At 42.2% G+C, this 244,236-nt stretch overlaps 5 protein-coding genes, 2 long non-coding RNA genes, 10 other non-coding genes and 1 pseudogene across 31 annotated transcripts; 10 read left to right on the forward strand and 8 right to left on the reverse strand.

Moving 5' to 3' along the window:
• Positions 1-16,131: 16,131 nt before the first annotated feature.
• On the forward strand, positions 16,132-116,562 carry PHACTR4 (phosphatase and actin regulator 4). 9 transcript variants are annotated; one of them, XM_042953346.1, is made up of 16 exons: positions 16,212-16,370; positions 36,079-36,127; positions 42,009-42,062; positions 87,223-87,246; positions 88,682-88,855; positions 89,270-89,350; positions 92,982-93,146; positions 93,683-94,078; positions 98,719-99,340; positions 100,672-100,859; positions 101,954-102,107; positions 106,983-107,038; positions 108,380-108,441; positions 110,489-110,626; positions 111,307-111,383; positions 114,542-116,562. In XM_042953346.1, the coding sequence occupies exons 3-16, from the start codon at positions 42,047-42,049 to the stop codon at positions 114,555-114,557; spliced, it is 2,169 nt and encodes a 722-aa protein (XP_042809280.1). In that variant the 5' UTR covers positions 16,212-16,370; positions 36,079-36,127; positions 42,009-42,046; the 3' UTR covers positions 114,558-116,562. The 9 variants fall into 9 exon arrangements, with proteins under 9 accessions (XP_042809286.1, XP_042809280.1, XP_042809285.1 ...); XM_042953348.1 differs by lacking the exon at positions 16,212-16,370 and adding an exon at positions 34,816-34,942; XM_042953352.1 differs by lacking the exon at positions 36,079-36,127 and having other exon boundaries at positions 16,132-16,303; positions 87,223-87,250.
• A 7,598-nt stretch (positions 116,563-124,160) lies between these two features.
• LOC122227305 lies at positions 124,161-126,411 on the forward strand. The gene is made up of 3 exons (XR_006205960.1): positions 124,161-124,263; positions 125,287-125,320; positions 126,141-126,411. It is a non-coding gene; the product is annotated as an uncharacterized LOC122227305 (long non-coding RNA).
• LOC122229025 lies at positions 124,973-125,177 on the forward strand. Its single transcript, XR_006206889.1, has one exon. It is a non-coding gene; the product is annotated as a small nucleolar RNA SNORA73 family (small nucleolar RNA).
• Positions 125,859-126,063, forward strand: LOC122229026. The gene has a single exon (XR_006206890.1). It is a non-coding gene; the product is annotated as a small nucleolar RNA SNORA73 family (small nucleolar RNA).
• A 536-nt stretch (positions 126,412-126,947) lies between the features above and the next one.
• Positions 126,948-149,537, forward strand: RCC1 (regulator of chromosome condensation 1). 4 transcript variants are annotated; one of them, XM_042951693.1, is made up of 13 exons: positions 126,948-127,048; positions 134,500-134,633; positions 136,334-136,478; positions 143,428-143,506; positions 144,089-144,178; positions 145,071-145,258; positions 145,437-145,616; positions 146,443-146,539; positions 146,654-146,776; positions 147,269-147,424; positions 147,679-147,798; positions 148,120-148,272; positions 149,214-149,537. In XM_042951693.1, exons 3-13 carry the CDS (start codon positions 136,476-136,478, stop codon positions 149,387-149,389), a joined length of 1,365 nt encoding a protein of 454 aa, XP_042807627.1. In that variant the 5' UTR covers positions 126,948-127,048; positions 134,500-134,633; positions 136,334-136,475; the 3' UTR covers positions 149,390-149,537. The 4 variants fall into 4 exon arrangements, with proteins under 4 accessions (XP_042807627.1, XP_042807631.1, XP_042807628.1 ...); XM_042951697.1 differs by lacking the exon at positions 144,089-144,178; XM_042951694.1 differs by lacking the exon at positions 136,334-136,478.
• A 5,008-nt stretch (positions 149,538-154,545) lies between these two features.
• Positions 154,546-180,828, forward strand: LOC122227299 (tRNA selenocysteine 1 associated protein 1). 2 transcript variants are annotated; one of them, XM_042951690.1, is made up of 9 exons: positions 154,546-154,779; positions 155,296-155,393; positions 162,566-162,665; positions 163,285-163,337; positions 166,383-166,514; positions 167,540-167,659; positions 172,213-172,375; positions 172,795-172,828; positions 177,765-178,116. In XM_042951690.1, exons 1-9 carry the CDS (start codon positions 154,753-154,755, stop codon positions 177,887-177,889), a joined length of 852 nt encoding a protein of 283 aa, XP_042807624.1. In that variant the 5' UTR covers positions 154,546-154,752; the 3' UTR covers positions 177,890-178,116. The 2 variants fall into 2 exon arrangements, with proteins under 2 accessions (XP_042807624.1, XP_042807623.1); XM_042951689.1 differs by lacking the exon at positions 177,765-178,116 and adding an exon at positions 180,572-180,828 and having other exon boundaries at positions 154,555-154,779.
• On the reverse strand, positions 161,307-161,406 carry LOC122229088. The gene has a single exon (XR_006206946.1). It is a non-coding gene; the product is annotated as a small nucleolar RNA U13 (small nucleolar RNA).
• A 1,007-nt stretch (positions 180,829-181,835) lies between the features above and the next one.
• On the reverse strand, positions 181,836-184,958 carry LOC122227300. Of its 2 annotated transcripts, none has more exons than XR_006205958.1 (5): positions 184,449-184,958; positions 183,326-183,424; positions 182,960-183,036; positions 182,562-182,612; positions 181,836-181,961 (listed from the first exon to the last, which is right to left on the reverse strand). It is a non-coding gene; the product is annotated as an uncharacterized LOC122227300 (long non-coding RNA). The 2 variants fall into 2 exon arrangements; XR_006205959.1 differs by lacking the exon at positions 184,449-184,958 and adding an exon at positions 184,257-184,435.
• LOC122229076 lies at positions 182,033-182,106 on the reverse strand. The gene has a single exon (XR_006206935.1). It is a non-coding gene; the product is annotated as a small nucleolar RNA SNORD99 (small nucleolar RNA).
• On the reverse strand, positions 182,800-182,932 carry LOC122229064. Its single transcript, XR_006206924.1, has one exon. It is a non-coding gene; the product is annotated as a small nucleolar RNA SNORA61 (small nucleolar RNA).
• On the reverse strand, positions 183,162-183,292 carry LOC122229063. The gene has a single exon (XR_006206923.1). It is a non-coding gene; the product is annotated as a small nucleolar RNA SNORA44 (small nucleolar RNA).
• LOC122229046 lies at positions 183,785-183,919 on the reverse strand. The gene has a single exon (XR_006206908.1). It is a non-coding gene; the product is annotated as a small nucleolar RNA SNORA16B/SNORA16A family (small nucleolar RNA).
• A 5,115-nt stretch (positions 184,959-190,073) lies between the features above and the next one.
• Positions 190,074-190,146, forward strand: TRNAK-CUU. The gene has a single exon. It is a non-coding gene; the product is annotated as a tRNA-Lys (tRNA).
• Positions 190,147-191,532: 1,386 nt separating this feature from the next.
• Positions 191,533-193,108, forward strand: RAB42 (RAB42, member RAS oncogene family). The gene is made up of 2 exons (XM_042951450.1): positions 191,533-191,797; positions 192,405-193,108. The coding sequence occupies exons 1-2, from the start codon at positions 191,553-191,555 to the stop codon at positions 192,826-192,828; spliced, it is 669 nt and encodes a 222-aa protein (XP_042807384.1). The 5' UTR covers positions 191,533-191,552; the 3' UTR covers positions 192,829-193,108.
• A 6,260-nt stretch (positions 193,109-199,368) lies between these two features.
• Positions 199,369-231,589, reverse strand: TAF12 (TATA-box binding protein associated factor 12). Of its 2 annotated transcripts, none has more exons than XM_042951452.1 (6): positions 231,484-231,589; positions 215,940-216,191; positions 213,034-213,111; positions 207,073-207,187; positions 201,083-201,171; positions 199,369-199,596 (listed from the first exon to the last, which is right to left on the reverse strand). In XM_042951452.1, exons 2-6 carry the CDS (start codon positions 216,105-216,107, stop codon positions 199,561-199,563), a joined length of 486 nt encoding a protein of 161 aa, XP_042807386.1. In that variant the 5' UTR covers positions 216,108-216,191; positions 231,484-231,589; the 3' UTR covers positions 199,369-199,560. The 2 variants fall into 2 exon arrangements, with proteins under 2 accessions (XP_042807386.1, XP_042807385.1); XM_042951451.1 differs by lacking the exon at positions 231,484-231,589 and adding an exon at positions 221,242-221,391.
• On the reverse strand, positions 228,513-228,662 carry LOC122228880 (annotated as a pseudogene).
• Positions 231,590-234,238: 2,649 nt separating the features above from the next.
• On the forward strand, positions 234,239-234,345 carry LOC122228918. The gene has a single exon (XR_006206805.1). It is a non-coding gene; the product is annotated as a U6 spliceosomal RNA (small nuclear RNA).
• A 2,239-nt stretch (positions 234,346-236,584) lies between these two features.
• LOC122229071 lies at positions 236,585-236,718 on the forward strand. Its single transcript, XR_006206930.1, has one exon. It is a non-coding gene; the product is annotated as a U11 spliceosomal RNA (small nuclear RNA).
• Positions 236,719-244,236: the final 7,518 nt, after the last annotated feature.

The raw sequence follows: 244,236 nt of genomic DNA on the forward strand, positions 1-244,236 counted from the left end.
ATTTAGTGCAGTGCCTGGCATAAATATTATTTATTGACCAATTATTATGTGCCAGGTAATGTGCTACATGCTTTATTTAGCAATGTTCTATTTTATTTCTGTGAACTCCATAACCCCTGCCTCCCTTAGTATTACTCATATAATAGCCTTCCAAATATTTATCGAATAAGTGAGTGAGTGGATTAGTGAATCCTGAGTTGTACGCCACAAGAATCTTGCTTCTGTGAGCTGGTCTGTCCCAGGTTAACACTCCTCATTCCTTTATGATGAGTTAGTGTGTAAGCCATGAGATTCAGCATCTGTAAAAAGCAGGAGGAGATTATGGAAAGGGGGAGGTTTGAGACCCTGGCTTTTTTTTTTTTTTACTCTAGAGAAATCATTCATGCTTTAATGCTTGAACTTACTTCTCAGAACTGGTAAAATGAATTTTAAAACATTGCTGTAGACAAAAGTAAAATTTACAACATTCAATGTCATGGAGAACATAGAGAAAGGAACACCTTTTTGAAGATATACATCCGATGCAACTGTCCTTGAGGCATTTACCCTAAGGAAATAATTACGGGTGTGCACAAAGGTGTAGTTTAAGGCTGGTCATCTTGGTGATGTGTATATAGCAGCAAACAATGGAAATAATCTAGATGTCACATAAAAGGAGATGGGATAATTAAATGAAACTTTATTCATAAATGAGATATCTTGCAGCCCTTCAAAAAATTTTGTAGTAACGAGTTTAATGATATGGAAAAATATTCCAGGTAGTTAACTTATTAACTTTGTGACTTTAGGCAAATTACTTGTCTGCCTCAGTCTCCTTATCAGTAAATGGGAATATTAATATTGCTTCCTTATGGCTTAAATTAGTTATATGTAAGAATACTTGGATTATACCTGTCCCATAGTAAACATTTATAGATATAAGCTGTAATTATTTCTATGTGAAGTAAAATTTAAAAACAATGTGTATGGTATGCTATTACTTACAAAACATATATATCGGGAAAATGGTATGAAATACTTCAAAATGTTAACAGTTATCGCTTGCTGTTAGAAATAATGCTGTACTTTTTAGTGTTTTGCCTTTTTTTAAATGATAAATGTAAACCTAAAAATAATAATAATTTTTAAAGAAAACCGAACAGGAAAAGATCATTTCTTCAGTAGGGGAGTGAGAGTGACTGGCATTTTCCACCCTGTCTGTGCCCTTCTTGTTAGCTGGTGTGTCTGGTGTTTAAAAGATAGTCTCCCCTCTTCTCAAAGGAGAGATGGACCCACAGTCCAGAATGCCCTTAGACAGTGGCAAGTTCTTAGCATAGTGGGGCTGACAGTATAGAACCAAAACTGAACTCTAGAGGTGAACAGGATATGAGTCATCACACTGTTATTTTGTCAAGTTGACGATAATTGTTTCCATGTTTTCCTTGGAGGTGTGAATGTGAAGTGATGAGACTAATTAAAAAAAAACAAAAAAACACAAGTATAGCAGAAGATGCACATCTAAATAAGTGGCTCAGCTCCCTTCAAAGTTCTCATTTGGAGAAACTACACAGTTACTTACAAATTTTTGCTATTGTTCATATAATTTTTTGGGATTTTTTGTGGGGCGAAGGGGGAAGTCAAAGCAATTGACCTCAAAATTGGTTTGGGTGAAATGTTTTTCCAGCTCCTAATTTATTAAAATTGTGATACTGAGTTCTTTTCTCTCTTCCTTTCTTTCTTCCTTTCTTTCTTCCTTTCTTTCTTCCTTTCTTTCTTTCTTCCTTTCTTTTTATTTTAGAGAGAGAAAGCACAAGCAGGAGAGAGGGGCAGAGAGAGAGGGAGAGAGAATCTTAAGCAGATGCCGTGCTCAGTGCAGAGCCCTACTCGGGGCTCCATCCTACAACCTTAGTATCATGACCTAGTCAAAATCAAGAGTTGGATGCTCAACTGACTGAGCCACCCAGATGCCCCAATACTAAGTGCTTTTTTAAGACGCAGTGAAATGGGTATTATTCAAGTGTTTCTAGTGGCATTATAAATTAATAAAAACCTACTGGAAAGCAATTTGGAAGTAAATATCAAGAACCATCAATCCTCATACCCTTTGATCCAACAGTCCCACTTCTGATAACCCAGGCTGAGAGAATAAGCAAAATCACAGAGAAAGCTATATATATTATAATAATTAAAAAAAAAAAAACTTGAGGGGCGCCTGAGTGGCTCTGTCGATTAAGCATCAGACTTTGGCCCAAGTCATGAGCTCAGGGCTCCTGGGTTCAAGCCCCATGTCGGACTCTGTGCTGTCAGTGTGGAGCCCCCTTTGGATCCTCATCTCTCCCTTTCTCTCTGCCCCTCCCCTACTTGCTCACACACACACACTCTCTCTCTCTCTTTCAAAAAAAAAAAAAAAAAAAAAAAACAAAACAGGGGCACCTGAGCAGCTCAGTCTGTAAAGTGACTGACCTCGGCTCAGGTCATGATCTCACAGTTTGTGAGTTCGAGCCCCACATCGGGCTCTGTGCTGACAGCTCAGAGCCTGGAGCCTGCTTCAGATTCTGTTTCCCCCTCTCTCTGCCCCTCCCATGCTCATGCACTGTCTCTCTCTGTCTCTCAGTAATAAATAAAAGTTAAAATTTTTTTTAAAAAACCAAAAACTTGAAACAATCTAAATGTTTAGCAAAAGAGAAGCAATTAAGTAATTCTGGCATATCCATTTGATGAAATATTATGCAGCCTTTAAAATTATTATTATGAAGAGGGCACCTGGGTGGCTCAGTCAGTTGAGTGTCCCACTTTAGCTCAGGTCATGATCTCACAGTTCATGAGTTGAAGCCCCCCGTTGGACTCTGTGCTGACAGCTTAGCAACTGGAGCCTGCTTCAGATTCTGTGTCTCCCTCTCTTCCTGCCCCTCCCCTACTCACACTCTGTCTCTCTCTCAAAAATAAAAAAACATTAAAAAATTTTTTTAATTATTCTTATGAGGATTCTATAGCCATTTTATGCTTATTATAGAATATTAAATAATGTTTAAATAATATTTTTAAGTTAGATTAGCACATTACACATTATATATGTACATTATTAGTATTACTATTTTCAAAACTGTGTATTAAGGAAAGATAAACAAAACACACCAAAATGATAATGGTTGTATTAAAGAACCCCTAGGCTTGTGGGTAGTTTTCTTTTTTGTTTTAATCTAAATGGACTTTATTGCTGTTATCTCTAAAATATTAATTTATTTTAAAAGGATATAATCTATGTGAGATCCATATAAGAAAATCAGTCCTACTTCATTTTCTTCTGTACCCTATTTATTCACTTCTAATTATTTCATTAAAATTTTTTTTTAATCTTTATTTACTTTTGAGAGAGAGAGAGACAGAATGCGAGCAGGGGAGGGACAGAGAGAGAGGGAGACACAGAATCTGAAGCAGGTTCCAGGCTCCAAGTTGTCAACACAGAGCCCGATGTGGGGCTCGAACTCGCGGACCGCAAGATCATGACCTGAGATGAAGTCAGATGTTTAACCGACTGAGCCACCCAGGTGCCCTCTAATTATTTCAAAACTTGAATTTATCTTTATAGAAGATGAAGATTTGCCACCAGTGAGGATGTGTCATAGACCCTGTAGATGTTTCTGAATTGGGCATCCCAATCACGGTTTGGAAAGTGGAGACATCTCTGGAATAAGTGTGCTGCCTCCAAGGTGATGACAACTTTGAAGTAAACAATATTCATTTGTCAGTATAAGGTGTGTCCTGTTTTTAAGAAATGACTCAAAATGCTGTGGTGGGTCCCAGACTGGCTATAGATTGGGGCCACTTCTGAAATTCAGTCTTTATTAGATGTGCCTGAAGAGGTAGGTGGTCTACAGGTAATAATCATCATTACCATTTATGAAGCACTTACTATGTTCTAGGCACCGTGCTCAAAACAAAAACTGCCGTGTTTTAAACTCTTACAACAATCTTTTGAGATAGATATCATTGTCTTCATTTTACTGGTGAGAAAACAAGGCTCATGGAGAAACATGCCACAGTCACAGCCGTGAGAGGCAGAACTGGATTTTAACCTAGGCTGCCTTCAAACATAGCTTTTCAAGACTCAGTGCTGCGCTGTAGTGCTCCCACCGTTTGCATAAGTTTTTTTTTGGCTGGCTTATAATGATGGGCAGGAAGAGAAAAGCTTGCATGGAGAAGAAAGCTTGATGTCCACTGCCCAACAGGTCCTCAAGTGGGCTCTTGTATCTGAGTTCTGTAGAGAGGAACTACAAATTAAAACTGTTTTCCTATTTCCTTTTTTTTTTTTTTTCTTGCTGTTTATTTATTTTTGAGAGAGAGAGAGAACACATTTGTGAACATTAGTGGGGAAGGGGCAGAGAGGAACGGAGACAGAGGATTTCAAGTGGGCTCTGTGCTGACAGCAGCAAGCCAGATGCAGGACTCGAACTCACAGAGTGAGTCAGATGGTGACCTGAGCCGAAGTCAGATGCTTAACCAACTGAGCCACCCAGTAGCCCCTGTTTTCCTATTTCATTCCAAGTCTCCAGCAGTGCTACTCTGGGGCCCCGGTGACAGAATGTGGAAAGGTAGAGGAGAATGGTCTCTTCCACCATTTTTGAAGTATATTCCATTTTGTTACAGTGTGAATTTTGAGGAATTGCTCCATTATTTTGAGGTGGACACAAACTGGCAAGGTCATCAGGGTTAGTGAAGTCCCAACCCCGGCCAAGAATCCTAAGAGGCTCCTTGGACAGTGGACACTGGTGGCCAAAGTAGGAGCAGGTGGGTGTGATGGACACTCCTTGTCTATATCTAGATTTTTAGGAGATAACTCCAAGGACTCTATCATTTAGCCAGATAAGATAGCAGTTGGGAGCACGGGAATGATTTATTCCTTGAGGCCCAAGGAAGTGCAGGTGATAAGAACTTACAGTCAGTCCTACTCTAAACAAAAAGAGTTTGGGCGGCACTTGCCGACCCCTTAAGGACATGAATCACCTGAAATGCAAATACTGAAGGAATGCAAATAAATGGCACTTGAAGAAACAAAAAAATAAAATGAATAATCCAATAAAGAGAATATAAAAGTAACATTAGGTGGATAAAGTGTTTCAAAAGTAGCATTGGCTGGGGCACCTGAGTGGCTCAGTTGGATTTCAGCTCAGGACATGATCTCACGGTTTGGTTCCTGGGATCGAGCTCCCCATAGGGCTCTGCACTGATGGCGTGAGGCTGCTTGGAATTCTCTCTCCCTCTCTGTCCCTTTCCTGCTCGTGCTCTCTTTCTCTCTCAAAGTAAATGAATAGACTTAAAAAAAAAAAAAAAGCGTTGGCTAAACCTGATGATTGTCCAAATCTTCCCAACCCACCCTATTAGAATCTTTGGGATGCAGGGGCACCTGGGTAGCTCAGTAGGTTAAGCGTCCAACTCTTGATCTCAGCTCAGGTCTTGATCTCTGAGTCATGAGTTTAAGCCCTGTGTTGGGCTCCACACTGGTCAGTTTCAGGTGTACAATATAGTGATCCAACACTTCCGTACATCATCCAGTACTCATCACAAGTGTACTCCTTAATCTCCAGCACCTCTTTAACCTCTCCCTCCACCCCTCTGGTAACCATCAGTTTGTTTTCAATAATTAAGGGTTTCTTGATTTGTCTCTGTCTCTTTTTCTCCCCCTTTGTGTGTTTTGTTTTTTAAATTCCATATATGAGTGAAATCATATGATATTTGTCTTTCTCTAACTTACCTTACTCTCTTTAAAGTTGTATGATATTCTATAGATGTACCGTTTCATCATATCTCTATTGACGGATATTTATTTTTCATTTTTTTGAAATGCCAATAGCAGATACCCTAGTAATACATTGTCAAACACATGTGCTAGTATTTCTGTAAGATAAAGACTGAGAAGTGGAATCACTCTATCATACTCATATGGAAGGTGTCTAATAGGAATTTCCAGAGTGAAAGAAGCATGTGAATGATTAATCAGGATCCAGATTTAGGTAGGCAATATTTAATTATGGAAAGAAAGCACACTAGACTGGAAGACAGAAGACCTAAAATCCTGATGGTGGCTCTACCATTTATCTTGAGAAATTTTGTTTGTTTTTTATTTATTCAAAAATATTAACTGGATTCTGCCTACTCTGTGCCAGGCACAATGTTAGAGACAAGGAATACAAAGATGAATAAGACATAGAAATTTACAGGGGTGCCTGGGTGGCTCAGTCAGTTGGGTGTCTGACTCTTGGTTTCGGCTTGGGGGTCACGATTTCATGATTTGTGGGTTTGAGCCCCATGTCGGGCTCTGCGCTTGACAGTGCAGGGTCTGCTTGGGATTCTGTCTCCCTCTCTCTTTGCCCCTGCTCATGCTCTCTCTCTCTCAAAATAAATAAATAAACTTCAAAAAAAATTTTTTAAATTTACAGTGATTGGTGTGGTGGGGAGATGGACATGTGAACAGATGCCACTTGCTCACATGTGGCCTTGGGAAGTTGCTAAATTTCCTGAACATCTGTTGTTGTTGTTCTTGTTGTTGTTGTTGTTGTTGTTGTTGTTTTTCTGTAAAATGGGTAATGGTCCCTGTACCGTAAGGTTGTCATTCAATGAAATCGCGTAGGAGAAGTGCACATCACAGTGCCCGGCGCATAGTATGCACTCAGTAAATGGAAGCTATTGTTACTGTTTTAGTAACAGGCTAAACTATAATAAGTAAGTTTTTATAGTTGCTATGAGAGAAGTTCTACCTCTTTCTCTGAACTCATTTCTACAGTACTAGATGAATTGATGAGGCAAAAAATATACCCTATACAAAGTGGCACTTGGTAAATATTAGTTTCTTTTCTTGCCTTTTTTTTGTTCAGACGGAGGGTAAATAAGCAGATGGAACTGCAAACATCGTACGTTTGAACACAGCCGTGATCTTTCCAATCCGTGTGTCACAGAACCAATTCTGGCCACTTTACGGGTTTCACCTCTGGTCACATCTGAGCATCTGGAACGAGGCTGCACACTTCCCTGCCCGCAGACAGAATGTTCGCATAGCTCAGGGCTGGTGGCCACCTCCTGCAGAGGATTTCTTTTCTCCCAGTTTGCTAAGCAAACAGCTTGTACCCATACTGAATGGGATCACTTTTTTTGCTTGACACTGATTTTTGGGAAATAGATTTTTTTTCTCACACTGATATAAAATGAGAATAAAAGGAAGTGTATCTGGATACCAAAAATTCTGAACTTTAGTTACTGATTAAATTTAAAGATAAGTCTTGAGGCAAATTTAAGCTGAATTAAATGATAGAAAAGAATCATTTATAAATATTTTGGGTAAATTCTCTCTTTTTGGGATTAACTAGTGTCAATTACTAGACACATTGTTTTTTGTTTGTTTATTTGTTGTTTTTTCCTGTTTCTCTACTTCCCTGGAAGGTTTTAAAAGCACTGACATTTATTTCCCCTTCCTGGATGTGTATTTGGCCTTGCAGATCATCCCACATTCCCCTGGGTTTTTATAAGCTGATTATCCTGGCAGAGATAGTGCAGTGCAATGGTCTAGAGCCCAAGTTTTAGAGTCAGGTGGACCTAGGTTTGAACTCTAGCTCTTTTATCTACATCCTCTGGGACCTTTCCTGGCATAAAGTAGGCACTCAGTACCTAGCTGTTGAATCATATTTAGTTGAGCTAAACATCTATTCAGGCATTAGCACAAGAGCTGTGTCACTAGATAGCTGTCATTCCAAAATTGACAGCCGACCCTGACACAGACATGCTTAAATGGTTTGTAAGCCATGATTTCAACTTCCTGCATTGCAGACATCTCAATTAATATTCCATTCCACTCACCTGACCATTCGAAGGAAAGGACAAGCTAATAGAAATATCTAACTTAGCAGCTAAGAGGATGAGCTTTGGTCTAGATAGATCCAGGCTTACAATCCGGGCTCTAGCACTGCCTAGTGGGTCAGTTACTTAATCTCTGAGAACATCAGTTTTCTCATCTGTGAAGAGGGGATAATCATAACACCTATCTCATCAAGTTACGGTGAGGATAGTGCTTTCCATATAGTACCTCTTCTTTTCCTGGAATAGTCTCTCCTCATGTTTTACTCCTGCTTTTTCAGCTTGACTGTCACTTCTTCCAGAAAGCCTTACCTGCCGCCCATAGTAGGCTGGGTTCACTGTTACACTCTCCCTAAAGTACCTGCCAATTACTCTCTATAATTACTTCAACTACTCACTTCCTTTCTGGATTGTGAACTCCAATAGGATAGGGATGGTGTCTGTCTCAATTCCTGTGTGTCCAGTGCCTAACAGTCCCTTGGTATATAATATTTTGGATAGACGATATTTGGTTAAAAAAATTTTTTTTAAGTTTATTTATTTTTGAGAGAGAGAGGACAGAGTGAGAGCAGGGGAGGGGTAGAGAGGGAAGGAGAGACACAATTGGAAGCAGGTCCCAGGCTCTGAGCTGTCAGCACAGAGGCCAGCACAGGGCTTGACCTCACAGACTGCAAGATCATGACCTGATCCAAAGTTGGACTCTTAACCAACTGAGTCACCCAGTCACCCTGTTTTGTTTTGTTTTGTTTTGTTTTTAATGTTTATTTATTTTTGGGAGAAGAGAGAGAGTCTGAGCAGGGGGGGGACAGAGAGAGAGGGGGACAGAGGATCCGAAGCGGGCTCCATGCTGACAGCAGCAAGCCCCAACATGGGGCTCAAACCCATGAACTGTAAGATCATGACCTGAGCCTAAGTTGAACACTCAACTGACTGAGCCACCCAGGTGCCCTGGGTGGACTAAATTTGTTAACTGCGTGAACTAATGAGATAATAATGCACATATACATAGAGCCTAACACTTAGCAAGCTCTCAATAAATAGGATATTATTAGCAACACAGTATTGGTGCTGTGTTTATTCACCTTGAGAAAACTAGTGTGGTAAGAGGAGCAACAAATTACAGATAGGTGTTGTGAATCTAGCTCTGTATCTTCTTTGTTATATGTCCTTGGCCAAATCTTTATTCTTCCCATTTCCCCACTATTAAAATGAACATAAGATGTTCACCCTGGTGTCCAACTCAACTTGGTTCCTATAAAGTCTGCCCTTTGCCAGACAAGACAGGCTGTCCTGTCCCGGAGTTTCTAGATATAGATCCTATACTGCACTAGCATTCCTCTCTTTCCTCTGCTGCTAATTGTTGACCCCTAACCTTTCTCCATTCTGACTGCCTAGCCCCTAAGTTCGTTACACCAATTGGCTACCTCCCAGCTTCCAGCCTTGAACTACACTGGTCCTCACAGTAAAGTCCAAAATCCTTAGGGAGCCAACTAGAGCCTTATTTTCTTCCCACCTTCCCCTTGCTCACTGTGCTCTAGTCACTGAGCTTTCCTGAAGCTTCCTGGAGCCAGTAGCCTCCTTGATTCAAGACCTTTGGACACGGCAGTCCCTCTGCTTGGAGCATTGCCCCCTCTGTCTTTATCAGGCTAACCTCTACTTAACTTTAATGTCTCAGCTTTAACATCACCTCTTCAGGGAGCATTACTTGGCTCCCTTGGAAGAAATTAAATTTCCCTGTTATATGCCATCTTCCTTGTAGGTCTTATACAATACATTGTTAAACCTTCACATTTTAAAAGAAGTTGAAAATCTGACCTTAAAGGTAGAATTTCAGTGTTCAAAGCTAGAAAGTAATTTAAAAATTATAAAATACTGAGGGCCAAACCAAAATATCTGTAGGTTAGTGAGCACCTGTGGCCTGCCTGTTTGCAACCTGAGCTGTTCAACCTTTGCCTATACTTGGTATCTTTTCCCGTATTAATCATCACTCCATTGTCACTCCATTTAACTGTCCACTCTATGCCAGGCACTGTGATTGGTGCTTTATATAGATGATGTCATGTAATATCCAAAACCACCTGTGAGGTCGAGTAAAGTTCAAAGAGGTTAAAAGACTTGCCAAAGGTCACAAGCCCTAAGTGGGAGAGCCAGGTACTAAAGGTCTTTCCACTACACTCTTGTGTGCCAAGGTACAATTTGTCAGTTATTGAATGGGAGAAGCTTCTGAAGCTCTGCCTAACAACAACTGTTAATATTTGTGCTCACTATGTGCCAGCCATTGTGCTAAGCAGTTTACATGGTCTGATTCAATCTTCACAACGTCTGTACAGAGGAGCTATTGTTATCATCACCATTTAATAGATGAGAAAACTGAGGTATAGAAGAGGTATCTGCTTTACCCAAGGTAAAGCCAGACAATCTGATGCCATAGTGTCTACTTTTAGGAATTACTATCACCAGTTTGGGGTTGTGGCAGAGTAGTGGGCTGCAGGGGAGAGGGAAAAATTTATGTACGTCTCCAATACAGAGCCCCACAGAGGACTCAATTGAGAGAAGAATCCCCCTAGATTATTTCCATGAACCGTCTATTGAGAGATTTGGCCTGCAGGTGGCAGTCTCTAAATTCTGCAATGTTCAATGCTATAGCACTTTATACAGTCAGAGTTGCTCATTTGCATATTGCTCTCTGATTGGTCTGATTCATTTTTGCCAGTTAATTGGCCTTGGTTCTCAGCCCAGTGAGAACAGCCAGGTTCGTAGAGCCATTCGCGTCTGTGAAAGAGCTCTCAGAATTTGAAACTATGGTGAAGTCATCAGGCCGTGATTTTAAAATGTGATAGCTGGAAACTTGTTTCATTGATTCTCCAACACTTTTTTAGCTTAAAAAAAAAAAAAACAAATTATGGGGGCGTCTGGGTGGCTCAGTAGGTTAAGTGTCTGACTCTTGATTTCAGCTTAGATCATGATCTCACAGTTTCGGAGTTGGAGTACTGCCTCGGACTTTGGGCTGACAGCATGGAGCCTGCTTGGGATTCTCTCTCCTTCTCTCTCTGCCCCTCCCCTACTTGTTCTCTCTCTCTCAAAATAAATAAAACTATAAAAATTAAACTTAAAAAAAAAATTCTCAGTGTGCCTGGGTGGCTCAGTCAGTTAAGCATCAAACTCTTGCTTTTCCACTCCCCAAAAAGGGTAGAATATTTTGCACACTGCTCTGCTCCATGCTTTTTTTTTTTTTTTTTTTTTTAATAGAGAACTGGGGCGCCGTAGTGAGTTGAGTCCAACTTCTACTCAGGTCATGATCTTGCATTCATGGGTTGGAGCCCCGCATCGGGCTCTGTGCTGACAGCTTAGAGCCTGGAGCCTGCTTTGGATTTTGTGTCCCCCTCTCTCTCTGCCCCTCCCTTGCTTGCACTCTGTCTCTCTCTCTCAAAAAATAAAGTAAAACGTTAAAAAAAATTTTTTTAATAGAGAACTATTTCAAGCATATAGAAAAATAGACATTTATATAACAAACACCCAAATCGCTGTCACAACTTTGTCAAATCTTAATGTTTTATCATTTGTTTCTTAAAATTGCTTTCAAGAAATAAAATATCAGATATGCTTTAAGTCCTGATATATTCCTCCTTTTACCCATTCTTTTCTCCTCTCCCCAAGAAGTAATCATTTGCCTGAATATTTTATTTCCACACATGATTTTATATTTTTGCTATGTATAGATAAATCCTTAAACAGTATATAGTATTGTTTGGGATGTTTTAAAATTTTATATACATGGTATCAGGCCATATGTAACCTCCTACAACTTCGTTTTTTTCCCTTAACATTTTGTTTTGTCCCTGTTGATCCCTCCAGTTTTCATTTATTCACTTTAACTGCTTTGTGCTATTCTGTATCATGAATATATCACAGTTGATTTGCGCATTCTCCAGTAGATGCATATTTAATTTATCTCCAATTTTTTTGTTTGAGATTTCAAACAGTACTACAATGAATATCCTTGCACTTATAGCCTGTATCCATGTTCATTGTTGAAAAATTGGAAACTTAATAAAAACAGAAAGACAAAAACATATTACTCGTAATAGTAATTGTTTATTGAGTACTTAACGTATGTCAGGTACAGTGCTGGCTACTTTATGTATGTTACTTTGTTTAATTATCACATCAATTTACATAATAAGTACTATTGTATTTCCCATTGTACAGTGAGGGAACTGAACGTTAACCAGTTTCAATAACTTGGGCAGTAGCACACAGGAAGTGGCAGAACAGTTTTTTATTGCCAGAGCTTATGCTCTTAACATTATACACCAATAGTGCCCATGAGCCCCAAATCCAGAAATATTAATGGTTAGAAAGAGTGTTTACTGCTAACTGGTCTCTCAGAAGACAAGAGGCCTGGTGCAGACCACTTCCCATTTTAAAAATTGAGTATAATATACAGGCAGAAGAGTATCTATATCCCATGAGTGAATATTTACAAATTGAAGACACCCATGGACCGAGCACCCAGGTCCAGATCAAAAAGCGACATTATCAGCCTCCAGAAAACCCCCTCTCACCTTCTTCCAGACACTGCTCTTCCACCCTGAAGGGTGGGTGCTAGCCTGACTTTCAACAGAATAGTTTTGCCTGTTTTTTATTGTATATTTGTGAAACCATACAGCATATACTCCTTCGGTCTAGCTTCTTTCACTTACTATCATTTGTGAGAAGCATCCATATGTTTGGGTGTCGTGTATTACAAGGCACAAAAGGCATGTGGGGCAACATATAGCATGTTGCAAAGAGTGATGAGTGCCACCAAATCTTTTGTCAAGGTTGTCACAGGCCATTACCTTGAAGACAGGGTGATAGATTAGATGTAATGTAGAAAATGGACAAACCTGAGCATTGCAAGTGGTCTGGCACCCCCATTGCCTTATCTCACGTCCTCACAGAGCTACCTTAGCTTTTAGCTGAAGCTGCAGAAAACAGTTTAGTAAGGGCTTCACTTCTCCTTCCATCTTTCTGCATTCTGTCCTGGAGCTTTTCCTAAACCAAGATATAGGACTCTGGTGGGACCCTGTTCCAAATGCAAGAGGAGTTGATACTCCCTGGGGCAATCCCATGGGATTTACCATGGGGGATGGGAGCCAATGGACAAATGCTCCTCAGAGCAGTCTTTGGGTAGACAATGCTGAGAGGCATTGTAGACAATCCTCACATGGTTTTGGTAGGATTGCCAAGTGAGCAATGCACCCTTGTGTTGGCTCCTTCTTCCCTGTTTTACTGTAGGCTCTCACAGTAAGTCCCTGGGATCACTTTCCAAGTAAATTACCTGAAACTAGTATTTGTCTCTAGTTATGCTTTTTGGGGGGAATCCTAATGCAAGGCATATGTAAAATACCTGGTACATGAGAGATGCTCAAGGAAAAATAGGACTTTTTATTATTACTGCTATTAACACTACTGTTACCACCATCATTACTTACCTGGGATTTCATAGTTGCTGTCCCTATCCATCCCCTTCCCCATGAATGATATTGAAACTCCACAATTACAGCTTCTATGGTCACTTTTTTTTTTTTTTTTTTTTTTTTTTTTTGCCCAAGAGTACCAGGAAGCCACTGAAGGATTTTCTTTCTTTCTTTCTTTCAGTTTTTTTTTTTTTAATGTTCATTTATTTATCTTGAGAGGAGGGAGGGGCAGAAAGAGAGAGAGAGAGAGAGAGAGGGAGAATCTCAAGCAGGCTCCACACTCAGCGAGGAGCCCAATGTGGAGCTCAGTCCCACAATTGTGAGATCATCACCTGAGCTGAAATCAAGAGCCCAACGCTCAGCGACGGAGCCACCCAGGTGCCCCAACATTTTTTTTTAAGTTTATTTATTTTGAGAGAGAGAGCATGTGCACACATGGAGGAAGGCAGAGAGAGAGGAAGAGAGAGAATCCCAAGAAGGCTCCATACTGTCTGTCAGTGCAGAGCCCCACGCAGGTCTTGAACTCAGCGAGATCATGACCTGAGCCAAAATCAAGAGTCGACTGCTTAATTGACTGAGCCACCCAGGTACCCCCCAACAGTTTATTGACTATCCTATTTTTCAGGTTTAGTGAAGTATAATGATGAACAATAAACCTCACATATTTAAAGTGTGCAATTTGATAAGTTTTGATATACTTAAAACTCATTATACAGCCTTGAAAACATAACCATGATCAAAATAATTAATATACCCATCACCCCCAAAAGTTTCCTTATCCCCTTTGTTATCTCTGGCTGCCATACATCTGCCTTCTTGGTTCCCCAGGTGACCACTGATCTTTTTTCATTAGAGTTTGGTTTTCCTAGGGTTTTATACAAACGGAGTCATACAGAATGTACTCCTTTATGTCTGGCTTCTTTTACTCAGCACAATAATTTTAAGATTCATCATGTTGTGTGAATCAATAGTTCATTCCTTCTTATTGTTGAAGAGTATCCATTGTATAAGTATGAAGGACATTTGAATTGTTTCCAATCTTAAGCTATTACAAATAAAGCTGCTATGAACATTCATGTTCAATCACGTCTTTGTGTAGATGTATGCTTTCAGTTTGTCTTGGGTAAATACCTACAGTGTAATGGTTAGACCATATAGTAGGTGTATATTTAATTTTTTTAATTAAAAAAATTTTAATGTTTATTTTTGAGAGAGAGAGAGACAGAGTGCAAGCGGGGGGAGGGACAGAGAAAGAGGGAGACACAGAATCCAAAGCAGGCTGCAGGCTCTGAGACGTCAGCACAGTGCCCAACTTGGGGCTCAAACTCACAAACCACAAGATCATGACCTGAGCTGAAGTTGGGACACTTAACTGACTGAGCCACCCAGGCGCCCAAGTGTATATTTAATTTTTAAAGAAACTCCAATACTGCTTTCCAAAGTGGTTGTATCATTTTACAATGCCACCAACAGTGAATGAGAATTCTTGTGGCTCTACATTCTTGTTAACACTTGATCACTTGATATTACAAGTCATGGTGTGTAGATTATCTCATTGTGGTTTTAATTTGCATATCCCAAACATCTTTCATGGTTTATTTGCCACAGGTTTATCTTCGTTTGTAAAACATCTGTTCAAATCATTTTTTAAGCTGGGTTGTTTGCCTTAATGAGTTGAAATTGTTTTAGATATTAGTCCCTTGTTGCATGTAGGTTTTGCTGCTATTTCATCCCAGTGGGTGGCTTCCCTTTTCATTTTCATAAGTGTCCTAAAGAGCAACATTTTTAATTTTAATGACTTACGATTTATCAATTTTTTCTTTTATGACTGTATGTTTGCAGGTCATATAGATTTTTTTCCCTCATTTTCCTCTAGCAGCTTTAGGTTATACACTTAGCTCTAATTTGGACTTGACACAATGGGGTTGGCATTTAGCAAGATCATCTGGCAGCAGCAAGGATGGTGTTTGGAGGAAAAGAGCCCAGAGGCCTGAAACTAGTGAGACTAGCGAGAGAGGACCGTTGCTTGCTCTAGTTAATGGTGATAGAGGAAATGGAACGGTGAGGTCTATGGGATATAGACTGACTGGACTTAGTGGGCTGAAGAAGGTGCCAAGAATGATTCCCGGGTTGCTTCTTTATACACTAGATTGAGGATAACAACCTCCACCACCTCCTCCTCCTCCTCCTCCTCCTCCTCCCCCTCCCCCTCCTGCACCTTCTTTTTAAGATTTTATTTTTAAGTGATCTCTATACCTTAGAGGGCCTGGAACTTACAACCCTGAGATCAAGAGTAGCATACTCTACTGACTGAGCCCTCCAGACACCTTGAGGATAACTTACTTCTAAGTTTTTGTATTTTAAACTGGCCCTCAATAGTTTGTTTTGGGTTTTTTTAGTTTATTTATTTACTTTGAGAGAGAGCGAGCGAGCTTAGGAGGGGCAGATAGGAGAGAGACTATCCTAAGCAGGCTCCTCGCTGTCAGCACAGAGCCAGATGCAGGGCTCAAACTCATAAACCATGAGATCATGACCTGAGCCAAAATCCAGAGTCAGACGCTTAATACTGAGCCACCCAGGCGCTCCATAGCGTTTTCTTTTGCAGAAACTATATTTGAAATTTGACCAGATAGGGGCTGGACACGGTTTTCTAAAACAGCACACGTACGTCAGTTCCTCCCTAGACACTGCCTGCAGCTGAACTTGTTTCTGTGCTCCTACGTCCAAAGACCTTTGCCCGCGGGCACTAGTTAAGCAGTCCAAGTTTTCATACCAAGGTTGCCAGCAGCGGGTGGCGCATGCCCAGAGAGGCCGTGTGAGGCCTACAGACCCGGAGCATAAGGCGGAGACGTTCCCGCCATCTTGTCCAGCCCGCAAAGCAGCTGGCTCTGGCTGGAGACTACGAATCCCGTGAGCCTCCGCGGGGGCACTTCCTACCCCTCACTGTCCGGCCAGCCTCGGCTCCCCCCTCCCCAGGGCCGAAGGCTCTGGCTGCAGCCTGGCGGCGGGCGGGCCAGGTAGGATTTCCGGGGGAAGCTACTGTTGGAGGCTGAGGAGGCGGCGGCGGCCACCCGGGTGATTTCGGTGAGCAAGGGAAAGTGAGCGAGAAGTACACTGGGTCTGGTTGCGGGCGTCTCTTAGGCTCGCGCCGCGTTCTAAGCTCCGCAATGAGGTCGCGGTCTGGGCGGGGGTAACGGCCCGAACCGCGAACTTGTCGGTCCAGGGCAGGGCGGGGCGGGCTGGGCCGGGGCCGCCGCCTCCTCCTCCGCCCTCCCACAACGGTCCCGCCGTGGTTTCTCAGCCTGCAGTGTGTCCCGCGAAGGCTGGCCCTCCCCTCCTCCCGCGACTTGGCCGGGCCCTTTTGTCTGGGCTGCCCCTTTGTGCCAGTGCGTGGGGTCGCCTCCTCCGGGGAGCCCTCCGGGCCGGTCCTTGATGGGGGCCCGTCCCAGGGGATCCGGTTACGGTAACCGGATCAGGTCAAAGTCCATTTTAAAAACCCGTCATGGGTCGGACCTCTGCATCCCGGCTGGGCAGAGCGGAGGCTAGGAGCCAGGCAGTGGCAGACGGAGTTTCTGTTGAAAACCCTTGAGGTTATTGTCTAACTCTGAAATGTAGCCCCGCGCGGCTTTGGGACACGAATCTCCAGGCATTTTTCTCGGTAGGGGGATGGGCCTGCGGAAAAGAAGTGAGCCCCCTCCCCGGGATACTGGGAAGGGACCTAATTTGCTGCCGTGTCTGCTGTATAGGTTGCAGTTGTGATCGGGGAACCAAAGAACCAGTGCGGTTGAGCAGAATGGTAGTTCACATACGTCTTGAATCTCGGAGAAGAGAAAGTGATTTATAGGGCAGCGAGCAGGCTTTTCATTCATTGCATGCAGAAAAAAGTTACTGGACTTCATCCAGGCGCCCAGTTCGTCTCCCTTCGGACCCGCGATCCTTTTATTTCTTCTGCTTGAAGCAAAGTTGGAAGAAACGTCCATTAATAGAAGGATCTGCGTTATAGCGAAACCAGAAACCTAGTAGCTTCAAGAAAGCAACAAAGAGACTACTAGTTCACCAAGTAATAGAAATGAAGCCAGTTTGAGGGAGGATAGTAGTAGATCCTTACTGAAACCAGTGAATTGTGTGGATTTAATCAAATTTTGTTAGTGGTAATTTCATCCACGTTCCGTTGGAAGACTGCATTGCGAGATTCAGCATAAGGCAAAGCTTTATAAACGCCGCGGCGGTGGCTGCTATTGAAAAATAATTAGTATTTCAGGTCTCTGAAATGAGGATAACCAGGACCCTTTTACATGAATCAGGGAATGATATTAAAGTTATATAGGTTAAATTCCCTCCCTAGTCAAGTATGCAAAATAAAGCCTATTGTACTTTATTATTTTGATCTTTCATAATGGAAGTGATTAACTCTGGGAATCCAGATTGTGTTAGTAATATTGTGCAGGGATTGAGGTCTTTAATGCAATTGTTCCCTTCAGGTTTTAATCCAGTCGTGAGTAGGGATTGGTTGTTTTCCTGATTGTGTTTTGAAGAAGTGTCCATAGAATTGCTCTGGAAGTTTTAAAAATAATCCAAGGAACAGGGGCACCTGGGTGGATCATTCCCTTAAGTATCAGACTCTTGGTTTCAACTCAGGTCATGATCTCAGGGTTTGTGAATCTGAGCCCCATGTTGGGCTCTGTGCTGACAGTGTGGATGGAGTCTGCTTGGGGTTTCTCTCTGTCTCTGCCCCTCCCCAGCTTGCTCGCTCACTCGCTCTCTCAAAATAAATAAACATTAAAAAAAAAAAAAAAAAAGGAACATCAGTTACTAATGACTGGCTGTTATCTGTTGAAATATGACATTGCTATTAGTGTTATTTTTTGAAAACAGCTCATCATATATATTATGTAATTTCTTACTGCAGTTCTCTGAGGTGGTGGTTCTCATTTTATTGGTAATAAATGTTCAATTCACAGCCTCTAAAATGTTAAGTGACTTGCCTAAAGTCACACAGTTAACCTAGATAGGAAATAGTAAACCATACTTCAGTCCAGTGCTCTTTCCATTACTTCACACCTGTTGCAATTACTCATTATACCACCATGAACAGCTTATGATTTATTGACATTTAAATATTGGAGAAAAATAATGGAAATATATATATATATGTATATATATATATATATATATATTTTTTTTTTTTTTTTGAAATATTTTCTAAGCAGAGAAAAGTGACTTAAAATGAACTGGAGTTTTTATTTTTCTATTTAAAGAATTAAAAAAAAAATTTTTAACGTTTATTCATTTTTGAGAGACAGCACAAGTAGGGGAGGGGCAGAGAGGGAGACACAGAATCCGAAGCAGACTCCAGGCTCTGAGCTGTCAGCACAGAGCCCAATGTGGGGCTCAAACCCGTGAACCGTGAGATCATGACCTGAGCCGAAGTCGGACGCTCAACTGACTGAGCCACCCAGGCGCCCCGGAACTGGAGTTTTTAGAACATCAAATGATGTCATACTAAGCCATAAATCATCCTGAACGTTGGTCCCATCACCTTGTTTGGTGGTACGTTGTGATTGCCTTGTGCTTAGGCCCAGTGGAGGTGGAAGAGTGGTGAGTTACTGGGCTGTGGTTTTGTCTAATCATTACTAGCAAGTTTTGATTAATCTTTCCTTAAAGGTTTTTAAAGAAATATGTTGGAGAACATCTATACAGCACTTTTGGCTGCTGGAAATAACATTGAAGAAAGAAATGAACTTCAGATTCTTTTCTGGCCAAAGTCAAGACTCAAGAAAATGCTTTCTTTGGTGTTTGCTTTTAGTAAAAACTTTTAATTAGTTTCAAACCTGCAGTTAAATCTTGGCTTTATGTCAGTACATGCCATGAATGTGACATCAGAAATAGAAACTTACTTCACCTCCTTTACTTAAATTCTTCTTAGGTAAAATGCATAACATGCCAATGGAATTGAGTCAATACAATTGGTCTAGCCTTTCTAACTAGTAGAAGCCTGTTTTAAATCTCTTTTATTATGCCATCATAACGAGAAGGAACTTTTTTCCTTGTGTGTTTTGCTGTTGGTCTACTTTATTTCCAAATCATTTCATCCATTCATCTAGTCAACATACACTTATTGGAGGCCTGTTGTGTTCTAGACACTGGATCGGATTCCTAGAAACCCAGGAATCAGATCCTGAGGACAAAGCAGTGAAAACCACGTCTTTTCCTTTTTGGAGCTTATAGACTGATTAGAGGTAGAGTAGTTGGACAAGTCAGACAGTAAGTAAGTACTAAATAAAATCCTCTCTCATGAATGTGCAACCTTGAGCAGTAATGTCTTTGAAGGTTAGTTTTCTCATCTTCAACATGGAGATAATCATTCCTGCTCCATCTACCTTGTGGAATTATTTCCAGAAGTCAGAGGGTATTTGGTTGCATTATACCCTTTAGAAAAGGAAAAGGAGCATTGGAAGAAGGTTGTTTATAAAGAAAGAGACAAAGAGAATGGATGGATTCTCTGGTCTAAGACAGTCCGATGTCTCATTGTAAAAAACGTTCTGTGACTGTTAGTCACGTCTTCATGTAGCTCTCATCAAATAAGACTTTTTTTCTTTAGTTTATTATTTATTTAGAGAGAAAAATCGGGGGAGGGGCAGAGAGAGAGAGAGAGAGAGAGAATCCTGAGTAAGCTACAGGCTCTGTGCTGAGCCACACGAGGGGCTTGATCTCAAGATAGTTAGATCATGACCTGAGTCCAACACTTAACCCACTGAACCACCCCTACACCCCTCCTATAAGACCTTTGTATTCTGTATTGTCACAGTTAACTGTCTTAACGGCAAGGACTATGTATGTCCTAGTCTATTTCCTTACTGCTTAGCACATAGCTCCAAATATTTCTTTGGAATTTTATAAATATTTGTTGAATGAGTGAATTAATAACAAAAGTGAGCAGGGGCAGTCGTGGAGAATACAAGAACACAAATGCAACGCCAAGTATGTTTCTTTTATTCAGATTTTTATTTTGCTCATTGCATGCTAGGATCTGGGTTATGTTCTGGAGATAGATGTAAAGGTATTGAGCCTCTTCCTTGAAAAGCTTGCAACATTGCAACACCTAATTGTGGTGTTGAGTACCAAGTTCAGGAGAGCTGTGTACAACCTAGGAAAGGGACTGAATGATTCTGTTTTGTAAACTGTGAAGGAAGACATTACAGAGGAAGTGATTTTGGAGCTTGTTCTTGAGGGATGAATAAGAATTCACCCAGTAGACCCATTACTATTAAGGTTATTCCAGCTTGATTCCCCCAACCACTACCACCCCTAATCAGCCAGAGGAAGCAGTTTGGGCATAGGAATGGAGGTGAAAAAGTATAAGGTGTGTGTCTGGAAAAGAGTGAGTACTCTGGTATAGCTAAGAGGGTTTTGCAGTTGGGGTTTTTTTTTTCTTTAATTTTTTTTTTTAATTGTTTATTTTTGAGAGAGAGAGAGACAGACAGACAGAGTGCAAGGGGGGAGGGGCAAAGAGAGATGGAGACAGAATCTGAAGCAGGCTCCAGGCTCTGAGCTGTCAGCACAGAGATTGATGGTGGGGCTCAAACCCACGAACTGTGAGATCATGACCTGAGCTGAGGACAGACGCCTAACCAACTGAGCCACCCTGGAGCCCTGGGTTTTGCCATTGGTTTTTAACATGTTTTGGTTCAGATGCCCCCTCTAGGAAATTTGATAAGAACAATGGTTTGTCACCCCAGACAATTGCACATAAGCAAATGTATATAGTTTTAGAAGGTTGTGGAATACTTAGTGGGGTGGGGGTGGGGTCTCTGGACATCTGGGGTTGAGCAATTGAAGAGTATAGTGACTGGTGAAAGGAAAGGTTGATGGCCAAGTGCTGAGAAGGGTTCAAAACTTTTCACTAAAGAGTTTAGGTTTTATGATTAGGGAATTTTTAAACCATCAAAGGTTTTTAAATTTTTTTTTTTTAATGTTTTATTTTATTATTTTTGAGACAGAGAGACAGAACATGCATGAATGGGGGAGGGTCAGAGAGAGAGGGAAACACAGAATTCAAAACAGGCTCCAGGCTCTGAGCTGTCAGCACAGAGCCCAACGTGGGGCTCCAACTCACGGAGTGTGAGAACATGACCTGAGCCAAAGTCGGACGCTCAACCGACTGAGCCACCCAGGCGCCCCAACCATTAAAGGTTTTTAAAGCAGGTAGTTGGCATAATCTGATCTGTTTTTGAAAGGTAATTGCTTGCTGTCTTTGGGTAGGTTAAAGGGTTTAGGAGAGATAGAGTAAAAGCTAAGAAGAGTTGGATTTCAGGGCCTTTTTTGTTTGACTTGATTTTAAAAGATGGAAGAGATTTGAAATATTTTGAGGTAAAGGAGAAGGAGCCAGCAGAGTGGCAGTTACTGAAGATCTGCACAAGAGAAAAGGGAGATGATAAAGGAGCCCTGGAGAGGTGAGCCTTGAAAGGGAAACATGAAAAAAGGATGGAGGAAGATGTATTTGGAAGTGATGGAGATGGGAATTGAAATTGGAGTAGGTACCAGCCACATAGGTACTTTCATATGTGTTATTTAATTTTACAAAATTCTGTAGAGTGAGTGGGCATTCTCATTTGACAGTTGAAGAAATTATGGTTCAGCAAGATTAACTTCATTTCCCAAAGGCACCATATAAGTAACGGAAGAAGTCTGGGGTCCAGATATATTTTGACTGCAAAGCTTGGGATCATAATTTCTGCCTTATAAGGTTGGTTAATGTCTAATGTGACCTCTTTTTTGTCTCCCTTTCCAATGGAAGGGGTTAAATTATCTGCAGAACGATAAAAGGCTAGAGTGGGCTAGATGACTTCAGAGAGTGTTAAAAGTTTTGCAATGGCAGTTGTGGAAAAGGCAAGGGGGCCAACCAAAGATGAGCAAAAGGGCTATTGAACAGTAATTAGGACCTAGCTGGAGGTCAGACACGAAATTTCTGCTAGTCCACATGTTCTGTCTCCTACATTCTCAGTAAAGCAGCATCTCTTGAATATTGTTGATGTCGGCCTTTGAAAGAAACACACTATATTGTAATAGAAGGCTTTGGTGCCACCATCTCTGAGCAGATCACAAGCCTTGTGCTACAGTTTTCTCATCTCTTAAAGAGTGGGTTAGTTGGTCTCTTAAATTCTATGGTTTTTATGACTTACAACCAAAAACATTCCAGGGAATTTTAGGAGAGGAAGTGTGTTTAGTATCTGTTTGATTTTTAGGGAAGAGGTGGTTGAAACCATACATCTTTCAGATTCAAGCTTAGTTTTCCGTTTAACTTCTCTATTATGTTGAAAGCACCAGGTGTTGGTTTTGACAATCTGAAAGTTCTGACCTATTTACTCAATATAATGCAGTTCCTACCTTTGGAGTCTGAAGACCTGGTTCTAGTTCCAGCTATATCACGTTGTAGCTGTGAATATCCAAGTCAGCTAACCTTAAACTTTAGTTTCTTCGTCTATAAGATAGGGATAACCATTTCTTCATGGGGTTTTAGATGAGATAAGATTTGTGTCAGGTCTTTATAGATTGTATAGTGTTTAATAAATATGAAAAAAGATACTATTTCTGACAAAGGAGAAAGGTAGTACTGGGATGCCTGGGTGGCTTAGTCGGTTGGGCGACCGACTCAGTGGGTTGGGCGACCGACTTCACTCAGGTCATGATCTCACAGATCGTCAGTTCGAGCCCCGCGTCGGGCTCTGTGCTGACAGCTCAGAGCCTAGAGCCTGCTTCAGATTCTGAGTCTCCCTCTCTCTCTGTCCCTCCCCGGGTCACATTCTGTCTCCTTCAAAAATAAATAAACATTAAAAAAAAAAAAATTTAAAAAAAGGTAGTACTGTGATCAGTGCGGTAGGAGAGAGGAAGCACTGGTTTCAAGTGCATCCTTCTGTTCAGGTGTCCTGAGTGGCAAGGGAAGTCTGTCAGGATGTGAGCTGTCAGTGTATTGATTTAGAAGTTGATTTGTGGTATATGATGTTGCTGGGTGTTTCTGTCAGGTATACGTTTCAAATCAAATCTAATCTTGAATCAAATCTGACAAAAAAACTCCATTGTTAAAATTCTCTACATTTATTCTTTCAAATGTGAGCTTGTTAGGCACATTCCCAGGAGTATTTTTTAAATATATATATTTTTTAATGTTTATTTTTGAGAGAGAGAGAGCGCGCGCATGCATGCAAGAGTGTACTAAAGCAGGGGGAAGTGCAGAGAGAGAGGGAGACAGAGTCCTCCTAAGCAGGCTCCAGGCTCCACACTGTGAGTGCAGAGCCTGATGTGGGGCTCGAACTCATGAACCATGAGATCATTATCTGAGCCGAAGTTGGGTGCTTAACCAGCTGAGCCACTCAGGTGCCCCTCCAGGAGTATTTTTTAGATAGATTTTGACTATTTTATTTAAGACTAGATAACAATCTTATGATTGTCTGACAACTTAAATGCATCACTTGGTTTGTTTGTTTCCTCTCTGGGGCTGATTTTGTTGGAACTCTACATTTTAATCTCTTACAGAGAACTCCCCTTTCCCCACCTTTACCCTGCACATGCCATCTAAGTTTTTACCAGTGTACTTAATTAATTCTCTCTACCCAGCTGCTTACTCTCTCCTTTGCATTTTGATAGGAAATATGGTGTCAAAAATTGGTGTTGAAGATTAATGATTCCTCCTTAACTTGAGTGATCCCAGAGCACTTTGACCATATCTCTGCAGGGCACTTTTCTCTATTTAGTTTACCTCTTTATTCTCCCCTACTAAACAGTTACTGTTTATGGAAATAAACTGAGTTTTAAAGAATCGTATGTTGTGGGTTTCAACTTGTTTAACTATTACATAGGTATTGCATGTGTAACTTTTTTCTTTAAAATGAAATCACTAAAATAAAATTGCTAAAATAAAATAAAATTACTAGATGAACATTTATATAGTTCACCACCCAGTGAACCACCCAGGCACATCCTTATCCATTCATCAGTTGATGGACATTTGGGCTCTTTCCATAATTTGGCTATTGTTGATAGCGCTGCTGTAAACATTGGGGTGCATGTGTCCCTTTGAATCAGCGTTTTTATAGCCTTTGGGTAAATACCGAGAATGCAATTGCTAGGTCGTAGGGTAGTTCTACTTTATTTTTAAGTAATCTCTACTCCCAGTGTGGGGTACTAACTCAAAACCCCGAGATCAAGAGTCGCATGTTCTCCTGACTGAGCCAGCCAGGTGCCCCAGAAAAATCAATTTTGATGTGTGGGATAAAGATGTTATTCCAAGTTAATTTTTTTCACAGTTAACTATTATTCCTGGTAGCATTTGTTTTGTGACGACATTTGGAGTTTCGGAAGACACTAAAAGTGTTCTTTTTTTCTTCTTCTTCTTTTTTTAATGTTTATTTATTCTGAGAGAGAGAGAGTGCAAGGGAGAGGGGCAGAGAGAGAGAGAGAGAGAGAGAGAATTCCAAGCAGCTCAGTATGGAGGCTGACGTGGGGCTGGCTTTCAGGACTGTGAGATCATGACCTGAGTGGAAATCAAGAGTCTGATCCTTAAGTGACTGAGCCACCCAGGCGCCCCTCAAAGTGTTATTAATCTTCAGCTAGTAATGTCCACCTAGGTCATTAGAAATTTAAAATCTTTATTCCGGAGTGGCACAATCAATCAGTAGAGCATATGACACTTGACCTTGGGGTTGTGACTTTAAGCCTCACATTGAGTGTAGAGATTACTTAAAAATAAAATCTTAAGGGAAAAAAAGTGGAGCCCTGAAACGTTTCCCCCTCCCCCTCCAGTGAGTGACGAGTAGAAAGAGGGAGAATTTCTAAGGGAGACATAGCTCTTCTTCCCTTCTCTCATGGACAAATCCCTTTTATTTATGTTTTAAATGTTTATTTATTTATTTTTGTGTGAGAGAGAGAGAGAGAGATAGAGAGAGAGGAAAATAATCTAGTGCAGGCTCTGGCCGACAGCAGAGTTTCTCAGCAGAGAGCCCCCCATGCAGCCTGAACCCGCGAACCAGAACAGAAGATAAAACCTGAGCTGAAGTCAGCAACTTCACCAACTGAGCCACCAAGGTCCCCAATGGATAAATCCCTTTTTAAAATGCTGTCCTTCAGGGCACCTGGGTTGCTCAGTTGGTGAAGTGTCTGATTTCAGCAAGGTCATGATCTTTCGGTTTTTGAGTTTGTGAGTTTGTGAGTTTGAGCCTGGGCTCTGTGCTGACAGCTTGGAGCCTGGACCCTGCTTTGGATTCTGTGCCTCCCTCTCCGCCTGCCCCTCCCCTGCTCACGCTCTGTCTGACGGGGTCTCTCTCTCAAAAATAAATAAACATTAAAAAACTAAAATTAAAATGCTGTCAGTCAATACCAAAGAATATAGAACCAAGTCACCGGGCATGAAGAGTACTTTCCATTTTCTTTTACTTGCACACACCCTACTACTTTGCCTCCCGTCCCTTCCTCTAAATTTAAATTTGAGGGAGAGCATTAACATTCAGAATATGGGTGTGTCTCTGCTTTATGTATTAAAAGATGACACAATGCCTCTTGCCTGTTGGTGATACCAGTGAGACTGGACATTTTTCTAATAGTCTTTTGCATACTCTAATGCTTACATAAAATTAGGTAAGAGATAAGTAGTTTCTGGAACAACATCTTTATGTAATTGGGAGAGGGGCTTCACCCTTTCCCTAAAGCCACGGGCCAGTAAGAGCCATTCTGTTAAATGAATGCATCTTTGCGGTCTGTGGCATGAGATAAGTCTGCAACTGCAGTAACCATTGCACACTTTATATTTTTAATTGTGGTAAAATCACCATTTTAACCTTTTTAAGTATTCAACTCAGTGGCGTTAAGAACATTCACAACATGGTGCAGCCATCACTGCTAGCCATTTCTAAAACTTTCCATCATCCCAGACTGAAACTCTACCCAATAAATAATAACTCCCATTGCCTCCCCTCTCAGCCCCCGGTAACCTCAATCCTATTTTGTGTCTGTATTAATTTGCCTATTTCAGGTGTCTCATATAAGTGGAATCATTTAATATTTGTCTTTTTTGTGTCTGACTTCTTTGTATTTTTAAAACTATCTCTTTATGCTTACAGAAAGAAGAAAATATTTTGTAGCAATGAGAAGCCCTCCTGTAACCTCTTAACTCTCTGGAGGAAAGACATCATTCGGATAAAGTAGAAAAGCAAGCATTTAACTATTTGTAGGGCATTCTTGTTAAGGAATTAAAAATAAAGGTTTAGGGGATTTGGTAAATAAAATATTTTGGTACGTGCTAGTGAGTTTGTAGGGCAGAAAAGCAAGGAAGATATTAAAGAACAGTTGTTGAGCAACTTCTTCCTTTTAACTACAAGAGATTTATTTAAAAGGGTTAGCCTCCTAAACATCAATTAGGCCATATTAAATTCCTCCCATCCAAGTACTAATCAGGCAAGACCTTGTTTAGCTTCGAGATCAGGGTGGTATGGCTGTACACAGCCATATTAAATTCCTGTAAATAATGAGCCCAAATATTATTTCATGAGGAGATATTTATACTTGGTATCACTATGATCCAGATGTACTGAAACTGTTTTAAGTCCATTTAAGTCTTTCTGTAGATAAGTTTTACTAGATTTCTAACACCATACAGATATAAGTAACCAAACTTCATCAATTAAAAAGAAACTTTGGGGTGCCTGGGTGGCGCAATCGGTTGAGCATCCGACTCCTGATTTCAGCTCAGGTCATGATCTCATGGTTCATGAGATCCAGCCCCATATCAGGCTCTGCACTGACAGTGTGGAGCCTTCTTGGGATTCTCTATCTCCCTCTCTCTTTGTCCCTACCCTGCTTGCTCTCTCCCTCAAAAAAAAATAGATAAAAAAAAAATTTTTTTTAAGAAACTTTGTCTGAAGTTTGAATTTAGTCCCATTTATTTCAGAAGTAATAATATGATTAATTATGCATATCTTAAAAGTAAGATCACCCTTGCTGAGACCTGTATTTTCCCTGAAAACAGTGTCATTTGTCATAATTCCTTAATGATATTTCCTGAGAGTACTTTTGATTATTAGTGAACCACACCTCTATTTTAAAGAGCTGATTCATGCCTCTTAGTGGTAACAGAAAAGACCGTGTTTAATTAGGAGGAGGAGGTTAGTTTTTCTTGAAGCTGGGGGGGGGGGGTGGTTAGTCGCATTTTTAAGTCTTTACCCTTAAGTAATATGTTAGATGTTGATTATTTGTGCTTAAAAATAACCTTTTCCTAAGTGTAACTTTTTTTTTTAAGTTTTAAATGTTTATTTATTTTTGAGAGAGAGAGAATGAGTGGGAGAGTGGCAGAGAGAGAAGGAAGCACAGAATCTGAAGGAAGCCTCTGAGCTGACCTGAGCCTAAGTCAGATGCTTAACTGACTGATCCACCCAGGCACCCCAGTGTCACTTTTTTGGAACAGACTTTTTATTTTATTTTTTTAAGATTTTGTTTCTGGGGTACCTGAGTGGCTCAGTTGGTTAAGCATCAGATTCTCGGTTTTGGCTCATGATCTCACCGTTCTGGGATTGAGCCCTGTGTTAGGCTCCACACTGACAGCACAGAGCCTGCTTGGGATTCTCTGTCTCTCCTCCTCTCTCTTCCCCTCTCCCCAGCTCACGCTCTTTCTTTCAAAATAAATAAACTTAAAAAAAAATTTTTACTTTTAAGTTATTTCTCCACCTAATGTGGGGCCCGAACTCATAACCCCAAGATCAGAGTCACACACTCGTCCGACTAAGTCAGCCAAGTGCCTCTTGGACAGACTTTTAAAGACAGAAATGTTTTTTCTGTGTCAATCATTAATAGCTTTTATTCCTTGTTTCATTTTGAGTGTCCAGGATAGGCTCAAGTTGTAAATACAGATATAAATGAGTCTACCAAGAATACACAATTTTTTCTAACAAGGTATATACTTTTTGAGGTATTGTTTGGTATGCTGGTTGAACCAATACTAGAAGTAAAAAGGCAGCAGAACAATATTTTCAAAATTGTGTAAGAAAACATCTGTCAACTGAGAATTATATACTCAGTAAAATAATATGTCAAAAGTAAATTTCAAAGAAGAAATTTCAAACAAAGGAACTGAAAGAACGTGTTCCCATGGAACCTCCCCAGAGGAACTTATGAAGGAAATCTGCCTCTTGGACTCAAGGGTCTAAGATGCAAAGGGAAATGATGAGCAAAGAACACATGGACATTAAGGAAAATCTTAAGGACTGACTTGAAAAAGTAACATCTTATTTGTGGGTATAGCAATGGAAAGTACTCAAACAAATATAAATAGGGAGGGGGCTTGAAGTCAAAGCATTCCAAGAGTTCCTGTATAATTAGGAAGGAGAGTAAAGATATTAACTAACTTTAGACTTCAGATAAAATATTCATGTCAGTCTTTAAGAGGTAACAATGAAAGAATAGAAATAGAAAGAATACAAATAAACAGAAATGAGGAAAAGGAATAAGAAAAAAATGATACAGCAGAGGGCAAAAAAGGAGAAAAAACCTGAAAAGTTGAACAAGTGAAAAAAAGAAAGTAGGGTGGTAAAAAGGAACACAAATATCTCTTAATCACAAAGAAATAAATTAGATCGTTTTCCCCAAAAACTCTGTTTAAAAGACAAAGATGGTCCAAGCAGAGACATAATAAAGAGGCCTAAATAAATGGGAGAGACATAAAATATTCATGTTTGGAAAACTTTGTATTATAAAGAGGACAGTTCTCTCCAGTTTGAGTTTTAGATTAAATTTAATTCTAATCAAAATTCCAGTAAGTTTTTTTCATGGAATTTGACAAGCGGATTCTAAAATGTATATGGAGCAGGGGCGCCTCAGTGGCTGAGTTGGTTGGGCTCTTGGTTTCAGCTAGGGTCTTATCTCGTGGTTTCATGGGTTCGAGCTCCATGTCGGGCTCTGCGCTGGCAGCACTGAGCCTGCTTGGGATTCTCTTTCTCCCCTCCTCTCTCTCTGCTCCTCCCCAACTTGTACTGTCTCTGTCTCTCAAAATAAAGAAACTTTAAAATAAATAAATAAATAAATAAAATGTATATGGAACAGCCAGCACACTTCTGCAGATAAGATGGGGAAACTTGTCCTACTTGATTACAAGACTTATCGTCAAACTGATTATTAGAGTGGTTTTGGCCCTGGGATCATAAAATAGACGGGTAGAATAGTATAGTGCTGGGAGAGAGACCTATGAATATAGGGAAAGGGATATGTGACAAAGGTGGCATTACAGATCAGCGGATAAATTATTCAGTAATGGACTGAGATCATTTGTTACTCATAAAAAAACAAAATGGTTGTCTATCTAATACCATACACAAAAATCAATTCTAGTAGCATGGATGACCAAAATGTGAAAGGTAAAATTTTTAAATGTTAAAAAGAAGGTATAAGAAAATATCTGGCTTAGCTCAGGTTTTATATAGATTAACTTAGCAATAAGTTAAAAATAGAAATAAAATGGGATGAAGGGATAGGATGTGATGGACAGGGATATGGTATTTTAGACAGGGTAGTCCGAGAAAAGCCCCTCTGAGCGAGTCATATATGAGTTGTCACGTGAAATAAAGGGAGTAAATCATGCAGTTTGTGAGAAAGGAGCATTCCCGGCTGTTTGAACCGTACCTACAAAGCCCTGGGATAAGAATGTGCTTGTTCAGTTACTCACAGGGTTAGTGTGGCAGGAACAGAGCAAGCAAGAGAGTGATAGGAAGTGAAGTCTATGCGTATGTAAATGGGTTAGGTTGTGTAGGATCTCAAAGGCCATGGTAAGAAATTTGGAAATAACTTCAGATGCTGTAGGGAGACACGATCTCCTTTTTTTTTTTTCTTAGAAAGCAGAGGGAGAGAGAGAATCTTTTTTTTTTTTTTTTTTTTAATGTTTTTATTTATTTTTGAGACAGAGACAGCATGAGCAGGGGAGGAGCAGAGAGAGAGGGAGACACAGAATCCGAAGCAGGCTCCAGGCTCTGAGCTGTCAGCACAGAGCCCAACGCGGGGCTCAAACTCACGGACTGTGAGATCATGACCTGAGCCGAAGTCAGACGCTCAACCGACCGAGCCACCCAGATGCCCCAGGAGAGAGAGAATCTTAAACAGGCTCCACACTCAGCGTGGAGCCCAACGCGGGGCTTGATTGCACAACCCTGGGATCATGACCTGAGCCAAAATCAAGAGTCAGATGCTCACACAACTGATTCACCCACCCAGGCGCCCCCCCCCCCCAACTTTATTTTTTTAAAGAATCACCTGGACCACTCTGAGGACAATACAATATAGGAGTCTGAGTGGAAGAAAAAAGGTTGATTAGGGAGTTGACACACCAGTCTAGGCAAGATGTGGCCATAGCTTGGTGTTGGGTGGTGAGAAGTGTTTAGATTACGGATGTATTTTGGAGGCAGAGGCATAAAATTTGGTGATGATTTAGGTGTGGGTGTAAGAGAAAGAGAAGAGTCAGTCATGACACTAAAGTTTTTGTCCTGAGCCACTGGAAAACTTAAGTTGCCTCTTCTGAAATGATGATCCAAAATAGCAGCTAACACACTTGCCAACTCTATTTTGTTTTTTGGGTTTGGGTTTTTTTTTTTTGTTTTTGTTTTTTTTTTTTTTTTGGTGAGTGTTCTACATCTGTTGCCCTACTATTGAATAGGGGACACTGGAGGAAGAGCAAGTTGGGAGTGGGCAATCAAGAGGGCTTTTTTCTTGTTGTTTTTGTTGTTTTTTTAATATACTGTGTTTGAGAAACTTCTTAGATTTCCAAATAAAGATATTATATGGGCCAGTGGATATGCCAGTTTGAAGTTCAGGAGAGAGACTCAGTCTGGAAATACGAATTTGGAAGTTATCAGTGTATATATTGTATTTTAAACTATAGAACTGGATGAGATGATTAATCGGGGTCCATATTTGGGGTGTTACTCCTCCAGGAGCGCCTAGAATTATAGGGGGCTGGTTTTGCATGTCATAATTGGGGAGGCTGTGGGCATTTAATGTGGGGGGCTGGGGTAAGGGATACTAAGTGAGGGTTGCTAAATGTCCTGCAGAGTGTAGAACAGTACTCACTAAGGAACTGACCCGGCCAAATGCTGATGATGTTCCAGGGAGGGAGAGAGTGAAGATTGGGAAGAGACAAGATTCAAGGGCCAGATCTTAGGACTCTGCAACACATAGAAGAAGAAGGGAGGAGGTTCCTGCAGGGACTACCTCAGTTGAAGTAGGAGGGGAAACAAAGACTCTTGAGAATTCCATAGACCCCAGTTTAGAAAACACTTAACAATTACTGGGGCTGTGAGAGGCAGCGAGAATATTTTGGATTCTATTGTGTCTTCAGGCGATGAAGAGAGGGTTGGGATGTGAGATATGTTTTGGAAATGACTCGTGATTTGGAGGATGAGATTTCTGGTTTGAGCAAGTAGGCGGTGAGCAAGGAAACTTGCACGAAGAGTAAGGAGTAAGGATGAATGAGGTAGATAATGAATTGTTTTGTGTATGTTGAATGGAGGTTCGTGGATATCTAAGTTGGAGATGTTCAGTGAGTTGGACATGTGAATTTGGAGCTAATAAAAAAAAATTTTTTTAATGTTTATTTATTTTTGAGAGAGAGAGAGTGCGAGCAGGGGAGGGGCCGAGAGAGAGGGAGACACAGAATCCGAAGCAGGCTCCAGGCTCTAAGCTGGCAGCACAGGGCCCGACTCAGGGCTCGAACCCATGAACGGTGAGATCATGACCTGAGCTGAAGTTGGCCCCTTAACTGACTGAGCCACCCAGGCACCCCTGGAGCTCATTCATTTAAAAAATAGTTGTTATTGTATACTTGTTATTTTCCAGGCAACTTTCTAGATGTTAGAGTGAACAGTGTTCGAGTGAGCAGTGAACAAAAATAGGTAAAATATGTGTCCTGAAAGAACTCATAATTTAATGAGAGGAGATGATAAACACAATAAAAGTACATTTATAGCATATGGTAGAAGATAAGTACTCTTGAAAAATACAAAGCTGAGAATAGAGACAAAGGAGGGGTAGGGTGATGCTGATGATCTCAATTTAAAGTAGGGTAATGAAGGCTTCCCTAGGAAGGCAGCATTTTAGTAGAGATCTAAAAGAATTGCGGAATGAGTATCTGGAGGATGAGCATTCCAGGGAGAGCAAGTGCAAAGGCCCTGAGCATGCCTGGCAGGTTGAAGAAACAGTAAGGAGGCTCACCGGCCTGAAGCTTAATGAGGGAGGGAGAGAGGAGTTGAACATGGTGGGGTCATGTGAGCATGGTCATAGGGTCTTATAAACTGTTGAAAGTGTTTTGGCTTTTACCTGAGCTTTTGAGAGAGATCTGGACTGAGCATATGTATAGGTGTGGGCATCATCTGCCTATGGGTGGTTATAGAAACCACGGGAATATTTGTAGCACAAGCATCCAGTTAGGTGGAGACACAAAGTAGTCTCTTCTACGAAGACTACTCAGGATTCTTTTAGCAAGATACCCTTCTGTTTGTGACTCTCTAAGGACAGAGGTGTTTTGTTAATTGAAACTTTCTGTTAGGTAACCCAGGATCATCACCCTGATCATCTAGTGATAACGTGTTTAACAGTTGAGATAGTATGAATCCTGTCTTCTCAATCTGTCAGCAAATCCTGTTGTATTTACTAAGCATTTTCAGATTTTTGATTCTTGGTTATTATTGCCATTCCACTTATGTATTAGACATTTATTCAGTGCCACATACATCTGAAACAAAGTGCTGACCTCAGGTCTGTTAGCATGAGGGTTTGAATGGAGCTTTGTTTACACAAATGAACACACTGCATTCAGGCTTCTAATGACTGTAGCCAGTATTAATCCCTTATTCTAATTCCTTTTATACTTGTTATTGGAAGATTAATACTCAACTAATTTGACTTCCTAGCTAGTCTTTTTTTAGTGGTTGCTCTGGGGATTATAATTCACATGTTACTTTAAAACAGTCTAGGGGTGCCTGGGTGGCTCAGTTGGTTGCGTGTCTGACTTCAGCTCAGGTCATGATCTCATGGTTCGTGGGTTCAAGGCCAGTGTCAGGCTCTGTGCTGACTGCTCAGAGCCTGGAGCCTGCTTCAGATTCTGTGTCTCCCTCTCTCTCTACTCCTCCCCCCGCTGGCTTGCCCACGCACACTCTCTCTCAACATCTAGGCCTCTTCAGGTAGTTTTGTTGACTGCTTTTTTTCCCCTGTATATAGACCATACTTTCCTGTTTGGGTGACTCATAATTTTTTCTGAAAACTGAGCCATTTAAAATAATGTGGCAAGTTTGAAAATCAGATTCTCCCCTCCCTCCTGTGGGTTTCTTATTGCTGTTTATTTAGTGACTTTCCTGGACTAAGTATGTATAGAGCCTGTATGCTTTATTGGGTATGGCCTTTGCAGTCTCTGCTTAGTTGGTTTAGTAGTTAGCCAATGATTAGACAGAGATTTCCTTAAGTGTCTTGAACCAATAAATTACCCACCCTTTGCCAAAGGTGCTGTGTCTGTATGTTGGAGTATACCTTCAATACTCCCTGCAGGTAGTTTACAACCTTCCCTTAGCCATCACTTCCTGCTTGCACAGAATTTCAAGGTCAACCGCAGGTAAGAGATCAGGGCCTCCTCTCATGCCTTTCCTGGGTTTGTGCACAGCCTGTAAATGCCTGTGCCCTTCTAGATACCCAGGAATATGTCAGAGCTTTCCAGAGTCCCTTATAGACATGTCATTCCTGAACATTTATGGGTTTTTTTCTTCAGTGTTAGCCTCCAGCTGGTATCACTGCCTTAGGCTGTTGGGATGTTAAACCACTGTCACTGATGGTTTTGAAAAATGCCCTCAGGATAGGGCTGTTCACGTGGAGCAAGCTCCGAGTGAGGTCAAATAAAGATGAGGAGCTTGGACTTTCTTGGTGCTGTTAGTCCGATCACACACTAGCAGTTCTCTGAGGATGGGGCTTTGAGGGAGCTCCACGTTTGTTGTATCTTTTCCAGTAGCTGCTAGGCTGTGGTTTTCATAGCTACTGTAGTTATGGAGTTCTTTATTTTCAAGGCTAACACAAACCTGAAGAGAGGGGAATGAAAGTCAGTTGAAATGCCATCTTAATAATCACTGGAACCTTACCAAGGTTCAGCTAGTTTTGTTTTTTGTTTGTTTTGTTTTTTAAACCTTTCCTTGATGTTTATTTATTTTGAGGGAGGGAGGGAGAGAGAGAGAGAGCACTCAAGCAGGAAAGAGGCAGAGAGAGAGGGAGACAGATAATCCCAAGCAAACTCTGCACCCACAGTAGACGCAGGGCTTGATCTCATGAACTGTGAGATCATAACCTGAGCCGAAATCAAGAGTTGGTTAGTTGAATGCTTTACTGACTGAGCCACCTGGGCGTCCCTCTTTTTTGGTTTTTTTTTTTTAATTGCAGTAAAATATACACTACGATGTTTACCATTTAAGCATTTCTTGAGAGTATTGTCAGTGACATACTGTTCTACAACTATTACCACCCTCTATCTTCAGAAATTTTTCATCTTACCAAACTGAAACTCTATATCCATTAATGATAATTCCTCATTCTCCCCTCCTGCCAGCCCCTGGAAACACCATCTGACTTTCTGTCTCTGAATTTGACGGCTCTAGGTAAAGTGGGATCCTACAATGTCTTCCTTTTGGATTTGGCTTATTTCATTTAGCATAATGTCTCAAGATTCATCTATGTTGTGGGGAGGCTGGGTGGCTCAGTCCATTAAGCATTGGACTTTGGCTCAGATCATGATCTTACGGTTTGTGGGTTTAAAGCCTGTGTCAGGCTCTGTGCTGACTGCTCTGAGCCTGGAGCCTGCTTCAGATTCTGTGTCTCTTTCTCTCTCTGCCCCTCTCCCACTCACATTCTGTCTCTCTGTCTCTCAAAAATAAATAAACATTTAAAAAAATTTTGAAGACTCATCTGTGTTGTAATGCATGTCAGACTTCCATTCCTTATTAAGGCTGAATAATATATACCACATTTTATTTATTCATTCATCTGTTGATGAATATTTTGGTTGTTTCTACCTTTTGGCTGTTGTTAGTAATGCTACTGTGAACACGGGTGTATAAGTATCTGTTTGAGTCCCTGCTTTGAATTCTTCAGGGTGTATACTCAGTAGTAGAATTGCAGGATCATGTGATAATTTTTTTTGAAAATTTTTTTAGGAACTGCCATACTGTTTTCACAATGGCTGCACCATTTTGTGTTATAGTACGTAATTCTCCAAATCCTCTTGACACTTATTTTCTGTTTTTAATTTTGACGATGTAAAGTTTATCTACTTTTTCTTTTGTTGCTTGTGGTTCTGGTATCATATCTAAGAAACTTAATTGCCTAACTAAAGGTCGTAAGCTTAGACCTATCTTTTCTCCTAAGAGTTTTATAGTTTTAGCTCTTACATTTAGGTCTTTAATTTATTTTGACTTAATTTTTGTGTTTTCTATTTCTCTAATTTCTGCTCTAATCCATATTGTTTACTTTTTTCCCAGTGTCTTATGGTAAAAGGTTAGGTTGTTGATTAGAGATCTTTCTTCTTAATTTTACTTTTTTAACATTTTTTAAATGTTTATTTATTTGAGAGAGAGAGAGAGAGAGAGAGAGAATCCCAAATATGCTCCTTGCCATCAACACATAGCCCAACACGGGACACGAACCCATGAACTGCCAGATGATAACCTGAGCCAAAGTCGGACACTTAATCGACTGAGCCACCCAGACAACCCTCTTTCTTTCCTTTTTATTGTAGGTGTTTACAGCTATACATTTCTCTCTAAGCACTCCTTTAGCTGCATCTGGTAAGTTTTGGAATTGTGTGTCTTCGTTTTTGTTCCTGTCATCTACTTGTTTATACATGTTGAGAGAATAGCTCCTCCAGAATACTGGTGGGCCTCTCTTCTATCTGGGGGATGCTTAGAAGAGGGAAGTTGGTGTGGTGAACTATATCTCCTGCTGCTGCAACTGGTCTCAACATTACAACTGGTAATTATTACCTCCCTCCACTCTCCATTTCAGATTCCCCTTGTCTTCTGCTACCATCTCACCAGTCTGGATGTCCTGCTTGGTAGCGTGACCCAGACCTTCATTCCTGAAGGATCTGAACAACTAGCTACCATGCGTTTCTTAGGCCAGAGTATCCAATTTGTCTGTTTACTGTGCATTCAGAATTGGGAGAGCGAGTACCAGTAGGCACCCAAGTGGGTCATCTGGGTTTCAGATACATTGTCACTGTCCCCTTGTGGAACAGCAGCCCTGCTTCTTTCTGATAATAAGGATCAGTTATCCCTGCCAAGGTGGTAATTCCTCTTCTTTGCCTACTATCCCTAGATACAAGAACTCCAAAATGCCCAGGTGGCACCCATAGCTAATAGTCTATTGGGATTCTTTTGTCTCCTATGGAAGTGTTCTTTTTTGATGATGAATATCTTTAGAGTTGCAGGGATGGGACGCACACATTCTCCAGGTGGGCCTTTGGGATTTGGTGACAAACAGGGTATCATGTTTCTACCTACCATTTTCCTGTATCCATGTATTTTTCCTGTTGAAGACATAGCATGTAAAGGTCTTTGACTTGGTGCATATGTTGCATCCTGGAGGGTGGCACTTTGATCTCATAACATATTACATTGAGTTGATCCTTCAGCTTTGCCTTCAGGCCATTTCAATGGTCTTTAAGGTAGGAGCTTTTAGATGATGCTATTGTATGGTACCGCCAGTGGATCTCATGGTCCTGGGCCCTATCCTGCACTTAATGTGATGACATGATATTGTGTGGCATGATGCTTACTGATAGATTACAATTTTCCTGAACTCTCAGGTAGTGATGTTCCTTTGGGCAGGAAAGGCAAACCTCTACCCAGAATATGTCCTTATTCCTTTTGGAATAAATTGCTCACCTTTTCATGGTGGAAGGGGCCAAATATAGTCAGTCAACTTGCCATCATGTGGCCTATTGGTTTCCTTAAAAGGTGGTGCCATATGGGAGCTTAGTGTTTGCCTCTGTGGCTGGCCATTTGGACTTTTTGCGGCATCAGTAACTGGAGCATAACTGGGAGTTCATTCTGTTGTCCATGCATGGTATATATCTCTGCCACTATGTCCACTTTCTTTCATGTGCTCATTTTGTCAGCACTTGGAAGGCCATGACAAAAGATGGCTGACAAATTAGTTGAGTCATTGTCTATTTGGTTGTTTAGTGCTTCTTCCATGGCAGATGTTCTCTGATGAATGTTAACATGTCGTACAAAGGTCTTAACATGTTGTATCCACTCCTATGCCCTCCTGCATGCCTCTACCCTAAGACCTCCTTGCCCCAATATGCCAGTCTTTCCACTTTTATGCCCCCTGACCAGCATGTTAGGACACTTTCCTGTGAACTATCACACCACTTCTTTGTCTACACAAAGTAGACAGTCAAGTGTACTGCTTAAAGCTCTGTCCATTGGGAGGGTTTTCCTTTACCACTGTCTTTCCGTGCCACCCCTGGAGTGGAGCTGTGCCTGTTCATTTTTGACTCGTGTCCGCATACAGCTATCTATGAAAAATGTGAAGTTTTTTTTCTCTGTTAGCTGGCTATAGGGCCTCCTATATGTCCAGAAAGGTATATGCTGAGGGATATTCTTGTACAACAGTGGTGGATGATATGATGATTTGGGCTCTCTGCTCAAGCTTGTGGGTCCTATTTGTGCTTGCTCTTGGTTGTATCACTTTCATCTTATGCTGTATTGTTACTGGGTACACCCGACGTTACAGCTTGGTGTGTTTCATAGAACCTAGGTCATGATGGATGCTTCGAAGTAAACGGTCACTTGGTGTCCCATGGTCAGGTGCTCCATATCTACTAGGACACAGTATATCATGCCAGGAGTTGTGCAGAAGGCATATGATTTTCTCCTACAAGTGGCATGGGCTTGCTCCAGAACCCCAGTGGTCTGTGTAGTGATTCTCCCACTGGGGCTTGCTGTAATACCATAGGATCGGCCAGGTTGTTTGTATCACCACCCAGGCCTGCAGTCCTCTCCTGTTTTGAGCTATTCTCCAAATGCGCCTTTTTGTGTCACCTGGTTTAGAAGCCAGAGCAGTATTCTCAGGTGTTGTGCTTCCCTCTTACTGGTGGGTGATGCAAGATGCAATTATTTACTTGGATGACTTTACTTGAATGGCATGTCTTGTCAAGTCCTGACTACTAAAGATTTTACTGCTGTAATGGGTTCCTGAACCTTTGAGATATTTATCTCTCACTTGTCTGGAATGCATGTTTCCTGACTAGGCCATCAGTGTGCTATCTACCTCTTGCTCATCTGGCCCAGTTAGCAAGATGTTATTAAATTTTTTTTTTCAACGTTTTTTTATTTATTTTGGGGACAGAGAGAGACAGAGCATGAACGGGGGAGGGGCAGAGAGAGAGGGAGACACAGAATCGGAAACAGGCTCCAAGCCATCAGCCCAGAGCCTGACGCGGGGCTCGAACTCACGGACCGCAAGATCGTGACCTGGCTGAAGTCGGACGCTTAACCGCCTGCGCCACCCAGGCGCCCCAGCAAGATGTTATTAATATAGTGGTCACTGTGATGTCCTGCAAGAAGTCCGGATGATCTATGTCTCTTAGGGACTGTATTATGCAAGAGAGGGGAAAATTGACATAGTCCTTTAAGTGAGAATCCCAATCAGGCTCTGCAGTGTCAGCACAGAGCCCTACGTGGGGCTTGATCTCATGAACCATGAGATCATGACCTGAGCTGAAACCAAGGGTTGGCTGTTTAACCAACTGAGCCACCCAGGTGCCCCTCTGATTATTCTTTTAAAGTGTACTTATTGATTTTGAGAGAGAGACACACACAGAACCAGTCGGGGAGGGGCAGAGAAAGAGGGAGAGAGAGAGAATCCCAAGCAGGCTCCGTGCTGTTAGCCTGATGTGGGGCTCCATCTCATGAACTGTGAGATCATGACGTGAGCTGAAATCAAGAGTCAGATGCTTAACTGATTGCACTGCCCAGGCGCCCCAGGGATTCTGATTTTTTAGTGGGGTAACTACCCTCAGCATCCTGACCTTCCATCCTTAATTTCTTTTGATGTTTCAAATAGAGAAGTGGTCTTATTGGCAGTTTGTCTATTTTGCTTCTAGTGACATCATGTTCCATTAACTATCTCCATAAATCTGAGTCAGGACCCTTTGACTGCCACTCTGACTTTGCTGGTCTGTATGGTAATTGTGTCCCTCTGGCTTTTAACAGTTAAGTACCAGGGTCTGGGTTCCTTTGTTTTAAGCTCCTGCCATCACCATTGCTATCAGTGGGGTTAGTTTTGTTAACAACCTCTCCTGTGCAGGAACCAGCTATTAAACTTCCTAATGACACTGGAGCCCATCTCACCAGCACATTCTTTATGGCATCCTCCTGGCCATTCCAAGGAACATAATAATTTGATGGGTTTTCTGACCTACTTCAGCATGCCTACTTCCCTGAACCTTTGATTCCTTCCTCCACTGTCTGCCATTGTAGTTTTGGTGTTGGTACTTAGCATGGGCCATCACATTTCCAGTTTTAGCAACCTTCCTGATGGTAAGTTCACGTCATATCCTGAGGTTTTTGCCAGGGTGGTAAATCCCATATTTCCAGAGAGTAGTAGATAACCTCTTCCTTGTCAGTCTTATGTTCTGATCCTCATGTTCAGGCATCCTCAGAATTCAGTCACTGTTTTACTCCCCTGGCCCCTGCCATACATGCTTTGCTAAGTCTTGCAACTACCTTTGGTTATAATTCCTTTCTGATCTATCAGAAATAGCACTTGTGGGCTCGGTTATGTTGTGACTTACACTAGCCAGGAGGTGGCAGATCCTGAGGGGGGCATTGTTTTACTGAGCAAGATGTGGAGACCTCTGCATTATTTTCAAGTGAGAGGTGAATGCTGGTTCTTGTGGGGAGGTTGGGCCACTTTTGTAGTCTCAGGAGGTTACGGTGTATTTGGACATTTGAGATTTTGGAAGGGACATTAATCCAGTTATCTCCCTCCCATGTATTAGGGTCTCATTTTTTCCCCAATCAGGGACCTGACCTTGGCATAACATACCTCTCTTGGCTGAGCATTAACCTTCAGAGCTGGCCTATTCTGATTAACTCCTGCCACGGGTCTTCAGCTTTTTCTGTCCTGCTGCCACAGAGTAGAGTTTACCAATAAGGCTTGTGGCTTTCATATTTGACTTTCAACTGACTGTTAATTCACTCTTCGTTTTTTGTTATTACTGAGTTTAGCAATAGTCATTCAATTCAGTTGTCATTATAGTTAATTGTTTTCCCTTTGCTGGTCAAATGCCTGATACATTCAGTCAGCTAGAGCATTCCCTTCCACAGATAGACCACCACTGTTTACCACTGGTGAAAGTTTAAGAATTGGACCAGCACCTTTTACCAGGGATTATCTGTGTTAGACCTACCACCAGCAGTGGGGTCCTCACTGCCATCTAGGCTGTGAGGAATTCAGCTCCAAAACCCTTTCATACTCCCAGTTTTCTCAGGTCACTCCGACACCAGCTGTTGGTAGGTTGTGTTCTCTGAAAAGCAGACTCTGAATAGGGAGTTTAGTATTCATTCAGACTGTTTATTAGGGAATGCCCTTGGGATCAAAACCACCAAAGAGATAGGAAGTGAGATTGGGCAGATTGATCCTTGTCTTAATTAAGGGTAAAGGAGATTGGGTATCTATACTCAGTCAAATTTCTTTCAAAACATTGTTTTATTTTCATACTTGAACATCCTAAACTTAAAACTTACTGCATTTGAAATAACTCGTACTTTCTTTAGGCAAAATCAATTCTTTCTAAGATATCATGGATACCCTTTCTCAGATGTTTATGTGAGTTTTATCAGGTGTCTGGGGCGGGGTGGGGGGGGTATGTGTTTTTACATAAGAACTATCCTTTTTCCTTACACTGTAGTAAATTCAAGATGGGGGCTGGAAAGGTAACTTACTTGAGTAAACTGAGAATAATATATTTTAAAATGAAAATTAGGGGCATCTGGGTGGTTCAGTTGTTTAAGCATCAACTTCAGCTCAGGTCATGATCTTGTGGTTCGTGAGTTTGAGCCCTGCATTGGTCTCCACGCTGATCATGCAGAGCCTACTTCGGATTCTCTCTCCCTGTCTCCACCCCTCCCCCACTTGTGCGCGCACTCACGCGCACTGTGTCTCTGTCTCTGTGTCTCTCAAAATGAATAAATAAACTTAAGTTAGCCTTAAATGTTTTATGATATTTTTATACTATATATCTGTATCTCAGCTGTCTTAAAATAAACCCCAGTTGGTAATGTTCTCACTTAATACATTATACATTTCTATAATGTTCCAGCCTTAGTGTTTATTTTATTTTGAGAGAGAGAGAGTGCATGTGCGTGCATGTGGGCACAGAAAAGGGGCAGAGAAAGAAAATTCCAAGCAGCCTCCGTGCTCTCAGTGCAGAGCCTGACGCCAGCGGGGCTCAGTCCCACCAACTGTGAGATCATGACTGAGCCAAAATCAAGAATTGGACGCTTAACTGACTGAGCCACCAAGGCACTCCTATAATGTTCCACTTTTAAACTATAACCACTGTTACTGAATTGGGTGTTAAAAAAAAAAATAAAAAAATAAAAGGTGGTGGGTTTTATGTTTTAAAGTATATCATTTACCTTTTTCTCTCTTTAGAAACTATACCTCACCTCCCTAAACTGGTTAATAGTGGCATGGAAGATCCATTTGGTGAGTATCACTTAACATTTTTCTTAGTAAATGATATTTGTATTTTATCCTCACCTCCATTAAACCTCTGTAAATTAATTTTTTTCATGTTCAGTATGCTGCTCTGTAGCTTAATGGCTCTCAGGCTTTTTGGTCTCAGGATCCCTTTATACTGTAAATATAATTGAAGGCCCAAGAGAGCTTTGTTGGCATGACTTATATTTATTGATATTTACTATGTTATATTTATTGATATTTACTATGTTACTGTGAAATATGTTACTGTTGATATTTACTATGTTATACAAATTTTTAAAATATTGTTTCATTTATAACAGCTTTAATAAATTCATAAGCTTCATAAATAACATTGTTAATGAAAAATAACTCCCAAAACAAGGGGGAAAAAAAAGCAACAAGGGAGGGATTGTTTTACTTTTTTTGCGAGTCTCTTTAATGTCTGACTTAATAGAAGACAACTGGATTCACATAGCTGCTCCTATAGTCTGTTCTGTATCACATACCATGTAGTCTCTGGAAAATTGACTATACAGTTGAGAGATTATGAGAGTGAAAAGGCAAATAACATCTTTGTCTTATTTTTAAAAAATAATTCTAACCTTGCTATTTAGGGGTCCCCAGTGTTTCCTACATTGTACTTTGAGACCTGCTGATCTAGAATGCTACTTACTTCAAATAAAACAAAGAACCATTTGGCAAGTTAAAATAAGAAGTTTAAAATTCTCAATCTTGAACACTTAGGAACTTATGAATTCTTCTGCTTGGTTGGAAGTTTAGTTCTGCTACTATTTCCAAACAAGTGTGCTTTGAAGTTCTTCATTAGTACTTGGCCAGTGAAAGATACCATGGAAGTAATCATAATGGCAAGGATGTTCACTATTTCTAGTGAAGTTTGTATGTATGTGATATTTTATCTAACAATACCATGGTTAAGGGAATGTAAATCTAGATACACAAGGGTTTAGTATCTACCTTTCTGACTAAAAAGTAAGTTACTGTTTTCCTATTGATTCTAATTTCAAAGAGAGATATAGTCTAGGGTATCCATCCCTTCCTCCCCCTAAATCATATTACAGATTAGGAAGACTAGTTAGGAAGAACTTAACATTTAAAATAGGAGTTTAAAATATGCAAAAAAAAGGGACCAGAGACTGTTTTCCTTAGACTGTTAACCTTAGCATGCTGGAGTAAGATTTTGATTCAGGCATTTTGTGATTCTTTGCTAAATGTGAAGAAATCTGAATCTCCTCTTATGCCAATGTAACTTGAAGTATAAGAAAAATATTACCAACTTTATATTCTACTCATGCCCAGTTACCCTAGATGACTGAGATCAGCGCTTGGGCTACTGGTACAAGTAATGAGTAGTTCAGGTTAATAGCTATTGTCTTGCTTTGAGAACTTTGCAAGATCCAAATTTCTTCTGCTTTAAAAAAAAAATTTTTTTTTAATGTTTATTTATTTTTGAGAGAGAGAGAGAGACAGAGTGTGAGCGGAGGAGGGGCAGAGAGAGAGAAAGATGCAGAATCCGAAAAGAGGCCCCAAGCTCTGAGCTGTCAGCACAGAGCTGGATGCGGGGCTCGAACTCACAAGCGGTGAGATCATGACCTGAGCCGAAGTCGGACGCTTAACCGACTGAGCCACCCAGGTGCCCATCTTCTCTCCTTTTAATGTCCGTAACTGCTTTTTTAGGACCTTGGCCCCCTGAAGGGCTCTTACATCAAGTTCATCAACATAATCCTTAGTTTGAACACTAGAGGGCAGTCAGTACTTTAGTGATAAATTTGTAGTTTTATTGTTAAGTTAATTCTGGTGGGGATTCCTTATGAACGGTTTAGTAAATCTAGTTGATTTTGGTTGCTTGGTGACAAATTGTATAGAACATGTACATGTGACAAACTAGAGTAACTTTTGACAACTCCAAGAATGTTTACTGGAAACAATTTTTCTCTATAACCCCCTTACCTCACCTAACTTAAGCATAACTTAAATTTAATCGCATCTAATTAATGTGCTTTTGATCACCAACATGAGAAAAAGGAAGGTGGTGTTCTGTGCTAGTGAGATTTTTCCTCTTCTACTTTAAATCTTGGAATCATAACCTGATTAGCATTTATATTCATAATGTGGATTCTAAAGAAAAATGGAATTTTCTTATTAACTTACAAAACATACATATGATAATGTTTGCTGGGTTATGATCTGCTCCGTGCCATTTGGCAAAGAAAAGAATTCTGAATGTAAAATAAGTGTGTTTCGAAGATGGTAGAGTCCTTATAAGATAGGGTGAGAATTTTGTGATAATTAGGTTAGCTAACAGTTATACAAATGCAATGAAAAAGAATTATTTGTTGTATTCTGAAAACAAAAGTGAGGGATGTTGACCCATCAAGTTACAGTGAGCAGACCTAACGCCTCTGGGACCTTCCCTACGTGGACAGATATTTACACATTTCATTATATAATATTTTAAAATCACCTTTGTTAATACTATCACTGGTCTCACTGTAAAAGTCTTAAATATTGAGAAGTTGTCACACTCACTCTGGATATGTCTTCCAAAATTACCATTCTCTTTTGAAAGCCTGACTTATATCACTGGCAACAAGTACTGTCAGTTTTCTTTGTAGTGATAGGCTCACTTTCATTCAATTTTGAGACAATACCTGTCAAATATCTAAGCTTGAATAATATAGTTTGTCACTCAACCCTTCAAGTAAAAATGGTATTTTATGGAAAAAGAAAAGAAAGAAAGAAAAATACCTGGCTAGTTCAGCTGGCAACTCATTCACACAAGTGCTTTTCCTAAAGGTAACTGTTGTACGTAAGTATATGTTTTAAGCGTACTTCCCATTTCCTCATACAGAATAATAGAAGGATATGTACTGAAGGATTTAGTTTTTATTAAAACTAATAACTTTTACTGCTTTATCAAAGACATTCTTAAAATTGACATTGTTCTTCAACTGCAGTAATGTAGTGGTGAAGACCATGAGTTCTATTAACAGTTTGGTGCCACTGCCTTGATTTGTGTTAAGGTATCAGCAGTTTTGCTCACCATTGTTTTTGTACCATCAGGATAAGTGTCAACACCAGAAAAAGGCAAATAATCCTTTAGTATTACTAAGTCTATAGCTGTACCTCTTAGACTGCTGGAAGGATTTCAGGGATCCCCAGGCATCAATGGACCATCCTTTCTTCAGTTTCCTGAGGCTTAAGGAGTCTATTCTATGGAAGAAAAGCAACTTTGGGCAAAGTCAAGACTTGTCCTGGAGGTTGTACTGGGCAGGGCTCCAGTGTGGACCTAGTCTTGGACAGGTGGCAGAAAGACGGTCAGAGGGAGTGGGCAGCTCTGATTTCTTCTAAGTTGACCATGACCCACCTACAGCTTTCAGGACTTGGTTAAAGAACACTTCTCTGGGATGAAACGAGTGTTCTGAGCTCGTTAGGCAGCCAAGTATTTTGAATAGAAATTCATCAGCATTTAGTCAAGATAAACTGAGATATTGTCAAGATAAACGTTGTTATATTGTATTAGTCAAGATAAACGTTCTTTTATTGAAAGAGGATAAATTGCAGCAGAGATCGTGGTGCTGACAACCTTCAGTCTGTCTCTTGAGTCATACTGTTTCAATCTGGGCAGATGTCTCTCTAGGTGTGGTACACAGCTGTCATCCTGGGTAACCCTGCTCACTTGGGGACTCTGCTTCTGTCCTGTGTTGGCCTTTGTTTAGTAAACCCCATGTCTTCTTCTTTCTTGATTGCCAGTTGCTTCTCAATGCTTGGCTTCCTAGAATAGTTTCCTGATTTTCACCTCTTTTTCCTTTAGTTCTGCCTCCTAGAAGACTTCTTCATCTTTACCTTCAATTAAAATTTTCTTCTCTACTATTATGTTTTGATTTTCTAGGAGATCTTTTTTTTTTATTCGTGGAATGTTTCTTTCATAGTATTTTTGTTTGTTTGTTTCAACAAATTTTCTTTGCCTTGCATAGTTTCTTTTCCCCTAAAGTTCCTTTTCTCTCTTGGTTTTGATCTGTTTTATGTTAGAGTTTTCCTCTGATGTCTCATAATAATTAGCTGTCTGCTTCTGATTAAGAGTGGGAAGCTTTAAATTAGAAGCTTTAAACACATAGGCTGATTATCTTTGGGCCTTTCTGTAGGGTGAGCTTCTTGTCCCTCTTGTTGAGGAAAATCCCCACACCAGTAGGAGAAGAGTCTTCCTGTCACTGACTAGATTTCCAGATGGTAAGGGGTGAGGGGGATTGGGCAGGGCAGAGGGGTTTGCTCCATTCAGCATTGTTGTGCACATGGTCACCTAATTCCCCTCAGGTTTTAGTACTGTCTTCCCATTGTCAACTGCCTTTTGTGTCCTCAGTTCAAAAACCAGTTGTTTAATCTCTTCCAAGAAGCACACCTCTTGAGGGGCACCCGGGTGGCTCAGTCGGTTGAGCATCCGACCTCAGCTCAGGTCATAATCTCAGTCTGTGAGTTCAAGCCCTGCGTCAGGCTCTATACTGACAGCTCAGAGCCTGGAGCCTGCTTCGGATTCTGTGTCTCCCTCTCTCTCTCTGCCCCTCCCATGCTCATGCTCTGTCTCTCTCTCTCAAAAATAAATAAACATTAAAAAAAAAATTTAAAAAAAAGAAACAGACCTCTTGAATTCTGCCAGTGTTGGTGTGGGAACAGACATTCAAAGTCATGGAATGGGGAAGGTGATAAAGGAATCAAACAGCTTTTACCCTGATTCTCTTTATTTTATTTCTTTCCCTTTCACCTCCAGTTTCAAAGGGACCTGGTAGAATTCAATGAAAGTATTATTATTGTATATTAATAATTTTTACTCGGGGAGTAATGGCTACACTGTACATTCAGTGCGAGAGGAAGGAAGGGTCCAAAAAAGATGTGTATACAGTTTATGCTATGTGATATCTCGTCCCCTACTGCTTTTAAAAATGTCTCATTACTGTTTTTGCTTTCTTTCTTTCTCTCTTACCATCTGTTCATGGGTTACCAGCCACTCTCCCCATAGCATGCCAAAAGAAAAGGGATTGAAACTCTGTCATATGAAGCTCCTAAAGGTTTTTTTAGGTAGGAGAGGATCTATATACTAAATTGCCTTCCCCAAATCTTCTGACATTATTAAGTTTCTGTATACCCTTTCTTATATAGAAGTAAACACAATTTGTTGAAAATATTTCTTTTGGTATGTGCTTGATGAAATAATTATTTAATGAGATAGATTGTTAGTATGAATCCTAAGTTTGAAATTGGTTGCAAAGGCTTTATTCATATGCATGGTATTCTGGGAACAGTTTTACAAGGTAATATCTGTTTTAGATTAAAATTTGTATCACATTGGGAATATGAGAAGCAGTGTGTTGAAGTAGAACAAAAGCTATATCTAAACAAATAAAATTAATTTATTTTCTCCTCTTCTGTATCTGAATTTATAAAATAACTATTATGTTATAAAGGGATTTTTCCTAGCTATTCAAGGACATTTGTTAAGGAGTCATGCTCACAGCTAATGCACTTAACTTCAAGGTTCATGGGAAAACAGGTTGCTTGGCTGGCTGGGTCAGTGGAGTATGTGACTCTTGATTTTGGGGTTGTAAGTTCAAACCCCACACTGGGTGTAAAGATTGCTAAAGTAAAAAATAAATAAAATCTTGGGGCACCTGGGTGGCTCGGTTGGTTAAGTGTCTGACTTCAGCTCAGGTCATGATCTTGTGGTTTGTGAGTTCGAGCCTGGCATCAGACTCTGCACTGACATCTCAGAGCCTGGAGCCTGCTTATGATTCTGGGTCTCCCTCTGTCTCTTTCTCTGTCCTTCCCCCCACTTGTGCTCTCTATCAAAAGTAAATAAATAAAATAATAATAAATAAATAAAATCTTTAAAAAAATAGGTCTTCTGGTTGGCTCAGTCAGTTAAGCCTCCGACTCAATCTCAGCTCAGTTCTTGATCTTGAGGTCGTGAGTTCAAGCCCTGTGTTGGGCTCCATGCTAGGGGTGAAGCCTACTTAAAAAAAAAAAAAAAAAAAAATCACCAAAGTTCATGGGAAAACATTTTTGTGATGCTGTCATGTCGTTACCACTTGAAGCTCTAAATGTGTTAATAACACATACCCTCCTCCCTCCTCCTTAAGAATGAAGACCAAAATATGAACTTAATTAGTTTTGAGACCCTTAGGGAGTAGGAGATGAATTCCTTTGGAATTAAACTATGCCAAAAATGATATTAGTTCTATTTTTTTTCTGTAGTTTTGAATAGAAAATTTAAAAAGCATTATTATAAATATATATTAAATATCTTCCTTTTCTGATAGGACTGTAAACTTAAGGAGAGCAAAATCTTTCTGTTGTTCCACTACCCAAGAGTAAGCACACAATACATATTTGTATTTCTTATAGTGATTTTAAATTTTCTGCGTAAAGTAGAATAACCAATTATCAGGGAAATAGCACAAAACACCAGCTTCTGTAAACTTTAATAACACTGATATCATGTAATTATTTTTTTTTCTGTCTGTACCACAAAAAGATGAGCCATAGTGGAAATGCAAGCCTGAAAAGTAGTAATGCTGACATTCTGGACTATTTCCCATATACTTTCTCTACTTTTCAACCCTTCTGACTACTCCGTGGTCCCTACATCATAACAGGTGTGATGAGTTGACTAAATGTGAAGACTGATTTCCATCTGAATTTACTTCTGCATACTGAGCCCTTATCAATGTGCAATGAACATAGCATAGGCCATGAGTATAAAAATTCAGGGATGCCAGGGTGGCTCAGTGGATTGAGCTTCTGACTCTTGATTTCGGCTTAGGTCATGATCCCAGGGTCATGGGATTTAGCCCTGCATTTTGCTCTGTGCTGAGAGTAGAGCCTATTTAAGATTCTTTCTCTTTCCAGGGCATCTGGGTGGCTCAGTCAGTTGAGCATCTGACTTTGGCTCAGGTCATGATCTCATGGTCCGTGAGTTCGAGCCCCCCCATCAGACTCTGTGCTGACAGCTCAGAGCCTGGAACCTGTTTCAGATTGTGTCTCCCTCTCTCTCTGCTCCTCCCCTGCTTGCACTCTCTCTCTCAAAAATAAACATTTAAAAAAAATTTTTTTTTAATTCTCTCTCTTTCTCCTCCCCTGCCTCTCCCCTGTGCTAGCACACTCTCTCATATAAAAAATAATTAAAATTAAAATTAAAAGGAAATAATAGGAGAGAAGGATGGCTTTCACTTACCATTTTGTATCTTACTGTATGGTTTGCGTCTTTTAACTATGTACCGATATTACTTTTATTTATTTTTTTTTTAAGATTTGAGAGTGAGAGAGTGTGTGAGTGGGGGAATGGCAGAGAGAGAGAGAGAGAGAGGAAGAGAATCCCAAGCAGTCTCCACACTAATAGTGTAGAACCTGATATAGAGCTCCAACTCACAAATCATGAGATCATGACCTGAGTCAAAATTGAGAGTTGAATGCTTGACCAAGTGAGCCGCCCAGGTGCCCCTGTATTACTTTTATTTTTCAAAACATAAACAAGGATTTTATCTGCATTGTAGTTTTAAGGACATTTTTGTTTCTTCTTTATATTTCTCAGTGTTAAAGTATATAAGACTAATTTTTTAAATATTTATTTATTTACTTATTTATTTAGAAGGAGCCTGCACATGCACACAAGCGGGGAAGGGATAGAAAGAGAGGGAGAGAGAGAATCCCAAGCAGACTGTGCACTCATAGTGCAGAGCTTGACTCTGGCTGGGCTCGATCTCACAAATCGTGAGATCATGATCTGAACCAAAATCATAAGTCGGATGCTTAACTGACTGAGCCACCCAGGCACCCCTATAAAACTAATTTCTTAAAGGAGATAAAAGATAGTAGAAAGGTTTTGTTAATGGGGATTAAATACTATAATGGTCATTTTACATGCACAGTTTAACTGTTGTGCCTAAAATAACCATGTTAACAATGTGGCCTTTTAAAATACAAGACATTTTATTCTTCTCATGAACTAGATTCAGCCTATCCTATCAAACTCCAGCACCATTGACTTGGTCCTCATCCATTCATTTGTTCAGTAAATACTGAGCAAAATCAGCGAGGCAGCATGTCCTAACAATTAAGCCCTTGGCTTTGGAATCAGACAAACTTGAGTTCAGATCCCAGTTCTGCCATTTCTTGGCTATGTCCTTTGGCAATACAGTTACCCTTTGATCTTTAATTTATCTGTAAAATAAGAATATGGATTTTGCCTTTTCCACAAAGTTGCTATAAAAATTAAATGAATTAGGAGCACCTGGGTGGTTCAGTCGGTTAAGTGTCTGACTTTGGCTCAGGTCATGATCTCACAGTTCCTGGGTTCAAGCCCCACATCGGGCTCTGTGCTGACAGTACAGAGCCATCTTAGGCTTCTCTCTCCCTCTCAAGATAATTAAATATACTTAAAAAACTAAAATTATTAGGGGCGCCTGGGTGGCTCAGTCGGTTAAACGTCCAACTTCGGCTCAGGTCATGATCTCGCGGTCTGTGAGTTCGAGCCCCGCGTCGGGCTCTGTGCTGACAGCTCAGAGCCTGGAGCCTGTTTCGGATTCTGTGTCTCCCTCTCTCTCTGACCCTCCCCCATTCATGCTCTGTCTCTCTCTGTCTCAAAAATAAATAAATGTTTAAAAAAAAAAAACACTAAAATTATTAAATGAAATAATGCTTGTAATGTTTGTAACATGATGCCAAACACATAGTAAATATATAATAGCTGTAATATCTAAGCCACTAAGGGTATAAACGTGAATAAGACATGGTCCCTGGGTTTTTTTTTGTTTTTAAAGTAATCTCTACTCCCAATGTGGGGCTCAAACTCATGACCCAGTATCAAGAGTCACATGCTCTTCCAGCTAAGCCAACCAAGCACCCCTGGTCCCTGTTCTTATGGAGCTTTCAGTCTGGGTTAAGCAGTTACAAGGTGCTGCTTAGGATACCGCCCCCCCCCCCCCCCCAGACTTCTTTCTTTAACTTATGTCTGGTTAATTGAGATATAATTTACATACAATAAAATTTACCCTTTTTAGGTATATATATATTCCTGTGTTTTTGAAAAACATGTAGGTTGGTATAACCACTACCACAATCAGGATATAGAGTGTTTCACCGCAGAACTTCTTGTGCACCTTTTTAAAAAACGTTTATTTATTTTTGAGAGAGTGTATGCGTGGGGGAGGGGCAGAGAGAGCAAGAGAGAAACCCAAGCAGCCTCTGTGCTGTCCACACAGACTCCAATGCGGGGTTCGAACCCAGGAACCATGAGATCATGACCTGAGCCAGCAGTCTGCGGCCAACCAGCTGCCCCTCCCTGCTTACCTTATTAAATAATCTCAATCTCACCCCTCCACTCTTAGCCCTTGGCAACCACTTAGATCTGAGTTCTGTCCCTTTTTCCATAATGTTATATAAACAGAATTGTATGACACATAGCCTTTTCTGTTTTTTTCCACTTAGCATAATGCTGTTGAGATTCATACATGCTATCAAGTATATCAGTAGTTCATTCCTTTCATACCTTTTCCGGAGTGTCATATATTTGGACTCATTGCCTTTTAAGATTTACTTTTTTCACTCAGTGATATTCATTTAAGGTTCCTCCATGTCTTTTCATAGCCTGATAGCTCCTTTCTTTTTAGCGCTGTATACTATTCCATTGTTTGAACGTACCACAGTTTATCCATTCATCTACTGAAGGGCCTCTTGGTTGCTTCCAAGTTATGGCAGTTATGAATAAAGCTGCTATAAACGTGTGTGCAGTTCCTGTGTGGACATACATTTTCAGTTATTTAGGTAGATGCCAAGGAGTACAGTTTTTGGAACATACGGTAAAAGTATGTTTAGTTTTGTAAGAAACTGCCAGATTGTGTTCCAAAGTGGCTGTCCTAGTTTGCATTCCCACCAGCAGTGAATGAGCCTTCTTGTTGCCCCACGTCCTCACCATCCTTTAGTGTTGTCCATGTTTTGGATTTTGGTAATTCTAATAGTGGTTTCTCATTATGGCTTTAATATGCAGTTCCCTCAAGACTGAGTAACTTGTCATGTGTTTATGTGCCATCCATATCTTTGGTGAATTATCTATTAAGATTTTTCCCTCTTTTTAAAAATTGACTTATTAATGAGTTGGAAGAATTCTTTACATGGTTCACATGCAAGTTCTTTACGATATATGTGTGATACATGTGTTTTCTCCCAGCCTGTGGCTTGTCTGATTAGCAAGTTTTTAATTTGATGAAATCCAGTTTTTTTCTTTTATGGTTAATGCTCTTTGTCTTCTAAGAAATCTTTGCTTAACCCAGTGTCACAGAGATTTCTCTGTTTTTTCTTCCAGATGGCTTACAGTTCTAGGTTTTCCATTTAGGCCAGTGACTCTTTTTGAATTAATTTTTGGATATGGTACAAAGCTGAAATGTTCTCTGTTGTCTGCTAAATTACTTTAGCACTTTTGTTGAATACCTGATAACTTGAGCAATTTTCTAGAAAAATATAATTTACCAAAGTGATTGAAGATATAAAAATCCCATATAGACTAATAGTCATGTAAGTAATGTTAAAATGTGTCTAAGCTCAGTGGGTTTAATGGTAATTTCATTCATAGTGTGAAGAAACAAATAATTATAATGCTGTATCAACCACAGGAGAACAGAAAAAAAGATAGAAAAATACACCCATCTATTATAAAGTTAACAAGATCTTGATAACTTGATACTTGATAACTAAAAGCTGACAAAGATAGTACAAAAATAAAAGTGGCATTTCTCTCATCTCAGTGTATATAGTTATAGAGATTTTATAAATTTTTTTTTAAGGTTTTATTTATTTTTGAGACAGAGAGAGACAGAGCATGAACGGGGGAGGGGCAGAGAGAGAGGGAGACACAGAATCGGAAGCAGGCTCCAGGCTCTGAGCCATCAGCCCAGAGCCCGACGCAGGGCTCGAACTCACGGACCGTGAGATCGTGACCCGAGCTGAAGTCGGACGCTCAACCGACTGAGCCACCCAGGCACCCCTATAGTTATAGAGATTTTATATAAAGTACTTGCAGATTAAATCCAACAAATGATTATTGCATTTTTTTCTGATTACAAAAACCACACATATTTCTTCCAGAAAAACTAGAAAATACAAAGTGACATAAAGAAAAAACTTTTATGCCCAGTGATAACTACTGATCTATTGATACCATTCTGATGTATCTGCTTCCATGATCTTTTCCAGAATTACCTGTATCATTATACATTTTTAGCAAACTGACTTAGAACTGCTTTTTTCCCCATTTGATATGTCACATCTCTCAGTATATTAAAGGAATATGATCAAGAGGATTTCTTTTAGGATCTAAAGATATTGAGGAATCTATAAATAATAACATATTAGTACATCAGAAAACAGGAGGAAAATGATATGCTCACTTCTGGAGATGACAAAAAATTTTTATTTTATTTTTTTAATTTTTATTTTTTTAAAGGATTTTTTTTAAGTTTATTTATTTTGGTGGGGGAGACAGAGTGAGTGTGAGTGGGAGAGGCAGAGAGAGAGGGAGAGAATCTCAAGCAGGCTCCGCATGGTCAGTGTCAAGCCCGACTTGGGGCTCCAACCCATGATCTGAGCCAAAATCAGGAATTGGACGCTTAACTGACTGAGCCACCCAGGTGTTCTGATGACAAATTTTTTTTTTATAAAATTCAACTATTCCAGCTAAAAACTTATATTAAGAATCTGATGATTTATTTTTAAATGAAAAGCACCTACACATTCCTACTAAATTGATTTAAAAATTGGTAACATTAAGACACATTTTATAAAAGTTGGATACAATTTCTTTTGCCCACCTCTGCCGCTCAGTGACAACCCACAGCATGAATGTTGTATATATCCTTTTAGTTCTTTTTTTTTCTATTGCAGTATGTTTACATACAGCTTCAACATAATAAAGAATGACTCTCTGGGGCGCCTGGTTGGCTCAGTTGGTTAAGCTCTGACGTCTGCTCACGTCATGCAGAGCTCCTTCAGATCTTCTGTCTCCCTCTCTCTCTGCCCTACCCCTGCTTGTGCTCTCTCCCTCTCTCTTTCTCAAAAATAAATAAATATTAAAAAAAAAAAAATGGCTCTCTGAATACCACCCTTACCAGTGAGATATTGAAGAAATGTCCACTAGAATAAGAACAAGACAGGAATGCCCACTGTTACCTTATTTAACATTATTTTGGGAGTTCTTAGTGTAGTAAGGCAAACACTAATCAGAAGTTCCAATAATGAAAAAGTTAATTATATATTTGTTGACCAATAATATTTCCTCTTCATAAAAATACTCCCAAGAGAATCAACTGAAAAAGAGTTCAGTAAAATGGCTGACTAAATGCAAAATAATTGTTCAAAAATGAATCGTTTTAAATGTACATATAATAAATTATGCCAAAAGACTAAAGGAATTAAAAGCCCTTTACATGCACAACCCAAATTATGAGATACCTAGGAATGATTGTAACAAGAAGTCCATAAGCTCTATGATACAACTGGAAATTTGCTATAGAGGAGAGAATAGAGGCATTGTGTCAAGCAATGGGAAAATTAGTGCCATGTATTACTAAATTTACTGTATAGATTTAATGCAGTTCTAATAATTGAAGTTAATTTATTTTTAAATTTTTTTAATGTTTTTTTATTTTATTTTTGAGAGAGAGAGAGAGAGAGAGACAGAGCATGAACTGGGGAAGGGCACAGAGAGAGGGAGACACAGAATCTGAAGTAGGCTCCAGGCTCTGAGCTGGTAGCACTGAGCCCGACCTAGGGCTCAAACCCACGAACCACAAGATCATGAAGTTGGACGCTTAACCAACTGAGCCACCCAGGTGCCCCAATTAAAGTTAATTTAATTTATATTTGCTTTTGGTATTTGACAAAGTGTATAAAATATAAGTTAGAAAAAAAGTTAAGTAATTAACTGCCCCTTTTTTGTTGATTTATGACGCTATTGCAGCAAGCTAAGGTTTGTAAGATCTCAAGTATATTTTTGGACTGTGCATTCTGTTCTATTGAACCACCTGTCGATTTTTACACCAGTTGTACATTGTTTGTTATTATTATCTTTTCTTAAGTAGGCTTCATGGCCCAGCGCAGAGCCCAGCACGGGGCTTGAACTCATGACCCTGAGATCAAGACCTGCGCTGAGATCAAAAGTTGGACACTTAACCTTAAGACTGAGCCACCCATGCACCTCCTTATTATTATTATAGTCTTATATTTTAAGGTCTAAAACAATACCCTTCATTATTCTACTTTTTCAAACTTTTCTTGGTTATTTACCTAGAGAAATAACTCTGATAAAGAACAATGCACACAGCACAGTGTTTATGGCATATTCCCATTTAAAAGTGTATAATTTTTATTAAACAAAAAAGTCTTTTAAAGTTTTTGAAATTTTTATGTTTTTCTATTAAGTGATAAGTAAATATCTTTAATTTAAAAAATGTTTCCTCAGCTTTGTTTCAAGTTCACATTATGGTCAATGGGATTTAAAAGTTGATAATGAGACTAGTATAAATATTTTCCATTAGGCAGGAAACCATTAATTTCAAAACAACATCAGTGGTTATCTTCTTGTGCCTGTTCAGAGTTCTGTCATGTTAAAAATGACCTTTTGTGGAGCGCCTGGCTGGCTCAGTCATTAAAGCATGTGACTCTTAATCTTGGTCGTGAGTTTGAGCCTCACATTGGAGGCAGAGTTTACTTTAAAGAAATGACCTTTCATGGTAGAGCTTTGCCTTGACTCAAAAGACACCGTTTTTACAAGATTATTATTTGAAACATCAGTGGAGTCCAGAATACCTGTGTGCACGCACGCACACACACACACACACACACACACACACCCATAATGGAAGGTTTCATTAAAAGAAGGTGATAGCAGTATAATAATGGATTATTTGTGAAATGGTGCTGATGGTCTTCAGTTCCTTATTGAAGATTGTTTTGGTTTTTCCTCATCAAATCAGTGTTTTTCTGTTGGTAGCCAGAATGACATTAGGTCAAACTGTAGTCTGTAGCTACAGCTTTCCTTTTTTTCCACTGCATAAAAAGATTAAATACTACAAAAAAAAAAAAAAAAATAATAATAATAATAATAATAACTGCATTTCTCTTGACTATTTAAATATTTTTAAATTTCTTTTGATGATTCTTTATCTTCTGTTTTTCTTCTTTGATCTCCCCCCAGATAATTTAAATGCTATAAAACAGGTGGGTCTGGCTGCTTTATTTTGTCCATTTTCTCCCAGAGGTCAGTCTTTCCCCTTTTCAGCTTAGAGCTCAATAATCAAAGGGCTTGAATAGCAAGAACCCTTAAGAATCATGTCTTAACTAATGAAAGAAAGAAGTGGCACTCAGGTGGAGCTTTGCCAGTACTAAAGGTGTGTGCTTGTTTAGTTCTGGTTTTAATCTCATAGTACATCCAAGGCCAATGGCTTAACGTTGGTTACAATGAAGTTCAGGTAGTTTTGCTTGATAATTTATTTTCGTACTCAGTGTATACTCACTCCAACCAAAAGGTGAAAAGGTGGATGAAGATGATTGGCTGGCAGACTGATTCATTAATTCATTCAATAAATTTTGTTGGTACACTGCCCTAGTTGCCATGAAGGGAGAAAATAAGATACAGTTTCAGCTCTCAAAGAGGAAATTAAGAACTGTCAATGTGAGGCAGAGTGAATAAATGTTTTTATACATATGAAAAGAGTTGCATTATTGGAATTTCATGCCATGTTATTGAGCATGACTTGTACTTATGGAAATTATTAAAACCAAATTTGCTTGTATAGATACATATTTCCTTTCTTATCTCTGCATTCTTTGAACAGCTTAGTGGTGATTTCTTTAAGGAGAGTTTTTTTTATTGTATTTGTCTTGTATCAAGAGAATTTGGAGAACATGGGGAAATAGGAAAATCTAGGGGCTTCCTAATTACCTAATAACCTTAAAGATACAGACACACAGTATATGATGATGAAACATACTGTTTTATATGGCTAATAATGCCCCCGGTGTGGGTTAAAGGTGCTTCTCATGAAACACTGGGGCTGGGGTATTTTTGTTATAGGTTTAGTTTGAGGAGTGGTAGAAATGTCTCTGACCCAAATAGCCAACCTCTCTTGATTTTAGACCTTTCATTCATTTTCTAAGAATTTCCTTTATTTTTTTTAACTTTAAAAACAAATTTTTTTTTAACGTTTATTTATTTTTGAGACAGAGAGAGACAGAGCATGAACAGGGGAGGGGCAGAGAGAGAGGGAGACACAGAATCTGAAACAGGCTCCAGGCTGTGAGCTGTCAGCACAGAGCCCGACGCGGGGCTCGAACTCACGGACCGTGAGATCATGACCTGAGCCGAAGTTGGATGCTTAACCGACCGAGCCACCCAGGCGCCCCTAAGAATTTCCTTTAAAGATTGGTTTTATGATAGGAAGCATCATTCTTGGTGATGGTCATACTGGAAATTCAGGGATGGGCTAAGAGAACAACTATTTTTTTAATTTTAACATTGTCATTTTGGACAATTTGTATAACTGCTCTGTGCCTGAATTTTACTTTTGTTACAGTAATACCTCCAACAGTGTTTCTAAGGTTAAAAATAAGTTGTGTGAATTCAACTTATATTTAGGTATACAGTATATTAGTAGGAGTAGAGATTCACGTCCAGAGTACTTAGATATGAGCCCCAATTTTGCCATTTGTCGGCTTTGACCTCACTGGACAAGTTTACCCCTGTGTGACTCATCTGTTAAGTAGAATAATAAATGGAATCCTTTTGATGTCCTTGTTGTGAGAATTAGATTAACACATGTAGAACACTTAGAATAGTCCCTGGAGTTATAGGCTCAGTTAGTGTTAGCTTATTCATAGAAAACGAGGGGAAAGAATGCATGGGAAATTGAACTATTGAACTTAGTTTATTCTTTCTAAGATTTAGCTCTTTTTCATCAGCTCTTTTGTTAAAGATGTTCATATGTAACAAAATAGATATTTAGTATTATTTTATCTCTTGTGTTCTGATTTTTCTGGTAGAAACGTTATCATTTAATGAAATGATTGGGAAACAAGAATGAAGGGGAGAAAAAGCAATGAAACTGCTTTTTGGGAAACAAGAATTTCCAAAAATTGGGAAACAAGAATGAAGGGGAGAAAAGAAGTCACCTTTGAGTGATTAAAAACTGGTGGTGCTAGTTTAATCCTCGTAACCGTTTCTCCTAGAAACTAGAAGAAAAGCAGAGCTGGGTTTTTTTTCAATCACTTTTTTTATAAATCTAAAACCAACTATAATTCAAAGATTGTGTTGCTGTAAGCATAGATGGCAGTGAATTTGTAATAACATTTAATCTGTAGCTTTCAAGATAATCTCAATTATGCCTGTCTTTTTCTTTCCTTTTTGTCATGAAATTGTTAAGTGACTTATTCTAAGTTCATTACCTACCAGCCTAGCACTTTCCCCAACTTAAATACTTCATAACCTGAAAAGGATATTTGCAGTCTAGTGAAAGATCCTGTTCTCCCTTTGCCTGTCTCCATTGTTTTCAAATATTTATTGAATGCCTACTATGTGCTGAGCAGTATGTTACTTGCTGAGGATATATGTAGGAGAGACAAGTAAGTAAATAGATAATTAGAACAAAAGTGATGTGTACCCCTGTATGTAGAGGTATACTCAGGGTGACTTGGGAGCACAGAAGAGGTATACCTGGTTCAGTCTTAAGTGTCAAAAGGTAGATGTTCAAAGGCGGCTTCAAGGAGGAAGTGACACATAAACGAATTTGAAGGAGCAGGACTTAGCCAGATGAGGGGATGTGGGGAGGGAGACGACTTTCCAGGTAGCTAGAACAGCAGATGCCTCAGTAGATAGACCCGGGAGAGCACGTCATAGTTCAGGAACTCCATGAGGTGCAGCAGGACTGAAGACTAGTCCCAGGACTGAAGACAAGTAAGTACGGGAGAGGAGGTAGAGAAGAGGCTCGTTAGAAAGGTAGGCTTAGATCAGGGCTTGAAAGATTTTTTTTGTGAGCCGTGAAGAACACTGTTAAATCTGTGCTGTTGTAAACATCACTGCGGCCCCACTGTTGAGGATAGATTAGAGAGGAATCAAACTGGAAGCAGGAAGGAGTAAACTATTACTGCCCCAGGCACACAGAGGAGGATGTCAAAACTGAAAGCTATACTCCACAAACAGACTATGTCAGACTGGGGAGATTTCTAAAATTGTTTAAAGATACAGAAGACTTTTTGCCCCAAGTGAATGAATCTCAGAAGAGTTCTTTCAGCCCTTTATCTTTTTTATTTTCCTTCACTACAACTCAGCACAACAAACTGGTTGTCAGCTCCTCCCTGGATTTTAGGACAGGTGGTATCCTGAAGGCCCTTGGTGCATAGGCCCGGCAACCAGATGAGTGTTAGTACAGTGTTTAACACCTAACTGGATACTGTGTAATTTTGGGCTTTTTCAGTAAAAGAAATTATTTTTAGGCTGAAAACACAGTAATCAAATTTGCATCTTGAAAGATTTTATTTGGTGATTACATTTTTACAGCCTCATCAGTACTAATAAGGATTATCTTTTCCAAAAAGTTAGACTAGAATTAGGCTAGTTGCTTTAGTATAGACAGGTGAGCAAAATCACACAATTGTCCGTATTTTTTCTGACGTCACCAGATTGTTGTCCTAAAGTGTTAATGTGTTTCACTGTTCCTTTTTTTTTTTTTTTTCCTAATGACAGACGGGGAGCAGGGGAGAGGGGTAGAGGGTAAGAGAGAGGATCTTAAGTGGACCCCATGTTCAGCACGGAGCCCAGTGCAGGGCTCAATCCATGACCCTGGGATCATGACCTGAGCCAAAATCACCAGTCGGATGCTTAACCGACTGATCCACCCAAGTACCCCTTTTTATTTTGAAGATTATATTTTTAAGTAATCTCCACACCCAACATGGGGCTTGAACTCAACAACCCCAAGACCAAGAGTTGCATGCTCTACTGACTGAGTCAGCCAGGTGCCCCATGTTACTTTTTTTTTTTTTTAATTTTATTTTTTATTTTTAAAAATTTGTATCCAAATTAGTTAGCATATAGTGCAACAGTTATTTCAGGAGTAGATTCCTTAGTGCCCCTTACCCATTTAGCCCATCCCCCCTCCCACAACCCCTCCAGTAACCCTCAGTTTGTTCTCCATATTTATGAGTCTCTTCTGTTTTGATCCCCTCCCTGTTTTTATATTCTTTTTGTTTCCCTTCCCTTATGTTCATCTGTTTTGTCTCTTAAAGTCCTCATATGAGTCAAATCATGATTTTTGTCTTTCTCTAATTTCACTTAGCATAACACCCTCCAGTTCCATCCACGTAGTCGCAAATGGCAAGATTTCATTCTTTTTGATTGCTGAGTATATATACACACACACAATAGAGTATTATGTGTATAGATATATATATATATATATATATATATATCTATACACACAGAGTGTGTGTGTTTGTGTGTGTGTATAGATATATATATATATACATATATATATATGTGTGTGTGTATATATATATATATATATATATATATACATGTATATATATACACACACACACACACACACACACACACACACACACCACATTTATCCATTCATCCATCGATGGACATTTGGGCTCTTTTCATACTTTGGCTATTGTTGATAGTGCTGCTATAAACATGGGGGTGCATGTGTCCCTTCGAAACAGCACACCCGTGTCCCGTGGATAAATGCCTAGTAGTGCAATTGCTGGTTCGTAGGGTAGTTCTATTTTTAGGTTTTTGAGGAACCTCCATACTGTTTTCCAGAGTGGCTGCACCAGCTTGCATTCCCACCATGTTACTTTTTTTAAAACAAGATTTAGAAGGACAGTTTTGTATAATCCAGAACATAATGTTTCTTTGAATTTGAATTTAGAAATTATATGCATAGCTTTTCTTTTTTTTTTTTTTTTTTTTTTGCCCCTGTGCTTCATCTCCCAGAATTTGTGATTGTGAAAGATTGAGGGTTTTGAGGGAAGAGAATGCTACAAAAGAGGTGGATACTTCATACATGGAAATCAAAGAATAAAGTTCATTTGAGTTAATAGCTGGAGTAAGTTTTATAGAAACACCACTGATATAATCATCCTTGGTTCCTATTACAGGAATTACTGTTGACTCATGGGGTAACCAGGTGTTCATTACTCAGAATTTTTATTTAGTAGACGACAAACCCTTTATTCTCCTACACGTTTTAAAAAAGAATGTTTAAGGAGATTCCTTGTTAGACATTTTTGAATAACTACTACAAACATTGTAGCTATTATCCGACATTGATTGTATTCTTACTGAATATGTGGCTCAGAATATTCCTTGGTAATGTTTAGATTTCTTTCTCACTTAAAGGGTTGAGGGCCAGATGAGTTAGAGTTATGAAAGAGAAGGAAGGAAGGAGAGAACTGGCAGTGGCTAATAGTCACCTCTGAGTCATCAGCAGTGAATGCCACTTTACTGGGGAACATTTAACTCGTTTCAAAACCCTGGGATGGGCAGCCCTTTGATTTCTGACTGGTTAGTTTCTACACATCATTGATACCTTGTGGTTTCTTAACAGAGGCCACTAGGGACTTAGTTTTTGTGAATATCATGTTTTATAAAGTACTTTTTTTCTTTAAAACTCCTCAGTCACTTTCACTGTAACTCATAAAATCTATCTTCAGCGCATGAAAAAGTACTGTTTGGAGAAATAGAAATAATAAATGGATGGCCAATAAGATAGAGGTTGTTAATTTTCTTTAAAAAATTTTTTTTATTTTCTTTATTTCTGAGAGGCAGAGAGAGACAGAGCGCGTGTGGGGGAGGGGCAGAGAGAGAGGGAGACACAGAATCCGAAGCAGGCTCCCCGGCTCTGAGCTGTCAGCACAGAGCCCGATGAGGGGCCCGAACTCAGGAACCGTGAGATCAACCTGAGCCGAAGTCAGTCGCTCAACCGGCTGAGCCACCCTGGTGCCCCGAGGTTGTTAATTTTCAATTGATAACAAATGGATATAATTCTTAGTAAATCTTTAAAATAAAGCCATTCTTGGGATGCCTGGATGGCTCAGTCAGTTAAGCATCCAACTCTTGATTTTGGCTCAGGTCATGATCTCACAGTTCATGGGATTGAGCCCTGCGTTGGGCTCTGTGCCAACAGCAGGAAACCTGCTTGGCATTCTCCCTCTCTCTCTCTCTCTCTCTCTCTCTCTCTCACCCTCTCCGCCCCTCTCCTGCTTGTATGTGTGCTCGCTCTCAAAATAAGTAAATATTTTAAAAAATTTTTAAATCATTCCCCTTCCTTAAACTTTGAATTAGTATTAATAGTCAAAGACTTTAACTGAGTATTACTAGAAAAAGAAGTAGTAATTCAGTTACTAAAGGAAGAGTGTTATGGGCACCTGGGTGGCTCAGTCGGTTGAGTGTCTGACTTTGGCTCACGTCATGATCTCACGGTTTGTGGGTTCGAGCCCTGCGTCAGGCTCTGTGCTGACAGCTCAGAGCTTGGAGCCTGCTTCAGATTGTATCTCCTTCTCTCTCTGCTCCTCCCCCACTCATGCTTTGTCTCTCTCGCTTTCTCAAAAATAAAATAAACATTAAAAAAAAGAGAGTGTTAATAGCTTAGTAGTTAGTGCTGTATAAAAAGAAACTTTTTTTTTTTCTTAAACTTGTCAGGGTTCCCTCATAGTATAGTGCCTTTAGTAGGTTAATGCCTTGGAAGATAGACACCACACACTGAAAGGTACAGTTAGTGCTGTTTTGTTATTACTAAAAGACTTTAGTGGACTTGAAAAAGCCTTCAGGTGCATTATGTCCAATAGAACTTCCTGCAGTGATGGAAATGTTCTGTATCTGCACCATCCATCGTGGTAGCCATGTGTGGCTATTGGGCATCTGAAATTTGGCCAGTACAAATGAAAAACTGAATTGCAAATTGTATATAATATAAACAGATTGAATATAAATTTAAATAATCATATGCAGCTAGTGACCATAGTATTAGACAGTCCATCTGTAGATATTTGAGAACTGAATAGCATATTTGATAACTGTTAGTTCAGTGACCAATCATTAAAATATACTCCAGAGTAAGCAGTATTCATTTGTAGTACCTTTGAAAGTGTCGCCTTTTATTTTGCTTCTCTTAGAACTGATGGAACTATAGTATAGGCATACCTCAGAGATACTGTGGGTTCAGTTCCAGACCACTGCAGTAAAGCAGATTTTGCAATAAAGCAAGCCAAATGAATGTTTGCCAGTGCATGTAAAAGTTATGTTTATACTATATTGCAGTTTACTAAGTGCACAATAGCATTATGTTTTAAAAAATCCATGTACACACCTTATTTTAAAAATACTTAAAAAAAATACAAATACAAGTAAAACCTTGCATTGTAACAGAGTAACTTGTTCTCTGAGTGTTCCACGAGATGAACAAACATTTCTAATAAATTTTAACTTGATAAACAAGCAATGTCTTGCAATACGAGTAGTACGTGGTGCCAAATGTCCCATGATCAACATTTAGCCAATGGTTCTCTCTTTCTCCTTCTCTGTGTGTCTCTCTCTTCCTCGCTGTGGGATTGTGGGTGATCGTCTCCCATGCTCGGATGCTCTGTCTCAGGCCGCAGTGTTTGGCAGAAATCAGTGATTTTTCAGAACGTTGGAAGGTGCCCACACTGCCACTAGTATACTTTTTTGTCACTTCAAAGCACCTATAGACAGACCTTTGCTTTTTCATACAAGAGTAAGCTTAGGAATGCTTTGCTTCATTCTAGGTCAGGCTGCCTGCAGATATAGACCCTTTCCTCTGCTGCCTTATTGCCAGTTACATTAAATACAGTAGATGACAAGTTTACTAATACTGTACTGTAATCAACATCCGTTAGTGATAATGAAAGTGGTCCTACACCATAATCCTCCTCTCTCTTCTCTCTCTCACGCCAGCCATGAAGGCTTTCAAAGGTAAGTGTAGGTTAATTTGTTTATTTTTCTTTATATTTTGTATTTTATTTATTATTTGCTGTTATGTTACAATATTGTGATCATTTTTATATGAATATTTTGGGTTGTGGAACAAATCATCCGAGTTTCCATTATTTCTTATGGAGAAATTCACTTTGATACACAGGTGCTTTGGATTATAAGCATGTTGCCAGAATGAACTATGCTCACAAACTAAGGTTTTACTGTACTTTACTTCTGGAGCACCTGGGTGGCTCAGTCAGAAGAGCGTGTGATTCTTGATCTCAGGGTCATGAGGCCAAGCTCCACGCTGAATGTAGAGCTTACTTAAGAAAAATACTTGATTACTAAAAAAACACTAACCATCATCTGAGCTTTCAGTGAGTTGTAATCTTTTTGCTGATAAGAGGGTCTGGCCTTGATGTTGATGGCTGCTGACTGATCAGGGTGGTGGGTGCTGAAGGCTGGGGCAAGTTCTTAATATAAGACAATGATGTTTGACACATCGGTTGACTTTTCCTTTCAGCATCATAACATGTGGTGCTGTTTGATAACATATTTTACCCACAGCAGAACTCCTTTCAAAATTAGGGTCAATCTGGGGCTCCTGAGTGGCTCAGTTGGTTTAAGTGTCCAACTTCGGCTCAGGTCATGATCTCACAGTTCATGAATTTGAGCCCTTCATTGGGCTCTCTTCTGTCAGGGCAGAGCCTGCTTTGGATCCTCTGTCTCCCTCTCCCTCTGTCTGTCTGCCTGTCTGTCTCTCTCTCTCAAAAATAAATAAGCCTTAAAAAATAATTCAAGTCAGTGCGCCTGGGTGGCTCAGTCAGTTGGGCGTCCGACCTCGGCTCAGGTCATGATCTCACAGCTTGTGGGTTTGAGCCCCACATTGGGCTCTGTGCTGACAGCTCAGAGCCTGGAGCCTGCTTCGGATTCTGTGTCCCTCTCTCGCTCTGCCCCTCACCCGCTCATGTTCTGTCTCTCTCTCTCTCTCTCTCTCTCTCTTAAGAATAAATAAAACATTAAAATATAATAATAATAATAATAATTCAAGTCAATCCTCTCAAACCTTGCTGCTTTATCAACTAAGTTTATTTGATATTTTAAATCCCTTGTTGTCATTTCAACATTCTTCGCAGCATCTTCACCAGGAGGAGATTCCATCTCAAGAAACCACTCTCCTTGCTCATCCATAAGAAGCAACTCTTCATCTGTTCAAGTTGTATCATGGGATCACAGCCATTCAGTCCCATCTTCAGGCTCCATTTCTCGTTCTAGTTCTCTTGCTGTCTCCACCCCATCTGCAGGTACTTCTTCCATTGAAGTCTTGAACACCCCCCACACACACACAGTCATCCATGTGGGAATCAGCTTCTTCCAAACACCCAGAAATGTTGATATTTTGACCTCTCCTCATGAATCACAAGTGTTCTTAATGGCATGCAGTTTGGTGGATCCTTTACTTTCCTAAAGATTTTCAATTTACTTTGCCCAGATCCATCAGAGGAATTGCTATCTATGACAGCTACAGCTGTGCAAAATTAATTCCTTAAATAATAAGACTTGAAGGTCAAAATTACCCCTTGAGGGATGCCTGGATGGCTCAGTCAATTAAGCGTCTGACTCTTGATTTCAACTCACAGTCACAATCTCACAGTTCATGAGTTTGAGCCCTGCATCAGGCTCTGTACCACCAGTGCAGATTCTCAAGAGACTCTTGGGATTCTCTCTCTCTGCCCCTCCCCTGCTCTCTCTTGCTCTCTCTCAACATAATAAATAAACTTACAAAAAATTACTCCTTGATCCATGGAATGGCTATTGTGTTAGCAGGCGTGAAAACAAAATTAGTCTCACTGTACATCTCCATCTGAGCTCTTGGGTGACCCGGTGCATTGTCACTGAGCAGTAGGAATCTTTCTTTCTGGGCAGTAGGTCTCAAGAGTGGCTTAAAAAATTTAGTAAACCATGTTATAAACCGATGTGCTGTCATCTGTTCCATTTGTAGAGTACAGGCAGAGTAGATTTAACATAGTCCTTAAAGGCCCTAGGATTTTTGGTATGGTCAGTGAGCACTGGCTTCTACTTAAAGTCACCATCTCTACTAGCCCTTGACAAGAGAGTCAGCCTGTCCTTTGAAGTTTTGAAGCCAACATTGATTTTTTCCTAACTATGAAATTCCTAGACGGAATCTTCTATTTTAAAGCCGTTTTCATCTACATTGAAAACCTGTTGTTTAGTGTAGGTACCTTCATAAATTATCTTGGCTAGATCTTCTGGAGAACTTGTTGCAGCCTCCACATTGCCATGTGCTGTTTCACCTTGCATTTTTATGGAGATAGCGTCTTTCCTTAAACCTCACGAACTGAACTCTCTTAGCTTCAGACTTTTCTTCTGCAGTTTCCTCCCCTCTCTCAGCCTTCACACAATTGAAGAGAGTTAGGGCCTTGCTCTGGATTAGGTTTGGCTTAAGGGAGTGTTGGGGTTAGTTTGATCTTCTCTCTCGACTACTCAAACTTTCTCCATATCTGCAATAAGGCTATTTCACTTTCTTATCATTCATGTGTTCACTGGAGTAGCACTTTTAATTTCTTTCAAGAACTTTTCCTTTGCATTCACAGCTTGGCTAACTGGACCAAGAGGCCTATCTTCTGGCCATCTTGGCTTTCCACATGCCTTCATCACTAAACTTAATAATTTCTAGCTTTTGATTTAAAGCTGTGACTGTTCCTTTTACTTGAACACTTAGAGGCCATTGTAGAGTTATTAATGGACCTCATCTCCATATTGTTCTGTGTCAGGGACTAGCTAAGCTTGAGGAGAGGGAGAGAGATAGAGGAATAGCTAGTCAGTGGAGCAGTCAGAACACACACATCTATCGATTAAGTTCACAGTCTCATGTGGGCCTGGTTCATGGTTCCCCAAAACATTTACAATAGTAAAATCAAAGATCACCGATCACAGATCACTATAACAAATATTATAATAGTGAAAAGTTTGAAATATTGCAAGAATTACTGAAACGTGACAAAGAGACACAAAGTGAGCAAATGCTATTGGAAAACTAGTGACAGTAGACTTGCTTGACACAGGGTTGTCTCAGACCTTCAATTTGTTAAAAATGCAGTATCTGTGAAGCACAATAATATGAAGTATGTCTAAGTGAGGAAGATGACAGAGAAAGTTAATTGAGGAATTTCTTTACTTCAGGTCTTTATATGTTATCTTCCCAATGAGGCCCTTCTCACACAATTTGTAATTTAGCACTCTCTCTCTCAGCCCACCCTGTTTCCCTTTCCTGAATAATTTTTCTCTACAGTACTTATTACCATCTAACGTACTAGAAAGAAGGCATGAGGTTTTTCCACACTGTATTCACTACCGTGTCCCCAACACCTGGGACAATACCTGATACTTTAGAGGTGCTCAGGAAATAATTGTGGTATGAATATATAAGGCTTGTGGTTTCCCAGTAATAATAATCCAATTCATTAAGTGGGTATTTTGCAATACATGGCAAGCACTGAGCTAGATTCATTATATAAAGTACACTATGGCCACTGCTCTTTTCCATAATAAAACACTTTTTGGAGGCATTATTTGAAACAGAACATTGAATTGGTTAAGTCGTTGGTTTGATTCTGCTATAGAATTTCAGAACCAGAAGGGAGCTTGGCAATAATTTGATTCAGCCACCTGATGTCACATAGTTGCCTGAAGTTCCATCAGTGTCATTGATAACCTCGTCTCACTTCCCTCTTTCCCTTGTCCTCACAACCTGTGAATCTTTTGGCTCGGCTGTTTTTCCCACACTTTCTAATCTCCATTCAGCTAACTGTCGTTTCCAGCTGGGCCTACCTTTCCCACTGCCTCTACTGCACTCTAAGTGACTCTGTAAATCCTTAACCCAGCCCTGGAAAAACCCTTCCATCTTTCTTACCTGAAATTTTCCTGTTTAATCTCATTTCTTACAACTCTCTCCTCAGTTCTAGAAGCATGTCCTGATCCCGAGGGTATCCTTAAGAACTTATTGTCTTCAAAATGGGCAAAAGACACGAACAGACACTTTTCTAAAGAAGACATCCAGATGGCTAACAGACACATGAAAAAATGCTCATCACTCATCATCAGGGAAGAACAAATTAAAACCACAATGAGATACAACCTCACACCAGTCAGAATGGCTAAAATGAACAACTCAGGCAAAAACAGATGTTGGCAAGGATGTGGAGAAAGAGGATCTCTTTTGCACTGCTGGTGGAATGCAAACTGGTGCAGCCACTCTGGAAAACAGTATGGAGATTCCTCAAAAAGTTAAAAATAGAACTACCCTATGACCCAGGAATTGTACTACTAGGCATTTATCCAGGGGATAGAGGTGTGCTGTTTCAAAGGGACACATGCACCCCCGTGTTTCTAGATGCACTATCAACAATAGCCAAAGTATGGAAAGAGCCCAAATGTTCATTGACAGATGAATGGGTAAAGAAGATGTGTGTGTGTGTGCGCGCGCGCGCGCGTGTGTACACACACACACACACACATATACATACATACATACATACATACATACATACATACAATGGAGTATTACTTGGCCATCAAAAAGAATGAAATCTTGCCATTTGCAACTACGTGGATGGAACTTAGAGGGTATCATGCTAAGTGAAATTAGCCAGTCAGAGAAAGACAAATATCATATGACTTCACTCATATGTGGAATTTAAGATACAAAACAGGTGAACATAAGGGAAGGGAAGCAAAAATAATACGAAACAAGGAGGAGGACAAAACATAAGAGACTCTTGGGGCGCCTGGGTGGCTCAGTCGGTTGGGCGGCCGACTTCGGCTCAGGTCATGATCTCGCGGTCCGTGAGTTCGAGCCCCGTGTCGGGCTCTGTGCTGACAGCTCAGAGCCTGGAGCCTGTTTCAGATTCTGTGTCTCCCTCTCTCTGACCCTCCCCCGTTCATGCTCTGTCTCAAAAATAAATAAACGTTAAAAAAAAAAAAATTAAAAAAAAAAAAAAGATTCATTTAAAAATAAAAAAATAAAAAAAACATAAGAGACTCTTAAATAGAACAAACTGAGGGTTGGTGGAGGGGGTGTGGTTGGGGGGATGGGCTAAATGAGGAAGGGGTATTAAGGAAGACACTTGTTGGGATGAGCACTGGGTGTTGTACATAGGGGATGAATCACTGAAATCTACTACTGAAATCATTATTGCACTATATGCTAACTAACTTGGATGTAAATTAAAAAATAAATAAAATTTTTAAAAAAGAACTTATTGTCTTCAAAACACAAACTTGAAGAAAAAGCAAAAAGGCAGTATGTGTGTAACACCAATTTTTTAGCCTGAGGTCTTTCATTCCATGGAGCTGAAAGCAGTCCGGCGGTGTAACTTCAGTTTCTTCCTCCCATTAACATAGGCCAGTGTATTGCAGGCTTGTAAACATGCATTACTTCATGCCTGCCATACATATAGCCTCAGTGACAGAAAAGCATATCAGAACATCCCCAGTTTTTCCTAAAGAACAGTGGTGTTTAAATTTAAACGTTGGTGGGGGGGGTTGGTCATTTATATAAAGAATCTAGGTGGGGCTAGAGGGCGCCAGATATTTTAAGCAGCTTCAACCATCATGCTCTTTAAAAATTCTCTTAATCCTCACAACTCTGTGAGTAATTCTCTCCATTTTGCAGGTGTGGAAACTGAGGCTCATGTAAGTTAAAAGTAACTTGTTCAGAGTTGCCTAATCAGTAAACAGGAAAGCTGAAATTATAAAATGCTCATCACTCATCATCAGGGAAGAACAAATTAAAACCACAATGAGATACAACCTCACACCAGTCGGAATGGGTAAAATGGAGCCTCTGCTCCAGGTCTCTAGGGCCTCTGCTCTCTTCCATTGTCAAACCATGTTGCCTTCTGGAAGTTGGGGTAGCAGGGAACAAGAATTACAGTATTTGATGTAGCATAGGAAGCAGGTATGTTTGCTTTTGCATCTAACAAACCAGCCACAGAAAGAAACCAATGCCAGGGCACCTGAATGGTTCATTCAGTTGAGTGTCTGACTCTTGATTTCGGCTCAGGTCATGATCTTACGGTTCATAAGCTCCAGCCCCACATCGGGCTCTGCTCTATGAGCATGGAAAGCCTGCTTGGGATTCTTTCTCTCTCCCTCCCTCTCTCTGCCTTTCCCACCCCCGCCCCCCTACTTGTGCACTCTCTTCTCTCTCTTTCTCAAAGTACATAAATAAACTTTAAATTTGCCAGGTGGTAAACAGCAGCTATACCAGGATCCATAAATCTATCTGTTGTACTCTGGTATGTCCTGTCAACCTAAACTAAATTCTCCAGTACTGTTTCTAGGCTGTGAGTGTGTGTAATGTGCCTGGTTTAAACTTATTCACAGTAATCGTTTTGTCTGGGCTGTTCCATCGGCTTGCTGTTTTTGTATACCAAACCTGATTGTGTTCAGACTTCCTCCTTGGCCTGCTTCTTCCAATATGCTCCCTGGATTCATGATACAGAAATGTCATCCTCTTCCGTTTCTGACTAACCTCTTTGTAATGACTTTTTTTTGCCATGTACCATTGTCTGGCTACTCCTGACTTGGCCTTTCCTTTCTGGACTTGTTTTCTTTTACTATAGCAACTGTGATAATTATCGCTTGCATTTACTGAGAGTTTTCCGTGTGCCAGGCACATCGCAGAGGGCTCTATTTATGTTCGTGTCATTTAATTCTCACAACTGCCTCGTACTGCTAAGTATGGTTATGCTCATTTTACAGAATGGAAAATCGAGACACAGAGAGGTAAAGGAACTTGCCTAGTGTTAACATCTAGTGATAGATCTGGAATTAAAATTTCAGTTGCCTCCAAAGCACATCCTCTTTTTTATATATAAAATAAAATATTTTTTTTTAATATTTATTTTTGAGAGAGAGAGACAGAGCATGAGCAGGAGAGGGGCAGAGAGAGAGACACACGCAGAATCCAAAGAAGCAAGAACTGTCACCACAGTACGTGACGTGGGGCTGGGACTCACGGACTGTGAGATCATGACCTGAGCCGAAGTCAGACGCTCCCAAAGCTCATCCTCTTAAACATATGCTGTGTTACATCCATGATGAAGAAGATGATGGTGATGATGATGGTTACTACAATATGTTGAGCACCTACTGGGTGCTGGGCAGCAGGTGCCACCTTTTGCCTCCCATTTTACAGTGTGGAAACTGCTGTTACACATGCTCTGCTTTTAGGCTAATAAGTAAGTGCCAGAGTTTGAAAGTATTGGATATTCTTGCATTAGAGCATTCTTTCAATATGTTTTTCCTTTTACTCTCTTTCCTATTTTAATGGTCAGCGTAATAATGTTTTTCTGACTGCTACCAGTATTAACAATTAAAATGTTGCCTGAGGTTTTCTATACTTTTTTTCTTACCATTGATTTGGCTTTATTATTTTCTTATTTGTTACCTTTGCTATTTTTTTTTTTTTCTGTATCAAAAGCAGATAAAGGGGGTAAAATAACGGGGGAAAGGAGAAGGTACTAAGGAAAGGTAAAAGGAAATTCCAGATACTAGAAATTCTTCTGTGAGCTCGGTTTGGAATACTAAGATTTAAACTAAAAGATTTGGGGTTTTGTTGTTGTTTGTTTTGTTTTTCGCAGCCGTCATTTGTTGAAGGAATATTAGGGCTTTGGCACTTACAAACTTGGTGACATAAGTCACAGTATTTGACCTTACTAACCTTAGTTTCCTAATCTGATAATAGGTTAAATAATATGCTCTTCACAATGCATGGTTAGTTGTGGCAATGATTAAATCCAGTAACCAACGTCAACCTCCATAACGTAGTGCTCAGAAGTGTTAGTTTACCATTTTTACCTTCAGGTGTTAATGAAATAATCCAGCGTATGTGGCTAAACACTGCAGCTTGTGTTAGATATGGCTTTTTGCATTTACCAAATTGTTAGCATACACAGGTATGTCTGTGGATAAAAATTCATCAAACTGTATCCTTAATATTTAAGTACTTCGACTATATGTAAGTTAGTTATATCATTAAAAAAGAAAAATCAGTATGCAAGCTGCACCTTCAGTTGGGACATGTGGTTAGCTGATATTTTCATGTATTATATGCAACATGTGGGGTCATTACCTATCATTTTGTAATCCCCAAGGTCATTTAGTGGTTATTGAGCTTGAGCAGGAAGAGAAATACTGTCAAACATTTATTTCAAATTTATTATTTTAGTAAGCAAAATTTTCAGAACTATTTATTTTTAGGGAAGGTATATTCAGTCCTAAACTATTACTCCTAATGTTATTAATTCCCCCTGTGTATAGATCTCATCCTGCTTTGGATCTGTCACTTATAGGTAGGAAATACTACAGTTTTAGAGCAAGCCGTGAAATGTGAGAACAGTCGGTACTTGTGAGGCAAGCCTGTCTTGAAGACATATCTTTGAGTCTACCTCCCTTCCCATCAGTGTGTAATGCACAACCCTGACGTTTTGTGCATGATTACATCTACAAGTTCTACTCTGGAGTAGGCTCCCATTCTTCTATAGCTGTGAAGCTGGAGAGTTATAAAATGCTCAACGGCAGGAGAAGTAGGTGTGGCCTTTCTGGGCGGGCCACACAGCAGCCCGAATGTAGTTGGCAGTCTCCTCCCCTTCCTGCACTTGAGCTCTTCACAGTGTGCGCTCTGGAATGACAGGCATTCCTGTGTGAAGAGAGCCAGCGTGAAGACATATTTGTAAGAACCACAAGTGCCCAGGCTGGGATACAGGGAACAGAAACTCCAGCAAATTAACTCACCTCATGCTTTTTCCCGACGTTTGGCAGTGACACTGAGAGAGGAGTGCATGTCTCTTCTTTATGTGGATTTATCTTTTTAAGTTTTCTTTGGTCCGGGACAGTTTGTTGTCGTGAGACACATCAGACAATTTAATCATGGGGCAAGCTGACGTCTCCAGACCGGTAAATCCAGATGCAGTTGGTGAGTAATAGAAGGCAAAGAAATTTTGACAGAGGCAAGGCAGATGAAGATGTGAAATTGAATATTTTATAGGGAGTTGACCAGGAGGATTTTGTTGTTTATAACTTTAGGATGTGTACAACTTTGTGAAGAATGAATGAAACGTTGTAAGTTGTTTTTCATTCAATTATATTAATTTGCCACTCATAGTTTTGTTTTACTTGAGCCCTTCGGAGTTTTTTTTTATATAATAGTGTAGGGAAACTATTAATTTCTTGCCCTTGCAGAAGATAAGTGCTACAGGAACTCATATTTAGAATTCAATGTTTTACTAGCGTGTTGCAGGACTTGGTATGTATATGGTCTAGAGGTAGCACAGCTGATTTCTATAATGGGACTTTTTTCAAGAATTGACATAATTTCTTAGACTCAGTTATATATACATCCTCCAGATAAGTCTCAGGCTTTTCCCATTGTGCTGGTGTTTCCATTTCTCATAAGGCAGTTCTTTGATATAAACATTTCTCAAGTCAGTGCTTTATATTTGAAGTGTTTTTGTCTCAGAGATAGCTAGAGAGCAAGCTGGTAATTACAAGTGTAGCTTAGAGTTTCAAGGCTTGTAAGTGAAGTGGCAGTCCATTGTCACTGAAGGCTCATTTTCCCAACCGTGTGGAGTTTTGTATAAGATGAAGATGGAAAGGTGGGAAAAAATAGTTTTAAGTGGGTATTTGTTAAAGGGTTGAAAATGTAAGCAAAGTGGGGGAAAGCCTATGAATCATTTCTTGATATTACACTTTTAAAAAAATGATTTATACCTTCTCTTTGATTTAGGAAGTAGCAGAAAACATGTTCAGTCCTAGGCTGCTCTTTTTTCAGAAATGAAAAATGTTGATGACTTTAAAGAAAACATTTAAAGTGTGGGAACACAGGTAACATTCCCACGTATCTCGTGATTTAATATTATTTAGTTTCTAAAAGTGTGTTTCCCCCCTGAGATCTTGCCAGATGAAGTTCCTACAAAGTATTTTTCATGTTTTACTGAAACTGAAGCACATGGATCACAAAGTGAATCACAGAGCAACAGATTTTCAGGACCACAGTCAGGACTTGATTCACTTCACCTTGATCATGAGCAATTTTTAAAACTTTCTTTTATTTTTAGTGAAATTTCTCATAAATAGAAAAAAGCATAGACAAAAATACACAAAAATATAAAGGATCCTTTGGGCCAGCTTAAGAAATGAAATTAAAAACAGAGATATCCCGCTCCACCCCTCTCTCTATGCCCATGCCCGCATTCCCTTGTGATGACATTTTGTTTCTTTGGTCCCAGAAGTAACCACCCTCCTGAAATTGATAAATTCACTTTTGGGTCACTAACTTCTCCTGTAGTTCTTCATTAATAAGGATAAGGATCTAAACAATGCTAGGCAGTTATCTATGAGATGGAAATGAATGGTATTTGAAAACCAAGAAATAGGCAAAGAGATATAAATTACTGATAGGATATAACTTACTTAGGAAGAATGCCCATCTAACATCTATATACAAAAATATTTCATCTAAGTAGATAAAGTTTGATATTTTTGTTTGATAAAAAGTGAGCCTCAAATTCATCAATTTTTCTGTCTACCAATAGTCCTAAAAGCAGAACTAGAAATCACTCAGGCACCTAAGATTTTTATATTCTCTCTAGATTTTTTTTTTTTTTTAAAGAGAGTGAGCACAAGCAGGGCAGAGGGACAGAGGAAGAGAGAGAGAATCTCAAGCAGAGATCATGGGATCATGACCTGAGCTGAAATCAAGAGTCAGGTGTTCAACCAACTAAGCCACTCAGGTGCCCCTGTTCTCTCTAGATTTAATTTTTGGGTTTTATTTTCTATTTCCTAGATAATTCATAGGTGGCTGTAAGCTATTTTAATGGAGACTATAGTATATTTCTTATAATTCAGGATTTATTCTATTTGAGTAAATCAGGGCCAGGTCATGAGGGGTCAACATTGACACCTTTGAGAACTACGCCATTGCTTTATTTTATTTTATTTTATTTTACTTTATTTTTTAAGAATTCTTTTTTTTCAGATTTATTTTATTTATTTAAAAATTTTTAAGTTTATTTGTTTATTTTGTAAGAGAGAGAAAGAGCACAAGCAGGGGAGAGGCAGAGAGAAGGAGAGACAGAATCCCAAGCAAGCTCCGTGTCATCAGCACAGAGCCCAATGTGGGACTCAAACTCACAAACTGTGAGCTGAGATCAAGAGTCGGATGCTTAACTGACTGCACCCCTTTTATTTATTTATTTATTTTAATGTTTATTTTTTAGAGAAAGCACGAGGGGGAGGTGCAGAGAGAGAGAGAAAGAGACAGACAGAGGATCTAAAATGGGCTCTGCGCTGACAGCAGAGAGACCGACGTGGGGCTGGAACTCATGAACTGCAAGATCATGATCTGAGCCAACATCAGACAATCAACTGACCACCCAGACGCCCCAAGATTTCTTTTATTAAATTTATTTTTTTGCACTTTTTTAAAAAGTTTATTTATTTATTTTGAGAGAGACAGAGACAGTGCAAGTGAGGTAGGGGCAGAGAGAAGAGGAGACAGAGAATCCCAAGCAGGGTCCACACTGCCAGAGATCACAAAACTGCTAGATCATGACCTGAGCCAAAACCAAGAGTCAGACGCTTAGCCAACTGAGCCACATAGGCGCCCCAAGATTTTTTATTATTATTTTTTTAATGTTTATTTACTTTTGAGAGAGAGAGACAGGGCATGAGCGGGGTGGGGGGTTGGGTGTGGGGAGCAGTGAGAAAGAGGGAGACACAGAATCTGAAGCAGGCTCCATGCTCTGAGCTGTCAGCACAGGGCCCGATGCAGGGCTCAAACTCACGAACTGTGAGATCATGACCCGAGCTGAAGTCAGACGCTTAACCGACTGAGCCACCTAGGTGCCCCTAGATTTATTTTATTTTTAGAGAGAGAGTGCACGCATGAGCAAGAGAGTGGGGCAGAGATACAGAGAGAGAGAGAATTTTATTTTTTATTTTTGAAAGAGCAAAAATCTTAGGCAGGCTCCATGCTCCGCACGGAGCCGGAGGCAGGGCTTGATCTCATGACCATGGGATCATGACCTGAGCCAAAATCAAGAGTTGAATGCTCAAGCCACCTGGACGCCCCACTACACCTTAGCTTTAAAGGCTTTTACCAAACATAACTGTTTCTTCAGGAAATTTAAGAGGCATTTCAGTGGATGAGTGTGTGGAAAGTCTTATCAGATTCTTTGGAAGGATAAATGTACAAAGTAAATTAAGATTTAAATCATTTGTTTATAGTTCTAGGCCTATAATATAGTAATTCGTTTTAAGCTTTAAAATTGATGGTATTGGGCACCTGGCTGGCTCAGTTGGTAGAGTAGGCAACTCTTGATCTTGGGGTCATGAGTTCGAGCCCCATGTTGGGGGTAGAGTTTACTTAAAAAAATTAATAAAATTGATGGTTCTAAGTTTAGCAAGCTAAGTGAAACAAAATTAGTTACTGGGTATATTGAATATATTTCTTATTATTTAAGGCACTGTAAATGTTTTAGTAGATGCTGATAGATATAAATCATGTCCATGCCCTTGAAGTTTACTTTCTAGCTGAGAATTTAAATATTAAAAGAAAAAATCCAAGATATTTATAAATTTAAGATAATGTGTATTCTTAGGGCATCTAGCTAGCTCAGTCAGTGGGACATGCAACTCTTGATCTTTGGGTTGTTGGTTTGAGCCCCATGTTGGGTATAGAGATTACTTAAAAATAAAATCTTTAAATAAAAACAAAACAAAAAAACGGATAAGATGTATTTCTTTCTTAGTTGACCGTAGCTTATGTTGGATGTCCAGAGCTGTTAATTAAGAAGAGTCTGCTTTCAAATAAATAACCTTTGCATGGGGAATCATATGCACGTAGATAAGATGTTATGTCAGTATCCATCTAGAGTTTTACCATAGGACCTCTCTAACAATTGGTGAATTAATCAATTATTTAAATCCAGAGTAGGAGTTTATGCTGTAGTGTCCATTCAGGAGAATAAGCAATTATCCTCAGTAGTTCGTATAAAATTTTTTTTCCTCAAGTGAAATATGTCCATAGGAGAAGCTTGTATATTTACTCAGAGAAAATGTTCAAGTAGTAATACTTTGTAGTTCTTGATCAACGTAAAAGCTCTTTCTGTCTTCACTAAAATCCTTTACTGTGTATCAGATTAAAGCAGCCAGCTAATTATTAGCACATGTCCTTAAATTAGGCACAAGCCGGGGCCCCTGGGTGGCTCGGTCGGTTAAGTGTCCGACTTCGGCTCAGGTCATGATCTTACGGTCTGTGGGTTCGAGCCCCGCGTCGGGCTCTGTGCTGACAGCTCAGAGCCTGGAGCCTGTTTCAGATTCTGTGTCTCCCTCTCTCTCTGCCCCTCCCCCGTTCATGCTCTGTCTCTCTCTATCTCAAAAATAAATAAACGTTAAAAAAAAAATTAAAAGGAAATAAATTAGGCACAAGACCAAGTAATTTTTTTTTTCAATATATGAAGTTTATTGTCAAATTGGTTTCCATACAACACCCAGTGCACATCCCAAAAGGTGCCCTCCTCAATACCCATCACCCACCCTCCTCTCCCTCCCACCCCCCATCAACCCTCAGTTTGTTCTCAGTTTTTAAGAGTCTCTTATGCTTTGGCTCTCTTCCACTCTAACCTCTTTTTTTTTTCTTCTTCTTCTTTTTCCTTTTTTTTTCCTTCCCCTCCCCCATGGGTTTCTGTTAAGTTTCTCAGGATCCACATAAGAGTGAAACCATATGGTATCTTTCTCTGTATGGCTTATTTCACTTAGCATAACACTCTCCAGTTCCATCCATGTTGCTACAAAGGGCCATATTTCATTCTTTCTCATTGCCACGTAGTACTCCATTGTGTATGTAAACCACAATTTCTTTATCCATTCATCAGTTGGTGGACATTTAGGCTCTTTCCATAATTTGGCTATTGTTGAGAGTGCTGCTATAAACATTGGGGTACAAGTGCCCCTATGCATCAGTACTCCTGTATCCCTTGGGTAAGGGACCAAATAATTTTAATAAACTGTACTCTACCATTTAGTCTGGAACTTTCTTTCTCTCTGCCTTCCCATTCTCTTATCTCTAGGTTTGTGTTTTTGTTTTTTCCTTTTTGACCCTTCATATATTTTTCACTCAAAAATTAGCCTCTTTTTTTTTTTTTTACTTTTACATAGGAATATATTGCTTTAAAAGGTACCATATTAGAATATTTTCCTCTTTCCTACATTCGTTTTCCATCACCTTTTGATTCATTTTGCTCTAAAATTCATAGTTATGGGTTCTCAAGCCCATGATGATGGAGTAATTTGGGGCAAGGTGATTTAGAAATATAGGGTAAAATCAGTAAGGAGAATGTTGGATGGATAAAATTTAATGTAGGTATATAACAATATTAACATAGGAATAAATAATAGATGGGTTAATTAAGAATAAACTACTTCATAACCCTTTGAAGAAAAACTTGGCATTATTTGGTCATGAGAGTTATCAGAGACATTTTTTCATACTTACCGAGGTGTAACAATAAATGGTTTCCTCCGGGAAAGAAGGAACAGGCACACTTTCCACATGTAGTCAGGAATGAGGAGGAAGCAGTAGAATAGGAGTCCGACATGGACTCCTTATAATAGGGTTTTCTGTTATCGAATGTGGCCTGCCAACCACAAATTATTGACCCTTCTCTCTGCTCCAGTGGATTTTCTCAACAGCCCCTTTTTCTCCTTGCAGGAAAACTTGGGAAAGTTTAAGCCTTTTTTCCATGAGAGAATCTATATTTTCTGGCACCTCACTATAAAACCTTACTCTCAACTTGGAATTTTTTTTTTTAATTTTTTTTTTTTAACGTTTATTTATTTTTGAGACAGAGAGAGACAGAGCATGAACGGGGGAGGGTCAGAGAGAGGGAGACACAGAATCTGAAACAGGCTCCAGGCTCTGAGCTGTCAGCACAGAGCCCGACGCGGGGCTTGAACTCACAGACCGCGAGATCATGACCTGAGCCGAAGTCAGCCGCTTAACCGACTGAGCCACCCAGGCGCCCCTCAACTTGGAATTTTTATCAAAAAGTGTACACATTTTGATTCAGTCATGGCTGGAAAACTATTTTACCAGAGTTGGAATCCCAGACCTAACTGTACCTGCAGGTGCAGAGAGAGACTTTCTCCCTATCTTCTCCAGTGCTTTGCCCAATTCTATTTCCTGAAGGTCAGAACCTTGCAGTATTTCCAAGGGAAGTTATGGGCCTGCTCTAGACAAAGCCTGCTTTGTTCAGTAGTGGCAGATTTTGCTTTCTGTAATTTTGTTGTAGTTTTCTAAAACAGTTCTTTAAATCCAATAGTAATCCTCTTTTAGAAGGCAAAAATGAGTAAGTGCAGTAGTGTAAGTACCATAAATTAATGTTCTCCATTTACAAGGTTTTGATGCTGTTAAAATGCTTGTATAAACACAAGATCTGTTTCAAACTCAATGAGCATTAAAAAAAAAAAAAAATCCCAGAACTATTAGATTATAAAAATAACTGATCACAATATATGTAAGGCAAGTCATGCAAGTCATGCTTAAACTTAAAAAAGGATAATTAACACTTTTTTTTTTTTTTTTGAGAGATGGTATAAGTGAATGAGGGGCAGAGAGAGAATCCCACAAGGGGCAGGGAAAAAGAGGGAGGGAGAGCGAAAACTGGGGCTCACTGGAAGCAGGGCTCATGCCCACCTGATGCAGGACTTGAACTCACAAACCGTGAGATCATGGCCTGAGCTAAAGTCAGGTGCTTAACTGACTGAGCCACCCAGGCACCCATAATTGATACCTCTTGATAATGGAGTGTGTATCTTGTTGCATAAAACTATAGATTTTTAAATTTTTGACAAAAAGCTGGTTATTATAAAGGATTTATGGGTAAAATGGGAAAACTTTATACACTTCAAATCTAAACATTTTAAAACTTAATAAGGTACAAGAAATAGAGGTAGAACTAAGACCCCATAATTTTGTTACTTACTATAAACAAGCCTAATGAAGGGGAGAGGGTAGTGAAGGCTGTATTGAAAACTAAGTTTTCTACTGACTCCAGTTGTCTGTGCCTTACTTTACCTTCCAACATGGGTAATTCAGAATTGGTTATGGGGTGCCTGGGTGGCTCAGTAGGTTGAGCATCAGACTTGATTTTGGCTCAGGTCATGATTTCACGGTACATGAGTTTGAGCCCCTCAGTGGGCTCTGCACTATCGTGCAGAGCTTGCTTGGGATTCTCAGTCTCCCTCTCTCTGCCAGCCTCTCTCTCTCTCTCTCTGTCTCTCAAAAATAAATAAACTTGAAAAAATTTGGTTATAAGTCAGGGGCACCTGAGTGGCTCAGTTGGTAGAGCATCTGACTCTTGATTTAGGCTCAGGTCACGATCCCAGGACCTATGTTGGGCTCCTAAACATGGAACCTGCCTAACATTCTCTCTGTCTCTCTCAGAACACCTGGGTGGCTCAGTTGGTTAAGTGTCCAACTCTTGATTTCGGCTCCAGTCATGATCTTACAATTTGTGAGATTGAGCCCGACATCGGGCTCTGTGCTGTCAGCACAGAGCCTGCTTGGGATTCTTCCTCTCCCTCTCTCTCTCTCTCTGCCCCTCCTCTGCTTGCTCATTCTCTCTCTAAGTAAGTAAATAAACATCTTTTTTTAATTTAAAAAAAGATTCTCTCTCTGACCATTTCACCTGCTAGCGTTCTCTCTCTCTCTCTCTCTTTAAAAAAAAGAATTGGTTATAAATCAGATTCAGATTTCTGATAACGAACATTATCTTTGACCCATGGCTTTTTGTTTAACCCTGTTTTATCCTTATCTCTAGCAAGTAATGTAGGTGTAATGTATAACTACAGCTAATAGTTAATGAATACTTTATCTGAAGATGAAAAGTGTTAAGTAATTTTTAATAATAATATACATTTGGGGGTACCTGGGTGGCTCAATCAGTTAAGCGTCCAACTCTTGATTTCAGCCCAGGTAATGATCTCACACTTCGTGAGTTCGAGCCCTGTGTTGGGCTCCATGCTGACAGCGGGGAGCCTGCTTGGAATCCTCTCTCTCTCTCTCTCTCTCTCTCTCTCTCTCTCTCAAAAAAAATAAACTTAAAAAAATATTACATGTTTATTAAAAAATCACCCCAGAAATTCGTCTGGAACAACTAAACTGGAACTAAAAAACCTGAATTAATATCGATCAGGAAAAATCTGAGGGTTGAAGAAAGAAAGTAATAGAACTCTGCATAATACATGGTATAAGGAACAAGTCTAGGGGTGTCTGGGTGGCTCAGTCATTTGAGCCCAACTCTCGGTTTCTGCTCAGGTCATGATCTCATGGTTTGTGAGACTGACCCCTTCATCGGACTCTGTGCAGACAACATGAAGCCTGCTTGGGATTCTCTCTCTTTCCCTCTCTCTCTGCCCCTCCGCCCTCAAAATAAATAAATAAACATTTAAAAAAAGGAAGAAGAAGCCTATGAAGTATGACGTGCTACAGCTTGAGTGAGGGAGCAGGTAGTTTAAATACCAGGGCATAGTGTCAGGGTACTCCTGAAACCAGAAATTCCAAACTAATTTGGTTATCTTTCTCTCCCAACCTCCACTACCTCCAAAAAACACCAAGATCTCCAACTCTGACATACTTTCCTAGTGGGCTACATGACTCAAAGAAAAAGGTGTTTTCTTTAGGACACACAATCATAAAACTATAGCCAGCATCCTATACCTAGTGTTCTGGCAAACAAAGGGAAACTACCTTGTTTGGGCTCTCATGGAAAACAGAATGGAGCCATAAGGCCATTTTTAATTCCATAACTAGTTTAAACAGAAACAATGGAGTATACAAATGTGACTCCAAGTCTGTATTTCTTAAGTTAATTTATTTATTTTGAGGGAGAGAGAGAGAGAGAAAAAGTGCAAGTGGGGGAGGGGCAGAGACAGAAAAGAGTGAGAATCCCAAGCAGGCTCCGCACAGTCAGATGCTTAGCTGACTAAACCACCCAGGCTTTTTTTTAATCATTAAATTTTCATCATTAAAAAATTCTAAAGGGATGATTTCTAGATTCTTGAATATACTTTTTTTTGTATGATTTTTTCATCTGTCAGTTTCTCTTTCTATTGCAGTTTTGTAAGCAATGCAATTGAATTTTCTTCCTGTCATAGTAAGAAACCTGAGTCACTGAATCCAAGAATGCTACAGAGAGTAGTAGCTTCATTAGATCTGTCAGCTGCAGATATCACGGATTTATGCATACATTCTACACCTGAAAAATTTACATCTGATGACTTTAGGTCATCATTAAATTTGGTCTGTAACTCATTTTGCACAAGGTTTTACTCATGGCAAACAGGGGTGGGTGGTATGCTTAAAAGAATATGGGAGTAGGGGCGCCTGGGTGGCTCAGTCGGTTGAGCGTCTGGCCATGATCTCATCTTGCACAAGGTTTTACTCATGGCAAACAGGGGTGGGTGGTATGCTTAAAAGAATATGGGAGTAGGGGCGCCTGGGTGGCTCAGTCGGTTGAGCGTCTGGCCATGATCTCATGGTCATGATCTCATGGTTTGTGAGTTCGAGCCCTGCATCGGGCTCTGTGCTGACAGCTCAGAGCCTGGAGCCTGTTTCAGATTCTGTGTCTTCCTGTCTCTCTCTGCTCCTCCCCTGCTCGTGCTCTGTCTCTGTCTCTCTCTCTCAAAAATAAATAAACATTAAAAAAAAAAATTTTTTTTTAAAGAATATGGGAGTAGAAAGTATTGTTTGGGTAATCCAAATTCACTCACTTTAACATGTATTACTGCTCCAAATATCGAGGAAATATATCCTTGAGTAGTTTCAGACTGATTTTCATGTGGGAAATAATGCATTTTTATAGGAACATAGGCTTAGGGAGAATTGTTTTCTTTTGTGTACTTATGTATATGCTGGACTTGATTTTGACTCTAGCCATGATCTCACAGTTTGTGGGATGGAGCCTCACATCTGGCCCCACACTATCAGTGCGGAGCCTACTTGGGATCCTCTGTCTCCCTTTTTGTCTGCCCCTCTGCTCGCTCATGCTCTCTCTCAAAATAAATTTAAAAACATTTAAAAAGCACATTAAATATAAATGGACTAAACACTCTAAAGGACAATTGTCAAACTAGATAGAAAAACAAAATCAAGGCAAAAGTTTCATTAGATTGACACAGGGAATTTCATAATGATAAAAGCGTATTTTAATAGAAAGATATAACTCTAAATTTCTATATATCCAATAACATGGCTTCAAAGTATAGGGGCTCAGGGTGCCTGGGTGGCTCAGTTGGTTACGTTACTTTGGCTCAGGTCACAATCTTGCGGTTTGTGGGTTCGAGCCCTGCATCAGGGCTCTTTGCTGACAGCTTGGGGCCTGGAGCATGCTTCAGATTCTGTCTCCCTCTCTCTCCCCATCCCCCACTTGTGCTCTGTCTCTCTGTGTCAAAAATAAACGTTAAAAAAATTAAAATAAATAAAGTATAGGGGCTCCTGGGTGGCTCAGTCATTTGAGTATCCGACTTCAGCTCAGGTCATGATCTCACAGTTTTGTGAGTTCAAGCCCTGCATCGGGCTGTCTGCCCCTCCCCCGCTCTTGCTTTCAAAATAAATAAACATTTAAGAATATAAATAAATAAAAATTTTATAAAACAAGGGCACCTGGCTGGCTCAGTCAGAGGAACATGTGGCTCTTAATCTCGGGGTTGTTACTTCTAGCTCCACATTGGGTATAGAGATTACTTAAAAATAAAATCATATTTTTAATTTATTTTTTTTAATTGTTTTTAAATGTTTATCTTAAAGAGACAGTGTGTGAACAGGAGAGGGGAAGAGAGAGAGGGAGACACAGAATCTAAAGCAGGCTCAATGCTCCAAGCTGTCAACACAGAGCCTGACGGCTCGAACTCATGAACCGTAAGATAATGACCCGAGCCAAAGTTGGATGCTTAACTGACTGAGCCATCCAGGCGCCTCAGAAGTAAAATATTAACATATATGTATATGAAAAAAAAATTAATAGAACTAGAAAGTGAAAGAGACAAATCCATTTTCCTAAGTAGAGATGTTAACATTCCTCTCTCAGTAATTTTTAGAACAAGCTGACAAATCAGAAAGGATATTAATGATTTAGACAACGTGATTAAACAACTTATCTTCATGGCATACGTAAAACACTCCGCTCAACTGCATAAGATCCCATGTTTCCAAAGTGCACATGGAATACAATATAAATCTGGAAAAAAAAAAAACTGCAAGCTTTTTCATTGTTTATTTTTAATTTAAACTATATTCTGAAACTAAGATGCAAAGGAAAGACCCTTACAGTTCTTCTGTAGGAATACTTATGCTTAAGTAGGAAACACTGAATGATGTTAGGATTTTCTACTTTGTTTTTCTTCAGCAAAGAATTAGGTTACATACAGAGCAGGTCTGCCTGTCTCTTTGAACATGCATACCATTTCCAGATAATAATCTAGGATTGGGTTTATTCACAAACCTGGCTGATCATAGGAATCACCTGTGAAGATTTTTTAAAAATAGATTTCTGGGTTCCACCACCTGGAGATTCTGTATTTTGAAAAGGTAACTGGGCTGATACCAAGTATTTGAATGGATTTAAAAGTTATTGTAATGATGCTGTACTTGTCATATGGAGGGGAGGAGTGTGGAGAATATAAGAATATATGAAAATGTTATAAGAATGAATGAATTTGGGATAATAATTAGGTCAGGGCTGGGTGGCTCAGTGGCTGAACCCCCCACTGCATAAGGCAAGAGGCATATATGCTTCTAAAAGTTTTATAAACATGAAAAGCAAGCACATTTGTATAAAATATCAAAGAAAAAGAGCTGTTCTCTCTCATTTTTTAATTTATTTTTTTATTTGAAAAAAAAATTTAATGTTTATTTATTTTGAGAGAGAGTACAAGCAGGGGAGGGGCAGAGAGAGAGGGAGAGAGAATCCCAAGCAGGCCCAATGCAGGGCTCAAACTCATGAACCATGAGATCATGACCTGAGCTGAAATCAAGAGTCAGACACTTAACCAACTGAGCCAACCAGGTGCCCCTTTCTCTGCCGTTCATATTCAGTGACCATATTCGGTAACTTTCTTTACACAAAGAAAGAGGAGGGCTATTCTTAGCAGTAGATGTGATGGCAGACATATTTGTTTTTATTATAGCTATTGGTATTTTACACGCGCACGGTACTTTTGAATATAAACTGAACTTGTCTTGAGTTCATATGGCCAGCAGACATGAATATGTTTGAAGATATCCTGATTTTACTGTTTTGAATATATAAGAGAAAGGGGACACATAAATCCATTGTATATAAGGAAGAATTCAAAGGGATGAACTAAGTTCTACCTCTGAAACTGGTTAGACACCTGGCAAGATACACAGTAAGCCAGATTGGCTGTTTCATTCAAGGACTTGTCTGTGAATCCACTCTCACCTAAAATTTCTGAAGATTTCTGGCTGCTTTTCCTTGTAAAAAATAGCACCTAGCACTCATGTCTTCTTTCGTATTGTTAGTTGTTTTGTTTTTTGAGTTTTTATATTATCTTCCTTAGTGCTTTTAATCAAACAAGCATTTTCCTGTGTGTCATTTGGAGCTGAGTGAAGTTCATTCAGTAGGTGGGTCAGCAGGACATTTCAAGTTTCAGTCTCTCCTTGCCTCTAGCAAGTAAGGAGACTATGAACAGCTTATGGTACTTAGCTCCATTTCTGAAAGTGTTATCATTAACATATGTTAAATATTATATTGTATGGTATATCTGAAATGTCTTGAGGTCTCATTGACATCTCATGATTGGGGGAATACGGTCTTAAAGCATTGGCTCTTCAAAGCAACACCACGTGGGGTGCCTGGGTGTCTCAGTCAGTTAAGCGTCCGGCTTTGGCTCGGGTCACGATCTCGCGGTTCGTGGGTTTGAATCCCACATTGGGCTCTGTGCTGATAGTTCAGAGCCTGGAGCCTGCTTCGGATTCTGTATCTACCTCTTTCTCTGCACCTTCCCCACTCATGCTCTGTCTCTCGCTCTCTTACTCTCTCAAAAAAAAAAACATTAAAGAAGCAACACTAGAGGCGCCTGGGTGGCCCAGTTGGTTAAGCGTCCCACTTTGGCTCAGGTCATGATGTCACCATTCGTGGGTTCGAGTCCCGCATCGGGCTCTGTGCTGACAGCTCAGAGCCTGAAGCCTGCTTCAGATTCTGTGTCTCCCTCTCTCTCTCTGCCCCTCCCCCGCTCACACTCTCAGAAATAAATAAGCACTTTTATAAATAAATAAATAAATAAGCAAGCAAGCAAGCAACACATATATTTGCCCATGTGCCACCTCTGGGTCTCCATCCCAGGCACCACTGGGGGAATTTCTGTCACAGGAGATGTTCTGATGTCCGTGGCAAGTAAACTTATAAAAATATGGTCCAGCGTTAGAACAATGAGATTCTCTTGCATATCATGGAAGTAATTAAAGTAGTTGAGACTCAGGATGTGTTCGAGTAAATCCTGTACCTGAAGAAAAGAGGCTCTGTCCTCTCCTCTCAATCTGTTGCACTTCAGTAACCAGGACCCTGTTTTGCCTGTCATCAATACACAGTCAAATAATGCATTTAGCAGTCACTGCTGCACTCTAAACATGACAATTGTGTAAAGTCTGACTTTTCATCAGCAGGCTTCCCTAAGACTCCCGTTTATCAACCAAAAAAGATTGAATTTTGCAAGTGTTTCTTAACAAAAAATTAGTGCTTGTTGATTATGTATTTTCTTTCATGAAAAAATATCTACAGTATTAAAGGAAATAATTTTTGAAGTGCATATGTTATGCCCGTTTATCCTCCCCAAGAAGAGCATTATTTGCTTCAGATGTGAAATTGTGTACAATAAACATGTTAACTTATTACATGTGATAATATACTGTGTGGTCCTTGATGTATTTCTGTAAAGTAAAGGTTCCACTTTAATTTCAGGATGGTTATTCCACATGACTCTTTTTTTCTTCTCCTCTAGACTTCTCCAGAGAACCCTGGGACAGTAGGTGGAGTGCAAAGCTGTATTGTGTTGCCTTCCTGCTTTTTTTGTTGCTTTCCTGCTTTTATTTTTTTATATTATTATTATTATTCTTGGCCCAGTCTTGGCTGCTCTTTTTTCTGCCACTAAAGCTAACTAACTAAAATCCTGCATGTGTGGTCATTATGAGAAACTCATGGCCATTCGTTTCAGTCCTGCACATACACCATGTCAGTTATGTTTCTTGTCATATCCTTAAGATCAGGATTGTCCCTAAAGCAATATTGTCATAGGCAAACTGGAATCTCACCTCTGATTTCCAAAAAGATTTCATTTAAAAAGAATTTTTTTTAAGTTTATTTATTTATTTTGAGAGAGAAAGATAGAGAGAGCACGAGCACGAGCAGGGCAGGGACAGAGAGAAAGGGAGAAGATTCCAAGCAGGCTCCAAACTGTCAGTGCGGAGCCTAGTGTTGGACTCGAGCTCACAAACTGTGAGATCGTGACCTGAGCTGGAACCAAGAGTTGGACACTTAACTGACTGAGCCACCCAGGAGCCCCAAGATATTTCTTTTTTCTTTTTTTTTTTTTTTTTCATGTTCATTTATTTTGAGAGGGGTGCAGAGAGAGAAGGGGAAAGAGAGAATCCCAAGCAGGCCCCATGCTTTCGGTGTGGAGTCCAACACGGCGCTCAACCCCTCAAACTGTAAAATCATGACCTAAGCCGAAATCAGGAGTCGGATGCTTAACCAACTGAGCCACCCAAGTACCCCCAAAAAGATTTCATTTTCAAGCACTCTCTCTGTAATGCTCCAGGCCCCGTCCAGCGCTCCAAACCTAGGGTCTTGTGAAGGAAGAAAATAATCTGAAAAACAGATACAAGTAAGGTGTTAACACTTACTGTGTTACCCCCTCTGAACTGTTAATGTCCTGAGAGAGGAGGGCAGAGGGAGTGAAGTGTTTAGTAGAGAATGATGACTCCCTCACTAAAGATGGAACCCCCTGCTTCAGTGACATGGGAGGCAGTAATGTTAGCTGGGGAGGGCCTCCCCCACGCCAAGAGGATGACAATGGCAACAGCAATAGGCCGCACTGGGGCCAGATCTCATGCATATTGAAAAGACATCCACATTCGTGTGTTTGTGTGTATGTGCGCACGCATGTGTGAGTACGCACGCCTTTAGAGGTTTTGAGCTGGTTATGATCATCTCATTGAATTTTTGTCCTAAAATGATGTCAGCTTGGTTGGTTGTTTTTCCCTGTTAGTTATTTATCTGTTACGGATTTTGATGTTTGGTGTCCATGTGATGATGTCCAGGAATCTGTCTGCATGATTGTTTATCATTGCTCTGATCTTTTCCAACTACCACAGGAAGAGAGGGGAAGGGACCTTATAGAGATTATCCTGAAATAATAAATTGGCTGTTCCTTTCCCTGTGTGCCTTTCATCGTATCACAGAAGAAGCAGGCCAGCCCACCGCAGACCCAGGCATGGTCATGGACAGTGTGGAAGCAGGAGACATGACGCCTCCCACCAAAAGGAAGAGCAAGTTCTCAGGCTTTGGCAAAATCTTCAAGCCCTGGAAATGGCGGAAAAAAAAAAGTAGTGATAAATTCAAAGAGACATCCGAAGGTGAGATAATGTTCTGAGTTAAAGAGTTTCTTATTTTAGAAGTACCTAACTTTTTCATTCTCTCTCCAAGCTATTAGAACCCCCTATTTGAAGAAGGAATTCAAGCTTTTAGAAATAAAACCCAGCGGTCACTCACTAAGCCTTACATACTGTAGCCTCATCCCCAGATTGCTATTTTAACGGGCTTAAAGTTTATCAAGTGATGAATAAGGATAGTTCCTTTTGGAAATGCTGCTTTCCCAATAACACAGGATATGAAATAAATTAAGTTTAAATTTGAAGTTCGTTTTCCTGTTCTTTCTTTCCAGAAGATAGAAAATTGAACCACATTATTCTTGTGTGTCTGTCAAGTTAGAATGCTTAACGTTGACCTTTAACTGCCACATTGCTGAGTGTTTTCCAATTTAATGTTAGTTTTAGAGCGGAAAATATCTATGCGAAAACCGAGAGAAGAGCTGGTTAAAAGAGGGGTTCTTTTGGAAGACTCTGAGCAGGGTGAGTTTGTAAATAAACTACATATGTCTGTCTCTGTACACTTGTTGTTTGATCCTGACTAGGTATTTGAATTTTCTTTTGTTATTGATATTGTTGGGAGGGAGAAGAGATTCTTTAAAACTGTTCATGCATGTGGAATTTTTTTTTTTTTAATTTCTATAAAAAGAGAAAAAACAACTCAGTGAAAGAATCTCCAGAAGCACTGGGCAGTTCGCTAAAGAATACATACAAATGGGGGCACCTGGCTGCCTCAGTCGGTGAAGCATGCAACTCTTGATCTCAGGGTCGAGTTCCACCCTCATGTTGAGCATAGAGATTACTTAAAAAAATTTTTATAATACTTTAGCCTAAACTACCTATCCATGAAACCTGGAGGTATGCATACCTATGTGCCAGCATGTCCAGAACTTGGTATATACTCAACAAAAACATGTATACATGGGTATCAGGAGATATATACATACAAATATGCTTGTAGCAGCAATATTTACTAACAGTAGAACAAAATTGAAAACAATCCAAATGTCTACTGATAATAAAACATAAAAACAATTTGTGGGGGCACTTGGGTGGCTCAGTCAGTTAAGTGTCTGACTCTTGATTTCAGCTCAGGTCATGATCTCATGATACCTGAGACTGAGCCCTGCGTTGGGCTTTGCGCTGACAGGGCAGAGCCTGCTTGAGATTCTCTCTCTGTCCCCCTCTTTCTGCCCCTCCCCTGCTTGTGCTTCCTCTCTCTCTCTCAAAATGGATAAACATTAAAAAAAAGAATATCCAATAGAAGAAAAGATGGTTTCTTCAACAAATGATGTTGGGAAAACTGGACAGCTACATGCATAAGAAAGAAACTGGACCACTTCCTTACACTATACATAAAAATAAATTCAAAATGGATCAAAGACCAGGGGGCGCCTGGGTGGCTCAGTCAGTTGAACATCCAGCTCTTGATTTCAGCTCAGGTCATAATCCCAGCTTTGTGGGATCAAGCCCCGCGTCAGGCCTTGCAGTGAGTGTGGAGCTTACTTGGGATTCTCTCTCCCTCTGCCCCTCTTCCTGCTCATGTGCTCGCCCTTTGTCTCTAAATTTAAAAAATTAGAAAAAAAAAATTAAATAAAAAAAATGGAATAAAGATCTAAATGTGAGACCTGTGACCATAAAATTCCTAGAAGGGAATATAGGCAGTAATCTCTTTGGCATCTCCTATAGAAACATTTTTCTAAATATGTCTCCTTTCGCAACGGAAACAAAAGCAAAATTAAACTATCGGTACTCCACCAAAATAAAAAGCTTTTGCATGGCAAAGGAAACCGTCAACAAAACAAAAAGATAACATGCCAAATGGGAGAAGATATTTGCAAATGATATATTCAGTAAAGGGTCAATATCCGATGAAATATGTAAAAAACTTCTACAACTCAACACCAAAAAAACAAATAACCCAGTTAAAAAATAGGCAGAAGACATGTATAGACATTTTTCCAAAGAAGAGATACAGATGGCCAACAGATACAAGAAGATACTCAGCATCACTAATCATCAGGGAAATGCAAATCAAAACCACAATGAAATAGATACCACGGCATACCTATCAGAATAGCTAGAATCAAAAACAAGAAATAACAGGTGTTGGCAACGATGTGGAGGAAAAGGAGCTCTCATACACTGTTGGTGGGAATATAAACTGGTGCAGCCACTATGGAATACAGTATGGATGTTCCTCAAAAAAATAAAAATAGAATTACCATATGACCCAGTAATTCGTCTACTAGGTATTTACCCAAAGAAAACGAAAACACCATTTCAGAAAGATACATGCACCTCCATATCTATTGCAGCGTTATTTATAATAGCCAAGGTATAGAAACAAATGTCCACCCATTGATGAATGAATAAAGTATACACACACATACGATGGAGTATTAGCCATTAAAAACAAATGAAATCCTGCCATTTGCAGCAATGTGGATGGATCTAAGGATATAATGCTAAGTGAAATAAGTTAGAGAAAGACCTACCATATGATTTCACTCATATGTGGAATTTAAGAAACAAATGAACAAAGGAAAAAGACACACCAAAAACAGACTCTTAAATATAGAGAATAAATTGGTAGTTGCCAGAGGGGAGGTAGGGGGTTGGGTCAGTGAAATAGGCGATGGGGCTTAAAGAATACACTTATCATGATGAGTAGAGTATAGAATTGTTGAGTCATTATATTGTACACATGAAACTAACACTGAATGCTATTTAACTTGAATTTAAAAATACATAAAAAAAATTTTTTTAAAGGACTTTCAGGGGCGCCTGGATGGCTGAGTGGGTTGAGCATCCATCCGACTTTGGCTCAGGTCATGATCTCACAGTTCTCACATAAGTTCAACCAACCCACGTTGGGCTCTTTGCTGTCAGCACAGAGCCCACCTCACATCCTCTGCCCCCTCTCTCTGCTCCTCCCTCACTCGCAGTGTGCCTTCTCTTTCTATCTCTCAAAAATAAGTTTATTTATTTAAAAAATAAAAGAGGGGTGCCTGGGTGGCTCAGTCGGTTAAGTATCTGACTTTGGCTCAGGTCATGATCTCATGATTCATGAATTCAAGTCCCGCTTGGGGTGAGTTGCTGCCCTGTTTCGGCTGAACCCACAAGTCACGCTTGGGCTGAGCCCTGCTTTTCTCTCTCTCTCTCTCTCTCTCTCTCTCTCTCTCTCTCTCCCCCCCTCTGCACCTTGTCAGATTCTCTCTGCTTCTCTGCCCCTCACTCATTTGTGTCCCCTGAATGAATGAATGAATGAATGAAATTTAAAGTAGACAATCCTAAATAAATAACTTGAGAGATAACTGACCACTTTTGCATATATTTTCCTAGCACATGCTGAGTAGAAACCAATTAATAATGTGTCTTAACCTTTCACTGTATGGTTTTCAAAAGTAGCAGTCTTTTTTGGCTTTGAAATGAGTCCTTGGTTTATAATCTAGAAATCCTATTTTTGTTAAGGCTGGGCTGTATTAACATAGTGGCAATTTACTGCATTTGCATAGTTGTCAATTTGCTACCTTGCCTGTTTTATTTTTTATTTTTTAATGTTTATCTATTTTTGAGAGAGAGAGTGCGGACAGGGGAGGGGCCGAGAGAGAGGGAGACACAAGATATGAAGCAGGCTTCAGGCTCTAAGCCGTCAGCACAGAGCCCGACGTGGGGCTCAAACTCAAGAACGGTGAGATCTTGACCTGAGCCAAAGTCAAATACTTAACCGACTGAGCCACCCAGGCACCCTGCTACCTTGCCTGTTTTAAAATAGTTGTCAGAATACTTTAGCTTGAGAAATATATTTTCATTTAGCACTCATTTGCTGTAGACTCTTCACTACTTTCAGCCCAAGCTCTACCTCTTACTGACACTGCATAGATAATGGTTCTATTTAGTCTAGTAGAAAGTGGTGGGTTGGGTGAAGGAGACTAGTTTCTGAGAACTTACTTCTATTACTACTATAAAAATCCAAATAATCTAGATCTGAATCATACACTCAAACAGGAAAGGGGAGAAAAGAGATAAGAAACGTTAGAAATCATCAGCTCTTCTCCCTGTCTGATCACACCAGTCCATCAGTCTTGCTCTTTTCTTTTTGACCTTGCAGGTGGTGAGGATCCAGGGAAATTGAGCCATGCCATGTTAAAGAATGGCCATACCACCCCCATAGGGAGTACCACATCTTCTAGTTCAGTCCAAGCAGATGAAGAGTCAGGAAGAATAACAAGTCTTAGGAAACCTGTTCCAGAAGAGGACCCAAAGAAGCGACTAGGTAAGAAACTCCCAATTTTTGAGTGTAAGAGCCATGGATCAATCATTCTTGTTTAACTCAGGGTTTTGCTAGAGCCAGGGGGAAATAAAATCCAGAGGGAATTCTTTTCTCCTTTAGCAATTCCTCAACTAGTTGCAACTGTAAGTGGAATTTTCCCTTTCTCATTCTTGCATTCACAAAATACCTAATTTGTAATTCTCAAGGACGGAAGAGAATGTTAAGTGTCAGATACCCGTAGGACTTTTTTGCACTATACATTCCTCCTCTCCCACCTGTGGGATTCTGTGCCTCCTCCAGTTGCCCGGCCCTTGTGTGAAGAATCAGTCCCATACAGGCCTCTCTTACTTTGAGATTGTGATTGAGAGAAAGTGTCCTATACTTTAAGTATGTTGAGGTTGGGGAACTTTGCCTGTAAACGAATCTACACGTTAAACAATGGAGGAAGTTGACCACAAGTCTATAGATGTGTTAGCTTTTTTCAGTCTATCTTGTTATTCTTTTTTCTCTTCTAAATCATATCTGTCGTTATTACACAGGCTCGACTGGAAGCCAGCCTAATTCCGAAGCAGAGTCCGTTCCTGAGAATGTACCCAAACAGCCCTTACTTCCCCCTAAAAGACCCTTGTCCTCTTCTCACGAAGCAAACGAAGGGCAAGCAAAGGATGCCACTTCCTCTGGCGGCGCGGCAAGGTCCATCTCCTCCACCTCCACTGCCGCCTCCACCTCAGCACCTGCCGCCACCACTCCTGCCACCAACCCAGCAAAAACTGTTAGTTCCTCTGTCCCCCCCTCCCCAGCGCCCAGGACTCTGCCTGCCACTCCTGCCAGCACTAACACTACTGCCACCCCGAGCCTCACTCATACGGTCCCTGCCAAGCAGCCCCCTATCCCTCCCCCTAAACCAGCTCACAGAAATAGCAACCCTGTCATTGGTAAGTAAGTCTTGAGGTTTCCATTGCTCGGGGTTTGGTTTGGTTTGATTTTGGATGGTGGTTTTATTGGAAAACTGGTATAATACTGATTTGGTCTGTGAGAGAGTTCTCCATGTCATGTCCCTTTGGATGCCCTCGATACGGAGAAAAGTCTTGAAAATGAGGCAGATAACTAGGAATGAAAACAGACAGGGAGCGGATATCACTAAAACTAAGCTCCAGTTTGGTCAGGAGTGGTGGGGAGTATCTATTTTCCTAAAACAGTATTTCTGAAATACGGTTTATAGTTGGGGGACTGGATGTGAGGACCACAACAGGTTCTGACCTGCATGGAGAAAAGGGTTGTTTTTGGTTTTTTTTTACCCTACTTTAAACCACCAGCATCTGCCTTAAGCATGAGCCCAACAGATAAAAAGGTGATTGTATAGATGCCTGTGTAACTTATGATTCAGTGTCTGGCATGATACCTTCATGCAAACTGCAAAAGATATTATTCAAAGTGTCTTGATAAAATCGTGTTTTTATCTTGGGAAGAGTCAAGAATGCTACTCTTAGTAAAATAAGTGGCAGAAGAAAGAAAACTTGGAAGATAACCAGCACACTTACCAGTTTAGTAAATTTTTTTTTAAGTTTATTATTTATTTTGAGAGAGAAAGAGCTGAAGAGGGGCAGAGAGAGAGGGAGAAACAATCCCAAGCAGGCTCCGTGCTGTCAGTACAGAGCCCAAAACGGGGCTCAGTCTCATAAATTGTGAGATGAAGACCTGAGCCGAAATCGAGAGTACTAAGCCACCCAGGTGCCCCAATTTAGTACATTTTTTTATATTTGCCTGAAGTCCTGTTTAGGTCTGCTTTTCTGTACATAATTGCAGACCTTCTTAGAGGAAATTATAAGAAGGGGAGGAGAGGAAAGAGGTAGTTTTTCAGGAAAAATAATACAAGGCTTAGTACTGCTTGAAGTTCTTGTTCGTGATTGAAGGGAGGAATAAAGTACGCTCGTTAAACAGTTAATACCGCCAACTTGTGTGGGTTGACAAGAACCCTGAAAAACAGGCTTAGAATTCATTGTGAGTATGACAGGTTGGAGTAGCTTGATTACAGAAAGGACGGTGGTTATTATTGTTATCACCAACCTAGATGGACAGTCTGTGTTGACTTATCTCTGAGGAACTTGAGCTGCTTTCATATACTTGGCTGTCAGAGCCTCCTTGTGAAGTAGGAAGCCGATTTTATCTATTATATGGTTAGGGCAATTATAACATGAAGAACTTGTGACTCACTCAGGGTTGCAGTTAATGAGAAATAGAAACCAAACATAGGCTTTTCAGCTCTTGAGCCCAGACTTCTGTCCTGTACATCGATATTCTCAAACTGCTGTCTAGACAAGCTCTCTTCTCCATCAACCTAGAGGACTTGTGAAACACAGATTGCTGGGCCCTGCCCTTAGAATTTCTGAATCAGTAAGTCTAGGGTGGGCCTGAGAATTTGTGTTTCTAATAAGTTCCCAGATGATACTGATGCTACATATATGGGGACCACACATTGAGAACCATTGCTCTAAAGCAGTAATACTTCACTCTTTTCGGGGTAAGACAGTTATAAAAAATAATAATATGTGTACTGTAACCTGGGCTGAACCTTAGAGGCCATGCTTGGCCTAAGGTGAATAGCCCAAAGCAATAGGCCTTGTGACTGGGGGATCAACATCAGTTGTGAGTGGTCCTCAGCAGAAGGAGAAAAACAGGAGAGTTTTTATAAGTTTTTATTAAGGCTAAATAGCTATGATTTAAAGGACTACCCTTTATTCTGAAATTATGACCTTCCTAATTCTTTGATGTTTAAAAAGCCATTTCTTGCATGAAAGGATTCTGTTCACAAATGGTTTGCTTAGTATGAAGTCTTGGAAATATTAAAAATTGACAACCTGAGGTTGGTTGAGAATTTCATTTTAGTTTTATTGGTTCATGAGATCCAAACATTTGGAAACTACTGCTTTAGACATTGCTATGTCTACTGACAGGCATAACAGTGTTAGGACTAAGAACTAATTAGGACAGAGGGAGGACCATCATAAATAGCTGAACAGATGAAGGGAATTTGTAACCCCTCCAATGAGCATTCTGGCATCTTCCCCTCAAAACTACAACCAAGTGTCCTTGCAGGGATAAATATAAGACAGTTCATTTCCTTAACATTTTGAGGTATGTGTGAGTATATATATATATATATATATATATATATACTTTCCTTAAATCACCAAAGATAATTTACCTTATCAATTCAAACAGTAAAATAATCAAATTTGGTCCCGTCGGGTGTAGATTTTGTTGCAAATGGAATTTATAACTGCTATTTTTAGAGAGGCAACAAAAGTCCAGTCTACCCAAAAATAATCTCTTTCATTGAAGCTAAAATTAATATTTTTTTAAATTTTCATATTTAAAAGTAATATTTTTTGTGTGTGTATGCAATGTTTTTCTAGAAAGTCTTTTAAAAATTTAAGGGATGCCTAGGGGCGCCTGGGTGGCGCAGTCGGTTAAGCGTCCGACTTCAGCCAGGTCACGATCTCGCGGTCTGTGAGTTCGAGCCCCGCGTCAGGCTCTGGGCTGATGGCTCGGAGCCTGGAGCCTGTTTCCAATTCTGTGTCTCCCTCTCTCTCTGCCCCTCCCCCGTTCATGCTCTGTCTCTCTCTGTCCCAAAAATAAATAAAAAACGTTGAAAAAAAAAAAAAATTTTAAGGGATGCCTGGGTAGCTCAGTCAGTTAAGCGTCCAATTTTTGGTTTCCACTCAGGTCATGATCTCACGGTTCTTGTTTTTGAGCCCCATGTCATTCTCCACACTGACAGTGTGGAGCCTGCTTGGGACTCTAATCCCTCTCTCTCAAAAATAAATAAACATTTTTTTTTTAATTTACTTAAGATATATAACACTGTATGTTATTTATACTGGAATTAAATTTTTAAGTGCATTTGGGCATTTATAATATATAAAAAGCTAAAGGTTATTAAAATAATATAGAGCTAGGGGCGCCTGGGTGGCTCAGTCAGTTGGGCATCTGACTTCGGCCCAGGTCATGATCTCACAGTTCATGGGTTCGAGCCCTGTGTCGGGCTCTGTGCTGACAGCTCGGAGCCTGGAGCCTACTTCGGATTCTGTGTCTCCCTCTCTCTGCCCTTTCCCCTCTCATGCTCTGTCTCTCTCTGTCTCTCAAAGATGAATAAACGTTAAGAAAAAAAAAATTTTTTAAAAATAATATAAAGCTAATTTATTCACAATAAATTATGATTATCTCACATATTTAAATTATTTTCATAATTTAGCCTATGGGCAAGTAAGTATGCCTAATAAAATGTATATATAGTTCAAACTGAAAAAAAATTACTTATGATAAGTGACATTAAAACATTATCAAATTAGCTAGCTTTTTACTTTAAATGCTACCAGTAGAGTGGGACTTAGGGCAAGTAAATTTTTATTTCAGGGAACCTTGAGGTGTTGCTCTCTAGGTAAGACATCTGGAACCATTTGAAAACAAGTGGTGTGACCAAAATTAGGGTTTTGAGTGAAGGATGAGGGGTTGGTGGTCAAGAGACCTACTATTTAATTACTTTGCAGGATTAGCTCCTGCGTGATATGATGATCCATTTCTTAAAGGCCATTTGGAGCCCTCCAAAGGGACTTTGCTGACTCAAAACCTCAGTCATTGCGGGCTTGGGGGAATCACATAGGGGTGCATACTGTCCTGATACAGGGTAGGAGCCTCTAGTCTCATAAACGTGTATCGAGGATCCACTGTGTGCCAAGCACTATGCCCACCTCTGTGGGTATGCTGATGGAAACAAGGAACCTATAGTAGAGTGGGGAGTGCGGATGAAGGTTTGGGTGTAAAGGATAAGAGGTATGGACAGTAATAAGAATCACAAAGACAGGGGGATCTAGAGGATGGAGTCTAATGATAAGACCTGGGAACTAGCTGAGCCCCTGCCTGTGTGTTGTCTGATCTTGGCAGGTCACCTACCTAATTTCTGTGGCTTCAGCTTTTCCTTTTGTAAAATGGTAAAGATAATCTCCCATGTAAGGAGAATCTGAAGTTAAGGATAGCAGAGCACTTTGATTTTCTCAAAGACCTTTGTATTTGCTATAAAAAGTCAGGATGTCATTACTGCTAATTTTATAATGCAGAGCTGGGATATCTAGATGTTATTATTTATCAAGCTGTGGTAACAATGCCTGATGGTGTTTGGGGTTTTTGTTGTTTTTTTTTTTAGGGCTACCTTCATGTCTAAATTTTTTAATGGCATTCTGTTAGACAAAAAAACTTACCCACATTCTTTATCTCTTTATATTAACTTTATCTACCTCAAGTCATAAAAAGTTGTCATGTTAGAGCAAAGAAGTAAGAATTACTTTTCATCAGAGTATTAAGGTAGTGGTCTTCCTGCATGCCTGTACATTTATTAGGCTTCCTAGGTACCTAAATACAAATTTCATTTCGGCACGCGATATCTAGGATGTGGCAAAGTCAGGAAATGGATTGGTTTGCCTAAAAGCTGAGAGTAAGCTCAGTTCTAATCTAGCCCTTAGGCTGGCCCCTCATTGTGAAGCCATCTTAAATTGAGGTGTTATTCTCTCTTTTCCAGCTGAACTGTCCCAGGCAATAAACAGCGGTACATTGTTATCAAAACCGTCCCCACCTTTACCACCAAAGAGAGGCATTCCGTCAGCCTTGGTACCCACCTTGGAGTCTCCTGCCACCGCCACCGCCACCGCCACCTCCACAAAAGCACCATCTGATCACAGAGAAAAGAGCACATGCTCTGTGGGCTCTGAACCACTGTTGATGATTCCACCTCTCTCTCCGTCCCCACCGCTGCCTACTCATACACCTCCTGAACCCCCACGGTCCCCTCCATTCCCTGCTAAGACTTTTCAAGTTGTGCCAGAAATTGAGTTACCACCGTCCTTAGACCTACCCCACCTACCCCAGGAGGTTTCCCAGCAGGAAGATCAGAAAAAGGAAGTGCCTAAGAGAATGTTGGACCACAGCTTTGGAGAGCCCCATGTACCCTGTAGGCTGCCTCCACTCCCACTGCATATCCGAATCCAGCAGGCCCTGACCAGCCCGCTTCCCATGACTCCTCCCTTGGAGGGCTCTCACAGAGCTCACTCCTTGCTCTTTGAGTACAGTGACAACTTTTCTGAGGACAGCAGCACCCTAGGTCGGACCAGGTCACTTCCCATCACTATTGAAATGCTGAAAGTGTGAGTGCCTTTAAAGCTTGCCTTTTGTTTCCTCTTCTTTACTCTAGGTAGCCCTTCTTGGGAAAAATTACTTATAAAAAGAAAATGTGAATAAATTTAAAGTAAGAATACTCAACAAATAAGACACGTTCTAAAGTTTGGACATTTTTTACTCTGCTGATTTCTATAACATTGTTTCCATAGCAGTCACAAACATCTGTACTTGAAAATTAAAACCACTTTATTTTTTGTACATGATACAAGGGAAGCAGTGTAACAGGGTACTTAAGGAGCATTGATGTTGGAGTAAAATAGCTCTGGGTTCAAATCCCACCTCCACCTCTTCCTGGCTTGTAGTAGTGTACGTTACTTAACTTTTCTGCTCTTGAGCTGTCTACGCATAAACGGAGTAATCCCCACCCATAGGCTTGTGAGGATGAAATTCGACAAATCTGAAAGTCTGGGACCTGGCACCTGAACTCGGTGGAGCGGGACAGAGAGCAGTCTGGAGAAAAAGAAGGGAGCTCTGAAAGATAGCTCAGTGTTCCAGCCTCATAGACTGGACCTGGCCATTGTATTCTCTCCCTCATCTGTCCCCAGATACCTTGCCTTTTTAAAATTCCAACGATGTGTGACTAAAGGTTAACACTTTTTGGCCATTTGGAGATTTGCCTTGCTAGCTAAAAGAATTGTTACAGAGCTGTTGCGGCATACTGCTAATTAGTTGCTTTGCCATAATCTTTGTACCTGCGGGTATAATTTTTTTACTTCCTGGAAAGAGACCGCTTAGGAGTTCAAGATAGACTAAGTCACAGTTTTATGCCTGCACAATAGAAAGGGGAGAAGTTAGTTTTCATCTTTGCTTCTTTGGATTAGATTATCATCTCGTCCCACTCCATTGTTAAACCAAGGGAAATAAATGGGTTAAATGTCTTTATTACATATCTTCCATGAGCCAGATACAGTGTTAGATGCTCTGTGGTCTTCTCACTTAATCAGCCCAAAACAGACTTGAATCTCACATGTAGATCATTAGGGCCCTGTGTGCCAAACACTAATACAGTCTAGAATTTATCTGTTTGTCACAACAAGCCTCGGAGGTAAGTATCATTCACATTTACAGAAAAGCTAAATAACTTACAAGCTATGAATAAGTTGTAGAGCTAGGATTTAAACCCAGAGCCTTTTAGATTAATAGCTGCTAAAAAGTTTCTTAGCAAGATGGTTAAAGTTAAGGGAAGGAATAAATTTTTTCATTTGTGGAGTTTTCCATAGTTATTCAGTACTTTGCCATGCACATCAGTTACCCGTTATGTTTCTGAAAGGAAAACATAATTATATTCATTTGTTAGTCCAGACGATGAAGAGGAGGAGGAGCAGACCCCCCCATCTGCATTCACTGAAGATGTGGCATCTACCTCAGTTGTTCCCAAACTGCCACGGTGTCTGCAGGAAGAGGAGGAAGAGAAGGAGAGTGACTCTGATTCAGAAGGTCCCATTCAGTACCGAGATGAAGAGGATGAAGAGGAGAGCCATCATAGTAAGAAAGGGAAAAGCACAGGAGAGAATTATTTTACCGATAAAGCTGCTCTTAGCAAATATAAGACGAATGGAAATAGGCACTCTCTCCCATCAGGTCATCTGGTAACTGATACTGGAGGCCATTGTGAAGGAGCCTTGTCCCTGCTGTTCCCACTCTTCTAACAAGGCAGTGAGAGGGAGCCAAGTAGATTGAGTCATGCAGGTTTTTATTTGTTTGTGATTGAAAAATTATTTACCTTGATGGTATTAAAGAATTAGCAGAAGAAAGTTGGTATTTGAGCTGCATTGAAAAGACATAGTGATCCTCTGCTTTAGTCTCATGAACTTACTGTGTCCATGGGGCAAAGAAAAAATCCATGTTCATGTATGCAAATCTGCAGATAATGGAATTCTGATTCCTAAAAATGAGAAGGCAGCTTTAGGAATAGGAATCTTGGGGGTGCCTGCGTGACTCCTCAGACATTCGACTTTGGCTCAGGTCATGATCTCGCGGTTCGTAGGTTTGAGCCTTGCATCAGGCTCTGTGCTGACAGCTCAGAGCCTGGAGCCTGCTTTGGGTACTGTGTCTCCTTCTCTCTCTGCCCGTCCCCTACTTTTAATGCTTTAAATAAGCATTAAAAAAAACTTAAAAAGAATAGGAATCTTGGGGCGCCAGGCTGGCTCAGCCCGTGGAGCATGACTGTTGATCTCAAGATCATGAGTTCAAGCCCCATTTTGGGTGTAGAGCTTACTTTAAAAAAAAAAAAAAAAAAAAAAGAATGGGAATGTTAGGTGTGTTAATGCAAATGCCTTTGTGTTGTAATTCAGAGGGCTAGCCCATGTTTAGATTCTTGTTCTTCTAGCAACCTTCTTTAGAAGGAATGTAGAGAAATGTAGAAGACAGAAGGTATCTTTAGCCCAACTGAATCCATCTGGCTAATTAGATTTTTAGAGGTCTTCAGCTTTACCCCCCACCTCTACATTAGCTGAGTTACCTGGAGGCCAAGTAGAAAGCTAAGAGTTGCAATACTGTTTGTTCAGACTCTTGCCTAGCTCCAGGTGAGGTTGGTTGAGCCTTAGTGTCTACTTTTTTTTTCTTTCCCTTGTGCAAAGGTGCTCTGGCCAACAAAGTGAAGAGGAAGGACACACTGGCAATGAAGCTGAACCACAGACCCAGTGAACCAGAGCTGAACATGAATTCCTGGCCTCGGAAAAGCAAAGAAGAGTGGAATGAAATACGGCACCAGATTGGGAACACACTGATCCGGTAGTTCTTTGCTTAGAATACATGGATTTTATTTGATTTGGCCAGTAGCTGTGTTAGATACTTACTTCGTGGTGCATTCACTTACCTTTTTTTCTTTTTTGATTTTAGAAACAGCGTAATTTTTAAAAATACACATTGTACACACTTGGATATCCTCTTAGAACTTGAAAATTAAGGAACCAAATGGCTCTTGGAGCTTTAAACCATGAGATAGACATAAATGTGGCTTTTAAATTTTCTAGGGGCTCCTGGGTGGCTCAGTCAGTTAAGTGTCTGACTTCGGCTCAGGTCATGATCTCACGGTTTGTCAGTTTGAGCCCTGCATCAAGCTCTCTGCTCTCTTCATAGCCTACTTTGGATCCTCTGTCCCCTTCTCTCTCTGTCCCTCCCCCACTGCCTGTACTCACACTCTCCCTCTCCCTCTGTCCCTCTTTGTCTCTCTCTCTCAAAAATAAATAAACATAAAAAAATAAAAGTTTCTAGAGAATCTGTCTCAGTCAGTAGAGTATGTGACTGTTGATCTGGGGCTCCTGAGTTCAAGCCCCATATTGAGCATGGAGCTTACTTAAAAAAAAAATTTTTTTTTTTAGTTTCTAGAGAATTCACGTGGTTCCCAGGCCAGTAAGACTCCTCTGTCATTTATCCAGTTACTCAGCTATGAGGTGTCAACCCAATTAAAGATCACACCCATATTTTTCATTGTATCTATTTCACATGTTCCATGTATCTGCCTTTGAAATTTCAAAGTGTTAGTATATTTTTCAAGTCAGGTGGAACCAAAAGCATAGAGAAACTGAATGCAGGCCAGCTTCCTGCACATGTAATGTACACAAAGTCCAGGTATATAGATGGCTGTGGGACCAACTCAGATGTTTCATTTGGTAGAGTGAGGAAAAGGAAGTGGAACTCTTGGCATATTCTTAACAAAATAATTAACTTAGGGTGTTCATTAATTGAGATCTATTCTTTCCTGCCTCAGACACCTGGCTTTGCTATTGGCCAGGATGGCAATCTTAATGCAGAACTGTGGCTCTCTGGGTGTCAGCAAGAGACTTATCAACAATAGGAATTAATTTAGAATGAGAATCTTTGACAACAGATTTCTTTTTCCAGGGCGCCTGGTGGCTCAGTTGGTTAAACGTCCTACTTCAGCTTAGGTCATGATCTCGCAGTTTGTGAGTTCGAGCCCTTCATCAGGCTGTGTGCTGACAGTTCACAGCCTGGAGCCTGCTTCAGATTCTGTGTCTTCCTCGCTTTCTGCCTCTCTCTCTCTCTCTCTCTTTCTCTCTCTCTCAAAAGTAAATAAACATTAAAAAAATATTTAAATATTTACAGGTAAATCTGACAAAAGATTGTGTAAGACCTGTACATAGCAGAATATAATAAAATCCTGCTGAAGAAAGTAAAGAAGAATTAAATAAATGGAGAGAAATACCATATTCATGGGTCGGAAGTTTCAAGTATCGTAAGATATCAATACATACAATTCCAATCAAACTAACCCCCAGAAGGCTTTTTTTTTTAATTGCCAAACTGATTTAAAAATTCTTATGGAGGGGCACCTGGTTGGTTCAGTCAGTTGAGCATCTGACTTCTACTCAGGTCATGATCTCACAGTTCATGAGTTTGAGGCCTCCATTGGTCTCTGTGCTAACAGCTCAGCCTGGACCTGCTAAGGATTCTGTGTCTCCCTCTCTCTCTGCCCCTCCCCCGCTCTTGCTCTGTCTGTCTCTCCCTCAAAAATAAGTAAACATTTTTAAAAAATAAATAAAATAAAATAAAATAAAATTCTTATGGAAATATAAAATACACTAGAATAACCAAAGCAACTATGAAAAAGAATAGGGTTAGAGGACTAACACAATATGATTTAAGACAGATTATGGGGGGGGGGCACCTGGGTGGCTCAGTCGGTTAAGCGGCTGACTTCGGCTCAGGTCATGATCTCGCGGTCCGTGAGTTCGAGCCCCACGTTGGGCTCTGTGCTGCCCACGCAGAGCCTGGAGCCTGTTTCAGATTCTGTGTCTCCCTCTCTCTGACCCTCCCCCATTCATGCTCTCTCTCTCTCTCTCTGTCTCAAAAATAAATAAACGTTAAAAAAAAATTAAAAAAAAAAAAAAAAAAGACAGATTATAGGGGTGCATGGGTGGCTCATTTAGGTAAGCGTCCAACTTCAGGTCAGGTCATGATCCCACAGTTTGTGGGTTTGAGCCCTGCATCGGGCTCTCTAATGTCAGTGCAGAGTCTATTTCGTATACTCTGTCCCCATCTCTCTCTGCCCCTCCCCCACTTGCTCTCTGTCTCAAAAATAAACTTAAAAAAAAAAAAGGATATAGGGGCACCTGGGTTGTTCACTTGGTGTCCAACTTCTGCTCAGGTCATGATCTTATGATTCGTGAGTTCAAGCCCTGTATCAGGCTCTGCACTACCAGTGCAGAGCCCGCTTGGGGTGCTCTCACTCTCTCTCTCTCTCTCTCTCTCTCTCCCTCCCTCCCTCTCCCCCTCTCCCTCTCCCCCTCTCCCTCTCCCTCTGCCCCTCTCCCACGCTCACTCATGCACTCTGTCTCAAATAAACTTTAAAAAAAATTTTTTAAGAAGATTATAAAGCTAAAGTAACCTAATCAGTGTGGTGTTGACATAAAGATAGATAAACTGCACGGAAAAGAGAGCCCAGAAATACACCCACCCGTATATGTACAGCCCATTTTTGACAGAAGTTCAAAGATAATTTTATGAAGAAAGGATGGTTTTCTCAACAAATGGTGCATAAAAAGTACTTCAGTCCTTGCCTTGCATCATATACAAAAAATTAACTCAAAATGAATCCTGCATTTAAATATGAGAGCTAAAGCTACAAAACTTCTAGAAGAAGTTAAAGATTTCTCAGCCATGATCTCAAAAGCATGATTCTTAAGAGAAAAACATTGATGAACTGCACTTCATCTAAATTAAACATTTTTGTTCTTTGAAAGACACTGAAGAGAAGGTAAAACAAGCCACAAACTGGCAGAAAATATTTGTGAATCATCCATCTGACAAAGGTCTTATATCTAGGAAGAACTCACCAAACTTAATAAGAAAACAACAACCCAATTCTTAAAAGGTGGGGAGAAGATTTCAAAGAAGATACACAGATGGCAAATAAGCATATGGAAAGATGCTCAACATCCTTAGTCATTAGGGAAATGCAGATTAAAACCACAGTGAGAAACCACTCCAAGCCCACTAGGTTGGCTAAAATTGTACAATTTAAAAGACTAATAATACCAAGAGTTGCTAAGGATAAGGAGCAGCTGGCTTCTCCTACACCGGTGGTGGTAGGAGTGTAAAATAGTAGAAGTATTTTAGGAAACAATTTGTAAATTTCTTTTAAAAAATCAAATGTATGATCCAGCTATTCCATTAGCTATTATTTCTAATAGCCACCCTAAAAAAAATAGAAACAACATAAATATCCATCACAGGGCAAATGGATGAACAAATTGTGGCGTGATCATTCAGTGGAATACTGCACAGGAAAAAAAAAAAGCAACAAACTGTTTATGATGCTACAACTCAGAGCTCAGTAATTATGCTGCAAGAGGGTTGACAAAAAAAAAAAAAAAAGCACATACTATATTGTTTTATATAAAATTTTTTTAGGGGCGCCTGGGTGGCTCAGTCGGTTGAGCGTCCAGCTTCGGCTCAGGTCACGATCTCACGGTTTGTGAGTTCAAGCCCCGCGTCGGGCTCTGTGCTGACAGCTCAGAGCCTGGAGCCTGTTTTGGATTCTGTGTCTCCCTCTCTCTCTGCTCCTCCCCCACTCGTGCTCTGTCTCTGTCTCTGTCTCTCTCTCTCTCTCAAAAATAAATAAAACATTTAAAAAAATTTTTTTTTATTTTTTTAATGTTTTATTTATTTTTGAGAGAGAGAGAGAACACGAGTGATGGAGGGTCACAGAGAGAGGGAGACACAGAATCCGAAGCAGGCTCCAGGCTCTGAGCTGTCAGCACAGAGCCCGACGTGGGGCTCGAACTCACAACTGTGAGATCGTGACCTGAGCTTAAGTCAGACACTTAACCGACTGAGCCACCCAGGTGCTCCATATATAAAATTTTAGAAATTGAAAACTATAGGTACATAAAGCAGGTTTATTTGCTGGGGGCAGGGAGATTGAAATTATAAAATGGAAATGAGGGGTCTCTGGGTGGCTTAGTTCGTTCATCATCCCACTCTTGATTTTGGCTTAGGTCATGATCTAACGGTTCATGAGGTCAAGCCCCGTATCAGGTTCTGTGCTGACAGCTCAGGGCCTGGAGCCTGCTTCAGATTCAGATTAAAAAAAAAGAGAGAGAAAGAGAGAGAGACAACTTTAAATTCCAGTAGTTGCAAAATCACTGGTTTAAAAATCAAAAGAAAGATATCAGAGTCATGAGAAGGATTGTAAAAATATATATATATTAAAATCTCAGTCCTCATTCTGGTTTTCTGGGTTAGAATTTCTGTTACGTGTCTTGAGGGCCTGTGCTCCTTCCGCAGGTCTGTTTGGGAGCTTCCAGTCCAATGCAAACCTTCACTTCACAGATGAGTACACCCAGGATCTGACTGAGCTCTTTTGTGGTGACAGGGCTCGTTAATATCAGAGCTAGCATTGGAATCTTTTCCTCCTGTTTGCATGTAGAGTTTCTTTTTATGTTATAATATCCATGTTAACACTTTCAACATGAAAATTGTTTCATAAACAATCAGATAAACAAATGAAATACCAAAACAGTTTGAAAATGTATTGCTTTCATGCTAATGTAGGGGCTAATATAAACTGAGAGCAAAACAATTCTGAATAAGTAGAATTGGGAGGTTTAACATGGGCAATATCCTTATTTATCTCCTTTTTAGACGACTGAGTCAAAGACCGACAGCAGAAGAACTAGAACAGCGGAATATACTACAACGTGAGTCCAGCTATGGGCATAAAGTTGTACAGCTTTTCTTTGTAGATTTCTGACTTTAAGGCACATACTAGAGTAGAGAAGAGAAGCATTTTCTGCAAGGGCCAAGGAGAGGGTGTTCGGCCCAGGAAGGACTATTCATATCTTTTCTCCGGAAGGAACAGAACTCCCCCAAGCTTCCTTTACAAGATATCAGTATAGTATTGCTTAGTGTACTGGGAACCTCCAGAAAATTTTGTTCCGATATTCTCACAGTATCCTGAGACCTGCTTTGGCCATGTGGGAGGATTTGACAGCATGTGGCAGATACTGCCCAACTTTCCTCCTCAGGGAAGTGAGGTTGTGGCTGTGCACCTTCCTATTCCTAATGGACTTTGAGGGCTAGGGCCCAAAGCGAGGCCCAGATGCAGGAGCCTTCCTGTCTTTTTCATTTTTTAAGACTTTGGTACATCTAAAGTCACAAAATAAGACCATGTGTTTCATTTACTTTCTATGTGCATAATTACCTTCCTAAAATAACATTCAATCTGATATACATTTGATTTCGTTTTCCAGATTATAGGATGAATTTTGCCCTTAAAAACCACCACACTGAGAGGATTAGGCTTCATAGAGTTACTTGTGGGCATGCTCAGTCTGCCCAGTCCATCCCCCCTGTTCCTTCATCACTATGTGGATATATACAGCTTAGTCACTAAGTGAATTTTAAACTTAGAAACCTTTGTAGACATATCTCATGAAACTTAGTGTGATCTCCATTCTTCATTCTTGGGGGTTGCTCTTGAGCAAGAATCTGCAGAGTTTTTCTAAAGGGCACATAGTAAATATAATCACTTAAAAATGTAAAGATCAGGGGCGCCTGGGTGGCTCAGTCAGTTAAGTGTCCAACTCTTGATTTCAGCCCAGGTCATGGTCTCATGGTTTGTGAGATCAAGCCCTATATTGGGCTCTGTGCTGACAGTGTGGAGCCTGCTTGAGATTCTCTCTCTCCCTCTCTCTGCCCCTCCCCCTCTCCCCCTCTGCCTGCACACAGGTGCAGGCACTCTCTCAAGGTAAATAAACGTAAAATAAATAGTTAAAAAATGTAAAGATCATTATTAGCTCATGGACAGTAAAAATACAGGCAGTTGGCTGGATTTGGTACCATAGTGCTGCTGACCCTCGCTCCTAAGTATTTGACTCTACCAGTTGACAAGAAAATTATCTTGATTGTCCACCCCCAAAGTTAGTATTTTATTCTGACTTGGAGCCTATAAGAAATATCTGCCGTGTGATTACTGAATACTTGGATATGCAAATGGCCATTTTGAAGTAATATTCTTTGTTTTGGACTATTGACTGTAGCTAAAAATGAAGCTGATCGGCAGGCAGAAAAACGAGAGATTAAACGTCGTCTTACTAGAAAGGTATGTAGCCCAGTTGTTCGGTTTCAGTCTGTCTACTGACCACATATCTTGTATTTGAATGACCTATTTGGTTAGAAAGAAACGTTTGACTTGAATTGCCATAGGTTGCTATGAAAATGTAATACATGATGCAGATACTGAAAACAACACAACATTATCAAGAGCATTTTTGGGGCGTGCCTGGGTGGCTCAGACTGTTAAGTGTCTGACTTCAGCTCAAGTCATGATCTCACAGTTGATGACTTCGAGCCCTGCATCCGTTCTCTGCTGTCAACACAGCCCACTTGAGATCCTCTGTCTTCCTCTCTATACCCTTGCCCTTCTCATGCTCTCTCTCTCTCTCTCTCTCTCTCTTTCTCTCTCTCTCTCTCTCTCTCTCTCTCTCTCTCTGAAAAATAAACATTTTTTAAAAAAAGCACTTTTGGGGCAGCTGGGTGGCTCAGTCAGTTAAGTATCTGACTTCGGCTCAGGTCATGATCTCACAATTCGTGGGTTTGAGCCCCATGTCGGGCTCTGTGCTGACAGATCAGAACCTGGAGCCTGCTTCAGATTCTGTGTCTCCCTCTCTCTCTCTGCCTCCCCCCTACTCACTTTCTGTCCTCTCTCTCTCTCTCAAAAATAAACATTAAAAAAATTTTTTTTTTGAAAAGCACTTTTATCCCATTTTTATTATTTAAAGAATGCCTGGCACAAGGTGCTCCATTAATGTTTGCATAAATTCTGACCTTTTATTTGGCAAACCTGGGATTTGATGTAGACTCTAAAAACTGTTGAAGTAATAGAGACGGTAACAGAAGGAGTGTGTAGCATTCAATTTTGCAAGGCACACTGGTGTTTTCTAGTCAGAAAGAACTGAACTGACCCTTAGTGATACCAGAAGTATCACTACCAGAAGTATATAAACCAGAAGTATATACCAGAAGTATAAAAACGCCAACTGGGATTTGTTCTTAGTCCCAGATCGAATGGGGTAGAATCTTTTCTGTCCTAGACCTGTGTTGGCTTTTAAGCTTTTCCCTTTCCTTCCCACAATAATAGTTTGTAATTGCCTCCTGCAGATTCTGATTTGGCCTGAACTCTCTAGATATTTCTTAAAACTTACAAGAATCCCCAGAAGAGCAAAGGATCTAGATGGTTTCTTCCTGATTTTTCCCACTTTTCCCCTTCCCCAGGAACAGAGGAATTATCCTTGTTAGATTGAGGGGAGCTCAGTCTAGAGGCCAGAGCTGGACTCGATGCCTTCAGATTGAGCAGGTTACCTGACTATGCAACCTTAAATCCTGATTCATTACCAGATCTCGGCATTATTCATAATAAAAGGAAATTTACCCTTTATATTACCCACTAGACCTTGCTTTCATATTAAAGGTATGTATTACATGTTAGTGTCTAGCTCTGATCCTTTTGTTCCCCCAAATGTAGTCCACAGACCAGCAGCATTGGCATCACCTGGGAGCTTGTAGAGATGCGGAATCTCAGGCCGCACCTCAGACCTTAATCAAAATCTACATTGTAACCAGATCCGCAAATGCTTTGTATGCATATTAAAGTTTGAGAAACACTGGGTATACTGGTTATACTGGTTTATAGCTATGGTTCTCAGTGTTAGCTGTGGCATTCAGGAGCTTTAAGAAAAAAAAACAAAACAAGGGGCCTCTGGGTGGCTCAGTCGGTTGAGCATCAGACTTCGGCTCAGGTCATGATCTCATGGTTGACGAGTTTGAGCCCCGCGTCGGGCTCTGTGCTGACAGCTCAGAGCCTGGAACCTGCTTCGGATTCTGTGTCTTCCTTCTCTCTCTCTGCCCCTCCCTTGCTCACGCTCTGTCTCGGTCTCAAAAATAAATAAACATTTAAAAAAATTGTTTTTTAAACAAAACCTCCCAATACCCAGAATCTTTGGGAATGGACCCAGGGATCAGTCGTGTTTAAAGGTCCCCAGGCAATTCCAGTGTGCAGTAAGGTTGAAGCGCTGGGTTAGAGGCGTTTTGAATGCATGACTGATGCCTCATCCCTGGCATAATGAACTAAGAGGCTCCATTTCTTTCAGCTCAGTCAGAGGCCGACTGTGGCTGAACTACTTGCCAGGAAGATTCTGAGATTTAATGAGTATGTGGAGGTAACAGATGCTCAAGATTATGACCGGCGAGCCGACAAACCTTGGACCAAACTGACCCCTGCTGACAAGGTGCCTGTTGGTGTGTGTGTGTGTGTGTGTGTGTGTGTGTGTGTGTGTGTCTCTATTTGAAGAATGTAATACACTAACTAGAAGGGGAAAACATAATATTTTTACTTTTTGATACGTTAAATTTCTAATCAAGATATAAAATGCCAAGATGTACGAACCAAAACTTTATACTAATGACTCCATCACCAGCACCATCACAAGCAAAAAAAAAAAAAGAAAATCCTTGCTACATCACAGAGTCCACAAATCTGGAAGGAAATAAAACACATTTTAATGGTGGTTATTTCTGTTGGAGGGAGTTTGGGTGGTCTGTTTTAGTAATGACCTGTATTTCACTTGTATAACAGGAAAAGCATTTGTACATGCTGTAAAACTATAAAACTATAAAAAAAAAACAAAACTATAAACTATAAAAGTTACACTATCTCTTTTTAGCTCTCTAGGTGTTCTGATGTAACTAGAGAGATTCAGTTTATTATGAGATAAATAGTGTTAAGAAAGGCGACATGTACCAGGCTCGGCGTGTGGACCTGGCTCCTTTGCTCGCCCCGGGTTGCCTGCTATGGGTTGCAGTGACTCATGAAGTTAATAAGCACAAGCGAGAATAAATGGCAAATGACACTGCTATATGTACTATGGCCGACAGAAGATGCTAAAACATTTTTGTTTCTACTCCACAGGCTGCCATAAGAAAAGAATTAAATGAATTTAAAAGCTCAGAGATGGAGGTTCATGAAGAGAGCAAACATTTTACACGGTAAGCGCCAAATACCGTGAGCTAAGTAGAGCTCTACCACAAACCAGACACAACAGAGTTGTCCAGATGGGAAGGACTCTTAATGCCATCATTAAAAGAAGGAGACAGCATGTTGACTGCAAGAAGACTACATTCAGAGACAGGGATGACAACTAAGAGGCAGTAGGAAATGCCTATACTGAGTGTGGCATTTTACGTATATTATTTAATCCTTGCGATAACCCCATAGGCTTTCTTAATATCCCCATTTTGTCGATGAAGAAACAGGCCCAGGAGCACCTGACTGGCTCAGTCGGTTGAGTGTGACTCTTGATCTCAGGGTCATAAGTTCAAGCCCCACGTTGGGTGTGGAACTTATCTAAAACAAGAAAAGAGAAGAGAAGAGAGAAGAAACAAAATGAAACAGTCCCAAAAAGGTTAAGTAAGTTGCAGAACCAGGAGTGGAAAAAGGAATGACTGGTGGAAAGCCCCTGGGTGCTCTCTTCCTGTGCCTCAGTGTCCCAGGTGTTGTATAAGGAAATTGTTGCTAAGTTAGACAGTATCTCACCCTCTCTGGTTTCGGTTATTTCTAGCACTGCTAATCTTACCAATTTAGTATATAAACTTCATTTTAGTTCCCTGTCTTCATGAAACAAGCCAAGAAGTATTTTGGTGTGGAATTACTATTGTGATTAAGGACCCATCTAAAGAATCAGCTGGCTACAAATGGAATCAATGAAAGTATGTAGGTGACTCTTAGAACATTTATAAAGAGAGGCTAGGGGCGCCTGGCTTGCTCAGTCAGAAGAGCATGCGACTCTTGATCTTGGGGTCATGAGTTCAAGCCCCACGTTGGTTGTAGAAATTACTAAAAGTAAACTTTAAAAAAACAAAAAAAAAGGTAGGGTGCCTGGGTGACTCAGTTGGTTAAGCCTCTGACTCTTGGTTTTGGCTCAGGTCATGATCTCATGGTTCATGAGATTGAGCCCCATGTTGGGCTCTGCACTGACAGTGCAGAGCCTACTTGGAATTCTCTGCCCCTCCCCTGCTTGCATGCTTTCTCTCTAAGTAAATAAACTTTTTTTTTTTTTTTTAAAGAGGTTAAATGAAGGAAAATACAATGACAATTACAGTTTGCTATAAAAAGAAGCAAGCAAGCAAAGTTGGAAAATAAAATAATTGTTAAACGTTTTTCCATCACAATCCAGGCAAATGTTCTTTTAATTACAGAATTTTTTTGTATTGAACTGAGATAGTAGAGAAGGCAAATTTTGTTTGAGAGAGACAGAGCACGAGTGAGTGAGTGGGGGGCAGAGGGAGAGAGAGAATCTTAAGCAGGCTCTACACTCAGTGTGGGAGAGAAGGCACATTTTTTGAACAGCCAGTAACACTATTCAGGGCAATGTAATACAAACTCAAATAACAAGCCAAATTTGCCAGCAAGAAGACTGTGCTCTAATCTGGAAAAAGACCTGTGCACTACTAAATATATAGTGCAATCAATACGATAAATGCCCCAGTCATTCTAAGTCCTAAATTGGCCAGATTTCGTATCCCAACTCCACCATTTTCTGGCTATGTCAGTGTTAGCCATTCTCATTGTTGTTACAATAATAATAAAGTACTATAGCGAGCAACAATAAAAGAAAGAGTCATAGAGATGATGCCACTTAGGCTGGATCTTAAAGCACGTGAAAGAATTTATTTGAACAAGAAGGAAGGAACAAGCAGAGGGACCAGCATTAACAAGGCTATGGGAGGTGAGCCAAGTGCACACTATCTCTGGGTTACGGAAAATGTCACGGAGCAGGGGACACATGGGAGCAGTGTGGTGAAGAGGAGACCAACATAATGGGTTAGGGTCACACCCTGAAGAGCCTTGACTGTTATGCTAGGACACTGGAACCACTGGAGTTCTGAGCGTTTCAGGTGGAGCTCTGGTGGATCGATGGAAGGTGACGTAGTAGGACAAAGAAACTAGCAGCAAGGAAACCAGGCAGGAAGTAACTAAACTAGGGACGCTTGGCTGGCTCAGTCAGAAGAGCATGCGACTCTAGATTCGGGATCGTGCATTTGAGCCCCACGCTGGGTGTAGATATTACTAAAAAATAAAAATAAAAAACTTTAAATAAATAAATGTATGTATGTATGTAACTAAAATAGTCACAGGGAGCACACTGGTAGCTAACCAGGGAAGTGATTGTGAGAATGCAAGAGAGATGGATTTGGACACCATTTCAAGCACAGAACCAGGTTGGGCAATCTCTTGATTCCAGGGATGAATTAAAGAAAGTAGTCAAGGGACTCTTAGATCTCAAACTTGTCATTTTGATGTCTCCGAAGTCAATGAGGAGTTGAGGTGAACACTTCAGGACATTTATTCAGCAAATATTTATCACACACCTACTACCTGGTAGATAACAGTACTAAGGAAGTGCTTAGAATATAACATAGAGCAAGATAAAGTCCCTGTCCTCAAGGAGCTTTTCTTCTAAAAGCAGAAGGCAGACGGTAAGCAAACTGGAAAACACATTGTGTATGTTGAGCTTGACAAACCTGTGACACACTGAGGTGGAGATGCCTAGAACAGTTGGATCTTCAGGCTGAGAGCCCAGGGAGGGAAGCAAAGCCTCAAAATATAAAATTATGAGTGGCTCTTAAGGGGAAAATTGTTTGTGGAAAATGAACCAGAAAAGCGCTCTAGGGAAAATAGGGCTCCTTGCTGGCTCAGTCCTTGAGTGACTCTTGATCTCGAGGTCATGAGTTCAAGCCGCACATTGGGTGTGGAGATTACTTGAAAAAAAGAGAGAGAGAGAGAGAGAGAGAGAGAGAAGAAGAAGAAAAGTTAGGTAGAGTTAGAGTAAAAGAGAGGCAGTTTTTAAAAATTAGAGCGTGGGGGCGCCTGGGTGGCTCAGTCGGTTGAGCGTCCGACTTCAGCTCGGGTCATGAACTCGCAGTCTGAGTTCGTGCTGACAGCTCAGAGCCTGGAGCCTGTTTTGGATTCTGTGTCTCCCTCTCTCTCTGACCCTCCGCCGTTCATGCTCTGTCTCTCTCTGTCTCAAAAATAAATAAAAGTTAAAAAAAAAATTAGAGCGTAACATTTCATGACTATTCAGATAATCACAGCAAAACAAGCTACAATACCTGGTAACTCGGCCCTTTTTGCTCATCTCTTTTAGCTACCATCGTCCATGATGCTGAAGTCTGAGAGAGGAGCTAAACAGCCCCCCAAAACGGGGCTGCTTGGCTGCTTCGGTCTCCAGAGTGATGTGGAAGGAACTTCTGCACTTCGCAGCACAGCCAGGATTGAGTCCTCGGGGATGTAGCTCTGGGGCGAACAGCACTTCTCTGAATGTAGCATTTCACTGGAATGGGTGGTCATGTGCTGCTTTGGGCAAAACTGAACACTTCATCCGTGCTTTTGAACCTTTTAACATTGCATCATACTTGAGGGGTCTGCCTCAGCACCCACCCACGCTCTGGGCCCCTTGCCGGTTCCGAGTGTTAGTGGCCACCCACACCGTCGCCCCAAGATGACTCCTGTGCTGGGGCACAGTTCGCACCATTCGCCTTACCTGCCCTGTCCTGGTCGTGGGTGCCCCTTGTGTGGCCCCAGCCATCAAATCCAATTGGTGGTGGGAAAAACCTTCTGGAGGCCCCCAGCCTTCTGGCAGAGGGGCCCCCACCTCCCGGGGACACCTCCACACCACATTGGAACGTCAGTGGAAAGCAGCGCACTATACCTCTTGTCACACAGCAATAAAGTCCTCTTCGGGCAGCGCGGCCTGAGGGGAGCTCAGGATCTGACATGTTCCTTTCTGGCACAAGTCATCCTGATTTTTATTTTTTAAATTAAAAAAAAAAAATGATCTTGAAGAAGTGCTGGAAACTTGTGTGTTTTCCTGCCTGTTAAACAATCTGAGCTGCAATTAGATTCCAAGTTAAGACAGTGAGAAAGCATATATGTTTTCTGTATACAAAAACAAAACCAAAAAAGGCCTCTCTGTTAATGGCATTTTGGCACAAAACTAACTCATGGCTTAAATTTTATAAGCTGTTGTACATTTGTCGCACCAAATGATACTCTAAATCATTCTGACCAATAGATGTGTTCTCCTCCGGAAAACAGAGTTGTGGCAGCTCTGTGGGAGCCAGCCGCCTGCTGTGGGCCCCCACGCTTCCAGCCAGAGTCACTGCAAGGTCCTAGGGAAGTGGGGTGCGGACCAGAAGAGGACTTTGGAGGCGGAAGTAGGAGGAGCACAGTCAGGACCCACTGTTCCTCCCTCCTGCTCAGTGCTGTTTGCCCTTCCCTGCTGTACTCACCCTCTCCCCTCCAGGTACCCGTCCCCTTGCTGAGCCTCTCTGGCTCCTTCCACCCCACGTACCCCTCCTCTGCCAAGCAGGAGCCAGTGTCATTGGTGCCTGGGCCTTGACTCGGCCCCCACCCCTTTTTGTATTTGTAATGTATATTAATATGAAATGTTCCTAAAACAGAAAATTTATTTGCTTTCTTTTTTATTTGGAAAACCATACTGCCTCACCATTTCCCTCTAATTCCTATCCAGACTAAGCGGAAGAAAAAAATTTGTTCCTATTTAACTGATGAATGTGGCCTTTTTCTCTTAATGTTCAGAAACTTGTGGCTGTTTCGCCGATTTCTTCTGCAGTCCCTGTTGTAATTGTTCACTAGATTCTTACTCGTTTTCTCCTAATATGTCCATATAAGATTTGCTGAACAATGAGAACCCATGAGGTCAAAACAAAAGAGCTGACGTGACCTTAAAAAGGTAGTGTCTTCTCTCTGTATGGAGAATCAGGAAGCATTCCGATTACTCGGTGACTGTTCGATGCTTTGCGGCTATGGAGCTAGAGTGGGTCCACAGAAGAGGAGTGACAGTTGTACACCGTGGTGAGAGGTCTGAATAGAAGGCGGTCACACACATGACTTCTTCGAAGCTCTCTGTTGCTTTGGAGACTGACTTATGCTAGCATTCTCTGTGGTTACGGTGACATTTCCAAACCCTTCTGCTGCTTTCCCTTAATGTGCCAAGTGTGAAACAGAATTGGATTTCCTGAGCTACTTGTCTGCTTTCTGTGTGCCACAAAGGACTCTGGTTCATCTTTCATCTCATTCACGTTCTTTTGAAACAAGATACTTTGGGGGTCAAGTCCTTTCAGGTGTTTGTTTATATATATATATATATATATATATATATATATATATATATATATATAATGGATTTTGTGTTCCCTTTTTATGTAAGTAACAATTCGTAATCATAATGTAAAGAAGAAATAAAAGTCTGATGTATTGTACTTTAAGATGCTTCCCTGATGTACAGAATCTCCTTGTAAAGTAAATAATTGCGTTGTATATCAGTCTTCCTATCAATATTAATTATAAAGTATTTTAGAATTAAAAAAAGACAAAGTACACTATTCTGGTATGAATTGCTTTATTTATTTTTTATTTATTTATTTATTGAGAGGGAGAGAGACAGAGTGTGAGTGGGGGAGGGGGACAGAGTGAGGGAAATAGAATCGGAAGCAGGCTCCAGGCTCTGAGCTGTCAGCACAAAGCCTGATGCGGGGCTCAAACTCACAAACTGTGAGATCACAACCTGAGCCAAAGTTGGACACTTAACCAACTGAGCCACCCAGGTGCCCCTGAAGTGTTGTTTTTTTTTTTAAATGTTCTACCTTATTCCAAAAGATTTAAGCTAGCTTATAAATGGTACGTAAAATACTACTAGATGCCCTAAAAGAAGTATATGAGGGGGAGAAACAATACTAACATTATTAAGTGTAGCCAGAGGTAAGGTCAGTCATGTTGTGTCTGTCTGTGCACACATATGACAAAAAGTCAACTGTGACCACCACCACCACCTGCCCCCGTGGTATGGCACCGGGTCCTTTATCCTATTTATCCCACCCCTAATTTGGGAGCTAAGGGGAAAAAGAACCTGGGAGGTGAAGTTGCTTCCCAAAGGTCAAAGCAAATTATGTATTCACTGCGTATATTCAGGGACAGGCAATTGCATCCCAGTCGATTGTCCCTCCAAGGACTTACTGTGTGTGGACCCCATGGAAATAGACTTGAGGCTGACAGCATAGCAGGACAGCTCCTACCTCATGTACTCCTCTGGCAAGCAGCCCAGTTTCAATCCCTGTAGCCTCACCAAATGACTCACTTTCCTCTTGTCACTTCAGAGACTGGCTTTGATTAGTACACCACCCTTTACCAAGAGTTCAAAGGAACCATGAGTCACAACTGCCCATGTCATTGGGTTCCACCAGCTCCCAGATTTTCCTTCTCTTGCCCTCCAAAGACCAAACCCCACTGAGCTCCGAAGAGGTCTCAAATTGCCATCGCTCTTTTGAGGTTAAGCATTGTCTACAGAAGGGTGTTTTGAAGGTGCACGTTGCTCAGTGTTTGCTGAGACGAATGAATTCATCCCTAAATCCTTGTAGATTTAGATTAGTGTGCCCAGGAGAGGGGGGAGCGCAGCTGGAAACAGAAGTTTGAAAACACACTTTCAGAAAGGGCAAACGCAGGGGATATTGAATAGGAGGAGATGGGATAGGAAGCGCACCGATGAGAGATAAGAACGTACCACAAAGGAAAGCCAAGCCCTGAAACCAAAACACAGCCTGAACCACCAATTTCAGCTCTAGGAGGCTCTAGGGTAGAGCAGGAACCACCAGCAATCTGGGCCACTTGTTCCATCGGTCTCTTGTGTGGATACCATTAATTTCTTCCCCCAAGAAAGCACAGAGGCCATTGGACAGGGACAAACACCCTCAGTTTTCCTCCATCTGGTACTGAAGAGGCACACACGCACCATTCATTCATTCATTCACTCATTCAGTCAGTGTTTATCTCCTTCCTATCCACCACCCCTGGAAAAAACAATCTTCCCTTATCTCTTTTCTCTTAAACCTATTGCCCTACCTCCAGCTTTTCCTACACTCCCTCCACATAATCGATTCTAATGTTAAGCAGCTCGCATTCCCTGTACAGTCCAAGCAGTTGAGCTAAGTGAGTGACAGGTGCAGACAAAAGAAGTGATGTAGATGTAAACTGAATAGGCTTCTTGACATTGGCTTGTAACCTCTGGTCCGTATACCTGGTTTTCCATTTCTACAGCCATAGTCACTCAACTCATTAAAATCTAAACTAAATCCAAACTAAAATGGCTTTGCCTGAGGCCACCAGCAACTTCTCAGTTAACTGCCACATCCAAACTCTGTTTTCAGCTCTTAATGTATTTGACTAGTCTGCAGCATTTGATGCTTTGGCCATGTCCTAAGTCCTCCAAACTTCTTCCTTGGCTTCTCAGACACTGCTGTCTCTCAGTTCTCTGACCATGCTTTCTCTGCCCTGCTGGCTCCTTCCCAGCATCCCATTTAAATGGGTTTTCATGTCTTCTCATTCTCTGTTCTCCCAAGGTGACATCAGCCACCACTCTTATTCTGACAACTTCGAAATCTTTGTCTGCAACTCAGATTTTGTGCTGGACTCCAACCCTACATCCAGTTGCCCTTTGGACATCTATACACCCAAAGGTCCCCAAGGTAACTTCTGTGTACTCCCAACATGGACCTTACTGTCTACCTTCACAGCCTGCTTTCTCAATCATCAGAGTTAGCGACCACGACATGTTTACTCTCCTAAGCCTGATACTTTTGTTATTATCTGCAAGTTCCCCTCTTTGCAGGTCCAGTGCAACAGTAAGTTCTGTGCATTCTCTACCTCTGAAATGTCTCTTGATTCCTGTATCTCCTCTTGCCTTGTCTACCATCCAAGTTCAAAGCCAACAGAATTTAATGGGACTTTATGACCTCTGATCTCTCTAATCTATCCTCCAATATTGCCACTAGAGTTACCTTTCTATTTTTTTTTTTTCTGGACTAAGTGGCTTTATTGGGGAAAGCCAGGATTACAACAGACTTAAGAGTCGGCATTGGGCCCTTCTTCTTTCCAAAGGTGGGCACAACATTGACAAAACGCCGGTTGGCCAGTTGTACTGCACCCACCGCTTGGTTCGACCTGTCTTCTTCTTCTTCTCCTGTTTGGCCACCTTAGGAGTCTGCCCTCTTACTTTCCAAGCATGGGCCAGGAAACCACAGACTTTACATCCAAGCATGCGGCTACATCCAGGGTGGTCAGAGCCTCCGCTCCACACTTACCCAGGGTAGCCTCATCCTGTAGGGGCGTGCCTGCCAGGAGCCACGACTTGATCTTCTGGAGTGATGCCCTCCAGAGAGGCTACATGAGCCTTGATCTGGGCGACTGTCTCCTGGCTGGTCACCTTGAGGGTGTGTAGCTCCTGGGGGCGGACAAAGAGCTGCATGTCGGCGACTGAACTACGGCCACTGCAGCCGCAACCACAAAGATGGAGTCTACAAAGAGGGCGCGCATGTCCTCACCACCTGCTGCGTGCTCTGCCACTGCTTAGAGTTACCTTTCTAAAATGCAAAGCTGGTCACAGCAATCCTTTACTTCAAAACTTATTGATCTCTAGTTGCCTGCAAGATAAAATTTAAACTCTTTGGCCTGGACTGCAACATATTTTATAATTCAGCCTTTGCCTACTTGCTGGTCTCAAGAAAAGTGCAGGCACCTTCTCCCTTCAGTGGACCTCATCAAGCTGACTTCTTTCCCTTCCCAGGAGACCGTAGTCCTGCTAGTTCCTCAGCCTGCAATGCTGTCATCATCCATACTCCACTCCTTTACTCCACCCCTTCAAGTTTGAGGTCAAATTTTAACTCCTAGGAAAGTTCCTTTAGCCTTGAGCAGATTGTTCAGTTGCTCTGTCCTCTGTGTTCTCAGAATACAGCATTCATCAAGTGATAGTATAACTTGCTGGCATGTCTATTTCTCCTACTGTGGGCTCCCGCAGACAGAAGTGTTTCATGTCGAGTCAGTGCCTGGCTGGCTCAGTTGGTAGAGCCTGCAACTCTTGATCTCAGGGGTTTTAAGTTTGAGCTGCACTTGGGTGTAAGGATTACTTAAAGAGGGGCACCTGGGTGGCTCAGTCACTGGCGCATCCGACTCTTGGTTTCAGCTCAGGTCACGATCCCAGGATTGTGGGATCGAGCCCCATGTCACACTCCCCGCTGACAAGTGCAGAGCCTGCTTGGGATTCTCTCTCTCTGCCCCTCTCCTGTGTGCTCGCTCTCTATCAAAATAAATACTTTAAAAAATAAAATAAAATGTTTAAAAAAAAGTTTCATATCACAGTCATCATTGTCTAGCACAATGCCTAGCCGATAAATCATATCCACTAAATAAATGTTGAACGAGTGATTGAAAAAGGAGCTGAATACTGGTAATATGGCTGGGGAAGGAGCAGGTGCAGAATTATTTGTCTTCTTTCTTTAAAAAAAATTTTTTTTTCAACGTTTATTTATTTTTGAGACAGAGAGACAGAGCATGAATGGGGGAGGGGCAGAGAGAGAGGGAGACACAGAATCGGAAGCAGCCTCCAGGCTCTGAGCCGTCAGCCCAGAGCCCGACGTGTCTTCTTTCTTTTAAAGTACTGGTTCTCTTGGGGCACCTAGGTGGCTTGGTCTGTTAAACATCCGACTTCAGCTCAGGTCGTGATCTCATGGTTCACGGGTTCAAACCCCGCATAGGGTTCTTTGCTGATAGCTCAGAGCCTGGAGCCTGCTTCAGATTCTGTGTCTCCCTCTCTCTCTGCCCCTCCCCCACTCATGCTCTGCTGTCTCTGTCTTCAAAAAAATGAATAAACGTTAAAAAAAATGTAAACTGGTTCTCAAACATTTTGGTTTTGGAAATTTTTAAAAATTATTCAGAACGCCCAAGAACTTTTGTATCTGTGTATGACTTCTATTGATACTTACTGTACTACAATTAAAACTGGGAAACATTTTAAATATATAATTTATATAATTAATTATAATATAATGAAATATAATACATTTCAAAATAATAACCCATTACATGTTAACATTAATAATGGATTTTTATGAAAAAAAACTTTTCCAGAAATAATCAGGGAGAGGAGTGGCACTGTTCTACATTTTTTTACAAATCTTTTTAATGTCTGATTTAATAGAAGACAGCTCAATTCTCATATCTCCTCGTGTATTCAATCTGTTGCTATATATTGTTTTGGTTGAAGTAAATGAAGAAAATCCAATCCCACACAGATACATAGTTGGTAAAGATGTCAGCCATTCTTTCAAGTAAAATGTATTTCAGGAAAAAGATGTGGCTATTTCAAAACAATCATAGAAGTGCTTTTCCTGGAGACAAATGCTGTACTTTTGCAGACCACAAAAGTACTTTATGTGTACTTCTCACTTTATCACACAAAATATTAAAAAGAGGGGCACTTGGGTGGCTCAGTTGGTTAAATGCCTGACTTCGGCTCAGGTCATGATTTCACAGTTCATGGGTTTGAACCCCACATTGGGCTCTGTGCTGACAGCTCAGAGCCTGGAGCCTGCTCTGGATTCTGTGTGTGTGTCTCTCTCACTGCCCATCCCCCCACTCATGCTCTGTCTCAAAAACAAACAAACATTAAAAAAATTTTGGGGGCGCCTGGGTGACTCAGTCGGTTAAGCGGCAGAGTTCGGCTCAGATCATGATTTCGCGGTCCGTGAGTTCGAGCCCCGTGTCGGACTCTGTGCTGACAGCTCAGAGCCTGGAGCCTGTTTCAGATTCTGTGTCTCCCTCTCTCTGACCCTCCCCTGTTCATGCTCTGTCTCTCCCTGTCTCAAAAATAAATAAAACGTTAAAAAAATTTTTTTTAATATTAAAAAGATGCATAGTCAAAGGTTGAGAATTAATGAAATTAATGACTTTTATTTCTTCATCAACAGCATTCTTAGAGGAAGCTATTTTTAATTTGCTATAGATACAATTTATTATTGTGGTAGAAAAACACAGAACATAAAATGTGCCTTTGTGGGGGTGGGGTGGGGTGACGGGGGTGACAGAGGTGGTGCTGTCTGGCTCAGGCAGTAGAGCTCGCGATTCTTGATCTTGGGGTTGTGAGTTCAAGTCCCATGTTGGGTATAGAGATTAGTAAAAAAATAAATAAGTAAACTTTAAAAAAAACATAAAGTGTGCCTTTTTTAAACCACTTTTAAGTATACAGTTCAGTAGTCACTATATGCACACTGATGTATAACAGATTTGCAGTACTTTTTCATCTTGCCAAATTGAAATTCTGTACCTGTTAAATAACACCTCCCCCTTTCCACATACCCCAAGTCCCTGGCAACCACCTCTCTATTTTCTAAGAATGAGAAACTGACTTTAAAAAAAAACTTTTTTAATGTTTATTTATTTGTGTGTGTGTGAGAGAGACAGAGTGTGAGTGGGGGAGGGGCAGAGAGAGAGGGAGACACAGAATCTGAAGCAGGCTCCAGGCTCTGAGCTGTCAGCACAGAGCCCGATGGAGGCTCGAACTCACGAACCGTGAGATCATGACCTGAGCCGAAGTCAGGCGCTCAACCGACTGAGCCACCAGGTGCCCCTAAACTGACTTTTTTTTAAACTGTAAATTTGTGATGATAAAGAATACAATACCGCTACAGTTTGGTGACAGGGCCTGAAAACATAATAACGGACCAGCAGTTTTATCCATTTCACTTTATGGTACAGAGTCAACACAGTGAAAAAGGCAAAGAAAGCCTAAGTATTACTATGAGATAGTTTTGACCTCATGGACCCCCTCCACCCCCAGAAGAGTCTCAGGGACCCCTGGGTGTGACAACTTTGCTTTGAGAACCATTTCCCTGGGCATGTTTCACATCTTAAAATCTAGGTAATAATACCAATGTCCTAGAATTGCTGTGATAGTAAGTAATGCACGTAAGGTATTCAGAACAAAATCTTAAAGGAAGAACACTATAAATGTTTCCACTCATTGTAGCCCGGCTGTGATGGCTCCATGTTAATTTACCTAATATCTATTTGCTTAATATCACATTCAAAATTCTATCACAGGGGTGCCTGGGTGGCTCGGTGGGTTCAGAGACTGACCCTTGATTTCAGCTCAGGTCTTGATCCCAGCGTCATGGGGTGGAGACCCCAGTCGACTCCTACTGTGTGGAACCTACTTAGGATTTTGTCTCCCTTTCCCTCTGCTACACAACCCCACTCTTGCACTCTCTCTCTTGAAAAAAAAAAAAAAAAAATTCTATCACATTTGCAATATTTCATATGTAATATGTATCTTCAGGATTCTTTACTGCCTACTTCTTTATATTAGGTGAGCGTGTGTTAAAATATACTTAATGTAAAATTTACCTTTTTAACGATTTTTAGGTGTACAGTTCAGCAGTATTAAATACATCCATTGTTGTGTATAGAAGGCTTTTAACTTTAGCCAATTCCTGTAGAAGCATTTGTCTTATTTACCTGCGCATTTATCAAATGTTTATTTCAGATGCGACAGGGGAGATTCAATCACTTTTGAGATTCTTCATTTCTCTACACGGCTTTTTCAATTTCGCATACAATTACTGCAAAGTGGAGTGTTTTTATTGGCGAGTTTCTTTAACTGTACATTCTCCAGACTACGTTAGTTGATTGCAGACAATTAAATTTGCTACTCAGCACATACTTACCGGGCTACATACTTCTAAACTCAGTTTCTGTAATTTACATTCCCCAGCAAGGTCCCCCAGCGCGAAGGGCCTATTATCGCGAGAAACCGCCGAGCCAGGTGGGGGGCGAGGGGAGGCTTCAGTTGCAATGTATTCCCAGCACCCTTAGCGAATTTCCGATTCCCTTACTGCGCATGGTACGGCGCAGGCGCAATAGAGATACCTTGACTTACGCGCGCTTCAGAAGGTATAAATAAGGATGCCTTGGGGGTTGTTCGGTCCTTTCGAGAAAGCAAGCGGCGCTGTATTGGAGTTGGTGAGTGTTTTTACCCGCTTGATTCGTTAGCTCTACGTCTAGTCTCTCAGGCCAGCCAACCAGCTTTTCCTGTGGACATCGTACTATTTAGAAGGATTCTTCTCAGCGGTGTCTGTGCTAACTACACTTATTTGTGCAGCGGGGCTGGGCCGGATGTAGGCCGCGGAGGCCTTGCGAGCCGCGCGCGGGTCTTACCCATAGCGGAGGAGCGCGAGCGCCGAAACCTCCAGGGCTGTTACCTCCCGCGTCGGGACGCTAAGTGCGCGGCCCGCCCTCTCGCTATTGACCATCGCCGGTTTATTAACTTGCCTCCTAGGAGGCGGTGGAGTTGCACGGAAGACATTTTATTTCTGACCCCCATCCGAGTTCCAGAATTGATTTCGGAACGGACGGATCTTAATCCTGCTGCTAGTTGATTTGTGATGTTGGGTGGTTTCACGACTGTAGATCGGTTTATAGATAACGAGGCGTAACTGTGGGCTCGGCTCTGCATTTTTCTGGCAGTAGTGCTAATCGCCTGTTGGGATTCATAGATAGGTTTGGGGTATCTGGTTGACAGTTCATTTAGATTACTGGCATGAGACTGCTGATAACTCGAATTTCGTTGCCAGTTTGGAATTCAGGTTTCACCTGGGGAATTGGGGAAGTCGTCAGCTGGTTGAAACTTGTTTCTAGCTCAGTAGTCTGCAAGTTAAGTAAATTACAGTGACCAACGTGGATACTCTCGGGAGGTCACTCTCCCCGGGCTCTGTCCAGGTGGCGTAGGGGAGCATAGGGCTCTGCCCCGTGACGTACAGTCCCTTTCCACAACGTTGGAGATGAAGCCGGGCCTTGAGTCTGCGCCTGCATATTCCTACAGCTTCTCAGAGTCCTGTGGACGATGACTGAGGAGACAAACCATGCAGGAAACAGCTCTTAGAGCACCCCCTATCTGGAGCTAGATTGATTGGAAATGAAAGAAAATTCTGCTCTTAATCAGCTGCTGTTCTACTGGATTAAGCTCTTACCTACCTTGTTTTGCAGCAGTTGCTCAGGATTCCAGATAATTTGATTTGGGGTAAGTAAACCAAAGGATTTGGGGTAAGAATTGTTTCTGACTTGCCAGTGTTTGCCTGTCGACATTTAATCATTCCAGCCGGGTTCCTTTTCATGAATGTGCTCTTGCCATTTAATACATCCAGATAGTAACTTTGACGTTTTTGCTGGCATGTCAGCAGTTTCATAGATATATGCTCATGTCTGGGAAGATAGCCTTTTATAGCCAGCAAAAATTATTTTCATATCTTTAGTTGTGTGATGGGGTAGAAACTTCCGCTTTGCTAATGGAAAAATTGCGTTTGGGTGGCTTAACCAAAGTCTGTCCATGGGCGCCAAGGATTTATTCTCTGGTACGGACCCTTTCCATGACAATGGAGATGAAGGGGGGCATATGCACCTGAATATTCCTAGGTCAGTGAGCAAGATAAACCTTGGAAAAGGTAGTAGTAATGACTGGTTTTTAAACAGGCTTACCTCAAATTCACTTGTGTAATAAGGGATGGGGGAAAATGAAATCTCTTAAATACTTTGAGGGTGGTGCTGTTTAATTGGTCATTCCAACGTGGATACTCCCGGGAGGTCACTCTCCCCGGGCTCTGTCCAGGTGGCGTAGCGGAGCATAGGGCTCTGCCCCGTGACGTACAGTCCCTTTCCACGACGTTGGAGATGAAGCCGGGCCTTGAGTCTGCGCCTGCATATTCCTACAGCTTCTCAGAGTCCTGTGGACGATGACTGAGGAGACAAACCATGCAGGAAACATCTAATGAAAACTAAAAGGAAAGTTTTTAGTGAGGTCTTCAATAGGAGTCTGATCCTCTTTTTTGTTTGCTTTCATTTAGGATTGAAGAGGAGCCTCACCTTACATTGGCAGTCGACACTTTATGCTTTGGGGTACATTATTTACTTGGCAGGGACAGTTGGTGAAGTGGATGATAAATGTTTTTGTAAGCTAAGCCTGGAGGTTTAGAAGCTTGAGCACATTTGACCCCTTTTTAAAACTGCCCTTAAGAGAAATTCAAGGGAGAACAGTAGGTTTTTAAGCTTATTTTAAGAGAGAGCAAGTATGTGGGAGGGGCAGAGGGGGAGAGAATCCCAAACAGGCTCTACCCTATCAGCATGGAGCCTCAACTGAGATCATGACCTGAGCAGAAATCGAGAGTCTGACTGAGCCACCCGGCACCCTGATCCATGTGTTTCTGATGTACTTATGGATTATAATAAAGATGACTGCATATTTGTGTGGCTCCTTTTTATGTGGAAACACGACTGACCAGGCCCTGAGCTTGTCTTGTATATGCTGGCACTTGTTTACTTGAGGAAATGTGTTGGTTCCTACCAGTTCCCTAGTGTGCAGGGAAGAGCTTCCTGGTTGCATTCAAAGGTGGGTAATGCTTAGGACACCTAAGGAATTAGGTGAGAGACCAACCTACACTTGGCCACTAGACGGGAGATCTGGGTTACTGATAGACCAAGCCTAATCTTCAGTTTCCCCACAGTGTAGTACAGGCAAGTTAACCTTAGCAAACACATGATTGGACATAAATGGCAAAATCCCACCACTGTTAGCTAGTTAGCCTCTACTGCCATTGTTCCAAGTAGTGTACTTCAGCCTGAGAGAATTGTCATCCTGCTTATGATGTGAGGCTGAGTCACAATGGAAATCTTGTCAAGCACAGGCACTGACTGCCAGCGTTGGAAACTAGTCCAGGCCCTGAAGGATGGGAACTAGCAGGGAGCCATCTAGAAGGTAGAGTCTAGTTCCTGGGTGGGACTAAATGAACATAACAGTGGGGAGGGGGACTATAACAGCCTCATGCCCATTTAGAAGCCATCAAGGTGATTGAGGAGATTAGAGATGATTGAGTCATAGCCCAAATTTTTGGAATGTTGAGGCAGACTGCTTCACTCCTTTGAGCCCCAGATGATAGAATTGGAGGTAGTTAAACTATGATTGTGGAGAATCTGGGAGAGCTTGCTGGGCTTATTAAATTTCTTAATGCTTATTTTTGAGAGTGCAGGAGAGGGGCAGAGGGAGATAGGGAATGCAAAGCAGGCTCCAGGCTCTGAGCTGTCGCCACAGAGCCTTGACTCGGGCTCAAACAGATCATAACCTGTGCCGAAGTCGGACACTGAGCCACCCAGATGCCTCTTGATGGGTTTATTTTTAAGGAGTACCAACTTAAAAGGTCATCTTGAACAAGTGTTCTTGCAATGCTTACCTCTGCCAGGCACTGTTCTAAGCATTTTGGCATGTATTCATCACAATTCTGAGGTATTAGTCTAACAGGCTGATTGCTTAAGCCCACAAGTAGGAAGCAGCCTCTGCAACTATCCCCCTCTTGCACACTTGCTGGGAGGGATCCTGTATAGCCAAAAGTCTCCTCTTTGGTATCATTGTCACATCTGCAGTCTGTGCAGGAGGTGCTCAGTAGAATGAAGTGTTCTTTTTCTCCTACAGCTAACCTGGGGATTTACAGTTTTTAGTACAAATTCTCAGCATAGGTCCGGGTAACCTGCTGGGCAGGAAATACGTGCGTTTTTTTCTCTTTATGTCCAAAGGGTAGCTGAAGCAAGCTGTTGGCGAGTTTTCTAGGCCCCACCCTTTCTGCCAAACTTCTTGTAACCTACCTGCCTGCAGGCTTTTTCTGCAAGTAGGCATTCCTAGCAAACTTGGGAGTCCCGAGACAGTCTGGGTTTGAATCCTAATACCACCAATTGCTGTTCACGCGACCTTGGGCAAACAATTTAACCTCTCTGTTTCAATTTTCTCATCCATAGATGATAAAAGTACCTACCTCTTGGGGTTTTAGTGAGATTTAAATGAGTTAATATTTGTAAAAAGCTTACAGTCTCATAAAAGTACAATGAGCTTGTTAAGTATTCCAGCAAACAACCTGGGATATCGTATCCAATAAATCTTGTTGAATGAATAAAGTCTACCATCACTTACCATTCAACCAGGTTTACCTCAGAACCAACCCTATCTTTCCAGGAGAGATTAAGGGATTAGAAACTTGCTCAAGATCATCTAAGTAGTAAGGAGCAGAACCAGGATTCGAACCTAACTCCTAAACCATACTATGATAAGCTATTATGTTACTAGCTTTAAGCAAGACAGTGTAGTGAGGTGCATATGTAATTTAATACTCCACATACCTCTATAAAGAAGGTACTCTGTGCCCATTTAGCAGATGAGGACAACTGAAGTTGGAGGATATGTGGAATTTGCCCATGTTATACAGCCAGTAAGTGTCAGAGCATGCATCTGAGCAAGGCAACTGACTGCAGAACCTATTCTCAACCTATATTATATCATGCCTCAAAAAATACTATTTCCACCTGGTTTAAACCACTTTTTGGTATTAAGCTAATGTAACCACTACACCCTAAAACCTCAGTTTCAGTTGTAATTAATTATATACCCATGTGCCTGGTTTTACTCAACACTGGAAAATAAAGTGGAAATGAGTAGTTTTTTGGGGAGTGAAAGTCCTTCCTCAACCATGCCTCTCCCTTACCCCCATTTCTTCCATCTTTGTGTATGTCTTTCCCTCTAATGGATGGGACCCACATCTTAATGATAGTACCTGACATTTGAGTAGGATTTGCCATGCACTAGGCATTTTTTCATCCTTACAAGAGCCCTATGTAATGCAGGGAATCTGATTAAATCCATGTTATAGAAAAAGACGACGATCAAGATCAAGGTTATATCATTTGCCCAAGGCCACACAGAGTGAAACTTGAAGGTCTTTGTCTCTAGAACCTGAGCTCTTAAGTTTATTTTGAGAGAGGATGAGCACACATGAAGGAGGGGTGGGGGAGCAAGAGAGCCCCAAGTAGGCTTCCAGCTCAGTGCTCAATTCTACAACTGCGAGATCACGACATGAGTGAATATCAAGAGTCTTATGCCCAACTGACTGAGCCACCCAGACACCCCTAGAACCTGAACTCTTAACCACTGTCTTCACTTCCCCTTCTCATAAGCATTAGCACCTTGAGCATTCCATCATGATAATTAGCATTCTGATGTGATTATTTTTCAAACTGATGTCCGTCTAACCCAACAGTTGGATCCTCAAGAATGGAACCATATTTGTAAGCTCAGTTCCTATACTATGTCTGGCAATAGTAAACACTAGTTGATAATTTTGTTGTTTTTCTATGTTCTGTTCCATTGATTTCTGCTTTTATCTTTATTGTTTTCTTTTGATTAGGTGTAGTTTGCTTTTCCTTGTTTCTTAAGGTAGAAGCTGATGTCACTCATTTGAGAGATTTCTTTTTTTTTCATACAGGCATTTATTGCTGTTAGTTTCCCCCAAATATTGCTTTAACAATATCCCACAACTTCTGGTATGTTGCGTTTTCATTTTAATTGAGTTCAAAATACTACCAAATTCCCATTTGATTTATTTGATCTATAGGCTATTTAAAAGTATATTCATTTTTAAATATTTGGGAGTTTTCCAAAGATCTTTCTGTTACTAGTTTCTACTTTAATGTCAGTGTCGTCTAAGAATATATTTTGTATGACTTGAATCCTTTTAAATTTACCAAGACTTGTTCTATGACCTAGACCATGGTCTATCTTGATAAATGTTTCATGTGCACTTGAATATGTATTTTACTTTGTTTGAAGAAAGCAAGGTGGAATGTGAAGAAAGGTGAAGCATTCGATAAATATCAATCAGTTCAAGTTGGTTACAAGAGTTGTTCGAGTCTCCTGTATCCTCACTGGTTTTCTACTTTTTCTATCAATTATTGAGAGTGAGTTATCAAAATCTTCACCTATATTTGTGGAGTTGTCTATTTCTTCCATAAGTTCTATCAGTTTTTGGTTCACATATTGAAGCTCTGTTATTAGTTGCATATATGTTCAGGATTATGTATTTTGAATAACTGACTCCTTTATCATTTATGAAATTACTTTATTTCAATAATATTCTTTGCTCTGAAATCTACTTTGTTATTAATATAACTGCTCCAGCTTTCTTTTGACTAGTGTGACAGAGGATGTCTTTTCTATCCTTTTACCTTTAAACTATTTGTGTATTTATATTTTTAACATATTTCATGGGGTGCCTGGGTAGCTGAGATGGTTAAGTGTCTGACTTGATTTCGGCTGGGTTAGGATCTCATGGTTCGAGAGTTCCAGCCCTGCACTGGGCTCTGTGCTGACAGTGCAGAGCCTGCTTGGAATTCTCTGTCTCTTGCCCTCTCTCTGCCCCTCCCCCACTGTCTCTCTCAAAACAAATAAACATTTAAAAAACAAACTATTTCTTGTAGGCAGTGCATAATTGGGTCTTGCCTTTTTTAATTTATTAGGATAATCTCTGCCTTTTAATTGTAGTGCTTAGACCATATTTTTATATGATTAACGTTTAGGTTTGAGTCTTATCATCTTAAATATGTTTTCGATTTATCTCATCTATTCTTTGTTCCTTTTTTCTTCTTAATCTACCTTTTTTTAAAAAAAGAATCAACTAAGGATTCTTTTTTGTTTGTTTCTTTTGGGGGGGAGGGTGGGGCAGAGAGAAAGGGAAACTGCATTGTCAGCACAAAGCCTGATGCGGTGCTATAACCCACAAAGCATGGGCTCATGACCTGAGCAGAAGTCAGTCAACCAACTGAGCCCCCCAGGTGCCACTCTTATTCTCCCTTTTAAAAAATGAGTAACTTTTTCTGATTCCATCTTACCTTCTTTGTTGGCTTACTGGCTATAACTTTGTTTTATTATTTTTGTGGTTGCTCTAGAGTTTACAGTATACATCTTCAGATTATCAGATTCTACATTAAATTGATATTGTATCAATTCATTCACTTATGATAGTATATATCATATCATTTATTCACTTATGACAGTAAAAGAACTTTATGTTGTCACCCCACAGTCTTTGTTATTGTTGTCATGTATATCACTTTTATATATGTTTTTATATATGTTATAAAACCCACAATACATTTTTTTTGTCTAAACAGGAAACTCTTTTTTAAAGTTTTTTTTTTAATGTTTATATTTATTTTTGAAGGAGAAAGAGACAGAGAGGGGACAGAAGAGTGAACGGGGGAAGGGCAGAGAGGGAGGGAGACACAGAATCCGAAGCAGGCTCCAGGCTCTGAGCTGTCAGCACAGAGCACGACGTGGGACTCGATCCCACGAGCTGAGAGATCATGACCTGAGCTGAAGTTGGATGCTGAGCCAGCTGAGCCACCCAGGTGCCCTCATCTTTTTTAAAGTTTGGGGGCGCCTAAATGGCTCAGTCAGTTAAATGTTTGACTTCAGCTCAGGTCATGATCTCATGCTTTGTGGGTTCGAGCCCCACATCAGGCTCTGTGCTGACAGCTCAGAGCCTGGAGCCTACTTCTGATTCTGTGTCTCCCTCTCTCTCTGCCCTTCCCCCACTCATGCTCTGTCTCTCTCTATCTCAGAAATAAATAAACATTAAATTTTTTTTTAAAAAATGAAGGTGAAATAAGGTATTTTCCAGTGCTCTTCATTCCTTTGTGTAGATGCAGATTCTCATCTGGTATCACTTTCCTTCTGCCCAAAGGTCTTTTTTTTTTTTTTTTTTTAAAGTTTATTTACTTATTTTGAGACGTTTAACCAACTAAACCACCCAGTCATCCCCAAAGTTCTTATTTTAACATTTCTTTTACAATGGTTCTACTGGTGATGAATTCTTTCAGCTTTCATATGTCTGAAAATACCTTATTTTCACCTTCATTTTTGAAAGATGTTTGCGCTGGATATACCTTATGAGATACAATTTTGCTGGAGTACTTTTAAAATTTTTATTAAAAAAAAACTTTATCTTTTTTTTTTTTAAGTTTATTTATTTATTTATTTTGAGAGAGATGGGGGAGAGAGAGAGCCAAGGGGAGCAGAGAGAGAGAGAATCCTAAGCAGGGCTCACCTGCGGGGGTGTGCTTAATGGCAGAAGGGGGGGTCTTGATGGAGGGGGGTGGGGGCCTCAAGGGAGTCTTGAACCCACGGATTGTGAGATCACGACCTAAACCCATAGCAAGAGTTGGACGCTTCACAGACTGAGCCATCCAGGCTGGAGTGCTTTAGAGATGTTGCTCCATTGTCCCCTTGTTTGCATTGTATCTTTGTCTTTGTTCCTCTGCACATAACATGTTGTGTTATATCCTTGCCTCATTTCTCTGTATATAACATGTCTTTTTTCTGACTGCTTTTACGATTTTCTATCATTGGCTTTAAGCAATTTGATTTTGATGTATCTTGTTTCTTGTGCTTGGAGTTACTCGAGCTTCTTGGATTTTGTGTTGGTTACAGTTCTCCAGAGAAACAGAACCAACTGGATGTATGTGTGTGTAAATGGATAGATAGAGATTTATTTTAAAGAACTGGCACACGTAGTTGTGGGGACTGCCAAGTCTGAGATCTGTAGGGCACTTTGGCAGGCCAGAAATTCCAGCAAGAGTTGGTGTTGTAGTCTTGAGCCTACATGCAGTCTTGGCAGAATTCCTTCTCATAAGGCCTTCAACTGATTGGATGAAGCACATCCACATTATAGGAGGTAATCTGCTTTCCTTAAAGTCTACTGATTTAAAGGTTATCATCTCTTAAAAATACCATCACAACAACATCTAGACTGGCATTTAACTAAACAGCTGGGCACCATAGCCTAGCCAAATTGACATATACAACTAACTATCATGGGGCGTTTGGGTGGCTGAGTCAGTTAAGCCTCCAACTCTTGATTTTGGCTCAGGTCATGATCTCACTTGGGATTCTCTTTCTCTGTCTCTCTCTGCCCCTCCCTTGTGTGCTCACTCTCTCAAAAGAAATAAATAAACATTTAAAAAAATATCACAGATCTGTAGGTTTATAGTTTATACATTTTTAAGGTGGCATTTCTTCATGTATTTTCTGTCCCCAGATCCTCCTTGCTTTCCTGTATATTTGGCCACTTAAAGTTATTCCATACTTCACTAATGCTATTTTCAATTTTTTTAAGTTCTTTTTTCTCTGTGTCTCATTTTGGATAATTTCTATTGCTGTGCCCTAAAGTGTACTAATCGTTGTTTCCACAATATTTAATCTATTGTTAATCACATCCAGTGTATTTACAATCTTAGATATTGTCAAGAAATTCACTTTGGGTCTTTTTATATCTTCCATATCTCTAGTTAACTTTTATGCATATGGAATACAGTTATAATAACTTTCAGTGTCCTTCACTTCTATCATTTGAGCCAGTTCTGGGCCAGGTTCAATTGATTGTTCTTATTATGGTTTGTGTGCAATAAGTGAAATAAATGATAGAATGTAAAAAATAATTAAAATTAATATTTCGGCTCAGAATAGGAAAAGATAAGTGGGGTCAAGGAAGTCTTCACAGAGATGGGGCCTGAATTGAGCCTTAAGTTATATCAAGAGCTCAGCAAGGCAGGAAGAAAGACACTTGGTAGGGGAAACAGCCCCAATAAAGGTGAGAAGGTAGAATGAACATGGGCACCTTCAGAGTACAGTGCAGAGGCTAAGGAGAGAGTGGGAAGTCAACAGCTTGGGGCAATTGCTGCCTGGTGCTCCGAGTACAGCACTGAAGAAATACCTGAGTCTTTAAAGATTTGTATGCAGGGCAAGTTCTCAGAGCCATGATTTAGGGTGATTAATGGGGATCTAGGTGGAACAAAATGGAGGGGAAGGGATGTGAGGCAGGAGCAGAGGCCAGGAGGGTGGTGCTTTAGACCAGAGGGGCAGAAACCAAAGCATGAAGAGGAGAGAAGAGGGAAGAATCAGAAAATAAGTTAAGGATTGAATCTTTACTTCTCAGAGAACCTTACTCTTGGCTGTAAGGATGAAGTTGGGGAGGGCGGGGAGAGGTCTAGATCCGTACATAACATGTTTTATTTTAGGTGTGGGGTCTTCTGGGAAGAGATAGAGAGCTGAAACTTAGGGTGGAGGTCAGAACCAGACCAAATGGACTGCCCTCTCAGTTAAAAGATGATGGCTCCAGGCTGAACAAGAGCTCTGGTCCCCTTCTACCACTTGTGTGCTGACCCCAGAGAACTTGCCTCACCTTTGAACCTCATTTTTCTCATTTTCCAACTATCGTGAGGTTTCGTAAGGAACAAATGAGCTCACGGACATGGGTGGATGTGTTTCTGTGGTTAACAAAGTAAACAGTTTTACAAAATGGGTGATAATAATCATTTTATAATTACATTAAGCCATGGGAATGAGTAAGATCTTGGAAGAAGAAAGCAGAGAGAGATCAAACATCCAGGGTTAAAACTTGGAGAAATCGCACAGTATATCATCTAAAAGAGGAGTCCATGATGGAGGCAGAGGTAAATTTGGAGAGGTAAGAGACCCTGAATATGGGGAGTCCTTTGGGATGGGTTCTGCATAGTAGGAGAAATTCAGTTGGTAAATACTCACCAAAAGTATCCATCTAGAGTTCAGGTATGATTGAATGACTTTCAGAGTCAGAATCAACACGAAATGGAGAAAATACCCTTCTGCAGAGGTCCCTGTCCTGACCTCAGAAACCCTCCAGACACAACCAAATGGCCTGAGAAGTCACCTCAGGGAACATCTGGAATCTTGAACTGTTTGTATCCACTGAAGAAGGAGTGTATTAAGAGAGCATAGTCAGCTTGGTGCCTATTTTCCATCTCCAGCTCCCAACCCCAATTCATAGCCCCACATTCTTTCTTCGCTGGTCTCCCTCACTTCTCTTGCTCCCCCCACTCTCGGTTTCTCCTTCTGCCAAGTCCATTCTCCATTTTGCTCTAAAACAAATTCTGCTCGTGTCACTCCCATGCTCAAATCCCTTCCCTAGTTCTTCACTGCCTCAGGATAGAAGCTGTACTCCTTGGATACACTAGGCCCTGCGTCATGATCTGACCCTTGCTCTCTAGTGTTCTCTGCTCACTCCCATAGGCACCCTCTGCCCCAGTCACACCTTGGCAGTTTCCCACAACCACTCGACTCTCTCATCGCTCCCTGTCTTCGCAAGGGATGCGTCCTAGATGCTCTGCCCTCTTAGCCTTACCTTGGAAAACCTTTCTTAAGCCCCAGGCTGAGCCAGATGCCCCTGTGCATACCCACGTCATGGCCCTGTGTAGTTGTTGATGGTCTGATTTCTTCTCATCTTTCTCTGACGGAGACCCTTTTGAAAGCAGTATCAGTATCTTCTCCGTGCAGTCTCTGCCCCGCAAGACCTTCCCAAACTTGAAACCCCGGTTTCAAGTAGTTTCTGGTTGTCAGTCCACCGGTCCGGATTTGGAGTCTCCGAAATACACACCCATTGTACCCGGGCCAGGGCGGAGAGAGCCTGGTCCGGAGCGCTCTAGCCCGAGCGCGCCACTTGCACTTCCCGGAGCGGCCGCCAGGGGCCGCCGGGCTCTTTGTTTTTCTTTCTGGCCCGGGGTCGGGGCCGGAGGCCTGCAGAGCGCATGCTCTGGGGCAGTTCGCGGCCGGGCAGGCGGGCGGAGGAGTTGCTTGTGGCGGACCTGCAGCGAGGTAGGTCGCACCCGTCACGGGCGGAGGGTCGGGGCGGAGGGTCCGGGCGGAAGGTTGCACCCCGGACGGCCACAGCTGGAGCCCTGGCAGGCCGGGGCCGTCGCCCGCCCGCTCGTGTCGGCGGCGCCGGCCCCACGTGAAGCCGGGCGGCAGGAAGGCGCGGGAGCAGGCGCGCGGGTCCCCGGCCCCGCGGGGCGCCCTGGAGCCGGCCCGGCCCCGCCTGGCTCGAGCGAGGGCCGCGCGGCCCCTCTGCCGCCGCGCCTCTCTCGTCCGCCCGCGGCGCCCGCGCGGGCGGGAGATTCAAACGGCCCGAGCGCGGCCGGCCGGGTGCGCGCGGCCGCCGTGACCCCGCAGGGCGCAGACCCGCGCGCCTCGCGGCCCGGGACCGACAGGCGCTTCCGGAGAGGGGAAAGTGGTTTTGTCCAGCATTCGTCCGGAGGATGCGATTGGCAGAGCAGCGGGGAGCGGGGGGGGATCCTGCCCGGAGAGTGTGTGCCTTAGGAGCGCGAGGTATAGGCTGGCGAGGGTCTTCTGCAGGGCAAGAAGTCAGCGTCACCAGGCACCAAGAGGAAGACTGTTGAGCCTTGGAGAGGTGTGCTGTGAACCCCGCATCAACTCAGCTGTCAACTGATTTTTACTGTCTGTCTACTTCGTGCCGCGCTGGCAGGGCTGAGGAACAATGGTGAGAAGGGCCCCGTGTGGCCCCTGGTCTCCTTGGGGAGACCCCTGTGGGGGCCTCGGTTAAGGTCCAGTGTGCCACCCATGTATGTCCGTGGACCCAGCGGCGCTGCTGCTGGCAAGTCATTCATTCATCAGATGGTAATTGAGGTGCTCCAACCAAGTGTAACTTGTGTGTCCTGGCAGAAGTCCAACGTACGGAGTGGTATGGAAACTCTTGAGGGGGTCACCCAACCCTGCCCAGGAGGGTCCGGATGGCTTTCCCGGTGAGATGACTCTTGGATGGGGTTTTCAAGGACAGTGGAGTTATTCAGCCCACAGAGGTGGAGGGGTTAGTGCCATCCAGCCAGGGGCATGGAGAGGCACGAAGGTAAAGGTGAGTTGGGGTCAGAAATACCATAGATGTTTCAGTGTGGGGTACAAAGAAAGGAGTAACAAGATAATACAGCAAGGACCAGGTATCGAGAGGTCTGGCGTGCAAGACCAAGAAACACTGGGTGAGGGTGGAGGAGGCAGGGAGGGGGTCACCCAAGAAGGGCATCAGAATGGGTCTGGAAAGATGGAATTAGGAGTTCACCATGCTTTTGTCACAAAGACATCCCAAGAGCAGGAATACTGTTCAGCTTTGTAGCTTATTGGTTAGGTACCCTTGGGCCACACCCCCAGTCTCCTTGGGCATTAGATTCCTTATCTGTAAAATGAAGGTAAGAGGTGTATGGTGAGAGTTCCTTATATCCTGTATTTTTCATAAAGCAATGATTCTAACATCTGGTGGAAGCTGAGGTCCCTTTTCCCCAGGATACCTCTGCATGCAAGGGGGCTCCTCTGGTGAACTCCTGGAGTGAAGTGTATCAGCTCTGTGGCTGGCACATAGCAGGAGCTCAGCAAGTGTTTGTTGACAGATGAGACTCTCTCCTCCCTTTCTTCCTGGGGACCTTTCTTACAAAGAGATTCTTAAGCTTCTGAGTCTGGCAGGCAAGTGAGGAAGTAGGGGTGGTGGCAGGGACAGCTGCTGTGGTCAGAGAGGGCTCTATCTTTCTTTGCAGAAACCAGGCTGTGGAGGGGTCATAGAAGGTCACAGCAGGAACACCAGGCCCCTGGTAGACTGTCTAGTCTGGTATACCTTCGTTCACCACCTGAGGAAACTGAAGCCCAGGGAGAAAGGGGAAGAGGAGGAAGGGGGATGCTCTGGTGCTGATGGGAAGTGGTCAGGAGACCTGGGATCTCACCCCACCTGTGTGGCCTGGGGCACAACTTTTTTCTCTGTAAAACCAGGGTGATCACACTTACCTCAGAGGGCAGGTGTGAGCATTCCAGGCATCATAGATGCGTATTAGTGGAAGTTGACTCTATATCTGACCTTACTCTTTTGTGACTGTGTCTCACTCTTCTCCCCGACTGTAAGCTGCTGAGGATGGAAGCTGTGTTTGTTAGGGGGGTTTAGGATGGGGACAAAAGATTGCTGCTTATTCCTAGTCGAGACACTTACTGTGTGATTAAGAAAACACACCCAGAGCAGTTAGAGAGGGTGTCCATACAAAGAACTGATTTGTGTAGTAGAGGATGTGAAGGACTCCACCTTGAAAAAAGTTTATTGTTTGTTTACTTATTTTTTTAAATTTTTTAACATTTATTTATTTTTGAGATAGAGCATGAATGGGGGAGGAGCAGAGAGAGAAGGAGACACAGAATCTGAAGCAGACTTGAGGCTCCAAGCTGTCAGCACAGAGCCTGACGTGGGGCTCGAACTCACGAGCCGTAAGATTATGACCTGAGCTGAAGTCGGACGCTCAACCGACTGAGCCACCCAGGCACCCCTGTTTACTTATTTCTTTAAGCTCTAGGCCCAATATGGGGCTTGAACTCGTGACCCCGAGATCAAGAATTGCATGCTCCTCACACTGAGCCAGCCAGGTGCCCCCAGGGCTCCACCTTTTAGAAGGTGCTCTCTCATCCCCTGCCCTGCTTCCGGGATTGCTCACGACAGCATTCTGCTATACCTAGAGACCTCCATCGGAGAGGCAGAAATTCTTAGGCTCAGAGAGAACCCAGGTCTGTCCTTCCCCGCATTTTTCAGTGGGTCCAGCACCCACCTGGCCCACCCTGTCAGACCCAAGCTGCCTCAGTGTCTCCTCTCTTATCTCACTGTCCTCTCCCTCTTAGGTAGCTTCAGCCCTCACTCGTTGTGTTTGGCCAAGCTCATGGGGGGATCCTGGGGAGGCCTGCCTGGGCTGCCTCCAACCTTGCCTGGATCATGGTCTGCCTTTGGCTGATGTGTTTTTTTGTTTGTTTTTGTGGGTTTTTTTAATCAGTCATATATACCTGAGTTCTATTCCTGACTCTCTTTTACTGACTGTATGAATTTAGGCAAGTAAATTTATTTCTCTGAGCCTCAGGTGCAGCAATTGAATTAGAAGCGATAGTCCTTCCTCATCTTGTGAGGAGTAAAAGATTGTTGGCATACAGACGATAGGAGCGGCCAGTGCCCCAGAGTGGCTCACGTTTTAAGGAGTAGGTTGGTATGATGGACAGACATGTAAATTAGAGTAATTACGATCCAGATCCAAAAGTCTGTCCCGTTTCTCTGGGAGAGAATGATTCCTTTGGGATGAGGGGAAAGATCTGAAGATTTACCAGTGGAGGTGACTTTGGGACTGAGTAGACATTCTTCTAGTAGGATAAGGGGTGGGAAGGTATAGAGATGCAAATGGACAGAGAGAACAATAAGCAGTCTAAGATTGTGTGGGAAGAGTAAGGAGATTGTGACAGAAAAGGGATAGGCCAAAAGTTATGTCAGTACCAGAGTCTGGAGCCTTCCGTACCAGGCTAGAAAATGTGGGCTTTATCTTCCAGGCAGAAGGAGCCAGTGGGGAGTCTGAGCAAAGAAGCACCTTGTTTCAGGTTTGAGGTTTAGAAAGATCATGAATGACTTCTGGAATGGGATGGGGTAGGTATCAGGAAGACCAGAGCCAAGTTGCTGTCTTTTCTTGGGGAGAAGGTATGAGAGAGAGTACCCAGGCAGGCTGAGAGACTGGGGAACATTGGGGAGGGAGGTGGCAAGGACACCAGCTTTGGAGTCTGACCGACTTGGTTGAGACGTTCACTTCCTCTTCCAGTCTTGGGTGAGATACTTTACCTTTCTGAGCCTCAGCTTCCTCGTCTGTAAAATAGGATCAATGTTCATAGCTTGCGGTGAGATGCCCCACAATTTTAGCCAAAACACAGGTGTCTAAGGAGATGTTCACTGGGTTCCAACCCACAGTAACACATGTTTTTTGTTAGCGCCCCCATGATACCAACCACCTCATTTATTTTTCTGTGTGCACTTCAGGCCTTGCCTACAGGTCAGCCCAGCGTCGGCACCAGTATGCTGACATAATTCTCTTCCCTGTGCTTTCACTTCACTTCTTGTTGTGAGTACTCTTCCATCCTGTTACACGGCCTCCGTCTGTGGCACAGCTAACCTCTACAGGTCATTTTGATGAACTGATGGGAGATTTGCCTTTAGCAGGATAGAGCCCTGGACACACTCAACTGGCTGCCGGCTTGGCCAGGGATCCAAGTTGTCTACCTGAAACAAGGGATACCTGTTCTATCCCACACCCTTCACCCACCCAGCTCTGCGTACTTCACATCTCTCGTTGGCTCCCAACGACTTCAAGCTTCAGGAAAACACCTGGAGAAACGGTCTTCTCAGTCTCTTCTCTCCTGTTTGTCCCCCAGTGTTCTCTATCTCACTAATAGAAGTCTACCATCCTTCTAGTCATTTTCTTTTAAGATTTTATTTTTAAGTAATCTCTATACCCAGTGTGGAGCTCCAACTCATAAACCCCGGGACCAGGAGTCACACACTGCACTGACTGAGCCAGCCAGGCGCCCCATACCGGCCTCCTAGTCATTTAACCCAATGCCTAGGAGTCCTTGTGTTTGGCCAAGCTCATAGGGAGATTCTGGGGAGGCCTGCCTGGGATCCTCTGGATTTTTTTTTTAGGATGAAGAAGGTCATTCTGGATCTCTCCCTCTCCCTCACTCTGCACATCTAATCCACACATCGAATTTGTCTCCTAAGTTGATCAGTTTTGTCTCCTTTTTCTCTATTACCTCAGACAGACCAAATCAAGTCACCATCGTCTCTCCTTTGGATGCCTGCAATAGCCTCCTCTTCCAGTCCATTCCATTTTCTTTCCAGTAGCCAGAACAGCCATTTAAGAATGTAAATCTGACGAAGACTTTCTTAAAATTTTTCTGTGTTCCCTACAAGGTGTTGCATGATCCAGCCCCTGCTCTCCTCATGTCGTCTGACCAGTTGCTCTCCAGCTGAAGCTGCACTGGTCTCCCCACGTTCCCAAACATGCCATTTAGCAGACCACTTTCGTCATGGTCTTGCCCTACTGTCTTTCTCTCATATTTCAGGTCTTAGCTTAAATGTCATCCCCTCCGACCACTCTATTCCCCTACCCCAAGGCATTTTATTTTTTTAGTGTGGTAACACAAACATAAAATTTGCCATTTTAACCATTTTTAAGCATATAGCTCAGTGTTAAGTACACTCACATTGTTGTGTCCCCCCAAGTGATCTCTTACCGTATCTCCTTATCCTTCACTCAGCATCATCTGTAATGTGTCTTCCATACTACAGTGTAAGCTTCATGGGAACAGGGAGAGGGGTAATCCCCTTTTCCTTGCTACACCTGACCCAAAACCAAACAGTGGTGATAGGCACTTAATGAATATCTGTGGAACAAATGAATAAACGCTGCCATGTATTGAGTACTTACATGAATACTCATGTATTCAGTGCTTAGCACTGAAAACAGATATTTCATTCAGTTTTGAGGGCAGCCCTGAGAAGTCATTGCATTCCCCTTGACAGATGAGGATACAGCTCAGAGAGGTCAAGGCTGCTGGCTAACCATGGCCACAAAAGCTGGGGTGAACAAGCCACAGCCCTGGCAGGTGAATCCAATTCCCTCTAATCCCCGAGAATGTGCATTTTTAGCATGGTAAGAGGGGTCTCAAAGAGGTGGGTTGGAGAGGAGGAGTCCCACCCCAAGAGGGGGAATCACACCCCAAGGGAATAAAAGTTGGGTGACGCTCAGAACTGCCACCTCATCAGAGTCAGAACTGGGCCAGTCACAACCTGTAGAAGCAGCTCAGCCTGCCGAGGCTCAGCCTACACTGGCTTGGAGAATTCTAAACCTTTGGCTACTTCCTCATCTTCAGTCCTTTGTTCTGCCCCAGGATAGTTAGCAGGAAAGTGCCTGGAAATTCAAGAGGCCATTGGCCTTGTGTTCATTACTCTGCAATAGGGAGCTGGAGGGGCTGAGGCTGTAGGACCTACTGGAAGAAAGACATTGGGGTGGGGGGGAAGGGAGGTGCAGGGTGCTGGTTAGGGCCACAGCTGAGCCTGAGAAGGACTCTGGAGTTCTCATTCCATTTTTAGTGTTGGGTAGAGTCCCTTATCTACAAAATGGAGGAGAGGTGGGTTAGATTAGCTTAGAGCTATTCTCAGGCATTACCTGGGACAGGCCCTAAATGTTGTAATACTGATACTAATTTATTACATTTACAATATTAGCTCATTTAATCCTATGTAACAAAGATGTAGGTACTATTATTATCCCTGTTTTACTGAGGAAGAAACTGATTCATGAAGAGATTAAGTAATTTTGCCTAAGGTCAAGCAGCTAGAAAGTAACTGAGCCCAGATTCTGGCCCTGAGATTCTTAATTGGCACAAGCTATATTATTTCTACATCAGGATAGCTCTAAAGTGCCCTGGCCCCTGCCAGAGGGTTTACAATTCTGGTTTCGGGAGCTCCAGGCTTAGACAATTTGACTTCTTTTCACAAGCTTAAAGACCAGGGCTCAATGAAGATTTATTTCCGGGGCTGGGTATGTGGAGGAAAGAGGCTTTGGACACAGTTTAGGCTGGATTGGAATTGAGAGAGCTGGGGAAAATGTCTCTGTTCTCAGCAGCCTTGAGGAAGACAGGGAGAACATGGCAGGACAGCAGCAGCTAAAGGCAGGAGGGGTTTGGGGCTGAGGCTCGTAGCTGCCCTGGATGGAACCTTAGCTGCCCTGGATGGAACCTTTCTCGTAACTTATAAGTGGTTTCCTTTCCCCTTTCTCTAATACCTGGTGAGCATGTACACAGTGTTTATTTATTATTGGACTGTTTAGGAAGGCCACGTTCCTTGTAGGAATGGGACTTTTGGATCAAAGGGCACAAATGGTCTGGTTTGGTTTTATTTAATGAGAATCGTGCTTTTTTGTGGATGGGAGGGTCTGATAACAGTAGTGCTTCACCAGAGTTACTAGTGGTATCTCAAGGTTGAGGGAGAGCTATGAGAGATACTTTGTTTGATGTTCTTAAAGGTTTTAATCTTTTGTAATAAAAAAATTTTAAAAAGTACATGTAATGTTGTTAGATATCTTAGATAATATAGGAAGGTACAAAAAGAAAAAAATTATGTGTCTATAATCCCATTTTCCAGAGGTTACCATTGTTAATAATGAACGTACTTCTTTCCACACAGTTTTCTACACATATTTTTACACATGTATACATTTTTTAATGGGATGATGAAGTGTTTTTTCAGTCTTACATTATTTGGCAATGGTGAGCATCTTCCGATTCAATAAATAAATCTCTGAAAGCATCACTTTTAATGGCTTCATACCATTCTATTATAAATATACCACGTACTTTCCAGCTCCTACTATTGAGTACATGGGTTGCTCCATTTTCCTTTTTAATGTTATGACAAATACAGTAGAGAATATTTAGGGAACTTAATCTTGGGATGTATCCATTATTCTGTTACCATTCTTCTCAGATAAATTCTGAGAAGCGGAATGGCTGGAATCCCTCTTACCTTTTTTAGGATTATCTAGTGAGAGCAGGTAAATGATTGCCATGAATGAAATGGAGTATTTGCCTGGGTTTTTCAGGAAAGGATGCCACCCAAGCGTATAGCTAAGAGAAGGTCACCTCCAGAGGATGCTCTCCCCAAAAGCAAGAAGGTGAAGGGTAAGTTGGCTTTGGCCTCTATCTCTGAATGGGTGGCCTCTTGGAGCCCCCATATTCTGGGACTGGGCTCCTTCCTCCCTGACCTCTGGAGCTGAGGGACCTGGAAGCCCAAGAACTCCACCCAGCTGGAGTCTCTTGTAGCTTACTGAATCCCACCCTCTGAGACTCCTAAAGCAGCAGAGACTTGTCTACAAGCACTCAGGTAGTACTGGGAGGTGGTGGGGGGGGGGGGGGGTGGTATGAGACCCTAGGACTTTGCTCCCTGCAGTAATGCACCAGGGCTAGGACCATTGACTTCCAGAAGTAGGTTCAAGTCCAGGCTCTGCCACTTTGCAGTCGTGTAGCTTCGGTTAAGTCACTTAACATCGCTGAGCTTGAATTACCTGATTCATACAACAGCTCAGCACCAATCTCGCTGGGCTGTTAAGAGGAAAATGAGATAATGTCCTGGTAGCATTTGAGGAAGGTAGTTGTGGTTTCCTTTCCTGGGACCCTGGAGGGAGACAGTGAGGAGAGCAATCCAACCCCAATCCGGGAGGGGATAGTGTGGACCCACACTTAGACAGTGTCTGTCTTTTGCAGACCCTCGTAACCAGGCAGTGAGGGCTGGTGCCTCGCGTCGTGTTCCAGGTGCCCACGGGCCGAGCCCTCCTGACCAGAAAACCCGACCAGGTGGCTCCCTGCCCAGGGCACCCTCTGCGCAGCCATAGCGGCCCTGGCAGCTGTGGCCACACCCCCGGAGGGAGGGTCTGGACGCCATAGGTTGTCCGGGGCCGTGGGCGACCGTCACTGGGCAGCAGATGGCCCATTGCTGCCCGCTGGTTGGCTTGTACCTTTTTGCAAATGTCTGTCTTATGTCTTACTCCGCCCCTTCCTCTTCTGCTGCCTGTTTGTTCCCAGATAGGCGCGGAAGGGTTGGGTGTGAATACGTGTGGGAGTTAGTCGCAGCCAGAACATGGAGGCTAGGAACGATGCTCTGACCCATGTAGGTTCCCTTGGTTTCAGTGCAGACTTTACTATTTATTAGATTTGTGACCCTGGGAAGGTATTCAACCTCTCTGAGTCTCTGTTTCCTTTCCTATAAGAAAGGATCCTAATATGGAAGGTCTGTAGCATAATTTAGGGGACTACAAAGCAATTTCACATTAGTAGAGTAAGCAGTCAGGAAAGGGTAGACATTATGTGAATCCTCGTTGGCACAGTGACTCCTAACTGAGAACTTGGAGCTATTTGGGAAGACTGTCTGTATCCTCATTCTTCTCTTCCCCACCAAGATTCATTTCACAATATTGAGTGTCTTCTTGTTAACATTTCCTCCCTCATATTAATAATGTGCTCAGTTTTTAATTTTCACAAAAACCGTGTGACACAGTTATTTTTGCTATTCACATATCGGAGATGAGGAAATTTAGGCTTATTAGAAAAGCCATATTACTGGTCTGTGGCAGAGCAGGGACTTGAACCCAGGTTTTTGTGATCCCAGAGCCCATGCAGTGGAGAAAGAATGACTCCTCCTTTCCCCTGTCATCTTGCACACTCAAGGGCTGTCTTCTTCACCCCTCAGTCTCACATAGGTCCCACAGCACAGAACCAGGCATGGTGCTGACACTGGGCCAGGGCGATGTGGGCCAGCTGGGGCTGGGCGAGAATGTGATGGAAAGGAAGAAGCCAGCCCTGGTGCCCATTCCGGAGGACATTGTGCAGGCTGAGGCTGGGGGCATGCATACCGTGTGTCTAAGCAAAAGCGGCCAGGTAGGTTGGGGTGGGTGGCACAGGATTGGACAGGGCCTGGGCTTGGGGGTTCGGAGAAGGAACCTTGAGCCACAAAAGTTACTCTGTGGCGATGGTGCTGGCTAGCTGAGCAGGGAGTGGCCTAAACGAGAATGGACTGAGGCCAGACCTTGCACTAATGAAGGCATCTTGGCCACAGGTCTACTCCTTCGGCTGCAATGATGAGGGTGCCCTGGGAAGGGACACATCAGTAGAGGGCTCAGAGATGGTTCCCGGGAAAGTGGAACTACAAGAGAAAGTGGTACAGGTGTCGGCAGGAGACAGTCACACAGCAGCCCTCACTGAGGATGGCCGAGTTTTCCTCTGGGGCTCCTTCCGGGTAAGACTGGGTCTGGAGAACTGCATGGGGGTTGGCTGGCTGAATTAACTGGTGAGGCCCCAGTGATAATCCATCTCTACCTCCCTCTTGTATGTAATGGTGGGGAAATCAAGGCCCAGAGGCAGAGCTTGGGCCCAGACCCAGGTCTCTTCATCCAGGCCTGTCCACATTTACCTTGAATCTACATTATGAACTGTGTATCTTGGGAAAGCGTGGATCAAGGATGCCTTTAAGCTGAGGCTAATCCAGGAAGCTTACTCTCCTCACCCATCTCCTTCAACCTCTCTCCTCCCCAGCCATCTCCTACATCTGTCAGGGGTTTTGGGGTGCATGGGAAAGATTGTCACATCTCAGAATTTTGAAGGCAAGGGAGTGCAGTTTAAACAGTCAGCGTTAAAGTTGTTTTGGTACTTTGGTGTTTATTTTGAAATGTTAAAAATAAAGGAATCTGATAAGGTGTTTCTTCATCAGGACTGTTTTTAAAAATTTTTATGGAGAATTTCAAACACATAAAAGTGATCAGAAAAATAACATTGAACACCCATCTACTCGCCTCTATAGTCATCAATTTGTGGCCAAACTTGTTTCCTCTCTACTCCCATCCACCCCACCACCCCGATCCTTTGTTATTTTAATGCAAATCCCAAGCCACATACTATTTCATTCATTAAGTATTTCATTATTTGTCCCGGCTCCTGCCCACCTCTTCATCCCCATCTGGCACCAGTGTCCTTCACCAGACAGCTCTGTGGTTGCCTGCAAGCCTGGACCTGACTGGTATGGGGCAGGCACGACTGGCTGGTAAGTGCTCTGCCCTACCTTCCAGGACAATAATGGTGTGATTGGACTCTTGGAGCCCATGAAGAAGAGCATGGTACCTGTGCAAGTGCAGCTGACAATGCCTGTAGTGAAGGTGGCCTCAGGTGAGTCTGGGGGTACTCGCTCTAGGCAGGAGTTGGAGAACCTTGTTCCGTGGCTGGCCTAGCCCTGGGCCCTACAGACAAGCCCTGCATCCTCTGCCTTCCTCTCCCCCTCAGGAAATGACCACTTGGTGATGCTGACAGCTGATGGTGACCTCTACACTTTGGGCTGCGGGGAGCAGGGCCAGCTGGGCCGTGTGCCTGAATTATTTGCCAACCGTGGTGGCCGGCAGGGCCTTGGTAGGTGGCTTAGGTCCCTCTGGCGGGGCAACTTGGCACGCCACCCCCTGGTGAAGGTCAGAGGCAAGAGCAGTTCCCTAATAGTCTTTAGGCTTGCATCAGATAGACCTTAACCTGGTAGTTAAGAACTCTGACTCTAGAGCCATACTACCCTGGATTTGAATTGTGGTTCTGCTACCTATTGGCTGTGGGACCCTGGACACAGTTTCCTCATCTCTAAACCTACTTCATTGGGTTGTGGTGAAGTTAAATGAGCTAACACAGAAGAATGTTTGGCACGTGGTAAGTTCCATGTAAATGTTAACCTCTTAAGGCTGTGGGAGACTGAGTGAGGCACTTGTACTCTCATGGCCTCAGTTTCCTCTTCTGTTTAATAGGGAGAAGAATGCCTGCTTAGTCTCCCTCCAAGGGCTATAGTAATGGGGAAAAAAGCACAGGGCAGACAGAGAAGCTGTGTGTGTCTGCCACTGATCCTTGCCTCTCTGCCTACAGAACGACTCTTGGTCCCCAAGTGTGTGATGCTGAAATCCAGAGGAAGCCGGGGTCACGTGAGATTCCAGGATGCCTTCTGTGGTGCCTACTTCACTTTTGCCATCTCCTGCGAGGGTCATGTGTATGGATTTGGCCTCTCCAACTATCATCAGCTTGGTGAGTCCCAAGCCTAGCATCTAGCATACCCCAGAGTGACTTGGGTTCAAATCCTGGCTTCACTCATTGATTGCTCGCTCTTGATGGGGTCAGCTAACCCCTCAGAGCCATATTTTTGTCACTGTAAAGTGAAAATATCCATATCTTGGTGTTTGTTGCGGGGGGAGGCGACCTCGCTGCGTGAGGGAATGAAGAAGGACAGCTCCTTGGACAGCTTCACCCTTGACAGCTCTATCCTGGCCTTTTCCTCCCAGGAACCCCAGGCACAGAATCTTGCTTTGTACCCCAAAACTTGACATCATTCAAGAACTCTACCAAGTCCTGGGTGGGCTTCTCTGGTGGCCAGCATCATACAGTCTGCATGGATTCAGAAGGTGGGACCTCTGGGTTGAGGGTGGAGTGTTCCTTGGGCATAAGCCCAGTAAGATATGGAACCTGGGCCTGCTCCATGGGTTGGATCAGATGTGGGTCCATGAGGGCCATCCCCATCCCTCAGAGTCCTGGCACCCCTCCAGGTATGAATGAGTTCAGTGGGGTCCTATGGGGCCTCTATCAGGACTCCCCCAGAACTGGAATATACTGCAGACATTTTTACCACCCTGGGAGTGGGGACCAGCTCCCACAGATATGGGAACTCAACTGGCCTACCTGGAACATGCCCTCTGGTACTCTTTATCTCTCCCCTCCTCCCACAGGAAAAGCATACAGCCTGGGTCGCGCTGAGTATGGGCGGCTGGGCCTTGGGGAGGGTGCTGAGGAGAAGAGCATACCCACCCTCATCTCCAGGCTCCCTGCTGTTTCCTCAGTAGCTTGTGGGGCCTCCGTAGGGTATGCCGTGACCAAGGATGGTGAGTGGGGCTGCCCACATTCGGTGTGGTTGGGGCTTGGGGGTCATGATTCTTACCAAACTGTTCACCAGCCTCTGATGTCCATCATTGAATAGAGCTGAGATACACAGAGCACTGTTTGTGATGACGTTGCTTTTCTCCTGATTGTCTGAAGTTCTGACTTTGATGGACATAAAATGAGTAAACAAATTATTTTAATAAGGGTGATTTGTTTTGTAGCATAGAAAAATAGTGGAAGGGGATATGTCACTGAGGCCCAGATAGGCAGTAGGACTTGAATCCAGGTCTCCAGACTCCTAACTCAGGCTTCTCTTTACATTTTCCACCAAGGTGACCTCTTTATTTACAACCAGAGAGTTGTACTTAGAATTTTACTAGGAGAAAGAAGGCTTAGTCATTGGGGTCATAGCAGGCACAGCAGAGGAGAGTGTGAACCAGGTGGTCACCAAAGCCTGAGGGGGACAGCAATGGGCACCTTGAGAAGGCTGCAGCTGATAGAAGCGCTTGACCTGGGATTATCTGGGAAGAGTTCCTGAGGAAGTGGAGCTTGTACTACACCTTAAAGGTTCAGTCCTTTATGATACGCAATGGAGGGCATGGAGGGCATCTGAAGTGCAGGAGCATCTAGAACAGTCCCACAGGTCCTTGGAATGGAGGGTGGTATAGGGGTTGGGGAGTGGCCAGTCATGTAGGACCTTGAATGCCATTCCTAGGAGCAGGGAGAAGTCTTTGGCAATGTGGTCTCTGGTTGACAAAGCTGTTTTTTAAATCCAAGATCTCCTTGGCTTCTCTCAGCTTCCCTGAACTACTAGAGGCTGGGACATTGCTAGGCTGCTACAGGCCAAAGCCAAAATTCACCCTCATGTTCCAGGCTTCTCACACTACAGAAAGGTGGGGCTAGGAATCCTGGAGACAGCTGCCCCCATTTCTCTCCCTTGTAGGTCGTGTTTTTGCCTGGGGCATGGGCACCAACTACCAGCTGGGCACGGGGCAGGAAGAGGATGCCTGGAGCCCTGTGGAGATGACAGGCAAACAGCTGGAGAACCGTGTGGTCTTATCTGTGTCCAGTGGTGGCCAGCACACAGTCTTACTAGTCAAGGACAAGGAACAGAGCTGATGAAGCCTCTGCGGGCCTGGCTCCCGCCACCCACCCCCCCCCTCCTGGAACTGGGAAGCTATGACTGTAGATTCCAGCAGGCCTCCCCCAGCCCTGAGTACTCTGTCATCTGCCTTTTTCCTATCAGCAGAACAGAATCCTTTCCCTCTTTTCTGTCCTCCTTTCCTGAGTCATCCTACAGTCTACAGGATGAAGGGGGAGGGGGGAAATGAAAAAGGGGAGGGGGTTTTGGCAGCTGGAACATTGCTCGCCCCAGAGTTATGTGGTTAGACCTTTCCCCCTCGTCCCTACCTCCCATGGTCCTGGCTGACCCTGGTTTTGCCTGCCAAAAACCAAAAATTCCTCCCCTGGGGATTTGGTGCCCACATTCTGAGAGGTTGGGGGCTCATCAAGCCCTACTGTAGCCATGTGCCACCCTCTGTCCTTCACAATCCACAGGCAGACAAATGGTATGGTGGTCAGACCCAGCTGTCATGGACTTATGCCTGGGGGAAACTGGAGACCGGGCAGGGCTGCCCAGCCATGGGCAACTCCAAGCCAAATATTTGGCCCTCAACAGATGTCCACGGGGAAGAAAAAACAATGATCCTTCACTTGGTCAAGAAAAAAGCCAATCAGCCTTTCTCCCAGAAGCACAAAACATTCTGCCCTTCAGGCATTGCCTGAGAATTCTGCCCATCCAACATGCCTTACCTGCAGCCAAGGGCCTGAAATCTGGAAAGGAAGCTACATCTGCAGGGCAGGACATGGGGGGAGTGGGGAAGGAGGGTTTTATAAACAAATTTAAAGCAATACTGAGAGTGAAGGGAGGGAGGGGAAAGGGGGCAGAGGCTTGTGCCCAGAAAGGGAAGCAGCAGCTTGTACAGTGGCTGAGGAAATAGAAAACAGTTTTGATTTTTTTTTAATGTAAAGTATTTTGGAGGGGAGAGTGAACTCTTTTAACACTTTGAATAAATTTAGAGTTTTATAAAACAGGCCACTTGTTTTCTACATACTCCCTGCTTTTTTTAAGGGAGCACCTGTGTTGGGAAGAGCAGAATAAACCCACACCTAAGCACCTGGTCAAGGCTAGGACTTAAGTGACATGTCCTAGAATATGCCAGTCAGCTGTTGGTGTGGCTGTTTCATACAAATCAAAAAAGAAAAAGAGGTGATTGATTTTTGCTTAGGTATTTATGTTTCAGGAATCACTGGATTTTTTAAAAATTATGCTGCATAATGTAAGAGACATGGAATGGATCTTTTAATATCCTAATCCCAAACCAAGATTTGAGTACAGTGCATACCTATAGATACTTATGCTAAAGCTTGCTGTTGTATCATTTTTAACAGCTGATGTCATTGATTAAACGATTAACTGCACAATAACTCTTAAGACAACTTGTATGTATTAATGTAGATTTTCCCAGGCATTTAAGCAACCAAATCATATAGCCGACCTAATATGGTAGTCACTAGCTACACGTGGCTATTTACATTTAAATCAAAAGTTGTAAAAATTTAAAATTCCTTGGTTGCACTAGCCACATTTCAAGTCCTCAGTAATCCTATATGGCTAGTATTGGGCTATGCAAACAAAGAACATTTTTATAATGAACAATGCTGATATAGAAGGTCTGTTATATGTATAACAGGAAATTTTTATTATTGCCAGAAGGATTCTTTTTGGATGTTAGTAACTTGAAAAATGAATATGATGTAAAATAAAATGTATTCTGTGATTTTTTTTCCCCCTTGAAGTTTTAGGGCTTTTTTTTTTTTAATGTTTAGAGAGAGCACATGTGCACACATGAGTGGAGCCGGGGCAGAAAGAATCCCAAGCAGGCTCTGCATTATCAGCACAGAGCCCGAGGCAGGGCTCAATCCCACAAACCACGAGATGGTGACCTGAGCCCAAATCAAGAATCGGACACTTAACCAACTGAGCCACCCAGGCACCCCTGAAGTTTTAGTTGTTGGGTTTTTTTTAATACATTTTTTTAATGTTTACTTATTTTTGAGAGAGAGAGTGCAAGTGGAGGAGGGGCAGAGAGAGAGGGGGACACAGAGTCTGAAGCAGGCTCCAGACTCTGAGCTGTCAGCACAAAGCCTGACCTGGGGGGCTCAAACCCACAGACGGTGAGATCATAACCTGAGCTGAAGTTGGACACTTAACCAACTGAGCCACCCAGGCACCCTGAAGTTTTAGTTTTGATAGAGGCACTATACTGCTTAGAAACTGACTTCTTAGAAGGGAAATCACACTTTTGATTATAATATTTTCTTTGTAAAGAAGCACATGTATGTCTGCTACTCTTCCCTACAAAAGTCCATTTGGACTAGATTTACTGGAGTTTTCCTTCTTGACAGCATGTTGAAAATTCCCTCTTCTTAATAGCAGCTGTTCTGTATTGGGGCTTAAAATGGGCCAGGCATTGTGCTAAACTCTACATGCAATAATAGCTCTTCTGATCCTTACATCAGTCCTGCAAAGTCAGCATTGTCTTTTGGGAAACAGTCCATAGAGTTGACGTTTAAGGTCAAGAAGCTGCCTACCAGGGGTCCCTGGGTGGCTCAGTCGGTTAAGCGTCTGACTTTGGCTCAGAGCTCATAAATCAACCCCCGCATCCAGCTCTGTGGTGACAGCTCAGAGGTTGGAGTCTACTTCAGGTTCTGTGTCTCTCCCCGACCCTCCATCCCCCTCTCAAAAAATGAATAAACAAACAAAAAAAGCTACTTACCAAGGGCACAAACTAGGCTGGAATCAGAATCAGCCTCAGGGGCGCCTGTGTGGCTCAGTTGGTTGAGCCGCCAACTTCGCTAAGGTCATGATGTCACCATTCGTGAGTTAGAGCCCCGCGCCAGGCTCTGTGCTGACAGCTCAGAGCCTGGAGCCTGCATTGGATTCTGTTTGTCCCTCTCTGCCCTCCCCTGCTCATGCCTGTCTCTCTCTCAAAAATAAACATTAAAAAAAAAAAAAATTAGCCGCTACCTGAACCTAGAACTTCAATTCCTTTTCCTTGTATTGCAAGCAAGCATTATGAAGCTTTCTGCAGGTGCTTCACATATGTTAGAATAGTGCCAGGCACAAAGTAAATAGTTTTTGCTGTTTTGGCAATTGTACTTTTTTTATTGTTCCCTATAGTTAATAATTGCCTTGTTTTTCACATGCATAGTTTTCTGGTGTAAGTATTAATTTAGTGCCAAGTGTAAATTTCCCTTTGTTCAAACACATCTACTCTGTTTTATCTTTTCCCCCATCCTTCTCCAACCTGGATTGATTACCCCAAAACAAAGGTAATCATAGCACCCTATGTGGCTTAGCTACAAATAAGATTTACAGAATTGTAGATGTTCAATATTGTTTTGACAGAAATTTTATTTTGTTTTATTTTTTTTGGCCAAATGTAGGGCTTGAACTCACCACCCCCAGATCAAGAGTTGCATGCTCTATTGACTGAGCCAGCCAGGTACCTGTGCTCTGACAGAAATTATGAGAAGTTGGACGTGTATATGTGTGAATGAAGAGCAGTTGCTAAAATATCTGAAACTACAAATGAAGAGAACATATGTCATTTAGAAATGTGCGGAAAGATTCTAGGAAGAAGATTTGGAAAAATTTGCCCCAAGGGAATGGAATTTCGGGGTAGGGATAGATAGGGTGAGGGACTGTGCTGTTCATTGTTTATTTCATAAAGTCAGCAAATATTTTCTCAGTGCCTATCATATCCCGGACATTGTTGTAGGAATTTGATTAGAAACAAAACAGGCAAGAATCCCTGTCTCATGAAACTTATACTCTAAATTAAAAATAAATATTTAAGGGGCACCTGGGTGGCTCAGTCGGTAAAGCGTCGGACTCTTGGTTTCTGCTCAGGTATGATCTCACTGTTGGTGGGTTCCAGCCCCTCATCAGGCTCTGTGCTGGCAGTGCAGAGCCTGTGTGGGATTCTCTCTCTCTCCCTACCCCCCCCCCCAATTGCATAGTCTCGAAAGAGAAAGAAAACAACTTAATATGTAAACATTTAAAAATCTCCAACCTGAAAATAAATAAATCTTCCACGTGTAGTAAGCAAAGAGCACAGCAGAGGCCCTGGCAAATAGTACTAAATAAACAGCTATCGGTTATAATTTGAATGCCTCCAAATGCCATGGAGAATTTCCTGGATGCCAGGCATTGGGCCAAGTACTTTCCCAACTTCTCATTTTCTCCTCACATCACCCTATGTGGTAAGGACTATTACCCACATTAGTCTCAGGTTAAATAACTTGCCAAAATAATTAGTGAGAGGGGGCTGAGATTGATGTTTCATTTGTTGGAATTGATAGTCAAAGCACCTAGCCGGTACCCTGCTATTTACAGTAAGTAGGATAAAGCTGGAAATGTGGCAGCTGGTGGTTGGATCTCAAGTTTTCAGATCGATGAGCGCTTGGCTTTGACACGCAACGCCCAGGTTGCGTATAAACTGGTATAGGAATATAAACTGGTAAAGGAGGGCGTTAGTGTCACATCAGCCCAGAGGGAGCCCCAAAAAGAGATCCGCAAAGTGAGCTTCATTGTTAGAGATAGTCACTTACAGAAGCTCCCTGAGCAATAGCCGCCAATGTGAGGCTTTGACCCGGGACGTTTCCGGACTAGGAGAGTTTTATCGGGATTATCTAGTCACTGAAATCCTGTTTACTGAGGGCATTCTATGGGCAGGTCATCATTCTGGGACAAGTGAGAGCTGGCGGTTTGGGTTAGGGTAGTGGATATGGGACTCAGGAAAGCAAAATGACACGACTTGGGGATTATTTGGTTGAGATGACTCTGTTACTCCAATTTACACGCCCTATAACCCCTGTCCCCCTTTCCACCGCAGGATCCCATCCAGCTTCAACAAAAATCTCACGTCTTGCAAATTGGGAAATGGTGAAGGGGTGGCTGGGGCCGACCTGTGGTTTGTCCAAGGCCACGTAGTGGAACTGAGTCGTCCTGGCTCCCAAAGGGCACTTTTCCGTTTTCTAAAAAGTGTGCTTATATTTGCAGTTTTTTGGGTTTTTTTTCCACAATAAGCAAAATTTTATAGTACGTTTGTATTTGAACACAGAGAGAAACCCGAGAAACCCCATTACTGGAGCAACCGCGTGCCGGCAGTGACGTCTGCTCCGCCCCATCCCGCCGACTCCGGCGTAGCTCCGCCCTCAGGGATCCAGGAACTCCGCGCCTAGCCGAATCGTCGGAAAAACCCGGAGTGGCAAATCCGGGCGCGGCCCTGGGCGCTGGAGTTTCAGAGCTTGCGCAGAAGGCGTCCGAGGCGCATGCTCCTTGGCGGTCCCGGACCCCGCGGTCTGGCTACCGCGCTGGCCTCCTTGGCCCACGGAATTCCGGGCCGGCTGCGGACATGGCGGCCAGCCTGTGGATGGGCGATGTGAGTGAGGGCGGCTGCGCGGGTCCGAGGAGGACGACTCTTAGTGCCACGGGGGAGGAAGAGTCTGAGGCGGAAGGGTCTTGGAATCCCAAAAGGGTGGAAGTGAATGGGGAGGGGAGTTCTTTGGGTGACACAGGAGGGTCCCAGCATTTAGAAGAAGGGACCGAGTCTGAGGGTGGGGGTTCCTGGCCTTTCACCTGGGTTCATGCATGGAAGGGAAAGGGAGGTTCTTTAGGGGGATAGCATGGCAGAACCCCAAGGTTGAAGGGCGCTGTGGCTCTAGGACTGGAGGGGTTACTAGATCCAGAAGGGAGGCCCCCTAAAGGGAGCAAGTTTGAGGGGACGGAGGCAAGGGATTGAAAGGTGGGGATCAGGCCACTCTGTAGATGAAAATCTCCCCTCCCTCACCCCGCCCCCACCAGCATCGCGTAGCCAAACCCGCGTGGGCTCTGGAACCCGGACTGAGGAGCCTGCTTGCTGGCTGGCCTGAATCGCTCTGCTCTTGTATTTACGCAGCTGGAGCCCTACATGGATGAGAATTTCATCTCCAGAGCCTTTGCCACCATGGGGGAGACCGTAATGAGCGTCAAAATTATCCGAAACCGCCTCACTGGGTACATTTTCTCCTTCGATCTTCTCAATTCTCCGTTAATAGACCATGCTGCAAGTGTCATTCTGAGAGTGTAAACATCACAAAGTCAGGGCTTCTCACCCCTAATAATAGTTAATATAACGTTATAAACGCTAACATTTTGGGGGCTTATTGAGAGGAAGTGTAGCATATTGCTTGAGGACTGGCCTCTGGAACCAGACTGAAAGTTATGTCTACTATTGTGACCTTCCGCAAATTACTTAACCTCTCCATCTCCTGACACAACTATGAAAATGGAGGCGATAACAGCATCGCCTTCAAAGAGTTATGGTGAGGATTAAATGAGTTAATTCACGTTCATCATTTAGAACAGTGTCTGGCATATGGTATATGCTCAATAAATATAAACAGATTACAGTATGCTTAATTATAAGCACTTTTTTTTTTGTTTGTTTATTTTTGAGAGAGAAAGAGAGCGGGGGAAGGGCTGAGAGAGAGGGAGATAGAGAATCTGAAGCTGGTTCTGCTCTGTTAGCTCAAAGCCCAATGCGGGGCTGAAACCCATGAACTATGAGGTCATGCCCTGAGCCAAAGTCCAACACCCAACCTACTGGGCCACCCAGGTGCCACAGTAATAAACGCTTTAAAATCACTTTTTTAATAGATTTTATTTTTAAGTAATCTCTACACCCAACATGAGGCTTGCATTCACAACCCTGACATAAAGAGTCGCATGCTCCACCGACTGAGCCAGCCAGGTGCCCCTAAAGTCAGACAAATACGTCTGAGCTAAGTACTATTATTAGAGAAGCTTCATAACTGTCTTAAAGTTTACAGAGCTATTAAATGACAAGCCAGGACTCAGGTCTGTTCTTAAAGCCATGAGTGCTCTTAACTCTTGTGTGTCATTCACTTAAAAAGTTATTTATAGAAATAATACTATGTGCTGTTGTTCTGGGTTCCCTGGATAGGAGGCTGAAACAAACCATAGTCCTTCCTCTCATGCAGTTTACTACGTTCTAATAGGGAGATGAAACAGTAAATATGGAAACAACAAAATGCAGAGAATATTTTGAGATAGTGGTGCTATATTGCCTCCAGATTCTTCCTTCTCTTGGGAGGAGGGGGTCTTAGTTTTCCTTAGGGTTCTAGTTAGAAAAGGGAGGATTCTTTTATCAATTGTCAGTATTTACTGAGCAGCTACTCTGCCCCATACTCTACTAAAGTAGCTTGCTAAAACATCACATGGCTGGGGGTGCTTGGGTGGCTCAGTCGGTTGGGCATCCGACTTCGGCCCAGGTCATGATCTCACGGCCCGTGAGTTCGAGCCCCGTGTCGTGCTCTGTGCTGACAGCTCAGAGCCTGGAGCCTGCTTCCGATTCTGTGTCTCCCTCTCTCTCTGCCCCTCCCCGGCTCAAACTCTGCCTCTCTCTCAAAAATAAATAAACACTAAAAAAAATTAAAAAAAAATAAAACATCACATGGTTGAAAAATACAGATGAGAGGTATGAACTGCAGTCAGTTTTGGCTATTTGGTTGACAGGTACTTTGTGTATTCAGAGTCTCAATACCTGTTACTGAAACCCAGGTTTGGTTGCCTGTAGTTGGAAAGGCCAATACTCTATAGAGATGAGTTGTTTTTTCTTCTCGCCCTCCCACCCCCAAGAGAGGAGTTTTAATTTGAAAGAATAGGAGCTTTATTCAGGAGGTCAGCCACCTGAGGAGAAGGCAGACTCTTGTCCAAAAGCCTACTCCAGGGGTGCCTGGGTGGCTCAGTTGGTTAAGCATCCGACTTCAGCCTAGGCCTTGATCTCACCGTTCCTGAGTTCGAGCCCCTCATTGGGCTCTGCTGACAGCTCAGAGCCTGGAGCCTGTTTTCAGATTCTCTGTCTCCCTCTCTCTCTCTGCCCTTCCCCCACTCATTCTCTGTCTCTCTCTCAAAGATAGCTAAACATTCAAATTTTTTTAAATAAATAAAAATAAATAAACAAAACAACACACACGCCCACTCCAAGGTTTCTCCTGGCCCAGAGATTTTAAAAGTAATTTAGGGCAATTAATTATAGAAGTGCAGTGGTCTATGACAATTGTGTTTTTTTGTTTTTGTTTTTTTTTAAGTTTATTTTACTTATTTTGAGAGAGAGAGAGTATGGGAGGGGCAGAGAGAGAGAATCCCCACTCTGACAGTGCAGAGCCCGATGTGGGGCTTGAACTCAAACTGTGAGTTCATGACCTGAGCTGAAATCAGGAGTCGGTTGCTTAACCTCTTGAATTATTCGGGCACCCCTCTATGACAGTTCTTGATTACACACAGGCTCAGTGGTGCCAGCGACAGATGTTGTCACAGGGCTCAGAGGTATTGCCAAAGGGCCTGGTTCCTTGGTGGTGGTGGTGGGGTTTGGTTCCTTGGTGCCCAGGGTGGTACAGGAGAGAAGAGCTCTGTTCTTTCTAGGAAAGGATGCATGATCTATAAATGTACAAAGAAAGGTTTAGTTAGTCAATCACATGGGATAAGGGTGCTTGTTAGAACTTAAATACTACTAGGTTGGCCAGAGGGGCTGAGACGCTTCATACCTAGGATTTTCTGACTGGTACATCGTGCCAGCCTAAATATTTTTCTTTTTCACTCTTGTAGACAGAAGGCCCCAGATAATCAGCTACTGGTATGAAAACAAACATTCTGTAGTACTTTCTACTTTACTGAAATGAGATTTGGAACCATATCTTCCTATCCGTTACTAAACTCTAGCTGTTTCTTACGCTGATACTTACAGACACATTGCATTTTTATTCAGCCTCACTTGATAAAAGACTTTGAAGAGGCTTATAAGAATACTGTAGAATGAGTAAATGCAAATTTAAAAAATAAGACCAGAGGTGCCTGGGTGGCTCAGTCAGTTGAGTGACGAACTCTTGATTTCGGCTCAGGTCATGATCTCATGGTTGTGAGATCAAGCCCTTAGGTGGGGCTCACTGTGAAGCACAGAGCCTGCTTGAGATTCTCTGTCTCCCCCTGTCTCTGTGCCCCTCCCCTGCTCATTCTCTCTCTCTCTCTCAAAAATGAATAAACATTAAAAGAATCATTAAGAATGCAGTTGAGTGGGGGGTGCCTGGGTGGCTCAGTCAGTTAAGTGTCTGACTCTTGATTTCAGCTCAGGTCATGATCTCATGGTTCGTGGGATTGAGCCCTGAGTCTGGCAGTTTCTTATATACATCTGCCTTATGACTGAGCAAGTCTAGTCTAGGTATTTACCCAAGAGAAATGAAAACATCTATCCACCAAAAATAGGAATTGAAAAGAGTGTTCATAACAGCTTCAGGACAATGGCTGAAAACTGCAAGCAGTCCAGATATCCACAGATAGGTAAACAGATACATATTGGTGTTTTCATACAATAGAATCCCACTCAGCAATAATGAATGAATGATGAATCTCCATCATTAGGCTGAATGAAGGGGTGCCTGGCTGGCTCAGTTGGTGGAGCATGTGATTCCTGATCTTGGGGTCATGAATTTGAGCCCCACCTTGGGTGTGGAGTTTACCTGAAGAAAAAAAAAGGCATTATGCTAAATGAAAAAAGCCTTACTGTATGGTTCCATTTATTTAAACTTGTAGAAAATACAAAATTGATGTATGGTAAAAATAACTCAGTGTCTAGAAGATTTGTGCAGTTCTCTGTGTGTATATTTCACTGCTTGTAAAACAAACAAAAAAAAAAACTGTAAAGAATAATTGAATAATATGCATGTTGAAGTAATTGAGGGAAGCATACCAATATCTAAAACCTAATTTTGGAATGTATCAGAAAATAAGGATAATAAGTGGGTAGAGGGATGAATAGATGGATAATTGTGTAACAAAATAAGTATAATAAAGGGTTAATTATAGGTGGTGGATATGTAGGTGTTTGCTATACAATTCTTTTTTTTTAAGTTTTTTCTTTTTCTTTTAGTAATCTCTTCATCCAATGTGGGGCTCAAACTTATGGCCCGAGACCAAGCGTTGCATGCTCTTCTGACTGAGCCAGCCAGGTGCCCCCAATTCTTTTCATTTTTATGTTTGGAATTTTTTACAATAAGATGTTGGGGAAAGAATGTAGTCAGAATTCAACTCCAACCTGTGGCACATCCCAGCTGTGTGGGTTAAGGCCTACTGTAGAATCCTGCTAGGTCTCCGTGTCCCCTTCTAAATGGGAGTAATGGTTTCATTCACCTCGCAGAGTTAGTGTGACGATTCAGTCAGTGAGAGATGGTGCGTGTGAAATGGCCAACACAGAACCTGGCCCATAGTGAGTGCTTTGTAGTCTTCAGCTCTTTTTTTTTTTCAAGTCCATGATTGAATTTTTTTATTTATTTTTTATTTTTTAGAGAGAGCACGAGAGCAGGGGAGAGGGGCAAAGGGAGAGAAAGAGAGAGAGAGACAGAGAATCTTAAGCAGGCTTCACATTCAGTGGGGAGTCCGAGGCTGGGCTTGATCCTGCTGGGAATGGCCAGCAAACCCTGCCCTGATGGATGAAAGATTACTCCACTCTTTGCTAAGAAAGAGAGGAGAAGGCACGGGGTCAGGGTTCACAGACTAAGACCCTGTTTGCCTCACTTATACTCTCATTTATGTTCAAAGGGCGTATAACATTTCAGGCAAGCAAAAACAAAGGGTGCCTGACTAAAAGGTGAATAATCACAAGAGACTAATCAAATCAGAGAAATATGGAAAGTGGCTATGTGTCCTATTATTTTGCTAAACTTTGTATGCAATGTATAGATAAGGGAGTTCCCCAAGGACTGCAGAAACACCTGGAAGGGCTGGCCTCCGGGCTAGGGCATAATGCATTGAGGCCTCTGGCATTCCAAGAAACCCACGCCCCTTCCAAGCTTAACTGCAGCCCACCAGAAATCTGTGTTACATTTTAGCTAGCCCACGTTGTGTATAATCTCGTCATCCTCAGTAATAACGCCAACCCTGGGATCCTGACTAGCGGAAATCAAGAGTTAGTTGCTTTACTGACCGAGCCACCCAGGTGCCCCAGTAGTGGGTAGCTCTTACTAATGGTGGTCTTCACATCTGTGAGCCTCAAGATTCTCACACATAGAAGACACAGATTTGGCCCTTCATTCTTCTTAGCATCAACAAACATGGAGCTCATAGATCCTGTTCTGTGATCCTTGGGCACAAGCACTGCTATTACCCATACCTTCTTGGCTTTGTGTCCATATGTTTATTGGAACTAAGGATCTTGAGTAATATTTCCAGAAAAGTTAGGATTATTTCACCGGTGATACCTGTAAGGATGATGTTAAGGAAAATTAACTGTTTTCAGTATAAATCTCATAGTAGAAGGGATGTCAGAGGATATAGCCATATCCTCCTACTTCCGTCTCTTTAAAAAATAGAATATGGGGGATCTCCTAGACATCTCGCAATTAGGGTCCATGGGTTTACTTTGTCCAGCCAGCCAGATTGTAAGTTTCTTGAGGACAGGACTCTTGTTCTTCAGCTCTGTATCAGCCTGACCTGTGGTAGGTGATCAAGAAAAAAAAAACACTTTAAATTGTGAAAATTTTCAAATAAAACTACAAAGAATGGTACAGTGAACACTAATATAGTCACCACTGAATTTTGTTAACATGTTGCCATATTTTCCTTATCTCTCTCTTTAACTGGATAGATGTAGATACATGTTTCTTTTTGCTAAATCATATGAAAGTAAGTCACAGATGTTGTGACAGTTTACCACAACATATTTAAGCATACATTGCCAAAAACTGGACATAACCACAATGCTTCTATCATACTAACAGCATTAACAGTGATTCCCTGATACCCATCAAACGATACCCAGATAATTCCCATATAGTGCCCAGTCTACATTTAAATTTTTATATTTGCCCCAAGAATAGCTTTTTATAGCTTTAAAAAAAAATTTTTTTTTCCCCAAGTCAGATGAGTAGTGTGCTAAGGTTGTAACAGGGTTTGAGGAAGGTACATATCACAAAAGTATGAACACTCAGTCATCACACTTAATGAACTAAAGGATCATCTCCTCTTTATTTATTTATTTATTTATTTATTTATTTATTTATTTATTTTTAAATTTTTTTTTTAACGTTTATTTATTTTTGAGACAAAGAGAGACAGAGCATGAACAGGGGAGGGGCAGAGAGAGAGGGAGACACAGAACCTGAAACAGGCTCCAGGCTCTGAGCTGTCAGCACAGAGCCCGACGCGGGGCTCGAACTCACGGACCGTGAGATCATGACCTGAGCTGAAGTCGGACGCTTAACCGACCAAGCCACCCAGGCGCCCCTATTTATTTATTTTTTAATGTTATTTATATTTGAGAGAGAGACAGAGAGTGCGCAAGCCTGGGAGGGGCAGAGAAAGGGAGACACAGAATCTGAAACAGGCTCCAGGCTCTGAGCTGTCAGCACAGACTATGTCTCCCTTTCTCTCTCCCTCCCCCACTTGTGCTTGTGTGCTCTCTCTCCCCCCAAAATAAATAAACATTAAAAAAAAGAAAAAAAAAATGCTCACCTCTTATCTTTTTTCGTAACACTGACTTTTTAAAGAGGTAAGACCAATTGTCTTACATAAGGTTCTACATTCTGGAATCTAGTTTAACTTTCTGGACTTAATTGCTTCCTTTTGGTGGTGTTTTACTTGTTCTGTCCCTAATATTTCCTGTAAACTGGACATTAGATCTAAGGGTTTGATTGGATTGTATTAAATATATATATATTTTTTGTTTATTTTTGAGAGAGAAAGAGAGTGAGTGCAAGTGGGGGATGGGCAGAGGAGGACAGAGGATCCAAAGCAGGCTTTGCACTGACAGCAGCGAGCCCGATGTGGGACTCAGACTCATGAACCATGAGATCATGACTGGAGCCAAAGTCAGGCATTCAACTGAGCCACCCAGGTGCCCCGTATTATATTAAATATTCTTGACAAAAATACTTCATAGGTGATATAGTACATAAGTAAATGTTTACTAGATAGATGAGTGTGGGACTCGCCCAGATTGGCAATCCTTACATTCAGGTTTGTAAATTAGTTTTGAACTAGAATATAAGAGGGAACAAAAAATAGTACAGGCTCTGATTAGAAAAACATTTTTCCTTCCCCTCAGGCCAGGGCTTAGTCTCATCTGAGAATCCCACCTTTAACCATTCTCTTTCTCTTGTTTGCTTTCTTTCCAGAATCCCAGCTGGCTACTGTTTTGTAGAATTCGCAGATTTGGCCACAGCCGAGAAGTGTTTGCATAAAATTAATGGGAAACCCCTTCCCGGAGCAACACCTGTAAGGACACTTAGATAATGATGATGTTGCCATTTTTATTGTCATCGATAACTATCATTTATTGAATCCCTACTGTATACTTACATTATTTAATTTAATCCTATAAAAACCCTGAACAGTAGGCATTGTTATCTTTGACAGACCAGGAAACTGAAGCTCAGGGAAGTGAAATAACTTGCCCCAAGGCAACACAGGTAGTAAGTACAGAGCCAGGATGCAAACTGAAGATTGGTTGCCTCTAAAATCCATGCCCTTTGCGCTGTGCACTTCTGCCTCCCTTAACGGAAGACTTGAAACCCCAGACCTCTGCCTGACTGAGAAACTAGAACAGGCTGGCGGTAGTGAGGACACGTTTCAAGAGAGTTACATTCTGCTCTTCCCACAGTTACTTAGCTTACAGCTGCACCAAGCTGGCACACCTGGGCTCATAGAACCATGGAGCTGGCAGTGCCCTTAGCGATCATCCGTGCAACCCCCCCATTTTATACAGGAGAAAAAGCTGAGGCTTAGAGAGGGGGAGATGTTTTGGCCAAGGTAATTTATTTCAGTTTTTTTCAAATATTGTTTGGCTCTTGAAATGCCCTTCTCTGTTTTAGTTTGTTTGTTTTTAAATTTCTAGGCAAAACGTTTTAAACTGAACTATGCCACTTATGGGAAACAACCAGATAACAGGTAAGCATAGGGTAACCCCAAGGTAGCCTCAAGCCCCAGGAAATGTCTAGATAGAGACAAGATGCATCACTGTGTTGGGCTCTACCAAAGAGACGGTTGAGGAGCCAAGTTTGGTCCACTTTGCCTTCCTCCCTAAGGATGACTCCTTCCCCTTCCCCACTGGGGCTTCTTGTCAAGACCCATGTATTCTATTTGGGCCCACCTCTAGCCTTCCTCCCTGTTACCCATAGTAAGAATTGACCTGTTGTAGCAACATAAATCCGTTCAGCTTCAACTTTTCGGGGTGCTGTTCAAAAGCTTTAAAACAATGTATCAAGAGTTTAAAAAACATATGCACCCACTGACCCTGTAATTCTACTTTTCAGAATTTATTCATGGATGTATGCAAAGATTAGCCTCAAAAGTGTTCATTGAAATATTACATATAACGGGAAAAATTGGAGAAACCCCAGATAATCTAATAATTGAGAAGTGGTTTACGTGACAATATGTTTATTAATTGGAATATTGTGTATCCATTAATAAGTCATTGTAGCAAAATAGGACATGTCAAGACATTGGTGATATGTTAAAAGTGAAAAAATGCTAGAAACAAAATGAGTTATACCCAAGTTTTGTAAATTCAAAAAGAGAAGCCCAAGGGAAAAAAAAAAGAAAAATATAACAGTGTTCATAGTGATTACTTTTGAGTGGTTGGGTTGTTGGTAATTTTATTTTTCTTTTGTCCTTTTGTGTATTCTGATTTTATTTTTTTATTTCTTAATATTTAGTTATTTTTGAGAGAGAGAGAGAGACAGAGTGCGAGAGGGGGAGGGGCAGAGAGCAAGGGAGACACCGAATCTGAAGCAGGCTCCAGGCCCCAAGCTGTCAGCACAGAGCCTGACTCAGGGCTTGAACTCACGAACTGATATCATGACCTGAGCTGAGGTTAGATGCCCAACCTACTGAGCCACCCAGCTGCCTGTTGTATATTCTGATTTTAAAGAAGGAATATATATCATGCTTGAACTAAGAAAATAATAATGAGTTTACATGTTTGATTTTTTCTTTTTTTAAGATTTTATTTTTAAGTAATCTGAACTTAAACTCATAGCCCAGAGATCAAGAGTCATACGCTCCACTGACTGATCCAGGCAGGTGCCCTGATTTTTTCTTTTAATAATTTTTCTAGAATGGGGGACCTAGGGTGGCTCACTTGGAGCGCCCAGCTCTTGATTTTGACTCAGGTCATGATCCCTAGGTCGTGGGATTGAGGCCCAACATCGGGCTCCATGCTGAGTGTGGAGCCTACTTGGGATTGTCTCTCCCTCTCTCCCCCTTTCTCCTTTCCCCCTCTCCTGTTTGTGCTCTATCTCTCTAGAATAGAATAGAATAGAATAGAATAGAATAGAATAGAATAGAATAGAATAGAATAGGAGTAGTTTATAGCAGCACTATCAATAATAGCCAAAGTATGGAAAGAGCCCAAATGTCCATCGATGGACGAATGGGTAAAGAAAATGTGGTGTGTATATATACATATATGTGTGTGTGTGTGTATACACAATAGAGTATTACTCGGCAATCAAAAAGAACGCAGTCTTGCTATTTGCAACTACGTGGATGGAACTGGAGGGTATTATGCTAAGTGAAATTAGTCAGTCAGAGAAAGACAAAAATCATATGGCTTCACTTATATGAGGGCTTTAAGAGACAAAACAGATGAACATAAGGGAAAGAAAACAAAAATAATATAAGAACAGGGAGGGGGACAAAACAGAAGAGACTCATAAATATGGCGAACAAACTGAGGGTTATTGGAGGGGTTGTGGGAGGGGGGATGGGCTAAATGGGTAAGGGGCACTAAGGAATCTACTCCTGAAATCATTGTTGCACTATATGCTAACTAATTTGGATGTAAATTAAAAAAAAAAAAAAAAAAAAAGAATGACTATTAAAAAAAAAGAATAAAATAAAGGCATCTGGATGGCTCAGCTGGTTAAGGGCCCAACTCTTGGTTTTGGCTCAGGTCATGATCTGTTTGTGAGATCAAGCCCCATGCTGGACTCTAACTTGCTTGGGATTCTCTTTGTCTCTCTCTTTGCCCCTCCCCTACGCTTGCACACCACCCCCCCTCAAAATAAATAAACTTAAAATATATATATTTAAAATAAGAGGTTGACAAGATGTGGCCTGACTTGTGTCACCTGCAAGCTAAAAATGGTTTTTATACTTCTAAAGGGTTGTGAAAACAGAAAAAGCAACAGAGACCATAGGTGCCCCACCAAGCTTAAAACTTTTATTGTCTGGCACTTTACAGGAAAAGTTTGCTGACACACATTCTAAAAGTTAGGGGATTTCATCCTAGCTGGGGTTTCAGGCTTTAGGACATAAGGTCCAGTTCTCATTCTCTATCTTTCACTATTTCAACTAAAAATATGCAGTGAGGGGCACCTAGAGCACACAGTTTTTGATCTTGGGGTCATGAATTCGAGCCCCATGTTGGGCATAGAAATTACTTAAAAAGGGGAGCCTGAGTGGCTCAGTCGGTTAAGCGTCTGACTTCGGCTCAGGTCATGATCTCACAGTTCGTGAGTTCAAGCCCCACGTCGGGCTCTGGGCTGACAGCTCGGAGCCTGGAGCCCGCTTCAGATTCTGTGTCTCCCTCTGCTGCCCCTCGGCCGCTTGCACTCTGTCTCTTGCATTGTCTCAAAAATAAATAAAAACATTAAAAAAAATTTTTTTTTTTGCAAAGAAATTACTTTACAAAAATGCAGTGAATACAGAATGTGTAGGTTTCTCCTTTGAGATCCTCTGACCGGGTCCCCCCATCTGCACTCAAAGCCAAACAGGCTTTGTTCAGTGAGTAAGGGACTTGGGACAGGGGGCTGCTTCCATAACTCTTCTGCCAGGGCTGCCAAATGCAACACATTCAGACCTGGTTAAGGGCCCATCAGATGTACTGTTCCCTCAGAAGGCCCAGGAGGTTTACCTAGAATGGGCCAAAAGAGCTTGTTAGAACAAAGGTTTTGGTGATTGTCTCTGAATCTTGTTCTCTCCTCTCAGCCCTGAGTACTCCCTGTTTGTGGGGGACCTGACCCCAGACGTGGATGACGGCATGCTGTATGAATTCTTCGTCAAAGTCTACCCCTCCTGTCGGGGAGGCAAGGTGGTTTTGGACCAGACAGGCGTGTCTAAGTAAGACCTCATTGGTTACTGATGCCTACCCCGTTCCAGCATTTGTGTTTTGGATGGAAATGTTAGAGCAAGGCCATGGAGCACGGTGGTTAAGAGCATAAGCTCTGGAGCTGGACGTTCTGGTGTGAACCCTCACTCCAATACTGGCTGGGGATAATGTGGTAAACACGTCACCGAAGCTCTGACCCTGTTTCCTCATCTGTGAAACAGATGCGGATTGATAGTATCTGTTCATAGGGCTGATGTCAGAGTTACAGGATGTGATATAAATAAAGCGATAGGAAAGGCTTTGTAGATGTTTGCCATTTTATTTATTAGTGTTACTTCAAAAGTGGAAAAACCTCAAGAAAGGCTTATTCTTGATCAGAGTAATAGTTATAAGCATGAGGTTGAGTTACAAGCTTGGGGCCTTGATCTGAATCCTGATTCTCCAGTGATGTCGGGCAAGTTATGAACCCCTCTGACCTCAGTTCCCTCCTCAGGAAAATGCAGATACCACCATTATCTAATTGTTGGGCCGTTTGATGAGACGCTCAGCACGGTGCTGGGAAATAAAAAGTGCTCATGAAATGTTCACTATCATTCGTTGATCCCCCAAGTAGAATATGAGTCCAGCAGAGCAAGAACCTTGTCTGCTTAGGACTGCTGAGCCCCAGTGCCTAACACCATACCTGGCGAACAGGGCAGACGCAGGAAGTATTTGCTCAGTGAACTTCTATGGCTGTTACTACTACCATACTGATGATAATAATATTTCCAGTAGATTGGGTGGGAAGCCTCTGTTTGGGAAGGAGCCCCATCAGTGAAGGCGTGGAGGGGAACGGTGAACGAAACTAGGGATTCCCCCAGATCTCAGGATCCTCCAGCGCTGGAATCTTGGATCGTTCTACCTACAGCATGCCTCCACTGATGGGGATCTCATCCCTTCCTACAGAGTTTGAGGGACTCTCTCTCTTTTCTGTTTTTAAACTTTACCTTCATCACATTTGTGATCTAAATAGTGTGTCTGCTTTTGTTTCCTACAGGGGCTATGGTTTTGTGAAATTCACAGATGAACTGGAACAGAAGCGAGCTCTGACTGAGTGCCAGGGAGCAGTTGGCTTAGGGTCTAAACCAGTTCGGCTGAGTGTGGCAATCCCCAAAGCGTGAGTCGTGCACTGGTGGGAAGGTAGAGAGCCTCTGGACTGATGCCAGCCTGGACGCTCCTCATCTGCTTGGTGATAATGCGAGCTTCCGCATGCTGGACGTGAGACTGCAGGGAGGCATAGTTTAGGTCACAGATAATGAGTGCCTGTTACTTGCTAGGCTGTGTTCTGGGCATTGGAGATGAAGGAACATAACCCTGCCCCTCCAGAAGCTTACAGTTGGGAGAGAGCTCTGACTGGTGAAGGCACATACATTCGGACATGGCTGGTAGCAGTGCTGGGAAAGCAGTTGGGCTCTGCATTCTCCCATGTGCTTGCTCTTTGCCCCGTAGTGTCACCATTAGAGATTTATCCACAGAACTGATGAGAATTGAGCAGAAGGAAAGATATTATACCCAATTTTAACTATGGGAATAGCTAAAAGGTAATGATCCTAAACACTACAGAATATTATGTACATCACTATCATACCTGTCATGCCAGTCAGAGAGCCCTTCTTCCCTTACAACTCCAAGCAGGTTTTTCAGTCAGAAGACAACTGCTCTCTGCATAGAATCTTCTATCCTTTGGCCAAAGCAGTGGTTCTCAACTGGGGACAGTTTCATCCCACAGCGGGACATTGGCGACACCTGGAGACAATTTTGGTTGTCACAACTTGTTGGGGAGGACATCTAATGAGTGGAGGCCCGGGATGCTACTAAATGTCGCACAATGCACAGGCCGGCCCCACCCGAAAGACTTGTCTGCCTTGCCCCCAAGTCAATAATGTGAAGGCTGAGGAAGTCTATGCCATGAGTGGCAGAATGGCTGCATTCTTGGGGCAGAATTTCCAAATGGCCAGGTTTTTCTGTCTTTTTTTTTTTTTTTTTTTTTTTTTTTAATTTTTTTTTTTCAACGTTTTTTATTTACTTTGGGACAGAGAGAGACAGAGCATGAACGGGGGAGGGGCAGAGAGAGAGGGAGACACAGAATCTGAAACAGGCTCCAGGCTCTGAGCCGTCAGCACAGAGCCCGACGCGGGGCTCGAACTCACGGACCGCGAGATCGTGACCTGGCTGAAGTCGGACGCTTAACCGACTGCGCCACCCAGGCGCCCCTGTCTTTTTTTTTTTTTATTGGGTTCTAGTCCTAGGCTGCCAGTTTTTTCTTTCTTTTCTTTTCTTTTCTTTTCCTTTCCTTTCCTTTCCTTTCCTTTCCTTTCCTTTCCTTTCCTTTCCTTTCCTTTCTTTTCTTTTCTTTTCTTTTCTTTTCTTTTCTTTTCTTTCATGTTTATTTACTTTTGAGAGAGACAGAGACAGAGTGTGAGGCAGGGAGAAGCAGAGAAGGAGACAGAATCTAAGCAGGCTCCAGGCTCTGAGCTATCAGCATAGAGCCTGACGCAGGGTTTGAACTCATGAACAGGCGATCATGACGTGAACCGAAGTCAGATGCCTAACCAACTGAGCCACCCAGGTGCCCTTCTCTCTTTCTTTCTTTCCTTTTTTTTTTTTTTAATGTTTTATTTATTTTTGAGAAAGCCCAAGTGGGGGAGGGGCAGAGAGTGAGAGACAGGGTCTGAAGGGGCTCTGTGCTGACAGCAGTGACTCCATGTGAGGCTTGAACTCATGAACCGTGAGATCATGACCTGAGCCAAAGTTGGGCACTAACCGACCGAGCCACCAGGGTGCCCCTAAATGGCAAGGTTTTTCAAAGCAGCAAAAGATTTGGAGGTTCTTTGTAGCTTAACTGTATTTAATACATGGAAGATCAGTTTGAGTAATTTCCCCTCAAAATGTTATTCTATACTATATAAAACATTACAGAAAATATTTAAAAGAAATTTCCTCATTATCCTAAAATGACTAATTATGATTTCTGACTTCCAAAGTTTACTTATTTATTTTGAGAGAGAAAGAGAGCTCTTGCGAGGGAGGGGCAGAGAGAGAGAAAGAGAGAATTCCAAGCAGGCTCTGAGCCACCATTGTAGAGCCGGATGAAGGGCTCAAGCCCAAGAACCACGGTCCATGACCTGAGCTGAAACCAAGAGTTGGATGCTTAATGAACTGAGCCACCCAGGCACCCAGTGTTTATTCATTTTTTAAAAATATTTATTTATTTATTTATTTTGAGAGAGAGAGAGAGTGTATGTACATGCCCCCGAGACAGTGGGGGGAGGGGCAGAGGGAGAGAGAGAGAATCTTAAGCTGGCTCCATGCCCAGCTTGGAGCCTGACACAGGACTTGATCTCACAACCATCAGATCGTGACCTGAGCTGAGATCAAGAGTCAGATGCTTAACCAACTGAGCCATGCAGGCACCCCTCTTTATTCATTTTTAATTACAGTAACAGTGCTCATTCTTTTTCCCCCAGTTTCCCTCATATACACATTCCCTTTCCGACATAGCTCTACAATCCTCACCATAATATTTTTAATAGCTTCAGGGTATCTTGACCGTATATTCTGCCTCAAGGTTCCTCAGATGTTGACATTGTTGGTTGTTTCTGACATGTTACCATTTATTCAGTCAACAATAACCGAGTTCCTACAACTCTGCGGGCCCTGACCTAGACTTTGGAGTTGTAGCTGTAATCAAGAAAAACAAAGTGCCTTCTGCAAGGAGGTTATGTTCTGTTCTATTTCCTGGTTGATCATTGTCAGAATTTGGGGCCTGCCTCTAGGGAAGCGCCATCAAGCACTGGGAATTGAGGGTGGTAAGGGTTCTCTTTGAGGATTCATCTGTAAGAGCTGAGTGTGGAGAAACAGAGCAGAAGTGTACAGACCCAGGCCAGGGAGATGACCTTCAATTATGTGAATATATCAGGAGGGTGGCAGACTCCTTGGAAGCGTGTCAGGGTAGTCGGAGGGGAGCATTAGCAGTTTCTAGCCTCACGCCGGGCAGGGAGAGGAAGTCTCTGCCACTAGACTTCATCCGGCCACCCCATCAGGAGGTGATGCTAAGATGGTCAGGCATGGTGTTGTCTAACTGCTCTAGCCGAGTCCTGCTCACCAAGCAGATGTTGCACTCGAAAAGAACTCGCGCTCATTCAGACTTTGAGAATTTGTGGTTCCTGTGACAGGATTGCTGTGGTAGGTCACCTCCTGCTTATGACTTGGTTTCCTCTCTAGCTTCACTGTGGAGATAGAATACACTAATCATGAGGACGTGAGTGCATTCCACACCATGTGGCAGTTACAGTTCTCCGTATAAGCCAGCCAGCGGGTGGTGTGGGCCTCTGCCTCCTGCGTATTTGGTGTGCACTCACGAGTCTGGCTCTCAGGAGTGTGATGACTCTGGAAGCACGTTGCCATGTTGTTCTTTTGATTCCTCCCACCTAGGACTGCTGGTCATACCCCAGGCCTGTCTCATAAGCCTACTCACACATGATTGTGTACATTTTTGAGAGCAGTGGATCCTTTTCAAGCTTGACATTCTGTCTTTGGTTAGCAGTGGCTAGGGTAGCCATGCAAGCAGGAGAAGAAAGCTGCCCACTGAGCCTGGGCCTCAGCCCTGATTTGTGAGTGCAGGATTATAGGAGCCTGGCAAGATGTCTTACATCTGTCAGAGCAGGTACTGTAGGTAACAGTGTGGTGTTCAGAGCATGAGCCTTGGAGCTGAATTTGGCTCCAGTCCTAGGTGTGGCCTTGGGTAAATCACTTAATCTTTTAGAGGCTCAGTATTCTCATCTGTATAATGGGAAAAACACATAATAGCTCTGCCAAAGGGTTGTGTGAGACTTAAGATAGGAGACTGTATATGAAAATCAATGGGCCCAGATCCTGAGTACCTACTCCGTAATGGTAGCTGTGACCACAGTGGTGCCGCTAAACCTACTGGACCTTCTGGAACACTTGTTTTGTGTGTGTGTGTGTGGCGAAGAGGTGATTAGACATTTTGTAGTTGACAAGCTTCTTGGATCATCCTAAATCCAGATTTTCCAGGCCTTGTTCACCTGAGCCTTTGTGGGTGGCAAAAAAACCAGCCCCCCAAGATCTTGGTAAGAGGACAAGTCAGTACTGACAAGATTTGATAAGAGAGACAAACCTAACCATTAAAACTCCTGACTGTAGGGGCACCTGGGTGGCTCAGTCGGTTAAGGTTTGATTCTTGGTTTGAGCTCAGTTTTTGATGTCACAGTTTCATAAGTTCGAGTCCCCCTGTCAGGCTCTGTGCTGGCAGTGTGGAGCCTGCTTGGGATTCTCTCTTTTCCCTCTCTCTCTGTCCCTGCCCGCTCGTGCTCGCTCGCTCTCTCTCTCTCAAAATAAATAAATAAACTTAAAAAAAAAAATTAAAGCAAAAACAAAACTCCTGACTGTAAAGCCTGGGCTCTGAAGCCAGATTGCCTGGGTGTGGATCTCCTATTAGCTATGTGGCTTTGGACAAATGATGTGGCCTGCATGTACCTCAATTTCCTCATCTAAAATAGGAATAACGTATTGTTCTTACATAAGGTTGTCGTGGGTTTTGAATGAGTTGATCTGCGGCAAGCACTTAGAACAGCCCCTGGCCACGTAGTAAGAGTTATGGAAACGTTTGTCTACATTTGTTTCTTTTTGCTTCTTTCTTCATTTAAGGAGCCGCGTGAAGCCAGTGGAATATAGTCAGATGTACAGTTACAGCTACAACCAGTATTACCAGCAGTACCAGAACTACTATGCGCAGTGGGGCTATGACCAGAACACAGGCAGCTACAGCTACAGCTACCCCCAGTATGGCTACACACAGAGCACCATGCAGGTAACCATGGTTCGGCAGACCTGGTCCTCTTGGGTATGTCGTCCTCCGGGGATCGGTAAGGGTGGCAGCTTGGACTTTAGAAAATATGGCAAAGAGGCAGCAACCGAGTTCCTCTTGTTAAAAATAAGGCCTCCCAGGGGCGCCTGGATGGCTCAGTCGGTTGAGTGTCCGGCTTCGGCTCAGGTCACGATCTCACGGTTTGTGAGTTCGAGCCCCACGTTGGGCTCTGTGCTGACAGCTCGGAGCCTGGAGCCTGCTTCAGATTCTGTGTCTCCTCTCTCTGCCCCTCCCCACTTGTGCTCTGTCTCTCTCTGTCTCAAAAATAAATAAATAAATGTTAAAGAAAAAAAAAAAAAGGCCTCCTGGCCTTGGGCCAGGAGTTCACGCTGCTTCTCATCCCCTCTCTGGTCTCTTGGCAGACATACGAAGAAGTCGGGGACGACGCATTGGAAGGTAAGAAAGGAGTTTGCTCACCCATTCCTCTGTCCTCTGTCAGCTGTTGCCGGGTGACCGCCCTGTGGCTGGCACTGTGCCTGTAGCTAGATGCTGAGGAGTGCAGTGTGGAGCGTGCTCTTGAGGAGACTGACTTTTAGTGAGAGAACTAGTGCTTGTGTAATTAGAGTAAGAACTGAGTGTGTCCCCCAGCGGTGTCTGTGCAGGTCCCAGAGAGCCCGGAGGGAGCAGCTCAACAGGAGAGAGAGCTGGTCACTCCCTAGACGTGGGCCATTCGGTCCCCAGATGCAGTTCTCCAGCAAAACTGTTGCCTTGTATTTGTTTGATAATTTGTAAAATTCATTTTCTATTTCATGTTTTAATGTTTCTATATATTTTACATTACATTTTTTCCTCATTTTTTTCAAGTTTATTTATTTACATAATCTCTACCCCCAACATGGGGCTCGAACTCACAACCCTGTGATCAGGAGTTGCACACTCCACTGACTGAGCCACAAGGCACCGCTCTCATTTTCAAGTAATAGTTACTTACCATTGAAAATTTGGAAACTATAGTAACATATTGATGAAGAAACTGAAAATCACCCCCATTTGCGACATAGTAATAGCCATTATTATTTTTTAATTAAAAGCATTTACTGGGGCACCTGGGTGTCTCAGTCACTTAAGCATGACTTCGGCTTGGGTCACGATCTCGTGGCTCCCAGGTTCAAGCCCTGCATCGCACTCTGTGCTGACGGCTCAGAGCTTGGAGCCTGCTTCGGATTCTGTGTCTCCCCCTCTCACTGCCCCTCCCCTGTTCACACTCTTTCTCTCAAAAATTAATAAACATTAAAAAAAAAGCATTTATTGTAATTTTTACTGAATTTAACAAGAAAAAGGAAAGTAAAACTGAAGGAATTGCTAACCTTCAAAACTTTTCAAGGGAAATATTAGTAATTAAAGGATTCTCTAAGGCTTGAAAAAATTATGAAAAAAAGTTTTTCAACATGTTTCTGAACAGATGTTAAGGTTTTGGTTTTTTTTTTTAAGTTTATTTATTTATTTTGAGAGAGACAGACACAGTTCGAGTGGGGGAGGAGCAGAGAGAGAGGGAGAGAGAGAGAATACGAAGCCACGAGAGAACACCGACTGAGCCACCCAGGCACCCCTAAATAGACGTTGAGTTTTAAAGAAGTAAAACTCTTCTGGGTGGCTCAGTTGGTTAAGCGTCCAACTTCTGCTCAGGTCATGATCTTGCGGTTCCCAGGTTTGAGCTCATACTCTGTTTCTCTCTGTCTCTCAAAAATAAATGAATGTTAAAAAAAAAGTATACAGTCCAATATATTTTTTTAAAGTTGTATTCGTTTACTTAAAGCACAAGTGGGGGTTGGGGTGGGCAGTAGTCACAAAGTTGTACTATCATTACCACTAATTCCAAAAGAAACTCTGCAGCCATTAGCAGTCACTCTCCGTGTGCCGGCCCCCTCCAGTCCCTGCCAGCCGCTCATCTACTTTCTGTCTGTTTGGATTTACCTATTCTGGGTTTTGTTGTTGTTTTAATTTTTTTTAATTTAAATAAATTTAATTTTTTAAATTTACATCCAAGTGAGCATATAGCGCAACAGTGATTTCAGGAGTAGAGTCCTTAGTGCCCCTTATCCATTTAGCCCCTCCCCCCTCCCACAACCCCTCCAGTAACCCTCTGTTTGTTCTCCATATTTAGGGTCCCTTATATTTTGTTCCCCTCCCTGTTTTTAATTTTTTTTCATGTTTTTATTTTATTTTGAGAGAGAGACACAGTGTGAGTGGGGAAGGGGCAGAGAGAGAGGGAGTCAGAATCCGAAGTAGGCTTCAGGCTGTGAGCTGTCAGCACAGAGCCTAATGCGGGGCTTGAACTCACGGACTGTGAGATCATGACCTGAGCCGAAGCCAAACGCCCAACCGACTGAGCCACCCGGGTGCCCCCCCCACTCCCGTTTTTATATTATTTTTGCTTCCATTCCCTTGTGTTCATCTGTTCTGTGTCTTAAAGTCCTCATATGAGTGAAGTCATGTGATATATGTCTTTCTCTAATTTTGCTTAGCATAGTACTGTCTAGTTCCATCCACGTAGTTCTGAATGGCAAGATTTCATTCTTTTTGATTGCCGAGTGATACTCCATTGTATATATATACCACATCTTTATCCGTTCATCCATCGATGGACATTAGGGCTCTTTCCATACTTTGGCTATAGTTGATAGTGCTGCTATAAACATCGGGGTGCATGTGTCCCTTCAAAACAGCATACCTGTATCCCTTGGATAAATACCTAGTAGTACAATTCCTGAGTTGTAGGGTAGTTCTATTTTACATTTTTTGAGGAACCTCCATACTGTTTTCCAGAGTGGCTACACCAGTTTGCATTCCCACCAACAATGCAAAAGAGATCCTCTCTCTCCGCATCCTCGCCAACATCTGTTGTTGCCTGAGTTGTTCATGTTAGCCATTCTGACAGGTGTGAGGTGGTATCTCATTGTGGTTTTGATTTGTATTTCCCTGATGAAGAGTGACGTTTAGCATTTTTTCATGTGTCAGTTGGCCATCTGGATGTCTTCTTTGGAGAAGTGTCTATTCATGTCTTTTGCCCATTTCTTCACTGGATTATTTGTTTTTTGGGTGTTGAGTTTGATAAGTTCTTTATAGATTTTGGTTACTCACCCTTTATCTGATAGGTTGTTTGCAAATATCTTCTCCCATTCTGTCAGTTGCCTTTTAGTTTTGCTGGTTGTTTCCTTTGCTGTGCAGAAGCTTTTTATTTTGAGGAGGTCCCAGTAGTTCATTTTTGCTTTTGTTTCCCTGGCCTCTGGAGATGTGTTGAGTTAAGAAGTTGCTTCAGCCAAGATCAAAGAGGTTTTTGCCTGCTTTCTCCTCGAGGATTCTGATGGATTCCTGTCTTACATTTAGGTCTTTCATCCATTTTGAGTTTATTTTTGTGTATGGGGTGAGAAAGTGGTCCAGGTTCATTTTTCTGCATGTCCCAGCTTCCTACTTGCTGAAGAGGCTGTCTTTATTCCGTTGGATATTCTTTCCTGCTTTGTCAAAGATTAGTTGGCCATATGTTTGTGGGTCCATTTCCGGGTTCTCTATTCTGTTCCACTGATCTGAGTGTCTGTTCTTGTGTCAGTACCATACTGTCTTGATGATTACAGGTTTGTAATACAGCTTGAACTCCGAATTTTTTTATTTATTTATTTATTTTATTTTATTTATTTATTTTTTTTATGTAACAGACTGTAGGTTTTTTTTTTTTTTTTTTCTTTTCAATATATGAAATTTATTGTCAAATTGGTTTCCATACAACACCCGGTGCTCATCCCAAAAGGTGCCCTCCATCTACCCATCACCCACCCTCCCCTCCCTCCCACCCCCCATCAACTCTCAGTTTGTTCTCAGTTTTTAAGAGTCTCTTATGCTTTGGCTCTCTCCCACTCTAACCTCTTTTTTTTTTCCTTCCCCTCCCCCATGGGTTTCTGTTAAGTTTCTCAGGATCCACATAAGAGTGAAAACATGGTATCTGCCTTTCTCTGTATGGCTTATTTCACTTAGCATAACACTCTCCAGTTCCATCCATGTTGCTACAAAGGGCCATATTTCATTCTTTCTCATTGCCACGTAGTACTCCGTTGTGTATATAAACCACAATTTCTTTATCCACTCATCAGTTGGTGGACATTTAGGCTCTTTGCATAATTTGGCTATTATTGAGAGTGCTGCTATAAACATTGGGGTACAAGTGCCCCTGTGCATCAGCACTCCTGTATCCCTTGGGTAAATTCCTAGCAGTGCTATTGCTGGGTCATAGGGTAGGTCTATTTTTAATTTGTTGAGGAACCTCCACACTGTTTTCCAGAGTGGCTGCACCAATTTGCATTCCCACCAACAGTGCAAGAGGGTTCCCGTTTCTCCACATCCTCTTTAACAAATGGTGCTGGGAGAACTGGACAGCAACATGCAGAAGATTGAAACTAGACCACTTTCTCACACCATTCACAGAAGTCCGAATTTTTTTAATAAGATTTTTTTTTAACGTTTATTTATTTTTGAGACAGAGAGAGACAGAGCATGAATGGGGGAGGGTCAGAGAGAGAGAGAGAGAGACACAGAATCGGAAGCCGGCTCCAGGCTCTGAGCCATCAGCCCAGAGCCCAATGCGGGGCTCGAACTCACGGACCGTGAGATCGTGACCTGAGCCGAAGTCGGACGCTTAACCGACTGAGCCACCCAGGCGCCCCAGTCCGAATTTTTTTAAATGTTGATTCATTTTTGAGAGAGAGAGCATGAACAGGGGAGGGGCAGAGGGAGCTAATAGAATCTGAAGCAGTCTCCAGGCTCTGAGCCGTCAGCACAGAGCCCGATGCGGGACTTGAACCCACAAACTGAGAGATCATGACCTGAGCTGAAGTCAGACGCTTAACAGACTAAGCCACCCAGGTGCCCCCCCCCCTTTTTTTAATTGGGCTTCATGCCCAGTGTGGGGCTTGAACTCACAACCCTGAGATTAAGAGAGACGTGCTGTACCCACTGTGCCAGCACCCCAGGGCATTTTAAATAAATGGAATTGTGTATAATGTGTGGGCCTTTGTGAATGGCTTCTTTCACTCAGCATAGTGTTTTCAAGGTTTGTCCATGTTGTAGCATGTGCCATTATTTCATTTTTTATAGCCAAATAATATTCCATTGTGTAGATACCCATTCGTTTTGTTGATAGACATTTGGGTTCTTTCCACTTTTAGTATTATGAATATACTACTAAAGAACATTCATGTATAAGTTTTTGTATGGACAGAGAAAAGTTTTCATTACCTAGGGATGAAATTGCTGGATCATATGGCAAACTCTATATTTAACCATTGGAGGAACTGCCAAACTTTTCTGAAAAGGCTGCAGCATTTTCTGTTCTCACCAACAGCTTATGAGGCTTCCAGTTTCTCCACATCCTCACCAGTGATTGTTACTCTTTTTCATTACAGCCACACTGGTGAGTTTCAAGTGATATCTCTTTGTGGTTTTGGTTTGCACTTTCCTAATGGCTAATGCTTTGTGCATCTTTGTATGCTTATTGACCGTGTGTGTGTAGATCTTTGGAGAAATATCTAGTCAAGTCCTTTGTCCGTTTTTAAGTTGGGTTGTCTTTGTATGTAGCCTTGCCAGAGTTTTTCATATTCTGTTCTGGATTCCAGTTCCTTGTCAGACTTAAGATTTGCAAATTATCCCATTCCATGACTGTCTCTACTTTCTTGATAATGTCCTTGGAAGCACAAAAGTTAATTTCCATGAAGTTCAATTTATTTTTTTTTGTTTGTGCTTAAATGCTGTTATCTAAAAGGCATTGTTTGTTTACACCTGTTTTCTCCTAAGAGTTTATAGTTTCAGCTCTTATATTTAGGTCTTTGATCCGTGTTTAGTTAATTCTTGCTTAAGTAAGTTCTTAATTCTTAAGAGTCTAGCTTTATTCTTTTGTCTGGTTATCTAGTTGTCCCAGCACCATTTGTTGAAAAACTATTCTTTACCATTCAGTGGTCTGCTACCCTTTTAGAAGACGAATTCACTATAAATGTACAGGTTGCATTTGGACTCTCAAATCTTATTCCATTGATCTATATGCTTATCTTTCAGCCACTGCCACAGTTGGTTTTTTTTTTTTTTTTTTTACTACTGTTACTTTGTAGTAAGTTTTGAAGTGGCAAAGTCCTTGACCTTTCTTTTTCAAGATTGTTTTGGCTATTCTAGATCCTTTGCATTTTTTTTTAATTAAAAAAATTTTTAATGTTTATTTTTGAGAGAAAGAGCATGAGTGGGGGAGGGACAGTGAGAGGGGGAGACACAGAATCCAAAGCAGGCTCCAGCTGTCAGCACAGATTCTGACCATGGGGCTTGAACTCATGAACTGTGAGATCATGACTTGAGTCGAAGTCGGACGCTTAACCGACTGAGCCACCCAAGTGTGCCTCCTTTGCATTTCCATCTACATTTTATGAGCCTCTCAATGTCTGCAAAACAAGGCAGCTGATTTTTATAGGGATTACACTGAACAATTTGGGGAGTATTGCTGTCTAAAAACAATATTGTGTCCCATTCCAAGTACATGGGATGCCTATTTACTTAGGTCTTCTTTAATGTCTCTAATTGTAAAATAAGTGTTGTAATGAATGTGTGTTTGTGTATGTGCATTTTATTGTATTTGTGTGTGTGTGTGTGTGTGTGTGTGTGTGTGTGCCTTTTAAACCAACACAAGATGGCAAGGAAAAGTATAAAATGTTAGCAGTCATAGTGATTAAGGAATTTTTTTAAACTTCTTTTATTACAGAAAAGTATGTAAAACAAGCATATAGTTTAATATGTAATTATAAAGCAATTGCTTGTGAAACCTTTATTCAGGGCAATAAAACATTGCCAGCCTCCAGAAACTATCCTTCCCCTAATCACAACCCTGCTAGGGGAAACTACTGTATTGATTTTCTCTTTATTATCACCTAGATATGCATCCTTAAATAATATGGTTTAGTTTTGCCTGTTTTTAACTTCATGTAATGCAGCTGTACTATAGATACGTCTTGCTTTTTTCATTCAACATTATTTTTTTTGACAATTTAAACCTTTTTTAAAGTTTGAGAGTGAGTGGGGGAGGGGTAGAGAGAGGGAGAACCCCCAAACAGGCTCCCCACTGCCAGCAGAGAATGCAACGCAGGGCCCAAATCCACAAACCATGAGATCATGCCCTGAGCCAAAATCAGGAGTTGGACACTCAACCAACTGAGCCATCCAGCCACCCCATAAACTCTTTATTTTTTAATGTTTATTATTTTGAGAGAAAAAGCATGAGCCTGGGGAGGGGCACAGAGAGAGGAGGAAAGAGAGAATCCTAAGCAGGCTCCACACTGTCAGCACAGAGCCCGACGCGGGGCTTAAACCCATGAACTGTGAGATCATGACATGAACTGATATCAAGAGTCAGATGCTTGGGGTGCTTGGGTGCTCAGTTGAGTATGACTTCAGCTCAGGTCATGATCTCACAGTTCTCGAGTGCTGACAGCTGAGTCTGGAGCCTGTTTCAGATTCTGTCTCTCCTTTCTCTCTGCCCCTCCCCTGCTCACACTTTCTCATATTTTTTTTAATTAAAAAAAAATTAAAAAGCCAGATGCTTTAACCGACTGAGCCACCGAGACACCCCTCACCTTTTTTTTAAATGAAATTCCAGTATGGTTAGCAGTGTTATTAGTTTCAGTGTACAGTGTAGTGATTTCAACAATTCTGTACAATCCTCCGTGCTCATTGTTGTAAATGTACTAACAGAGTCACCGTTTGTGAGATCCAATCAAGTTGTATGCAGCTGAGGTTCATTTTCACGGCTATGTAATGTTCCCTTTTAACAACAGTGCTTTGGATTTAGTAATTTTGATCAGATTTCCAGAACCCAAAATTGAAATAAAGACCACTCCAGGAAAGCCAGCGCACAGGAAGGCCAGAGATAAGAGGAGGAATAACAGCCGCCATCATCTGAGTACTGACTACACGTTCCATTCTCTAAGCAGGTTCTATTTTCATCCTCAGAGGAAGCCTGCAAGACAGTGGTATCCACCCCTGTGAGGCATGAGGGACTCTGACCGAGGGTAGGGAACTTCCTGAGGAAGGAGGAAGTCCTGGCAGTTGGGAACAGAGTCCAAGTCTCCCAGAGCTTCTCTTGGCGCTCGGAACCCACCCTTGCTTTTCTTGCAGACCCCATGCCGCAGTTGGATGTGACGGAGGCCAACAAGGAGTTCATGGAGCAGAGTGAGGAGCTGTACGATGCACTGATGGACTGTCACTGGCAGCCCCTGGACACAGTCTCTTCAGAGATCCCTGCCGTGATGTAGTCAGGACAAAGGACAAACAGAAACGGACTGTGTGATGGAGATAAGAGACTCCTTTTTAACAAAAGTATTGGAAGAACTTTTACCTTTTTGGAAACGTTTTGTAAGATTTTAGTAACCAACTATTCTGATTATGACTGTTCTTGCACCACCACTCCCTTCGACAGCCTTTTGAGTTTGAAAACCAAGGTGCCGTTAAACAAGGTTTTCCAATTTGTCTTTGAACAGTTGTTCCAGGTAGGGTTATGTACACTCTTGGAGAGAAGAATTTGGAGTCGTTAATGAACTGGAGCGTATGATTTATTCTCCCCAGCAGCCTTTTTCTGGTGACACTATATCCTTACCCCCTGTGTAGTCAGAAAGCATGAATTACCTGTTATGCCAAATGATGGGCAACGTTGATCTTCCATTTCAAGTACCCTCTGTCCCCATCCCCCACGCTGAAGTTTGGTGGCTAGGGCAGACTGAAGTTCCTTAGACATTCCAGCTGGGAAAGAAGCTGTGTGGCCTGTGTGGTAGAAGTCATGGAGCCAGCTACATCTAGACCAAAAGGCTCAAGAGTTAGGGCATGCTCCAAGGGCAGGTCTGACTTTGAGGTAAGTCAAAATGGTTGAACATTACTGACATCTGTGTGCCTAGCCGGTTTCTTTTTTTTTTAACTTTCTATATATTTTTAATAATTTACATCCACCTGGCCTGTTTCTTGACCTTAATTTCATTTAGTAGATGTGAGTCCTCTTACACAGATCTCCAGCACCCATGTGGAAGTCTGGTTTTATACTAAAAATCTCCCATTTTATTCCTACTTTTCTGTTAGTGGCTCAGTTGGTTTTGGTTTGAAAGTCTAACTCTTGGTTTTGACTCATGGGATCAAGCCCTGAGCCCTGCACTGGGCTCCGTGGAGCCTAAGATTCTCTCCCTCTAATAAAATTTTTTTAAGGAACACCAGTCTTAGGCTCAGCCTGAATTTTCAGGCTTACTGAAGGAGACATTTATATAAATGGGAAGTTACAGAACTCATCATATTATCCTTTAATTAAAAAAAGGATAAAAAATAAAAATAAAGAGTTTAACACTGTAATGGGGAATAACCAGCAGCTTGAAGGACATTAAGAATATGGACACAAGCATACTTTAAGTCTTTTATTGGTCACTTACATACCACATGCCAGCATTAGCAGAAATACAGAGGTCATGGTTTTCCACCGAAAATAACCTGTTGTCTTTTAGCTTGCCTCTTCCATAAGGTCTGTCTCCTGAAAAGGAAGTGTATGCCAGTGTGTTAATATTCCCCCAATTAATTAATGCCACCCAGACATTTTTCCCAAACTGGTCTCAGTCCCATATCCGCATTTATCATCCATAGATGTCCACTCAGATTAGGTTTCATCCTGGACCAGTCAGCCTAACAAAACATACCCTGAACTAGATGAACTACTTGTTTCTGCCCAACCCATCTCCCACACTTCAGGAAAGGGGCCAGTATGATCCCATGGTTTGAGGTTTCCCCAAACCTCAGAGCAGGAGCTCAAACCACGACTGCACATTCAAAGCAATCAGCCTTTGCTGCTGAAGGTGCAGGGCTTTGGCATCTGGTACTTTCTACTCACAGCACGTTGTGCTCTTTCTAGCCTTCCAACAGGATAGGCAAATCTAACAGACCAAATCACACCAAACATTTTTCTCTTCTGGCCATGAACAGCTAACAGGTATAAGCGATGTAGTATTAAAAAGCTAAGACTTTCTTTCATACAGGCCTAAGCTGCCTCATGATTCACTACACTACTTAGGGTTTACAACACTCCACCGCTTGGCGCTGTAAGGAAGCTACAGTGAAGTTTAGGTAGCCAACTTACCCAACTATAGATCCATAATCACAGATAAGGACAGCTTTACTGGTAACAGATCTTTAAAAAAACAAAAACAAAAACAGGACACACTCAACCAAGAGGCAAGAAGGACATTCATGTTGATCAAATTCAGAAGTATTAAGTCAGCCATCACTACAACTGCCCAGACCTTCACCTACATCCTCCCTTTAGGCCTAAGATTATCCCATTTTACAGGGGAGGAGGAGATCAAAGAGAATTCAAATCTTGTTTGAAACTAGCCTCCAAGCTATATACCAGACGATAAGCACTGGGAGGCTAGTTTCAGTGTTCTTTTTCCTCCTTTTACGACCACCAAGACCAGTGTTCAGATCCGATGGGAAAGGGAACCGGAGGGTCAGGATGTCTTCAGCATCTAACTTTACCTTATCTAAAGCACAGCAACAACCTGGTAACTTCAGATTCTTCAGTAGCAGATACTTCCAGGACACTTGGGGGCAACCTGCAGAAAAAAGGGTGAAAGCTCTAAACGAAAAAGTTGATCGAAACACCCATCTACCATCCACGTGGTAGTTTATGGAAAACACCCGGACTCACTTAGAAGGCTTCCAGCCCAGGTCCCAAGCCGTTTATAGGAAAGGCGAGTGGCAGCTGCAGGTATTATGCTGACCTGTGCTGTCAAAGTCTCTCCAGGTTGCTCTCGCATGCAGTTGGAGATCCCATGGCCACAACCGGCCACAGCCCTTGGAAACATGCTGTACTGACCCACCAGGCAGTTCCCAGAAACCTACCGGGTCCTGAGATGGTTGTGTTCCATCACAGTCCTGACCACAGAATCCTCACCAGAAAGCTCAACCTCAGAGTCATCCTGGAATCTTCATCTGGCACAACTAAGACGAGAATACAGTTGTCCTGAATGACATTGTTCCCTTCTTCTGGTCTTGAGAATCAAAATGTTTGACTGGCTTTTGACCCTGGTACTTATGCCTTAAGCTTTTCAGGGCAGTGACCCAGAGCACTGTTAAGATCTGTGCCACTTGCCACTAGATTTTCCCAGCACACATGTCCAACCCATTCCCACTGCCTGCCCCTCCATACTTGTTCTTCATCTCAGCAATCTATTTCTCAGAAGTCTTATTCTAGCAACTCTATGCAAGACCCATCAACAGAGCATTTCTGTTGGCCTCTGGAAACCTGTCTATTGTAATAAAGGATTCCACCTATACCGGAGAAATGGCAGGTACCATGGGAATTGTCTTTTCCTGATATGTTGCAGATCAGTTACAGCAAACAGAACGGCGACCGTCAAGGAAAACTGTCACTCTGGGCTCCTTTTTGACCACAGCAGCTATGTGGAAGCAGCTGCAGCTTCGATAAGGGCCACAGGGCAATTTAGGTCTCAGGACCGCCACAAATGCTGTCCAACCCTCAGACTCCCCTAAATCCTGTGCGCTATTGCATAACTGAAATTCACCTACTGAGACATGCTGGAGACCAAATAAGAGAACAGATACCTTACTACCAGGTCCCAACTTCTTCATTTTTGTTATGTACCAGTGTTTTGTCTCATTTAATCTTTACAGGACCATTTTATCATCCGTTTTACGGACAGGTTTAAATTAAGCTATTTACTGAAAGTCGCCAATCAGTGTAAAAGCCACAGAACTGGAATTTAAAATAGGTTCTAAAGGACTCGAGCTCCAAAAATCCCTTTTTATCCACCTGCATGAATTCCTTAACATGTCCTGCAGCCAGATAACAGGTAAAGTCACTTCCCCAAGGTCGCCCAATAAGTAGCTGTAATGGGCCGATTCAGTTTCCGATCCCGCTGACACCACCACGCGGCGTCTCCCTAGTTAGGCCACTACAGGCCCAAGGCTGCCCTGCACCCCGCTGCCTGGCCGCGTTACTCACCCGTCACAGCGCGGGCCGAGGCGGGAGCAGGAGCGGCCCTCTCAGGGTCCGGCCCCTCTCATCGCGCATGCGACCGACCAGGCCTTCTGGACCTCGGTCCCAGCAGGCCGGGAGGCCCGGCAACTGAGAGCCGCGCTCAACATCCCTCAGCCTCGGGAGGCAGCCCGGGCGAGTGAGGGGCCGGTGCCGGCCAAGCTACGGTAGGGTAAGTGGAAGAATGCGCGTGACTTGCAGCAGATCTGAGACAGCGGCGCACGAAGCGACACCTGCACGGCGGCTGGGAAAAGGGACGTGGGAGCGTTGGGAGAGGGCTTTTATAGGCCTCGCCCTTGGCGGCCGCGCCCGACCACTGCGGCAACGCGCCCGCGCAGACCTCTGGGAGTTGTAGTCCGTCTGCCCTCAAGCGCCGGGAGGCGCGTCAGGCTCTGAGTTCTAAGCGCGTGCGGAGTCGCTGCCTTCTTGCCGGGAAGAGAGCAGCCTTCCGCCCGTGTTCCGCACTCGCTGAACGTCTGGGACTCGGCACTGGGCTCGCAAATGAAGCCGACTCGCTATCCCCGCTGGAGCTCAGTCAGACATCCAAAGTCGGGAAATGACGCGGTGAGCTGCGTCGGGGCTCGGCTCCGACCGCGGCGGGCCGACCGAGGAGCAGCGCCGGGTGCTCCGATGGGTGTGGAGAGGCGCTCTGCGAGCTCTTCTGGGGGCGTGGCCCTTTGGGAGGGTTTCTCAGCAAGGAAGACGCGACCGATTTACTCAGAAGATGAATGCATTATTTGTTCATTTCCCGCTAATAGATAAGTAACTTTGCCGAGCACTTACTCAGATTATGCTCGATTATCTCAACTAGTTTCCGCAACAACCCTGTGTGTAGGTTTGTAGTTATGCCCTTTTTACAGATCAGAAAACTGAGGGATGCATCACCCAGGTAACTAACGAGGGAAGGGCCTGAATCCACGAGTCCACGGCAGAGACCACGCTCAGAATCGCTGTGCCATGTACATGTTTTGTCCATGGAATGAATAAATGTCAATGTAAAAACAAGAAGTTGTCAAGAATTAAATACGTGTTCTGTGCTTACTCTATTCGTTAATTTTTATCCTTAATATACTCATTAAAAAGGAGGTACTACTATTGTTCTCATTTAATAGAGAAAACAACAGACTGTAAGGCAAGAAACTTCCTGGTGACTTCCAAATGAGTTTCTCCAGCCTTACTTTTCTGAGCTCCAGACCTTGTATCCTGCAGCGTCCCCGAACTTCTACACTTGGCTATCTAATAAATAGGCTTCTCAGAACATAGCCTTTCCTCCTCCACACCTGCTCTTCCCAATCTCAGCAAATCCTTGGAGTGATCCTGGACTCCTCTTTCTCTATCATCCCACTTAAAATCCATCAGCAAATCCTACATTCTCCACCTTTGAGATGTGACAGGAATCTGACCATTTCTTACCACCTCCACTGATGCTATCATTGCCGGCTGACAATCACGGTAGCCTCCTAATTAGTCTCCCTGATTCTACCATTCTCCCCTATAGTCTGGTCTCAACAACCAGCCAATGGTGTGTAAAGAACACAAGGTTTTCATTTTGATGAAGTCTAGCATGTCCATTTGCTTTCTTTTATGCTTTGTGCTTTCTGTGTCCTATTTTAAAAATCTTTGCCTAACTTAAAAGTGTTAAAGATTTTCCCCTCTGTTTTCATCTGGAAGTTTAAGAGTCTTAGCTCTTACAGTTAGATCTAGGATTCATTTTTTAGTTAATTTTTTGCGTATGGTGTAAGAGTCAAAGTTTGCTTATTTACTGCATATGGCTCTCCAGTTGTTCCATCTTCATTTGTTGAAAAAGATTATCCATCTAATTGGTTTGACACCTTTGTAAAAATCAGTTAACCGTATGTGTAGGTCTGTTTCTGTACTCAATCCTACACTGTCTGGATTACTGTAGCTTTTTAATAAGTTTTGAAATAGGGTACTATAAGTCATGCAACTTTGTTCTTTTTCAAAATTGTTTCAGCTGTTCAGTCTTTGCATTTCCATGTAAATTTTAGTGTCAGCTAATTTTGTATTTTTTCTAATGTTTATTTTTCAGAGAGCGTGCTTGCATACATGGGAGAGGGGCAGAGAGAGAGGGAGACAGAAGATCTGAAGTGACCTCTGTACTGACAGCAGAGAGCACAATGCGGGGCTTGAACAGATCATGACTGGAGCCCCTAATTTGTATTTTTTAAAACCCTACTGGCTGGAGGGCGCCTGGATGGCTCAGGCCGTTGAGCGTTGGACCCTTGATTTTGGCTCAGGTCATGATCCCAGGGTCATGAGATCAAGCCCCAAATCAGGCTCTGTGCTGAGTGTGGAGCCTGCTTAAGATTCTCCCTCTCTCTCTCTCTCTCCCTCTCTCTCTCTCTCTCTCTCCCCCCCTTTCTCCCTCCCTCCCTCTGCCCTCTCCTCCTCTTGCATGCTCTCTAAAATATAAAAATAAAAGCCTACTGGGATTTGGTTGGAATTGCATTGAATCTGTAGACTTAATTTGGGGAGAACTGATAACAATCTTTTTTAAAAAATATTTATTTTTGGGAAAGTGCAAGCAAGGGAGGGGCAGAAGAGGGGGACAGAAGATCCAAAGTGGACTCTGCGCTGACAGGCTGACAGCAGCGAGCCCCATGTGGGGCTTGACTCAAGAACAATGACCTGAAGTTGGACGCTCAACTGACTGAGCCATTCAGGTGCCCCTGACAACAATCTTGAGTCCTCTCATCCATGAGTATGGTATACCTCTCCATTTAAGTCATCTTTAATTTTTCTCAACAGTGTTTTTTAATTTTCAGTGTACAGATCTTACATATCTTTTGTCAAATCTATCCCTAAGTCTTTCATATTTCTGATGCCATTGTAGATGGCATTTTTGTTGATTTCAAATTCTAAATGGTCATTGCTAGTATATATAGAATTAATTTTTGCATATTAACATATCCTTGCTAAACTCCTGTATTAGTTTTGGCACCTCTTTTGTAAGTTCCTTAAGATTTTTCACAAGTCTGTGAATAAAAAGACAGGTTTACTTCTTCCTTTTCCAACCTGGATGCCTTTTCTTTCTTTTTCTTGCCTTTTAATATTGGCTGGGACCTCCAGTACAATATTGAATTAATAAGTTACGTTTCATCAAAATTAAAACTCTTGGCAGGGGGGCCACCTGAGTGGCTCAACTGGTTGAGTGTCTGACTTTGGCTCAGGTCATGATCTCATGGTTCATGGGTTTGAGCCCCACGTCAGCCTCTGTGCTGACAGCGTGGAGCCTGCTTCAGATTCTCCGTCTTGTTCTCTCTCTGCTCCCTCCCACCCTTAAAAAAGTAGACATTTAAAAATTTCAAAAAAGTAACTCTCAGGCGGGGGACAGTTAGGAGAATTAAAAACGGACATGGGGAAACTTTTTGGCATGTTACATGGTTGTGGTAATGGTTTCATGGATGTACATGTGCATCAAAACTCATCACATTGTACACTATAATATGTACAGTCTACTGTGTGCAAATTATACCTCAATAAAGATGTAAAAATAAAAACCATAACCAAGAAAAAATTTACGTCCTATTATTCAGCTGCTCAAAAATCTCCACTGATTTTGCAACACATTTGGAATAAAAGCTGAAGTTCCATAATGGCCTCTGAAGCCACATGATTTGGCTCCTCCTCCTCTCTGCCCTCATCACCCACCACTTGCTCCCTCATTCATTCTGCTCCCTTTTCTCAGCCTCTCTGCTCTGCTTGTAGCATCATTGCCTGATCTCACCTCAGGGCCTTTGCTCTTGCTGTTCTTCTTGCCTGGAACTATCCTCTCTGGATATCAGAGACAACCACACTACTCATTCCTTCACTTTATGTAACCTCCTCAGGACACCCTATTTTGATATAGCTACCCTGCCACCCTTTAAGCTATTGTTCTGCTTGATTGTTATTTATGGCACTTATTGCCTCTTGACATCACATTATACATGGATTTATTTTCTGTCTTCCCCATTACAATGTGAGCTGCCAATAACAGGAATTGTGTCTTTTTATCTTCACTGCTATATAAGTGCCTGGTATATAAGAGACAGCACTTATTGAAACAATTAACTAAGTAAATGAATTAATTAATTAATGAAACTTGGCCAAGGCCACATAGCTAGTAAGTGGCAGTTGGAACTAAAACCTAGATCTATCTCATGTAAATGTGCATAACTTACCTGCCATGTTATACAGTTCCTCCATGACTACTTCATGAGGTGGGCACCGTGATTTGCCTTACTTAGCAGAAGGGGAAGCAGGGGGTGGGGAATCACTTTCCTCACCCCTAATCACATAGTCTATGGCAAGGTCAGCTGACATCTGGACTCTGGTGCTAGGTGCAGAGGTCAGGCACATGACCCCATCCCACAGCAGGAGAGTCCAGGAGAGGAAGTTCAAAGACTCCAATGCTGACAGTGCACTGCCCATGTGTGCTAACCACAAAGCCTTCTGGCAATGTTGGGTTCAAACTGCATTTCAAGCTGTTTCATGCCTCTTTGCCTTTGCCCAGATGCCCCTGCCTGGAGTGCCCTTCCTCTTTGACCTCCCCAGCTCCTACTTGTCCTTGGGGACTCAGCTTCAGCATCACCTCCTGCATGAGGTCTTCTCTGACCCTGTAGCTCCCTGAGCCCAGCCCTATTGTGGGATTTGACTGACTGAATTAATGAATAAATAGCACTTACCTGCTTTTATTCATTCATTAAGCCATAAATATTTACTGAGTTCCTGTTTTGTCCCAAGCACTGAGGATACAATCATAGATCACTGCCCTCAAGTAACCTAGGAGGGAGACAGCACAGTGGACAAAAGGGCATGTGACCTCATTGGCCAGGTGGTGAGAGGCTTCTTGAGGACAGGGATCTAATCTAAGGTATGAAGTAGGAGTTAGCCCTTTGAAGAGAGAGAGTGTGTTCCTGGCAGAGGGTTGAGAAGAGGAAAGATGTTCAGTATGGCTGGAGCTCAGAGTACCAGTGGTGGGTAAAGAAGGCGCTTAAGGGCTGGGGTGCCTGGGTGGCTCAGTTGGTTAATTGTCGGACTCTTGGTTTCAGCTCAGGTGATGATCTTATGGTTCCTGGTCCAGGTTCGTGGTCCAGGTTCCGCACGGTCAGCACGGAGCCTACTTGGGATTCTCCCTCTCTCTCTCTGCCCCTCTCCCACCCTCTCAAGAACATGTGCAAGCATGTATGTGGTGGGGGGCACTCTCTGTGTGTCAAAATAAACTTTAAAAAAGGAGGAAGAGAGTGAAGAGGAGAGAAGAGGAGAGGGAGGAGAGGGAGGAGGGGGAGGAGGAGGAGGCTGGTGCATCCATAGAGATCTGACACAAAAATAATTTTCCATCTGAACAGAGGTGGGGAGAATATCTCAATGGAGGAATCAGTGGGGCAGGCGGGAGTGATGCAGACTCTTAATTTGGGGAAACCTGGTAGGAAGGATTTCTCTTCCTCTCTCCTACTCCTAGAGGTAGGGAAGGAGCAGAGACATGGGCCCCTTCAGGCTCTACCATGCAGGTGACCAATGACTGAGATTACGCGGAGACCCTCAAAGTGGCTTCTTACTGATTTCTTAGGAGTTAGCCAGAAGAGGGACACCTGGCTGGCTCAGTTGGTAGAGCATGTGACTCTTGATCTCAGGGTTGTGAGTTCAAGTCTCATGCTGGGTGTAGAGATTACTTACATACATACATACATACACTTTAAAAAAAAGAGTTAGCTAGAAGAAAATTGGGCCTTCCTAGATCCTGCCAGAAACAGAAATACCAAACAAGGCTTTGCCCTTGGGTAAACTTGGCAGCTAGAATGTATTCCTTGCTGAGTGATCTTGGATTATTTAATCTCTCTGAGCCTCAGTTTCCTCATCTGTGGAAATGAGCAGAACAACATCTAAAACTCACAAGGTGAGAAGGAAATATGACATGATTGTTTGCAACAGTGAGGATTCCCCTCACCACCAATTTGCCAAAACAAATTAAACTGGTAAAATCCACCCACATTGGACAGTGGGATTAAACCAATAGACAAGCTGTGTGAGACCAGCCAGCACCTCAGCCTTGATACCTTGGGTTTCCAGAAGGCCTGACTGGGGAGAATAGAGTAGATCTTGGAAGCAGCTGTCCCCGCCTTACCCTTGCCACTAACCCAAGTGAGACCTGACCACTGTGCCCTGGAAACTCTTGGTACTTGATTTGCAGTCCCCTTTCGTGGCATCGAGGGGATAACAAAGATGGAGACAAACTGAGATGTGAGTCTCAGCTGTGCTCTGTGACCTGAGACAAGCCTCAGTCTCCTCAGCTCTAAAATGGGCACACAGTGGCCCTCTCAAAATTGTTGCCCACAGAATGTGAAGAACTGACCATCTGGCCTCATAAATGTCAATTGTCAAGGCCCCAGACCAACTGCACTCCCTCTGGAATCACATTTGTCTGTCCTGCCTCTTCTACTAGCCCTGTCCAAGTCTCTCTCTGGGCCCTGAGGCCCGGCCCAGGTAGGTGCTAAGGATGCAATGGGGTTGTTAAACATTGAACCTGACCATGGAACAGGAGGCCCTAGGCCAGGGCCAATGGGGCTCCTGGAAAGGAGCACCTGGGCAGGGAAGGGGCATCTATAAACCATCAACTTTCTAGAGTGGCATCTCCAGGTCCAGCAGCAGGGGCCCAACCGGGGAACTGCCTGGAGAGCGGGGCTGGAGAGAGAAGCCAGCACAGCAGCAGCGGCGACTGAATGAGGTGGACACTCTGGCTGTGTTAGTTTCGGGCCAGTGCCTGTCTCGTTCTCGTTCCTCGCTCTTCCTCCAACCCACATTGCCTTCTTTCATCTCTCATCCTAAGAAGTAGGGGTTATTATCCCCATTTTGGAAGACGAAACTGGGGTTCAGAGAGGCGAGCACGTGCCCGGGTGTCTCGGCCGCCGGGCCTCCGGGGTGGGTCACTAGCACAACGCGCCCCCCGCCCGCGGTCCCGTGTCTTGGCGCTGGGGCCCAGAGGGCGGCGCCAGCCAGCGAGCCGCGGGGCGGGGCGGGGCCAGGCCAGACCCGCCACTGGCCTCCGGCGGGGGCGGCGAGAAGGGGGCCATGGAGGCACCGGACTGCCACTACCAGTTTCGGATCGCGCTGCTGGGGGACGCGGCCGTGGGCAAGACGTCGCTGCTGCGGCGCTACGTGGCGGGAGCGCCCGGGGCCCCGGAGCCCAAGCCCGAGCCCGAGCCCGAGTGGGCGCCCACAGTGGGCGTCGAGTTCTACAGCCGCAAGCTGCAGCTGCCCGCCGGGCCGCGCGTCAAGCTGCAGCTTTGGGACACCGCGGGCCACGAACGCTTCAGGTGCGGGGAGGGCGGGGTGAGAGACTTCGGGGTGGTCAGTGTCCCCGGCCTCCACGGCTACCCCCCAGCGGGGTTGGCCTCAGTGGCCCAGGTACAGGTCTGGGGAATGCCCTGGTCTCTAGCCCTTCACTCGGAGTCCTTACACAAATGCAGCCAGTGGCCTGAGACCCTGATGCTGGGAGGGCAGAAGGGCCCTGCTCTGGAAGGCTGGAGGGATGGGTGACCCGGCTGCTGAGAGAGCCCACGGAGCAGAGCGGGAAGTGTCAGGGAGCCGTGAAAGGACGAGAGATTTGGGTGGGCCTGGAAGGATGCATAGGAATTTGCCAGAAAACGGGAAGCAAAAAGCTGCAATCAGGAAAACATCAGGCTTCCTCCAGGAATGGAGGAATGGTCCAGAGGGTATGTGACTGGAACTTGCTCCCTAGCTGAGGGGCACAGGCACTCTCTTGAGAGACACAGATGCCAGGAGCAGAGAAGTACTGAGCAGTGTGAAATGAGCTATGGGGCCTGTGGGGCAGTCAGTGCTCGTGAGGGAAGCCCTGTCTTTGGGGGGGGGTGGGGGGTCTTGAAGGCATAAACCTCGCCCAGCTCACTCCCCCTCCTTCAGGTGCATCACCAGGTCCTTTTACCGGAATGTGGTAGGTGTCCTACTGGTCTTTGATGTGACAAACAGGAAGTCCTTTGAACATATCTGCGACTGGCACCAGGAGGTCATGGCCACTCAGGGCCCAAACAAGGTGATCTTCTTACTGGTTGGCCACAAGAGTGATCTGCAGAGCACCCGTGTTGTCTCAGCCCAGGAGGCAGAGGAGCTGGCTGCCTCCCTGGGCATGGCCTTCATGGAGACCTCGGCCAAAAAGAACTGCAATGTGGACCTGGCCTTCAACACCCTTGCTGACGCCATCCAGCAGGCTCTGGAGCAGGGGGACATCAAGCTGGAAGAGGACTGGGGGGGTGTCCGGCTCATCCACAAGGCCCAAGTCCCCAGGTCCCCCCACAGGAAGCAGCCCCCAGGCCCATGTCAGTGTTGACTCTGGGAGGGAAAGGGTTAAACCTCTGTCAACCTCAGAAGTGCTGCTGGAATGGGGAGTGGCAGGATCTTTCTGGAGATCAAATGGCAGGATGTATCCAAAGGGTTAACATAAACAGTATCTTAGCAGTCACTCTTGGGGTCTCAGGGACTTTCTTCCAGAAAGATTTTCTTCCAGCAAGCTCTAAGAAGTCACGTGTACAGCAGCTTCCTGTCCTTCAGCCTGTTTCCTCAGTTGTCAGTGGGGCTCATTAAAGACCCACATCACGGCAGGGGGTGGGGGCATGGGGGGTGGGTGGGAGTGTGTGGGCATGAATGAGACAATGAATGTGGGGACATGCTCAGCCCAGAGCCAGCCATCCGGTAAGAACTGAATAACAAGAACTGTCCTCATCACTCTTTCCCATCTTGGACAGTTCTGGCAGTGTTTCTGAGCTTGGACGCTGAGACGCACCGCGTCTGGAAGCTGCTGCACAGACAAGGACTGGGCAGGAAATTTCAGGGCAAGCCTACCTCGGAGCCTCCTTAGGTCCTCAGGCTTGGATGAGTCTTAAATGCGTGCCCTGAAACTCAGGGTTGCTGCTCAGAACCCCTACTCCAAGGCCAGGTGCCTGATCTGGATCTGGAAGGCAGGGATGAACACGAGGGGCCAGCTCCTAGGTTAGGCACACAGTGGACACTCTGATTAGCCACTAAGTTGTTCCTTTGGGGGTGAAGAACCCACAGCCTCCTACCCCCACCCATTTGTCCCTGGGAGGGCAGCGATGGTGTTGATGGTGGGTTCACAGCACCCTCTGGAAACTGCCCACATCCAATGTTAATCTATTGAATCCACTGGGGCTGGGAGGAGTGTTTAAAAGCCTGGCTTTCTTTGCCCCAACTCAGAAGGTCAAACCCAGCTTTGTCAGTCTTCATGGGGCAAATTGAGGCCATTGTTCTTACAACATCACCGTTCTTCTCCCTCTGCTTATTCACACCTCCTTCCCCCACTCCCCCAAGGGTATTGGGTATAGGGTATTGCTCTCCAGAATATCCTAATCCATATCTGCTCACTAATCCTCATCTCAGAAATTGCCTCCTGGAGAACAGGAACTGCTAGGCAGAAAATACCTTGGGGCAATCTGGGAAGGCTTCCTGGAGATGGTATTTATGTTGGTAAGAATCTCAGCAGGTGTAGGGCACATGGGTGGCTCAATAAAGCATCCAACTCTTGATTTCGGCTCAGGTCATGATCTCAGGGTTCATGAGTTTGAGCCCAGCATGGCATCAGGCTCTGTGCTCGCAGCCGGGAGCCTCCTTAGGATTCTCTCTCTCCCCATCCCCCCCCACTCTCACGTTTTCTCTGTCTCTCGCCCTCTCTCAAAATAAAGAAGAAGAAGAAGAAGAAGAAGAAGAAGAAGAAGAAGAAGAAGAAGAAGAGGAGGAAGAAGAAGAAGAAGAAGAATCTGCAGGAATAGGAGGGGTGTCATTGTGCCAGTGGGCACAGGAAGGGCATGGACAGTTGCCACAGCAAAAGAGCAAAACCATTTAATTCACTTTGTGACCTGGGGACTTACTCAGTCTCAGATTCCTCTTCAGTATCATGTGACTGATAATCCCTTCTTCCAAGGGCTCTTGGGAGGTTTCTAGTCAAGGTGGGTTTCTTAGCTTCCTCCCCATAGGGGATGGGCCAGGGTGGGTCTCGCTGTGCTCTGCCTCCTCTTTTACTACTATTTTTAAAGTTTATTTTGAGAGTCAGATGATATCAAGAGTCAGATGCTTAACCAACTTGAGCTACTCAGGCACCCCAAGGATCACCTCTTACCCATAGATAGTATCATCCCAGCTGCCAAAAGTAGGGTAAGCTTTGCAGTCAAGTTTGAATCTCAGCTCCACTGTGTAACTGTGGGACCCTGGGGAACTCACTTCATCTCTGCAAGCCACAGTGGACTCCTCTGGAAAAAGAGGATAGTAATACCTAACTCACAGGGTTTTAGAAAGGATTAGATGAGGGGCTCCTGGGTGGCTCAGTTGGTTAAAGCGTGTGACTTCGGCTCAGGTCATGATTTTGCAGTTTGTGGGTTTGAGCCCCACATCAGGCTCTATGCTGACAGCTCAGAGCTTGGAGCCTGCTTCGGATTCTGTGTCTCCCTCTCTCTCTGCCCCTTCCTCACTCATGCTCTGTCTCTCTCCTTCTCTCTCTCAAAAATAAATAAAGATTAAAAAGAAATTTTCTTTCTTAAGAAAAGATTAGATGAGAAATTTAAGGCAGTGCTGGCCACACAGTAGGAATTCACAAAATGGATGTCCCCTTCTTCCCCTGAGGGTTTTGCTTCTAATCACTGTAAGGGAACAGAGACTACCAAAGTAAACACTTTGGGGAAATAACAAGGATTCCAGACTCTACCAAAGATCTTAAAAGATCTTGACCACACCCCCACCCTGCTCCCTGCCTCCAGACCCAGAGATGTGAACTGGGCTCTGCTTTCTTATTAAGGGTGAGATTCCAGAATTGTCCCTTCGGGGCTATCCCTAGGCTAGTCTGAACACACAAAACTCCCTCTCCAAAGCAGCACTCTGGCTAAACCCTCTCTGGCCATAGCAGCTTCCGCATGGTCAAGCTCCCAGGCCTGGATCCATGCTTTTTGCCCTTTAGAAGGCACAGAGCCAAAGTCTGCTACCTGTAGGCCCTTTCTGAAGATCCAGCCTGCCCTGGGAGCCACTGAAACCTAGTGGGTAAAGAGGGTAGACCCATCCTGCTCTCCACACATGAGGCTGGAACTGAAGATGTTGGGGGTGGGAGTCTAATCTCTCTACCTCTGAGCCTCAGTCTTTATGGTAAAATGAGAACAATTCCTACGTCACAGGTTTGTTAGAGGATTAAATATGATGACATGTGTTAAGTGCCCAATGAGTGTTAACTTCCTTCTGTTAACAAGTTCCCTTTGGGTCTTTCATGTGCCCATCCCTTGTCTGGAATGTCCTTTCTCCATCTATGTCAAAACTCTATTCATCCTTCAAGGTTTGGCCCAACCTAATGTATCAGTTCCTTCTCTGAGCCTTTAGGGCACCTGAGTGGCTCCCTTCTTTGAGATTTCAGGCTCTGCCGTCTCTTATCATTTTGCCCCACTAGACTCTAGCATTTCAAGGCCACGGTTTCCATGAGAAGGAAAGACAATGGGCCAAGAGCACAGGTCTGAGTCCTAGCCTGCCCAGTGACCTCAGACAGGTCATAATGACCTCTCCAGACCTTAATGTTCTTACCAGTAAAATAAAGGGCAGCACTGGGTGATGCTGGGGCCTTTTTTAACTATAGGTAACTGTGAGGCTTCAGTCCAGCTCTGGTCTCCTCCTCCCTGCTTCCCCTCATTCAGGCACACGGGACTTTCCAGGATGACTTTCTGGTACTAGATGCTTCCTTTTGTGTCCTCAAAACTCACTCCTGTTGTTGCAGCCACACCCTACCTCTATCTTTTGGTTAATACTTTCCTAGGAAAACCTCATATGCCATATCCCTTTACTTTTAGTTCAAATTAACTGCAGCAACTTCCTGGCTGTACCCCTCCCACCCGCCTCCAACTCCATTCTCCACACTGGCAGCCAGAGCAAGTCTTTTAACATGGAAACACAATCACATTAGTCCTCCCCCTAAAGCTCCACTGGCTCCCCATCACCTGGACAGTAGTTTTCAAACTTTTTGTTTATATGCTTATTTTTAGCATCAGAATCTTCTTATCTTTTAGTCCTAAAAATTCCCCCAATTAGGAAAAGGTATTGCTCAGGCTGAAGAGGGGTGGGAAGCCTAAGGCCAGCCTTCTGGGCCACCAACACTACACCCTCCCATTCCTGCAAGACAGACAGATACACAGATACACAGATACACACACACATACACACGCACACAGCAGCCTCTGAAGACTTTGACACTACTGCCTGCAAGCTGTCCACCTCTCAAGTTTACTTGCTGCTCATCTCTGGACATCGTCTCCCAGTGTTACACCTTGTGCTTGAGCCACATGATGCACTGACCTCTTTACACCTCTGGGCCTTTGCATATGCTGTTCTTAGTCACCCCCACCTTGTCTCCATAAGACTTAGGGAGACAGGGCAGAGGCAGGCTCTGGAAGTCAGATGGACTTGGCTGAAGCCTCGGCACCAACACAAGCTGTGTGATTTGGAGTAAGTTAAACTTTTAACTCTCAGTTTCCTCCTGGGAACATGGGATTAGATAAGATACTACAATTACACTGTGTGACACAGGCCAAGCACATTCTTCCTTCTTCAGACTTGTTGGGAAAACACAATGCACTTATCTATGGAAGGCACTTGGCACAGCATGAGGCACCTGTAAGCACCCTACAAGGACCCTCTACAAGGACGCTGGAGTCCATCAGCCCTGTTGTCCCTGAGCTCCTCAGCACTGGCCTAGGCTCTGGGAATCTGGATATGGTTCTCAGTCAATGAGGAAGAGGGCCTCGAAGCCAGGGTGCTGGTGAGCTGCACTAAGGATGGCCACACCAAGTCAGAAGATGCCTTATAGATCACTTGGTGGTGCCCGTCCTGTACTCCTACACACAGTCGTCAAAGCCTGTGAGTGCGCCGTGTAACCATCTTTCAGAATTCCCCCTGCCCTCCAATTCACTACCACCACCTCCATCCAGGCAACAGCCTTCTAATGAACCTCTCTGCTTCCACACCTGCCCTCTCCCTTCCCCCCTCCTGGCTATTTGTACTCCACTGCCTGGCCAGGGTGATGTTTTAAAACTGCAAACCTGACAATAAATTATATTTAATATAAAAAAAAGAGAAAAAATAAATAAAATCTTGGCATTCTGTTAAAACAAAAACAACTGCAAACCTGATGAAAATCCCCTAGTGGCTCCTGTTACCTTTTGGGTAAAGTGCACTCTTGCTGGGGCCTACGAGGCACTGCATGACCTGGCCTGACTCACCTCACTACACTGCCTCGGGGCTGGCTTCCACGCAGTTCTCTCTCCCTCAAAGAGATCTCCACGCCTTCACCTGAGTCACCAACTCAGTTGGTCAGACTTCCCCCAGTCCTGTGAACCTCTCCTTTGCAACCCTAGGCACAGAGGCAGTTTTACACCCACTCTATGGCAGGACCACTCCATGTTTTTATTCACCAACACAGGCCCAGGCCCAGCTTATAAATACTTGAATGAACAAGCCCCTCCACATACAGATAGGACAAAGCTCGAGATGGATGAAGCCACTTACCTGTCACACAGCTGATCAAGAATTGAGATCTTTTGACTCTACCCCAGCTCTTTCCATTAAACTGCCCAATTCTTTTGTCCCTTTCTGTCCTTAATGAAGGTTTCAAAACTAATTCTGGGTTCCTTCTTGGTTGTCAAGGTCAGTGACTCGTTCCTACTATTGGAACTCAGCGAGAGGCCTTTTGCTGTCTGATATCACCAACAGAACATCCTTTGAGAATGTCACCCAGTGGTATCAGGAGGTTCTGGAAAAAGTGAGACTCTTCAACATCCTTTTCCTGGTGGTAGGCCGCAGAAGTGACCTGGTGCCCAAGCAACAGGTGACGTTGGAGGAAGAGAAGCTGGCTGCCTCTTTGGGTGCTCGGCATGTTGAGACCTTGGCCAAGAGCAACAGGAACATCAGCACGGCCTTTGGGCTGCTCACTTAAGAGAGGGGTTATGGGGCCAAATTCCAAGTGGGAGGGAATGAAAAGCAGGGTCCCATCTCAGGCCAAGATTCAAGGCAGAGGAGAAAAGCAGGACAAGGTGGGTATACCCATGCTGGTGATCTCTGGATGGAACACCCACGCCCCCTGAGGCCCAAGGAACCCTCACAATCCACAAGGGCTACACTGGGCTCAGGACAGGGTGATGCTAGGTACCACTAAAGGTCATGACCCTGAGGTCTTAAGGTGCCTGGTTTCCTCTGCATGATGTTGAAAATACAGGGATCAGGGATATCAACAACTAAGAACAGACAGGCACCTGCACAGATGGGCCTTTCCCCAAGCTACTGCCATCCTTTCTTAGGGCCAAGGATGAACATCAGGAGTTCTAGACTTTGCCAAAACTCTTGAGATTGGGGCTCATGAGAGTCACCCTGTCCCGTTCTTATGGCAGAGAAACTGGACTCAAACTCCTACTGACGGTATGGCCTTCCTTGGAGTAAAATAATAGAAAAATTCCTGGGTTTTTTTCTCCTCACAGAATGAATAGTGGTGCTGCCACCTGCTGACAGAGAGCTACATCCAGCCTTGCTTGTCCTCTGAACTCTCTCTGGCCTTTCAAAGGCTATATGCCATGTATACCCTGTGTCTTCGATTAATAACTTCTTTATTCTGGAAAAGCAAATGAAAGTCATATTCATATAAACACTGACATTACAAAGTACAGGGAAAAGGGGAAAGGAAAAGGAAACAAAAACCTCTACAAATCCTGCTAATACTGTCTCACCAAACAAGACCATAATGCTTTGTTCCATATTCAATCACTTATATAATAAACCACAAATAAAATCTTCTCTGGAAGATACATTGTTCCTCTCTGAGACGGCAGGGAAAAGGGACTGGAAGTTGGGATAGGAGGCTTTATTCTTTTGGCAGATCCTCTCAGTCATTATAGATATTGCTGTACTGTTAATAAAAAATATATGCTTCTCTGTAAAGCATTAAAAAAAAAAATCCAAGGATGAGATGGCTGAGGTCTCAGCTCAAGTATCTCCAAATACATTGTTGTCCATTCCCTGACCTTTCCATGTGTTATTTCTTGGTTGTTTTCCGGATCAATGCCATTCTCTGAAAGGAGAGTGAAATAACCAATAACACAGGTTAGAGTCAGGAACTGTCCCAGTCACCCATGTGTGGCATGGTCTATACCACAAGCTGAAGCCCTTGGGAACCTACATGCACAGAGCAGCTCAGCAGGCTCCTTTGAGCCTAAGAGCAGTCTTCAGGACCCCAAGAGATGTTTGGACAGGCCAGTGGATCCATTCTGTTGACCAAAAGACCCAAACTGCTATAGGTTAGCAGGATGGTAAGAAAGTTAAAAACAGAAGGTAACAGCTCTTGCCTTTTGGGGACTTAGGGGATAGGTCATCAAAGCATATGTTTTCTAGACTCCTAATCTCTGAGGATTCTAGAGTCCAATCTCTCCGAGGATGAAGAAAATAGGGAAGGGGACTGTTTCAAGACTGTTGCCACACATAAAGGGAGCTGATATTTCATTCTTGATGACCTACAGTGAAGGAAACTGACACTAACAATTTCCACCACAACCCATCAGGGAAACATTCAGGTCACAGGTTTCAAATTTTACTATTTCCAGCCACTGGCCAAATTACTGATTGGCTTTGCTTACTCTTTGACCAAGAGATTGTCCTAATATTATGATACTTGCTGAGAGAGGGGGGCAGGGAGGGAGATAGGGCTGAAAAGTGGATAATTTGGGAACAGAGCCAAAATGACCGTCCCTTGTCTGAAGGACTGCCTTCTGAGGAATACTGTGATCTTTTGATTCAGGCTATCAGTGGCTTCCGTGTAGGGCTTCCTCTGTGAGCTTTGTAAACACACACACTCCGGAGATCCCAGGATATGGAAAAGCAAGGGACAGTCAGCTACAACCACCCAACGATGCCCATTAAGCTTGGAAAGAACTCACTTTTGAAATCAGAGCACCAGCTAAATTAAGATGTTGTCAAGAGGAAGCCATCACTGCTATCAGAATGACCAATGACAGAGACAACTTGTTCACAGAAGTGGAGTTAGTTCTCATACTGACCCCTCAGTTCTGCAGTCAGAGGGGCAGAGAACAAAGGTGAAGTTGGGACAGAGGCCAGAATGCCTAGCACAGCAGTCTGGGCGCGACCCTCCTGCACAAGTATGGCTTATCTCTCCTTTCTTTAAACTGCCCTCTACCCAGAGGGCCACATATGATGTTCTGACAGCAACAGTGCAGGAGGATTTCATTAGGGAGACATGGAGGGGCGAGTTCTGTCCCTATTAGAAGAATCTGCAATCAACAGCTTTAAGTGGCGCCCATCAGGACTGAGAGAAAAAACTGAGGCCACATGTGGGAACAGCAAAGTACCACAGACGTATCTCACTGTTCTCCCATGGAGCCCTGTGCTTCTTGCCGTCTCTGATCTCTGGTCCAGGGAGTGGAGCTTACTGTGTGAGGGAAGCGACAACTGCAGTGATAGTAGCTGTGTGTGCTGTCTTGCTCCCTTGGAGACACAGCTCAAGGATCAGCTGTGACTCCCCTGGGTTTCTGACAGCTCCTCACCTGTTTGTGAGCCTCTGTGGTGCAAGCCTTTTTGTAGGGCCGGATTTCTTCAGAGCCAAATCCAGGGATCCACATGTTCCACTGGCGTTCTGCAAGGAAGAGGCCAGCACAGAGATAAGGGGACAGGGAAGGCAGCATCAAAGTGCAGGGGGACCCTTGGACAAGGGTCAGGGAGCACTAATCTGAGCAATCAGCTATATTAATTAGCAGTAACCCTGCAGAGGGATTCTATGGAATACAAATGGGGGAATCACATGTGGTGCCTCCAAGGTTTGAAATGACACCATTCGACCTACATGCAAAGACAAAAGAGGGAAATGAGTCCAGGCTGTGAGTTATGAGCCCTAAGGTTTCCATGCAGCTCAAGAGAACAGAAAAGTCATTTGTTTCTTCAGTTGTCTTTTTTTTTTTTTTTTTTTTTAAAGTAGGCTCCACACTTAACATGGGGCTTGAACTCACGATCCTGAGATCAAGAGTCACATGTTCTCCCCATTGAGCCAGCCAGGCACCTTCAGTTGTCTTATTCCTAAGTTCAAAGTCACTCCTCTCAAACCCAAAGGAAGAGGAGGAGGAGAAAGGCATTTTGAGCATTCTGGAGTTAAGAGCCAAGTCCCAGTTCTGCTGCTTCACTGTAGAGCTGCATGACGCTGGGTCTCAGTTTCTTCATCTTTTACATGGTAGTAACAACAGTGATAACCATGTCATAGAGTGGTTGAAAGCATTCAATGACATAATGCAATCCCAGAGTCTGGGGTAAATGCACAGAGATATGGATACAGACATAGGTATGTCCATAGCACAGCCCTGTGTTCTGGTGCCACTGGATATGGTCATCCCTGTAAGAGTGTCCCTAAAGGTTCCAAGAGGGCAAAGAGATTTTGTTTATTAGACTATGTCAGTAATTGGCATAGCTACACGGACGCCCAAACCCATGAATAAAAGTGCGGGGCACTTTAAGTATACCCAATATAAAAAAATTATACTTACACAAGATTATTTAGGGAATAAGCCTATTCAAAAGGAGTAAGATACTTTATCATATGCCCTAAAGCACTGAAAACATTTGTTGTGCAAATCTGTTTTGCCCTAGGCAGCCACTTAAATCAAATTGAGTATTAGTGATTTTATAGTTATACTTTGTGTCCACTGTACAGTAACTATTGGATGAATAAATGATTTATGTTTGGTTCTAGAATAATTTTATATACAGCTCTCTTCCAATATTTATTTGAAAATAAAAATATCTGAAGCCTTCTGCAAATAATATTTGTTGTCAGTCCTTGAAAGTGGAACTAACGGGGCGCCTGGGTGGCTCAGTCGGTTAAGCGTCCGACTTCGGCTCAGGTCATGATCTCATGGTCCGTGAGTTCGAGCCCCGCATCAGGCTCTGTGCTGACAGCTCAGAGCCTGGAGCCCGTTTCAGATTCTGTGTCTCCCTCTCTCTCTGCCCCTTCCCTGTTCATGCTCTGTCTCTCTCTGTCTCAAAAATAAATACATGTTAAAAAAAAAAAAAAAGAAAAGTGGAACTAAGATTATTCCCGGGGTACCTGGGTGGCTCAGTTGGTTAAGTGTCCGACTTCAGCTTAGATCATGATCTCGAAGTTCCCGAGTTCAAGCCCCACATTGGGCTCTGTGCCGACAGCTTGGAGCCTGGAGCCTACTTCAGATTGTGTCTCCCTCTCTCTCAGTCCCTCTTCCACTCACGCTATGTCTCTCTCTCAAAAATAATAAACTTAAAAAAAAATGAGCCTTTAAAAAAGATTATTCTCTGGGAATTAAACTTTAAAATCAATAAAAGTGGGTCAGGATATGGATATGTAAAGTGTCTTTAAAGAAAGAAAACAGCCAGGCTGGCTGGCTCAGTTGGTAGGGGATGCGACTCTTGATCTCGGGATTGTGAGCCTGAGCTCCACACTGTAGAGCTTACTTAAAAAAAAAAAAAAAAAAAAAAAAAAAAAAAATCTTAAAAAAAAAGCTACCAGGCAAGAATGCACACATGTAAGTATGTGTAGCAATATATGTAAATATGTATATATTTAGGGGCGCCTGGGTGACTCAGTTGGGTGTCTGACTTCGACTCAGGTGATGATCACAGCTTGTGAGTTTGAACCCCACATCGGCTCCCCAGTCTCAGTGCAGAGTCTGCTTTGGATCCTCTGTTTCTCTCTCTGTCCCTCCCCGGCTTGCTCTCTTTCTCTCAAAAATAAATGAAAATTTAAAAAATTTTAAATATGCGTATATTTATATTTTGTATTACATTAATGTAACAGCAACAACAATCATTTAGTGACTAAAAGGTATAGTAAAATGTGTGGTATAAAGCAGCACTGTAGGGCACCTGGGTGGCTCAGCTGGTTAGGTGTCTAACTTTGGGTCAGGTCATGATCTCACAGTTCATGAGTTCGAGCCCTGAGTCAGGCTCTGCACGGACAGCTCAGAGCCTGGAGCCTGCTTTGGATTCTGTGTCTCCCTCTCTCTCTGCCCCTCCCCTGCTTGCATTCTGTCTCTCTCTAAAATAAATTTAAAAACATTTAAAAATATAAAAATAAAGCAGCATTGTACAAAGCATTCCATGTACATTATCTCATTGAACTCCCACATTTCTTTTTTTTTTTTTTTAAGTTTATTTATTTTGAGAAAGAGAGCATGAGCAGGGAGAGAGGCAAAAGGAGAGGGAGGGAGTGAAAGAGAGATAATCCCAAGCAGGCTCCAAGTTGTCAGCACTGAGCCCCATGCAGGGCTCAAACACACGAACCATGAGATCATAACCTTAACCAAAATCATGAGCTGGACATTTAACCAACTGAGCCACCCAGGAGCTCCTAAACTTCCACATTTCTAAAGACTCTGTCAGAAAGGGAGGTTATTTAACTACGCAAGTACAGAAAATCGGGTGAGAAGCAAACCTGGCAGCACCCATCCCAGTCGGTCAGAAGAGAGGAGATGTCCAGATTTTACAGCCCCATCTGCAAGTCTATCTTTGTTGGGGGTGGTGTGCAGCAGACCTGGGTGGTCAGGTGCCATTCAATACCAGGTTCCTCAATTCCCCTTGCTCTGATCCCATGCCCCCCAAGCGATCTGATTATGCATCAGTCTCCACCTAGGCCTGCTTCAGAAGCTGTTCTGGCAATGCAGACTTGTGAGTATTCCTATCTTTGTGACAATTACTTCTCACCCATAATGAATAAACTAACATTCCAATGTTATTTCCAATAATTAAAATACAAAATATTTTGGGGTGCTTTGGTGGCTCAGTCAGTTAAGCATCTGACTCTTGATTTCGGCTCAAGTCAAGATCTCACAGTTTGTGAGACTGAGTGAGCCCAGTATCAGCTCTGCATTGACAGCATGGAGGCTGCTTGGAATTCTCTCTCTTCCTCTCTCTCTCTCTGCTCCCTCTGCTCTCTGCCCCCTCCCCCACTTATACACGCTCTCTCAAATAAATAAATAAATAAATAAACTTAAAAAAATTTTAAAAATAGGAATGCTAAACTCTCAAAGTAATATAATCTGTTGTGTGGGGGAGGGTTGTGGCAAAATATACATAAAAATTACCATTTTAACCATTTTTATTTTATTTATTTATTTTTAAATTTTTTTTAACATTTATTCATTTTAGAGACAGAGAGAGACAGAGCATGAATGGGGGAAGGTCAGAGAGAGAGGGAGACACAGAATCTGAAACAGGCTCCAGGCTCTGAGGTGTCAGCACAGAGCCCGATGCAGGGCTCGAACTCATGGACTGCGAGATCATGACCTGAGCCGAAGTCAGTCGCCCAACCGACTGAGCCACCCAGGCGCCCCATAACCATTTTTAGGTATACAGTTCTGTGGCATTAAGCTCATTCACCTTGTTGTACAACCATTATCACTACTCATTTCCAAAATGTTTTCATCATGTCAAACTAATGCTCTGTACACATTAAATCAGTGCCCATCTCCCCCCTCCCACGGCCCCTCATCATCACCATTCTACTTTCTATCCATTTGCGTTATGGTGGTTTTAAAACATGTCTGCAAATTCCTTTACATGCCTCCCGTTAAGGAATGGAGATTGCCTCAAAGAACAGAATTCAGTGGAGTGACACTGAGGGACCTCAGACACTGGGTCAGTGAAAGCCGTGCACTTTCTGCCAGGTGGTCATAGGATACTTATCCTGAGAGCCTATAGCCACCATGTAAGAAGTCCAGCCAGGGGTGCTTGGATGGCTCAGTCAACTAACCGTCCAATTTCAGCTCAGGTCATGATCTCACGGTTTAGGAGTTCAAGCCCCACATCAGGTCCTGTGCTGACAGCTCGGAGCCTAGATTCTGCTGCGGATTCTGTGTCTCCCTCTCTCTCTGCTCCTCCCTCACTTGCACTCTGTCTCTCTCTCTCTCTCTCAAGAATAAATAAACATTAAAAAACAATTAAAAAAAAAAGAAGTCCAGCCATCCCAGGACTGCACGGGATGAGATCATGTAGGGAGACTGCAGACAAAGGAAGACCTGTGGAGTCCCAGCTTTTTGAGAGCATCTAGCCCAGGTATCAGACTTGGACATGATGAAACCCTGTTATGGGTTGAACTGTGTCCCTCAAAAAGAAAAAGACATGTTTAAGTCCTAACCCCCAGCACCTCAGAATATATTGGTAATAGGGTCACTGCAGATGTAACTAATTAAGATAAGGTCATACAGGAGTAGGGTGGGCTCTTAATCCAGTATAACTAGCATCCTGAAGAGCAGAAGAGGCAGACCAACAGACACACACAGCAGAGAAGGTCACTCAGAGGCATAGACCGAGTGATGCAGCTATATGCAGGCAAGGATTCCTAGCCACCACCAGAAGCTAGGAAAAGGCAAGGAAAGATTCTTCCACAGTAACACTGGAGAGATCATGGCCCTGCTGATACCTTGATTTTAGATTTCTGGCCGCCAGAACTGTGAGAGAATAAATTTTGTTTTTTTAAGCTACCTAGTTTATGGTACTTTGTTACGACAGCCCTAGGAGACTAATACATCTTCCTTCAAAACAATCTCAGCCCCGGCCACCACCTGACTTTAATTACGTGAGAAACCCCTTAGCAAAACTGGCTGGCTAAGCCCAGTCACCCCCTGACTTATGAACAAAATAAACCATTGTTATTGTTTTAAGCCACTGTCTTGGAGCAGTTTGTTACCCAATAACACATAACTGGAATATCTGTCCTCTATTACTAATACCAGCAACGTTAACCAGAAGTGTGTTATTTACTCCACCAAGACTACCAGCGTCTCCCTAAGCCATACCTTCCTGACACTGGGAAGGAAGCCTTTTTCAGTAATCAGTCATGGGTTGTTCTATACCGAATCCCTCAATCTGCCTCATTCAGTTGGCTTGACTATCTCTGTACTCACAAGACTGTTCACTTTCTTCTGAACTGCATTGTAACCAATGCAGAGTGGGGCTTGTTTATTTCCCAAGTAATTATGGTTATCAATGTTATCTCAGAAAAACCCAAGCTTGAATTTAGTGTAAAAAAACAGAACACAAAATTATATGTATATTATGATTACAATTTGGGGGAGGGGGGCAATGCATAAATAGGCTAAAAACTGGAAGAGAAACACCATTATTTAAATGGTGGAGACATAATTGCTACATTTATAAAACTCTACTTTGTGCCAGGTCCTGTTCCAGTCACTTGACAAACATAACCCGTAATTCTCATGATCACCCTACAGGGATGATATTATGATCTCCACTTTACAAATGAGGAAACAGGCTCTAAGAGACAGTTGGTAGGAAGAACAAGGTGATACAGACAGAAAGTGGCAAACCCAATGCCTGGGCTCATTCTTCTTACCATGGATGGATTTCCCTTCTCTATGTAAATCTGCTATGGAATGAACACATACATCCCAGAGCCCAATAGCCTAATTCTGACATGAAGCTTCCTCTGACTAGATCTTCCTGGTGGTCCTAAAGGATCAACAGTGTGAATGCCTCAGGGAGAAACAAGACCACATACCTAGATGCAGCTGGACATCTTTCACCTCCAGGGTGCTGGACTTGCGATGCCGAGCAAGCTGGCAGGCTGCTGTCACCACACTCTCGATAAAATCATCAGCAATCTGCAGCAGCATCTGGGGAAGACAAAAGTGGGGGAGAGTAACCATGACACTGGCAGAGTAGGCTCCTGTTGCTGGGACAACTGTGTCTGCTTGAATCACATATTTAGTCAGGCTTTCTATTAGAAGCCATGGAATCAGCATTTGGGCTAAGGTGAGGAGGAAGAGTGAAAACAACACTAAAAACACATCAACTCATTAACCAGGTTGAGCACAACTCACACCTTTCTGAGGATGTTACTTTCTGTACTTCCTACCTGGCAGGAATCAATCAGGCCAATCCCTCACTCTCATATTTTCTTCTGAATTAGGTGGGAAAACAAAAGTGAATCTTTATACTTCCTCACTCACAGTCTCCTAAAGCATTTTTATTTCCATTATCTCACCTAGTCCTTATATTAATCCTGTGAAAAAAATGGGGCATGGATTTTATCCTTCTTCTATACAGAAGGATGCTGACTCATGGCCATGCAACTGCTAAGCACCAGAAGCAGGATTCAACTTCCAGGTTCCATGTCCAAATCCTGGGTTCTTTCCACTTCATTATCATTTATCCTGGACTATGTGAAGAGTAAAATCAGTATTTGAAGCTAAAAATTGGAGTTTTCATCAGTCAATACCTTGGCCTCCTCTGCTGACCAAAAAGAAAACGAATTACAATCATAGATATACCTTATTCTGTTAGACTATTACTGCATTGTTATCTTTTCTATGAAACCAAATGGATACCATCCACAGAGATGCACAGAGAGTGAGGGAAGGGCAGAGAGAGAGGGAGAAAGAGAGAGAATCCCAAGCAGGCTCCACACTGTCAGCACAGGGCCCAACATGGGGCTTGAACTCACAATCCATGAGATCATGACCTGAGCTGAAGAAAAGAGATGATTAACTGACTGAGCCACCCAAGCACCCTTTTCTCTTTTTTTAAAGTAAGCTTTATGCCCAACATGGGGCTTGAACTCACCACCCCGAGACCAAGAGTCACATACTCTACTAAATGAGCCAGCCAGGCACCTCCTAACAAAGAGATTTCTGATTAAACATGGCAAATCAACTCCAAAAATGACCTCCTCTCCTTCCCTAAATCCACTAAAATAACAATAAAGGGAAAAAAGACATATAAATCCACAAAGACAACAGGAGAGAAAAACTTAATAGACACGAGATTCCAATAAACTTTTATTTGTTTATTTTTTGAGAGAGAGAGAATGCATGAGCGAGAGGGAGAGGAACAAAGGATCTGAAGCAGGCTCTGTGCTAAGAGCAGACAGCCCGATGTGGGGCTTGCACTTACAAACCACAAAATCATGACCTGAGCCAAAGTCAGATGCTTAATCAACTGAGCCACCCAGGCACCCCTCCAACAAACTTTTAAAGTAAACTTTTGCCAAGGAGATAACAGAGGAAAAGTGGGATCTGACCTGCAGATGGAATGTACAACATAAGTGCCCATAAAGGGGACACCAATGAGAATTAAACTGATTTGCCCCTTGCAGCCCCCAAAAGATCCAGCTTCTGGAAGTGCTATTTACATAAAAGATTGGGCTGAGGCACGGAACTAAAATCTGAGAAAGTATTACAAGTCTATATACAGACTAGTCCCCATTCCCTCCACACTCCAAAAGCAGCCAAGTGACTCCTCCCCACACATACCAGAACTCAGCAGGTTTATTCCCTAGAACACTGAATAGGCATGGCTCTAGATTAGAATACATCAGACACAGTGATGGCAGGGGAGAGATACAGCCTCTTTCTCTTGCCTTGCTTTCAGGATGTCAGAAGCTAGAGATAAACCCTCCAGATAGGAGCCTGGAGGATTCTTTTCTGGAGATACCAAATGACTCCAGAGAATAGACTTACAGATGCTGAGATGTAGAGATCCTCCAATAAGAAGGCTGACTTGTTGACAAATTATTCTGGAGTGAAGCCAGTGGTTTGCTAAAGCCAGCTGAGAGGAGCTCATAAAAGTCAATTAATTACATGCATTTCTTCACAATCTTTCATTCAGCAACATGTTGATAGCTTAAAATAGGGCATATTGGGAATATTTACACCACAGAAATTAGGAAACGCTAAAAATTAGGGCCTTTTCCTCCACCGAATTGGTTGCTAAACATTAACAGTACATTACTAGATGAAGCCAATCAGTAAATTCTGCTTCACATCAGCTCTTTAGTGGCTCAGTCTTTTTTTTTTTTTAATTTTTTTTAACGTTTATTTATTTTTGAGACAGAGAGAGACTGAGCATGAACGGGGGGAGGGTCAGAGAGAGGGAGACACAGAATCTGAAACAGGCTCCAGGCTCTGAGCTGTCAGCACAGAGCCCGATGCGGCGCTTGAACTCACGGACCGAGAGATCATGACCTGAGCCGAAGTCGGCCGCTTAACTGACTGAGCCACCCAGGCGCCCCTTTAGTGGCTCAGTCTTTAAGAACAGATCGTCAAGAACACCAAACATGTGAAGGAAATCTCCAATACTAAAAAGAAAATAAACAAACCAAGGAGAAAAAAAGGGCCCAGGGGACACTAAGACAATGCAGGGAAAAGAAGAAAATGTCAAAAAATGGAATTCCTTGGGGGAACCTGGGTGGCTCAGTTGGTTAAGCATCCAACTTCAGCTCAGGTCATGATCTCATGGTTCATGGGTTCGAGCCCCGCATGGGGTCTGTGCTGACAGCTCAGAGCTTGGAGACTGCTTCAGATTCTGTGTCTCCCTCTCTCTCTGCCCCTCCCCTGTTCACACTGTCTCTGTCTCTCAAAAATAAACAAAATTTAACAAAATGTTTAAAAATAAACAAAATGTAAAAAAAAATTTTTTTTAAAAAAATGGAATTCCTTGTTAAGAAAGGTAAGAGAAGATATTACAACCATAAAATAAGAACAGAGTGGCTTGGGGAAAAAAAGGACCAATTAGAAGTGCCTGGCTGGCTCAGCTGGTGGAAGAGTATGACTCTTGATGTCAGGATTCTGCAAGCCCCACCTTGGGTGTAGAGATTACTTACAAAATAAAATCTTTTCTTTTTTTTTTTTAATTTTGTTTTTGAGAGAGAGAGAGAGAGAGAGAGAGAGCGCACAAGTTGGGGAGGGACAGAGAGAAAGGGAGACACAGAATCCAAAGCAGGCTCCAGGCTCCAAGATGTCAGCACAGAGCCCGACTTGGGGCTTGAACTCATGAACCGCGAGACCATGACCCGAACTGAAGTTGGATGCTTAACCAACTGAGCCACTCAGGTGCCCCCAAATAAAATCTTTAAGAAACAAACAAACAAAAAAAGGAATAGTCAACAAGAAAACCTCATGAGAATTCTAATTTTTATAACAAAAAACCTTAAAACTTACAAAGTTTAGAAGATAAACTAAGAAAAATCTCCCTAGCAAGTGGAACTTAGAATTATAAAGAAATAAAAATAGGAAATCAAAGACAAAAAACCCTAAGAGGACCAATGCAGAAGATTCAATATCCAACCAATTGTCATTACAGAATGAAAGAGCAAAAACAGAGAAGAAATTATCAAAAAACTAATATAAGAAAATGGAAGTCTCACACACTGCTGGTATGAATGTAAAAGGGTATATGTAGCACTTTGGAAAAACAATTACCACATGACTCTGCAACTTCACTCCTAAGTATATTATCAAGAAAAATGAAAACATATTTCCACATAAAACTTATGCATGAGTTTTAAAAAAACAAAATTTGCACATGAATGTTCATGCAACATTCATAATAACCAAAAAGTGGATACAACCCATCAACTGATGAATGGATAAACAATGGTATGTCCATACAACGGAATAGTATTCTGCCCTAAAAAGAGGTACTCATATCTGCTACAACATGGATGAACTTTAAAAACATTACACTAAGTGAAATAAGCCAGTCACAGACACCACATATTATATGACTCCATTTATCTGAAATGTCCAGAACAGGCAAATCTATAAAGACAGAAAGTAGATTAGTAGTTAGTTGCTTAAGGGCTGTGGGGGTTGGGAAAAAATGGGAGTGACTGCTAATAGCTGGGGGTTTCTTTTAGGGGTGATGAAAATGTTCTAAAAATGACAGTGTTGAGAGTTGTATAATTCTGTGAAAAGACTAACAACCACTGAACTGTAGATTTCAAATGAGTGAATTTTATGGTATATGAATTATATCTCAATAAAGCTGCTACCCCCTCAACCACTCCCCCATCCTCCCCACACACAAAGAGAGCAAGTATTTTTCCCTCTGGTTAAAAAAAATAAAAATGGAGTTATACTTTTTTTTATAATTTGTATTTCCTTTCCTTGTCATTACATACTCTTCAGCAAAGGCAAAACAAACTAATAACAAAAAACTCCAAACCCCAAAATATACAAAATCATCCCAGAATTGAGGCACTCAAGTCCCTAAAATAAAAGAAGGTTCCAGGAACCCAGCACAACAAATGAAAAAAGATATGCACTAAAGCTCATATGAAAATTCAGAATAGAAAAAAAGTAACATTCTAGGGGCACCTGGCTGGCTCAGTTGGTAGAGCATGCAACTCTTGATCTCAGGGTTGAGTTCAAGCCTCAGGTTGGGTATAGAGATTACTTAAAAAAGAAAATATTAAAAAAAAAAAAAAAAAAAAAAGGGAAAAGAAAAAAGACTCTAAAAAACGAAAACTGGGATCAGAATGGCATAAGACCTTTCTGTTTTTCTTTTTTTTTCTCAAGTAGGCTCCATGCCGAACATGGGGCTTGAACTCACGACCCTGAGATCAAGAGTTGCACGAAGCACCCTGCATAAGATTTCTTAATAGATTTTCAAAGACAATGGAGCAATGCCTTTACAACTGAAAGGAAAAAAATGATTTCCATAATCAAATTCTAAACTCTTTCAAACCAAAAATTAAATGTGAAGTTAGAATGTAGATATTTTCAGACATTTACCTCTCATCTATCCTTCTTAGACAGTAATAAAAATGTGCTCTAACAAAAAGAGGGAATAAAGTAAGAAGAAGAGGATGTAGGATCTAGGAAACAAGAGATCCAAAGAGGAAAAAAAAAAAAGAGCAAAAGGAAGACCCAGGAGAGGTTTGTTCAAGTGACCTAAAATTAATCAGACCAGAAGACGATGGAGGATTCTGGGAGTGAAATCTCCGAGTCGGGAAAGCAGGCGGGGGAGAGACTAAAATCTGCAGATTATTTTTCCATTTGGAAAAAACAATGTTGATAAAGTGTACACCAGAGGTGATAGCAGAAGTCGAATAAAAAAGGCACAAAAAAAAACTAAATAAAAATGAGTCAATTATCAACTTTGTAAGTAGTACAAAACAGGACTTGGTTCAGTGGTGAACAATATTTACTTGGTCAGAATAATGTAAATACTGATTTCTGAGTTATCTAAAAGTTGTGACAAAACTATATTGGAAAAATGAGGGAAAGGGAAGCATGTATGGATGTGAGTGGTTTAACAAAATTCTATCAACAGACAGAAATCAAAGAATATCTGTTTCAGTATATTACTTAAAAATATGGAGGAATATTATAGAAACAACTAAAATTGTTGAAAGTGATTGCCTGTGAACAACAAACGAAGCCCTTTTTGCCAAGCAAAAGCAGCAGTAGCTGCTAGGTAGAAAGTGCTAGGCATTCTCCTAAGTGATTTGTACAAGTTATTCCAGGGAACCCTCACAATAACCCTGTGGGTAAATAATACCATACCCTGCCAACACAAGAGGAAACTGAGTCAAAAAGCGTACGTGACTTGTCCACAGCTACAGAACTGGTAAGCGGCAGAGCCAACGTTCAAATTCAGATTTGTCTGCCTCTAAAGAGCCAATATTCTGTATTAGCTCCCAGGGACACAGATTCTGGGGTTCCCAACCCCACCTTACCTCCTCCACATCTTCATCCAATTGCTCATTAGGATCCACTTCTCTGACTAAGTCTTGTAATTTCTTCTTGGTCAATACCTAAAGTTAATTGGGAGAAGATTTTTTCAGTAAGTATTAAGGGAGCAAAACACCTCATTACCCTGTAATGAAGAAAGGCTGTCACTGTGTTGGGTTTAGTTTCTACTTTCCAAAAGTCAGCAGTCTGGCCTACAAGACTTGTATTCTACAAAACTGTACTCTCAAGACAGAAGTAGCCCAGGGAAAGGCCACAAGAGCAGTGTGGCCGAGAGGCCAACACCTGTCAGTTTATTTCTGCTTCATCTCTTTCTCACTATGCCTTACCTTCCCTCTACATTAAATAATTTGCAATTTTCTGACCATCACAACTTGTATGTGCCTCTGTTGCTTTTGGACGTGCTCTTCTACCCTTCTTCCTATCTGCTCAATCTATGGTGCCTTCTTTCTGCTTTTCCTAGCCCACCCAGGTAAAAGGAACCACTTCCTCCTTTGGTCTCTACTAGACTCTGTGCACCCTTCTATCATTGTATGTAGTTGTAAACTTGCTTGTTTCTTTCTTTTTTTTTAATGTTTATTTATTTTTGACAGAGACAGAGTGTGAGCAGGGAAGGGGCAGAGAGAGAGAGGGAGACACAGAATCCAAAGCAGGCCCAGGCTCTGAGCTGTCTGCACAGAGCCTAACACGGGGCTCAAACTCATGGACCCCAAGATCATGACCTGAGCCGAAGTCAGCTGCTCAACTGACTGAGCCACCCAGGCACCCCATAAACTTGCCTGTTTCAGACTTAGTAGGCTGAAAGCTCCCTGAGGGCAGGGACCATGTGTTCATCTCCATATAATATTTGTATAAGTGCGTACAACTGTGATCCCTTTTTCAGAGAGGAAATGTCATGTTACATATATATACCATTAAACAATAATCAAAAGACATACATTAAAATGCTAACCATAAATTGAGAATAAACTGAGGGTTGATGGGGAGTGGGAGGGAGGGGAAAGTGGGTGATGGGCATTGAGGAGGGCACCTATTGGGATGAGCACTGGGTGTTGTATGGAAACCAATATGACAATAAACTTCATATTAAAAAAAAATGCTAACCATAGTTATTTTGGGGTGATGGTAAAATTATGGGCTATTTATTCTTGTATTTCTAAAGTTTCTGTGATAAGCATGTATAATCTTGGAAATAAAGAAAAAAGCAACAAATTTTTAAAATACATATTTGTTCATGATTTCTCAGATCTATCCATTCTCCATTCTAACATTACCGCTACATCCAGCCTTTACTGCACATCTTGATTTACTACAGAAGTCTTAGACCTGGTCTTCCTCTCAGTCTGCCCCCTTTCCTACTTTTCTTATCCACTTACTACCAAGTTAATCCTCCTACGATATACTACTTTTATTATGTTACTTACTCTTCTATTAAATATTAAAAATAGACAATATTTGCAAAGATTGTCTAATGACTAAAAGTTCCAAAGGAAACTGACTAGTATATGCTCAGTTTATTCTGCCATAATCCAGCCTAAACTGTCTTACCTCCTGCTCTTCTCCAACAGACTCCACATTCAACACAAGCTGGCTTCCCAACTATCTGCCCAACCTTCCCCATTCACCTTTGCTGGTCCCTCCCCCTGTTTTCTTGAAATGTCTCTCCCTCCTATTCCAGCCTACAAGGTTCAAGTTAAGAGATAATACTTATTTCTTATCTCTTGTGGGTCTGCAGAGCAGAATCAGAATCATGGGCAGAAAGTGGGGGGCAGATTTTAGAAGTACTGCAGAAAATTAATGGCAGCAGCTGAATGAACTAGAAGGAGAAAAGACTGGAGGCAATGGTACTTAATTACAGGAATAATGAATAATGAATGCATTAGTTATTTTATTTAGCTATTTTATTTACCAATTATAAAGCATATATATATTTATACATAAAAATATAAAAACCTATCATAGGCAACATGTTGTGTTAGTGTGTGTATATGGATGTATGTAAATATACATCACACACATAAACGCTATAAACACTGATAAACATTGTACATGATAATTTCATAAAGAACTTCAGAAGTCCAAAGGACAGGGGTGTCTGGGTGGCTCAGATGGTTAAGTGTCTGACTCTTGGTTTTGGCTCAGGTCATGATCTCACGGTTCGTGAGTTCAAGCCTAAGCCTGTTTGGGATTCTTGCTCTCTCTCTTTGCCCCTCCTCTGCTCTCTCACTCTCTCTCAAAATAAACTAAAGATAAATAAATAAATAAATAAATAAATAGTAAAACTCTTTAAATTTCTTTTAAATTTAAATTTTATTTTTCAGAGAGAGAGTGTAAGCAAGGAAGGCGCAGACAGAGAGGGAGACAGAGGATCCAAAGTGGGCCCTGTGCTGACAGCAGCTATCCCGACGCAGGGCTCTGACGCATGGCAAGATCACGACCTGAGCCAAATTTGGACACTCAACCCACCGAGATACCCAGGCGCCCCCCCAAGAAACCTATTTAAAAAAAATAGGGTGACTGGGTGGCTCAGTGGGTTAAGCGTCCGACTTCGGCTCAGGTCGTGATCTCACAGCTTGTGAGTTTGAGTCCCATGTCGGGCTCTGTGCTGACAGTTCAGAGCCTGGAGCCTGCTTCACATTCTGTGTCTCCCTCTCTCTCTCTCTGCCCCTTCCCTGCTCACACACACTCTCTCTCTCTCTCAACAATAAACAACAACAAAAAAAAAAATTAGAAAAAAAAAATAAATAAATAAAGAAGTCCAAAGGAGGGAAAAGACCTTTTCCAGCTAAAAGGAAGAAGCAGCATCTGAGATAGACAGACATCTCCCAAAGCATTACTGGTTCAAATAACAGATAAGAGGTACCTATAAAGAACAAAAAATAAGAAATGATACCTGATTATTTTCAGGGCTGAGACGCCCTCCTGTCCCAGGAGTGCCTGGTATCTTTACCACTGTAGTGCTATTGGCCATGGAGCCTTGTGGAGGAGTGCTGGCTGGTTCCGGTTTTATGGATGAGAAATTGGAGAGGTTGATTAGGGCTGAGGGGCCAAACTGGTTCATAATCTGCCGAGCTTTGGACTTCAGCTCATAGAGCTTATCAAGATCCTGTTTCTTTTTGGAGCTGTGAGGACCAAGGCCAATCAACTGTAGAAGGAAAACAAGAGAATTAGCTCCAGAAACATCTTTAATAAAGGGTAAGTTTTGAAAGTAAACTTATATAAAGTCTCTTGGACTTGAAGGGTCTTTAGGATTTCTGGGATAGTGACCATGTGATACCTGCACATTAAAAATGGACGGAATGAGGAATGTTCATTGCTCTCACCTCATATTTAGAAACTATCTTTTCTCTAAAATCTAAATGAAATAGTCCACAAAATTAAATAAGTAAATGAAATGAGAAATCTTACGTACAAAAATAAACTAGAATGAGTAAGACATTTTTGAAGACTTCGTAAAAATAGAATACTTGGTTAAGTACTAAATGTGTTATTTTTCAACAGCAAATAATGTTAAATTCAAATAAATCATGGCACAATCACATACTTAAAACCAGTCACAAAACTTCAGAAAACAGATTAGTTCATTTTGGCACTTCAAAACATGCTTAAATCTATGTCAGGGCTATGTCTAATCAACACGATTTTTAGCAACTGTTAAAAGTAAGCTGTTCTTTGTCATCAAGAGCAAATTTTCTTTGAGTGTTAGCAATCTTTAAGTACATGCAGAGTCCCTAGCCTGGAGTAGCCAAGACTCCTAAATTTTAAAGCCATGAGGTAGACTCTGTGGACAGCAGCTTTGGTGTCATCAAGATCAGAAGCACATTCACCAAATTCCGTCAACAGCGGCCTCAACGAGCTTACTTACAGCTATCTGAGTGTCTAGATCTTTAATTACATCAGCAACAGCTGTGAGCCCGGTGAACTGAGAGGCAGCCATTTTCAAAAGCTACCTGTAAATGAACAACTGGCATCAAGCACCACTCTTGCCACAGAACCATTTCAGTTGCGTGGCTGGCACATCTTCACGGGCCAGAATCCAAGCAAACTGGATGTGGAGAAACGCATCCATATTCCTGTCTCCTTATTCTTACTCATTACCAAGAGAAATATCTCCATCTCTTTCATACGCAGCTTTTAAAATTAATGAAGATTATAGTAATATAAATTCTCTTCTAATGAAACGGATGTTCTAGCGTTAGGGATAAACTAGCAGCATATGGAAACTTCATTGGCCAAATTGTGAAACTTGAACTTGCAGGAATCATGGCAGTGGTTATCAGAACGTGGTGAAGCTTAGCAACCTAAATGAGCATCTATACGTGTGAACTCTTGCCCCAGTTGCTGAGTTCCTCCCCAACAAACTGCCTAACTTTCTAACACGAGAAATCACCTTTCCTGGTTTACCCTTAAGAAAAGCAACTAACTATGCACTGGTTAAGTGACCAAGAGAAACCTGGCCAAGAGTCAGCTGAGGGGGACAGCAGAGCATCAAGATCACTTGTTTGTTTTTAACCGTATGCAGTCCATGCCTCCTTCCCCTTACCCACAAATGGTACCAACAGAAGAATCAGGAGAGGGAAAGATTGAGAATGTGGTTAATAGTTGTTCTGTAATGTTATAAAAACAAACTATTTACCCACAGCAAGTTTTATGAAAGAGACTTATTAAAGATTATCAGTATGCTCACCACACTGAACATATTATACCCTTCAAATAACATTCCCATAACCTTCAAGGGACTTCCCAAAGAGTACTGGGTATTGCTCAAAATAAGTAGAAGACTTTTTTTGTAATAGAGATTTCTGCATAATGGGAATTTCTATAATAAGACCTGTAGACAAGAACACAATCTACACAGCACCAAATATGAATAATCATATGTCAAGTTTGGAATTAACATTAAGGAATAGCTCCAATGACTATTAATGAAATAAGTTGTTTTAATGAAATAAGGGGAATCCATACAATATAAGAAACATCAAAGTTTCTCCCTAAGAAACTAGACTGCAGTTTACTGTATTGTTTTGTTGAGAAGCAAACATTACTTCTGCATTTTCAATAATTCTGGTAAGTGAGCTATTTCTTCCATTAAAACAAAACAAAACAAAGCAGATGATAACCACTCATTACCAGACTGACACTGCCCATAGTTTCCTAGACTATTCCTTTATTTGGTTGGATTTAAAACACCATATTTGGATGGGTGATGATTACATGGATTTACACAATGTCAAAGTCATCACACTGAATATTTAAGATCTGTGCATTTTACTGTATATACAAATTATAACACTATTAAGGACAGGAAACCAAATCACCCAACCCCCACCCAAATAAATAAAGGATTGCACTCTTAGACATTTATCCCAGAAAAATAAAAACTTGTGTTCCCACACAAACCTATATTCTCATGTTCATAGCATATATCAATAAGGAAAAGATAGATTATTGAATGCATGGTGGTATATGAGTACATCTGGAAAAAATCTGGTTTCATGTTTAAAATTTAAATATTTGACCCATCTGGAATGAGGGGGGGTATATATATATTCCTCCCTTCATACACTCTTTTATTGCAGGCGGATCAAATATTTAAATCTTAAATATAAAATGAATTATCTTAAATGTTAAATATAAAATACTAGAATATAGGAGATTTAAAAAATATTCAGGAATATAACCCTCTCACTTTATTAAAAAAAACTAACCCAAAATGGATCGTATACTTTAATAATATCAAATGTACAACTATAATACTTTTAGAAAAAACAGGAGAAAATCTTTGGGCTCTAGCTAGACAAGAGTTCTTAGACTTGACACTAAATGCAATCAATAAAAGGAAATATTTCTAAATTGGCCTTCATCAAATTAAAAATGTTTCCTATGTGAAAGCCTATGTAGAAAGGATGAAAAGACAAGCTACAGACGAGGAGAAAGTATTTACAAACTACATATCCAACAAAAGACTAGTATCTATAAAGTATAAAGAATTCTCAAAACTCAGCACGTCTTTTTTTTTTTTTAACTAATTCAATTACAAAATGCACAGAAGACCTGACCAGATATTTCACCAAAGTCATACAGATGGCAAACGAAGCACAAGAAAAGGTATTCAACGTCATTAGTCATTAAAGAAAGGCAAATTAAAACTGCAGTAAGATGAAACTACACACCTAGAAGTATGCCTAAAATAAAAAATAGTGATAGCGCCAAATACTGACAAGGATGCAGAGAAAATGGATCACTAGCACATTGCAAGTGGGAATGTAAACAGTACAGCCACTCTAAAACGGTTTGCAGTTTCTTAAAAAATCTAAGGATATACTGTCACAGAGAAGCCTAAAGAGACATGAAGACAAATGGAAAAACTAAGATCTGAGTAAATGATGGACTTCAGTTAATAATACTGTATTAATATTGGCTCATTAGTTTTAACAAATGCACCATACTAATGTAAGATGTTGCTATGGAGAAACTGGGTGTATGGAAACCCTATTACCTTCCCAATTTTTCTGTAAATCTCAACTGTTCTAAATTTTTTCTTAACGTTTATTCATTTTTGAGAGACAGAGCACAAGTGGGGGAGGAGCACAGAGAAAAAAGGAGACACAGGATCCGAAGCAGGTACCAGGCTCTGAGCTGTCAGCACAGAGCCTGACGTGGGGCTCGAACTCATGAACCACGAGATTATGACCTGAGCCAAAGTTGGATGCTTACCCCAATGAGCCACCCAGGTGCCCCTAAAACTGTTCTAAGAAATAGTTTATTAAAAAACTAGGGGTGCCTGGGTGGCTCAGTCGGGTAAGCATCTGACTCTGTATCTCAGCTCAGGTCATGATCTCATGGTTCATGAGATGAAGCTCTGAGATGGGGTCTGTGTTGACGTTGCAAAGCTTGCTTGGGATTCTTTCAATCCCTCTCTCTGTACCCCTCTCCTGCTCTTGTGCATGCACGTGTGTATGTGTGAGTATGTGTGTGTCTTTCTCTCTCTCTCAAAATAAATAATCATTTAAAAAAATAAAGTAAAAAAAAAAAAAACTAGAAAAAAAAAAGGGGGGGAGGGGGTGCCTGGCTGGCTCAGCAGGTAGAGCATGCGACTCTTAATCTCAGGGTCAGAGTTCAAGTCCTACATTGGGTGTCAAGCCTACTCTAAAAAGAAAAAAGGGGAAAAAAGAACAAACCATTAATACACAAAACAACAGGGATGAATCTCAAAAAATATTTAAGCAAAAAAAAAAAAAAAATCCAGTCTCAAAAGAAATACTCTATGATTCCATTTATTTAATTTTTAAATTTGTATTTCATTAAAAAAATTTTTTTTATGTTTTTATTTTTGCAGGAGAGAGAAACAGAGCATGAGAGGGGGAGGAGCAGACAGAGAGGGAGACACAGAATCTGAAGCAGGCTCCAGGCTCTGAGCTGTCAGCACAGAACCCAACACAGGGCTAGCTAGCACTCACAAACTGTGAGATCATGACCTGAGCCGAAGTCTGACGCTCAATCGACTGAGCCACCCAGGCACCCCGTATTTGTATTTCATTTTTAAAGTTTATTCATTTTGAGGGGGGCTGCAGAGAGAATGGGAGGAGAGAGAATCTCTCAACTTGGGGCTCAATTCCATGAACCATGAGATTATGATCTGAGCCAAAATCAAGAGAGTCCAACGTTTAACTGATTGCACCACCCAGGCACCCCTGTTTCCATTTATATGAAATTCTAACCTCTAATGATCTAAAAACTAAACTCTAGCAATAGATGGGGCAGAGACTGAACAGGGGTATGGGGGAAGTTTGTGAGGTAGATATAAATGTTCTATATCTTGAGGGGGGTGATGCTTACACAGCTGCATACATTTCTGAAAACCCATCAAACTAAATACTTACAATGTGCATTTTATTGTACACAAATTATACCTCAATAAAGTCGGCTCAGAAAAAAAAAAAAAAAACTCTTAATATGCAACTATTACACAACCCAACAATTGAAGTCCTAGGCATTTATCCTAGAGAAATGAGAACTTATGTTCACACCAAAACCTTTACATGAATATTCATAGTAGCCTTATTTGTAATAGTCAAAAACTGCAATCAGCTCAGGTGTCTCTCAAGAAGTGAATGGTTAAACAAACTGGTATATCCAGATCATGGAAAATTACTTATCAATAAAAAGAAAAAAACTTGATACACACGACTTACATGAACCTCCAGAGAATTACGTTGAGCAAAAGACAATACAAAAATGTACTTATATAACATCTTTGAAATGACAAAATTTTAGGAACAGGAAAGAGATTCGTGAGGTTGTTAGGCACTGAGTAGCAGGGAAGCAGATGTGGTTACAAAAGGGCAATATGAGGGACCTTTGTGATGGAATCATTCAGTGTCTTGACTGTGATGACAGATAAAAGAACCTTTAGGGGCTTCTGGGTGACTCAGTCAGTGAGGTGACCAATGACCAACCAATGACCAACTCTTGATTTTTGTCTCAGGCCATGATCTCGTGGTTCGTGGGTTCAAGCACCACAATGGGCTCTTTGCTAACAGTGTGGAGCCTGCTTGGGATTTTCTGTCTCTCTGCCCCTCCCCTGCTTACTCTCTCTCTCTCTCAAAATAAATAAATAAACACTAAAAAAAAAAAAAGAACCTATGAAAGTGACTAAATTGTATAGGACTTAATCCACATACATCCACAAATGAATACAAGTCAACAAATACAAGTAAAACTGGGTAAATATGAATGAGACTGGTGGATTATATCAGGGTCAATATCCTGATTGTCATATTGCACAACAGTTTTGCAAAATGTTACCACTGGAGAAAGCTAGGCAAAGTATACAAGAGATCTCTGTATGTTATTTTTTTTTAATTAAAAAAATTATTTATTTATTTTGAGAGAGAGAGAGAGAGAGAGAGAGAGGAAGGGACAGAGAGAGGAGAAAGAAAATCCCAGCACAGAGCTCAACACAAGGCTGAAACTCACAAACCAAGAGATCATGACCTGAGCCAAAGTCTGACACTTAGCCCACTTAGCCACCCAGGTGTTCCACTATGTATTATAATTTCTTATAACTGCAAATAAATCTACAATTATCTCAATTTTTAAAATTGGGGAAAAAAAATTCTCAGCAGTAAATGAAAAGCCCTTCTAAAGATGGCCCAAAGGGGGCGCCTGAGTGGCTCAGTCAGTTAAGTGTCTGACATCAGCTCAGGTCATGAGCTCCAGGATCACAAGTTCCATCCCCGCATTGGGCTCTCTGCTGTCAGCATGGAGCCTGCTTCTGATCCTCTGTCACCCCCTCTCTCTGCCCCTCCCCTGCTTGCACCCACTCTCTCTTTGAAAAATAAATAAACATTTTAAAATAAATAAATAAAATAAAGATGACCCAAAGCTCAGGAGCCATAAAATACTTGACATGTTCAATTACATGAAAATAAAAATGTCTGACAAATAAATAAAATTTTTAAAAAAACAAAAATAAAATGTCTGCATGGCAACAAACATAATAAAGGACAAAAAGACAAACTAGCAAAAATATATGCAATATATATATCAAAGACAAAGAACTAATTTCTTTTACATATAAAAAATACTTAGACATCAATAGGCACCCAACCACCCAAAAGAAAAATTGCAAAAAACAAAACAAAACAAAAAAACCCAAAAAAAAACACAGCACAAGAAATTCAAATAGTTCTTAAAGTAATGAAATTACTTTTATTCTCATTCACAATAAAAACACAGATTAAAACTATTTATTCCTCCTCTGGCAATGATGAAAAAGTTTTACATGTACTCTGAAAATTTTATGGATAGTCATTTCATCTGTTGTTGGAGTGGGGGGAATATAAATTTGTTAGAGGTCTCTATACAGGGCTACTTAGCAGTATCTACCAAAATTAGAAAAACATATATTGTTTTGACCCCACAGTTCCATGTTTAGCAATTTATATTACAGTTGAACTTCTATGTAAAAATAATACTGTACATACAAGGAATATCAGCCTAAATGTCCATCAAAAGTGATACAGTTAAATAAATCAGGGTATAACCACAATGAAATACACTGAAAAAGAGTAAGACTCATGAAAATATTAAGCTAAATGAAAGAATCCAGAGGTACCTGGCTGGCCCAATTGGAAGAGCTGTAACCCTTTTTTGTTTTGTTTTGTTTTTGTTTTTGTTTTTGTTTTTTTGGAAGGCAGGAGGTTTATTTTACACCAGAGGGGCTCAGAGGAGATCACTCTCCGAGGTCTGAGCTGGAAGAGCTGTAACTCTTAATCTCAGGGTCATGGGTTCGAGCCCCATGTTGGGTGTAGAAATTACTTAAATAAAACTTTTTAAAAATTAAACAAAATAAATAAAAGAAAGAATCCTGTCACAAAAGACATGTTGTATCATTCCATTTATATGAAATGTCCAGAACAGACACACCTATCAAGACAAGAAAGTGGATTAGTGGTTGCCAGGGCTGAAGCGTAAGGGAGAAGAATACGGATTGACTGCTAATGGTAAAGGGTTTATTTTAGGAGGGGACAAAATAATCTGAAATTAGATTATGGTGATGGTTGGTTGCATAACCCTGAATGTATAAAAAAGCCATTGAACTGTACATCTGATAATGGTGAATTGTATGATAATGTCAATGACATCTCAATAAAGCTGTTTTTAAAAAATGAAAAAACTCATGAAAGGACCTCTAAAATACACTGTTCATTGAAAATCCAAGGTACAGAATAGTGAGAATAATTTGTTATCATCTATTAAAAGACATATAACTGTAAATGCATAAATTATTCCTGGAAAGATAAATAAGAAACTGATAACAGCAGTTATCTTGGTAGGGAAGGGAACGGTAGTATCTGGGTGGCCTATGGGACCAAGGTGGGAGAAGATTTACTTTTCATCATATACCCTAAATTCTGTACCATGTGTATATGCTACCTATGAAAAAAAGAATTAAAGTAGTATTTGGTTTGTTTCCTCTGAAAAAATAGGTAGTTCTGACAACTTTTTAAAATATAACAAAAAATACAGCAGTAGCAACAAAAACGAATTTAACCTATATCTCATACCTTATAAAAAAGCAAACTCAAAACTGATCATACACTTAAAATTAAAAATGTAAAACTATAAAACTTTTAGAAGAAAATATATACGGAAAAAAAATCTTCATAACTTTGGGTCAGGACAGAGTTCTTACATGTAACACCAAAAGCATAATCCACAAAAGAAAGAAATTGAGGAGTGCCTGGTGGCTCAGTCGTTTAAGCGTATAACTTCGGCTCAGGTTGTGATCTCATGATTTGTGAGTTCCAGCCCCGCATTGGACTCTGCACTAATAGTGCGGAGCCTGCTTGGGATTCTCTCTCTCCCTCTTTCTCTGCCTCTCCCTACTCTCTCTCTCAAAATAAATAAACTTTGTGAAAAAAAAAAGAAAGAAATTGATAAAGCGAACTTCACCAAAATGTAAACTCCTGCTCCATAAAAGAAAATAAAGACATGTCATACATGAAGAGAAAATATTAAAAATCACATATCTGACAAATAAATCCAGGTTATATAAAGAACTCTCAAAATTCAACAAGAAAAGTAACAATGCAATTAAAAAATGGACAAAAGATCTGAACAGACCCTATGCCTTAAGAAGATATGCAGATGACAAACACATGAAAAGATATTCAATATCATTAGTCATCTGGGGAATGCAATGAGGGAAATGAATAACCATTAAATACTATTAGAATAATTTAAAATTTTTATTTTTAAATTTTTTTTTTAAGGTTTTATTTATTTTTGAGACAGAGAGAGACAGAGCATGAACAGGGGAGGGGCAGAGAGAGAAGGAGACACAGAATCGGAAGCAGGCTCCAGGCTCTGAGCCATCAGCCCAGAGCCCGACGCGGGGCTCGAGCTCACGGACCGAGAGATCGTGACCTGAGCTGGAGTCGGAGGCTTAACCGACTGAGCCACCCAGGCGCCCCTTTAAAAATTTTAAAAATAGACAAGTGCTGGAGAGGATGTTGAGCAACTGAAATCATCATACATTTCTGTGTGAATGTAAAATGGTGCAATCTCTTTAGAAAACAGTTTACAGTTTCTTATAAAGTGAAGTATATATTTATCATATGACCCAGAAATCCCACTCCTAAGGTATTTACTAAAGAAATGAAAACTTCTATTCACACAAAAATTGGTGTGTGAATGTTTACAGCAACATTATTAATAACTGTCCAAAACTGGAAAAATAGATTGTCCTTCAACTGGTGAATGGATAAACTATAAATATATATCTATATAACGGAGTACTACTCAGCAATAGTAAGAAAGAACTACAGACACATGCAACAACAAGGATAATCAAATGCATATGCTAAGTGAAAGTGGCAAGACAAAAGGCTACTTACTATATGATTCCATTTATATGACACTCTGGAAAAGGCAAAGCTATATGGATGGAGAGAACAGATTAGTGGTTGCCAGTGGCTTGGAGTGGGTTAGGGTTTGACTACAAAGGAGCAGCACGAAGAAAATTCTGGGGATGGTGGAACTTTTAGGGAGCAGTGTTATGGTGCTTACATGAAAGTGTGCATTGTCACAACTCATAGAACTGCACTCCCAAAAGGGTGGGTTTTTTGGTATGTAAATTTAAAAGCAAAACATCATAACCATTCTGAAATGGTCAATGACTCCATTTCCAAATCACCTGTTTACTGACAACTTTCATCAAGTCCAATTGTGGATGATACTGACCAAGCACAATGCCATGAAGTGACTGTAAATAACCTAAATTCTGTTATGTAATATACCATGGTTGCCTTTGGGCTACTCAAATTTCTAACTCTCACTTAGTTGGAATGCCATGAAATAGGGAAGTACTACTGTGTAAAAACAGAGGCATCAATTGTGGGACAGTTTGAGAGAACAATTGTAACAGTAAACCCTTACTAGCACCTACTATGTGGAAATCACATGCTACGGGATTTACGAAATTAAGTCCAGAAAGTCCATGCCCCAGTAATCTACAGTAAAACTGACTTCATAATTTTATCAAAACAAGATTGTGTGGCTGGGAGTTCAATTAAATACCAAGTCTCTCCTCCCTCCTCCTCACCAGTTACATTTAAACTATGGGTGACAGGCTGAGGATAACAGCCCTAGCTGCTTTTCCTTTTAACAGCTTGTGCCTCAAACAGAAATCCAGTTGCAACCCTATCATTGTACTATGAGGTTCTGATTTTTCAGAGGGTTAGGAGATGGGGGGAGGGGGTCACACCTTGTAGTAATTATAAGACCACGGCCTTTTCTAGACATCTGTTTCATTAGCCATTTTTTTTTAAAGTAGGCTTCATGCCCAGCACAGAGTCCAACACGGAGCTTGAACTCATGACCCTGAGATCAAGACCTGAGCTGCGATCAAGTCAGACACTAAAAGACTGCACCACCCAGGCACCCCAACAGATATTTTTTTATATTTTATTTTGGGGGGCACCTGGCTGGCTCAGTTAGAAGAGCATGAAACTCGATGTTGGGGTTGTGAGTTCGAGCCCCACCTGGAGTGTAGAGATTACTTAAATAAAACTTAAAAAAAAAAAAAAAGTTTTCACAAGGGGTGCCTGGGTGGCTCCGTCGGTACAGCATCCGACTTTTGATTTCAGCTCAGGTCATGATCTCACGGTTTGTGGGTTCCAGCCCCATGCTGGAATCTGAGCTGACAGTGCGGAGCCTACTTCGAATTTGCTCTTTCTCTCCCTGTCCCTCCCCTGTTCTCTCTCTCTCTCCTTCTCTGAAAATAAACTTTATTTTTTTTTAATTTTGTTTAATGGTTATTTATTTCTGAGACAGAGCATGAATGGGGGAGGGGCAGAGAGAGAGGGAGACACAGAATCTGAAGCAGGCTCCAGGCTCTGAGCACAGAGCCCGACACGGGGCTGGAACTCACAGACCGTGAGATCATGACTGAGCCGAAGTCAGAAGCTCAACCGACTGAGCCATCCAGGCACCCCAGAAAATAAACTTTAAAAAAAAGTTTTAAAAAATAGTTTAAGTAATCTCTACACCCAACATTGGGGCTCAAACTTACAACCCTGAGATCAAGAGTCGCATGTTCTTTGGACTGAACCAGTCCAAAATATATATACATATATGTATATATATATATATATATATATATATATTTTTTTTTTTTTTTTTTTTTTAAGTGAAGAGAATAGGGGAATAGAAGAACAGATTGTCTTTAAAACCCTTTCACTTCTGAAATGTTTAGGAATTATTTAAACCAAATAGTGGAGTAAAGGGGACTACCAGGCTGATGGCATAAAAGCCCTATCACTGTGGTACAGGACTTAAATGACTGGGTTTTCTGTTTCTTTCCTCATTGGCTTCTAGACGTATCTAAATGAGCTCAAATTTCCCAGCCTTAAAAAAAAAAAAATCCATTAATTGCATTCTGTAAAACTTGAGAGGAACATTTCTTTCCATTAGTTTTTTTGACTAGTTTGATTCTGTTTAGGTGGTCTTGGCTTAACAGAAAGGCAATACAGTACAGTGGTCAAGGGACAGACTCTGGTGGCAATGTCTGGGTTCAAATACCAACTCTGCCACTTATTAATCAGCTTTACGTCCTTGAGCAAGTTATTGTAATCTCTTTATACCTCAGTTTCCTCATGTGAAAAATGCAGTTATTCATAAAGTATATCTCATGGGACTGTTGTGACAGTACATTGAATTTATGTATAGAAAGCACTTAGAAGAGTGCCTGGCACATGAAAAGTACAAATAAACATATTTGCTAATATTATAATATATATGCTCCTCTCTTCTAAATCTTAGTTATAAAAATCAGTGCATTAAAGCTAAAGGTTTTCAACCATTGTAGTATGTGTTGGTGGCATCCTATAACCATTTTTATGACTTCAGATATTAAAAAAAAAAAAAAGTGGGGTTCCTGGGTGATCAGTCAGTTAAGCATCAGACTCTTGACTCTGGCTAGGGTCATGGTCTCAAGGTTTGGGAGTTCCTGCCCCACATTGGGATCTGTGCTGACACTGCAGAGCCTGCTTGGGATGGGATTTTCTCTCAAAATAAATAAATAAGCTTTGAAAAAAAAAAAAACTTAAAAAACAATACAAAAAAAAAAGTGACTGCAAAAAAATGGTCGTGGTAAATGGTCAAAAGGAGGCTGATGAGGGTCCTATGGCACAGGGAAGGCCCAAGTCAGGAGGGTTGGGTATCATACTACTTCTTCCACAGAGTTATAGGAGCTCCCTTTGACCAAATTTTCTACATCTATAATTAAGAGTGGGATCCGAATTCTTAAGTCCTTACACCTCTAACAATTAATGTAAGATTTTAGATTAAGTCCATATGTACAGATTTCAGTTTGTCTTCTGCCGCTGGCACACCTATTTCACAATACAGACTGATAAACACTGGTTGTGTATAGTCTCCAAAGTATTTTGGGGCTTTCCATGAAGACGTCAGGTCAAAAGTAATACGTTCCATGTTCAGATCTTCTCTAACACAATGATTTTCTGATCAGGTACTTTGAGTTTTCAATTAGCAATAATCGCGCCTCGGATAAACCTCATTGGCTACGATACTGCCACTGCACAAAGCTGATCAGGTACTTTGAAACACTATTATGATAATTCAATGCTAGAGCTACATATGAGTGAAATAAGTACCTTTTGCAAATGTAGATGAGAATGTTAACTCAAGAATAAATTGTCATTAATTAAACCATCAAGTATTTTGAAATGGTGTCATGGGAATGCTTTACTTCATAATTTGGGGTAAGTTTTGATCACCTGTATATAGTAGAGGCACTTGAAAATAGTATAAGCTAACCCTTTGGGGGAAAAAAAACAGTAGTTTCAACTAAGTTACCCCAATTTCCCTAATCATCTAATTCATGTTGCAATTAATTGTAAAGTTAATCCAATTTAAGTCCTTGTTCTTCAAATTGGTCTTTTGTGACCTCCTAAATTTAAAATTAAATATATCTTTCTCCATTGTAAGGAAAAGTTCTAATCAGGTCCCATTTTTAGATCTTGAATATCTATGCTTATTTAAAAACAAAGAAATTTAGCTCTCAAATACTACACTATATAAGTACCCTAGCAAGTTATAGTACTTGGTATTAATAGAAATCTTAAGGAGGAGGGGGTGCTTTCATTCAATATGTTTTGTTTAACTGTTACTTCTATTTTGTTGATGGGCAAACTGAGATATGGAAAGGAATTCACTTAGAAAAGTAGACAAAATTAGTCAAACACATACAAGGTTTGACTGGGGATGGGCCACTTAGTTCCATGTGTTTTCAGGCAAGGTACTTAAACTCTCTGAACCAATTTCCTTATCTGCACAATGGGACTGACAATATCTAACTCGTGGAGTTGTGAGAATTAAATAATATAACACTTGAAAGTGCTTACGGGGGCACCTGGGTGGCTCAGTCGGTTAAGCGGCCGACTTCGGCTCAGATCATGATCTCGCGGTCTGTGAGTTCAAGCCCCGCGTGGGGCTCTCTGCTGACAGCTCAGAGCCTGGAGCCTGCTTCGGATATTGTGTCTCCTTCTCTCTCTGCCCCTCCCCCACTCATGCTCTGTCTCTCTCTGTCAAAAATAAACATTAAAAAAAAAAAATCTACTCCTGAAATCTTGCTGCACTATATGCTAACTGACTTGGATGTAAATTAAAAAAAAAAAAAAAAAAAATTAGGGGCGCCTGGGTGGCTCAGTCGGTTGGGTGGCCGACTTTGGCCCAGGTCATGATCTCGCGGTCCGTGAGTTCGAGCCCCACGCCGGGCTCTGTGCTGACAGCTCAGAGCCTGGAGCCTGTTTCAGATTCTGTGTCTCCCTCTCTCTGACCCTCCCCCGTTCATGCTCTGTCTCTCTCTGTCTCAAAAATAAACAGACGTTAAAAAAATAATAATAATAAAAAAAGAAAGTGCTTACAATAGTGCCTGATTAATCTGTGTAGGTTTCAGTAAAAGATATTATTGAAGGGAAGTAACTGGTCCAGGTATCCCTGACATTCTTATCTAAAAGCAGCCATCTCCAATAAATGCTGATACTAAAAATATAGGATATAACTTATTTATCTGCAACTTTCTAAATGGCTTACTATATTGGGGTTGGGGGAGGGGGAGGAGAAGCGCTCCTTTAAAGGTTCCCTAACTGGTGACATTCACTGTATTGATGTCAATACAGCCACAAGACTTGAAATAAAGTACTAAATTTGTAAAAATGTCCTTCTTGAGTTTGACGTTAAAGCAAAGATTCTAGAAGCATGTTTTCAAGGATATTATTAGCCAAGATCTCCTATTTGCTAGGCACAGCAGGGTACTATATCAAAATTATGATCGAATCAATCATTGCTTCATGTGATCCTAAGCCTTCTTTGGACCTCAGCCTCTTTACCTATAAAACAGGAGTTTTACAAAGATTATCTTTCTGGGCCATCCTGTCCCCCTATCTCTAACATTCTTTTATTTGAGATGCAGAGATCTGTGCTCAATCAGGGGTTCAGTGGAATGGTATTTAAAGCACTTATCAAGTATATAACTGAGTTCAAACGGCTTCAACTTCACATCAGAGCTTTGTAAGAATGAAGCAGAAAACGAAGATGCTTGCATGTGGGCTTTCCTAGATAAAAGTATCTGACACAAGAAAAGCCTGCCAAAAGCCAAGCAGGCAGCGCGAAGGAAGGGTCGTCTTCCCCTGAATACATCCTTCACCACTCTGGATTCAGAGAATATGAGGAAAAAAACGGATCACTACATCTTTTCCAAACTCTCCCTTTCCTTTGGAGGCTGATCTCCCTGCAGCCATGGCCCCTTATACTCTCCGCTTTGGAGAGCTCGGGTTCTCACAGCCCTGTTCCTTCAGGTACTTCGGAGTCTCCAAGCCCTGATCCCGTCCCCACAGAAGCCCGTCTTCACTGCCCGCTGCCGTTCCTTCCAAACCCAAGTGGTCTCTGAGCGCTCCTGCCCCTCAGGAACCTAAGTCTTCGCTAATCTGTTTCTGAATCCTTAGGAGCCTGGGTCTTGACTGTCCCGCTTCTGTCTCTCAGGAGCCCAAGTCCTCATAGCTCCGCTTTTACCTTTCAGGAGCCCGTGTCTTCACGCCCCTTTCCATTCAGACCCTCTCCTCTTAAGAGTACGGGTCCTCATAATCCTGTTCCCCTCACATCGCTTTCCCTCAGGTGCCGGAGAACTCACATTCGTCCCGGTTCCCTAAGTCCCGTCTATAGCCCCGGTCCCCACAGCCGCGTCTTCTCCGAGCCCGGAGCCCCTTAGTCCCGTCCCAACAGCCTGATTCCTCGCACAACCCGGTATCCTCCACAACATAGTTCTTCAAACACTGACCCACTGTGGGTCTGGGTCCTGACTCCCTCCTCCCGCTCTTCTTCCTCAACTGCCAGGGCCCAAGACTCACAGGCAGCAGCGTCTATCTCCCCATGATATGCGGAGACTGCCCCAGTGAAGCGTTCGTCTCAGCAGCCGGTCCGACTGCTCGGCCCTCCCCGAGTACTTCCGGCACCGCTCCCCGCCTCCAACCCGGAAACGCGCGGCTCTTCCGGCCGGCGGGCGCGCGCCTCGCTTACGCATGCGCAGACTGCTCTCTGACACGTGGTCGCGGTCCTAGGCTGTTTCTCCGCTCTGGCGGTTGGGGTTTTTCTTGCTTGTGGTTGGGTGGCAGCGTGGGCGAACTCGTTGCCTTCTACCCCGGTGTTGCGATCCCTGCTCTTGCTGTTTCTTTCAGTCTCCGCGTATCGTATACGCTAGCACGGCCGATAATTGACGCCCTTGGATGTCTTACAGGTCGCCATTTTTAGTTGATTTAGTTGCCTTTATGGTCGTATCTAGACAGAGATACCACTTGGGACCGAAGCACCCCGTGGATAATCCCGTTGAACTCTAACAAGGGAATTGGCAGCACAAGAGCGTGGAGACGAGAGACGGGTTGTACCTATGGATTGGCAAATAGTATTAATTGAGCACTTACTGTCATCAAGGAACTTTGCTAAGCCTCTTAACTCCGATACATCATTTAATCTTTTTAAAAATTATTTGTTTTGAAATGGGGGAGGAGCAGAGAGGGAGAGAGAGAATCCCAAGCAGACTCCACATGAAGCCTGACGCTGGGCTTGATCCCACCACCCCCAAATCAGGACTTGAACCAATATCAAGACTCAGATGCTCAATCGACTGAGCCACCCAGGTACCCCTATATCACGTAATCATTTAAAGAAAACCCCTGAGAGGGGCGCCCTAGTGGCCTAGTGAGTTAAGTGTGGGACTCTTGATCTCTGATTTTGATCTCGGTTTGGTGAGTTACAGACCCCACGTGGGGCTCCTCGCTACTGATAACATGGAACCTGCTTGGGATTGTCTCTCCCTCTCTCTGCCCCTTTCTTGCTCTCTCTCCCTCTCTCTCTCAAAATAAAATTTAAAAAAAAAAACAACTTTAAAATAAAATCCCTGAGAGATTAGGTAAGGTTCTAATAAGTGCAGTCTCAACTTGAACTCTCACTTAAAGCCTAATCCTGTCCTGTGTGTAACCATTAAACTGATGGTTTTAGTTTTTACATCACTTTGGGATAACATTTTTTACCTTATGCCAAGTGCTAGGCATGTAAGACCCAGTCCCAACCAATGTGATGTTCACACTAAAATGAAGAACCTGCAGACACAAACGAATATACAAAGGGCCATGACAGCCCAAAGTGAGCCATAGTAACTGCCTGCAGAAATCAGGAAGAGGTGTCCCCCACCTATATTGGTGCAGTAACCTAACCTTCTTTTTTTTTTTTTTTTTTAAGCTTATTTAATTTACTTTTTAAGTTTATTTTTTAGTAATCTCTACATCCAGCACGGGGCTCAAACTCAACCCCTAGATCGAGAGTCACAGGCTCTTTGAGCCAGCCAGCTGCCCTCCTTATCTTTACATCTTCTCATCCTTGGCCCACCAAACTCCCAATCACCTGCATTGCCACCAGATGCAAATTCTTAGATTCAAGGCCCCTTCACCATTAGGCTTCAAATGGCCTTCCTTAGCCTAATTTCCCTGCTACAGCTCTCTTCATTCTCCTAAGGATCTGGCACACTTTTTTCCCTACCACCCCATCTTTTTAAGACCAGTTTAAATGTACATTCACTCATTCAGCAAACAGTGCTCGTTGTGTGCCAAGCTTTTTGCTAGGTCCTGGGTATATATGCTAGTAGATACGACAGATAATAAATATCCTTGTTCTGAGAGTTTACAATCTGGAGTGGGAAACAGACCATTAGAAAGTACACAAAAGTGTAAGAGAGAATACCAGATTTAACTAGCTGGGTGATCGAAAGCCCTGAGCTAAGGAAGGTTATTCAAGGACCAAGATGGCCAAGGTGGCTGGAATTTAATAAGTGATAGAGTGGCGGGTAGAGTTGGGAGAGGCAAGCAGGGCTCAGCTCAGGCAGGACTTTGTAGGCTATGGTGAGGACATGAGGTTTTATTTATTGTGCAATGGGAAGCCATTGGAGTGTTGAAAGGGGGAGTGAAATAGTGATTTAATTTTTTAAATGTTTGTTTATTTTGGGGGCGCCTGGGTGGCTCAGTCGCTTGAGCATCCAACTTCGGCTCAGGTCATGATGTCACGGTCCGTGGGTTCGAGCCCGGCATTGGGCTCCGTGCTGACAGCTCAGAGCCTGGAGCCTGCTTTGGATTCTGTGTCTCCCTCTCTCTCTGTACCTCCTCCGCTCACACTTTGTCTCTCTCTCTGTCTCTCAAAAATAAATAAACATTAAAAAATTTAAAAATGAATGTTTATTTTTGAGAGGTGGGGGTTGGGGCAGAGAGAGGGATACAGAAAATCCGAAGCGGGCCCTCGCTGTCCGTGCAAAGCCAGGTTTAGGGCTCGAACCCACAAACTGTGAGATAATGACCTGAGCTGAAGTCGGACGCTCAACTGACTGAGCCACCCAGGTGCCCCAAATAATGATTTGTTTTTAAGAGGTGACTAGCGAATTGATTATAGGAGAAGCCCCCAACAAACACAACGGACGGTGCCCGTATCTAGGCTTCCACCAGTTTACACTACAGGTCTGCTTCCTATTATTGTGTAGGAGCTTTTTATGTGACTTCCTTCTCTTGCAGCTTCTAACTTGTAGAGGTCAGGTACCTCTATATATTATTAAAATATGTTAAGGTGCTCACTTCGGCAGCACATATACTAAAATTGGAACGACACAGAGAAGATTAGCATGTCCTCTGCACAAGGATGATACGCAAATTTGTGAAGCATTGAATATTTTTCACTGAATTTGATCACTGAATTCTGCTTCTGAAACCAGTATTGCACTGCATATTAACTTACTAAAATTTAAATTAAAAATAAATAAAATATTTTAAGGAGAGTAAAATGCCTGACAGTCTACATTTTTGTTTTAAAATGTAGGGGAGCCTGGGTGGCTCAGTCAGTTAAGTATTGGACTCTTGATTTCAGCTCAGGCCATGATCCCAGGGTCGTGAGATTGAGCCCCTACTGGAGATTCTGATTTCCTCTCTCTCTCTCTCTCCCCCCACCCCACTCGAGCATTCACACACTCTCTCTAAAAAACAGTTTACAATTAAAAAAAAAAAAAAAAAATCTGTGTAGGGGCGCCTGGGTGGCTCAGTCAGTTGAGTATCCAACTTTGGCTCAGGTAGTGATCTCACACCTCATGAGTTCCAGCCCCACATCGGGCTCTGTGCTGACAACTCGGAGCCTGGAGCCTGCTTCGGATTCTGTGTCCCTCTCTCATTCTGCCCCTTTCTCACTCATGCTCTCTCTCTCTCTCTCTCTCTCAAGAATAAATAAAACACTAAAAAAAAAAATCTATGTATATGTACATAGGAAACAGTCTGGCAAGAGAAACACTAAACTGTTCATGGTAGTTTGGGGAAAACATTCTCACATTTCTGTACTGTTTCAGCATTTTTACAATTAGCACATACTGTTTTTATATTAAAACTGATGTGTGATTGATTCCATTTTTATGCCATTCTGGAAAAGGCAAAACTACAGGACCAGAGAAGAGCACTACTTACCAGGATTGGGATTAGGGGGAGAAGGTGACTACAAAAGGAGACAAAGGAGCTTTTGGGGGTGATAGAAATGTTTGATATTTGATTGACCTTGGTACCAGATACATGTCTATATGAGTTTGTTAAACCATATGATAAAAAAGGTATATTTATATATAAATTACATGTCAACAAACCTGACTTTAGAAAATGAAATATAGGGAGAAAATATAGAAAGCAAGGACAATTTTTTAAATAATTTATTTATTTTGAGAGAGAGACAGAGACAAACAGAACATGAGGTGGTGGTGGGGCACAGAGAGAAGGAGAGAGAATCCCAAGTAGGTTCCATGTTGTCAGCACAGAGCTGAGATTCCATCCCATGAACCATGAGACCGTAACTTGAGCTGGAACCAAGAGTCAGATGTTTGACTGAGCCACCTAGGTGCCCTCAAAAGCAAGAACAATTTTAAAAATAATTTCAATTATACAAGTAATAAAATAGTTCATTATGCTTTTTAAAATAATTAGAATATTACAGGTAAATCTAAAGTCTTGTGTGTCATGAGTCTCATCCCTCCCTCCTTCCCAGAGGTAATCACTGATGTGTGTTCTTACAAATCTTTTTTAGAAAGTTAATAAAGTATGTGGCGTCAGAAAACATATAGCACTGGGTTTTTATGTGCACACGTGTATGCTCTTTGTTACACTGATCATTTAATGTGGTACCCTATTCAACACCTTCACTCATTTTTTTATATCTGTTGATAAAGATCTACTTCAACCAATCCAAATGTATTGCTTTTTTTTCCCCTTCACGTTAATGGTCGTCATGCTGTACCTTATTCTGCATCTCTTGTCACTCAATGCTTTTTGGTGTCTAATTCACTCCTGGCAGCGCAGCAGATGTCGTTCCACTTTATGAACACGCAACGCTCTGCTAATCCGTTAGCAGAAGAGTAGGTTCCTCCCAATTTTTCTCTTAATGGGAAGCTCTGCCTCCAGTGCTCGCCTGGTGGGGCCCCATCCGGGTCGATGGCTAGGGGTGGCACAAGTTTGTGCGTTTTCAATTTTAATAGGGTGGGATTCGTGTCTTCCGCAGACAGGTACCCAGAGCCGCCCAGAAGCGGATCTCCCGCGCAGCATACAACAGGTGCCACCCCATGCCTACTGCAGCTGGCGACATCTTCTCCCGCCCTCTCCTACAAACGCTCTTCCCTGCCACTCCCTCTGCGCCTGCCGGTCCCTTCCCAGCAAGCACCGCTCATATTTGCATATCAATTTACCTCCTTGCCTTTACTTCTATATAAAAACCAAAAGGGCAAATCATAAGTCTTTTTGTGAAGATCGCCCTCCGGGCCAGAATGTCTTGCAGTTCCTCCTTTCACCCTAAGAAACAAGAAATAGGAAATTGCTTCAGCTTTGTTTTCACCTTTAGCAAAAGAGGGATTCGCCAACGCTGCCACCCTGCTTTAGGTTCTGTTAAGGCAAAAAGGGCTTCTGTCGTGAGTGGCACACGTAGGGCAGCTCCATTGCTCTTCGTGCGGAATCGACATCAAGAGATTTCGGAAGCATAATTTTTTGGTACCTGGGCAGCTGGTGATCGTTGGTCCCGGCGCCCCTGTTTGAAGTAGTGCGTTAAGAAAGAATTTGCAAGTTTGGTTTTGCTTGTATGACAATGTCGTAATTTCGGGCGGTGTTTATTATCCCTTTTTTGAGGGATCTGATGCAAGTATGTGAAATGGTAGCTATGGAAAAAAATCTCTACGCAGGTCTTTTCCTAAGAAGTCAATCAGTTACGCAGGTCTTTTTCTAGGAAGTCAATCAGTTACTGAAAAACGTCAAGGAGTTGTGATCGCTAGGGCGTATTCACGGCTGCGTTGGTTGTGGAAAAGCTGCTCTAGTGATTGCTGACGTAGGAAGAGCGGCTGTTTTCCGTATCACAGGTGAAGGAATTGAGGTTTAAGCCAAACAAGTTACAAGTCTCCTTAAGAGTACTCTGAATTACACAGTGAGAATATCGGGCTTCCACCTAGGTACCTGTCTACAGGGGTGATTGAATCATCACACATAACTGATTTTGTAAAAAAATGTTCCCCCTTAACCAGGACTATATGATATGTATGCATATATCTATGCCTTTCTAAAGCTGAGTTAGGGCTGCTGGGTGGCTCAGTCGGGTTAATCGTCCGCACTTCGGCTCAGGTCATGATCTTGCAGTACGTGAATTTAGGTCCCGTTTCAGGTTCTGTGCTGACAGCTCAGAGCGTGGAGCCTGCTTTGATTCTGTGTCTCCCTCTCTCTCTGCCCCTCCCCTGTTCACACTCTCTCTGTCTCTGTCTCTGAGAAATAAATAAACATTAAAAAAAAAAAAAAAAGAAAAATGCAGTATATGATACATCTAATACAAAAGACATGTTAGTCAACTGTTTTATAGTAAAGCTTCTAGTCAACAGAAGGCAATTTGGGAGGAGTCAAAAGTTATACTGGGTGAGGAGTTATACTATTTTTTTTTTTTACAGTGGGTAAATGGTGGGAGGGTGGCACCCTTAAGCTCTGCAATGTTCAAGGTCAACTGTAGTAGTGATAGATCCAGGGCCTGACTTGACAAGTCTTAGTGAGGGGAGAGAATAGCAAACTGAGTACTACTGTGCTGAATTTGGCTGGGAGGAGGAGATCTGGGAAAGCTTTCCTGAAGCAAAGACTTTGTAACTGAAACCTGAAGAAGCAATAGAAGACCCCCACACAAAGTTGTCTGGGGGAAGGGCTGTTTAGGCAGAGGCAAAGTCTTGAGGGTGGAGCCAACGTGCGGCAGACAGACCAAGAGCTGAAAGACCAGAAAGGCCAGTATGAAACCAGCCGGGTGGCAGCCTGAAGAGGCCACTGACTTCTGGTCTCACAGGCCTTGGATGTTCCTTTGCAGTACTTTTTTTTTTTTTTTTTTTTTTTTTTATAAAGCATAAGGGATGAAGAGTTATCTCCACCATGTATCAGCACACTTTTTCTGTAAAGAGGCCAGATGGTGTATATTTTAGGTTTTGTGGTCATATGGTATCTACTAGCCACTCAACTCTGCTGTTGCAAAACAGTAAGAGACAATATACAAACAAGGGAGTGTAGCTGTGTTCTAATAAAGTTTTACCTACAGACACTGAAATTGGAATTTCATATAATTTTCGCATGTCATGAAATAGTATTATTTTGATTTATTTTTAAAATCCTGCAAGCCATTTAAAAATGTGAAAACCAGGGGTGCCTGGGTGGCTCAGTCGGTTGATTATCCGACCTCGGCTCAGGTCATGATCTCATGGTTCATGAGTTCGAGCCCCGCATCGGGCTCTGTGCTGACAGTTCAGAGCCTGGAACCTGCTTTGGATTCTCTCTCTCTGCCCCTCCCCTGCTTGTGCTCTGTCTCTCAAAAATAAATAAGCGTTAAAAAAAAAAATGATTAAAAAAAATGTGAAAACCAGAGGTGCCTGGGTGGCTCAATTGGTTAAGCGTCTGACTTCTGCTCAGGTCATGATCTCAATGGTTGGTGAGTTTGAGCCCTGAATCAGGCTCGCTGCTGTCAGCACAGAGTCTGCTTCGGCTCCTCTGTCCCCTCTTTCTATGTTCCTCACCTGTATACGTTCTCTCAAAAATAAATAAACATTTAAAAAATAAATAGTGTGAAAACCATTCTTTTTTTCTTTAATGTTTATTTTTGAGAGAGAGAGAGAGGGAGAGTATGAGTAGCGGAGGGGCAGAGAGAGAGGGAGAAACAGAATCCAAAGCAGGTTCCAGGCTCCAAGCTGTCAGCACAGAGCCAGACCTAGGGCTCAAACTCACGAACTGACCCGGGAGATCATAACCTGAGCTGAAGCTGGATGGCTTAACCAACTGAGCCACCCAGGCATCTCATGTGAAAACCATTCTTTGAGCTGTAGTTCACTGGCCCCTGGCCTACATATTCAAGAGCAGTAAGAACTCAAACCAACTAAGGGATAGCCACAAACTGAATACCATTTACTCATTAAAATGTTGCATAGAGGGGCACCTGACTAGCTTGTCAACAGAGCATGTGACCCTTGATCTTGGGGTCACAAGTTCAAGCCCCATGTTGGGCGTGGAGCTTACTTAAAAAATAATGAATAATAATAAAAATAAAATGTTGCATAGGAATATTTATGATAATGGTTCACCTCTATGGTGTGCTTATCGAGTGCCAGTCCCTATATTAAGCACTTAGCATGCATTAACTCCTATTACTCATCATAGAAGCCAATGATGTAGGTAGTATTATTTTGTTCACTTTACAGATTAGAAAACAGAAACTCCAAGAGTCCCAGATCACATAGTGAGAAAATAGCGAGTCAAAAGGTGAGCCCAGGTCTTCTGACAGGAATCAGGTCTCTGGCTGCCCAGAATGCCCCAGGAGAAAGTCAACTATAGTGGAATCTGTTAGGAAAGACTTATTGGGAAAGTGAAGCTTTTTCATTTTGCTCATCCATATTTCCCTCTATTCTTTTCTTCTTCTTCTTTTTTTTTTTTTTTTAGTTTTATTTATTTAAATAATCTCTACACCCAATGTGGGGCTCAAACTCATAACCCCAATATCAAGAGTAACACACTCTTCTGACTGGGCCAGCCAGGCACCCCCATTTTTTTCCTATTTTCTATGAAAATATGGGATATATGAAAAAGTTAGATAATGGAGACACATAGTCACTGGAATACAAATGATGACAAAATCAGTCCCAGAAGACCACATTTTATACGATTCCTTTTATGTAAAATGTCCAGACAAGGCAAATCTATAGAGACAGAAAGCAGAAGAAAGCAGGTTAGTGGCTGCCTGGAGCTGGAGGTGGGAGGACCTTTATTTATTTACATTTGCAATATGAAATAGAAGCTGGGTGCGAACACACACACTCACACCAGCCTGGGGAGGGGGAGCTGGGACAAGGTCACTTGGCAGCTGGGCTGGACCCCAAACCCTTGGGCATAGGAAGGGGACCCCAGCCAGACCCCTGCCATTCCCCCACCTTGGGGTCTGTGGGAGGTACAGGGGGGTCTCAGTGAGTGCATCAGGGCCCCAAGTGAATGTCACCAGAGAGACCCCCTGGGACAGGGACTGCCAGTTCCCACAGAGCCAGCAGGACCAGGTAGAGGGTCCTCTAGCTCCCAGCCTAGGTCAAAGTGCAGGGTCCAGGGCAAGAGTCTGGACAAAGGCATGGCCCCCACTTGGGCCCTCCCCCAAAGTGGACCTGAGCTCAGTGTGGGTGTGGGCATTTACACCGGTGGCTGGGCCATGGTGGGTGGGGAGCGTGGGCATGCCCTACAAATGGGCATGAGAGATCTTTTGGGGGTGAAGGAAATGTCCTAAAAATACATTATGGTCACAGTCGTACATTTCTATAAATTTATTAAAAATCATTGAGTTGTACGTTTAAAATGGGTAAGTTTTGTGGTATGTAAATTATACTTGAATAAGGATGTTAAAAAAAAAAAATTCAAGGGCTAAAAGGAGAATATACACAGCTAGGAGCCTGAGCTGTAATCAGTTTATGGAATAAGTTCTCTAATTTAGAAACTTGACCTTAGTGGATTTCCTGCATGCTGAGTTTCTGTGTGTTAGCTGATTATGTCACTACCCTCCTCACTTAAGACCCTTCCGTGGCGCCTAACTAGTTTGGCTTAACATCCTGTAAGTCTCTGTGACTCACCATCCTCTTCGTTCTCAGGGCTCCAGCCACACTGGTCTTCTCTGTGTATCTCTGAAGCCACTACTCTCTCCTCGCCTCAGGGCCTCCAGAAAGTTCTTCCTCCTAGCTGGAAATGTTCTTTCTCAACAGGTTCTCCCCCTTTCCCATCATGGCTACTTCTTCTTTATTCTTTACATCTCATCTCTAATGTTACTTCCTCAGAGAGGCCTTCCTTGACCTCCCCACCCCTCACTAGGTTAGCTCCCTCACACTCTATTACACTCTTTCATGGCACCATCTACTTCGCAGCAGAACATCATAATTGTTATTAATGCATTTACACTTGATGTAAAGTTAGTTGCTCAATATTTATATTCCCCAGCCAGAATGTCACCTGTGTGAGGGCATGGAACCTGTGTCTTATATATCACTTGCATCCTTGGTGTCTGATGTAGTACCTGGCACTTAGTAGGCATTCAATACATTTGTAGAGCTCTTCATATGTCATGAAGTACTTATGTACATACATTTGCTATTTTTTTTATTTAAAAAAATTTATTTTAACATTTATTCATTTTTGACACAGAGAGAGACAGAGCATGAATGGGGGAACGTCAGAGAGAGAGGGAGACACAGAATCTGAAACAGGCTCCAGGCTCTGAGCTGTCAGCACAGAGCCTGACGCGGGGCTCGAACTCACGGACCGCGAGATCATGACCTGAGCCCGAGTGGGATGCCCAACCGACTGAGCCACCCAGGCGCCCCATTGCTGCTATTTATTAAGCACCTGCTATGTCCAAGCATATGGGTGTAGCAAGACAGTGTGCTCCTGTCCATTCTCAGAAGTAGGACAAGTCTTCCCATTTATAGGTAGTCTAAGTTTACACAACTTGTAAGGAAGTTGCCTTCTGTAACTAAAATGGAACTCCTACTCAGGTCATAGACTCCCAACAGGATGGGTTTACTCCAGGGGGTGGGGGGGGGGCAGGGAGGTGGTTCAGGGAAATTGATTTCGAGGGGCCATGAAGCTTTGGCATTTTAAGGGTGGAGGGGAAGAGAGTGTCAATTTGTCAGAAGATAAGAGGAAGTTTCTAACCTTCAGGTAGGCAGATAGGAGTATGGCTCCTCTCTCAAAACTGACCAAATCTGGGGGCGCCTGGCTGGCTCAGTTGGTAGAGCATGCCACTCTTGATCTCAGGGTCATGAGTTTAAGTCTCATGTTGGGCACAGACCTTACTTAAAAAAACAAAACCAAAAACAGCCAAAAAGGTCCCTGAGCTCCCCTAGGTTGGGATAAGTGACCACTGAAAAGAAAGGATGGTCACATAAAAATTGTGTTTCTATACACTACTAATCCAAAAAGGAAATTAAGAAAACAATTCAATTTATAATAACATCAAAAAATAAAATACTTAGGAATAACATTAACCAAGGAGGTAAAACTAAACCAAGGATGAGTGTAACTTGTACACTGAAAAATACAAAACACTGCTGAGAGAAATTAAAGAAGACATAAATAAATGGAAACACATCCCATGTTCATGGGCTGGAAGACTTAATATTATTGTTGAGATGTCAATACTAGCCAAACCGATCTATGGATTCAATACAATCCCTATAAAAATCCTAACACGTTTTTTGCAGAAATAGAAAACCCATCCTAAAATTCAGATGGAATCTCGAGACCCCTAATAGCCAAAATGTTTTTGTATTTTGTATCTTTTGTATCTTTTACAAAATACTGTTTGTAAAAGAACAAAGTTGGAAGAATACACTTCCTGATTTCAAAACTTCCTACAAAGCTATAGTAAGTAAAACAGTGTGGTATTGATATAAAGACAGACATATAGTCCAGTGGAAAAGAATAGAGAATCCTTGTATCAAATCCTGGTATTTAACAATTAAAAACATTTTTTTTAATGTTTATTTTAGTTTTGAGAGAGAGAGACAGAGCATGAGCAGGGGAGGGGCAGAGAGAGAGAGACACAGAATGGGAAGCAGTCTCCAGGCTCTGAGCTGTCAGCACAGAGCCCAATGTGGGGCTGAAACTCACAGACCATGAAATCATGACCTGGCTGATGTCAGATGCTTAACCAACTAAGCCACCCAGGTGCCCCTGAAAGCAGAGTTTCGAAGATAATTTTGTGCACCCATATTCATAGCAGCATTATTCACAATAGCCAAAAAGTAGAAACAATCCAAACGCCCATCAGAGGATAAATGGAAGAACAAAATGAATAAATATCCATGTCATGGAACATTACTTGGCCATTAAAAAGAATGAAGTACTGATACATGTTAGAACGTGGATGAACCTTGAGGACATTCTGCTAAGGGAAATAAGGCAGACTCACAAGGACAAATACCATGTTTTGATACCTAGAATGGTCAGATTCATAACATAGGAGAGTGGTTACTAGGCACTGAAGGGGGGTGGTATGGGAAGTTACTGTGTAGTGGGCATTGAGTTCCAGCTGAGGATGATGACAAAGTTCTGGAGATGGACAGTGGTGATGGTTGCACAACCATATCAATGTGATTAGTGCCATTCAAGTGCACGCTGAAAGTGGTTAAAATGCTACATTTTCTGTTATATATATTTTGCCACAATTTATTTTTTAATGTAAATTTAATTTTATTATTATTATTATCTTAAATATTTTAAGTAATCTCCACACCCAATGTCGGGCTTGAACTTACAACCCCGAGACCAAGAATCATGTGCTTTACCAACTGAGCTAGCCAGGCGCCCCTACCATAATGTTAAAAATTAAAAATTAAAAAATTAAGATTATAAAATTTTAAAGAAAAGAGAAGATGGTGAAGAGCAAGGTTTTGGGTGTGCCTAAGATATCTCCAGCACTGGGACTGGAAGCTGGTCACTAGCTCAGGGAGGTTGCCCTAAGTCGGCAAAACTGTGTGTATGCCAAGTGCCTGGTGTACAGCACGTGCTCATAAGTGTAGCTACTAATGGTCCCCATCACAAATGAGAAGACTGAGGCCCAGAGAGGTCCTGTAGCCAATGGAGGCAGCTGACAGGACTCTGAGTTCTGTAAGGCAGGGAGGTGGTGCCAGTTGGAATATTAATAGTAATACTAGCTGGTATTTCTTGAGTACTTACTACATTCCAGACGTTATTCTTAGTCTTTTTGTGAGTATGGATTCTTCATTTACTCTTCACAACTCCTCTGTGAGTGAGGTCCCATTACTATCTCCCTTTTTCAGATGAAGAATCTGACGCTGAGACAGAGACCGATCCAAGTTCACGGAGCCAGCATACCTTGATCTTGTCCACTCTGACTCCAAAAACAGAAACCCAGCCTTTTGGTTTGGTACTGGTGGTGGACAGTGGCTGAAGGGGTTTCTGGGGTGGGGGAGTAGGTGATTCACTTGACCAAATCTAGTTTCAACCCAGATTTTTTTTTCTGGTTCCTTTTTCTTTCTTTTTTGCACCCAC

Source organism: Panthera leo, chromosome C1 (assembly GCF_018350215.1).
Source record: "Panthera leo isolate Ple1 chromosome C1, P.leo_Ple1_pat1.1, whole genome shotgun sequence".
Lineage (NCBI taxonomy): Eukaryota > Metazoa > Chordata > Mammalia > Carnivora > Felidae > Panthera > Panthera leo.

Bases quoted from the DNA above. Each gene is read 5' to 3' on its own strand.
- LOC122227299 (XM_042951689.1), top strand. From the start codon at position 154,753: ATGGCGGCCAGCCTGTGGATGGGCGAT. The intron at 163,338-166,382 runs GTAAGCATAGGG...CTCTCCTCTCAG, and splicing joins GGGAAACAACCAGATAACAG to CCCTGAGTACTCCCTGTTTG. The intron at 172,376-172,794 runs GTAACCATGGTT...GTCTCTTGGCAG, and splicing joins ACACACAGAGCACCATGCAG to ACATACGAAGAAGTCGGGGA.
- RAB42 (XM_042951450.1), top strand. From the start codon at position 191,553: ATGGAGGCACCGGACTGCCACTACCAGTTTCGGATCGCGCTGCTGGGG. The intron at 191,798-192,404 runs GTGCGGGGAGGG...CCCCTCCTTCAG, and splicing joins GCGGGCCACGAACGCTTCAG to GTGCATCACCAGGTCCTTTT.
- TAF12 (XM_042951451.1), bottom strand. From the start codon at position 221,301: ATGTTATATAAGTACATTTTTGTATTGTCTTTTGCTCAACGTAATTCT. The intron at 207,188-213,033 runs GTAAGGTGGGGT...TGTCTTCCCCAG, and splicing joins TGGATGAAGATGTGGAGGAG to ATGCTGCTGCAGATTGCTGA. The intron at 199,597-201,082 runs GTGAGGAGCTGT...CTCTCCTTTCAG, and splicing joins CCACAGAGGCTCACAAACAG to AGAATGGCATTGATCCGGAA.
- PHACTR4 (XM_042953345.1), top strand. From the start codon at position 73,072: ATGGGGCAAGCTGACGTCTCCAGACCGGTAAATCCAGATGCAGTTG. The intron at 73,118-88,681 runs GTGAGTAATAGA...ATCGTATCACAG, and splicing joins GGTAAATCCAGATGCAGTTG to AAGAAGCAGGCCAGCCCACC. The intron at 100,860-101,953 runs GTAAGAAAGGGA...CCTTGTGCAAAG, and splicing joins TGAAGAGGAGAGCCATCATA to GTGCTCTGGCCAACAAAGTG.
- RCC1 (XM_042951693.1), top strand. The intron at 144,179-145,070 runs GTGGCTCCCTGC...TTCACCCCTCAG, and splicing joins TGACCAGAAAACCCGACCAG to TCTCACATAGGTCCCACAGC. The intron at 145,617-146,442 runs GTAAGACTGGGT...CCTACCTTCCAG, and splicing joins TCCTCTGGGGCTCCTTCCGG to GACAATAATGGTGTGATTGG.